The sequence below is a fragment of the Pristis pectinata genome, chromosome 7 (assembly GCF_009764475.1).
Source record: "Pristis pectinata isolate sPriPec2 chromosome 7, sPriPec2.1.pri, whole genome shotgun sequence".
Lineage (NCBI taxonomy): Eukaryota > Metazoa > Chordata > Chondrichthyes > Rhinopristiformes > Pristidae > Pristis > Pristis pectinata.
The window spans coordinates 72,636,966-72,925,323 of record NC_067411.1 but is presented as its reverse complement, the minus strand read 5'-3'; the positions used below and the strand labels follow the sequence as shown (position 1 = coordinate 72,925,323).

Below are 288,358 nucleotides of genomic sequence, written 5' to 3'. Positions count from 1 at the left end.
TTGAGAGTCATCTGGACAAACCCTGCACCATTTAGGAGATGCAGAGTTTTCAGTGCATTTTATCAGACCAGGGCTACATCACCAGAGGTTAGGTGTAGAGAGGCCAGTAAGGAAGATGGAGTGACAGTTGGCCAATGGAGCAGGGATAGAAAGAGAACAACCTGCATAGTCAGATTTGTGGAATGCCTGAATCTGTTCATGTACAAGTAATGAGAACAAAATGATTGATTGTGAAAAGAATAACCAAGAAGGGAGTGAGTGGATGCTGCTGGAAGTAATACGGTGGATCTGGTGGCCTAAATGTACAAGAAACTCGACATCATACAGGACAATGCAGCCCGCTTGATAGGCACCCCATCCATAAGCATTCACTCCCTCCGCCACCGACACACAGTAGCGACAGTTTTTACCACCTACAGGATCCACTGCGGAAATTCTCCACGACTTCTTAGACAGCACCTTCCAAACCCACGATACCTACCAGCTAGAAGGACAAGGGCAGCAAAAGAATGAGAACATCTCCACCTGGAAGTTGCCCTCCAAGCCACACACCAAACTGCCTTGGAAATATATCGCTGTTCATTTACCGTTGCTCAATCAGAATCCTGGAATTCCCTCAGTAACAGCACTGTGGGTATTCCCACACCTCAAGGACTGCAGCGGCTCAAGAAGGCAGCTCATCACCATCTTCTCAAGGGCAATTAGGGATGGGCAATTCAATGTAGGCCCAGTCTGTGAATCCCACATCCCTTGAATGAATAAAGCAAAGAAGGCTAGGACAGATTCAAGTGCAGGATCCCCACTTCTCTGACACTTGATTGGATATCTTGGCAGCTGGGATGAGGATTGGAGGATCTCGGGCTCCCCGTTCCCCAAAGAAAATAGGTCATACTTGTAAAAAACTGAGAAATCTGATCCATTGGGGTATCCACTACTGTGAACAATCACCCAAAAGGTGGTTCAACTAAAGATTATCCATTTAAAGAACAGTCAGACTGATCTTCCTTTGATTAGAGCTTCCTTCCTGGGTAAGGTCCCACTGTTTCATGACTGAGTGTCTGCATCAGACTGTTGAAGCAACAGCTCAAAAATTGACAGCAAGACAATTGATGCTATTGCTGTATGAACGTTAACCTCCACAGAAGTGTGCACTTCCAGTTTGAATTATGTGCAATGTGTGCATCAAGCAGTCAAACATGTGAGTAATTGATTTTAAACATCAGACACTTGGACAAAATGGGAATAGATACTCCATAAACATCCCAAAAACATCCCGTATAAAGTATAAGGACTAAAACTAGTCAATTAGAAGCTCAAAATCTAATTTAAAGGATATGCTATGGTAGCCTTCATAGAAGGCTGAGCTCATGTGGCTGCTGAGTATTCACAGCTATAGGATTTAGAACAGGGAAATTTGGAAAGGAATTGGGAAGAGGAATATGGATAATGCTGTTTGTCACCATGGCAGAAAGAGCTGGGCAATGCAGCACTGTAAGAAAGAAAGAGCATTGAATTTGCCATTGGCAGGCCCACATTAAGAGACACTGATCCAAATTCTAGCCAGAGCTGCCACTGTGCCTGATTTATGGCTGATCTGTCTGCCTGATATTGGACATGGTACAGATGTTCTCATTCCTGCCAGAGGTGTCCTGATCAGCATATTAGACCACGTACCTCTGCAGGCATTGCAAATATTTAAAACCGTCAGCTAGATTTTGAACTGATGGACTCACATATTTTGGAAGTTTGTGAAATCTGTGAGTTTGTGAGACCCAGCGGGTCTCTCAGTGCAGTAAACTTGCTCAACAATTCATGGAGCTGCTGTGAGAAGCTCTCAGCAGTGCCTGTTCAAGGGTTCATCTGTTCTCAATGGATTAGTTGCTGGTTTGTGCTTTCAGGCTGTTAAATAATGATTGTTTTTTTTCTCTCTCACTGGTTTCTGACCAGAAGTCTTTCTTGGTGCTGCCTTGCTTTTGGCTGCTTTTGGTACAGTTTTACTACACCCATGGATTTCTGCTCAGGTTGCATTTGGGGCTGGGAAGCAACCAAGAAGAGGGACAGCAGGGACCAAAGGGAGAAAGAGGGCATCAAGCAGGTGGTTGAAGCCTCAGTGAGTTTTCAAGTGGCTTGTTTTGTACCTGAACTTCATCGAGGAGCAATTTCACCGCTGAGACTAGGTCACCCACTATAGCCATAATTCGAGCCTCAAACCAGTGCATCACTTGTGGTTTTCAAGAACCTATGACTTATATTATTTTCAGAGCTAGCTCCTTCCACTTTACAATGAATCATTTCAGTGACAGCTGCCAGTCCGCTGTTATGTCAGGGACTCAGCCAAGGCATTTTACAGAAGGAGGAAGGGTGCAATGTTGTCCCAAAATGCCAGTACTCACATAGCTTTGCACTTCCCCCCCACCATTTCCCTGACTAAGAAAAGATTCCATTCACTTAACGTCCAGCTTATGTGCAACCACATGTAACTCATTCTGCAGGCTTGTGCAGTTTCCTGGCAATATCATGATTCATTTATTCTCAAGAACATCACGCTACCATTTTCCAGCCAAGCTATCTGAGAGCAATTAAGACCACAATAGCTGATGGAGGAAAATAAGACAAAGATACATCATCTTCATTAATTTTTCTGATTCCTTATTTTTCAGCTCCTCCTCTTGTTGTTTCAAAGGATAGCATGGGTCCTCTGCAACCCCATTTAAGTATTGCCAGTGAGAATCAATGGCCACTCAATCATGAAAGGTTCACCCTTGAAGCCAATCATGTCCTCATCCAATGCTGACAAGTGCATTCTCCACAAACATCAGCATTCGAAGACCTGCCACTATGAGCCTTTGGTAACCCCACGTCATCTTACTCTTATTAGTTTTTTCAGGATTTCAAACCTGTTTTTACCAGAGGAGATTCAGAATTAAAAAAGATGGCTTCATTTGAACTTGTGCAACTCAATTGCCTAATAGGGCAGATTACTGAAGATGGCTGCAAGGATTCCTATAACTCTATGTAATGCAAACATTTCAGATTTCTGGCACTAATTGCTCCTCTTGTATAAAGATTAATATGCAATATTAACCCAATTTACCTGCTGCCTTGGAGTCTAGACTTCAGTCGACATTCTGTGGTTTATGTTGTCTGGCATGTAACTTAATGTTTGGAATCAACTTGATTCATGTAACTGGTTCTGGAAAATACCCTTATAGATTATGAAGTGGATTAAAAGCAAAGCTACAGATTCTGAGAATGCAGCACACAGTACATATTTTTGAGTAAAAATTCAAAATATCTTTTGTGGTGTCAAACCAGGTAATGGATTGCTGCTATATTCCTCTTTGGCATATGTCTGCATGTTGCTTTCAAAGGTTGGGCCCAATTAGCTATTATACTTGACACCATAAGAATTCCAAAACACAGTAAGTGACACTTCTAGGTATCAGAATACAGCTGTGGTCACATAAATGCAGAAACACTTTTACTCACTCACTAATATTCTCATTATCTTGCCATCTCCATTAACATAGTACTAGGGTGGGAGGGGGTATTATTGAATTCTGTCTGCAGGCCATAGTTCAAAATGGTTCACGTTTCATTATAGTGTGGATGAATTCCAGATGTGGTGCTGTGAGTAATCAGTACTGAGTCTGTAGCAGTGAATGTGTTTTATGCAGCTGGGAGAAGGCTGTCACTAAAATATGACTAATGGCTGTGTAGTGCACTTATATTACAGACTAATTCACATTACCCTCAGCCAAGAAACAGCAAAAACCATGGGAAATTAATTCATTTCACTCTGTTGTTGCCAATAATAATAATATTCAGAAATATTAATGATGTTCTATGATGTCTATCTTATATAATTTTTGCTCCTCTGTACAAGCAAGGCTTGCAATATGGTGACGGTTTCAGAATCATGCATTTTTGATAATTTTATGTAATGGGTTTAAATGAGAAGTGATTTGATATGTTAAAGTTCTCTTGGGAATACTGTACAGGCAGCCTCCATGAAAAGTCAAGTATGTTTCCCGTCCACTGGAATGTACTTTTGTCAAGCAGATAAATGGTGGCAGTAAATAATGGGGGAGGGAGAGAATAATGGACACAATAAAGATTTCAGCCTTGGGGAAGCGGGGGTGATGGAGTGAAATGTGATTGCAGAGTGAGCAAAAACTGCTGGAAAAGTTAAAGACTTTGGAACAACTGCAGAAGAGGATAAGAAAGAAAGGGATATAGAGATCAGTCACCACGAAAAAGGATTGGTTCAAATATCAAACACTGCAGAGTCACCCAAATAAGGACAGAAGAGGAGGAGCAGAAATGCCAAGAGTTATTGGTAAAGCAAGTAACATTTGGAAAAGGGGTCAGGGAAGGGTAATTATTTAGACCTTTTGGGAAAGGGGCAAGAGGAATCGAGCACCAAGATAAATGTTATCAGAAACAGTTCAGTGTAGGCAGATCATTGAGGCCAAGCTACTGGAGACAACACAAAAGAGATCAGGCACCAAATATGGGGGCACAGAGGTCAAACCTGCTAGAATAGGGTTTTTAGACTATGGGAGCAAGAGGCGATGCTGTGGGTAAAGGGAGCAGATACTCAGAGATAGAAATCACAGGAGTTGGTGAAAAGCGTAGAAGTCTTACCTTGGACCTGATTTCACAAATCTTTACATATGATCTCTTCAACAACATAAAATATCTTGCACTAAAAACTAATGAGACTAAAGTTGAGATGCAAGAGATGTGGCAGCTCCTATTCAATAACCAAAGTATTTGTTTTGCTTAATTCAGAAAAGACAAACATACAGTATGTCACCTTAATTTATTAGTTCTAACTAAGCTTAAATCACCCAAGATTGTGCATTATTGAAGTTTGTTGGAAACATTGAAGTAGAACATACTCTCTTCATTGATTAAGCAGTTAGCAACTTTATCTCACGACATTAAACTACCTCAGGTTAACCTACACAAAATGCACAAATGGAATTATATTTTAAACTTGGCAAATAATCAATGGCTAGGTCTGGCATTTTAGCAACCAAATGTATATTAACTTCACCAACAAACAATTCTCTAACACTTAGAAGTGGGAAAATCATCTCCAAAACAGGATGAGTAAGGTATCATAAATGTAAAGGTAAGATCAAATGGACCCACACTGAACCTGTGAGCTCTCTGAATACTCTTGCTGCCAATTGTCTGTGCGCTTATTTGAAGAATAGTCATATGAATACCAAATCATTGCTGGAATTTATGGAAAACTACCCCCAAGTACACTCAGTGTCAGAGGGGTTACAGAGGAAGAGAAGGAAAGAAAAGGTCATTTCTAATGTGATGGTTGTCCTAGCTAGTATAAATGCAGGACATGAGCACCCTTGTTTAAGATAACTTCTTTAAATGGTTAACGGCAGAGAATGCCTCAGGCAATCTAACACTTTCCTTGTGCCTCTATTTCTTTGCAGCTGTCTACATTTACTTTGACATGTGGCAGTTAGTTCCAAGTTGACCATTGGTGCTGAGCTGATTATAGATTTGTTAAACAGCACCAGGATTTAGTGGAGCATTTTAAGGCAGTTTTGACCACAAATGATTCATTGGATCTTTTTCATAAAATATATTTTTTAAAACTGGACAATTTAACCACTACAAATGATAGTCATTCCCATAGTGTCAAACCTATGTTTATTCAATGCTGTAAAGATTAATTAACCCAGAAACTCAATCATATAATTTACAATGATTTTTTTTAAATACTGAAACAACACCCCTCCTTTGAGTTGTCATTATATGGATTTTGATGACAGAGCTGCAAACTATTTATAACCACACAGTTTCTTTTCTTTCTAATTTTATATAGTTTGGCTGTTAGCTTGTTTTTATTGTAATGATGGAGCACTCAGTGGTAGCATATTATATTGAAAAATAAAGAAACCTTAAAAGTTAAGGGTCCATTGAATTGCTGAATGTTTCTCTCCAAATAGATATCAAATCTGTATCGCTCATTGTGTTTTAGTTTATTTCTCAAAAAAATCTTTAAAGCTTTGTATAAGAATTTACTAAAAGTGTGTAAAATATTTTAATCCCTGCATAATAAATGCAAAGAAATTGGAAAGCAAACCAGTGAATCAGAATCTGTCCCACAGGAACCCTTCCGCAAAATATATTTGAAAAGCCTTATCAAAGCTTAATTCTCACCAGCACACTTTAGTTGCCTCACAAACCTTAATCGGCTTGTTCTACCCATTGGACTGGGTCACGCTGGATTAAGTCCACTTCCTGGAACCAGCATCCATGGTGACCACCTGCCCACAGCTGCCTTTTCCACATCCATGGGACTAAATGACTGGACCATTTGGACCCAAGAAGCATCCTACTAAGCAGAGAGGGCTCTGAGAGACAAGGAAGCCTCAGGCATCATTCCGCTGAGGCCTCACCCCTGGGATTATCCTGATCACCTTTGATAGCTCGCTGCTGCCAGAGTTTTGAACTGTTTCTATGTGTCTCTGATGGTCAACAACATTTTAAAATGGTTCAGATCGATTAAAACAATTACAAAAATAGTTTAAAAGATTTTTAAGTATTAACTTAGTTAAGATACCATTAAAACTAAACTAAATCGAACACTTATTTGCTCTTATCTTTTCCCACAAATTCAGCAGCACCATTCAAATGAATAGGGTCACTACTTGAATGCCAATGCTCCAGTGCTGATACCAGCATTTATGGGACTGCCAGCTGTCAATCAGTTTGAAGTGGCCTGTTAGCACTTGTATTTTTGTTGCTTTATTCTGGCTGGAACAAGAGTTGAAGAAGCAGCAGCAGCTATGCCTGGACTTCTCAGAAGATGACATTATTTCAGACTGTTAATTGTTCACCAAGCTGATATAATAATAGCAGGTGCCATTCATGCTAAGTAACTAGGCATAGATATTAAGTACTAATAATTAATCTCTATTCTATTAATAGCATTAAAAGTCACAAACCAATCAGAAGGCAGAAATAAATCCCTTTTTTCATGCCAGGTTAATAAGGTAAAGAAGGCAAATTATATTTAAAACAGATTTGAGAAACTGGTGGAAAATGAACAAGCTTGCACGTGCTGTGTGTTACAAGCTTACACGTGGTTGCTATTCCAAAATCTTGTTTGTCAGTGAAAGTGTATATAAATACAGGAGCACCTGGAATACCGTGGTTAGTGCATGAATTTATATGTCAGCAACAGTTTGCAGCCTGTTGTGTCAAGTCATTGAACTGTCTAAAACAAAATAGTATTGTGCCATCAGATAACAAATCATCACACAGGATTTTGCACTAAACTACTGCTTTCAAACTGCTTACACAACATAACATGCAATGACTATAACAAAACAGCTGGCATTAATATTGGTTACTAAAGCTATTAGCATGTTCGTGTAGCTGGATTGTTCCTCCTGCCTAGTTATCAATGATTGGATTTCTAAATGACAATTATTAGCTCTATCTCTTCAGGACTTTTGCTTCCTAAATTGTCAATCATGAAGCTTGATTTTTAACTCATTTTCAGCAACTGATATTTATTTTCAAATCTCTTCTCTGTATGTTTGCTCTTTATTAACTTTGGAGGGAACTTTGTGTTCACTGATGAAGGGTAACTGTTACTGGTGTGAAATGAATAACATTCTTGCACTCTCATTTCAGGTAGAGAGCAAAATAATCTATCTGCAAATCTCATCAGCTGCAATTTAATTCAAGTGCATCTTTGCACTCAGCAACAAAAGAAACTCTAAAAAACAGTGTGGTTTTGCCCAAAGCAGTTATAAAGTAGCTGAAGCATCCCTTGTGACCGCATAATAGCTGAACAAAAGATCCGGCTAGGTCTTGCTTCCATACCATCACTGAGCTGCTCACAAAACATAAATCTAGAAGCCTCTGTGAGAAACCTGGCCAGGTATGTGAAAGAGGAAAATATGGACAATCTGTGGAGCTCTAACAGCCTGTTAGAAAATGGAAGCTGGGGTCATAAGCCAGTTCCAGGTCCCTATATTCAATCTGAGGTATCAACGGGCCTAACTTAAAGCCCACTTTCTGCCCACTGGTACAAAGCTGTGGAGTAGACTGACCAGTAACATGATCCCAGATGGTTCTTTTGCTTCAGTTGCCGTGCATTCACTAAGGATGCCTCAGGAGGGCCTCAATGAAGCAAATGAATAGTAGCTGTTGGAGCTATCCATTTGCTGCATTGAGGCCCTTCTGAGAAATCTATCAGCAGGGCTTGGGCTGCTGACCAGCACGTTTACCCTGGGAAACGGGCGAAAGAGCAGTTGAAAATCACCCTCAAGGACACTTTGAGTTTCTAAAGGTTGACTCATTTCCATCAGCACAGGCCTGAAGTTGAGCTGCTCACGATAGAGGAAGGATGTAAATCTAGAGGGTCTAGTGAGAAGCTTGGCCAGGTATGTGAAAGAAAGATGGATGGGCAATCTGTGGAGGGCCACAGAGGATCTTGAATGGTAGACATCAATTTTTGCTGATCACTAAGTCTCCTCCTGAATCCTCAAAGATAACTTTTATTCCTAATACTAGTTTTGCTCAAAAGCCTTTCATCCCATTTATATTCCTGAGGAGACCTGTTCTATAAAAACTCCTCTGAACACATCTTTAATCTAATGCACCATCATTTGGGCAAACAAGAAAAAATTATTTTCAAAATAAATGGATTTGGTCTGTGTATTCAACATGGCTCTCCTTCAAAACAGAACAGTTATGCCAGGGCATTATCATTTGCATATTTGCATATTTGCATTGTGTCCATTGGGAATGTGGCCTGTTTTCAAATGAATACGAAGGGACCATTTCCATCACAACCATAGTTCAATCTATGTCATTAGAAGAGAATAACATTACTCAGAGTTATCTTTAAAAGCAGTGTCCTCAACAAAGTTGTTCAAGTTGACAATAGTAATACATTATCCTAAAACATCATCTTAACTTAAGGGTTAATGTGGTGCCCATCCCAACCTCCTCCGGTAACTGTGCTACGAATTGCAGACCCAGAGGGTGGTCTTGTGATTTAAATTCCTTTAATGGGCGGGAGATACACCTGGGGAGCCACCACTAAATAGTCTAGAAAATCCAGCTGAAGAGGGCTGAATCATTAGAGGTTTGATCTACAGAGGGAAACATCACGTTGCTGGTGCTTTATGAGTCCCATAAAAGTCACCGTAGAGAATAAAGGCTTCAACCACAACCCCACAAAATAGCCACATATCCAGTTTGATATGCCTAGTCTAAGTGACCAGACTCTCTTCCCTGAAGGATACTCAGGTACAGGATTTGGAATTCCTCCCTCCACCTTACATCAATGGTCTTCTAAGAACAGGGAAAAGCTCTGCCCCTAGATGGTCATGTTGTCTTTGCCCTCGATGACACTGAATTATAAATGGGATAATGAATACTTCCCAGCAACTACTGAAGTCCTGTCATGTGAAAGAAAATCTCTCCAACGTGCACAGTGAAGGACCTCATACTGAAGGTTTAAATGACAAAGACAAGCTGCATAGGCTTGTAGTTCTCTTGAATGTACAAGATTAAGGGATGATCTAACTGAGCTTTTCAAATGGTGAAAGAAGGTGACAGATTGGTCACAGGGGAACAACTTCCTCCACTGTTGATGAAAAGTATACAGGATAAGGTTGTCATAACCTTAAAATTAGGACTACCAAAAAAGGAAAGACAGCTTCATTTGTGGATAGTAGAAATCTGAAACTTTCTCTCAGAAAGCTGAGGCTGGATCAATTGAGAATTTGAAAACAGAGATAGATAGGTGAGGAAATTAAGGATTATAGGCAGAAGAGACAGGAGATAGGTAAACTTTAGGAGCCGAAGATTCATGACCTAATTGAATGGTGAAACACAATCAAAGAGCTGAATAGCCTTCTCCTGGTTTTCTATGAGGATTACCCACTTGGGTAATGTGCCAGAGGGTCTTCAATATTTCTAAAACTGTAAGGAATCAGTGCCCTCAGGAAAGGAGAATTGTGATTGATGAGGAGCATCTCTTTTTCAGATATGGCACTTTAGAAGATGCATGCAAGCCATTGTCATTACTTCATACAACAAACAAGCCTTAATCCACAGTTACATCAAAGAAAGCTCAACATTATTTTTTAAATATTGTAAGTAGCATTTCAAATGAAAGGAAGCATAAAAAGTTTCAGTAAATATATATTTATGTTTTGAAGTTGACAAGATCATTTGGCACAAAGTTAACTATTTCACACTAAATAAATCTGGCATTTTTGGAGCAGGTTTAATGCTGTGCTAATCCAGAATATGATATTCTGAGCACACGTTTTATCTTCCAGCAGAAATATATTCATTTGATAGGTTTAGAGCTGTGGCTGGGTTGTGTCTTTGTGCAGAGCTGACCACACACATAAACATTGAAGTTTTACTTGCATCAGGAAATTCTTCTGTAAACTCTCATTCATGTATACAAACATATGCTGCTCATTATACTTTGTTTACTTATACCATATATAGTTTGCTTACCCTTAATGTTCTCGCACTCCAAAGGTTCCCCCTTAAAATTACTGCAGACCTCATTAAGGCCATCTTTATCCAAACATTAAAAATCATTTATCTAATAATGATGGGATGATAATGATGATTCCAGTTTCCCTATAGTAAATCTGTACCGGTATTTAAAAGGATATTTGGCCATTCTTTCTGAGCTATGCAATATATTACTTTTTCTGATTGCATCTGAAAAGGTAATTTAGCCGTACAAAATGCCCTCCTGGACAATTAAAAAAAAACAAGTTTATAAAGAATAATTTGCAAAATTGAAGAAATGATGAATAAATCTGTGGTGGAGAAGGGGAATTTTCTGCTCACTTCCATTAGTTTTGCTGCCAAAGAACTAATGCAAATTTCTCAGCCTAGAAATTCTCTCGGGTAACACAATGTTTAGCTGTGCTATGCGATAAAATTTGAGTATAAGAAGATTACAAAGAAAACTTGGGGCCTTACTGAAAAGTCCAAAAAGTATTTTCTTCTAAGCCATCCTTACGCCTGTCACCCAAACACAGGGAGGAGCACAAACAGACACAGTGCCATCCCAAAAGATGGAATGCATGCCTGGATGATACTTACTTGCTCTTGGTCCCAGCATGTTTGGCTCATAGATGGCAAAGGCCATTCATGGAACTGCAAGTCTTCCCAGTGCTCATAGGCCTGCTTCACTGTTGGTTAAATGAAGCTTATCTAAGCAGGTCCCAGATCAAGATGTCTGGTGTTGGCATCCAGCCTCACACAACTCATTAACCTGCCTACTTGCATCTTGTAGCACAGAAGATATCCTATTTAAGTCAATGGTGAATGCTAGAGCAACAAATGCTTTTTGATGGGCTCACTCCTGCAAAATTCTATAACACAGGAGGCCCATGGTTTCATAGGCTACAGAACAGACCTAATGTACTTTGTATGGTCCGCCAGTGCAGATGCACAAAGGAACACAAGAAAGTTGCCGATCTGGATTGCAGGATCTTGGTGGGGACAGTGATTCTCCCTTGGGTCTCTCTCTCTCCCTCTCTTCCAGTTATGACCCACTCTCAATCAATTGCATGCCCATCCCTTGCCCCTTTCCTACATAATCACATGGCTCATCTTTAATCCAATAGAGAGGTGACTTTTATGCCACCATTGTATCTTATGTATTATTAACTCTCCCAGTATAAAATGCATTCTTATTCCATGACATATGTGAAAATTGAGCCCATATTTCCTGACACTGTTTGGGGAGGAGGAGAGTGCTTCTCTGCTGCTCTGTAAGCTTGGCTCAGAAACTTTGTCTTATCAAATCTCTGATTAGCTGAAGTCAAATTCTTGTTCTTTATCCAGTGCGATAGTAGTGTAAATTCTTCCTCTAAATTTAGGAAATGGAGCATAATGGAGCAATCTTGAGTTTATCATTATTGCAGAATGGGTGAGGGTGAATTTGTGTCTGTTTTAAATTACTTACATTGAAATCAATGGAAATGAAAATCAGGGGAGATGCAAATTGTGATGTCTCTTCACATCACCTCCTTTAATGCCAGGTCCTAAAGAGGTACTTACAATAATCAGAAAGGCAGATGAAAAGCTATCGTGAATACAAGAATACTCGGAGTCAGAAGTAATGTTACAGTTATACAAAGCCCCAGTCTGACCATCCCTGGAATAATCTGAACAGTTCTTGGCACTATACTTTACCAAGGATGCATCTCCTTGGAAGGAATTCAGTGCAGATTTACCAGAATGATGCCTGAACATTGAAGGGTTAACTTACAAGTAGTTGTCTCTAATTTATAGGATTATTTGAAAATTCTTTCATGATATTAAGAGGAAATGGTCAGGTTGATAAAGAGAAAATACCTGGACTTAAAGAATTAAAGAGAATTTAGGAAACTCTTCTACATCTAATGGGTAATAAAAGTTTGGATCTCTTTAATACAAATGGCAATTTATGTATGATTAACTGGGAATTTTAAATCTGAGTTCAACAGATTTTTGTTAACCATTGGTATGATGAGATTTGGGGCAAAGGTGGGATCAATGGAGTTAGGTCACAGATTGGCTAGTATCTTTTTAAAGAGCAAAAGAGGCTCAAAGAGCCAATTAACCTACTCTGTATTATTCAGGAAAAAGTAACTAAGAACCCTGTGACTGATATACTGATGTCTGCAAACTACTGTACAAATCACTATCATAGAGGAAAGGGAAAGGAAGTGAGATGGACATCATGTGGAACTGATTGAGTTCTGAAAGGATAATCTAGATTGGTGCATCAGAGTAGAAAATGACTTTGCATGACTTTTTGCTGGAAATGGCTGGAGAGGCTGTTTATCCAAGATCAACTGTCATAAAATTTATAAACCGCAGATGTTAACATAGTGTGGCAAGTTCTTCACAACTCAGACACAGTTAAATCCAAACTAAACCAGTGAGTTAAAACAAACTGAGAATGAGTAAGATTATCCTAACATCTTGCTCACTTAATGTTAGCTAAACTGCATCCACCACCTTTTCACCGTTTATGTACCCCTGAGCAGAACAGTTGTTAGTCACAATAGGACAAGAGCAGGATCAAGGCACTTGGGGATGGGATCTTGGGTGGATGCCAGAATCCTCCATCCAGTAGCAATTTGATTTCACGCTGAGAGTACAGCTGGATTTCCACGTGGCTGATGTTCAAGGTTCATTTTTCTTTTCTCTACTTAAGACCCAGACTAAATAGGTTTTTGGGAATATTTGGATCTCAAAATTTCATCATGTTACTCAACATTTTTGCTTTGCACGATAGATTCAGCATGGGTGTTTGGGACATCCATGTATATGTAGTTCTCCATGGTCCTCTGTGTGCTTGACTCATTTATGCACAGAGATTGCTTAGCATACAGCAGTAAACAGTATCAGTACTTCACCAGAGAGGGAATGCCTGCTCCAGCATAAGTTAAAACCCATCTTTACTTGAGTCACTGGCTTGGGAGTCCACCAGTCAGACTGCCCCAAAGCCCTCACCAATAGTGCCTGTGTCAGCATTAAGTCTTTCTCCTTTCCTTGGACATTGGGTAGAGATTACACTTTAAATCTGTGCTGGTCACTCGACTTTGCAACTAAAATATGGCTTCTCGATGTGTGTTTTCAAGTTTGCACAAATTTTTAGCCATTGAATCCTCAAAAGATAGATTTGAATATTTACCACAAGACCTATAATTCATGTTAACAGACAATACAAGGCCGTCAACACTGCATTAATTTGATAGTTACTTATTGGAACTGCAGCTGTGTTTGAAAGACGACTTTTACCAGAAAATCTGGGAAGTACATCTGTAGGATCCAGACTAGTTTATTGATACTTTCCCAATCTCTTTCTCATCTCATATACATCAGAAGTTTTTGAGTTTGATTCAAGATCTGTACTGTCCCAAATAGATCAGCAGCAGTAATGTTGCAAATGGCTTCATTTCAACTATGCAAGAAAGAGTGAAATAAATCATCCAAGGCTCCTGCTCTTGATTATTAACTGGAGCTCACCACTGGAAAATGTACATTGTGCGGTCTGGGGTGAGCTTTGGACTTGTCTGTGACATCCTGTCACTTGGTCTACTAATACATGAAGATCAGTCACTGAGAATCATGCAACCTAGAAGGAGGTCTTTCAGCCTATCATATCTGGGCTAGCTCAATCCCCCTCTTTCCCCATAGTCTTGCAGTTTTCCCCTCTTGAGTATCATTCCTCGTCTTTTCAAATGTAGTGACTGAATCTGCTTCCACCATTCTTTCAGGCAGTGAGTTTCAAATTAGACTGCATAAAAAATTGCCCGATCTTATGATGAGGTATCATAAGGCAACATCCCATCAATTGTAGATGGAAGAAAAGTGCTTAATTAAAAGGTGGAAGTGCAGTCTTGCCTCTCAGTTTTGCAGTAATTGGGGTAATCTGCTCAATATTTCATTGGTACTTGTGCAGCAGTGAGATCAAAATGGCAAATGAGTGCCAGTTGTTTTACCACAAAGCAATGAAAGTGTGATATCAATCTCGACCAGTTTGACATCTGACAGTTCAGCACTGGTATTGTTCACAAAAGATAGTACCCAATATGGACTGTCCTCTCTATGGGAGGAGAACATCAAGGTCAACAGAAGAGTTTAGGCCAGACTTTCTTTGAAGAATGGGAAACATATATTCCCATCACACAATATAGGCAATATATGGAATAATCCTTGTGAGATGATTTTCTGTGCATTAAAATAATATTTAATGAATTCTCAAGAGAATCTAGAAATAGTGTTGAATGCTGACTGTTCATTAATAGTGATTCATATAGAGAATAGTTGATATTAGAAAGTACAATATCAAAATCATAAACTAGTTAAGAGATCTAGATAACAACACAAGCTGCAAAAAAAAGCTTGAGGTTAACAGCCATCATGTAAATCCAAAAATTAGATTACGCCTGTAAATCAGTTGACAGTGTTCTATTTTAAATGATAGATTCTGTTTACATTTTATGAGAAGAGAGGCCTCAAAAACTGCAATAGATTATTGCATTTTCAACCACAATTAAGCAGTTCAAACTCTGCCCAAGAGGAAACTCGGACCTTCCGGTGATTAAATGAGAGAAAGGAATTTAAGCTGTTTCAGAAATGTCATCGCAGGGATCCTGCTGGGGGGTTGTTCAGGTCTGGAATTCTCCTGCGTTATCTCAGTGGGAGAATGTTGGAAAACTCTGGCAAGGAAGCCTCCTGCTGCCCATCCACCCTTTCCTGCACCCACAAAGTCTGCCGCTACCTTCTCCATCGCTGCCTGATATCTAAATTATATCAAGGGGGTGCACAGGGAGTGGGGACCCACGGGATATCTTCTCGTTCCAGCACTGACAGCAGTGCCTTCAACTGACGGGATCCCTCACTGCTGTTCCCATGGCCACCCATCTTGAAGTTAGAGGAAATCCACAGGAATCAGTAGTGAATAATCCAGTGAAGGGACAGAACCTTGTTGCAGCCTCCACTACCTTCCAAAGGTCTACTTGAGTCAAACCACAGCCTTGGCAAAGATCTTCAGTTGGAGCTTCACTCGATGGTCACAAGTCCCGTGGCATTTCACAGGAGTACTCTCAAGCCAAATTTTAAGCGAAGCCCAAGAAGAGGTGGCATTAGGGCAGATGTCCACATGTTTGAAATTGAAGGAGGAAAGGGCTCTGAAGAAGTGAAGACATTTAGGGAAGGAATTCCACAGCTTGGGACCCCATTGCTTGAAGGAACTACTAGCAGTGCTGGTGTGAAAAAATGTGGGGTTGAGAAAGAGGTCAGTATTGGAGAAATGGATGTATTTCTGGAAATTGTGGAGCTGAAGGAAATGGGTGTATTGTTGCTTAATTCTGATAAAGTTTTTCAAGAGATTTGGAATGAAAATGTAGAAGTGAGCTACAGATCATCTTTGATCTAATTGAAGGGAAGGCTGGCTCAGGGGGCTGAATGACCTGTAACTGAATTGAGAAGTAGACTATAGCCGTGTGATCCCTAAATGATGGAGTGCCTGACTGGGTGCTCTCTGGGTCCCTGATACTATGCAGGTGGCACAGTGGCACAGCTTGTACAGCTGCTGCCGCACAGTGCCAGTGATCTGTGTTCAGTCTTGACCTCTGGTGCTGTCTGTATGGAGCTTACGCATTCTCCCTGGTACACGTGGGTTTCCTTCATCTGCTCTGGCTTCATCCCACATCCCAAAGATGTGCTGGTTGTCAGCTTAAACGGCCACTATAAATTGCTCTTAGTGTGCAGGGGAATGGGGGCGCGGAGTTGATGGGAATATGTGGAGAATAAAATGGGGATTAATGAAGGATTCATGTAAATGGGTGCTTGAAGGTCATTGTGAATACAATGAGCAGAAGAGCCCACTTCCCTGCTACTTGACTCCATGACAAGCCTCGAGCCAGCAGGCAGCAAGTATCCATGCAGGGCAAGCAACTCATAGCCAATATGCTAATAAATATTAAGCCTTAAAAAATAAGTATACTACTGGAATTCTTTGAAACTTTTTTTTTCAGAAATAACTCCCAATGGCAAAACTTTTTAAAATTCCAAAAGCAATTGAATTACTCCGATTCGGTTTATGTTTATTTATTGAAATGCACAACTTGGCATAAAGCAAATAACACTGCAATGACAGGCAGGGCAGTCTTTGTTTTACTAAAACGCTTTTGTAAATTCTAAGCTGAATGTTTTTCTTTTCCCTCAGACAAAAAGACCATACATTTATGGTTGATTAATCTTCCAACCATGCTAACATATTTTTGGATGCACTACATAGAAGCTGAGAAGTGGCGCCACTGAAGCCAACAGTAATCAGCATCTCACAAACAATCACTGGCAGCAGTAATGCGGTACTCTTTAAGAAAGAATTTCCAACAGTTCTGTGCCCTTTGGTTTGTCATCTTCAGCTCTGTGAGTACATTTCCTGGAGATGAGTAGTTTCTGATAGTTTCTAATTATTTTTCGGTTGCCCAGTGATGTTGGCAGGAGACCAGATGCAACCGAAGGTTGGCAAACAACAACCCCAGCACATCCCTCTGGGCTTGGGCTTCTGCCCAACCTGTCTAGAGATAGCTAAGTCCCAGTTTGAAGGGGTCAATCCTGGCAGAGCTGGGAGGTGATCTGATCTGGTAGCAACACAGGCAGTTATTTGTGGTATCTTGCACCATACTCGTTGCTCCCAGCCCCAGAAAAATAACTGAAAGCTCACCTGCTGGGTTTCATTTGATTGAAACTGTGCAGAATGAGTGCAGCAGTCAACATGTAAAACAGCAGTCCTACATTGTAGGACAGTTTGTATATTAAAAAGTCTCACAGCCTAATTCAGGAGAGCACTCTGGGCATTCATTGGTAGGGCTGGAGAAGAGAATGTCACATGCATGGTCAGCAGGTATGGGCAGTCTATCAGATCCCATCATTATGGGAGCACATCACCCTTTTTGTATCAGAGAAGCTCCCTGAAAGTCACTCCAAAACTACTGTTGATGATATTTTACTTGTATAACATTCCTATGTAGTCTGTTTTAAGACAGATTTTTTGCCCATTTATTTTATTAAGACATTGTTGACAGAGCACTTGCATTTACATTGGTTAAAATAGAAAATTGAAACATTGTGTAATTAAATGATATTTCTTCATAATGTACATCATTGCCCCTTTAATTAAAATGGATTGAAATCTCTGGGGAAAAAATGGGAGATCGTTGCAAAAGTCAGTTCTCCATTGATATTTCCAACAATAAATTTACAACCCTAATAACCATCCTAATATTTCCATTCCTGTGCTATACCCTATTTGAAAGGCTCTTTCCCTCCAGATAGGTGGCACTTTAAAGAGTGTCACTTAAATCGAGGGAAAGAGCAGAAGACGATTGAAAATCTAAATTCCAAAAGCTTTTCTTTGGAGCTGGGATGACCCACAATGTTCCTCCAGTCTCCACAGAATTATTTTGGGCCAGTGCTGCTTTGAACTTCCCCTCCACAAATTCAAGAACAACCTTCTTTCCCCCACAATTGCCCCACCGTAGCCCTAAGACTAATATATCTTCTTTGGTTGTGCTCTGGGCTACTCAAGTAGACTATTTTGAATGTGCAGCTCATGGGTAATATGTTACTAAGGCCCAGCCCTCGAAGTAGACTGAACTTCTCGAAAAGGTGCTCAGAAGTGCATTGAAAACATTGACTAATCTCCATATGTTTTTGGGTTGTATTTCCTTGGGTACCAAAGAGGACGATCCAGGTGTTCCCAAAACGGAAACCATAGATGAACCAGGAGATCCACTCCCTACTGAAGTCTAGGACTGTGATGTTCAAATCAGGTGACCCTGACCCATACAAGAAATCAAGATACGACCTCCGTAAAGCCATCAGGGATGCCAAAAGACAATACCAGTCCAAAATCGAATCCCAGACCAGCCGTCAGTTGTGGCAGAGCTTACATGCTATAATGGGCTACAAAACGAAGTCGGGCAGCATCGCCGACAACAGCTCACCCCTTCTCTAGGAGCTTTACGCATTCTATGCATGTTTTGAACAGAAAGGGACTGGAATGTCACCACCCACCCTGACAGCCTCCAATGTACCTGAACCCACAGTCACAGTTGCAGATGTAAGATCAGCCTTAAGGAGAGTGAACCTGCGGAAAGCATCTGGTCCTGATGGTGTCCCTGGCCATGTCCTTAGATCCTGTGCAAATCAGCTGGCGGGCATATGTGCAGACATTTTTAACCTCCCCCTGCTTCAATCTGAGATTCCCACCTGCTTTAAGAAGACCACTATCATCCCGGTACCTAAGAAAAACAAGGTAATATTCCTTAATGACTACTGACCAGTGGCTGTGATATCCACCACTATGAAGTGCTTTGAGAGGCTGGTCATGGCACGCACCAAATCCAGCCTCCCAGACAACCACGACCCACTGCAATTCACCTACCTCTGAAATGGGTATACAGCGGACACCATCTCCCTGGCCCTACACTCATCTCTGGAGCATCTGGACAGTAAAGACACCCAAGTTAGACTATTGTTTATTGACAACAGCCTTCAATACTATAATTCCAAGCAAACTCATCACCAAACTCTGAGACCTGGGACTCAGCACCTCCCTTTGCAAATAGATTCTTGACTTCCTGACCAACAGACCGCAATCAGTAAGGATAGGCAGCAACACCTTCAGCACAATTATTCTCAACACTGGTGTCCCATAAGGCTGTGTCCTCAGCCCCCTATTCTACTCCCTATACATTCACGACTGTGTGGCCAGACTCTGTTCTGTATCTGCAAATTTGCAGATGATACCACCGTAGTGGGCCGTATCTCAAATAATGATGAGTAGGAGTACAGGAAGGAGATAGAAAGCCTAGTGACGTGGTGTCATGTCAATAACCATTCCCTCAATGTCAGCAAAATCAAAAGAGCTGGTCATTGACTTCAGGAAGTGGGGCAGTGCACATGGTCCTGTCTACACCAACGGGTGCTAAGGTCGAGAGGGTTGAGAGCTTCAAGTTCCTAGGAGCGAACATGACCAACAGCCTGTCCTACTCCAACCACATAGACGTCACAGCCAAGAAAGCTCACCAGCTTTTCTACTTCCCCAGGAGGCTAAAGAAATTTGGAATGTCCCCTTTGACCCTTACCATGGCTTGGTATGGCGTGACCTCAAGAAACTGCAGAGAGTTGTGAACACAGCTCATCAGATCATGGAAACTAGCGTCCCCTCCATGGACTCTGTCTATACCTCTCCCTGCCTTGGTAAAGCAGCCAGCATAATCAAAGACCCCACCCACCTGGGACATTCTCTCTTCTCTCCCTCCTATCGGGCAGAAGATACAAAAGCCTGAAAGCACGTACCACCGGGCTCAAGGACAGCTTCTATCCCACTGTTATAAGACTATTGAACAGTCCCCTAGTATGATAAGATTGACTCTTGACCTCACAATCTACCCCATTATAGCCTTGCACATTATTGTCTGCCTGCAGTGCACTTTCTCTGTAACTGTAACACTTTATTCTGCATTCTGTTACTGTTTTACCTTGTACTGCCGCGATGCACCTTATACAATTGATCTGCACGAACGGTATGCAAGACAAGTTTTGCACTGTACCGTCGTACATGTGACAATACTAAACCAATTTACCAAGTACCAATTTAAAGACTTTCATGGCTACTGTTAAGTTTATTGTTTGGCTTATTGGCTGAGGGATAAAAATTGGTCAAGATGTTGAGGATAACTCACCTGCTCACCTTGAATAGTAAGTGCCTTTATATACAGTATACCTAATGATTAGATAGTTTAACTTCTCGTACAAAAGATGAGACAGTTCTTTCAATAGAGCACTGAAATGTCAGTTTAGATTTAAACTGCTCATGTTTCTGATGTGGGATTTGAACCCATGACCTTCTGACTTGGAGATGAGACTGTCAACACTGAGTTATAGCTGTCACCTTTAGCCTTTGTAAGAGGAGCAGCCATGGCTCAGTTCATGCTTCATCTTCTCAATCAGTCACACCCAGCTCTTTGGGCTCTGGGGTCGGGTGGCTGACAAATACTTTTCAGGAACTGCAGACACTGCCATGGGTGGAGCAGGTTGTGCTTGACAGGCTGGATGGATTTGGGATGTTGTGCACTCCTTCCTCCATTTGTGTACAGCTTGTACATTTCCCCATTGTCAAAATCCGAGGTGCCCAGTGCCTTCACCATTTTGAGAAGTCACGGGCCAGGGATTCCTATGAGACTCTGAGGATGTCTTCGAGGCATTTTCTTTTTCCTCCTGGAAATCTGTTCCTGTGACAAAGCTCAGAATGCTTGTTTCAGAGGTCTGGTGCCAGGCATGTAAACCATGCCCTTCCAAGCTGTTGGAGGGTGATCAGAGCCTGGATGTTGGTGTCTGGTCTGGGAAAGGATGCTGACATCAGTTCACCTTTCCTACCAACCTTCTGACTCAGGCAAGGTGCCACCAACTGAGTTATAGCTATCACCTTTAGTCTTTGTAAGAGTGCTAGGTATGGCTCAGGTTATCTACATATTATAAGGGAGGTTCATTTCCCCCTTATTTTTCCCAGACTGTGTTCAGGCCAATGTTCTAAAATGGATAGGATCTGATTTTCAGCTCAAAAACAAAACAACCCGTCTCCAGTGCAGATTACAGACCAGGAGGGGGAGGGGGCATGTTGATATGTTACAAGATGCCTGAACCCAGGAGACCTCAGCACTGCCTGGAATGTGGAAAATTTCCTCAAAGTTAGTGTGGATCAGATTGCTTGTGTTTGTACAACAATTAAGAGAAATGTGAACTCTATATTCTGCTGATATTTCAGAATGACTATTTATGGTTTTTTTCTAAAACAAAGGTAGTGGCCAGCTATGTGTAGTGTACTCCCCCGGAAGAAAAGAATAAATGTTAAAGTGCATGCAATTTATTTTCATTCTCAATGTATGTAAGGTCAGAGGTAGGGGTTGGTATAGGATATATAATCCAAACATTAATGCAACAAAATTCTGAATTCAGTATTGAACCCAGTAGGAAAATCACCCAGCATCTCATTTTCATTCATATTACATTTGGTGTCCCTCACAGATATCTCCTTGGTTACCGCCTATTTCTCAACAACATGCTACTCCTCAGCAACATCATCTGAAAACTTGGTATCAATTTTCACGTGTACTCTGACAAAACTCTCTGTACCAACTCACTTAACCTCTCCACTATTTCAAAATTATCAAACTGGGAAGACAAAAGCTGTTGGCTTTGATCCCTGCCACATGGTCTGTTCCCCAGCCACTGATTCCATTCCTCTTACTGGCAATGGTCTGTGACTGAACCCGATGGTTCACTGTCCTGGAGATATATAAGATGAGCTTTGGACCATGCTTTTGCATCATTTATTTCCACATCCATAACATAATCCAACTCTATCCCTACCTCAGCTTATCTACTGCTGAAACCATCATCTATCCTTTATTACCTTTAGCCTTTAGTACTCCAGTGCACTCTAAGCCAGTCAGTCACTACACTCAGTAATTTTTACAGCATTCAAAGCCTGTATCATTTCCCATTCACACATCACCCTCTGATTGTGTGCCTACAATGACTTCTGGTTCAGCATTACCTCAGTTTTAAAATCCACCTTCCAACTCTCAGCCTCCCTACCTCAGTAATTCTAGGAACTTGAACTGTCCCAATCAGAATGTTTCTGCCATTTGTGATCTTACCTTCAGCTACCAGGGTGATCGTTTTCAATTCCTTCCCTAAATCTCTCTGTCCCACATCTTCTCTCTCTACCTTTAATATGCTCCTTATAACCCACCTCTTTATGGAAGTCCGAACTGATACCTCCTTACCTGATTTGATATAAAATTTTCTTTAATAATGCTTTTCTGAAGTACTGAAGACATTTTACTGTATTATAGGCAGTATATAAGTATGTTGTTCCACTGAATCATCAGTTATGTTGTCATTAATTTTCTTAACCTTTTGTCCTGCTGAACAATAGCATGGTCGTAACTCATTGGAATGACAGTCATGCCCAGAATTTGTCATAGCCAGGGTGAACATTGATCCAACAATGAAAAATGAACAGTCAGTCATTGCATGCAGCTCAGGTCTTGTCCTAATTCTCATACAAAGTATCGCTGCCGTCTTACTATCTGATGATCTAGTTGCACATTCTTGGGACTATTTCTTTTCCGCTATGCCACAAATGAATGTCTGGACAAAAATTTGTTTAACATCTTACAGCTGAAAGCATTTTAAAATAACCAATCATCAACCAAAATAAAGTACCAAAATGGCAGTAATTTTCTAACTTAGCATTTATTTACTTTGAAATGAATAATTGGCATAAAAAACATTCCTAAGTTTCCATCTGAAGCCTGATAAACTTCTCTTTATTTTTTAAAGGGAGAACAAGTTGGAATTAAGTTTTACAGTGAGACTATGTTCCTGGAATAAGCAGGCTTGACCTGTTTTCAAAAAAATCCATTCAAATTCATTCACATTGCTCACTGAAGTACCTTTGTGTGTACTGTGAAGTATGGCATTGTTTTTCTTCTGTTGGCTTTGAATTGAAGTTTGAAGTGCTGGAAACAGAGGTTCCATGGTGGATGAATAGATAAATGCTCAGCCTAATCCTGTACTGAGAAAAAGAGAGAAGGAGATAAAGAAAGAATGAGAGGAAGAAAGAAGTATTTACAGGTCATCCCTGGGTTATGAATGCCCAATTTATGGACACCCGTACATACAAACAAGCTCCCAAAATATTATAAAATTCAAAAGTCTGACTATGTACACAAGTTTGTTCCTACGAATGGCAGAACTAGTTTCCTCTCTCTCTCCACTTTTAGTAATTGTTCATTCTTATCAGTCTTATGTGCTTTTGATACCATTCATTACAGTACTGTGGAGTTATGGTTACCATATCAAGTGTTTTTTTTGTGTATTTTCCAACATTGACAAAAGCCACTTATGGACGTCTGTAAAATGGAACCCATTTGTTACCTAGGGATGGACTGTACTTGCAACATCTTGAAATGCACCTTACAGTCAATGAAGTACTTCTGAAGTTTAATCACTTTTGCAAGTAGGAAATGTGGCAGCCAATTGGAGCCACATGATAATGAGCAAATAAACAGTTTTTACTGATGTTGGTTGAGGAATAACCTTTGACCAGGAAAGTAGGGATTATTCCCCTGCTCTTTTTTGACAATGCAGCACTCTCTAAGGAACACATTAAAGTGTCAGTTTAGATGTTTTTTGTCATCAGGTCTCTGGATTGATACTTGAACCTACATAGAAAGCAACAAGGTCCCAGACTGTATCCTTGATTGGTGTTGTTAGTTAATCACAGTCTGGAAAGTCACTTGATCCTCTGGGGAAAATCACCAAGCAGTCCTGATTGTTAACTAACAACCTCTGCTAGAAATCCCATTATCTGATTGCCACTAAAGGACAGATTCAGTCTTGATGTGATGCTCTCCAGGACTAAGTGACCTCATACTCATCCTTGGGCCTCTCACAGGAAGAATGTTCATTTGGACAAGGTATCAAAAAAGTGTATGTGGCTGTGGCAATTTCAGGCAGCACCTTCAGATGAGAACTTTGAAGGCTTCAATCTTCTGTTGCCTGGGAACAGTGCTGAATCACTTAAAATTGCCATCTTTTTCCTCATTCTTTAAATTAATTTAAATCAAATATTTCATTTCTGGAGACACCATTCAGGTAATTCACTAGATAATATCTTTACCATTAAATACAGGTACTGTGAAGTAAAGCCATACTGAAGTTACATATAATTATAACAGAAACTATTAGTCTTTCTTATGTGCAGCTTGAACCGAAGCTAACCTTTTCTTGTGAGCCAGCTGCACTCAATGATATCATGAGCTTAGAGCACAAAGAAGCACTAAAACAACCCACTTAACCTGCCTTCAAGGTGATTAAGGAGAGAAACAATCTTCAGCTATTCAAATGCCAAGGGTCACAGCACACATTCAACCCTCAAGGCAGGGGCAAAAGTAAGATACCAAAATAAGTTCCCTCAGGCTATCTCTGTCATTGCTGTTTTACCATAATTATTCAAAATAGGAAGTATTAGCTAGCAAACAGTTTATTTTTAGCAATCTGAAGACATTTTCATACCCTTCTTAGTCTATATTTATTAAATATAATTTTATATTACGACCAGAATAGATTAGTTATGGTTGTTTTTTTTCTTATCCCAGATCACTGCTGTTTTACAGCCTATAATCTGACATCAAATACTCCATATTTCTCAAGCCAGGTGTTACAAATCCTCTTATCAAACTTAATCTTCAGCCATCAACCTTTGACACAAGAGGTAGTTTTTGCCCCCAGGTTTAGCCTCCTTTGCTAAAACAGTCATTATTCTTACAATATGTCCTGTCGAGAAGGTTTACACATAAATAAGCCCATGCCAGATATTTTGAACCATATCATCAATGTGTCCTCAATAGTCTTCATCACAGCCTTTACAGGGACATTGCTGTGATAATTATGAGCTTAAACCTGTAACACCTTATATCCCTTCCAGACAGAGATATGAGATAATTGTTACAACATAAATTATAGCAGCAACAATACCAAAATGTTGTGATTGGTCTGAGGAATGACCAAAAATCTAATGTGTAATATTCAGTAGGGAATTAATTGAAGAAAGTCTTTAAGTTTGCACTTGAATAATATTAGGTACATAATATAATATTTTAAAAATAATAACACTTAGTCATCGCTGCCTCAGAAAACCTCAAATAATAAATGCTTGAATGTTTTATTAGTAATTGTTCATCAAGACAAAACTGAAGGATATTTATGAATTATTACATTAAAAAATTCCCTGATAAACATTTTAAATGAACCATACAATAACTCTAGAACAGAAGATCTTCATCAGTAATATAAAGTATATATTTAATAGCTTGTCTGTTAATCCTTGGAACATTGCAACAAATGTTGCCAAACATCAGAAAAGGGCAGGATTAGGCTTGGTTGGGATGTTTCCTGAGGCAAATACCCCACTGACATTTATTGTGAAGGCTGAGCACCTTCAGGAAAGCAGTGGGAGAACATTCTAAAAATGCAATATTCTGTGCTTCAGTGGAAAACCTAAAGTAAATCACAATTTTTCGTACGGATTACAGAGATGCGGATGTCACTGGCAAGGCTGACTTTTAATGCCCGAGCTGAATGCCTTTGAACTGCCACACTTATTAATAATAGAACTACTTCCACAGTTAAGTATGGAGTTCTTGAATTTTGACCAAGCAACAATGAAAAATCAGTGATAAATTTTCAAATTGGGATGGTGCATGACTTGAATGAGAAGTTGCAGGTGGTGTCATTCCTATCGATCCTATCATTCCTATCAATCTGTCCATGTCATTTTAAGGCTGTAGAATTGGCAAGTTTTGGAGGTTACAATGCATTTATACTTACAGTTCAACTGTATGTGCCGGTAGTGGAGGGAGTACATGTTCAGGATAGTGAATGGGGTAATAGTCAAATGGATCCTGGATGTTGCAGAGCTCTTGGAGAGCTGTTGCAGAAGCACCCATCCAAAATTCATGAGATTGAGATTAGTCCCTCAATGTACATAACCAGCCTCTGCTGTTGTAACCACAGTAGTTATGAGGCCACTCTAGTTCAGTTTCTGCAATGTTGAGGCATGAAGTTCAACGACAGCAATGCCATGAAGTGTTAGTTAGGTGAACAGCACTTGCTGTTATCTAGATGGAAATTCCACAGCAGCTTCAGATGACAAGAGATGGGTGATGGAACATGGATGTTAAAAAGCTGCAGTCAGAAATTTATTACACCACCTTTAGCTTTGCACAACCAGCATTTTATTGACTGGGGCCCTATTCAAATGCATTGAGCAACATGAGATGCCTGCACCCTGGATATAAAAGTTACATCAAATCAAATAATTTCAAATCTAAATCATGTAATAAAGTCTAAGTACCATTACAACAATATGCTAAATGTCAATTACTGCCAGTCAAACTTTCTAAAACTGAAAATTAAGTATTGTAAGCATGGTGTTCAATTTTTAATTATTTTTGGAGATTTTCTTTTGCTTAAAAATTAACAATATGAAGGATTGGGAATAATACACTTAAAATTAAGTCCCAAAGCCAAAAATAAAACTTGTCATGTATTTGCTATTGTTAATCAATCCCACATAGTAAAGAAATACATTGTTCAGAAAAGACGATATAATTTAAAGAATTGGCTGATGGGGGAATAGATTCCCAAAATTGCCAAATCCTAAGAGGTCAGGAATGGGCAGTGAGATTGGGTTACACCAACGGGTGAAAGCACTCAAGCAAGGAAAGCTTTACTGCCTGCAGGAGGGTTTGTCAGAAGCTACAACAGGTCCAGGGAATGCTACAGTCCCAGATGAGCCAACAAGTCTTTAAGAGCCGAGCCTGTGTAGCTGTGGCTCAGTTTGTAGCATTCTCGCCTTTAAGTCAGAGCATTGTGGGATGTGCTTTGCTTTGAAAACTAGGAGAAAAATCTGGTCCAATGATTCAATGCTGTACTGTTGAAGTGCATTCTTTCTAATGAGATATTAAACTGAGTCCCATCTGTTTTCTCAGGTGGGTCTTATGGCCTTATTTTTGAAGAGCAATCCTAGTATTCAAGTTAAAATGTTTCTCTGAACTGACATCACTACAAACAGATCTGACTTTAATAACACAGCTGGACGTGGGCGCTTGTTGTGTGCAAATTAGCTGTTGTGTGTTCCACATTGGAACTGTGATTACACTTCAAAAGTACTTCATTGGCTTCTTTTATATTTTATAGCCTGGGCCAAAAAATACTACGGCCTCTGCAGAACACTTACATTTATACGCAATGTTCAGGAGAACAGAATAAATCAGGTTCTTCTCCATTGTTTGATAAATGCCAAATTTAATTTGACGTTTTCCCCAACTTAATTATTTTTTATGTGCCATTTTTCTAGTACTTATTTTAAAATGACTTTTTCTTCTTTATCTTTCAGGATGCACTAAGTATTTTGCAAGGCTAATTATGAAAAGAAAACCATCTTTCATTGGCTGAACCAAATTAAATTTCAGAATGTACATGATTACATTTAAGGTCCAGCAAGGGAGGAACTCCTGTAAATAAACAATGGCGCTGCTAGACTGTTAATTACATGTACCGCACCACAATCATTAAGATTAGTAATTGAAAAGGTATTTGAATTTAAATAGTTTATATCTCATTATTCCTTTTTGTTGCACTATTTATTTATTTTGTAATTTATAGTAATTTTATGTCTTTGCACTGTACTGCTGCTGCAAAACAACGCACTTCAGGACACATAAGTCAGTGATAGTAAACCTGATTCTGATTCTGATTCTATAAAATAGTTTATAGCTATCACTTGAACCGCAGATGAGTTAACTGCCTTCACATCTACAAATTCACTGACAACACTACTGTTGTTGGCCAAATCATGGGTGGTGATGAGTCAGCGTACAGGAGTGAGATGGCACACCTGGCTGAGTGGCACTGCAATAACAACTTCATGCTCAACGTCATAAAACCAGGGAACTAATTGTTGACTTCAGAAAGGGGAAGTCGGGAGACCACATGCCAGTTCTCACTGGTGGCTCAGAGGTGGAGAGAGTAGGCAGCTTCAAATGCCTGGGCATTAACATCTTGAAACACTGTCTTGGACCCAGCACGTAGACATAATCATGAAGAAGGCACACCAATGCCTCTACTTTCTTAGAAGCTTAAGGAGATTTGGCATGTCGTCAAATGCTCTAACAAATTTCTGCAGATGCACTGTTGCAATTAACCTGACTAGTTGCATCATGGCCTAGTACAGCAATTCCAATGGATAGGAACAAGAGGCTGAAGAGAATTGTGGACATTACGGGCACAGCCCTCCCCACCATTGAAATCATCTATATGAGGTGCTGCCTCGAGAAGGCAGCATCTATCATCAAGGATCCCCACCATCGGGGTCATGCCCTCTTCTCACTGCTACTGTCAGGCAGGAGGTACGGAAGTCTGAAGTCCCACACCACCAGGTTCAGGAACTGCTATTTTCCTACAACCATCTGGTTCTTGAATGGCCTGCACAACTCTAATCCTATCTCAGCAACAGAACATTACAGACCACCTCTTGCACTACTATGGACTTGTGTCTGATTGTGGATTTTTTTGCACAAATGTCTTGTTTTCACAGTCTTTTTCTTCACTGTCTTGTATAATTTAAGTATAATTTATATTCTGTGTATTGTTGTCTGAATATACATACCTGTGATGTTGCTGTGAGCAAATTTTTCATTGTACCTGTACTTCACCATCTTGTGCATATGACAATAAACTCGACTTGACTTCTCATTACCTCTATTGTGATCTGTGTTCCATTCCATTCTCATCCTGCTATCTTCTGGTAGCCCATGATTTGCTTACCTGAGGTTTAATGAAAGCTTAACTGAATTATTATCATTTATGATATAATCAGCACTCATTTGCCAATGACAACCAACAGTTGCCAAAAGCAGTCAATATGCAGTAAGATATTATTGGAAGGTCAGGCAATTATATCAAAAGTAAATGATTTCCATTGAGAAATGTCACCAGAACTCTGATAATATTTCAAATATATCACTCTTCTGTAAATACATGAATAATCTCATACATATTTTCCTCAGTAAAGCCATAAATTAGTAAATTTGTTTTCTGATTACTTTAGGAATATAGTGTAAATACTAGTATCAAACTCAGTGGATTTCTAATGGCTTAGATGAAAAAGATTTGAATCTGTGATTTAGTAAATTGATATTTCCACCACTAAGCTCCACCAACACACCATCTATATCTATTCACAATAATACAGAAATTTACATTTAAGTGGTGCCATAGCCAATATCTGTCCCCCAGCTACTGTTTGTGAAACCCTTGCTATGTGGAAACCTTGCTCTGTCTAAACTGGCTTTCACGTATCCTATGTTCTAACATTCTAACAGTGATATATTTCAATGGTACTTAATTAACTGCATACATCAAGACATCTTTGATTCATGAAAAGTGCTATTTTAATCCAAGTTTTTATTTCATTCTTTCAACTGGAGGAATTCCAAATTTATTTCTCTTTGCAGTTTCTTAGTGGTTTGCTTAATTAGAACAATTTAACCAGTCTGTTTGTAACAGAGATTCAATAATCACGATCAATACAACCCCATAATAACTTCATAGCAAATTATGATCTTACATAACTCATTAGATCATTTGAATTGATCAGTTGTGTATTGCTTAATCCACCCTGGGATTTTATATTCTTGTCACTGTGGAGATATGGTTGACGTATTCATTTCCTATTGTGTATTCTTCGGTGTCTCTTAATTGAAATAAAAATTCCAGTCCTCCGTTCTTAAGATATCTGTTTTTTGCCTCATTACAGTCCCTGGTGATAGATAGGACAGGCTTAACTGATTCTGACCAAGCATGTCTGCTAAAGAGATGACAGAAGTGAAAAATGAAACGGTCAAAGGAATTTTTACCACTTTCACTGCACACAGGTGTGAATAGAAAAATGCTCAAAGGTAACTTAGGAAAATGGATTGTTTTTAGTCAAATTTACTTAAAGAAAAGTTTGTCATAATACTCATTTTTTGAAGTTAAAGCTGAAGTAAGCACATAAATACCAGATGTTGCCAATATTATTTTATAATAAGCAATTAAAAATTGCTTGTCTTGTAGTTGTCCTGTAGTCTTCAAACTATTCAGTGAGAGTGTCATTACACATCACTGGTTGTTAACAAATACAACTTCTATCTATAAACTAATCAAAAAGACAGAACAAAATCACTCCTTAAAGCTAATGTTCACACAATATACAAAGAAGCACTAAGTCACGTTAATCTAAAGTTATCTTTTACTAACTAAAGGAGCATTGTCAGTATCCTAACATCATAAAGCAACATTCTGTTCTTACTTTCCAATGATGAGTTTCAGGAATTGAGGCAATGTGACATTTTTCTCCCACTTCATCGTACTCTCCTCATGGCAATTCCTGATACATTAGCCAAGAAAGTGAGAATCAACAGGCATAAACCATGGGGAACATCACAGGTAATTCAGCGTAGCGGTTAGCGCGACGCTATTACAGCGCCAGCGATCGGTGTTCAATTCCCGTCGCTGTCTGTAAGGAGTTTGTACGTTCTCCCGTGTCTGCGTGGGTTTCCTCCGGGTGCTCCGGTTTCCTCCCACATTGCAAAGACGTACAAGTAGGTTAATTTGGGTTTAAAGTGGGCGGCGTGGACTCGTTGGGCCGGAAGGGCCTGTTACCACGCTGTACATAAAATTTTTAAAAAAATTTTAAGTCTCTCAGTTCCTCTATTTCCATCACATTTGCTCTGGTGATGAGACATCAGAGGTGCCTCTTAAATGTCTTCCTTCTTCCTTAATAGTGGCTTCTCTTCTACCAGGGTAGACAGAGCCCTTAACTGCATCTCATCTATTTCCCATACCTCTACTCTCACCCACTCTCCTCAACAGGGCAAAAACAGAGTTCCCCTGATTCTTACCCTCCATCCTACCAGCTTCCATGTTCAACAAATTAACCTTGGCAATTCCACCCACTCCAACAAGATTCCATCACCAGACACATCTTCCCCTCCTCTTTCAGCATTTCATAGGGATCACTCGCTTCATGACTCTTTGGCTGGCTCTTCCATCTCCACCAACCACTCCCCATGTTATAGGACTTTCCCACGCAACTGCAGGAGATGCATAACCAGTGCTTTCTCCTCTTCACTTCCCACCATCCAGAGACCCAGACAGGCTTTCCACGTGAAGTGGTGATTCAATTACACTTTTTCTGAACTAATGCACTGCCTTTGGTGCTCACAATGTGGCCAAATGTAGGTTGGGTGATCACTTTACAGAACACCTGCACTCAGTCTGCAACAGTGACCTAAGCTTCCGGTAGCCTGCCACTTTAATTCTCCATTCCACTCCCTCTCTGATCTACCTGTCTGAGGCCTTTTGCATGATTAGAACAAGACCCAATGCAGCTTGAGGAATGGCTTCCAACTGGGCACATTGCAGGCTCAACATCGAATTCTCCGGCATTAGGTAATTCACTCTTTCTGTCTGCATCAGAGTCAGCTGTTTCTGCCTACATCATTTTAGCTCAGATTTTTTCGTTCAGATGGTCTGAACGGGTGGGCATACCCACAATGACACATAACACAGACAAAGAAGTACAATCTGATTCTAACTGCTACATTTATTGATTTGATCTTACTCTATCAGAGATATTCCTTCTGTTCTCCCATCCCTTCCTCGTCTCCTCTACTACTGAAAATTAATTTGTCCTTCCTCTTTCCCAACTCTGATGAAGGATCTTTGACCTGAAACATTAACTGTTTCCCTTTCCACAGATACTGCCTGACCTGCTGAGCATTTTCAGTGTTTTATATTTTTATTCCTGAATTGCTCACAATTGACATTCTGCGGGGGGGGTGGTGTCTTTAGATTGGAGGGGTCGTCAAAAAAAAGGAGTTCCAACTCAATATTCCCTTCCTTACCTTGGACACTGAGGCTATTTCTAGCACTTCTACTTTCATTCCTGTTGAGATATGCAAGCTTAATACAGACCAGGTAATCAAACCATAAATTTGCAAGCAATAATATATGAACACAGCTGCTGTCAGACCTGCCACTGAAGACGATAAGGTGATAAATGAGATGTGCACATGATCTTTTATTGTTTTGAGTATCAAATGTAATGAACCATTTATGTTTCCTAATTCCTTGCTGCCATACACAAACAATTTATTGTGATTTAATTATGACAGACATTCACTACTATAAATCAGCAGACCACAGAGAGTATCAATTATTGACACTCAAGATTTTTTGTTAAAACGTCAAACCTCTAAAATTTGTCATTGTATTTGCTGGTGTATTTTTATGTAAGAGCTTGCATATTAGTCCAAGAGGATCAAACATAATACAAAACAATGTTTTCTGTCAAAAATTGTTTATTCAACATTAAAAATCAAGCCTGATGGTGCTGTTTTGATCCAATGCACTGGATTTATTTTTAACTTTTGAAGTGTGGACATGGTTTAAACCTTATGACAAGACAAGACTATCTCCAACTGCTACTTCTGTATGTTATGGGCACTTACTGCTTATGCACAGTAACTATACATGTCTGAGCAGCAGAAATCTAAAGTCGCAGATAAACTGGGAATAGAGCTGAAGTTGTATATACTTCCGAATTTCTCTAGCAAAGAGTCAGCACTGGCATTCTGGAGACAAATGGTACCGTTCTGCCCTGTCAGTTTCTTTGGTCCGTAACCATTTACTCAGATGCTCTATGCTCAGATATGAATTAATTTGGTACTTCTGGTATCAGTATCCTGATACTACTGATAGAGTTTTATTAGTTTTAGGACAAGTTTAGAGTACGATTCCAACTACCCCAATAAGTTTCTGTTTTTAATAGATATAATTTCTGCTCGAATTTCAGCATTACCTTGCTGCCCACAGCAAACTAGCCTTCTTCCTCAGTACCTCAGAGCCTGTTGCTTTCGAAATCAGAGGAGATTACACTCGTTGGTCAGGGGGACGAATAGCATATTCTTTCTTAAATAAAGCAATTTAATTTGATAAGTATCTATTTCTGAAATTTCTGTCCAGAGGGAAAAGTTGTGAAAGTTATCTTTGTGCAGTTAGAATTATTATTTTAAGGCAGAGGGTTGTTGGGGTATGGAATGCACTTCTAGAGACCACTGTAGGAACATAAACCAGCAGAAATTTAAGAAGGGATGTCAGAATCAGAATCAGGTTTATTATCACTGACTTGTATGTCGTGAACTTTTTTGTTTTCCTGTATTTGGAAGTGAGGTTGTATGGAAATATTAGGTCTTTCAGACATATCACAGGCAAATAGATCTTATTGCAGCTTCTTGTACTGTAAAATTTAATGATCTTTGCTTTGATGAACCCCTGGTCTAAACTGAGAATAGTTCACATGCACTTGAACATATGAATTAGGAGCAGGTGTAGACCACTTGCTTATTAAATAAAGTCATGACTGATCTTATTTTAACCTCAGCTCTGCATTCTTGCATACTCCAGTCACCTTCCACCCTCTTGTTTATCAAGAATCCATCCACCTCCCCTCTTACCACTGCCCTTGAGGAAGAAAGTTCCAAAGACTTGCAGTCTTCTGAGAGAAAAAAAAAATCACCTCCTCTCTGCCTTAACTGGGTAATCCCTTATTTTTAGACAGTTCTGGATTATTCCATAAGGAGAAGCACCCTGTCATCATCCATCCTGTCAAGAGCCTGCAGGACTTTGAATATTTCAATCATCACCTCTCACTCTCCTAAACTCCAGTGGATACAAGCCTAGCCTGCCCATCCTTTCCTCATAAGATAGAAAGGAATGTTAGAGCTTTCAGGGAGAATAAATCAGGCTACCTGTCCAGGAGTCTGCCTGCTCCAACTGCTGTAAGAGATTCACAAGTTGAAAACATCGATCAAACTACAGTATAGACTCTTAAAGAGTTAAAACACTCTCTTTACATTTCTTTCATGACAGTTCTATCAGCACTGATGAGGTTCAGTTAACAAATTCCACTCGCTAGGTGGCATTAACCCTTTACCCAGTTAATTGGATTTAGGCTGTGTGTGTAGTTTTGAATTTGCAAGTTATCATGAACATTGTTTTTCTTAAAGAGTGGTAAGATATCCTAAACTACATTTATCACAACCTCATGACATTGTATGCTATTATACTTCCTTCTGTAGTCTAAATTGTCAGTTTTGTTTACAGATCAGGCTAATGAAGCTGCAGACCAATTCATGTTTTTCCGTCCTTCAGTTATACGGTAGAGGTTTGTGAAAGTAGCTACTGGACTCACACACATGCTCCTCTGACCAGGAATCTCAGTACATGAGAACTGATATATCTCCATTGCCCAACTCTCACACAACAAAAATGATGAATTATCTTAGGATGAAACTGATGATTTTCCATTTATGACTTGCATATCTCCTTATATTTTAGTGGCAAATGATGGAAGCTCATTAGTCATTTAATCACCCTGACATATGTTGGTTGAACTGACATGAGGAAGAAGAAAACAATTATTGGTTGCTCTTGTTAAAGTTAATTGTATGAAACCTGTAGGAAAACTTACCATTATCTCAGATAAGCTGTCAATTTGTTTGTCTATAATGTCACAGTTTATTTATTATAATTTTTGGGATGCAAGTGTCTCTGGCTTTATTTATTATATCCCAAAAGATATAATAAATAAATAAACTGTGACATTATAGACCAACAAATTGGTCTATTATATATTATAGACCAACATATTATAGACCAACAAATGTGATATTAAAGATCAATAAATTGCCCATCCCTTAAGTAAATGATGGTTGTTGAAAATAATTCAGTTCAAGCTGAGATTCTTAGATCTAAAAGAATAGGTAATTAAAAAACGCTTGTCAAATCTTCAGTTATTTATTTATGATGCTATTAACCACATAAAGAGGTACCATTGGAACATTTTAGAAGAGTGGAGGATAGTCAACTTCTTGTCCCTATGCTGAATGCATGAGATCATTCAGTAACTTGTACAGAGCAAAGAGTGTTTCAAAAATTACCCAAATGATTATTGGGATCTCCTGAATTTTTCAAATCAGAAGCTATTCCCACAGATGAAATTCTTAATGAAGTACTTGCTTTTAAAAAAAGTGGGTTCTAACTTGGATATTATTCTCCACCCACCCCTGAGATTTTATGATGTGTGATCAACCAGTGTCTGTTCCTTTGTGTGCAGGCACTAGACTAATGTCGCGTTGGCTGCTCAGTCTGAATGATTTCAACATGCACCCAGCACTAATGGAAATGTTCATTGATTTAACAACCTAGCAGAGGCCCAATTTTGTCATGAGCAAGGACCAGTTGAAGCTGCATGTCCTGAAGGGGAGGAGATGTGTTTTGACTACAACAGACCTTCTACAGCTGAAGTTGACCTGTGAAACATTCAGAAGTGGCACAGCATGGGAAAGGCATGTGGTGTTCTGACATTGCACTGGAGATGTTGGTGCAGAAGAAAAGAGAGGTGTCCTTCCACAGGGGGCAGAAGGCAATCAGTAAGATCAGATACTATGGAGAGGTTACTGTCAAGGGTCTAGTATGAAGATCTTGAATGCAGTCCTTGGAGATGAAGCTCAGTGACATCAGACCACACATGCATGGTTATGATCATTGAATGCATCTTTAAACTGCTCATCAAATGGACTACCAGCCTCAGTTACTGATCAGTACACCATTACTGTATCACACACCTAACAACAATCAGTACCATCTCCTGTGCTCCAACACATCTTCACATATGTGGCATTGCTGAAAGCCTTAAATTCACACCGCTTAAAGAAGATCATGATTTCCACATGGTTAATGCTCCTTCTCGCAGTTTAGGAGCTGGATTGTTATAGGTAAGCACCTCTCTCATCACCACAACCCTACCTTTGTGTCTTCCTCTCCTCGGACAAACAAGAACTTCAACCTGGCAATGGTAGAAAATTATAATGGATGAAGGTGAAGACAGGTTTTCACTTGCTTCAACGATCAAACTATTGGGTCAGACACTGAAACAATGCCTGATTCAGCTGTTAAATTATAAGTAATTTCAGAATGTGATGAGTCACAGGGCACATATGGCTTGGAGCCAAAGTAATGGGTGAGGGCAGGTGGGGGAGGGGGTGGAGACGGAGAGGGAGTTGCAAGTATTAGATCAGCGGAGGTTGAGGCCACACAAGTTCTGACACATGGGATTCAGCTCAGGACTTCAACGAGCTAGCCAACAGAAGAAAGCTGATGGGGCTGCACCATTGAAATGCTTTGTAAATTAGCAGGCCTGCAGAAGAATGCAGCACCTTCGATAAGTATAATGGAGTTCAGCACCAAATGCAGACAGTTTTGTGCATAACTTGGAGCCTATCCTTTCCAGCATTAAGTCTGCTGCCAGGATACCAGTCAGGTGCTATGTACGATCCATGGACTGGGTATTAAGTGAGCAGAATTTTTCGCTGGGCATTAAGGGAAAAGTAATTCTGAAGTTCAGCATGCGGATGCCCACAAAACGATGAGGTTGCAATTAGCAGCACTGTGCAGCACAAGACAATTTTCACAAGGACCCATGTTCACTTTGTCTACTTCTCTTTGGTAAGATGAAAAGAAGTCTAATCCGCTTTCTTGGAGCATGTCTCCAGTTCCAACTTGGCAGGCATGTAATGCATAAAAATTCATTTGATTTACTGGCAAATCAGTCCTTGTCAGCTCTGAGTACAATGTTGTGCTGGAACAGGTAGTATACTTCAGTGAGTTAGGGACTTCACACACAATTAATCTATGAGGTCAGACCACATTTGGAGTATTGTGAGCAGTTTTGGGCCCCATATCTAAGGAAGGATGTGCTGGTATTGGAGAGGGTCCAGAGGAGGTTTACAAGAATGATCCCGGGAATGAAAGGGTTAACGTATGAGGAGTGTTTGATGGTTCTGGGCTTGTAATCACTGGAGTTTAGAAGGATGAGGGGGGATCTCATTGAAACCTACTGAATACTGAAAGGCCTGGATATAGCGGACATAGAGAGGATATTTCCAGTAGTGGGAGAGTCTAGGACCAGAGGGCACAGCCTTAGAATATAAGAGTGTCCCTTTAGAACAGAGATGAAGAGGAATTTCATTAGCCAGACGGTGGTGAATTTGTGGAATTCATTGCCACGGATGGCTGTGGAGGCCAAGTTACTGGGTATATTTAAAGCAAAGGTTGATAGTTTCTTGATTAGTAAGGGCATCAAAGGTTATGGGGAGAAGGCAGGAGATTGGGGATGAGAGGGAAAAATAAATCAGTCATGATCAAATGGTGAAGCAGACTCGAAGGGCCAAATGGCCTAATTCTGCTCCTATGTTTTATGGTGTTATGGAGGTTCATATAGGATAATTGCTCTCCAGACATCCTGAATCAATATGATATCCTGTTGAGAGACCTTGACTCCCTTCTTCTCCTACCTGTTCCAACAGCTTCCCTTGCTCTAGTTGTCCTCTGATTTTCCTAGTCAAGTTGCATCCTGGTATTCAAGGGCAACTGGCTTGAATAGAGCTTGAATTAAAGACCAAGTCTTTCAGCATCTAGCCAATACTTCCTGTTGACTAGCAAGTTTAACGAACAGTCACAAAATCCCCATAGAACCATAGCAACAATCAGTAGAAACCAGCCAGCAGCTTATTTGCAAATATTTGCTGATCCATTTAAGTAATGCTGATGGTGGAAGAGGAGGCATCCAAATACAGGTTCAGCTCTGTAAGGTTTGGACATAAAACTAGGGCCTGCAGTTTGGCAATGCAGGCATTAAATTAGCCACATATGTTGATTGACATCATGATGTACTTGCCCTTATGGAACCAACTGGTGCATGGCTCTTACAGAGCCAAATTTTGCAGCCCATATTTCAGCATATTTCCTCACATGGTCCTCTTCCAAACTTTCTGAACTATGTGTAGTATTTCTGTGCATAAATTCAGTTAAGAATGCATGCTTTCACACATGGTCAGTGACATTTAGTCCTCTTTATGATTGCTCCTAGTTCAAATATATCAGGGTTTCAAATATATGGGACACATTATCCATAGCATTAAGTTGCAAAATGTCTTGTTTCTAGTGTAAGTATGTGTATATATATATAGTTTCTATACAAAGGGCCGAATACAACATCTCATTTTAACAAGTTTTCATTTCGTCTTAACCACCAGAGCTTAAACACAATCACACATTTTACTGCCAACTATAAAATTCATAATTGAAAGCACTTGCGGGGAATGTTCTGTTCTATACATCAGCTAATAAGGTCTTTTGACAAGGTGAAAAAAAGAAATTTGGCTGAGATAATGATTGGCTGGTGGTGAAATAAGCCTTCAGGGAGGAAGGGAAGAACAGAATGAAAACTCAAAAACTTGCTTGTAACCAGCAATAGTGTGTTTGTTTCTTCATCCCCAATGATTTTTTTTGTGCCAACCCAGTGATGACACACTTACCATTGAATCAGAAAGCTTAGTGCACAATATATGTTCTAGAATGTGAGCATGTAATCTATATTGGTAATTCAGTGCAGTTTGCATGATGGAAGCTGCCATCTCTTGACCCCAACATCTCTCATAAGTGGATCTAAAAGATCCAATGGCATATTTTAAAGAGGAGTGGAGAAGCTTTCCCAAAGCCTTATCCAACTTTCTTACCTCAGCCAACACAAATTAAAAAACTGATTATCAGATTACCTGGTATATTTTGAGCAAGGTACTTTGCTATTTCTAAGTAGTTATCTATGTTTGCTTGAATCACTGTTCCCAGCATACAGTTCTCTCCCGGGACTCCAAGCCAATCCATTATTGCCATTATTTTCTCTGAGGTTGGAGTGTTTCTCTAATATCATCAGGTTATTAAAAGTAATCCTTTCCTTGTCAGTTATTTTGGTAAAATTGTATCTTTGACCAACATCTTTCAGAGTTCATGCATTTTGGGTGAGTTACCAGTTTTCAGACCATTCTATGAGCCTTGCAGTTCTTTTTTGTTTTCAGAAATAGAATCCACCTTAACGATGAACTTCTTCTACATAATCCTTAACTACTTGGTGCTATTGATTTGGTATGTCTTGCAAGTAAGTTTGTCCTATCATTACAGGCTTATGAAGCCAATGTTTAGCAAGTTACAGAACTTAAAGCTAAATTCCAATAATAATTTCACTTTATGACTAACAACGGAGAAATTAAATGCAGTAAACTTCCCATTGTACTTTGGGCAACAACAGGCCATTTACCACCCAAATGACCTGTGCAAGCAGACTAAGGAAGATCCCAGTGCACAAGCTGAAACATAATGCAGGTGCTTCAGCATTATCATTAAAAATTCATGCTTAGTTTAGATTTAATTTTATATAGGCCATATGTACATTCATTTGTATGATCTATCTGTTAAGTCAAGCAGTATGTCCTCAATACATACTCAATAATTCCTTCATTCCCTCTCTTCAGAACCCTTGCAACATAATTTCTTGATTTTCATGAAATTTCAAATTTTACATTTTCATATAAAGTAATTAAAATGCCAAACTAGAGTTAACAAAAATCAACTGAAATTTAGAGATTTTCTTTCAACATGTAAAAACTACAGTTACAATGTCAGTTCTTTTTTTTTCAATATTCAATTATTTCAGAATGAGATATGCACACTTTAAATTGAAAATATTTGGTTATTTATGTATATGAAAAGTAGAGCTTTGACAATATATAGTTCAGACTGTTAAGTTTCAGTTTGCCTGTTTTAAGGCTCTCTAATGCTAAGAGACAGTTTGATGGTGCATTCAGCTAAACAGTTTAATTGCATTATAGTTAGTCAAAGCTGGTTTCTGATTTATCAGTTGTATATAATTTAGCTGACACATTGAAAGTAGGAAATGCCAATGATTTGGAGCATGGTAAGTCAGTGAGTTTTAAGCAGTATTCCAGCAGAGTTCTCTCTGAGAAAAAACTTAAGTTCTGTGAACTTTAGCCTGAAGGTCAATGCTTCAGCAAGAAAATGTTTGATCTCTAATCTGAAATGTACTATAAGCAGCATGTCTTTGAAGATGAAAAATAACTGCACAGCATTATTAACCCGATGAGCATTCCCCCTTAAAACTGATCCCACGTTTTTAAGAAGAGTTTTCTGCAGTTCCAGTACTATGATGTTGATAATGTCAATATGCACATCATTAACTCATAGACTGAATACGAAATATACATACATATAAATGGTGCGATAACAATTTAGAATGTTTTCATACACATTGGCATCAGATGTGGCAAATGCAGCTTTCCAAGATGTTTGAGTGTAAGAAAAGTGTGAGAAATAAATTAATTCCCACTTGACCCCCTCAATGTGTTTTTCAATCTTTCACATGAATTATACATGGCTCATTAATAAATCAAAACCAGAAGTGTATCTAGCTTTTACAAAACATTGTCAACCAAAGGTTCAAGGAATGTTCTAAGGGCAGTCTTAAATATATATTTCCTTTGTTCTCTCATTGAGTTTCAGTACAGAATTAAAAATGATTAATTTTATCCACTCAATATTTTGTGGTGGACTGACGTAGAAATATTCTGAAGGATTCAAATAACAGATGGCATACATTTAAAAAGCAACAACTTAATTATAAGAAGAGTTCAATGCAAATTTATGACACAAAGTAACCAAGGAAAACTTTGAAGCAAATAATATCAATAGGTTTACAGAAGCTCAATTGGACATGTTTTGGTTGATGGTGATTCAGTAAGGGAGGTGAAAGTGTACCTGTTTTACATATTTCCTGATTTTTATTTCTATTAACTCTAATGGAAGTACAAATGAGGAGAGAAGAAAAATGGCATACTGATTCACCATCACTACTTTCACACCGCTACACAAAATCTAAATCTACCACAATACATTTCCAATAAGGAAGCCGTTGAGAGATAGGCAATTTGCTATAAGTAATGGATGAACTTATTATTGGACCAAAAATCCAAAAATAATTTCTGTGTCTAAAAATGCTTATAGCTTTAAATTATTACAATTGGAAATGATCCATTATGAAATATGTATATCAATTAAAATTGATTCTGAGCAAACTACTTGCTCACTTGAAAGAAATTCTATTTACAGTCTGATGATATTTTGAATGTTGTAGGTATATTCTTGTTTCTCTCTTTTCCAAGGTTTCCCATTTAAAATATATGACATCTTCCTTGATTTCAGTATTTTTCTAATTCATCAGTAATATGTTTTACTGTTTGCTTCTTATTGTTATTCTCCTTTATGTTTCTATTTCGATAGACAATACTAAAGACCATTCACTTTATTGTTTCCTTGTCAATACCCTAAAAGAATAGATCCAGAAATCTGTTTCCAACATAAAAATGTCGCTGTATGTCTCCCTAATGCTATTTTAAAAACAAACCAACATGAGGGATAAACCTTCTTGACCACATTCACATCAGACCATCTGCAAGGAATACATATGTCCATGACAGCATTGGCAGAAGTTACCACCACACAGTTCTGGTGGGAAAAAGTCCCATCTTCACATTGGGGCACCCTCAGTCATGTCGTGTGGCAGGGCCACCATGCTAAATGGGATAGACTCAGAACAGACCAAGTCCTGATGCAGGGTCTTGACCCAAAACGTCAACTGTTTATTACCCTCCATAGATGCTGCCTGACCTGCTGAGTTCCTCCAGCATTTTGTGTGTATTGCTCTAGACTCAGAAAAAATCTGGCAGCTCAAAACTGGTCATCAGTGAAGTGCTGTGGACCATCTGCAGCAGCAGAAATGTACATCACCACACTCTGGAACCTTTCCAGTGAGCGGGAGCCGGGACTTGGAACAAGAGGCGGGAGCTTTCAAAAGAGGTGAGTCTATGTGCTTGGTGTTCTTTTTCAGTGAGCAGGACCCTTAAAGAGGCACACTTGCATATTGTTAGTGATAATTGGCTCATGAGCTAATAGGTAGCAGCCAATAAAAAGAAGCTAGGGTTAAGCCAAATGGCCATTTTGGAGTGGCCATTGTTGGAGTGGTTCAATGTTAGAGTGGGGGACTGAGGATTTGGCTCAAGAGGCTTCAACGAGAAGAGGCTGAGTAAGTGACCTAGGTGTGAGGAGTGTGAGCAGCTCTTTAAAAAGAAAGGTTTCAGTAAGAAGGCACAGGTAAGGTCCTATGCAGTGAGTATAGGGAGTTAGGAAAGAGGCTGAAGAGCAGGACCTCCAAGGTAGTAATCTCTGGATTACTCCTAGTGCCATGTGTCAGTCAGGGCAGGAATAGGATGATAGAACAGATGAATGAGTGGCTGAGGTACTGGTGCAGGGGACAGGGTTTCAGGTTCTTGGATCGTTGGAACCTCTTCTGAGGCAGGGGCAACCTGTAACTGGCCAGGAGGTTCGCTAGTGCTACTCAGGAGGGTTTAAACTAGTTTGGCGGGGGGGATGGTAACCACAGCACACCAGAGAAAGTGGAGGGATTGAGAGGAAGATAGATGTCAGGGCCAGTAAACACAGGCAGGAGCAAAGTAATAGACATGATGGGACGGACGGGTTGAAGTGTGTGTATTTTAATGCTAGGTGTATTATGGGTAAGGGTGATGAACTTAGAGCATAAATCAGTACATGGAACTATGATATTGTGGCCATAACAGAGACTTGGTTGAGAGAGGGACAGGACTGGGTGCTTAATGTTCCAGGGTTTCGATGTCTTAGAAAAGATAGAGAGGGAGGTAAAAAAAGGCGGGGGGGAGTTGCACTACTAATCAGAGACAATATCACACCTGCACTCAGAGGGGACATAATGGAGGGCTCGTCCACTGAGTCAATATGGGTAGAACTCAAAAATAAGAAAGGTGCAATCACTCTGAGGGGATTATACCACAGACCCCTTGATAGCCACCGGGACATTGAGGAACAGATATGCAGGCAGATTAGGGAAAGGTGTAAAACTAATAGGGTTGTTTTCATGGGGGACTTCAACTTCCCTAATAAAACTGGGAGGTCCTTAGCGTAAGAGGTTTAGACAGGGCAGAATTTGTTAAATGCATCCAGGAGGGTTTCTTAAATCAATACACCAATATTCCAATGAGAAGAGGGGCCGTACTGGACCTGACGTTGGGTAACTAGCCAGGCCAAGTGACTGACCTTTCAGTGGGAGAACAGTGAGGGAACAGTGACCACAATTCCTTAAGTCTTAAGACAGCTATAGATAAGGATAAGTATGGACCTTGCAGGAGAGCATTAAATTGGAGCAGGGCAAATTACGGGAGCATTAGGCAGGAACTAGGGAGAGTTAATTGGGAACAGCTGCTTTTGGGTAAGTTCACATCTGACATGTGGAGGGTGCTTAAAGACCAACTGCACGGAGTACAGGACAGGTACGTTCCAGTAAGAAGGAAGGACAAGGATGGCAGGGTAAGAGAACCTTCGATGTCGAGAGAGGTAATGAATTTAGTCAAGAAGAAAAAGGAAAAGTATGTGCTCAGGAAGCTAGAATCAAACAGAGCACTTGAGGATTATAAAGAAGCCAGAAAGGAACTCAAGAAGGGAATGAGGAGAGCCAGGAGGGGCCATGAAAAGTCCTTGGCAAGAAGGATTAAAGAGAGTCCGAAGGCATTCTATACATACATCAAGAGCAAGAGGATAACTAGGGAGAGGGTAGGACTTAAGGATAAAGGAGGGAACATATGCATGAAAGCAGAGGAGGTGGGTGAGGTCCTTAATGAGTACTTTGCATCAGTATTTACCCAGGAGAAGGACGTAGAGGATAGGGAGATCAGTGTGGAGCATACTAATATGCTAGGGCATTTTGAGATAAAGGAGGAGGTAGTGTCAGGTCTCTTAAAGAGCATTAAGGTGGATGTCCCCAAGGCCTGATGGGATATAACCCAGGTTATTGAGAGAAGCAAGGGATGAGATCGCTGGGGTTGTGACCAATATCTTCGTGTCCTCTCTAGCCTTAGGTGAGGTCCCGGAGGACTGGCAAGTAGTTAATGTTGTTCCACGGTAGCGTAGCGGTTAGCGCGACGTTATTACAGCGCCAGCGATCAGGGTTCGATTCCCGTCGCTGTCTGTAAGGAGTTTGTACGTTCTCCCGTGTCTGCGTAGGATTCCTCCGGGTGCTCTGGTTTCCTCCCACATTCCAAAGACGTACGGGTAGGTTAATTTGGGTTTAAAATGGGTGGCGCAGACTCATTGGGTCGGAAAGGCCTGTTACCACGCTGTAAATAAAATATTAAAAATATTTAAAGGAAGGGAAACGGGGATAATCCTGGTAACTGTAGACTGCTGAAGTTACTGGAGAGGCTACTTAGGGATAGGATTTATGAGCATTTGGAAAACCATGGCCTAATTAGGGAGAGTCAGCATAGCTTTGTGCAGAGCAAGTCGTGCCTTACTAACTTGATTGATTTTTTTGACGAGGTAATGAGGGTGATCGATGAAGGTAGAGCTGTGGATGCTGTCTACCTGGATTTTAGTAAGGCATTTGATGAGGTCCCTCATGGGATGCTAATCCAGAAGATTAAGATACATGGGATCCAAGGTGGATTGGCCATTTGGATTCAGAACTAGCTTGCCCATAGAATACAGAGGGCAGTGGTCGATGGGACTTATTCTAGCTGGAGGTCTGTGACTAGTGGCATTCCTCAGGGATCTGTACTGGGACATCTGCTGTTTGTGTTGTACATAAATGACCTGAATGAAAATGTACATGGGTAGGTTAATAAATTTGCAGATGATACAAAGATTGGTGGTGTGGAAAGCGTAGAAGACTGCCAAAGGATACAGCAGGATATAGATCAGTTGCAGATATGAGCGGAGGAATGGCAGATGGCGTTCAACCCGGCCAAATATGAAGTGTTGCACCTTGGGAGGTCAAATGTAAAGAGACGGTACACTGTTAATGGCAAGAACCTTAACAGTGTTGATGAGCAGAGGAATCTTGGGGTCCAAGTTCATAGCTCCCTGAAGGTGGCTACACAGGTTGATAGGATGGTAAAGAAGGCATATGGCATGCTTGCCTTCATTAGTCGAGACATTGAGTTCAAGAGTCAGGAAGTTATGCTGCAGCTTTATAAAACTTTAGTTCGGCCGCATCTGGAGAATTGCATTCAGTTCTGGTCGCCCCATTATAGGAAGGATGTGGAGGCTTTGGAGAGGGTGCAAGAGGTTTACCAAGATGCTGCCTGGATTAGAGGGCATACGCTATGAGGATAGGTTGGACAAACTTGAGTTGTTTTCTCTGGAGCAGCGGAGCTGAGGGGAGATCTAATAGAGGTTTATAAGATTATTAGAGGCACAGATAAAGTAGATAAAGTACAGATAAAGTATCTTTTCCCCAGGGTTTAAATGTCCAATACCAGAGGACATGCATTTAAGGTGAGAGGGAGAAAGGTCAAAGGAGAAATGCAGGGCAAGTTTTTTTACACAGAGTGGTGAGTGCCTGGAATGCGCTGCCTGGAGTGGTAGTGGAGGCAAATATGATGGGAGCGTTCAAGAAGCTCTTAGGCACATGAATGTGAGGGAAATGTTAGGATATGGACATTGTGTCGGCAGAAGGGATTAGTTTAGTTGGGCAATTTACTACAAATGTAATTGGTTCAGCACAACATTGTTGGCCAAAGGGCCTGTTCCTGTGCTGTACTGTTCTATGCTCTATGTTCATGGCCTGGCATATCCCTCACTCTCCCATTAGCCAGGCCAGGGATTAACTGTGGTTCAGTAAGGAGTGCAGAAGGGCATGGCAGGAGCAACACCAGGCTCATCTAAAACTGAAGTGCCAAGCTGGTGAAGATGCATCACACGCATGCTAATAAGACAATATACAAACTGCATGCAAAAATTAAAACAATATACAGTGCTAGGCAATCCCTCAAAGCACTGCAGTCCTGCCAGGTCGAGTGATGTACAATTAGACAGTTAAAGGGAGGAGGAGGCTGTAAGAATACCTCCATCCCCTACCATGGTGAGGCCCAGCATGTGAGTGCTAAAGACAAGGCTGAAGCGTTTGCAGCTACATTCCAAATGAGGAAGCCAATTGCTCACCACCATGAGAAATATCTGCCATTGAGGAGTCATTGTTGTTTGAAGAATCACAGATGAGTAGAGATCAACATTTCTGTTTGAAGCGCAACATTACACTACTGCAATCTCATGTTTCTTTCACAGAGGCTTCGTGGGATTGTGGCTGTCAAGCTAAAATGTTAGGTCTGTAACTGAATACGTCGATATGCCAAATGGGCTATGTTATTAGAAATGTCTGATTTCAAATGAGAACACGAGGCTACTAAGTGCATTTCTTGATCAAGTGAGACAGTGACCATTTGCAGCTGCTGCCTAAATATTCCACTGAATTAAGAGGAGATTATTAAGTGCCCTGAAGAATTCATTGTGAAGCCTTGGTGCTTTATGTTGTTCTATTCTAAATATCTATAAGAGTATTTGACTGCAAGTGTGCTTAAGTGGACCATTTGTTATGCACCTGTAAAAATTGTAAATAAGAAGACCTGCTTGCCATGAAAGTACTCAGCATCTGAGATGAATTCAAAATACAACAGACGTTTGGCTGGAAAAGTGAAGGCAGAGTGGACATTTAAGAATAGCATGCATATTTTTACAAGGCTGGATGATGATGATAAATAGACTTATTTTATCAAGTTTTTGGCCCTGAGATAGCCCTTTTTGCAGTGTCTGGCTGAGATATGAAATGGTAACTTCAGCATGATGTTTATGGAAAAAAAATAATCTGTGCCCATTTTAAACTGAGTTACTTTCTGGAAATCATTTATAGTTGCAGTATATCTGCAGAGCAGGGTGGAAGTAATAGATTGGAGTACCTCAACTGAAGGCTACATAATACAATAACTGCAAGCATGTGACTTTTTTCAAAATGTGGCATGTGTCAGCAGGTGTTGAATGGAATGGTTAAGCTTGTTAAGATGAGAGTGAGGGTGATGCTGACTTCATTTTTGAGACCAAACATATGAGTTTGAACTTTTTTTGGAGTAATTGAAGTGAGTGAGGACTAACTTGTAGACGCATGGTCTGCATTGAAGTTACTCCTCAAAAATGTGTAGATTAAAGGTGGCTCCCTGTAAAACCTGGGCAGATAAGGGAGTGGATGCTCAGCCCTTGAATACCTTATGTGACATGCTTCTCTTGGATGCTGGGAGACATCCTTTGGACACAACAGATGTTTCCCAATGAAGAAGAGTGCTAGATCTCGACAACTAGGCACTGAAAGACAGTTTTGGTTACAACAAAGTGATTCAAGATGCAACAAAGACTCAGTGTCCAGCATGCAGGGTAAGCTACTGTACGAGCATGCAGAATGATGTACAGGTTTAGTGTGATAGGGTCTTTAAAGAACTTTGTTCCTTGGCCTTTGATATTAGTAAAAGTTGGTTCTTCTGTGCTGAACAGTGTATGTGATTTCTCAGACCAATGTTGTTGAAAATCTTTCTGACAATGAAATTTGAGTACTGCACTACCGTTGATAACATTTGACTGAGTTTGATCCTGGAAAGAGCGTTTGCTAACACAAAAATCTCACCCAAAACTGAACATAAGATAATTGTAACTAGCTCTATGACTCTCAAAAGTACTTGACTTTGTACTAACTTATCCTTTAACTTCAGAACATGATTACTTTGGCATGGTGCAGATAAATATCTAGTCCTTCATCTCATCACTCTACCTTTTTCATGTGAATTTTTAATTGTTTTTAAGTATTTATTCACTTTTAAGAGATCCATGGGTTCTGTTTCTACCACTGTTTCTAGAAGAGTATTCCAAAGACTTGCATTCTCTGGAAAGAAAGGGTTTCTCATAAATCTTTCTTTCTTACAATGGGTGGCTGACTAAAAGTGTCTACCATGTTTAATTTGGTAGCACTCTCCCCACTGGATCAGAAAGTTGTGGTTTCAACTCTTACTCCATGGCCATGAGTGTAAAAGAATCGAGGTTGGCACTTCAGTGTCCTATAATTTCCTGTCTTTTGCCTCCGTCCCTTCTTAAAGAATGGAGTGACATTTGCAGTTTTCCAGTCCTTAGTGTCCTGGCTGGTATTTATCTCTAGACCAAAGTCACTAAAAAAATTATCTAATCATTATCATGTTATTGGTGTGGCAGCTTGCTATGTACTAACTGGTTGCTGCATTTCCTGTAGTGAGTACACTTCATTGGCTGTAAGTATTTGGGGATGTGTGCAGATGGACATTAAAGACATTATATGATTCTGAGCTTTTTATGTGCGTGAAACCAGGAATTAAAGTACAGGCAGCATTCAATTTTATTAATATGCACATGTGAGCATAATTGGCTTCATATATGCACAAGATATATGAAATTCCTAAATACGTGAACACTAGAATTACAGGAATGAATTTCATTTTTAAAGTTCTGTGAATACCTAGTTCTCTCAACTTCTCCTTTTCTGAAGATCTGGAATCTCACTGGGTATTGAAGCCATTGGCTTCCTTTGGCATCTTATCCAAGTTCTGATTAGACATTCAATGTCTGCCAGGCACCACTGGGACCTTTGCTCTTTTTCTGCCTCTCCAGCCTCTTGAACCAAAAAGTCAAAAGACCATTTGCAGCATATGTTTGCTGCCTGACAGAACTTACCCCAAAAAATCAGAAGTACGACCTCTGATCCTATGGTGTGTAAGACCTTGTGTAGTTTAGGTCAACATCCTTCCTGTATCTTGGGAAGAACCAACTAATGACTTCTATGATCTATACACTATCCAGTTTCTGCTCCTCAACTCTGTTCTATTAATTTTCACAAGCATCTGCCTTACTTGGTGTGGACTGTGTCAGAGATCCCACCCACTGAGTCAACTCATTCCAAGGTAGGCGGGTTTGAGTGAGGCAGTGTTAGACTGCTTCCCATCTTACAGAGGCAATCTATCACTTCCAGGGAGTGAAATACAGCCATGAAGCTATGGTCTGCTCATTGCAGTGCCAAGAAGAGTGCAACTCAAGATTCCTCTCAACCTTTTGAAGTGTAGAGATGATCATTTATCTTGAGGAAAGAAGTACCATTGAAATGAGAAAAAGTATCTTCATTAATTCAATTACCAGCAGTCAGTGGTTCTTATATTGTACTTCATATAATACAAATTGGGATCCCCTCCATCTTATCTGGAGCAACATCATGAGCGATCTGTTGGCATTTTAAATAATGTTGGATGCCAGTACATGACTTCAAAATTGTAATTTAACCTCATAATTGATATGAAACCACTCTCAACACCAATTTGACACCAATTAGATCATTGGAATAAAACTCTGCTTCATTTTTCTTTTGTAAATTATTATTGCCTGTATCACTAAATTGGTACTTTCACAATCTACATTTCACATATTGTGCAACGTTAACAGAGCTTTATCTCTAAGAATCTGCAGCTCTTCTTGGCACTGCAGCAATAGCTAATCTCCTGAATTTTCATAATGTAAAAACCCTGGCAGTTAGCAGTAAATTCTTTGGTCAATACATCAAAGGTATTTACTACCTCATCACATCTTTTGCAAAAACACAGCAAGGCAGATGGCTCAGATTAATGACATTTGGGTTAAAAAAGGGGCTCCTTAATAGCCATAATCCCACACTGATGGCTCATGCTCCCCACTGGATCTGTCTCCTCATCACAAACAGGCTTGAACTACTTTATTCTGATGGAAGTTTGATATGATTCATTAATTTTGAGCATTTATTTGTGTCATTTCGTTCCATTTTGTACCTGTTTGAAAAGACATGACATGACAGAACAGAGAACATTAGTACACGTGCAATTGCTTAAGAGTTAAGGAAGTGACAGCAGCAAGCTTTCACCATTAGGGAATTTCACCAGATAAGTATTTCTATGTATTTAGTTTATTCACTACACAATATCACAGCAAGGTCCAGCTGTAATTTTGGACCCTACTTTGTTGTTAACACACTGGATAAAAATAATGACAACTTCCATTTACATAGTGCCTTTTACTGTAACAAAGGTGACCAAAGATGTTTCACAGAGGCATTATCAAGTTAAAAATTGATGGCAGACCACAAAGAGGTATTAGAGCAGAGAATCAAATGCTTGGTCAAAGCAGTAGCTTTTGAGGAGCTTAAAGGATGAAAGAGAGGTAAAGAGGTTTAAGTAGTAAATTCAGAACCTTGGGAGGCTGACAGCTAAAGACATAGCCACCAACACAACAGTGAATAAATTCAATAAATAACACACATTTCAAACTAGTTATCACACATATGCAACACAGATTTACAAATGGAGACGAACATCAAAAGGCCAACACTCCAGTTTTAATTTTTCTTGCACAGAGGGATGGTGCATTGCCTTGACAAGTGATAAGCTTGTATGATGTAGCCTGGAGAGGGTGGGGCTCTGCTCTCATTTCTATTCCAGGCACTGATTTGTGTCTGTCTCATTCAGAAATCACTATCAGGTCATCATGCTGAAGTACTAATTTAGCTGGCAGTGCCCCCTGCCAAAAACCTATGGGAGCAGAGCCCTGGACAGATGGATGGAGAAAGATGATTGTAAAGAGATGATTGAGATCAGATGCAGTGGGGCAAACTAGGATACGAAAGCCCAAAAATTTCTAAACCCCTGGTGCAAAAGAAACAAAAACATTTTAAAACTTACATTCCTGGTCTATTGCAGCTCCAGGGTGTAGGTTAAAACAGCAAATCAGATTTGAAATAATACCCATCACTGCTTTCCACCATAGCATTCCTCCAAAAGAGACAGACAAAGACTAAGGAAGAGGCAAGAAAAACAGGCAAAAAGACACTGTGCCATTCTTGAACTGTACTAAAGGATGTAAAATTGTATCTACATTCTCAGCAATGAAAACCGGTTTCATGATTTCATTGCATTTCTTATGACTGTGGCCTGATTAGGTGAAGCTCCCTTTTTAGATGCTGTCCAATTTTAGTGCCATGCTGTACGAAATAGACATGTTTAATCCCTTGTCTGTGCTGGTTTACGTGATATTAATTGGAAAACCACATGGTAGCATTGGGCAAGAAAGAAGCCATCTGTGATGGTTGTTTCTATTGGCTAACCACTGTCTCGTACAGGGAAGCCATTAGAAACAGTCATTGGAGTAGTGATATGGCCTTGTTGTGACCAAATCACAGGCAATTCGGACCTGATGTTGGTTGAGCCAACAGATGACAGACCCTAATACTTGTAAATTAGGGGCCAAATGCTTCTTTTTGATCCCATGCAGAAATGAACAGAGCAGATGAGAATGAGCAGAGCTGGTACTGGGCCTGTTCCGCTCAGGCCTAGCCAATAGACACTACAGCCGAAGCAGTGCAATACTTGTACTGGAGTAAGCTTAAACATACTTAGTGAGGCACACTGAGCAAAGGCTGGTAAAAGGAATATTAGCTGGGTTCCCCAACATTAAACACAGTTCTTCAAGACTTCCAGATTTGTTGTTTATAAAGGAAAACTTTCCACCCTTTCAGTTACCAAGATATGAATGATGAGAATTAAGATTGGCATTCTGGAACATAGAACAATACTGCACAGGTACAGGCCCTTCGGCCCACCGTGTCTGTACCGTGCATGATGCCAAATTAAACTAATCCCTTCTGCCTGCACTTGATCCATGTCCTTCCATTCTCTGAATATTCATGTGCCTATCTAAAAGCCTCTTGAACACCACTGTCATATCTGCTTCCACTACCACCCCTGGTAGCGTGTTCCAGGCACCTACCACTAGCTGTATATAAAAAAAAGACTTGCCCCACATATTCCCTTTAAACTTTCCCTCTCTCACTTTAAAGCTACGCCCTCAAATAGTCAACACTTCTACCCTGGGATAAAGATTCTGGCTGTCTACCTAATCTATGCTGCTCATAATTTTAAAAACTTCGATCAGGTCTCCCCTCAGCCTCCAACACACCAGAAGAAACAATCCAACAATCCCAGAAATGGGACAACCAGAACTGTACAGAATACTCCAAGTGCGGCCTAACCAAAGTTTTATACAATTGCAACATGACTTCCTGACTCTTATAGTCTATGCCCCTAATAATGAAGGAAAGCATGCCGTATGCCTTTTTCCTACTCTATCTACTTATGTTGCCACTTTCAGGGAGGTATGGACTTGCACCCTAATATCCCTCTGTACATCAATGCTGTCAAGGCACCTGTCATTACTGTTTACTGTCCCCTTTCATTTGACCTCCCAAAGAGCAACACCTCACACATGCCCGGATTAAACCCCATCTGCCATTTCTCTGCTCATAACTGCAGCTGATCTATATCCTGCTGTATCCTTTGACGACCTTCTTCACTGTCTGCAACTCCACCAATTTGTGTGTTGTCTGCAAACTTACCAACCCATCTATATTTTCGTCCAAGTCATTTATATATATCACAAGCAGCAGAGGTCCCAGCATCGATCCCTGTGGAAGACCATTGGTCCCAAACTTCCAGCCAGAATAACATCCTTCCACCACTATCTGTCTTCTAAATCCAAGTCTGAATCCAAATTTACCAAGTTTGCAGATGACACAAAATTAGGAGTTGTTGTTGATAGTGAAGAATGTTATCATAGATTACAGGGGGATCTTGATCAGTTAGGGAAGTGGGCCTAAGGAGTGGTAAATGGATTTCAAGACAGATAAGTGTGAGGTGATACATTTTGGAAAGTCAAACCAGCATAGGACTTATACTATGAATGGTAGGGCACTAGAGAGTGTAATGGAACAGAAAATCAGAATCAGGTTTATTATCACTGAGATATGTAGTCAAATTTGTTGTTTTGCATCAGAGGGACCTAGAGTGTATAGTTTGTTGGAAGCAGCAACACAGGTAGACAGGGTGGTGAAAAAGGTGTTTAACATGCTGGCCATCATCAGTCAGGGCATTGAGTATAGGAGTTGGGACATTATGTTGCAGTTGTATAAGTTGTTGGTGAGACAGCACTTGGAGTACTGTGTACAGTTTTGGTCACCCTGTTATAGGAAAGATGTGGTTAAACTGGAAAGAGTGCAGAGAAGATTTACGAGGATGTTGCCAGGATTAGAGGGCCTGAGTTATAGGGAGAGGTTGGCCAGGCTAGGTCTTTATTCCTTGGAACGTAGGAGAATGAGGGGCGACGTTATAGGAATATTTAAAATTATGAGAGGCATAGATAAGGTGGATGGTAATAGTCTTTCCTAGGGTAGGGGAGTCCACATCTAGGGGGCATAGATTTAGGGTGAGAGGGGAAAGCTTTAAAAGGGACCTAACTGGTAACTTTTTCACACAGAGGGTGGTGAGTATGTGGAACAAGTTGCCAGAGGAAGTGGTTGAATCAGATACATTAGTATCATTTAAGAAGCACTTGGATAGGTACATGGAGGGGCGGGGCTTTGAGGGATATGGGCCGAACACAGGAAATTAGGACTAGCTGTGTGGGCGCCATGGTCAACATGGACTAGTTGGGCTGAAGGGCCTGTATCCATGCTATATTGCTCTATGGCTCTAATTCACCGTGGATCCTGTGCATCTTAATCTTCCTGATCAACCTACTATGAGGGACCTTATCAAACATTTGAAATGGAAGTTTGAAATTAAATGTTTGGAAAACCACCATCACTTTAACCTAAAAAGAAAAATGCCGCAGATGATAGGAATCTGAAATAAAACCAATAAATGGTGGAAGTAAAAGTCAGGCATTGTCAACAGAGATAGAGAAACCTGAGCTAATGCATCGGATTTATGAAAGAGAACTGGCTAATCTGTTATCTCCAGCATTCTCTATTTTCACTTCATTTTTTCCCACCCTGTGATATTGTGAAATAAAATACATTTTTATTGCATTTTTGTATTGTTTTCCATTCATATTGAATGCTGCAAGTATGATGCTACAGTGCATAAGGTTTTCAGGATACTACAGGCCAATTTTTGATTTAGTCTTCTGAAGAGGTGTAAAAGTGATCATTTGTAGTGATTCAGTCATTATGAGAGGACAGAAATTTTTAAATGCTCTAGGTGTATGTGATTTGATTCAGAATAGACTCAAGAGAATAGCTCATAAGACTATTTAGAATGAACAAACAGTAGAATGATAGACACTGGACCTTGAGTGAATGAGAGAAGAGTCAAGAGAGGGAATGTTTGAAAAAGAAAATGATTGTAGCTTTGGTAGGAAACCATATATTAGCAGTTTGGTTAAAAGTACAGATGGTATATGATTTGCAGAATCATTTGGAAGCAGTGTGCAGAAAATAAGAGCAATCTAGCTAACCAATGAAATGGCCATGCCAAAACCCTGCAACAATTATTTGAGAGTCAATTGCAGCTTCAGAGCTTTAGAAGATATCGATACAAGGGCAAATATGCTGTGATGAGGACTTTCAGTTGTAACAGCCCCTACTTGCATTTTTCTCTTAATTTTACATTGTTGAGAACGTGTAGTCTGACAAAAGGACATTAGGGATCTTTGAGCTAATGATGCTGGGAGTTAGGAAGAAGAACTAATATACTGAATTGAGCTAACCTAATTCATAGTCATTTCACAGTGATATCCCTCTCTTGCAGGATAGTTCCCTGAGCACTGAGCAAACTGGAGGTAGTGGGTGGACAAATAACCATTAAACACTTACAACCATAGAAAGGCTTCTGGTGCAAAGGTTAAGCAAAGCATGAACAGGTGTTTCTGCTGTGCTTTCAGGAATCATTGAAATCACATAACAAGCATTTGCAGCGACCACCCACGTAAGAGCTGACAATTAAACAACATGGGATGGTCAATTATAACAGCATTACTATGTATTTATAAACCATTTAAAATCAGAAAATAGAAAAATCAGCAAACAAAATTGAAGTAAGATTCTCACAACTGGAGTCAAAAGAGAACCATTTAACAATTATAAGATTTGAAGGTAATTATGGATACATTGGTGATGACCAAAAGATTGTTACACCCGTGGTGTTTAATCTTTCACAATAAATAGTTGGCAAAATCTACTGAATAGGATTTTTACATCTTGATTTAAAATGTAATAAAGAATTATTAATATTACAGAATGAGATGACCAGAAGAAGATATATACATATTTCAAATATAATCATTTGACCTGATTATTTACATTAATTTTACGCAAATGGAGACCCTCACTGAAATATAAATTTGACAACTAACCTTGCAACAGCAAAAGTTCCCAAAAGCATGAGCAATCTGCTGTTTACAGATATATTTCAAAGCAAGGCCCAGATCTTCTCAAGGACACATTCCATCTCCCCACACCACCCACCACAATTGAATGCATTTATATCCGCATCCTGCTGTTACGAGAACAACACATTCTTCTCTTAGAAGTCAAGGAGGAGGGGTTCCACTCCCTCCAATGTCTGGGTTGTGCAGACTTAACATGTGTTAAATTAATTTAATTGAATTCAAACATTGTGTTACAAGTCTATAACAATCTAAAGGAAGATAATAGATTGCAAAAGATTACTTCAAACATGAACACATTTATCTGTATTATTATTAATAATTGATTAGGAATACATATACAAATATACAAATGTATGAATTAGGAGCAGGACGAGACCAATTGGCTCATTTAAGTATTTTTATTTTTCCATCAAAAAAGCAATTTCACATTTTGCCAAATTATACTCCATTTGCCATATCTATGTCCCTTTGTAGATCTTCCATTACTACTTCCTTTCTTACCTGTCTTTTGTGCCTTCAGAAAATTTGGCAACCATACCTTTGGTCCCTTCATTGAAGTCAATTTATTGAACTGTGAGAATTCGAGGCCTCTGTGACACACTGCATATACCATCTTGCCAACCAGCAAAAGACCCATTTATGCCAAATCTGTGTTTCCCATTAGCCAGCCAATTTTCTATACACAGCAATATGTTCCGTTGTGCACCCTGAGCTTTTATTTTTAGCAATAACCTTTGATGCTATGCCTTATCAAATATCTTGTGGAAATTTTAATACATCTGCTGGTTCCCCTTTAGCCATGGCATGTTACTTCTTCAAAGGACTCTAATAATTTGCTCAAACATGATTTCTCTTTCATAAAACCATGTTGACTTTGCCTGATTAACTTGACTTTTTCTAAGTACCTTGGTCTAATATCTATAATTATAGAGTCTAATATTTTTTCTTCTAACAGTTATTAAGCTAACTAGCTTTTAGATTCCTGCTTTCTGTCTCCCTCCTTTCTAAAATAAAGTGTAACATTAATATTTACCAACCTCGTGAAACCTTACTCAGATTGAGGGAATTTTGAAAAAGAAAAACTAACATATTGGTATTGGTTTACTATTGTCACTTGTACCGAGGTACAGTGAAAAACTTGTCTTGCATACTGATCGTACAGGTCAATTCATTACACAGTGCAGTTACATTGAGCTGGTACAGAGTGCAATGAGGTAGTACAGGTAAAAACAATAACAGTACAGAGTAAAGTGTCACAGCTACAGAGAAAATGCAGTGCAGGTAGACAATAAGGTGCAAGGTCACAAGGTAGATCATGAGGTCAGAGTCCATCTCATTGTATAAGGGAACCGTTCAATAGTCTTATCACAGTGGGATATAAGCTGTCCTTAAGCCTGGTGGTATGTGCCCTCAGACTTCTTTATCTTCTGCCTGATGGAAGAGGAGAGAAGAGAGGATGACCCAGGTGGGTGGGGTCTTTGATTATGCTGGCTGCTTCGCCAAGGCAGTGAGAGGTAAAGACAGAGTCCAAGGAGGGGAGGCTGGTTTCCGTGAGGCGCTGGGCTGTGTCCACAACTCTCTGTAGTTTCTTGTGGTCCTGAGCAGAGCAGTTGCCGTACCAAGCCGTGATGCATCCAGATAGGATGCTTTCTATGGTGCATCGATAAAAGTTGGTGAGTGTCAAAGGGGACATACTGAATTTCTTTAGCCTCCTGAGGAAGTAGAGCTTTCTTGGATGTGGCACCTACATGGTTGGACCAGGACAGGCTTTTGGTGATGTTCACTCCCAGGAACTTGAAGTTCTCAACCTTCTAGACCTCAGCACCGTTGATGTAGACAGGTGCATGTACACCATCCCCTTTCCTGAAGTCAATGACCAGCTCTTTTGTTTTGTTGACATTGAGGGAAATGTTGTTGTCATGACACCATGTCACAAAGCTCTCTATCTCCTTCCTGTACCCTGACTCATCATTGTTTGAGATACTGCCTACTACAGTGGTATTACTACCTCACTAGCCACTTCTTTTATGACCCTAGGATGAAGTCCACCAGAAGCACTGGTCTTGTCATCTTTAGATGCCTTTTTGAAATTTATGAAATTGACATGAAATGCTATTTCTTCTTGCCATGACGTTCACCTTGTTGTGTTGACAAGTTAGTGGTCCCGTGCTTAAGTGCCAGAGAATGCTGGACCATGGAAGGGTGGCTTTCTTTCACATCTCCAGTCTGATCTGAGAGGGTAAATGGTGGTGGGATTTCTCCTTGAATTACCAACAACAGAAAAGAAATGGTGATATATGTCCAAGTCAGGTTAGTCAGGGACTTGGGTGTGATGTTTCCCTTGTGATGTTGCTGCAATTAATCTCTGCAGTGAGAGAGTTTTGGAGCTGAAATATGTTGTCAGAGCAGATTTTATCAGTTCTAATATCTTAGATAGCGGACAATGCTGTGTGTTGGTAATAGAGAAATTTGCCAGACAGACAATTTTGTCCAGGATAATATCAAGCTACTGGAGTGTTGCTGCACTGCACATATCCAGGCATGTGAGGAATACTCTCTCGTATTCATTCTCTGGTACAGGGGGTTCTGGAGGTGATGAATGTTCCCATGATTTTCATTCTATGTTGGTATGTGTTATATAGTACCACTTTATTGTTGAAATTCATTACATTGACTTTGTTGTTGCTATTAAAATAAAATAAAATAGTTATAGCAATTCACTCAGTCCCAATCCCTTGCTCCCTCCCCAAAGGTCCTGCAAATTATTTTCCCTCATGTGCCTATCCCAGTCCCTTTTGAAAGCCTTGATTAACTCCACTGCCACCACCTTTACAGGCAATGAGATCCAGATCCTAGATCCCAGAGCCATGGAAGCTTTTTGGCAGTGCACACTGATGCTTTTTGTCTGAACAATAAAAAAAAAGCCTTTCCTCCCTATAATAGTATCCAGCTCTACTCACCAGGAAGGAATTTCCAGGCACCAGTCTTTATCATGTTTTCACAGTTGTGATGGTGCTACACCTGCTCCTGTCAAACATTTGGTCAAGCTGATCCCCAGACTGTTGTTGGTGGGGCACGCAATGACACTACTGCTGTTGAAGATTGGGGAAAGCTATGGACCCCTCTCTTGTTTTGGATAATCATTCTCTGGCACTCATGTGACCATTAACTTGTCAGCACATTGAGGATGACATCACAGTGAGAAGAAGTAGCATTTCATGTTATTGATACAGACTTTGAAAAGGCACTTAACAAAGTACAACATGAAAATTTATTAGCAAAATGGGAATCTATTGGCTGTAGTTTTCTGGACATGGCATTTGCTAAGGGATGAAAGTAACACATTTTGGTGAACTTTTTTCATCAGACTGAAAAGATGTGTGCAGAGGTGTTCTCCTAAAGTTTAGAGAACAACATTCCAAAGTTTTCATCTGATACGAAATCTAGCAAAGCAATAATGAATGAGAGAGGTTGTTACAGACATCAGAGCATAATTGAAATGACCAAGCACATAATATTTAATGCATAAAGTGTAAGTCTTTAATTTGAGTAGGAATATTGAGGAGATACAATATAAGCTAACTGGAGCAATTTTAAATAGAAGGAATATGAGGAATATGAAGGAAAATGGTTATGGTAAGCATTTACACAACACTGGTTAGAACCCGACTGAGGAGGCAATTCTGGGCCACACACTCTAGTAAGGGGGTTAAAGCCTTGAGGAAGTTCCAGAGGAGATTTACTAGAATGGTACCAGAGATGCAGGACTTCATTTCCCTGAAGAGACTAGGGAAGCAGCAATTCTTATCCCTAGAGCACAGAAAGCTAAGGGGAAGTAAGAGAATTATACAGAATCATAGATGGTTTAAGTAAACAGAGAAAAGCTGTTTCCAGGGGCAAAAGGAAATCAGAGATCACATATTTAAAATAATTGAATTTAAAAAAAGGACAGAAATCCACAATAGCTGAGTGCATTAAATTCCTGTAAATATACTCTGCAAAAATCTGTTCCAAATTTTGAATCAATTTATAACTGTTGTAGAGTATCGCATTAATTTCACTTTGCACTAGGACCTTATTAATTTGATGTATTATTTAATCAATAACTAAAATCTGCCGAAGTATTTTAACCTGGCCTGACAGAAACTATTTGAGATCAGAAGAGAACTTTATAGCCTGGTAACTTCTAAAGCCTCATCCCAGGTGCAGCAGGTGGGCATTGCAGCAAGGAGCTAACAAATATTTCACCACTGCTGGTTGTTGCTCTTTCCCATTATGGAAAATTAAGGCATCAAGGACAGAGGCCTGGTCTGGGGGGGGAGGGGGGGAACAAGAATTGTTGGCCAAATGCCAAGAAACAGGGTCTGCTTGAGTCCCAGAGGATGATAAATGGTTGGGGAGGGTAGTTTCCCAAGAAGATTTGGAGCTTAGGGTCAGAGCAATGATCAGATAAGTTCTGGGGAATGCTGTTGCAATCACTGCCTCAAAAAATGGCTCCCCATGGTTTGGGTCCATCAGGTAGTTAGGGATGGGGGAGAATGATTGGGGTTATGGTTGTGATCTCATGAGATCAGAGAGACAATCTCTGGGGGCAAGGCCTGGGCTTTGATGAGGACAGAGGTGTCAGGAATGTTGGGTGACAATGAACATCCAGGAACGTTAGGGATTGTGAAGGGTTTATGGGTCTTTGAACATTGGAAGGTCATGGCATCAAAGGGGCTTGAGGACGATTGAGTTTTGTTGGAAATTGGGAAGGCTCTGTACTGAGAAATCTGAGAATGGACAGAGTTGGGGTCCTTGAACATTGGAAGGGTGGGGCATTGAATGGATGAATATTAGATGGTCTGGAGAGCTTGAACTCTGGGGAAGGGGATGGTGAACAAAGAGATTTTAAAAATTGGGGATCAGAGGTTCAGGGTGTCAGGGCCTGTGCAAAAGGATGTTGAGAACAAGATCTATCAGTTAGTCTTGGTTCCACGTGAGGGAAGGGTCCAAGAGGTAACTCGGGATTTTATCTTACAACAGCCCTAATCCAATCTTGTTGGGTTAGGAGTGTCTAAGATGGTTGCTTCCAGGATGACTTAGTGTAATTTCCCTCAAAGTAGACCGAAAGGGATTGGGTTCACAGTATGTCAGACTCATACAGAAATCGTACCAGGCATGCAAGATCAAGCGCTCCAGGAAGTTCCTGGTCAAGTTTCTGGATTGATGCAAAACAACCTGAAAATGGTTGCTACACACTTCCTTTCAGGTAAGCTCAATATTCAATCAAGTAACTGTTTTATTCACCGTTATGCAATTGAATTTCCAGGTCTTTGCGCAACCCATTTTTCTACTGTAATGAATACAATGAGACTCAAACTTAAAGGTTACAAATAATAAATTAATCTATTTTTAATGCAGATGAAGGTGAAATATTCAATTTATCAGAGACCTGGTCAGTTCAATTTTTCCACAAGGTGAAGGATTTGAGTATGATATTATACTGTGATCTCCAAAGACTTAAGTCTGGAATGGAAAGGGCTGCAATCAGTCAACTCAGCAGAAATGATCAAACTGAGAATGTCTTACTTGTGCAGGCAGCACAATATTCTGCATTGCATTGACCCACTGATCTGTCAAGGGAGTCTGGCGTATGTTACTTTGACGTAGTTTGTTTGAGCATTCGATCACTGTGGATGATTTGGCTCATACCACTGCTGTCAGGCTCTGACACTGATTGAGCTGCTGCCATTGATTGTAACTGTTTCTAATTAAGTCAGCTTAAAAAGCCAATTTTCAGCTAGAGGCAATCCACTTTTTCAAAGTTGTGCCTACCCAAATTGGATATAGAATCTAGAAAACAAAACATATAAAATTTTTTTAAGGGATTAAAGTGGTAAGTATAATTAATTAGATATGTAGTAAAATCAAAATACAGACTAACAAAACTAAATTGACAAAAAAAAATGCAATTGATTTTTAAAACTGCATTCTAATGTTCTGTATCTTAGACGTGCCAGGTAAATAGCACAAGGGTAATGTTTAACAGACATTTATTGTGCTTTAATATAGTTGTATGCATTAACTTTCATGTGAATCTGAAATTGCTTTCACAATATGAAAATAAACTTGGTTGGCTCACAGGTGATGTGTTATAACACACAATTGCAGAGTTAGATTGAATCTTTGGAAAACTCTGAACATACAGTATAGATATCCACCAAACCCAGGAAATGCATTCAAACCACTGAACCAACTGTGTCTTCTTTTATAAACATGTACTTTAGAACTTAAGCACAATAATGGAATATTTCATTTTAAACAGTATCTCATGGTACGGGATGTTCCAAATTTTCCCATAGTGGGGCTGTCAAAATGAGATGTTTTAAGGATTTTCAGTGGTCTGTCTTTGTTAGCTGTGTCAATGTAAATACATTTAAAAGCAGCAAGGTGCATGAGTCACATGGGCTTTAAAGACTGGCACACCCATGTTTAACTGGAAAATCCACCATCCTTGATATTTTAATTTATTGCTGCAGGAAGAAGAACGCAGTTAGTGAGAATCCATTAGCTTGGATATTTTGTTTATAATGACAGTAAATTATCAGCTTTCACTATGATTACACAGTGAAACTGACAGCATCTGCACACACATAAATCTGGAAATCCAGGAGTTGCAGTTTATGACACCTTGTTCCTCCATAGGTAGTTCTTGCACTTTTATGAAGCCATTGAATTGACAAGCCCTTCAACTTTTTATGTACTTTCTTCAGCATAAAAACTCACAGAAACTGAATCCTTGTTGAATGAACAACCTCATCCTGCTGAACAAGCTGTCAAGTCTTGAAAAACTAATTATACATCTGTGGTATGTCAAATTTCTCCATTGCTTGATAGAAATTCCACAAATTTTAAAAAGGATAACTTTTAATGACAATTCAGATTTAACCTTATGCTTATATTTATGCCCCAATTTGTACCTTCCTTTCTGTAAAATTATACATAGTGCTTGTTATATCCTGGTTAGTCATCGATCAGAGTTTTTCATTGTGATTGGTTGAACAGCTGCTTGATGTCATCCCTTTGCTAGATTGCAGAGCTCTCTTAAAGATTGACATCCAAGAACAACTCACACTGAGATCATTAAAATCCATGTGACAGAGACTGCTGAATGTTTGTGGACAGTTTTCTTTTCACTGAAGCACACTGTCACTTTGCCGCTGACTGAGTCTTGTGAGTATTTATGGTAAAGAAAGTACATCAATACTTTCTGTCGAGGGGGTTGTAGGGGCTGGTTTCTCATGCCAGCAGAGCTGTGGAGGATGTGAGGCATGACTGGATATCTGCTCAGTGCTATGTTCTGAATGCTCCTTCCGAACAGACCAGGCAACAAGAGTGTTGCCAGAGCACACCAACCCTCTCCTCACTAATGTACCTGATAGTTGCATTCCCTTCATTTTCCATTCCCCATCCATTCCCTGGATTCCCTTTACCTCCTGAACAGCTATGCAGGTTCCTGACAAATCTCATGAGCCATTTCTACAGGTTATAGTCCTTGTTGCATAGCGCCCAGCCTTAGAAATTAGCAGCCCAGCTGGAACAAAGCTGGTATTGTTTGAAAGAGAGACAAAGGACTGCAGATGCTGGAATCTAGATGAAAAACACAATGATGCTGGAGGAACTCAGCAGGCCAGGCAGTATCTGTGGAGAAAAACAGGCGGTCAACTTTTCGGGTCAGGACCCTTCTTCAGGACTGAAGATAGGAAAAGGGGAAGCCCAATATATAGGAGGGCAAAGCAGAGCAGTGATTGGTGGACAAAAGAGGGGAGGTGGGGTGGGCACAAGTGGTGATAGGTAGATGTAGGTAAGAGATATTGATAGGCAGGTGAGAGGGAGGAGGGGAGAGCAGATCCACCAGGGGGTGGGTCAAAGGTAAGGAGTGAAAGGAAAAAAAGAGGCGAGGAAAGGGAAGAAGAGAAGAAGCTGGGGAGTGGGGGTGAGGGAATTGTGGGGAAAGGGGGTGGGGTTACCTAGAGTGGAAGAATTCAATGTTCACGCCATTAGGCTGCAAGGCTCCAAGACGGAAAATGAGGTGCTGTTCCCCTAGTTTGCACTTGAAATTCTCCTGGCAGTGGAGGAGGCCGAGGACTGACATATTTGGTATTGTTTGAGTGTATCAATGACATGTCTGGAAACCAGCCAACAGGAAGACCTGAACAAAGCAACCGTCTCCTCCTAGCTGCTTCTCCTGTCCTCCAACCAACAAGGACAAGCCCATCAGATGTGAAAAACATAAGAAATAGAAGCAAGAGTAGGCCATTCAGTCTCTTGCTCTTGCTCAACCATTCAATGAGAACATGGCTGATCTATTCCCTCAGTGCCACTTTCCTCCACTAACCCTATATCCCTTGATGGGTCTTAATATCTAAAAACCTACCAATATCTGCCTTAAATGTATGGAATAAATGAGCACACACAAACCTTGCAGGTAGAGAATTCTGAAGATTCACTACTCTCCAGCTGAATAAACTTCTTCTCATCTTTGTCCTAAATGGCCAACCCCTTATTTTGAGATTGTGATCCCTGGTTCAAGACACCCCTGACACCCCTGGGGAAACACCAACTCTGCCTCTGTCCTGTCAATACTGATAATAATTTTGTACATCTCAATGAGAACTATACAAACCACCCAAGACCAAAGTAGAAACTATTTCAAAAGAGGCCAAAAACAATCAGTTAATATTTCATTTCAGAAGTCAAAATAAAATTTTGTAAGTTTGCAAATAGAACAAACCTTCCATTGAAGATAGCCAGCATCCTTGAAGACAATTCAGAAATCAGCTATATAGTATTTGAGCTCTTTAAGTAACTTAAGTTGCTTTTCTTCCTGCCAATTTGTCCCATATAAGCCAACTGGGTGTATCACATGGTAAGTCAGGCAACACATCCAACCAATGCTATAAAAAGCATCCTACAGCAAGCAAAGGATTCTTATTTAAACACTTTATTGATTGTTTTATATCTTTTTCATATGCCTGAAATCCTCATGGAGCAAGAAGTTAGGAGACACAATTATGGTGCAGAATATGGGAACATCACCCACAATATTAGATAATTAGCTGCCAGTTTCAAAATGGATAGGGCATCTGTCAATTTTAAGGTCCTAGGGTATTGGTTTTCACCAGGGTTTGCACTACACTGTTTATCATAGACTCAGTCCATCCCCAGAGGCCAGCACTTAGCTTCATCGCCAAAAGGAAAACATTGGTTTATTAGTATTGGTATTGGTTTATTATTGTCACTTGTACCGAGGTACAGTGAAAAACTTGTCTTGCATAATGATCGTACAGGTCAGTTCCTTACACAGTGCAGTTACATTGAGTTAGTACAGAGTGCATTGATGTAGTACAGGTAAAAACAATAACAGTACAGAGTAAAGTGTCACAGCTACAGAGAAAGTGCAGTGCAATAAGGTGCAAGGTCACAACAAGGTAGATTGTGAAGTCATAGTCCATCTCATTGTATAAGGGAACCCCTTTTCAGGTGTAACTTTAAACTTGCAAATCATCAACCTGATGATCTAACAGAAACTGGCCTGGCTGGAGTCCAGGTCAATCTTTCCAGGTGGTAAAGTTGTGTTCCACTGAATCAAATTCCTTTCATACTATGTTGGAAAATGTGATTAAGCCCCGTACTGAAGTGCCGCTGCCGTTGTCAATTTTGAGTGGCCAGTGAGAAATCTGCAAGTCATCCCATTTCACAGGTTCTCTGCCTGATGCATGTGATAGATATACCATCACATCGATCTTGCTGGAGGTAGGACCAATAAACTAAATCAACTCCAGGAGAAACAAAGTCCGTTATTATTTTTTTCCTTAAATAATGCTCTGGAAATACAAGGTTAGAAGATGCTTTATGATATATAAAATAAATCATCTGTGAAAATTCATTGTACAGTTTGTACAATATTTGGTCAGGATGCTGACATCATATCTCAAACAAGGGTTCATATGTAAATGTATTTCCAAATTCACTAGATGGAAAATGGTCTATGGAGCTTTAATTGCAAAATGTGAATGTGTCATAGTAAAGCCTCTGATTGTCAGAGTTTATGGTAGCAGTTGGTGAGGAGGAGTTAAGTCCAGTCCTGATGTTGCACAAATGAAGGGATATCTTTCAGATCACAATTGTGTGTGAACGTAGTCTTATTATGTCCAGAATATGTGCGCATGTTATGGAAATTACAGTTCTCCACTCATCTCCTGGGCCTTTCTGGTATTTATGGCTATTATTCCAGAACATCAAAGAATGCACTTCTAAAGCAAGGACATTTCCTTAAAAAATAATATGGCAGAACAATTAGTCTTTTTAAAGAAACAAGATAGTAGAATACTTTGTACAGCAAGATGTGTCACTGCATAACACTTGTCTACCGCTGACAGGAAGCATAACCAGAATGTCTTCTTATTGCATATTTGATGTTGGCTCCATGCTTCATGTACTACACAGAACTGGCCAATTTTCTATGGGTTGCTACTATTTTCTAAATAATAATAAGCACTTAAAATTGCTTGCCAAATTAAACTACATGTTAAGGACTTAGGTGATGCCAATCCTTTAAGTAAATAGAGTCAATGTTTTGTTTTCTACAAGATAATGTATGCTGCTATTGCAAAATTCTGCACATCACCCTTCTAGAATCTATTCCAGCTGTAAGATGTTCTTCAGATTAATTGCCTATTTGGGAACTTTGGCAACTCAATTATGATAGGCCATTTCATAATTGTATCTATAATTGTGATTGTAACTACAAAGCACTGAAAATTTGAATTCAGATCTCAATTCATGGTAGATACTCTGTCGTGAATGAATGGGAATGAGAAGAAGAATAAAAAGTAATATTATTTTTAGACTTCATAAGCAAATTTTTAACAAATTGTTTGCAAATGTACAATATATGGTGCGTGTAAAGATGGAATATCCAGTTCAAATCACAAGAGGGTGCTGTTGTTAAAGCTGTTAGATACATTATCATTACTTCTGAAACAAGACAAGTGGACATTGGATTCCAAGAGCGCACTTTAGTCATTTTTTGGAGTTCTTTGCTGATACCATTGAGAAGATTTCTAATTCTGATCTGGATTACAACAGATAGTATTACCTTCTGGGAATTGTTAAGGAATGACATTTAAGAAGATAGAGTTGACGTATCTCCATATTGAGGAGTGCAATGCACACTATAACACTTCATATCTCAAGATATTCAGTAACTAATTCTCCAGATTTGTATCTCAGTATTCCAGAATAATTGCTGCTTAAAAGTAGTCACTTTTTAGCAGGTTCTAAATTTTGTACTACAACACTGGAAATACACAAGGCTAAGAAGAGCAGTAAACAAAGATGAACATGGAGCAACAATATTTTATAATTAGCAGATCTATTTCATTAAACTTCAGACAAAGCATCAGATTTATTTTGCAGGCTTTTTTACAGCCAGGAAAAATTATCTTTACTAATGCCAAATAAAAGTAAAATTGTCATTAATATAACACAGGGTTTTCTTTCTGAATGAGAGAAAATGAAACATAACTTTTATATGTCGCACATTATTCCAGAAATAATGCCCACACTTACAACTGTTTTACCTGATAAATCGAGAACTCTTGCTCTTTGCTGGCTGGCTAATAATACTTTACATCAGAACAAAAAAATGTAAAAATTGCAGATAACACTGCCATCTTGTGATCAGTGGCAGCAATAGTTTTGCACTTCCTTCTGGTGTCACAGTATTTTCAGTGTTAATCTTCACTGCTCATACTTTCAGAATCAGGTTTATTATCACTGACATATGTCATGAAATTTGTTGTTTTGCGGCAGAAGCACAGTGCAAGATATAAAAATTATTATAAGTTAGAAAAAAAATAAATAGTGCAAAAGAGGAATAAAGAGGTAGGGTTCATGGACAGTTCAGAAATCAATGAGGACATGTGTGTGTTCTCCCAACTTCCCCTTCCTGAAGTCCACAATCAACTCCTTGGTCTTGCTGAAGTTGAGCGCAACGTTGTTGTTGCGACACCATTCAACCAACCGATCTATCTCACTCCTGTACACATCAGCCAATGCTATACACACTGCAGATAAACTCTGGGAATCTCCTGGTCTACATGGCTCAGATACAATACCATCAGGGGAGTTTCATATAAACTTTACATAATTTCCAAGGCCCACGACTTTTTAAAATGAGCCAACCAATTATATCAATTATTGATGTAATTGATCCATTCAAATTGCCACATGCAAAATAGTTGAATTGCTTCATCAGAATAGTGAATCAATTATTTCTAATCAATACATTTAGTGATTTTCTTAATAACTGGATTATTTTCATATTTGTCATCTAATTTAAAATCTTCTCCTTCAGGATCTTACATATTTCAATAAGATCACCCCTCATTCTATTAAATTCCAAAGAATATAGATCTAATTCTTTGGATGCTCCTGATAGGATAACCCTCTATTCCAAGTATTAGCCTAGTGAATCTTTATTAGACTGCCTCTATTGTCAGTGTATCCTTTCTTTAATATGGGGACAAAAACTGTGCACAGTACCCCTTCTGTGGCCTCACCAACACCCTGAATAATTTTAACAATATTTCTAAACTACTATCCTCTTAAAATTAAGGCCAATATGCTAATTGCCTTCCTAACCACTTGCGATAGCTACCCGCTAACTTTTTGCAATCCATGCACAAGAACACCTAGATCCCTCTATACTTTGCTTAACTACAATCTTTCTCTATTTAGGTAAAAGTCTGCCTTTAGGTTCCTCAAACCAAAGTGCATAATCTCATACATTTCCACGTAAACCATGGTGACTTGGTTTGAACACATTAAGTTTCTCTAAACTTGAATTCCATTGATGTGGAATGTCAGGAGGTTAGTCACAAACCACAGATACCTAACTTCTGACTTTCTCTTGTAACCACAGTGTTTATGTAGGTGATTCAATTTCTTGTGGAAAAATATGAACAGAAAATGCTGAAACACTGAGCATGTCAGTCAGCATCTGTGGTACAAGGAGAGAAACAGAAACCACTAAGGATGAACAAGGCAAAAGACACTGATGGAAATCCAGATGGAGAGAGAGGAGCTGAGCTTTTTTAAGATTGGTCTTCCTGGAAGAGAAGTGGCAGTGAATTCAATGGTAATTGAAATTCAAAAAAAAACAAAACTGCAAATGCTGGAAATTTAAAATAAAAACAGAAAATGCTGGAAAATCACAGCAGGTCAGGCAGTAGCTGTAAGGATGTGGCTATAAATGCTGCCTGACCTGCTGAGTATTTCCAGCATTTTCTGTTTTTATTTCAGATTTCCAGCACTGCAGCTTTTTGGTTTTCAATCTGAGTTTCTAATCAATGTTAGCTTCCTGGATGTTGATGTTGGGGATCTTGGCAATGGTAATGTCAAGGGTAGGTGATTAGAGACTCCCCCAATAACTTCCCTGTTAGCTATTGTGGGCATTTGTGTGGCACTAATGTAACTTGCCCATGTCTGAATGTTGTCTAGGTCTTGCTGCATTCACCCATTGACTGTTTCATTTTCCAAGGAGTTATGAATGGAACTGTACATTGTGCAATCATCACCAAATGTAATTGTTGGCACAGACGTCATGGGCTGAAGGGCCTGGTCCTATGCTGTACTGTTCTATCTTTTATGAATGATGGAAGGATGATGAACCTGCTAAAAGTGCTAGGACCTTGGGTATTGTTCCATAAAACAACTACAGTCTTCCTCCTTTGTTAAGTATGACCCCAACTGTTGGAGAGTTTTCATCTTAAGGCCCACTGACTTCAGTTTTACCAAGGATCCTTATGGCCTACTTGGTCAAGTAGTGTCTTAATGCCGTGAAGCTCCTCGTCTCTGGAATGCAGTGTTTTGGTTCATGTGTGGACAAAGGCTATAATGAAGTCTTGAACTTAGTGGTCCTGGCATGCTCAAACAGAGCATTAGTGAGCAAGTTATTAATGGCATGGTTGATGACACTTCCAGCAGATGGCTGATGACTAAAAGTAAACTAATGATTGGACTGTGGTTAGCCACTTTGGATTTGCCCTCCCTTATATGGATATGACATATCTTCTCACAATTTTATACAATAGGACAGAGAACTCAAAACCATGATACAAACACTTTGTAAGAAATTCTGACATTTGGGCAAATGAAGGAATATTCTGCAGATGGCAATCATTTTTACAGTACTTTCAGCTCCAGCAGCCATCCTTTTACCAAAAATTAATTGCAACAAATCTTTTGAAACTGGACTTGCCAGTGTTAAGGTAGCATTGGTATCAATTAGATTGAAACACAGGTCCTAGAGAGAGAGAGGGGGAGAGAGAGAGAGAGAGAGAGAGAGAGAGAGAGAGAGAGAATAAATTCTAACACATTACATTGATCAAGACTTGTTGATCTATTATTATAGAAAATATATTACATGGGAAACCAAGTACACATCTATGTCACTGTTAAATATGATGAGGGTATCTTTCTCTACCACCCTTTCATGCAGTGAGTTCCACATTCCTATCACCCTTTAGGTGAAAAATGCTTCCTTATCTCCTCTCTGTTGCATCTACCAATTACTATTTATGCTCTGTTTTTGATCCCAGTACTAAGAGAAATAGGTCCTTCCTACTTACTATGTCTGGGTCCCTCATAATTTTATTTACTTCAATTAAATCTCCCCTGTGACTTTTCTGTTCCACAGAAAGCAGCCCTAATTTATTCCAACTTCCCTCATAGCTACAACATTCCACTTCTGGCAACATTCCCATAAATCTTTCCTGCACCCTCTCCAGTGCAATTACATTTTTCCTGTAATGTTGTGACGCAGTACTCAAACTGTGGACTAACTTATGTTGTATACACCTATAGCACAAGCTACCTGTTTTATCTTCTGTGCCTAAGCTAATAAAGTAAAGCATCCCAGATGCCTTTTTATCCACCTTGTTGAAATGTCCTGCTACCTTTTAAACATCTGTTGAAACACTTTCCAAGTGCATCAACTCACACTTCTCAGAATTAATTTCCATTTGCTGCTTTTGTATCCCAAGTAACCATAGCTTCCTGTGGTTTGCTGTCTGTTGTGACTGACTCACCGGAGAGACACTGAAGCTAGTTGATATAAATGATCTTTATTCATCACGACAAGCAGGTGTTCTTCTGGAGACCCTCTCAGTAGAGTCTCCCAAACTCAAAGGACATCAAGTTTTTATACTCTTAAGCACAAAGGTAACAACAGGTGATCAATACAATTTCAATAGCTACAATGACATTGCTTATTTCAATATTTTGAGTCTAACAATGCTTCCATTGAATTACGTATCTACAATGGGAGACACTTCTGAATGTTCAAACACCTTTACTGGGACAAAGTTATTCACAAGCCTCTGTGGACAGAGATCCCAGACACCCAAAATTAATGTTATGAGGGCTGACTCTCTGAGTACACAAATATCCCCACTATTGATAGAGCAAATATGCCTGTGATCAAGTTTAATTTGCTAGGTGACAAAAACAGGCTGGTCTGCAAGCTTCCTTGAACTTGGTATTACAAATAATAGTGCAAAATAAATTAGCCGGTGTTGCCCAGCTTGATGCAGGCAAATTAACATACTCCTCTTGTCTTAGATTTGGCTGACTCATATGAGAACATCTCATGGTCACCTCACTTTACAAACCAATTTCCACAAATTTCTACAGATGTACAGTGGAGATCATTGTGACTGGTTGCATCACTGCCTGGTATGGAGGCTCCAATGTGCAGGATCAAAATAGGCTGCAGAGAGTTGTAGACCCATCCAGCTCCATCGCGGACACAACCCTCCCCACCATCAAGGACCTCTTCAAGAGACGGTGCCTCAAGAAGGCGGCATCCATCATTAAGGACCCTCACCATCCGGGACGTGCACTCTTCACATTACCACCATCAGAGAGGAGGTACAGGAGGTACAAGACCCACACTCAACATTTCAGGAACAGCTTCCTCCCCTCCGTCATCAGGTTTCTGAATGGTCCATGAACCCATGAACCTTGTCATTCCTCTTTTGCACTATTTATTTATTTTCATAACTTATAATAATTTTTATGTCTTTAGGTCTTGCACTGTACTGCTGCCACAAAACAACAAAAATCACGACATATGTCAGTGATAATAAACCTGATTCTGATTTGGAACCACATCTCTTGAGCAGCCAGTCCCCTGCTGTGGGCCAATAGCCTGTGCTCTGTAGACAATACTGTTTGCTTATAAAGCTGCCCTTTTAATTCCAAACTGATTACTTCTTGCAATTTACATTAAGAATTGAAGACTAGTTCTTGTTTGAATTAATGCATGGTATATTCACATAATTTCATAACTCCTGAATCCCTAACACTGTCAACACACAGATAATTTTAGTATCATCTGCAAAATCTTTATCAAGGTCCCAGAAGTTATGTCCATGTCATTGCTACATATTGCAAAAAGTAGGAGGCTGAGTACTGAGCCCTGTGGAACCCCACTAGTAACAGCCTTTTCAATCACAAAAAAACCCTTTCAACATTTACTCTTTGCTTCTTGCCACTAAGTTGGTTTTGGCACTTATCTTAGATTCCACATTTTTTGGCTAGCCCGTACGTAGGACCTTGTCAAAAGTCTTGCAAAACTCCATGTAGACTACATCAAACCTCTGCCCTTATCTACTTTTCTTTCTAGCTCCTCAAAAGTTTTAGTCAAATGAATCAAACATGGCATTCCCTTCACAAATCCACACTGGAGAAACAAAGGACTGCAGATGCTGGAGTCTAGATGAAAAACACAATGCATCCATGGAGAAAAGCAGGCGGTCAACGCTTCAGGTCAGGACCCTTCTTCAGGACTGAAGATAGGAAAAGGGGAAGGCCAATATATAGGAGGGAAAAGCAGAGCAGTGATAGGTGGACAAAAGAGGGGAGGCGGGGTGGGCATGAGGTGGTGATCGGTAGATGCAGGTAAGAGATAGTGATAGGCAGGTGCAGGGGAGGAGGGGAGAGCAGATCCACCGGGGGATGGATCAAAGGTAAGGAGTGAAAGGAAAAAAAAGGTACAAAAAAAAGAGGCTAGGAAAGAGAAGAAGCATAGTGTGGTGGAGGGGGGTGAGGAAGGAGGGTGGGGATTACCTAAAGTGGGAGAATTCAATTTTCATGCCGTTATGCTGCAAAGTTTCAAGACGGAAAATGAGGCGCTGTTCGTCCAGTTTGCGCTTGGAATTCTCCTGGCAGTGGAGGAGGCCGAGGACTGACATATCAGTGATAGTGTGGGAGGGGGAGTTGAAGTGACTGGCAATGGGGAGATGCAGATCGCGGTTACAGACGAATCCACACTGACTGTCTCTAATTAATCTGTGCCTTTCTAAATGAGGATTTGCATTGTCCCTTTAAAGGGATTCTAATAATTTAACCATCACAAAATTTAAACGAACTATCCTATGAAAATTTGGTTTATCCCTTCATTCTTTTTTAAACAACAGCAGGTCAGGCGGCATCTGTGGAGGCAAAGGGACAATCGATATTTTGGGCCGTACCCTACATCAGGACATTTTTAAAAGGTAGCATGACATATTCTGATCCCAGCTTCTGTAGTCTCTTGTGTCAGCACAATGTTAGCAGTTCCTCTAATTCTTTGGGAGCATTCCTATAACAGGGGAGGAGTGGAAAAACTATTTAAAAACTGTCTGCAATTTCCTCCCTTGCTTCTTTATATTTCATCAGAGCCTGATGTTTTATATATTTTCAAAGATGTTAAGCCCTCTTATACTTGCTCTTTTACTGTCAGATGGCTGAACTCAAAGTAGTTAAGTTACCAGGATCAGATGTAATGCATTCTAGGATTTTGATGGCTGTACAGGAGGAAATTGTTGGGTCACTGACTATAATCTTTCAATGCTCTAAAGAGGTGATGCCAGGAAACCAGACAGAGTGAATATTACTCCCTTATTCAAGGAAGTAAATTGGTTTATTATTACCATGTGTATTGAAGTATAGTGAAAAACTTGTCTTGCGTAACATTCATACTGATCAATTCATTACATAGTGCATCGAGGCAGTACAGGGTAAAGCAATAACAGAATGCAGAATAAAGTGTTACAGTTACAGAGAAAATGCAGTGCAGGTAGACAATAAGGTGCAAGGTCATAAGGAGATAGATTGTGAGGTCAAGAGTCCATCTTATCATACTAGGGGACCGTTCAATAGCCTTACAACAGCAGGATAAAAGCTGTCCTTGAGCCTGGTGGTACGTACTTTCAGACTTTTGTATCTTCTGCCTGATGGGAGAGGGGAGAAGAGAGAATGTCCAGAGTGGGTGGGGTCTTTGATTATGCTGGCTGCTTTACAGAGGCAGCAAGAAGTATAGACAGAGTCCATGGAGGGGAGGCTGGTTTCCATGATGTGCTGAGCTATGTCCACAACCCTCTGCAGTTTCTTGCGGTTACAGACAGAGCAGTTGCCATACCAAGCTGTGATGCATCCAGGTAGGATGCTTTTTATGATGCATCAATAAAAATTGGTGAGGGTCAAAGGGGACATGCCAAATTTCTTTAGCCTCCTGAGGAAGCAGAGGCACTTGTGAGCTTTCTTAACCGTGGCCGCTACATGGTTGGACCAGGACAGGCTTTTGTTGATGTTTACTCCTAGGAACTTAAAGCTCTCAACCTTCTTGACCTCAGCACTGTTGATGTAGACAGGAACATGTGCACCACTCCACTTCCTGAAGTCAATGACCATCTCTTTAGTTTTGCTGACATTGAGGGTAAGGTTTTTGTCGTGACACCATGTCACTAGGCTCCCTATCACCCAGCAGCTACAGGCCAATCAGCTTAACCTCAGTGATGGGAAAACTTTCAGAAACATTGATCTGGGACAAGACTAATAGGCACCTGGAGGAAAATGGATTAATTAAGGTAAATTAGCACAATTTGTTCAGGCTATATCATGTTTAACCAATTCGAAAGAATTTTTTAATGAGGTAACAGATAGAGTTGATGAGGGTAACATAGATTGTTTATGAGGTGCTGCATAGTAAGCTTATCAGCCAAATTGAAGCACACGTCATAGAAATGATAGAATGGACATGGTTGGATAAATATAGGGAACAGACAGTTATAGTAAGTGAATGTTTTTCAGACTGAGGAGGATGAATAGTGATGTTCTCCAGGGTTTGGTGTTAGAGCCATTTTCTATCTTAATCTCCTAGACTGAGGGGTGCAAGTCACAATTTCTAAACCTGCTGAAGCCACAATACTTGTCAGTGAAGAATACTGTGAAGAAGATAGTGATAAGTTGCAGCAGGATATAACTCGGTTGGTGGAAGGGGCAGATGCCTAGATGATGAATGTTAACATGAAAAAATGTAAGGTGATGCATTTTGTCAGGAGGAATGAGAAGAGACAATTTAGAACAAAGGATACTTTTCTAAAAGAGCTGCAGGACCAGAGAGACATGAGGATATTGGTCTGCAAGTCATTGAAAGTGGCAGGGCAAGTTGAGAAAGTGGTTAATAATGCATATATAATCTGGCCTTTATAAATAGAGGCAGCGAGAATAAAAGCAGGGAAATTATGCTGACTCTTCATAAAACATGAGTCCAACCTCAGTTGTTTGTGTTCAATTGTGTCAAACGGTCAGAATCTTCTTCCCAGGGTAGAAACATCAGATCTTAAGATATAAGATATCTTTATCTTTATTAGTCACATGTACATCGAAACACACAGTGAAATGCTTCTTTTTTTTGCGTAGCGTGTTCTGGGGACAGCCCGCAGGTGTCACCACGCTTCCGGCGCCGACATAGCATGCCCACAACTTCCTAACCCGTATGTCTTTGGAATGTGGGAGGAAACCGGAGCACCCGGAGGAAACCCATGCAGACACAGGGAGAACATACCAACTCCTTACTAGAGGACACGCATTTAAGGTGAGAGGGGGAAAGTTTAAAGTAGACGTGGGGCAAGTATTTTTACACAGAAAGTGGTAGGTGCTTGGAATGTGCTATGATAGTGGCATTTAAGAGGCCTTTGGATAGGTACATGAATATGCAGAGAATGGAGGGATATGGATCATCTGGAGGCAGAAGAGATTTAGTTTAATTTAGCGTTGTGTTCTGCACAGACATGGTGGGCCATAGAGCCTGTTCCTATGCTGTACTGTTCTATGTTCTATATGTTCTATGTGTTCAAGAAGGACATGGAGGGTTTGGAGAGGGTCCAGAGGAGATTTATGAGAATGGTTCCTGGGATAAGGGACTTGCAGGTACAAGATAGATTGGATAGACTGGGGCTGTTTTCTTTGGAGAAGTGAAGGCTGAGGGAAGATCTGATAAAGTAAACAAAATAAAGATGGGTTTGAACAGAATGAATAGGGATAGGCTGTTCCTGTTGGTTAATGGGTCAAGTAGAGTTCACAGGTATAACATTTAGGGCAAGGAAGTTAATAGTAATATTAGGAAAAGATATTTATACTTCTTATGTTTGGAATCTGGAAAGCAATTCCTGCAGATGTGATGGAGGACGGGTTCCACAGTGACTTTTTAAGAGAAATTAGATAAATGTATAGTGAGGGAAAAGTTGCAAGGTTATGGAAAAGGGGCTAGTGGGTGGAAGTGGATGAGTTGTTCTAGTGGAGAGCCAGTACAGATTACAATGGGCTGAATAGCCTCCTTCTGTGCTGTAACAATCCTATGATTCTATGTTGTGAGGAAAACGCTGCAAATTTGACTGGAGTGGGAAGTGACTTTGCCATGTCCAAATTTGCGGTCTATATGGATGTTGGGGTGGTCTATCCAGTTTTATTCTTTCTTTCAACAGAGTGGTATAGGTACACTGACACATGGGTTGGTTCTGGAGTCACTTGTAGGCTGGAATGGCTAAGGAAGTGTTGGATTAGGGTCCAGATCATTGTTTGTATTGTATTTTTCCTTGTAGTTTTAGCTTTCTCTGTGCTCTTCTATGTTTGTACAATCACCTGTTTGCCTGTAAACTTTTAGTAACTTGCAGTACATTTGGTTCTTTATTTCTGTAGTTTCTTTATTTGCAAAGCTGAAGTGTGAATCAATCACTGCTCACAGGTTTCTTATCTGGGACCGGTCCAACCAACTTAGCCATTTAAAACGGGAGCATGTGCTCATCTTCTTTTGTTGCAGTCCAGTTACAGTTACAGTTACAGTTCAGTTACTTCTCGTTACTGTTACATTGCTGCCTGGTACAGGTTGACCCTGTCTGACCTGTACTATGATGAACATCTAATAAAATGGCTGTAACCATAAGATTTGTGCCTTATTCTTGACTGCTAAAGAATCTCCTGGACAACATCATCTCCAGATCTAACAGAAGGCAGATTTCTTCTCTTGAATGACATTAGTGAACCAGATAGGTTTTTATGACAAGCCAGTAGTTCTGTGCCCCTCAGTGTTAAATACTTGTTTGTTTTTTTTAATATTGCAGTTTATTAACTGAATTTAAATTCCGCAGCAGCCCTGTCGGGATTTCAATTTAGGTATCTGGATTATTAGTCCAGGCCTATATTCTGCTCAAAGTAGCAATAACAAGATACATGACCTTCAAATTAGAGTGCTTATTGCATTCTAACAGCAAGGAATTCTCTGCGCATGATGCTTAAAAACACACACACACACACACACACACACATATCAAGTGCTGTCATCCTCTGACCACATGACTTACTTCCATTACTATCTACACATATATTGTGAAAATCAATAGATGTCTGAGTGTGTTTTTTTATTTATAAAAATACTTTTGATTGAGTTGAGAAGGAAACAGGCTGGTAGCTACCTGGTACCCTCACCCACTTCATCATGAAAATAGTGTAATTTGAGCTCTGCGTTTCTACATGTGGTAGCTGCCTCATTTGCTTCTGCTCACATAGTACTTTGTTCAATATGGTCCTTTCATTATTCTACTTTACTTTAGTGGCTCAACTCAACTGCAAATGCATTATTAAGGTTTTTCCAATTCTGCTCTTTTAGATTCAACCTAAAATTGAATCAGGTCTTGATTCTAGTTTTGCTGTAAGTGAAAGTCATGAGAAGCATAGCAACCAAACAAAATGCTGAGAAGTGATGGTGCAAGGACACTTCCTTCCCTGACCCTATTGGTAATTAAGAATTGTCCTCACCTTTCCACCACCTATAGTTGGACCAGAAATGTGATTCTTGATTTAACATCAGTCATATAGCTATTGTAAATCAATCGGTTTAGAATACACAAACATGTGTCTTACGCAGCAGAACCAATGTTTCAAATTGCAAAGCTTGGTCCCTCAACAATTAATAAAGACAAGCACAGAAATGAAATAGCATATGTGAAGAGGAAGGGGATAAATTAAGTTTAAAATTAATGAAGTGCATGGCAGAAGGTTTAGTTTCAAAAACTTAAGATAGATCTCTAACATTTTATATTAGACTGCAAATCAAATAATGTGAGAAAATGTCATTTAATGCTATTTAATTATCAATAAACAAAACTGATAAATCAGATTTAACATTTATTACCACAATGGTTCCTTTCCTGACCAGTGTTCATTTCTGAAACAGTGAAGTGTCTCTGCTGTGCCTAGATATATAGTATGTGGCATAATCACAAGAGACAAGCACATCATTTCCTAGGTCTTTATATGAGAAGTACACATTTGTATCCCAGATCAGTGAAAATTGAGGATATATAAAAAAAATCTTAATCTTATATCATTAACATGGATGTACCTGCTACACATGGATCAAAGTTATCAACCTATTTGATCTTTAATTAAATGCTGAGATTGAAGGAAGCATGAAATTCAGTGTATGTTAGATTCCAATTATATAAATACGTGTCAGCTGTGCACTCAGCAGCAGCAAAAGCATTTAACAATGGCAGAACCAGCTCAGTGTTTTGACATTAATTTGAAAAAATTACTACACATTCACATTAGTATTAGCCAAAAGATTGGTATTAACACATAACAAATCCACCGTTCATTGAATTATCTCAATTCTCACAATTCAGTAGTAACGTCATCACCCGAATATTAATTTTTATGGCAACATTTTCCATGACATCACCTAATCCAGGCTGAACCTGTCAACCTACTTTTTCACTGGGAAGATTTATCTTTCTCCTTTTTCTTTGATGTTCTTAAATTTTATTATCAAAATCATTTCTCACATTTAAAAAATCAAATTCTCCCATTTGATCTGTTATACCCATTCTATTCATTCATCCTTTAACATCAGATACCATTCGATTTTCTGTTGTGAGATGCTTGATGAGCAACGGGTCTAATTTTTGGCATGGAATGAGCATCTACTGAGTGAATGGTGAATTTTGGATATACTCCAGAATTCCTCAGCTGCAATTACCTTCAGCATCAGAAATGGAATAGACCTCATGCAAGAGGTGGCCTTCAAAATAACCCTTTACAAGACATTCTTATCTTCAGCAAGTGTAGGCACAACTGGATTAACAAATCTCCTGATTTCTCTTTTGTAGTTTATAGTTATGACCTCTAATTCTGGTGCCACCCACAAGTGGAAATATCTTCTTCATTCTATATTTTTAAAAACAATTTTGTAACTTTAACAGCCTCAGTCAGGTCAACTATCTGTCTTCTCTTTTATAGAGAGAGGTTTGAAAGTTCAATTCCTCGATGGAAAAAAACCTCTCAGGTCTTGATTGTGATCACTGACAGTATTGGTTGGCAGTGCACAATCCTTGCCTGGGATGAGTTGGACAAATCCTGCTGTATGTTGTAAGGCTGATGGACACAGCAAATTGCAGGCCAGCTGTTTAATTGGTGAGTCATGATTTTTGCAGTGTGGCCAACAACATAATGGAGCCCATAAACAAGTTCTTCCAAATCTGCTGTTTTAGCTTCAACTTAAATTGAATCCAGTCTTGTCTCCAGTTTTGTCATTAGTAAAAGTCATGAGAAGCATAGCAACCAACAAAATGCTGAGAAGTGAAGGCGCAAGGACCTTTCCTTCCCTGACACTATTGGTAATTAGGAAGTAGATGGAATTGTCCTCACCTTCCACCACTTAAGCTTTGTGCCATAGTGGGATTTTTAACCACTTGAAATAAGTTATCTAGACTCCTAAACTTTCTGAGAGGATTTTCTGGTGTCTTTCTCTAGCAACAGTACTGCATTCCTTTGTCAAATCAGTAAAAATAAAGACCTACATTTTTCTTGACCTCTCTGTTTGGGCAAGTTATTCCAATTATCCCTTTCTGAACTGATGAGATTTTTCAGAAATGCATTGAATAAAGTAATTGATCATTAGCCTTGCCAAGATCTTTCCACCAATGAAAAGACAACTTTAACAGATTAAAAACATCTTTCTTTTCCTTTTGGGGATAAATAATTGAGGAATTTTAAGTACTTAGGCATATTTTTCTGACTGCCATATTGATTAAAATTATTTGTTTGATCAAGTTGTATTTGCCCAGATAGCTGCTAGGCATCAATTATTGCAAAGTACACCACAAAAACAATGTTTTAAACTTCATGTAACAACGCTTAAGATTTCAGAAGAGCTAGTAAGAAATAGTCAGTTTGATAGATTTGCTCTCATTCTGATGGAGGAGCCTGTAAGCAGTGAAGCCTGTGGAACAATGCCAAATCACTAACAGCAATTTTGGGATTCTGCCCTATAGTGACACTTGTGATGATCATAACTTCCAAGTAAATTTGTAACTGATCTTCTTGGAAGAGGGAAGTAATGTATTCATCTGAGCACTAGAAGTGGAACTAAGAAATACATCATGGAGCAGCTGGGTCATTGTGTAACATGTAAGTAATGAACAGGTTACTGTAAATTAATCATTTCATGAATAGGTTGCAGAAACAACAGCATGGGACTGATGAGAAGCCCTTTGGGGCTTTGAAGCTGGTATCAGAAGGTGTGGTTGAGGAATAGGGAGAGCATTTTGTCAAGGAATGAAGTGATGAGGTCAGAGGGTCATCTGCGGAGGAACTGCAAAATAAGTGAATGGCAGAATGTGTTGTGGGGAGATAGGGATAAGGGTGATGGCTGAGATGAAGAAAGAAGAAGAGCCTATATAGGCATGTGTAGAAGATAGTGGTAAGAGCAAAAATAGAAAGTTGTGCAACAAAAATGGAAAATGCTGAAAAACTCAAATAGTGAACATATCTGGTCTATGATCCTTCGTCAGAAATTGTCACAGACCTGAAACATTGACTGTTTTCTCTTTCATAAATTCTGCCTTACTTGCTGAGATTTTCTGCATTTTCTGATTTTGTTACAGATTTCCAGCATGTGCAGTCTACTTAATTTTCAGCAAATCGTTGCATTTATACAGCATCTTTCATATCTCTTTAAGAATATCCCAAAGTTCTTTACAAGCCATGAAGTATTTTTGAAGTGCAGTGGCTGTAAGAAATGCAGCAGCCATTTTATGCTCATCAAGCTCCTGCAAACAGAAATATGATAAAAACATGTTAATCTACTTAAATCTTGTTTAGTGAGGATGAGTACCGGTTGAAATGTCAGGGATAACTCCATTGCTCTTCTTCACCAGATGATCATGGGTTATTCTATGCCCACCTGGAAGTGATAGTGACAGCACATCAGTCCCTTGGTATCCACCTAGGTTTTTAATGCCCTGTCTCTGGAGTGCAATTTCAAACCAAAACCTTCTGATTCAGGCTCAAGGGTGGTACCATCAATCACAGCAGTGAGCAGATGCCCTGGATTTAGGTGAAAGAGAGGTCTATAAGCAGCAAGCATTTTGCATCAGAAAGTGATAGCACATTTGTCATGATGAGAACTAAATTCATGAAGTGAAGAAAGATATGAAATCAAGACAAAGCAATTAAGTCCTATCCTAATTTGGAGAAGAAAAAGAGGTCTTTATTTCAACAAAGTCCTAATGGATGGTTTCTGCAAAAATGTCAAAACCCTTCACAAATGCTGGGCAGATCTATAGTGAGTTTCTTGCATTTTCTGCTTGATTCCTGGTTTGTAACTTCTGAATGAAAAAACACTATGATGCTGGAGCAACTCAGCAGGCCAGGCAGCATCTGTGGAGAAAAGCATTCTGCTTTTCTCACAGATGCTGCCTGGCATGCTGAGTTCCTCCAGCATCATAGTATTTTTCATCTAGCTCCAGCATCCGCAGTTCTTTGTTTATCTTGTAACTTCTGAAAGCTATTTTAACTAAAATAGTTAGAATAAGCAAGTGTACTTTCTTTTGTTGTATGAATTGAGTCACAGCATGGTGAAAAAGCATTCTGGTGAAATTAGGAAAGTAAGGAGCAGTAAGTACTTGAAATATCTGTTTCAAAAGTCATTGTACAACCGTTATATGAAACATCAGGGGCTGTTTGCATTGTTCCAGATAAGTTTATAAGTGCTGCTGTGTGATGTAATGACATGTGGTTCTCAATGTCTGAAGTTGTAACATAATGAATAATATAAAGAAATGTAAGTGCTGTCCAATACGTGCAAAAATCATGGTTTAAAGTTTATCATTGAAATTCCAGACTTTTGTGTTCCCAGGGTTATACTGGAGGCATAATTGTTGAATTCAGTTGTCCCAGATAGTGGGAGAGAAGGTCATGCTATGATGAACAATGGAGCAAAAATTACAACTTAAAGATAAATTACTCATGGGAGTGATTCATTTTTAGGACTGATATCACTTAACAGAGGAAAAACGAATATATTTTCAACTTCTTGTGGGAGATTTTGAGGAAGGGTCTACATGACAGAGTAAAAATGAGCAGCCTGCCTTTCACACTTTCAGGATCAATAATTCCTCAGAAAACATATAGGAATAGGTTTCCTATTCCATTATATCATAATCTTTCGAAATCAAGCTTCTAACAATTTGATTTTAATCAAGAATCACCAAATACTTCATTTCAAAAAGACAAATTAGATCAAAAAATCTAGCCAGCAATAAGTTGTAAGTTCAGAACCAGCAATGTCAACATGTAACACAACTCTTTTAATTTTTTTTTCTTTTTTTTAGATCTAGGCATCTGACAAGGCCAGCATTTATTGCCCCTGAGAAGGGGCATGGCCTTGAACCACTGCAGTCCTTCTGGTGAAGGTTCTCCCTTACTGGTGTTGAGTAGGGAGTTCCAGTATTTAGACCCAATAACTATGAAGAAATAGCGATACATTTCCAAGTCAGGATGGGTGCAACTTGGAGAGGAACCTGCAGGAGGTAATGTTCACATGCATGTGTTGTCCTTGGTGATAGAATTCATGGGTCTGAAAGTGCTACTGGAATAACCTAGTCAAATAACAGGATAAAATGAGCAACCTTTCATTTTTCACACTTTCGCACACTGTAGCTAGTTTGTACAGATAGTGGACAGAATAAATATTTGGGGTGGTGGATGGGTTGCTAATCATTTATGCTGCTCTGTCCTGAATGATGTTCAACTCCTTCAGTGTTGTTAGAGCTGCATTCATGCAGGAAAATGGAGAGTATATCATCAGCCTCCTGATGTGCCCAGTAGATGTAGGAAAGACGTTGGGGTGTCAGGAGGTGTGTCAATTGTCACAGGATAGCCACACACTGATTTGATCTTGTAGCCATAGTCAAGTTGAATTCCTGGTTATTAGCAATCTGCAGAATGTAGATGGTGTGGAATTTGGTGATAAAAATGCCATTGAATATCAAAGGTAGATAATTAGACTGTCTCCTGTTAGAGGTGGTCTTTGCCGGGCATTGGTATGGCCAGTTCTCACCCCATGAATGAAAATGGTCTGGATCTGACAGGATGGATTGTTTCATTATCTAAGGAGTTGAACATGGAATTGAACATTATGTATACATCAGCAAACATTCCCAATTCTAACATGATAGTAGTAAGGTCATAGATGATGGTTGGGTCGAGTATACCACCCTGAGGAACTCCTGCAGTGGTGACCTGTGGCAGGGATGATTGAATCACAACCACTTACCTTTGTGCAGGGTATGACTCCAACCATTGGAGCATTCTCCCTTTGATAAAGTTTTACCGGGGCTCCATGACTGAATCTGGCTTCTGTGCTGTTTAGGACAAGCAGCAGGATGTTGAGATGGATCACCCACTCAGTTCATCTGGATTTATTTGGTCAGCCTTGTTTTTATTATTTTGTTGTACATGGTTCACAGGATGACGGTCTCTAGGAGGAGAGGGTATGTTCTATTCCTTCTCTATTCTATCCTTGAGAATTGCACATATTAAAATAATAACAAAAGAACAATAAATTTATAAGAAGTATGAGTGCTGGCAATGCTGTATCACAGATAAATAAGTGAGAAACTTCAATATTAGCATTATAAGTCATACTGGATTGAACTTATACCATGGATAACTGTTAATACGGAACTCTGCCCTGCAAATATATGCTTGAGGTGCACAATACAATATAACCTTGGCATTAGAATGCAACCTGCTCATAACTTTAAATTACTGCTCACGAGGCTCCACAATCTATTTTGTTTCTAAATTCATTAAAATGGTAATTACAAAAGATCATGCATTTTAATATATCTTGAGTGTCGAAAGATGTGCCATTGCAGATTACAGATTGCTCTCCACTGGGAGCTGAGGGAAGAAATTGCTGCAATGAACAGAACGTGACAAGATGAAATTAAACTCATGAAAGATGAATTGTCACCATAGATTTTGTAAATCCCCTAAGTTTATCTTCAGCTATTTCACTAGATCAGAAGATGTCTGTTGACTGATGATTGCAGAGTGTTCAGTTCCATTTGCAGTTCCTTACAAAGTGCAAACCATGCCCATATGCAACAAGACCTGGACCATACCTATACTGTTGAAGGCAAAATTCATGCCATACAGCACCAGCTAATAATCATGTCCAGTAACCACCTGTCCTTAACATTCAAAGGTATTACCTTTGCCAATTTCTTCATGATCAGCAGCCTTCAATTACATGAATGTTATGGTTACAAGAGCAGATGGAGACTGATTATGTTTAAACGAGTGATTCTCCAATGCCTCTTCACCATCCTGGAAGGTCACAATACTTTTTTCAGACACACATTTTTCACGATGCAAACATCACATTCAAGACCAGCATCCCTAATTGCCACTGAGAAGGTGGTGGTGAGCTACTTTCTTGAATAGTTGCAGTCCTTCTGGTGAAGATAGTCCCACATTGGTCTTGGTGAGGGAGTTTCAGAATTTAGGCCCAGCAGTGATAAAGGAACAGTGATATATATCCAACTCAAGATGGTATGTAACTTGGAGAGGAATCCACAGGTCATGGTGCTCCCATGTGCTTGAGCCCTTGTCCTCCTTGCCGATAGAGGCCTCTGTTTTAATAGGTACTGCCAGAGTAATGCAGGCCAGTAACTGCAGTGCATTTCATAGATGGCGCACACAAGGTGTGCTGGTGGTGGAGGGATTGAGTGTTTTTGAGTAATGGATCACATATCAATAAAACAGGAAGGTTTGTCATTTCTCTTGAGAGTTTTTGGAGCTCTACTGGTCATATTTTTGACCTGCAGATGGTGGAATGACTTTGTACTATCAGGTGATTCATTTAGCACTGAATACCTAGCCTTTGACACGATCTTGTAGCCATAATAATAATTGGCTGGTTCAGCTGAATTCCTGATCAATGGTGATAAACCTCACACCCACTGCCCCCTGGTGTCAACAGTGGGGTTTTGGTGACGATAATGCTATCAAATGTTGGAGTAGGTAGTCACATTCACTATTGTTGGATATAGTCGTTGGCTGGCAATTTGTGCTGCAAATTGTGCTTGCCACTTATCAGCCTATAGCTAGAATTTGCTGCATTCCAGCTTGAACTGCTTCATTTCTGAGGAACTATGAATAGAATTGAATATGTTGTAATGAACTGGACATTCCCATTTTTTATATCTGATTTGATTCTTCCTGACATTTGGGCACCAGTAGATGAGGGTAGAAATGCAACTCATTCACAGGCAATCAGAAATGCAATTTGTTCACAGGCATTCAAAGATGCAGTTGTGAACCATGTGTCAAAAAGTAATCAGTGAATTTACTCTCGATCTTCCCAGAGTAAGAGATGTTATTTTTAAAGCTGTAGCTACCTGGATCTCTTCTCATCCTTGCTGCCCTTGTTACAAGAGCAGATTTTAAAATGGGGCTAAGTAATCCACTGTTAATTCATAGTCAATTTTATACTAAAATATTTGAATAATAGTGATCAAAAAATGGTAATGGTGCTGCAGGAACTAAATTTATTAGATAACTTGAATAAACAATTTAGAATTTTAGTATTTTTCATGGAAAAATGTCAAGTATGTGCCATTGTTGAAAAGTAAAAATATCCACATTTGTAATACCAAATCTTTCTTTCACTTTACTGTTACCAACATGATTTCTCATAATAATGTAGCAAAAATAAATGAGGTAGAATTTTTGTTTGGAAAATAGCAACCATAATGCACTTCAAATTACACTCATAATTTACACTTCAAAAGTTCCACTGAAATTTATATGCATAATCACAAACATAAAATTGGCCATGATTCAATGCAATCAGACAAAATAGTAGAACGTTATTGTTTCTTCTTTTCCCTCCCAATTAAAAATATTAATTGGCATCTAACAGAGATAGCCTGATGCAACTGAAAATGCATTTTTTCTTAAAGGAACCTAGTTATCCACCAGAGTAATCTAATGTAAAACCAGAAGATCCAAAGCCATACAGAATGATTAAAGAATTGGCAATACTTAGTCAATTTGTTAGTAAAATACTTTTGACATAAAAATGTCAATATATGTTTCTGCTTGTGCCTATGCACCCAAGAAAATGAGTGCGATTTAAAGAACTAACACAATCATGGAATCCCAGCATTTCCATTAGGGGTTTTAATGCAGGCAAATTCATTCTTGAAATAGCATATAAAAAATGGTCTCGGTGTAATATTTCAGGATAGTTTAGATCAGCTTCACAATCTTAACTATAGAAATTAAAAGGAAATGTAGAAGGTATATAAAACTGTGGAGCAACCTAACCACAATGAATATCCCTTGTATGAAAGAAAACTGACATTTATGATGAAGAGATATTTGAATACCTACTTCTGATTTAGTTTGACTTTAATTTTCATAGAAATTTTAATTAATAAGGAAGAATACAGTCAACAACTTTACATTTATTTCTGTGTTCTGAATGGAAAGGAATTAAATATCGATACAGTACGTTTAAGTACGTTTGTTTTAATCCCTTATATAATTGTGATGCAATGGTGAGCCCCACCTACAGATGGAGCTATTGCCCCACAGACTGCTGCAGTTGTCCTGGACTAGCTGTTCTCAAAATACAAATAATCAGCATAGAATTAAATCAAGGGGCAAACGGGTTTGAAATAATCAGCAGCTCTCTATTCTAGTTTTTATTTTTGAAATATTTATGGTATATTAGGTATTTGTTTCCTCTTAATATTTCCAATCCTGATTTATGCTCCTTCAATACCTGGTTAAATCTTATGAAATTGTTAAATCCCCTCCAATTTTATGGCAATCATTATAGACCAACCAATCAGAACACCAAGTGACCTTGTTGCCAAACTGTCTTTGCTTGCCATCAGTGAATCTAAACCAGTGTTTTTCCTGCATTCCAGCATTCCATCCCATTTTGCCATTGCCTTGAACAAGTGCCAGCTATTTTCATATTCAGTTATAATACAATTGCGGGAGGTTGGGTAGGCAAGAGAGTTATTTTTATGACCAAATATTTTATTATATATCTTAATAAATACAGGTTGGCCGGATGACAACAGATGGACTATTAGATGGCCAGGAAGCCTCAGGATGCACCTTCTCTGCCTTAAATCCTAAAACAATTAATTGCCTGACTGCTTAAAAGATGCACTGTAGTTAGATCACCAAAAGGCAAAATGCATTATAACCATGAGACTTATAACCATGACAACACACCATGAGCTTCTGATAGGTTTGGTCTGTGATATCTGTCATGAGACAAGAAAGACATTTAATAATTTCAGCAGCTGCTTCAGCAATGCTACAAAACTCTGTGGGGAATCACTCCTACATACAAAACTGTTAAAAGGTGGTTCTGAGGAGTTTCTTTGTAAAACCGCAAGAATTTCAGAGTTCGCCTTTATTTACTTGTTGAGATCAGCTCATTGCAAAAGGGTGAAGGTTAAATGTGATTTGGGTTTAGCAGAACTGACTTTTGGGACGGTCCATCAATTCAGAGCCAAAAGTACATTGGATAATCTAAGGAAAAGAGCAGAATATAAGTCAGGTCTTGATCAAACTCTGGTCAAACTGCACCTTGAATACTTGGACACGGTCTAATCAATAAGTCATGTATATGGGAGACTTCCTGACACTGGAAGTATGCAAAATCAGCAATTATACCAATTCTGACAGAAAATAAATCTGAGTTATGAGAAATGCTGGAGAAACACCTTTCAACATGGAAGTGAAGCAAGAGAAATTGAATTATATCAAGCTAAAGGGAATGAAAATATTCAGAATATTATTTTAAATTAAATCACAAGAACATGATCAAGGAGCACTGGCTTGAAATAACTGAAGATAAACGTAAGACTGATATCAGGAAACTTTTCTTCACAAAGTAGTCAGTGAATGGATTGGACTACCAGACTGAGGATACCTTTAAGAAATAAATTAATGCTTCAACAGGAGGACTTAGGATTTTTCCAGATGGATGAACTTTGATCAAATGGCCTTCCTTGCCTGTTATAATCTTATCTCATTTTGTAACATAAGGTGGATTTCTGCCTCTTTATATTACTTAACATGTAAATAAATAAGAAACCCTTTATTTAATCTGTCCACCATAATAATTTGCATATTCTGCAGTTAAAAACTGTAGGTAACTATTGATTATTTACTAAATTATGGGCTCAGTGTATAACCATAGGCTGTGGTGGTAAATAATTTCCATTTATAAAAGACTTTATCTGTCTATGAATTTTGCTCACTTAGTATAGAAACTAGTGCCAGAAAAAGGCCCAGGTTTTACAATTGAATTAACATGTCTGACTCCAATCCACCTCCCATTTCTGTTTCAATCTCCTTCAAGGACTTTCAGTGGTTTGACTTCTTTGAGTTCTGAAGAAGAACAGATCTACTCGAAAAATAGGTGCATGTTTAATATGTAAATCCTCTATTTCAGCACATTTGGGGCATGAAGAGTGCAAGACAGTTGTTGGTAACTGATTAAAGACAGCAGAAGGAGATAGACTGACTGTGGATATAAAATGCAGTGTTCGCAATTTGAAAGCCTTATTTTGAATGAACACAATTGAAATATGAAGCGATAAGTAGTTCCATATCCATAGGTGCTCAATTTCCTTTGGGAGTCCTGTGCAACTGACCTCTTGCCTTCTTGGATGACCCCATCCCCAACCATACTGTTGCATTTCCATTTCAGTGCCAGGAAACTAGTTAAGTCATCAGCACAAAGTGCACGATGATTACTCGTCATGAGCTACAATTCAATGTAATTCAGGGTAAAACCTCAAATAAATATTCCAGTTTTAAGCCACTTCTTTGGCAAAGGTTGAATACCCCTTATCATGGGCATGACCAATGGGCAATAAAGAGATTGAAAATGTTTAATAAAATCAACCTATTGTGCTAATGTAAGTTATTAGAGTATTGGTATTAGTATTGGTTTATTATTGCCACTTGTACCGAGGTACAGTGAAAAAACTTGTCTTGCATACCGATCTTACAGATCAATTCATTACACAGTGCAGTTACATTGGGTGAGTACAGAGTGCATTGATGTAGTACAGGTAAAAACAATACAGTACAGAGTAAAGTGTCACAGCTACAGAGAAAGTGCAGTGCAATAAGGTGCAAAGTCACAACAAGGTAGATTGTGAGGTCAGAGTTCACCTTATCATATAAGGGAACCATTCAATAGTCATATCACAGTGGGTAGAAGCTGTCCTTAAGTCTGGTGGTATGTGCCCTCAGGCTCTTGTAGCTTCTACCCGATGGAAGAGTAGAGAAGAGAGAATGATCCGGGTGGGTGGGGTCTTTGATTATGCTGGCTGCTTCGGCAAGACAGCAAGAAGTAAAGACACAGTCCAAGGAGGGGGAGGCTGGTGTCCGTGATGCGCTGGGCTGTGTCCACAACTCTCTGCAGTTTCTTGTGGTCTTGGGCAGAGCAGTTGCCATACCAAGCCATGATACATCCAGATAGGATGCTTCCTATGGTGCATCGATAAAAGTTGGTGAGAGTCAAAGGGGACAAACCAAATTTCTTTAGCCTCCTAAGGAAGTAGAGATGCTGGTGAGCTTTCTTGGCTGTGGCATCTACATGATTTGACCAGGACAGGCGGTTGTGATGTTCACTTCCCAGGACTTGAAGCTCTCAACCCTCTCGACCTCAGCACCATTGATGTAGACAGGTGCATGTACACCACCCCCTTTCCTGGTCAGTGACCAGCCCTTTTGTTTTGTTGACATTGAGAGAAAGGTTGTTGTCATGACACCATTCCACTAAGCTCTTATTCTCCTTCCCTGTACTCCAACTCATCACCGTTTGAGATACGGCCTACTACAGTGGTATCATCTGCAAACTTGTAGATGGAGTTAGAGCACATCTGGCCACACAGCCATGAGTGTATAGGGAGTAGAGTAGAGGGCTGAGGACGCAGCCTTGTGGGGCTCCAGTGTTGAGAATAATCATGCCAGAGGTACTGCTGCCTATCCTCACTGATTGCGGTCTGATGGTTAGGAAGTCAAGGATCCAGTTACAGAGGGAGGTGCTGAGTCCTAGGTCTCGGAGTTTAGTGACAAGCTTGCTTGGGATTATTGTATTGAAGGCAGAGCTGTAGTCAATAAAACAATAGTCTAACGTAGGTGTCTTTACTGTCCAGATGCTCCAGAGCTGAGTGTAGGGCCAGGGAGATGGCGTCCGCTGTGGACCTGTTTCAGGGATAGGAGAATTGCAGTGGGTCAAGCTTGTCTGGTAGGCTGGAGTTGATGCGTGCCATGACCAGCATCTCAAAGCACTTCATGATGGTGGATGTCAGAGCCACTGGTCGGTAGTCATTGAGGCATATGACCTTGCTTGGTGGAGAAAGGTTATTCCCTCTGCTGAAGCTGAAACTGTAAACCGTTGACAATGTACTTATCAGGAAATGAGTGGAAAATTGACATTTCAATTCAGTGTTGTTTGGATCTGGGATGCTCAGTCTGAAAATGGGCATGGGGAAACTGATTCCACACAAAAAAAAATAAAGGGGGATAGACAATTACTTGGTGAGGAATTTACAAGATTTCAGTTAAAAAGCAATGACTTGTTTGAAAACCATTTGTTCATTAGTTCAATGTACAATAAAATGAATAATCAAAAGCTTCATGGGAGAACAGGTACAGGAACAAGGAGAGGTTTCTATCATTTAATGAAGAGGAGAGCTAAAATATCTTCTATAGTTTTGGGGATAGATTGGAAACAATTTCTTTACTCATATCATCATGTTAGTTCTAATGTTCACCTTGGTCTATCTGATCCATGTTAATAATTACATTAGCAGTACAAAGTTTAATTCAAACCAACACAAATGCAAAATTCATGTGCCACCTGAAAATAACTTAATGATAAGGTCTCCTATACAAATCTACTTCAGTATGGTCTCATCAACTAAAGTATTTTTTTTAATTTTGCAAACTTCTAATTTACTCCACTGATCTGCATTCACTTACATTAATGCCTGTACCCTGAAATGGCAAATATAATAATTAGGTATTACAGTTCCTAATTTCACAAAGTATACAGTTTATTATTCAATCCATTTACTTTCTCTATAAAGGCTTGTAACATGTTCCAGCTGTGGAGATTTTATAGTAAACTTCCCGGTGAGCAGCCTGATGTGGGCAGTTCCCCTCAGTTCAACCGACGTGTAAGAAGCAGACACATTTCTTTTTCCACCCTCCCTTAAGCCATTCCATGGTTTGTAGGAACTTCAGGCACAGGTCTCTCCTTGATCGGGTCTTACAAGTAAAATTCAAGAAGGAAGCGTGAATACAGATTGAGACCCTTTCTATATAGCCCCTTGTCGCTTGAGAACCTTGCCTCCAAGATCAACGTGGCCTGGGACGTGGGAGTAGAAGCTGACGGCCCTGAATTGTGTAAATTGTCTGGAAAGGGTTTGTAAAAGAAACCTTCTTTTGGACTTTTCCCATGAGATATTCAACTGGTCCTCTGAATCTGTCACTGATTCTCTACCCCTACAGAACCTCCAGTGTTTTGGGGATCATGGGTGTACATGTGTGGAACACCCAATCCCAAAAAGATTACGGCATGGAATAAGGCCATTCAACCCACTAAACCCATGCTGGCTCCATGCTAGAGAAAGCCATCTAGTCCATCTTCCCTGCTTCTCCACATGGCCCTGCAATATGCTTTTCCTTTCATGTACATACCTAGTTCCCTTTTGAATGTCATAATTGAATCTGCCTTCACTACTCCACCAGCAGTGCATTCCAGACCCTAACCACTCACTGTGCAAAAGACCTCTTCCTCAAATCACTTTTGGTTCTTTAGCCAATCATTTTCATTGTTTTTTGCTCATGACCCCTCTGCATTGGAACCAGTTCCCATCTACTCAGTCTGGACACTTCATAATTTTAAATACCTGAACTTTACTTGCAAGACATGATCAAGGAGGGGCCTGTGCCTGAAGTTCATAAAAAGCATGAAACAGCTTGAGGGAGGGAAGAAAAAACAAATGTATCTACTTTTTCTATGTCAGTTGAACAGAGGAGGACTGCCCACCTCAGTTTGCTCACAGATCCCCTCACAACCTCCCTGTCCCATGGAGAACAATTGAGCCTATCACATAACTAAAGTCTCTTATCCCAGAATCGTTTCTGCATTTTCTTTAAAGCTCTTCCATCTTTCCTGAACAATTGGACCCAAAACTCCAGTTGTAGCTGAACCAGTGTTTTATAAAGGTTCATCACGACTTCCTTGATCTTATATTCTATGTCACTATTTATCAAGACCAGAATCCAAATGCTCTTTTATCCAGTTCCTCAATCTGTCCAGCCACTTCCATTATTTGTGGAGAGAAAAACAGTCAAACAAAAGACTGAGAGTAAGCCTTCCAACCTCGTATCTCTAGGAATGCCGGGCCTGCCCTAATACAAACAGTGTTGTTGATTGTGGAAGCAGTAGGGAATGGTTGGGGAGAGGAAATGCCACATAGAACAAACCTCTGCCCAATTTTCCCCAAAAATGGAGAACAGGAAAATTTTCCTTTTCTAACTGATGGAAGTTAGTTTAGTGGGTTAGAAAGTATCTATCTGCCTAATGATTAGTAATGTACTTGAATTCCATAAATTGTTGCAGTCGAGGTGGCCTAACCACAAACATAAACCTACCGTAAGCTGTCAGCAACTACCTGAGAGGATTTTACACTTAAACTATGAGTGTAGATAAATTATAGAATGATACCATTTAACCCTTCTGGTCTATATTTTCCCATAGGCCATGTAATCTAGTAATGTCTCTGCTCATTCCCTTTATCCTTTACTATATACCTCTTTTTCCAATTTGCCTTTTCAATATTTATATGCTCTGATCTAATGATGGCATGTGACAAAGCCTTACCTTTTACCATCATGTATAATGACATCTTTCAGACCTCCTCATAAATTTCTCTTGTGATTATTTTTAATTTATTTCCTGCCACCATCACTCAGCCAACCAATAAAAACAATCCATCTCTACTTACTGCTTTGTAACCGCTACTGTCCAGCATCCACTTCATTCTTCTCAGTTGCACTGAAAAACACCCAAATATTTCAAGCCTTTTCTCATAACTGTAATATTATTAACCCTGACAATACTTTTGTGAACCTGCCCTTCACTTTTTTCCGTGGCTTTCATATACATCCTACTATGGGGTTTTCAAAATTATGCATAGTACTCCGAAATGAAGCCAGAGTTAGATCTTGTTTAATTTCAACATTTTCTCCTTCCCACCAAGGCTTTTCAAATTCAAAGTTGACCACGTAGAGGACATTTCAATCTTTAGTCACATTTCCAAAATGCACAGCTCCTCAATCATCCACAGGTTGAGTTGGGTCTGTCCGTTATGCTAGTTTATCCCATGTCTTAAAGCAAAACACTGCAGGTGCTAGAAATCTGAAGTAAAAACAGAAAACACTAGAAATACACAGCAGGTGAGGCAGCAGCTTTAGAGAGTGAAAAACAGATAATTTGTCAAGGCTGATATCTGCCTTGCAAGCTTTTGCTATGCTCATCAAAATTTTCCATTCCTGCTATTTGATGCCATAACCAAATTTCAGTTTAGATCTCTCAAACTCTAAGGCTACAAAATGTATGCATAGAGTAAGGACAGCAACTTCAACACAAAACAATGCAGAACATACCGTTCCAGTTAACAAAACTTCCTTTTATCCCATTGGTTTTCCAACCATCCTCTGTCCTTGTGACCACATCCCCCTTTGGTTCTATGTGACACTGTCTCTGCCATATGCTTATTATGTGGTATTTTATCAAATGCTTTCTGAAATCCATTGAAATACACCCACTACATTTCCCATAAAATGGATTAGATAAAAAGTATAATAAGATTTATTGAAAGTAGCATAATTAGATTTATTGAAAATTGTATGACAACCCATAGGTTTATTTATTGTCAAGGATCTGGACGTCACTAGCAAGGCCAACATTTATTATCCATCTTTAATTGCCCATGAGGTGGTGGTGGTAAGTTACTGGACTTACTGGTGAAAGTACTCTCACAGTGCTGTAGGAAAGGAGTTTTTGTGTTTCGAACTAGCAATGATGAAGGACCAGCAATATTTGCCAAATTAGGGTGATGTGTGGTTGGAAAGCGACCTGCAGATGGTGGTGTTCCTATGTGTATGTTGCCCTTTACCCGTTTAGTGGTAAAGTCCATGGGTTGGAAGGTGCTATCTGAGTAGCCTCGGTGAATAAATGCAGTACATCTTGGAGATGATACATACTAATGCCACTGTGTGCCAATGGTGGAGAGAACAAATATTTCAAGATATGGATGAAGTATTAACTAAGCTGACTCAAGCTTCTTGTCGAAGCTGCACTAATCCAGGCAGCTAGAGAGTATTCCATTATCATTCTGGCATGTGCCCTGTAGATAGCAGAAAAGCCTTGGGGTATCTGGAGGGGAGTCACGTGCCAAACAGTATCCAGAATCTGACTTGCTCTTGTAGCCATGGTATTTATGAGCTGATCAAGTTGAGTTTCTGTTTAATGGTGCCCCCAGGATGTTGATGGAGGGGACTCGGTGATGGTAATGTCATTGAATATCAAAGGTAGATGTCATGGTTGTTGGAGATGGTCACTGCCTTATACTTCTATGGCACAAATATAACCAGTCACTTTTCACCCTCTGTCTGAATGTTGTCAGGCATCTTTTGATGCTTCTTTTGATGAGAAATTGAACATTATGCAACTATCTGATGTCATGATGGGAGGAAAGTCACAGATGAAGCAACTGAAATGGTTGGGCCAAGGACACTGCCTGAAGCAACTCTTGCAGTGATGTCCTGGAACTGGCATGATTGACCTCCATCAACAACATCCACTTCCCTTTGTGCGCAGTGTGATTCCAGCCACTGGAGTGTTTTTCTTTTGATGCTCTTTTACTTCAGTTTTACCAGAGCTTCTTGATGCCACCCTCAGTCAAATGCTGCCTTGACGTCAAGGGCTGTCACACTCACCTCACCTCTGCAGTCCAACTCTTTGATCCATGTTTCAACCAAGGCTGTGATGAGGCGTGGAGCAAGGCGTTCCTGGCAAAGTGCCAACTAGGCATTGATAAGCAGTTCATTGGTGAATAAGCATCACTTAATACCACTGTTGATGACAACTTCCATCACACTGCTGATGACTGAGAGAGTACGGATTAGGTGGTAAGTAGCTGAATTGGATTTGGCCTGCTTTTTATGAACAGGCATACCTGTTTTGTTGTATAGCTTGCACGTACCCAGTGTTACAGCTTCACCAAGCTGGCACCTCACCATTTCCAATTTAGTATCATTTATAAATGAAAACTAGGATAATGATTGATATGTCAGCATGTAAATGACTGCCTCATGCAGTTACGGTTCTGAACTCCAGTGACCAATCTAAACTTCAGACACTTATTTGCTGACAAACTTCAGAATTCCTGGGCATGCCACTACTTTGGAGGATTTAAATCTTTAGTAAATTTACATAAGGCAAGTGTAAATACAAAGCAGATAATGTCACTGCAGGAAGCATTAACTTTTGGCAAAGGCAATAATAAAGCAACGTCTTGTTTTCTCTTCAATTAGTCATGCTAGTGTTATATATTAAATAATCCACGCAGTTTTAAATAACTCTTATCAAAATTGTGCACCTTCAGCTTGTGTTCAAACAGCAGAGAGGCAGCAGGGGGTGGGAAGGAGAGGAGGTGAAACAGTTTCTCACAGCATCTATGTTAATGTGGCTATGTCAGGGAGGGGGAGGACACAGTGAAATCAACAAGTATTTCCCACTCTTCCTCTCAATTCACTGATGTGTACTGGAAGATGTATATGTATTGATGCTAACTGAGGGCAGGACTGAGTATAATGTGTTATCCAAAGGTCATAGAAGAACATTAGCTTTGGCAAGGTATCCCAAAGCTGCCAGTCTCCAGTGAAACCACATTCTCATATTAATTAGATGCTAAGGAGAGAAAAACTAGGTGGGGATGGGTTGTTCATGTATTTTCAACCTCTGACTGTATTCCTGAATGTGGCTTGCCAGGATCTGATTTAAATGTTAATGTCACAGCTGTCTCTACGCTCATATCCTAAAAGTGATGAATGAGACACTAGGCACAGAAACAAAAGAAATCCAGAGGCTTACATTAGTGTAGCACCTGTACAGGCTAAAAGAAATGATTATCCAAAGAACACCACAGAAGAAAAATACCTTGGAAACAGCAATCCAGTCTTTGAATCTTCTTTCAGGAAAGCCTGTCTGAACAATGGAATGAAGTATGGATAAGGAACCAAAACAACATATTACAGGAGCAGTGAATCTTGTTTACACTGCATATTTGATAAGCAAACATGCTCTTGGCTATTTTACATACAGAACAAACCCAGTGAATTCAGTCTTCCAAGGATGAAACCTCAGGGCAGGACCATTTCTAGGACATAATAATACAATGTGATTGCAGATTTAATATTATGTAACCATTCATCCATACTTCATAAATCTGGGTCTGTAGGAATTATACAACATAATTTGTTACTTTGCATTATAACATAAAAGCAATTTTACAACTTTTAAGTGTTCTAATTCAGCAGTCCTCAGAACTTCAATGCCATTCTACATCTGCTGCAATGATGTTATGCAAGTCATGATCAGAGCTCACAAGTCCACTACAGACCGAATGACAGTGCAGACTAGGATCAAGCGAGATTATATCTTCACACCACCCCTTTCGTCAATCTCTTTGGCTGCAATACTTCATCTGATTTTCATTAAGGACCTGACACTAAGTATCTGAAAGTCAAAGGTTTTCTGCCAGTGCCTCCACCACACAACACTGCCCTTAGGCAATCAATATCCATGAGAGCACCCTGGAAAACATGGATCATTCTCCAGATCTCAGCGGACAGCTCTCACCAAAGGCAGACATGATGACAAAATTCATTATACCTTCAGCTGACTGAGGAAAAGTGTGCAAATTGTCAGAAGCCCAGGCCAAAGTCAAGGTCAACGTCAAGTTTATTGTCATATGCACATGTACATGTATGCACAGAGGTAATGAAAAACTTACTTGGAGCAGCATCACAGGCACATAGCATCAGAGATGCAACATTCACAGGAAAAACATAAACTAAATATAAATTATACAAAATTATACACAAAAGAACACAATTAGAAGAAAAACAGTTCATTGTAATGCAAAATGATCAAAGTGGTCATTTGCTGTACTGAGGTAGTGATCAGGGTTGTGCAGGTTGGTCAAGAACCGAATGGTTGAAGGGAAGTAGCTGTTCTTGAAACTGGTGGTGTGGCACTTCAGACTTCTGCACCTCCAGCCCAATGGTAGCTGCGAGAAGATGGTACACCAGGATGGTAGAGATCTTTGATGATAGCTGTTGCCTTCTAGAGGCAGCGTCTCATGTAGATACATCCAGTGGCGGGGAGGGATTTGCCAGTGATGTATTGAGCTGAGTCCACTACTCATTGTAGCTTCTTACATTCTTACGTATTCAAATTGCTGAACCAGTTCTAGGTGCATGGTCTACTGGGAAACAGTGATCCTCAGCCTCTTGTAGACTTAAGAGTAATGGATAACCTTTGGCAAACAACTCAAAGCGCTGAAGAAACATCATCAATGCTGCTTCTGCAAAATTCTCCAAATCCATTGTTGGGAGACGCAAATCAACATCAGCATCCTCTCCTAACCTGACATCCCCAGTTTCAAGGTTCTGACCGCACTCCAGTGGGCTGGCCAAATTGTCCTCATGCCTGTCACCAGACTTCCAAATGAAGCACTTTACTCTAAGCTCTGTCTTAGCAAGAAATTCCCAGGAACCCAAGCAAAATGCTTCAAGGATATTCTCAAAATCTCCTTGAAAAACTGTAACATCCCCACTAATTCAAAGGAATCCCTGTTTCATGATCACTCAAAAAGGAAAAGCAGCATCTCAGTGGCAACTCAACAACCCAAGTCCAAGTAGTGAAAGGAATGGACAAGATCACAAATGGCCCGCTCAACTGCTTCAAAGAGCACCACCTCCTTCACCTGTGACAGAGTTTGTGGATCCCGCTTGGGATCCTTCATTCTCTTCAGAATCCATGGAATTAGAGTGAAGCAAGTCATCCCTGACCCCAAGAGACCACCCAAAGGAAAATGAGTTTTTCTTGACATACTATGAAATATTATTTCAGTTTTTGTTTAAAAAAATTAAGCGTTGAAATAAATGAGACCATTACATGCTAATGAATAAATGGAGATAAAGGTATCCATGGAGACAGGCTGTACTGCCAATAAGTCACAAATCAAACCGCTGAATGTCAGCCAAGATTTAATGGTTTATGACAGTGAAATATTCCTATTCAGATCTCCTGCATTGGCAGCCTGGCAATGTACAATTTACACATTCATATTATGGATGTGAATAATGTTATCTAAGCTTATCCAGATGAGAGAAGTTAAACAAGATTCTTACCTTTTCCAAACAATATAATTTAAAGTAGGGTAATGATCTTGTGGCTGGATTACCGGGTGAGGTCAGGGACACATCTCAATGGCCAGAGGTCTCACCATTCTAAAGATGTGAACATTGACCTACATTTATACCTTTAATGATCCATAATACATACAATCAAAGCTTCTCAGTGGAGGTGTGTCTCAAGAAAGTACTGAGGATACAAGTTACTAGATTTTAATTTCAACTAATAACTTTGTAATTGGAAGAAAGAGACTCAAAAAGGAGAGGTTACATTAGATGAATAAAGTGGCTATTTAAAACTAGCTTCCATTATTTTTTATGATTATCAGAATGACAAAGACTTTAATTTTTCTTCTTCCATGATGACAAATCTTAATTGATTACATTAGATGTTAACCTGCTCTCAACCTTCCACTAATATTGTCCGTAAAAGATGCAGCATTGTCCAAGGAGTAATTCCTTTTCTAGTTTTTCTTTCCCCAAAAGGAAATCATTAACTGGGCAAGGTGATTAGGCAAGGTGAAAAAAACAAATCTGCAGTGTACTGAAGTGCCAATGTATGATGTCATTATCAGAATGTCTCAATTTGTATCCAACAAGGTGAAAAAAAACTCTTTGCAGAAGACCAGTGCCTGCCAATTCTGAAAACTATGGTTCAGTATAGCATCCTCTTCTCTTAGTCATCAGGGTCTAGCTCCATGTTGGAGGTGTATTCTTTCAAAAGAAACATTAAACTAAGGCCCCTGTCTGGTCCCTCAAGCTTTTCGTAGAACAAATTCCAGTGGCAGATTGTTATTTGTAGAATCTTACTGTCTACAAATTGGCTACCATATTTTTCCCTACATTACAACAATGATTATTCTTAAGAGATACCTAATTGACTATGAGGAATTAGTATATCCTGTGTGTGCGAATAGTCATATAAATGCATATTTGTTCTTTGAGCAGTTATTGCTAATTGCTTACACATTTGACGCCAACAACAAATTTGGCAATTCACCATATTTAACTGCCCCTTCACTGACATTTTAAATGAGTTCTAACTTAGTTGATTGCTTAACTTCCTCAAACATTCTGCTTCAAATCTATAAAATAGAGAATTTGGAGAAATTGAAACTGGCAAGGACTGCCCATAGAATCTCCAGCAAACCCAACCATGCCTTCATTCATCTTCATGATTATTCTCCCATTATAAGATCTCATTACACAGTTCATTAGAAGCAACACATAAGTTTTCATGTCATGAAATCATTGAATAAGACAGAAGTAAAGGAGGTGATTTTATCCATTTGTACATGTGCCAGAACTTTGAAACAGCTATATAATTATCTCCATCCTCCTGTTCTTTTGGCATCAATCTAAAAAGTAATTACTTTATTCACTTTTTACATTTGCAGTATTCAGTCCTCTGGCACCACAGTCTTATCTAAAAAAGATAGGAAGAATGTAACCAAAACATCTAGAATTTCCACCCTTATGAATGAACTTGCTTTCACTACCATATCAAGCAATGAATTCCCAGTCATAATAAATCACTGTGTAAAACATATTTTCCTCATGTCTAGGTGCCTTACGTTCTGACGTTATGAAAATTGCAGATCCTGTAATATCACATCATTACCGCAATGGACTGCATCATCCGAGCAGCTGACCCTGAGCTTCAGAAACTCCCAGGTTATGCTGCCTCCCTTCTTGTCACTCCCAATGTCACTGGGCTCTCTCTTGGCTGCACATGAGGTCTCTGGCTTCCTTTTCTGCTGAGCTTTGTAAATGACTGCAACTAATAGAAAGCAAATATCAATGTTCTACAATTTTATCTCTTACATGCAACTTGGCAGCAATTTTTTGATATTCCTACAGTTTAGGTAGATTCTTGCTCATGTTGTTTCATGATCTTCTGTCAATTACCTTCAATTGGTTTCCTTTTGTTTATGTTTATCCTTATTAAAGTAACCCTTCATAACTTTGCACATCTCTATCAAATTTCCCTTTAGCTTTGATGGCTCTAAGGCAAACAACCCTAGTATTTCTAGTCACAAAACTAGAACTTTTTTCTGTTCTTGTAACAGAAGGCTTTCATCTTTGGTCATTTCAAGTAAACCACCTCTGCACCTTTCTAAGATGTGAATCCCTTGACATCACATGACATCACCAGAGAGTGAAGACATTTTGCAGCCAGCTCCCAAGGTGACAATAAGCTTAAACTTGAAACCCTTTTTGAAAAGTGTGCTTAGTACAGGCTACAATATACTAATTGCTGCCTAAATAATGTTTCATAAAGATTTAGAATAATGTTCTTGTAATCTACACCTCTATTCACAAAGCCAAGATTCTCTTATTTCTTTTCATTAGTCTTCTCAACTATCCAGCGACCTTCAAAGACCGGTGAACATATCTTAACAACCCACCTATCAAACCAGCTCTGCTTATTCTTGCAACTTTTTTACAACTGTAACACTGAATACATATTGCCTTTTTTTGTTCTTCCTAAACAAATTGCTTCAAACATCCCTGTGTTAAATTCAGACTACTGTGTGCCACCTACTACAACAGCATGTGTTCTTCTGGTACCTCTTTGTATCTTTCTTATTGTTTACTTTTGAATCTATGTTTCCGGTTATCTGTAATCTTTGAAATTATGCTAAATCTAAGTCATTAATATATATCAAAAAGGTTGACAGTTTCAATTCGAGGGTTATCACAGCTTTAGACTGAAAAGCAATTTCTCAACACTACATATGGAGAAATGCATATTCACACAGTCAGTGTTCCTTTAATCCCGCTGGGAACTCTTTTATTTGGTGCTCTATCAAATTCCTTTTGAAGTTGTGTGTTCAACATTAACTACACGGCAATCATCTATCCTCTTCATCACTTCTTCCAAAAACTCAAATCACGTAAAGAAAGTATAATTATCTTTAACAAATCCTTGCTGGCTTTCATTTACTGACCCATATTTTTCAAATTGCACTAGTAATTAAGTTTTAGATTAATGTCTCTAAAGGTTCCCCACCCCCACTGTTCAAATGACAGGCTAGTTTATCCCTCTGCCCTTCATGAACAGGGGCATGAATTTGCAATACTCCAATCTTCTGGCATTTTTGCCATATCTAAGGAAGATTGAAAGGATGTGGCCAGAGCATCTATGATTTTCACCTTCTTTCCCTCAGAAACCCAGGATCCAGGGCAAGGTCAGTTTGGTACTTTTCCCAGGCAGACACAACCTAGTGTGGGATGACTGCGCACTGTAAAGGCTGAAGCCATTGTCTTCAAACTCATCACATACTCCATTCCCTGGTCATCAACTGCTTCCATCTTCCTGGCAAATGTTTGAAAATGAATCAGACTGTTTGTGACTTTGATATCATACTTGAGGCCAAGATTTTTTTAAAGACTATACACCTCCACCATCCAGATTTAAAATTATAAGGGTCCGAGGCAAACAGAAAATGGAAGCATTACCTCACCCATTGCTACATTGGGTGAGGTTTTTCTGTAGTTGGAACCACAATACTAAATTTAGGATGGATCCAAGGAGTGTAAAAGTCTCAAAAGGCCAAACAGTCTCCTGTAACAATGGAGATTGTATAAAATGCTATTAAATAAATGAAAGTGAGAAAAAGAAAACATAACATGGGATCTGCCAGTTACCCATTTTTGAAATCTGATTATTTTTTTGAAAGCACTACAGTCCTTAAGGTGTGGGCTTTTGTATTCAGAGGTAAACTCCAAAGGCAAGCCAAGCCATAAAGTTGGACATATTTCCTCACTTTCCAGCCTCAAAAAACACTGTACTTTGCACTATCAAGTTTACATATTGTCTCTGACAAGTGTAAAATTTGGCAGCAAGGTTGAGGCAGGGAAGGCAATTCAAAGAACCTTACAGCCTACTGTGTATGCCCATACCAGCTCTAGAAACAGCTCTTTGAAATTGCACTTAGGGCCAGCAAGTGGCCTCTACCCCTGTATTCAAATCTGTGCCCACCTGCAATGCACCCCAGCGTTATGATGACAGACCTATCCTCATCAGTACCATGCCCATGTTATAGGGCGACAGAAGCACCAGTATTATATCCCAGTCTTATACAATGACAGACATATGCACTAGTGCTTTACTTCAATGTTTTAGTGTTATACCTACATCCACCAATATATCTCTGAGGACACAAGAGACTGCAGATGCTGGAATCTGGAGCAACAATCTGCCAAAGGAAGTCAGTGGGTTGAGCAGCATCTGTCAGGGGAAGGGAATTGATAATACTTTGGGTCGAGACCCTGCATCAGGACTGAGAGTAGAGAGGGAAGACAGCCAATATAAAAATGTGAGGAGGAGGAATGAGACAGGGACCCAGCGGGTGATTGGTGGACCATGATGGGAAGATGGAGCTGGGGGGGTGGGGGGTGATGCGGGGAGTAGGTTTGGAGCTGGGAGACGGAGGCAGGTGGATGATAGATGGAAGCAGACAAACAAAAAAGCAGATGGAGCCAGGTGAAGGGAGGAGAGAGGACAGTGGAAGTGAACATGCAAGTGGGGACAGTTCAGAGGGTAATAAGTGGGAACACAAAGGCTACCATAGAACATAGAACATTACAGCACAGTACAGGCCCTTCAGCCCACGATGTTGTGCCGACATTTTATCCTGCTCTAATATCTATCTATCCCTTCCCTCCCACATAGCCCTCCATTTTTCTATCATTCATGTGGCTATCAAAGAATCTCTTAAATGTCCCTAATGTATCTGCCCTGACAACCTCTGCCAGCAGTGCAGTCCACACACCCACCACTCTCTGTGTAAAAAAAACTTACCCCTGACATCCCCCTTATACCTTCCTCCAATCACCTTAAAATTATGCCCCCTCGTATTAGCCGTTGTCACTGGGAAAAAGTCTCTGACTGTCCACTTGATCAATGCCTCTTATCATCTTGTACACCTCTATCATGTCACCTTTCATATTCTTTCTCTCCAAAGAGAAAAGGCCTAACTCGCTCAACCAATCCTCATAAGACATGCTCTCCAATCCGGGCAGCATCCTGGTAAATCTCCTCTGCACCAGTGCTAGAATGTGATAAGTAAGGAAGATGATAATAGGAATCATTAGGGGAGAGGTGAAGGGCAGATGCAACCAGGCAGGGGAGGGGATCTGGTGGGTAAAAGGCATGAGTAGTAGGTGGATGGAACAAAGTTGGGGAGGGGAAAAAATGTGTGATAGGAGGCTGGAGAGGCGGGGGCATGGGAAAGAGGACAAAAATGGGAGGACCAGAGGTGGATTAAAGAGGGGAGGAAACAGGTGGTAAGGGTTTCCTGAAATTGGAAAATTCACTGTTCATACATGCTACACAGATGGAATGTGAGCTGTTGTTCCGCTAGTTTGCATTGGGCATCACTCTGGAAGTGGAGGAGGGTGAAGATGGATAGATTGGTGTGGGAATGGGAAGGGGAAATGAAAAGGCATGCAACTGGGAGGTCAGGATGACCACTGCAGACAGAGCACAGATGCTCCACAAGTCAGTCAGCTAGGATATACCCCTGGGTCTAGATTGGGACAGGCCCTGAAAATTGGACTAGACTCAACGTGGCCCAGTTTTTTTTGGTTCCTGGCCCATAACCATTTGCCTTGGCTGGCCACCTCTCCATGTTGGCATTGGTGGGTGGATGGACACCGGGTGCATCCTGAGAACCCAGCTCAACCCTAAGATTAACATTGGATGGTTCCCAAGGACCTAAGTCTGATGGGGCCTGAAGAACATGTAGGCAGCAGGGAGTCCTACCTCCAGTCTACAGCGTTCCTCCCAGTATCTGTCCAAGTAAATTGTGTTTACTTCACCCACAATGGGCGTTTAAAACACCCACTATCTGTGCAGTTATGACCCTAGCTTCTCCTCAGGTTAGAACTGGCTTAGCATTCTGGAAAATTTAACATCCAGGGCTATGTGGGGTCATTGCCAACCTTATACTTTCAGCAGCTCCACCATTTTCCCAGGGGCCCTGACTGGCAGGAACCCACGCACTAATCCACTCCATGCACTCCTTTTTATACTGCTGTCTTCCCTCTCCACTCTCTATCCTTTCTTTTGCTGCCTCTGGCTTGTTCCAGCACATTTCTAGCTGGCGTCTCTCATTCTACCTTACATAAACCTGAAATTATCCAAATCTCAGTTGCCCAAATGCTAACTTGCACCATGCATACAAAGATCAGCCACCAGTCACTGGTGATCTACATGTGCTTCTGATTAAGCAATAATTTGCTTTTAAATTAATTTTCATATTTCTCAATGGACTTGTCCCTCCCTGTAAACCTCTAAGAAATTTAGTCTTCAAATTCCAGCCTTTTGATGATTGAATTTAATCACAGGACCATTAGCAGAGGTGCATTCAGAACCCAAAGGGCCCTATGCTGCTCCCTGAATCTCTCTTTCCTGCTTTGAGATGCTCCTTAAAATTGACCTCTTCAGCCATTTTTGGTCATCTGCCTTTATAATTCCTTATATATCTTCCAATGTCAAATTGTATTGATAACACTCCTATGAAATCTTTGGTACATTTTATTATGTTAGAGGGATTGTTGCTAAAAACTAAAAGTCATAAGATGTTTGAATCTTTCTTTAACTGGGAGTGCAAACATTTGCACATAACATGAAAATCAATAAGTGCAGATACGGGAAATCTGAAAATGCTGGAAACACTCAATGGGTCAGGCAGTATCTGCGGTAGGAGAAACAGAATTAATGTTTCTCTTGGACCTGAGACATCAATTCTGTTTCTCTTTCTACAGATGGTACCTGACCTGCTAAGTGTCACCAAAATTTTCTGATTTTATTTGCACGTAACATCACCATTAGTAACTTATTCCCTAAAATTTTAACGATTTCAGCTGCAATAAACAGAATTCTACCTCCCAGTTGACAAGAAATTGTTATAAATTTGGCCCCATCTGCAACTATATGACTTACAATGAAGTTAATATTTCTCAACCACAGGCTAACTCGAAGACAACACCCCTAGACTGTGAAGCGAAGGGAACTAGGGAAATAAACGATACTGAAAGGAAAAATCCCATCTTGAAGAAGGAAACGTGCAGACGCCACAGTGAGAGGGAAGTGGCGAGGTCTTCACTGTAACTTCCATTCCGTCGCTGGCATCAAGAGAGAACACACCTTATCTCATTTGCCCAGCGGTTGCTATTTTGCAGAAGGAACTGTGAGATGAAGGAAGAAGAGGCGGCCTGGTAGACGCGGAGTTGCTTTATGCACGAAAATAAGCACAAAGCCGGGCGTGGGAGCTGGATATTTTCCCCAGACGCCAAAGAGCGAGTTGTGAGTGGCGAGCGGAGTGAGTATGCAGCAGCCTGCTGTCATTGGCTGGGCCGCCGTGCTGGGCTCCGGGAGCCGGGGCAGCTGACGCCCGGCCCGAGCTGCCGGAGCTAGCTTCGAGACGAGCGCAGCTGCGGACTGCTCGGGGTGGTTTTCAGCTCAGGGTAGTGGCATGTTGCATTTCTTCGTTCCCGGTGCAAGTCGTCCAGCAGCTTCTGGGAGTGGGCTGGTATTTCCTGCTTTAATCGCTGTTTTTTTTTTTCGCGGTGGGTTGCTTTGGGCGCAAGGCCGAGGCTGTCGCTGAGCACACGGTGGCTACCGGCGACGAATCCTTCAGCAATCCGCCTGAAACCACTGGAAGTCTCACATATGCCACGGAACTCCCCGTGTTTAAAGATTTTAATTCACCAAGTGCGAGATGTCGATCATTTAAAATGCGGCTCGATTTCGGAGAGACTTTATACAGGGAATTGGAATGATTGGTGGTCGGAAAACAATTAATGTTCTTTTGTATTTTTTTTGCCTTTAAACGTTACACATCAATGTACGTTGCGGGATCCGTTGGGCTTTCAGCCCCGTGTAGCTGAGCTACATTGACCAGTTAACGCCAACCAGTCCCTTTGAAAGACTGGGTGTCACTGACTTTATGTTGGGGTTACAATAGGCGTGATTTTATTTATTTTGTTTCATTATATTAACACAATGTTCTTGTTGCGCATTGTGAGCAAAGCTGGGGTTTGCTTTATTCTGTATGTAGTGCAGCTGAAACAACGAAATGCAATTTTTTTTTAAAATGTCGAGGAACGCCCATCGTTCGTTTTTATTTCTTAACCGAAAAGAATTTGGTGCAGAAGTATCATTTTAACTTATTTTACACAGGCAGAATGCACTTAAAGCTGCGGACGCAAGTGGGGGAGGCTCGCCCTGCTGGATGCTGAAATTGGTTACCTTTGTACGGCTGGTTGTACGCCGGGATGCAGTAGCCAGTTACCATGACCGTGTTTAAACAAGAAAATGTGGACGATTATTACCACATCGGCGAAGAGCTGGGCAGGTGAGTGTTCTGCTAATTGTTTCAGAAGTGTGGCAGGAACAATGGATAAGAAGCTTTCTATTTACCGTGTGTTCTGACAGGTAAATGATGCAGTTTGGCAGGAGTGTATCATAAATTATGCCTGGTTTAATTTCACCTACCCACCACCTTCTTCATTTAAAGCTATTCACGTGGATGCCGGATGCATATTTTTCAAGTTAATTGTCAATAAATCTGCCCGCCCAGAATGTATTACATGTTGCCTTAAATGGACCGTTTGAGAATGGGCATACAAAGTGTGCTGTGTATGGGTTACGGTTCTGTCTTCAATCCTCATTCAGTTAATTTATTTTTATTTATCAAGATAATCCAGTGGAAGTGATAATGTTTTACTATAGTCTAATTTGTTTGTAGTTATTTTTCCCTGGGAAGGAGCCGGTTAACTTTGGCAGAAGTTGAAGTAAACTGTTGTGGAAGATTGTATTAATTTGAGAACTGTATTAGTGTTTGGAAGCTTTATGACGTTTGGTCATATCTTGGTTACCAAGGAACTATTGATAAACTGAAAATTAGCACTGCACACATGTGCAGTAACCAGTTAATTGCACTTGTGGTACAGTTTCATTGTTCACCTGTTGTTGTTAAATAGGAAATTGTCAAAGGATCCAGTGGTTTGAAATGGACAACAAAATGCAGTGTTGTAACCTGTTATATACACTAGAAAATGAATTGTATAGCAGGCTGATGTACAAGTTCACTAGAATTGCACTCTATTTAAAATAGTGTGTTTATATACCTGACGATGATCTATATAAATCAAATGTATGTGCACCTGATAGCATAGTTTAAGCAGAATGCTGGAGCTCGTCAACATATTGTTATGTTCACTTAGTCCATCACAATTTACTTGGACAAATATAAGATGCACATTACTTCTGTTGATGCATTGGGTGTTTTGTACTGGTTTGAATTTGTGATGATGATTTTGTTTATTGTTCAGGTCTTTTTAACTAGTTGAGGATGGCTGCAATTAGAAAAGTGTCTGTAAAATGCAATAACCTCAGCCCTTTGAGGAATCAGCAAGTATTGCATGTAATATTGGACAGCCATGCTTTTTTACACTGTGCCCAATTACTTCAAATTGAAATATGTTGAAATGATTGGATTGCAAAACTACTGCTTTTATTACGGCTTTTTTCTTTAAAACAAATTCTAAGGTTTTTCAAACAAATTGTTTTGTTCCCAATGGTTTGATACTAAATATTTTATGGCACAGAAGGCAGCCATTTGGCCTGTAAAGTCTCTGTAGAGTAATACAGTCAGTCCTATTCCCCTAACTAGTTTCCTCTAGAGCCCATGAAATTGTTTTGCCTATTGACTGTCTAGTTCCCTTTTGAAAGTCCTGATTGACTCTGTTTGTACCATTCTTAGAGATCGTGAGATCCTGATTATAACTGATGTGTAGAAAGATTCTCTCAAATGCCCAGGCATCTTTTTCTATCAGTTGAATTCTCTCCTAATCCCTGAACTATCTGTAAATGGGTGCAGCTTCTCTGTATTTACACCAAGTGATCCTATCATGATCTTGAATGTCCCTCAACCTTCATGGCTTCAGGGAAACCCTCCTCACTTTCTCCAGTTTAATCTAGCAGCTGAAATTACAGTTCCATGGAGCCATTTTGGGAAATATTTTCTGCACCTTCACATTCTTCGTAAAAAGTGTTGTCCAGAATTGGATGCAGTATATTTGTGTTTATCAAAGAGTGTTTTGTCACTGAACTTCATTAAATGCAGTATTAAATTTAACACGAACCTAACATTTTCTTGGTTTTACTTCACTATGAGATTAATTTTAATTTAAAATTTGGTACACTATGCAAATATAGGGTTCTTGCATCAAGTTCCTCATTCCCATCCATGTTTTTGAAAATGGTTATAGAATGAAGGCTAAGCCCTTCCTGTTAAGGAGGGAGCATTGCTTGTACTTCATAGGAGTAGATCATAGAACAATTGAGTCCTGGAAACAGGTTCTCTTCCCTCCTTCACCAGGAAAGATGTAGAAAAACATGAAAACTAATGTTAAAAAAAATTGCAGATGCTGGAATTCTGAAATGAAAATTTCAGAAATTCCTCAAAGCATGTGGAAAAAGCAAATCACAAGAGATTAGAAGACAAAAGGAATGATAATGCAAGCAAAAAAGAAGTCTGGAGTTAATGGGAGAAGTGAAATCATCTGAAATTACCAAACAAAAATAGTGATTACTGGAAATTTTGATTTTTAAAATGCTGATCATGTAAATTACAGGTTCTCCCCAGGTTACAAATGCCCGACTTGTGTACAGCCCGTACGTACAAACAAGCATTTGAGAGATTGGCAGGACGGATTTGCTGACTGCAGGCATCATCTGCTGTGTGGGAATTTGGTTCACGGCAATATCATTGCATCTTGCAGAGAAATCTGGTTGAGTTTTATGCCCTGGTTTAAGTACACATTACCCTTGGTTGGCCTATGTTTTTATTGAAATATATTGCTGGGTGGCCACATTTCTGACATGCAAACTGTTCCGGTTACAAATAGTTCTCAGTAAACAGAATCCTGATGTAACCTGGGGAAGACCTGTAGTGGAATCACATTGAGTCTCTAAGGTTGTTTTTTGTTTAGGTAGAAGATAAGTTGCTTTTCCACGAACTTGGGTTGAATTATACTAGAACTGAGTATGAGGCAGAGGTCAGAATGAAAGTGGGAATGAGATAGAGAGGTAAAATGACAGGTGGCTGAAATTTTAGAGTCCTCTTTGCAGACTGAATGGAGGTGCTCTGCAAAGCCTTTGTTCGACCTTTCTTCCAATTCTGAGTAAATACAGCATACAAAATGCAAGTAAATTGCAACTTCATCTGGAAGCAGTATTTGGGGCCCAAGGCAATGAGGAGCAGGCTAGATAAAAGGGCAGGTGTTGCACAGGAAGATGCCATCCAAAGGGTAGTGGGTATTGGTCAGAGAGGAGTCTGAACCATGAGCGAATTAGAGAGAAACCTGTTTTGCTCTTGGATGGTGGGAGTCATGATCCAAAGGGAGGCATGAAGAGCAGTCTGGGAGTTGTCGTTCAGCCTGTAAGTGTTGGAGTTGGCATGCAGTGTTTGCAAGGCAGAGGTCAGTTTAATAAACAGCTGTGCTGTCATTTTTTTTAAAATCACTGCAGCATGTGTGGTCTTATGCTAGTATTACAGTGACCAGATTTGTGACAGTTTTCTTCTGCGGCAAAATACTTGATTTCACTTCCCCAATAAAGTAAATAAATAGCAATGCAGATGTAGATGCATAACCTAATACAGAACGAAAACCTCTTTATTTCAGCCTTTGTTATGGGCCATTTTGGAAAGACATTGGAGGGCTGTGCCTGTTGATTCATGTCTTCGCAAGTGGGTCTCTTTCAAAAGACTAAAGTGGGAAAGATTAAGTTGGCAAAGAGAGAAGTTTGTCATATTAGACCTGAATAAATAAATGCATGAAGGAGTTGCATAAAAGCAGGAACCTTAAATAGGGTATTCTTAAAGAATGGCTTTGGGTCAGACAATCCAATTCTTTTAAACTAATGAATGAATTGAGTAGATGCCCGATAATTACACTTGCTCTCATCCTCCTTTTGAGGATGCTATTCTATTTCCTTTTCCTCTCTGAGCTGCATTTGTTCTGAATATGTCACCTGCCTTGCTCATACTTCTGATAGGTCTTCCTTTTAATCAACCAAAGGTCCCCTTCCACCATAGGTGGCAGGGTCCATTTCCTCCACCTATTCTCCTCCCTCCCACAACCATGATAGGGTGCCTCGGTTCATGTTCACCATCTGCTAGAGATTATCCTTCCTAATTTTGATTTTAAGGAAGGCTTTAATTTAAAGATTTGGGGCAGAGAATTGGTGTTGGATTTTGCAAGAAGCCGTTTTAGTGAATGGAAGGAAATTGGATGGGTGGAGTATAGCTTGTAAAGAGCTTACAAGATATTCTTTTTCTGTTTGCTATAGAATAGGAGCCTAAGACCTGATTGCTTTATACTTGGGTGTTTTATGTTCATATTTATTGAATGCAATGTTTAAATGCATAGTCTATTTACATCAGGCTCCTATTTTTACATACATGACACAGTTTTTAATTTCAAAGTTTAATTGACCTCCAGAAGCATACATGCTGATTGAAATCCAAACTTTTGCTTATTTTGAAACAACATATTTCAAATCAATATTTGCTTTAAAGGCCAGCTTATTCCACTTGGTTTTATCCTTTAATGAAAGTAACATTATGGGCATACTTTGAAGCTCATTAAGTCTTGGATGACTGTTCAGTGAAATCAGGTGGTGTAACATTGCTGTGACCTTCTAGCTTTTAACCTCTGACTATGATGTTGCCAAGGAATGATCTGGCTCTGAGCTCGCAAATTATATTTCAGTACAAAATGCTAATTAGTTTCACTGATTTCGCTGAACAGAATCTTGCGCTTGCTTTAAGCCAAGAAATATTACAATATATTGGAATGAGTCTGATTTTCTTCTATTTGATTCTCATTGAACATTATTCTATTCACCAACTCTATATGTGCCTTAACTTTCAGTTTCTAGGCCACTGTACTGGCCATTTAGCCTGAGGCTCTGTCAGTCCTCTTGCATGGATGTAAAATCCATGGCACTAATTGAAGAAGAATTTTAGGTCTCTGGGTCTGGCTCAATATTCATTCCTTAACCAACATTACTAAAAGACATTATTTGATCCTTTATTGTTGATAGATTGACTGCTACATTTCTCTTCATCACAACATTGACCACATTTCAAATTGGCTGTGATAAAGTTTAATCCTTTATAAATGAGAGTTCATTTTATTTTGCTACTTAACTGTGCATAGGCTGAATAACATGTTTTCTGTAATCAAGTTTTTCAAAGCTCAAGAATCTAATAAGAAATGTTCTGTTTTTGCAGGTTATATAACTGAAAGGCAGGAAGCTTTAGTGTAGGATTAACATCTCCAGCATACTTGTGTGTAAATTAGCTGGCACATTTCCTATATGACTAAACAGCACATTTTGCTTTTTTGGCTGTAAGGCTCTGTGGGATGGAGCGTGAAAAGTTGATGTCTTCTGCTTAGGAAATTGAGGACATATTGCTTCCACTCCAGTTCGGAAGTGACTGAGGCCAATGTGGGAAACTCTTTGCAGGTTTTGCTACAGGTGTGGCAGGAAGTGCTTGGCCTGGTGAGTGGCTAGGTTGTTTTGGAGGTGGTGCATTCCTTTCACCATTCGTTCTAGACTTCTTTGTTCTCCTGACTTGAGATTCCTGGTGTCATCCCAAATGGTCTCTTTTCCACTTTGAACAATCATGGGCCAGGAATTCCCTGGAGCTAATGGAAATGTTGCATTTTTCAAGGACATCCTTGAATCTTTTCCTCTGGCTGCCTGGTAATTTATTCTTGTGTCAGTTTAGATTGGAGTATCTGTTTCGGGAGTCTGGTATCAGGCATGGAAACGATGTAGCCTGTCCACCAGTGCTAACTGAGTGTAAGTAGGGCCTCAATGCTGGAGTTGTTGACCTGGGAGAAGGAACTGATGTTGGTGTGCTCATCCTGATGGTGGATTTTGCAGAGACAATATTGATAGTATCACTCTCAATACTATGAGATACCTACTGTTGGTCGGCTAAATCTCAAGAGCACTGCTGCCCAGTAGAGTGCGAGTTCTCTGCTCAATTTTGTCTTGATCTTCAAGCATGATTTTCTTTGGATAGTATATTGATGCACTCAAGGAAATGGTGAATTCATCGTGAATGCCTGCCTGCACTAAGAGATGGCTCCCAACATATGGAAAGTGGTCCCTGTCTTGTGTGGATCTTTAATGGCAGTAGGGGATGTTGTATTGGTTGAGGGATATTGGTTTGTTTTGTGAATGTTGAGTGTAAGACCCATCCTCTCGTATTCTTTAGTGAACAGGTTGATGATGGCTTGGAACTTGGCCTCCAAATGCATGTATGCTTGAGCATTGTCTGCATGCAGCCACTCAGCCACTGAGGTTGGAGTGACCTTGGTTCTGAAGTACAGGTGATATAGGTTGAAGTTTTCCATTAGTATTATGGATTAGTTACACTCCATTGGGCATCTTGTACTATGTAGCTGGAACTAATTTTTAACCATTGAATTACATTAACTGTTTCAAGAGACTGTTATATATGGCAGTGAGCTTTCAAACATTATCATTTCTCTTTCTGCCATGTTGGTGTCAGTGAAATATTTTTGCTGGAAGGTAGGTGGAGGAAACAGCTGAGCATGTTCAGAGAGAGTTACTCTGTTCTTTACCACCTGCTTCTGCTATTTGTCTTTGGCCAGGTTATATTCAGACAATTATTTTGACTCTGTTTTCAGTCTGGTGTTTAAAACAGCAGAGAACAGGGATTAAAATTGGAAAATGGGGAGATGCTCAGCAGATCAGGCAGCATCTGTGGAGAGAAAAAGAGTTATGTTTTGGGTTGATTCTCCAGTAAATGCTGTCTGAATTCCTGAGTATTTCCACCATTTTCTGTTTTACTTCAGATTTATGGCTTTGCATATTTTGTCTTTTGGATTAAAACTTGGAAGTACTTGACTGACTCATTCAGTGGATCACCTCACTCTCACATATGTTTTCTTTATAAAGAAAATGTCACCATGGATGCATTGGCAGAGTTCACAACCTTTACATAGGATATGCAGCACAGAACTGAGGCACATAGCCTCGGAATTTCAGGCTATTTATGCTCCTTTCATGCTTCCTACCATCTTTCCTCCTCCAGATCTATCAGAGTAATTGTTTTGCTTCTCCCACAGATGCTTGTCCAGCTTCCCCTTAAATGTACTTATACAATTCACTTAAAGCACTTTCTTTGGTATGGAGTTCCTTCAGAGCTCCTAACTGGATTTCTTGGTTATTCCCTTGTATCAACAGCCTCTAGTTATATTCTTTCCCTCAGGTGGAAACATTTTCTCCATCTCACAATTTTATGGATAACTATTTGGTCACCTCTGAATAATCTTTTCTCAAGAGAAGAGTGACCTATTGAAACATATAAAATTCTTAATTTGCTAGTTGGGTAGATTAAGGAATGATATTTCCACTGGCTGGTGTGCCTAAAACCATGGGTCTTAGACTCAAAATAATTGGCTATTCAAGAGCTGATAAGAAATTGAGTTACCCAGAAGGCAGCGACTGTTTGTAATTCTTCGGCCAAGCAGGATGTGGAGGCTCATTTTCTGACTATATTCAAGATGGAGATCAATAGATTTTTGATTTTGATTATTCAGGGATCTGGGATCAGTAAAGGCAAGTCATACTAAGGCAAAGGATCTTATCGAATGCCAGAGCAGGCATGAGGAGCTAAGAACCCCAATTTTGTTTCTGCTACTTGTGTTCATGGTGTGTCTGAGTCATTGTAAAAATAATCTGAATATAGAACATATTGATTGGGGGATGTTGCCTGCAAATACTAATTACATTTCACATAGATGTCTCCAATTTATAACTTTTACATTAAAAAAAATGCTGGTAGCTTGTAGAACAGCATCTGTGGAGAGAGAAAAAACACATTTATCCATTTCCCTTTTATTGACCTAAAACATTAAGCATACTTCTTTCTCCACAAATTTGCCTGACTTGTTGGAACGTTCCACCATTTTCTGCTTCTGTTGCAGGTTTCCAGCAATGTTTTGCTTAACTCTTTAAAGGCTGCTATCTTTATTAGATAGAAGTTTTGCCACCCCATTTAGTCATCCAGATAAATATTTTGCTCAAGAATATAGATTCTGGTAAAGATCACTTTAGTTGGGTAATGAAAAACTAAATCCTGATTTCTATGAAAATTTATAATGAAGATTGGAGATTATTGAAATTTTAGTATATTGAAATGGTTTGGCTTGTATGCCTGAATTATTTTCAGTGCCAATGTTGAGAAAATATTTCTGTAAATCACCTAGCCATTATTTAAAATACTAGTGGTCTGAACTTGTGTAAACAGCCAAATAGGTGGAATTCCCATAACGATGTATTACGTAACCTGGTGTGATTCTGAGTCATGATCTACATCACATTAACCACTCTGTTGTGGGATGCCAAGGTTGGTTTCAACATTCCAGAATCAAAGAGGGGCAAATCCGTAAAAGTTTCATATTTGATGTAGCTTATGTCTGGATTTAAGCTGAGGTTTGGGACTTGCTCGACTATAGTGTATCCTTTAACTTAAGAAAAATTATTCAGGATAAGCTTTTATGAAGAAAGCTCAATTAGCATTCTTCCATCAATTTGCTTATCGCTCATAAAAACAATACAAAACAGCAGTCATTGCCTTTGAGAATATAAAGCTTGTAGAGTGGGAAACTCTGCCTGTGAGCTGTTAAATTTAGAATGCATGTTAAATTTAGAAATTGAAGTTCCTTTTGGATTGTATCATTCGATCTTATCTAAATTACTTAGCTCTGTCTTCAATATTTAAGATAAGAGCATTTTCGTGTGGTGGTTAGGTTATTAGACTTCAGCCTTGATTAAAAAGTAGGGAATATGTGTTCATAGTCACCATGGAAGCTGGACAACTTCAGTTAATTAAGTGACTCTGGAATAAACAGCTGGGATCAGTAATGGTGACCACGAAGCTATTGAATTATTATTAAAATTCATCTGGCTCATTAATGTCCCTTTTTTGTTAGGGAAGGGAATGTATCCTTGCCTGGTTTGGCAATGTGTTGACTCTTAACTCAGAAATGGTGGGACTTGAGATTGATGTAGCAAGGCAGTCAGCTGGTGAGATGGTGGCTTGCCACAACTTTGTGTCAGCCGATTGGAGATGGGTGTGAAATTCTAGATTTGTCAGCAAAGTCCACATCTTGTGAAGGAATTTAAAACTGCTTACATGATCATAAACATAACATGAAAAATCATGATTAAATATTTTCATTTCCCATAATCTGGAACTTCATGATATATTTGACAAAATTGAATGAATTTGAAGCCAATAAATTTAGAGTTTGGTAATTGAGGTTATTTGGGCTAATAAAGCCATCTTGTGTAGAGCAAATAGCAGTGAGTTAAGTGCCATTTAAGCTCTTGCAGTTGAGTAATAAAATGTTGGCTGAGATGCCTGGAGAGTTCCCAAGCTCCTTGAATATTAGAATCATTCATTTCCATCTGAACAGGCAAACATCCTAGATTTATATCTGTAAGATAACTCCTGGACAATATATATTTTTTCCTATATATTGTGCTTACAATATCTGTCTAAAATTTTGAAAGCCCGAGGTTGGGGATTTTGAACCCGCAGCATTTTGACTGAGGCATGAGCCCTGTCTTTGCACAAACAGTTCATCAGTAAGTTAGGATAACAAATAATTTTGAGGTTTTTTTGTTTCCTGGTGGGCAAGAGTGCAACGTGTTTACAATTTTTGGATTGGGTGACTTCATGAAGTTATTTATGTTGTGATTCTTGTGACATTTGTAGTTTTAAGGTGAATGCAATGAATACCTTTTAAGCCACAGAAGAACAAGTAGAACATGTAATTGTTAACTATTTGTATATTTATTTGCATAGCACTGTATAGCTCACAGTTATTTTCATTTCTTATTACAATCTGTTATTTTCTCCCCAAGCTTCTCTGAAACCACTCATCCATACTAGTATTTGTCCACACTGCCTAGATTTTCTCCTAATTCCTATAATTTGTCCGCTCTTCTCTCTGGAAATGATTGCTTTTGTGTGGTGCCTTTTATGCAAACACTGCCTTTGGTTCAGTGCTTGGTTTCCACTTGTACAAGAGAGATACATTATATTTTAAGAAGTATTTTCCCTATATCTGTGTTTTTTTAAAATTCTTATTGGTTTCCCTAGATATTTTATAGAGCCAGTGCAGCCCTGACCAGTTAAATTGTCCAACCTTGGCATCTATTTATGTTGGGCAGTTGATGCTGATTACTTGCTTAGGGGTCAGTTACAAAGCCACCAGACAGGCCCCTTGGCTCAGCTCGTCCGTGCCGAACAAGTTGCCTAATTGAGCTGGTCCCATTTGCCTGCATTTAGTCCATATCCCTATAAACCTTTCCTATTCATGTAACTGCCCAAATGCATTTTAAATGTTGTAATTGTACCCACCTATTGGCAACTCATTCCATATACCCACCACTCTCTGTGTGGGAAAAAGTTGCCCCTACAGTCCTTTTTAAATCTTTCCCCCTCACTTTAAATCTCTGCATTCTAGTTTTGGACTCCCCTACCCTGGGGAAAAGACTTTTCTCTATTCACTTTATCTATGTCCCTCACAATTTTATAAACTTCTACAAGGTCCTCAACCCTCTTAGGCTATGACTTTTTTCCCCCTGAAGCATATCTACCTTCTCCTTATAACCAAGCCCTCCAGTCCCAGTAACATCCTTGTAAATCTGTTTTGTACCATCTCCAGTTTAATGACATCTTTCCTAGAGCAGAGTGCCCAGAACTGCACGTGGTACTCCAAATGTGGCCTTGCCTACATCTTGTACAACTGTAACATGACGTCCCAACCCCTGTACTCAGTGCCCTGGCCAATGAAGGCAAGCATGACAAATGCCACCTTCAGCACCTTGACTGCCTGTGTCTCCACTTCAGGGAACTATGTACCTAGACCCCTAGGTCTCTCTGTTCTACAACACTGTCCAGGGCCTTGGCATTTACTGTGCAAGCCCTGCCCTGATAAGTACGACACCTCACACTTGTCAGAGTTAAATTCCATCTGATAATTTTTAGCCCACTTCCCAGTTGATCTAGATCCCACTGTAATGTTACATAATATACTATATCACCAATCTTCAAACATCTGTTTGCATCTTTTTTAATCCTTTGTATTGATTGATTTAAAAGTTTGAGTAGATTTCAGCCAAGTTTGTACTGCAGGCTGTTCCAACCAGCTGTTCACACCTCATTTAAATGTAATTACTTCAATGAAGAGATGATAACTGCTGATAAGATGAAAATGTAATTGATAAATGAGCATTGCCTGTTTTTAAAAGACATGTATGTTGGTTATATCTACACATCCAGCACATTATTCTTTGACGTTTCCGCCAGCAACAACGTGATGCCACCACCAGCCACGTCTTCCCCTTCTCGGCCCTTTCTGCTTTCTGCAGTCACTGCTCTCTGTGACTCCCTGGTTTGCTCATCCCTCCTCCCCAGGCACTTTCCCCTGCAACTGTAGGAGCTGTAACACCTGTCCCTACACCACTCTCCTCACCACCATCCAGGGACCTAAAAAGCCCTTCCAGGTGAGGCAGAGATTCACATGCACCAACCTTGTTTATTACATTCAGTGCTCTTTGGTGTGGCGTCCTCTCCATCAGTGATATCAATGATAGGCGACCGCTTTGCTGTGAACCTGTGCTCCACCCGCCATGGCCTTCTGGAGCTCCTAGTTACAAGCCATTTTAATTCCCCTCCCCATTCCCACACCAACCTGTCTGTCAAACACAAAGTAGAGGAACAGCACCTCGTATTCCACCTGGGTATTCAACAACCCAACGGCGTGAACATTAAATTCTCCAATTTCAGGCAGCCTGCTCTCCCTTTGCCCCTTTTCTCTCTGCTTCTGATCTATCTAGTTTCTCCTACGAACATGCCCCTGCCCCTTTCATCCAATTTCTTTCCCTTCCCCTACCTACTCCATCTGCCCATAACCAACACATCCATCCCACTGGATCCTCTTCTTCCTTCTCCCAACCCCTGTTCCCATCTGCCCAACCTACCTCCCTTATTTGGTTCCATGATCCACCTTCCTTTCCTATCAATTCCATGATCTGCGGGTCTTTGTTGCCTTCACCTATCACCTCCCAGCCTCTGTTGCTATTTCCACCCTTCTCATCCCACCTGACTCCATTTACTAATCACCCCACCTCACCTGGATCCACCTATTGCTTGCCAGCTCTTGCCCCACCCCACTCCCTCACCTCTTTATACTGGTCATCTCCCCTCTACATTTTTAGTCCAGGTGAATGGTCTTGACCTGAAACATTGACTATCCTTTTCCTTCTACAGTTGCTGCCTGATCTGCTGAGTTCCTCCAGCGGTTTGTTTTTTGCATGTTGTTACTTGGTTTTATCTTGCACTGTGTATAAAAGGTGATAACAGCAACATTGGTCTAAATGTTGGGCAGTGATTGTATGTTTAATTTTATGATGGTTGTGCGAAAATATAGTGAATTATATATTTCTTCATTTGACTGCACAAAAGGTAGTGGTGGTCAAAGCTTAGCAGCTGTTTGTTTAGCATTGGATTCTCAATTAGAACTGGTGGAATGCCCTACAAACTGGAATGATGACACAAAATGCTGGAAATAGTTGATGTATTGGACAGGAAGAAACAGAATTAATATCAAGGATTAATGAGTTTTAATCAGAATTTGTGTTGACTGAAGAAAGACATTCAATCTGAAATATTTGCTACGCTTCTTTCCACAAACGTTGCTTGACTTGAGCATTTTTAAAATTTTCTGTTTCTATCTCAATGATATAGCATCTGCACATTTTTGTTTTAGCGTGTATATGTTGCATTGAACCTGCTGATCTTTTTACGCTTTATCATTTTTTTTGGGACCTGGACATCACTGGCAAGGCCAGTGTTTATTGTCCATGGCTAATTCCCCTTGTTCATCTGAGTAGCTTGCTGTGCCATTTCATTTCAACAATTCACCCAATGAAACAAGTTATGGATCATATATACTTGGCAAGTCTAAGTTGCTGAAATTAATATTCTCTTCACTCTGAAAGAAAATATTTCTTGCAGTTATACAGCACAGAAACTTCAGCACACTACACTATGCTGACCTTTTTGTCCACCTACACTAATCCCATTTACCTACATTAGGTCCATATTCTTCTATGCCTTGCCTATTTATATATCTGTCTAAATGCCTTTAAACATAGTAATTGTATCAGATTCCTCCACCACCTCTGGCAGCCCATATCAAGCACTCTCTCTGTAAAAGGAAACTTTCTTCTTGAGTCCCCCTTCAAATTCCTTCCACTCATCTCAAAGCTATGCCCCTTTGTTATTGATCCCCCTACCATGGGAAAAAGGTTTTAACTATCTACCCTATCAATGCCTCTCATAATCTTATATACTTCTACCAGATAATCTCTCAGCCTCATTTGCTCCAGGGAATACAAGCCCTGCCTATCCAATCTTTCCACACAATTCAAGTCCTCCAATCCAGGAAACATCTTGGTAAATTTCCTGCCTAAGAAGTGGGAAAGGCAGGTGTTCTGTCTTTTGCACTTGCTTGGCTTGATGATAAGTTGCTAGAGGTAATGAAAGAATAAACCAAGATGTCATGGAAAGAATAATAATATGTTGAGTTGTTGTATAATGGAGTGTGAAGAAAATGGGATCATAGCGCATTAACCAGGAAAGGCCCATAATCCACCAGAAATGGGGTTTCATTTATTAAGGGCATTTCATCAGATGTGCAACAAGCAGCTAAGTTTTTAATTTAACCTATCTCAGTTTTTTAATGTAATTTTCTCATCCCAAAAGCTGTTTGAAATCTTAGCACGTAGGTACATAGGTTCTAATGTTAACTGGAAAAGTCTGTAATCACTTCCTCTATATTTGTTTACTGTAATTTATCTGCATTTTTAGACCATGTTCCATGCAAACAAGTAAACTAAGTTGGAAACCTGGCTATATTTTTTTAATATAACAGAACCTCTAAGCGTATCTTCCACATTTTAGGATTTTAAATTATTACATGGCAAATTGCTGAAAAGAGAGCTTTGTGGAAATCTAGAACTGACTGAATCAGCAAGAGCAGCCATGTGCACCCTTAACCAATCAGATCAAAGGGCTGTGAAATTAGTATTGAAAAGGATGAAAAGGAAATATAATACCTTAAGAGTTCAATATCAACTGAAATGCAGGAAGAGGAGGAAAATTAGATTAAGAATGCAGAATAAATTTGAAGTATTTTTGCCTTAGATTGTTGAAAGAATACCTAGAATAAAATGGACAAGATTTAACTTTGTGCTGTTAAACTTGTGTGAATACAGTAACTTCCATGTGTTTCAGTGGTGAGGCAGACATTGAGATGCTAAGATCAGCAACTTTTGAATGTGTGAATTTTAACCACTCATCTGAAGTTGCTGTAGCAGTTGCACATGAATAACGAGATGCACCATTAGCCTTATGATTATTTGAATGCAATATTGAGGATGTACAACTTCCCGCTGTACTTCTGTCATACAGAGATTGAAAAAGGATTTGCCTACTTTATATTTAGTGAGTGTATCAGGTTTTAAACAATTTAACCTTTGGTCTTCCATTGGCAAATACCAAACAGCACTCTGTTCTTGATCACTGTTAGATTAAAAGTGAGTGAAATTTCCTGTTTGTGCATGGTTTTTTTTTTCGAAAGGTGGTGATCGCTATCAGTAGTTGATCGAACTATCTTAATAAAATTATCTCAAATTCAAAACTTCTATAAATGTGCTTATAACATGGTCCATTTTCAGAGTGTTGCTTTGCCAAAACCAGGTCAAAAAGTAATTTAAAGAAACGCTTTTCAGGGGGATTGCAGATGAAATAAATCTGTTCTTTGTCTAATTTTGCATTTGTTCCCAGTGAGCTTGAAAGCGAGTCTTTTCGTGAATGAGATTAGTTTAAAGCATTTTCATGAGGCTAAAAGCCTTCAGACATAGTTGGGCCTTAGCTGGTTATAGTTGAGAAGCTGTGCCTTTTGTCTCTGCTGAGTTAATTGATCTTAGTTGTGCCACAGTAATTGTGCTGCATCTGACTTTGCTGCCCATCTTCATGGAGAAAAAAAATGACCAATATTTGTGCTTCTGATTGCCCACTGAGATGGAATTGCATGGTTGTCTAGTGAGCATTGGTTTAACTCTGGCTGTGGCACTATTGCATTTGGTTACCTATGATATCCTTGCATGTGATTTGGTCAAATAGCTTGTCAGCATCTGCTTTCAATCCGACCAGGAAAGAATGTCATTTGGATTAGGTTTTAAAGGGTGGCCACAAACCCATGTTAGCGTAACTCAGCAGGAACTGATGCCTTAAGGGGAAGAAAATAATAGTATTCAATTGATTTGCTTTTAATTTATCTCTGATCTCTACATGAATGGAAAGATGGTTACTTTATCTTTTTTAATCCATGTCAATTGCTTGTTTTTATTGACCATGCTGACAGTTCATTGAGTTGCATGATAATAATAGGTTGCCTGTGTTCAGTAAACTGCAACAGACTGGTTGATGGATATCAGCATTATTAAAATATTTGTGTTTCTAAATTAAATTGTAGGTTATTGTCTTGCTGAAAATTTGGGAAGTTTTCCATTGTAAATGAACATCCAAGCTCTTGGAACTTTGCTGCAATGAATCCTGCAACTTAAAATATCTTGGCCTGGCAGTCTTTCGGTGCTTGGAAAGGCACATTGAATGCACAGGCCAATAAATTTTTGGGGTTCCAATGCTGGGAAATTGTTTTAGGCACAAGGATCAAAGGTCTCTCCTCTCAAGTTCACAACTGGGTTGGTGAGGAGGATAGTGCACTGCATGGGAGTTTCACCTGTTAAGGAGTGGTTGAGGGAGGATCAGACCCTCTGGAGCCAGGCAGTCCTTGTAATTGTTAGTTGAGCTAATAGACTTGATTGAGTGAGGGATGTGGTAGTTTCGACCAGTGATGGGATTTAGGAGTCCAGGGGAAGAGCCGTCTCAGAGCTGTTTTGATACATCTATTTGTAGCTGGCTCCCAGCACCAGACACCTTAGATTTGGTCCTGCTTGGGAAGATCCCCTTTAAGTTGCATTGAACCAAGCCTGGTACAACTGCTCATCAATTAAATTTATTGGTTTCCAGATATGTGTTGTGCACCACTGGGCATCAGAGTGCATATCTGGGTGCCTCTGTAAATTAGCAATGTTGTATATGTGGAAGAGTAGGAAGAGAAGTGGGGTTTTAGTAGTCCCCGGTAGTTACCTGATTGCTCTTTGCAAATTGGTTTGCCAAAGATATTTTGTTGTACTAGAATTTCTAGGATCTTGCTTTTCTGTTTTGAATTTGAAAAATGGCTTGTTGGAGTAAAAGATTAATCATGTTATAATTACAAGAAAAATTACATTTTAGATTTATGGGTAGCTTGACTTGTACTCCTGTTTACGTAAATGAATATAGATTTTGTATTTTAAAATACTTGTTCATATATTGTGGCATCACTGACAAAGGGGCATTTTCTGCCCATTCATTGTTGGAACTAATGGTAAGCTGCTTTGAATTGTAAAGATACTATTATAATGCTATCGATTCTACATTTTTTGATAATGTGTACATATGAACATATGAATTAGGAGCAGGAATAGACCATTCATCCCCTTAGGCTTTCTCTGCTAGTTAATAAGATCATGGCTGACCTGATTCTAACCATGCCAGTGCATTCCTGTCTACCAGTAGTAACCTTTCACCTGCTTGCTTATCAAATATCTATCAAATTCTGCCTCAAGTGTCTGACAGCAATCACTTCTTTGAGAACTCGTGAGACTCGTGTCCCACTGGGAGAATAAAATATCACCTTATTTGTCATAAGTAGGCAACACCTTATTTTTAAACAGTGGGTCCTTGTTCTAGATTAGGGTGGCACGGTAGTGTAGCAGTTAGGGTAACACCATTATAGCGCCAGCGACCTGGGTTCAATTTCCGCTGCTGTCTGTAAGGAGTTTATATGTTTCCTCTGGGTGCTCCGGTTTCCTCCCACATTCCAAAGGCATACGGGTTAGGAAGTTGTGGGCATGCGACATTGGTGCTGGAAGAGTGGCGACACTTGCAGGCTGCCCCCAGCACATTCTCAAGTAATGCAAAAAGATGTATTTCACTGTGTTTTGATGTACATGTGACTAATAAATAAATATCTTTAAAAAAAATTCTAAAATATCCTCTCTCAAGAGGAAGCATTCTCTCCAGATCTATTGTATCAAGACTCCTCAGGACCTTGCATATGTCACTTACTCTACTGAACTCCTGTGGATACAAACCTAGCCTAAACTGTCCAACCTTCCTCATAGTACAGCCTGCCCTTTTTTGGGCATTAATCTAATGGCATTCTCTGAGCTGGTTCCAAACCATTAACATCCTTAAATTAGGACACCAAAACTGTATACAGTACTCCAGATGCCCTATATAATGGAAACATAACATGCTACTTTTGTGTTCAATTTCCCAAGAAATATTTAACAACATTTTGTTAAATTTCCCAATTATTTGCTGTACCTGGGTACCAGATGCTATCTCACCATTTTAGATTTTTTTTTGCCAAAATTGATAGCATCACATTTTTCTACATTATATTCCATTTGTAAGATTTTTGCCCATTCACTTAGCCTATTTGTATTCCTATCTAGCCTCCTTATGTTCTCTTCACGAGTAATTTTCCTACCCATCTTCGTGTCGTCACCAAATTTAGCAACCATATCTTTGGTGTCTTCATCCAAGTCATTTACATAAATTGTAAAAAGTTAAAGTTCCCAGCATTGATCCCTCTGGCACACCATTCATTAGATTTTGCTAAACAGAAAATGACCCATATTATGCCTATTCTTTCTTTCCTGTAAGCCACCCAATCTTCCATCCACACCAATATATTACTTCTGACACTGAGCTTATATTTGCTGCAGTATTTTTTGTGGCACCTTCATAGGATGCATACCTGTTTCCCTTTTATCCACAGTGCATGTTAGAGTGCCATTAAATTGGTGAAACATGATTGCTCTTTATTCAAGGCCATGCCGACTTTACCTGATTTAGCTGAAGAATTCCTAAGTGTCTTGCTACAATATCTTTAATTACAGCTTCTAATAGTTTCCCAAAGGCAGAAGTTACACTCACTGGCCTGTAGCTTCCTGTATTGTGTCTCCTGACCTTTTTCAATAAAGGAGTTACATTTGCTATTTTCCAATCTAGTGGGACCTACCCACAGCTAGGGAATTTGAAATATTAAAACCAACACATTAACTATCCCAATATCCACATCTTAGACTCAAGAATGATGTCCATCAGGACCAGGAGACTTGTCACTCCTCTGCTCCAACAATGTACCACTTCCAAGGTAGTGTGATTTTTTTTTCCCCAAGTTCCTCCATTCCTTTCACTTCCTTATTCACAGCTATTTCTGCATTGTAACTTCTAAACTGAAGGTTCATGCAAAATACTTGTAGCTCAGCTGCTGACATCTTGTTTTCCGTTATTAATTCCCCAGACTAGCTTTGTATGGGACCAATGTTCACTTTAACTATTCTTGAATTATCTATGAAAACTCTGTAGAGGCATTGAGGGGCAGCTGGAGTTGAAGGTACTCCTGAGGTGTTAGATGTTATAGTTTTGGAAATGTTGTCCGAGATCTCGGCAGGTTACCTTCCATGTGCACACAGCAGCTTCATTTTCCCAGTGGTAGAGGAAGTAGATATATACGATGGTGAATGGATAGCCATTATGCAAATTTAGTTTGTCTTGGTGTCAATTTCCTTGAATACTGCTGCAGATGTGTCTGCCCAAACAAATGAAGAATATTGCAGTCTACCCATTACCTGTGGTGGAGAGTATTTGGACATTTGGGAGATGCATTTTCAGCTACTGAATACTCAGCCTCTGACCTGCCTTTTGTAGCATTTATGGAGCTGTCCAGTAAAATTTGTGGTCAGTGTAATCCCAGTGTGTGGATAGTAGTAGATTTGACAATACCATTAAGCATCAAAGTGAAATGGTCACGTTCTCTCATGGTTAAGGTGGACATTGTGGGCCCAAATGTTGCTTTCCACTGATTAGCCCAAACTTGTTGCGTGATGGGTTTGAGTGGATTCTTGTCTGAAGAACAGCAAATAGAATTTGGAGCTAGTGCGTGCATTAGTGTTGATCCCTCCTAGCTATAATTGCGGCCAGTCTTCTTTGTCTTTGAGCTTTTAATGAGATTACAAGTGGATAAGATTTCTTCCCCCGGCTTTCATTGTTTGGATAAGTCTTACAAAAATGAAAACTCCCAGCCCATTTTCGAAGATGTCTTAGGGTGGAACAATAGAAAGTTACTTAGTGGTTTTAATATTATTGCAGCCTGTAAATTCCATAAATTTAGATGTTCTTGTACCTTTTCTGAAAGATTAATTGAAGGCACTTAGTGTTAGATAGGAGAATTGCTATGAAAAATGATGGCTTGTGGCATTGTGTGCAAGTTTGGTGCAGTAAGAATAGTGGATATGTGTTTTTCAGACATGGAGCTCATTTGCGGGGATGCTCCTAAGCAGCTTATTTTGGATCAATTATTTCTTTAAATTTTGGTGTCAGAGCAGAATTATTAAGTTTGTGAATGATATGAAGACAGCCTAGTGATGAGCATGGTTGCACCTGGCAGGGTGGTGACATTGGTAGGAATAGGAGGTGGAGTTTTTTATGGAGTACTGTGTCAAATGGTGTACTTTAGAAGAGCCGACATGAAAAAGAAATTGGGGAGGGGGGCCATAAATTGAAAGCAGAGATGCAAGACGCTGCAGATGCTGGAATCTGAAGCAAAAAACAACCTGCAGGAGGAACTCGGGGGTTTTGATATGAAACGTCAGCAATTCCTTTCCTCCCACAAATGCTGCTTGACCTGCTCAGTTCCTCCAGCCGATTGTTGGTTGCATAGATTGAAAGCATCTGGCAGAAAATTAGGTGAGGAATATATTTTTCATCCAGAGGGTGTCAGCGGTCTGAAATTATTACCCCTAAGGGTGCCTAAAGGTGGTTGAAGCAAACACCCTCATCACATTTAAAGTACACATTGGAGTATGTATTCAGAGCTGTGAGCGCCAAGGGTATGGACCTAATGCTAGAGGTGGCTGGTTAGCGGTATTTTGACCGGCCCACACAGGGTTGGCAGAATGGCCTCCTATGCTGTGGGTTTTCTTTGATTCTAGAAAAAGATTATTATGCTTTTAAATTATGGCATTTATAGGGAAATGTCAATACATGCAAATCCTTCAAATATGACAAGTAAATTTATAAGGTAGTGTCGGATCTGGTTATTTTCGAATCCATGGGTTCTTTCAGGAGTCCAGGAATGAGTTGAAAACAACTTGGTGCTTCACAAAGTTTTATTGGAAAAGTTTAAAACAAAGAAACAGTCACAGAGCACATGGCACTAGCTTTACTACTAGGAGATGAGCCTAGACAAAAGGAACTAAAGATGAGCTAGGGCCTGGGGGGTGGGTGGGGGTAAAGAGAGTGATTAACAAAAAATGACACCTTTTTATACTTGAGATAAGAGGTACTCCTCAGCTAACAATAGTCCAATCAGGAAACCTGTTAGATACCTGTGGCCAAGCCAATCAGCGAGAAAATACATATTCACCTGATGGATGAACCAATAAGCTAACAGCGGCCATTCCTTGTGCAGCCACTTGAGGTGTATTAAACACTATACATGTTTTAAAAAAACTACTTAAAACAGTCGAATCCAACAATAGTTAAAAAAAAGATTGCTTGGGTTTATTAATGGAGTACAAAATATGACCCTCTCCCATCCCCACCGTCATTTGGTTTATTCTGGGTGTTTTGGGCAGCTCACTGACCACAAGAATTCTACTATCATCTTTGAGTTCCCTCATTAAGTAATTGAAAAATCTGAACTTTATTTTGTTCTGTTTGCCTGATTTATCTTGCATATCTGTCTTCCAACCCCCCAGCCCCACAAATATGGACAGGGCTGCTACTGAAGTTTAAGTTGCACACCAGTAGTCTTCCCAGTAATGGGGCCAACTACCTACTTAAACGTTGCAGCCCTGTTGGAGGGTCAGGAAGAAATGTGAAATGATTAGCCAGCCCTCTCTGCTTTGTCGGAACCTCCAGGAGAACCAGAATGAGAGAGCTGGCTGGTCGGATGTTGTGCACTACATTAACACAGTAGAAGAATTGATGCATTGATACAGGTTTAAAAATCAAATGTACACTACTGTTTCCTTGCACTCTGCCTGCTAAAATTTCTGCTTTAATTTGTTGAAAACCTTGTGTGAGCCACCTTGTTCTCACTGTCTTTATGTGGTGGATTAGAAAACAGTCTTTCAAAAGTGCTTTTCATGACAATGCGATATCCAAGACACTTTGCAGCCAGAGAAGTACTTCGGAACAATTATAACCTTTGTAATGTGGGAATTGCTACAGTCAATTTGTTTACGGCTAGTTCCCATGAACAACAACTATGGTATCCAAACAAGTTACTTTAGTTATGTTAGTTGAATATTAAATGTTGGAGAGCCATCAGCGATTTTTTTTTTCCCCCCCTGCTGTAATTCAAAATGGGACCTATTGAATTTATTACATTCACCAAGCGGCCAGAGGACACTGTGGTTTTTGGTCTCTTCTAGAATACGGAACCTCTGACGATCAGTTCCTTTTTCTGATTTTATCTTTTGTTGAGTGATGATTTCTACTTGCCATACTTTCCCTCTGCTCAGAACCATCATGGCAGAAAAGCTACAGTGGGAGTTTAGGAAATCGTTGTTGTGCAAAGTGATAAACTTCTCGAGTTATTTTGGGGTCAGGGCCATGTTTTTCATTAGCTTTTGTGAGAAGAAGTGGTTCCTGACATGACCTCCAAAAGACCCTCTAATTTAAAACTGGTCTTGTCCATGATTTGAAAGACAAATTGTAATATGATTAATTTCAATGATCTAACATTGCCTTTAATTTTTAATGTAATGTAGGCACTGGTACAATATTATGCTGTATAATATTGAAAGTGAATGATTGTATCCAGTGAGAGAGAACTAAAGGAGAATCAGCTTCTGTGAATTGGGTTCAGATTTGTTTTGCTGACTAAAACAATGGGAAGATATACATGACAGCAGAATATCCATCTAATTGTTGACCTATAACTTATCTATTGGCTGGGGAAGGAGAAAGCAATATACTGAAGTTTGGTGCAGTCACCACAAACCCTCTGTGGGGAAAGACCCTCCCCCATTGCACACTGAGGAGCTGAAATATGTGTTTCAACACCTTATCTTTCATTTGGCACATTGCAACCTTCCAGACTCAGTATCAAATTCACCAGCTCTAGGTAACTCGCTTGTTCTTTCTGTCTGTATCAGAACTGGCCATTTCTGCAGTCACCCATCTAAGATGTTAGGTGAGTTCTTTTTTCCTCTCCATGAGGGATGAAGGGGAGAGGACTGATTGAGGCTGGGGCAGGGAAAGGATCGGCATGCTGGATGGAAGGAAGGAGCAAGTAATGTCAGCAATGATAATTGAATGTAGAAACAGAAGAAGTGGAAACTTTGTTGTTCTCTCCACAGATGCTGCCTGAACTGCTGAGTGTTTCCAGTATTTTCTGTTTTGGCCAACTTTTTTTGCATTGACCCATTTCCTTCATTATTTTATCAAAGTGGTCAGACGAGCATTTCTGGCTAGTGTTGTCCTTTTTGAGGTGATGAGCAGGGGTTTTTGGACATTTTTAGTAGCAATGAAATTCACACAATGTTAGCAATTACTGCAAAACAATATACATCACTTTGAAATAGAAAAAGACTCCTCAATCTCTTTTCCAGTCCCCAAAGTGTGTGCACGTACACGCGCGCATGTATACACACACACACACACACACACACACACACACGTACATACACATACACAGAAACATAGCAACCCTAGTGGGAAGAACAGTGAAATATTTCTCTGGGAATTTACCAGCGTCTAGCATTGATATTCAGTTTAGGTCTTGCTCTTTGCTTCCATTTCTATTGGTTGTTCGTTTAGCAAAGTTCCTATTTCTTCTGTTTCTATGTTCAGTTATCATTCCTGACTTTACTTGCTCCTTGCTTCCATCCAGCCAGTTGGTCATTTCTCTGCCCTAGTCGCAATCAGTCCCCTCCCCCTCCACCTTTAACAGATTCTGCTTCTGCTTACAAGTTGTTCATCCTGTCTAACCAGTTGAGATTTCCATTGATTTATATTTATTTTAGTTTCCAGTTTTGAGCATCCAAGGTATATTTCTCTTTATATATTTTTTTTAAATCCAGATAATGAAACTGTACAAAAACTGCTTTCAGATTTCCTTCGCTTTTCATTTAAAATATTTTATACTAGAGCTCTTAAAATTACAATTAAACTTTTACCAGATTTTATGCTGAGCACACGAATAAACGTCTTTTTTGTTAAAAGCAGATTATGCAATGATTTAACCTTGTCGAAATTCTGAATTCTCCTGAAGCTTTGTAATTTCAGTGGCCAATAGACATACTATCAATGTACTATTGTTGCTATTTTAAACTGAAGTCTAAAAAATATTAAGCATCGTAATACTTCTCTGAAATAAATTATTTAAAATAATTTGTCATCTGTATAATACATTTGAATCCATATTCTAATAATTGCTACTTGACTGTGATTTACATGCAGACATAAAAGCAGGATTACAACTGCTCATGTGATTGATTATCATTGAGAGTCCTTGACTCTTTGTTTAGGAATCAAGTATTGCAAAAGATTCAAGACTCTTGCTCCAAATTGTGAATAAATCTTAGGGGTTGATTTAGTGGAGCCTTAAAAGCATATGTTTGAGAAGGTGAAACCAGTGTGTGATTGTGTATAATTGCATGCAAGTATTATAAGTTATCCAGTGGTGTTGTTAAAAGAAAAGGGGCTATGATTGAATTGCTCTTTTTGGCCTCCTTCTCTGTTTTGTATTTAATTTGGATGCAAGCATGTAGATCATGTTGGCACTGAACCAGTTTGCATTGGCAATTGTGGATCCAGGCACAGAAGTACCCTGGCTTATATAATTGATAACTGCCTCCAGTGTCCAGAAGAGATGCGTATTTAAAGTAAAAGCTGAGGACTAAAGGGTAAATAAAGTTTTCATTGATCCAGGACTGAATTCAAAGGGTTTTAATTTAATTTGTCTTACCTATAATAGAAGTTTAAACCAAACTTAGCATGGAGCTTGTAATGAAAAATATTGAGTTTTTATCATCATCTGTGCTGTACTTTGGAGCAGTTTGTAATATTCATAATTGTCATGGGTTGAACACACCTGATTTAATTACAGCTAACTTCCAAAGCTCTGGAGCTGAATGACATTATTTTGGTATTTTTGTTTTCAAGCCTTTCTTTATACAGCATTTGCAACATATTTACTTAAATAATCAGTAATTTATCAAAATCTGTTGCTTTTTAATATAATGTTGTAGTGGTTGCTACCGCGAAATAAAACAAGACACTAGTCGAAGGGTTGTCAAACAAGAACTGGTTTATTTTCCCGCCTTGCGCGGATCTTTTAAGGGAGACTGTTCCCGCCCAATGTAACCGGCAATGACGTAAGTACTACGTCATCAAGTCTTTCCCGCGGGCGGGTTCTCCCCATCACTCGGGAAAGATGAGGCCCGCAGCCATCTTGGGCCTCGTCACTCCAACGCCGCGCGACCCGACTGCCGAGCCGGTTCGCCTGACCGGACAGTGAGTCGCTACACAACCTCCACCCCCCCCCAGAACCGGCGATACAGTCCCCAAGGTCCGCGCGCTGTGCCAGCCGCTGCTTAGGGGGCCGGCCTCTGTGTCGTGGCGTTGAAACCTCGACCGGTTGTTGCAGATCTAAATGGGCCGGTTTGAGGCAGTCCATCGTGAAAACCTGTTCCCTGCCTCCAACGTCCAAAATAAAGGTGGATCCATTATTCCTTATGACTCGGAACAGTCCCTCATATGGTCATTGCAACGGCGCCCAAGGTGTGCCCCTGCGAACGAAAACAAACTTACAGTCTCGTAGTTCTTTGGGCTGGCAGGATGGGGCTTGACCGTGCCGCGAGGTGGGAATCGGGGCCAAGTTGCCAAGCTTTTCGCGCAGTCTTTGTAGGACTGGTGGGGTTGTTTCCCTTGGTCTCGAAGGGCAGGTATGAAATCCCCTGGGACAACTAGGGGCGCCCCATACACAAGCTCAGCTGACGAAGCACGGAGGTCTTCTTTGGGGGCAGTGCGTATGCCGAGCAGGACCCAAGGCAGCTCGTCAACCCAGTTAGGACCCTTCAGGCGGGCCATCAAGGCTGATTTCAGATGGCGGTGAAAACATTCCACCAACCCGTTTGATTGAGGATGGTAGGCTGTGGTGGTGTGCAGCTGCGTCCCTAGCAGGTTCACTAATGCAACCCAGAGACTGGAAGTGAATTGGGTGCCTCTGTCTGAAGTGATGTGGGCCGGAACATGAAAACGTGAGACCCAAGTTGTGAGCAGTGCCCGGGCGCAGGAATCAGTCGTGATGTCAGTCAGGGGGGTTGCCTCTGGCCACCTTGTGAACCGGTCCATGATGGTAAGGAGGTACCGGGCTCCTCTTGAAACTGGCAGAGGGCCCACGAGGTCGACGTGTATGTGGTCGAACCTCCTACGGTTAGGCTCGAACTGCTGTGGCAGGACTTTGGTGTGTTGTTGGATTTTCGATGTCTGGCAGTGCGGACAAGTCCTGGCCCACTCACTTACCTGTTTGCACAGGCCATGCCAGACAAACTTGCTGGTGACCAGTCGGACAGTTGATCTGATGGACGGGTGCACCAACCCATGTACTGAGTCGAAAACGCGTCTCCGCCAGGCTGCAGGGACTATAGGGTGGGGCTGACCTGTCGCGATGTCACAAAGTAGGGTCTGCTGACCTGGACCAACCAAGAAATCTCGGAGCTGCAGGCCCGAGACTGCGGTTCTGTAGCTGGGCAGCTCGTCGTCGGCTTGCTGTGCGTCAGCTAGGGCCGTGTAGTCGACACCCAAGGATAGGTTGTGGATGGTTGGTCTGGAAAGTGCATCAGCAACGACATTATCCTTTCCAGAGCCATGTTGGATATCTGTTGTGAATTCGGAAATGTAGGATAAATGTCTCTGCTGACGAGCTGACCAGGGATCGGAGACTTTGGAGAAGGCAAAGGACAAAGGCTTATGATCGGTGAAAACGGTGAAAGGCCTGCCTTCTAGAAAGTATCGGGAATGCCGGACCGCCAGATACAGCGCTAGAAGTTCCCGATCAAAAGCGCTGTATTTCAGTTCGGGCGGTCTAAGGTGCTTGCTGAAAAATGCCAAGGGTTGCCAGCGGCCTTCGATTAGCTGTTCCAGTACCCCACCCACCGCGGTGTTGGACGCGTCCACCGTGAGGGCGGTTGGGATGTCTGTCCTAGGGTGTACAAGCATCGTGGCATCTGCCAGGGTGTCTTTGGCCTTAACGAAGGCAGCCGCAGCCTCGTCAGTCCAGGTGATGTCCTTGCCCTTACCAGCCGTCAGCGAGAACAGAGGGCGCATGATATGGGCTGCTGCAGGGATGAACCGATGGTAAAAGTTGACCATCGCAAGGAATTCCTGTAGGCCTTTGACCGTGTCGGGGCGGGCAAAATGGCAGACAGCGTCTATCTTGGCGGGTAGGGGTGTTGCCCTGTTGCTGGTGATTTTGTGGCGGAGGAAATCGATAGAGTCAAGTCCGAATTGGCACTTGGGTTGATCGTGAGGACGAAATCGCGGAGACGGGAATACAGCTGGCGGAGGTGGGAAAGGTGCTCTTGGTGGTTACGGCTGGTGATCAGTATGTCATCTAAGTAAATGAACACGAAGTTCAGGTCTCGGCCTACCGCGTCCATCAGCCGCTGGAAGGTCTGCGCGGCGTCCTTAAGGCCGAACGGCATTCGAAGGAATTCGAACAGGTTGAATGGGGTGATAATCGCAGTTTTGGGGATGTCATCCGGATGGACCGGGATTTGGTGGTATCCCCGAACGAGGTCCACTTTGGAAAAGATGCGGGCCCCGTGTAAGTTCGCTGCGAAGTCCTGGATGTGAGGGATGGGATAGCGGTCCGGGGTGGTGGCGTCATTCAGCCTGCGGTAGTCGCCGCAGGGCCTCCACCCTCCGGTGGCTTTGGAGACCATGTGCAGAGGGGAGGCCCAGGGGCTGTCTGACCTGCGAACAATCCCCAGCTCCTCCATGTGACGGAACTCTTCCTTTGCCAGGCGGAGCTTGTCTGGAGGTAATCGTCGTGCTTGAGCATGAAGGGGTGGCCCTGTAGTAATGATGTGGTGTCGTACCCCATGTTTGGGCCTAGAATTTGTAAACGGAGGTGCTAAAATTGATGGGAATTCAGCTAGGAGCTTGGTGAAATCGTCACCAGAAAGGGAAATGGAGTCCAGGCGTGGGGCTGGTAGGCTGATTTCTCCCAGGGGATAGGTCTGGAAAGTGCTAGAGTGGACTAACCGCTTCCCTCGCAGGTCGACTAACAGGTTGTGGGCCCGAAGGAAATCGGCTTCTAGGAGTGGTCGGGTGACGGTGGCAAGGGTAAAGGTCCAGGTAAAACAGCTGCCGCCGAATTGTAATTGAAGTGTACGGGTACCGAAAGACTGTACCGTTGGCGGCATTGAGTACAGGACCTGGTGGCCTGTTATGAGTGTCGGGGCCGGTCGGGGGCAAAATACTGACCTCCGCTCCAGTATCAACGAGGAAACGCCATCCAGATTTCTTGTCCTGAACGAATAGGAGGCTCTGTCGGCGGCCAGCTGCCGTAGCCATCAGCAGCAGCTGGCCCTGGAGTTTCCCTGAAACTTGCAGGGTGGGCGGCATCGACAGGCCTCCGCACCCCACCTCTGATGGTAGAAACACAGCTGGTCACCCGTGTCGTCGTCTGTGTTCCTGCGGTGTGGCTGCTCGGTTGCTGGGACTGGGCAAGGTGGGCGTTGGGCTCGCAGCCTGGTGATTTGGCCGACGGACGAACCGCTCTCGCGTTTGGCCTTCCACAGGACATCTGCCCGGGCGGCTACCTCACGGGGGTTGCTGAGGTCGGCGTCAGCTAACAGCAGGTGGATGTCATCGGGGAGCTGTTCGAGGAAGGCCTGTTCGAACGTCAGGCATGGCTTGTGTCCCTCAGCCAATGCCAGCATCTCATTCATTAGGGCGGATGGGGATCTGTCCCCCAGGCCGTCCAGATGAAGCAGGTGGGCGGCGCGCTCACAACGGGAGAGGCCGAAGGTCCGAATCAAAAGGTCTTTGAAAGCCGGGTACTTATCTTCCTCCGGAGGCGACTGGATGAAGTCTGCAACCTGGGCGGCTGTCTCTTGGTTCAGAGAGCTAACCACATGGTAGTACTTCGTGGAGTCGGAGGTGATCTGCCGAAGGTGGAATTGCGCTTCGGCCTGGTCAAACCAGACGCTGGGCCGAAGTGTCCAAAAGGTGGGGAGCTTGAGGGCCACTGCGTTGGCTGCTGCGTTGTCGTCCATTGCGCGGGTCCAAAATCCGTTTGGACCGTCAGGGTCACGAATGTAGCGGTTGCTACCGTGAAATAAAACAAGACGCTAGTCGAAGGATTGTCAAACAAGAACTGGTTTATTTTCCCGCCTTGCACGGGCCTTTTAAGGGAGACTGTTCCCGCCCAATGCAACCGGCAATGACGTAAGTACTACGTCATCAAGTCTTTCCTGCGTGTGCGTTCTCCCCGTCGCTCAGGAAAGACGAGGCCCGCAGCCATCTTGGGCCTCGTCGCTCTGACGCTGCGCGACCCGGTGGTGAGTCGCTACAATGTCATGGTTTCATATTTATTTTCAGCAGTATCTTTTAATAGCAAAGGTACAGTATCTCAGATTGACATAAGCACTGCAGTTTACTTGTAAAATATTATTAACTAAAACAGAAATAGTAATTTAGTTTTGCAAAAGGAATCCGAGTTAGTTTTTCCTTGTGGACCTCTCATTGATCTGTACATGGAATGTTTTCACCTAGATGCTGGGTTTTGTCTCAAATCTAGGTCATCTCTGCAGCAGAGGTCACCAGCATCGTAGATGTGATGCCATAAAAATGACTGGGAGCAGTGGCAAGGTTATAGGATCCAACTGCATTCCGGTTGTAGTACTGAAGACGTGCTCTGGAACTAGCTGTGCCTTAAACCAAACTGTTTCAGTAGAGCTACAGTATTGGCATCTGCTTGACAATATGGAAAATTGCCCAAACATGTTCTCCTTGTAAAAGGCAGGCCATGCACAATTCAGCCAATTATCACTCCATCAGTGTGCTCTGAATTACTATCAATGTAACGGATGATGTCATTGACATTGCCAACAAGTAGCACTTGTGAACATCTTGCTCAGATTCAGAATCAGATTTATTATCACTGACTTGGGTGACGTGAAAATTGTTGCTTTGTGGCAGCAATACAGTGCAAATACATAAAATTACTATAAATTACAAAAATAAATAAATAGTGCAAATGAAAAGGAATAATGAGGTAGTGTTCATGGGTTCATTGACCATTCTAAAATCTGATGGTGGAGGGAAAGAGCTGTTCCTGAATTGTTGAGTGTTCAGGCTCCTGTACCTCCTCCCTGATGGTAGTAACAAGAAGAGGGCATGTCCCAGATCATGAAGGATGCTGCCTCCTTGAGGCACTGCCATGTCCTTGATGGTGGGGAGGGTTGTACCCGAGATGGAGCTGGCTGAGTCTATAACCCTCTGCAGCCTCTTGTGATCCTGTGCATTGGAGCCTCCGTACCAGGCTGTGACGCAACCAGTCAGAATGCTCCCCACTGTACATCTGTAGAAATTGTCAAAAATCTTTGACGTACTGAATCTCATGCCACCTTCATGATGGCATCAATGTGTTGGGCCCAGGGTAGATCCTCCAAGATGTTTACACCCAGGAACTTGAAGCTGCTTACTCTTTCTACCACTGACCCCTCAATGAGGACTGGTGTGTGTTTTCCTGACTTCCCCATCCTGAAGTCCACAATAAATTCCTTGGTCTTGCTGACCCATCACTGATACTCAATATGGGTTCTGCTGGAATTGCTTTGCTACAAACCTCCTCATTGCCTTGAAATGGGTAGAACAGTAAATGGCCAGCATGGTGGCTCTGCAGTTAGGGGCACTGCCTCTCAGTTCCAAAGAACTGGGTTCAATCCTGACCTTAGGTTGATGTCGGTGTGGAGTTCACATGTTCTGCCCATCTTTCCTCCAGTTTCCTTCCACATCCCAAAGATGCGGTGATTGATGGGTTACTTGGATACTGTAAATTGCCCCTTGTGTACGTGGGTGGTAGGAAGTTTTGGGTGGAGTTGATGGGTATGTGCGAGAGAATAGTTTACTGGAAAATAAGTAGGAGGATGGAATTGCTCTGAGAACTGGAATAGACTTGATGGGCAAATGGCTTCCTACTTTGTGAGAAGTATGAAATATAACCGGGGGGGGGGGGGAGAAAAACAAAATTTCAAGGCAAAGCTGACCTTTCAGGTCCGTTAAATTAAGCAATAACACCATATTTCTGCGTAGATGCTGCCTGCCCTGAGTGTTTCCAGCATTTTCTGCTCTTATTTCAGATTTCAAGCATCTGAGGTCTTTAGCTATTCAATATGCATTCTGCTTTTGCAAGTCTCTTGGCTCAGATCCTTGCTTTGTGTACCTAAACAACTTTGTCTTGGTACCAAGAACAGTTTACATTTCTCTGCATGTGGCCTTTTTTTTTCTTACAAAATATTATTTGACTGGACCAAAGGACTTTGCCATTCCTTCAGGTCTTACTGTTAACCTGATTGGAGTGGACAGCAGTCTAGAGTGAGAATTTTCTTGAAGGAAATAATTCCTGGACCTTGTTCCATTACTGCTGCTTGATGATCTCACCTGGAAACAAAAGTATAGTTGACCATTGCACTTCCTCTAATATTTTCACTGAATAAAGCCACTTGTTTTTAGCATCATCTTAGTAAATTACCTTCCATGCCCTTTCTAAATCCTTGATCTCCTAACTATCATTTCCATGTCCATCAATTTTCATTTGGGTTAAAATGGTTTTGTAGTATTTATCTTTTTTAATTATGTTGATTTAGTATTGTGCTGATCATTGTGCTTTTGGCTTGTATCCAGAGATACAAGCACTGATCAGGCTTATTCTGCTTTATCCCTGGTAATTCTATTACAGTGCATTCTATTCTATTAGTGCTTATTGTTGAACAGAAAAGCTTAAAAGCCACGTCCATGTAGAACGCACCATAGTTTTAGTATGGTGCATTCTTGCATTTTACCCGGCATTGAATCACGTTGTTCAGTTTCTTTTAGGTAACAGGTGAGAAGGGTTATCATCCCTGTAAGGAACTAGGTTGGGGGAGAAGTCTGCTCTAGTGCTTTCAGCTGCCGCTTGATGACACCAGTTGGGCCTTCAGTTTTAAGAAGATAGAAGCATTTTCTTTTATTGCTGCAACTCCTTGATCTATCTACTTGATATTAGTGGCAAAAGTCAAATGGCCACTGCTTTTTTAACACTCAAAGAATGATGGAGAGTGATATTTTCAGGTAAAAGCTCAAGGCACAGAAAACATTTGACCTGCTGCCACTTTGCTTTATGTCAGCTCCCATGTTTCTCTCTGTTGCTCTTCTTCATGTGGTCAGATCTCCTTTTTCAGTATCTGCTGGTTTTTCTAATGAGTTTCGTGAACTTTGACTTTAGTGATACATTTTCTGCATTTAGGCTTTTATCCACTAATTGTAAACAAGACTTTGAGGTTTTGAGTTGTGAAATTTGTGCTAGACTAGGATTGTCAAAAGACATTTGGTAGTGCTTGCTGAAGAGTGAGGATATGAATGTTGTGGTCATACTGTAATAAGATTTGTGAAAGCTATTTTGTTACTCAGGAAATTTGCTAATTCTCAAAAAAAAGTTGCTCCTTCCTGAAAGAAAATGATGAAACATCCGTTGCAATCTAAAGCATATCGTTGTACTGATTCTTCTTCTTAGGCAGTCCTTTGAGATCAAGGATGACTTACTTTCACACTGGTTCTGTGGGTTCTGAAGTGACAAATGAGCTTCCCACATTGGTCTCCCCATTTTAAATGGTCATGGGCCAGGAATTCCCAAGAGTCAGTGGAGAGGTTGCCTTATTCCAAAGAGGCTTTGAGCACATCCTTGAATATTTTCCTCTGTCCACTTGATAATCTCTTCCTATGACAGAACTCATACCAGTGTGTCAGTTTTGGGAGTCTTGTGGACAATGTGGAACCACTTGAGTGCAATTAGCACCTCCAGTGTTAGGGGTTTTGGTCTGGGAGGAGATGTTGATGTTGGTTTGTCTATTCTTCCAGTGGATTTGGAAGATTTAATGGAGACAGCATAGGTGGTATCTTTTCAGTGTCTTGAGGTGCCTGCTGTAGGTAGTCCAGATCTTGGAGGTAGACAGGAGGACAGGGATTACTGCTGCCTTAAAAACCAAGTGCAGAGGTGAGCAGTTTTGTGCTTACCCCCTTGCCCTTGATTGACCAAAGGCTGTGCTGCCCATTGACAGCCAATAACAGGTGAATTTATCAAGGGCAGAAAAGTAGTCAATGTCTTCTGGAAGGAACTCTTTGACAAACACCTCAACAGCAACTTTGTCCTTAACATTGGTACCCTTGACTCTATTTCATAGTAGCCTATTCAGTCCTACTCCTGACTATCAAGAAGTCAGAAAGGCCATAGCTAACAAGGCTTTGGGGACAGATGGAATTCTTACCAAAGTTCTAAAACTTTGATAGTTAACGAACTTCAGTCACAAATTCACAATCTCATCACCCACGACAGGGAAGAGGAGGATATATCGAGGGGCTCAAAGGTGCTGCAATCATGACAGTTCTGTTCTAACCAAATGCTTCATGAGAAGTGTGGTGAAATTCTGGTTGGATTGTCCCAACAAAATGATGTTAAATAGCATTTTTTATACTGTAAATCTTTAATCTACAGAGTACTGCAAATGGCTTTCTGTTTAATATATAATTGCAGATAGGCTAAATAGCGTGACTCTGAAGAAAGCATAGCCATGTTTAGTGCGTGGCTACAGAGGTAGCATGCAAACTTTACACATATGGCACCTGAGCTCAGGATTAAACCTGGGTCCACGGAGCTGCAAAGTAGCAGCAACAACTGCAGTGCCACAGTGCCATTTTGGAACTCTCTTCTGCAAGGAGTTGTGGAGACAGAGGTAGATAGATTCTTGATAAGTAAGGGAGTGAAAGGTGACCATGGGTAGACAGGAATATAGATAGGAATATCGGCCATGATTTTATTGAATGTCGGAATAGGGTTGAAGGTCTGAGTGGTCTACAGTATATTTGGATTCTATAAATCATGTAGTAACATGTAGTAAATTTTTGGCCTGAGTATTATGCCAGAGCAAGTGCATTCCTCAATGCCCAAGAATTGGGTGGTTTGGGGGTGGGCTCGGTCACTAAAATACCGTCAGAGCCCCAAGTTACACAGTTTCAAGTTGCATTGATTCATGTATACACACATTGCATAATGTGACCAATGTTCCAACTTGCACAGTAACTTGCTTCATATCTACTCCAGCATGCCTGCTCTCCCCACTGCTGTACACTGCCATATGGGAACCTGGGTGTTGGGGAATTTGTGTAAACCCTTACCCTCCCATTGTTGCACACTAGCCTAGTGCAAACTCTGACTCTCCACTCACACTCCTGCAGCTATGAATTGCCCCATGGCTCCATGTGGAGAAGCTGCCTTGGAGGGCTGGGGTGAGCAGTGTGACCATTCAGCACAGAGGTGTGGTTCCACCTGGAGTCTCGGTCTCTCGCTCTCTCATCCCCTCCTGTTGGATGTATTGCCTCTCCCTCAGTTTGGCTGCACAACTCTCTGCTGCTTGGAGATTTCTCTGTAGTATCAGGATCAATGGCCAGCAATCATTGTTGTGAATAAAGGTTTTAATAGACTATTAATTCCATTATTTTGTGTTTTAAATTCCTTTTTTTTAACAAAAAAATAAGGTTATCAGATCTTGGTACTAGATCTCTGGGCTCCTATTTTCCGTAGACTTAATGTCTCAAGTTACATGGTTTCAACTTAGTGTTTCAGGAGCATGTTCCCTGTGGGATTTGACCTAACTGAAATTTAAATAACTGCAGTCCAGCTCCAATGCCTTCATTTTTAGTTTTGATGTCATTTATGAATGTGTACAAATGTCTCACTTACTGCTGCAGAGACCTTAATTAAGGCAGATTGGTTTTAATTGTAGTATTTAATGCCCTTGAGAGACATTGATGGTGTGCTTTTTTCTTTACACTGAGTTTTGTTTGAGATTTTATTTTACACATTTCCCACTTTTCAGGAAACTGACCAGTAAAGTGGGGGTGAGATTGAGCTCTCACATGGGTATTTAAAACTGATTGAGTCACCTAAATAAAAGCTCCCTTGAAGCCATTGGTGACTTTGTTCCCTCTGGCAATCCATGCTTGCAAAGATACAGTTTTATTTTCTTCCTGAACTTGAGGATTTCAATTTGACAAAACCAGAAAAAAAGGCTTATTCAGACCTTTGCACATTAGAAGATGAAAACCAATCGTGATGGAGCTTGAAAACCTGGCCTGAGCCCATTTGGACCCTATTGTACATGTCTGTCAAGAATCAAGACAATTGAAACTCTCAGGTTTCAGTTGAATTTGGATTGGACATGGATGTGTCAGGTTTCAATTTTGTACCTAAGCAGAGCTCCAGCCTGCACTCTGTGGTGGGATCAGTGCACTTGCAGAACATGTTGAACAAAAATGTTAAGGCTGCAACATGTATGACCCGTGTCACAGGTTTTACAAATTGAAGTTCAGCTGCTTTGATCTTTTGGAAAAAGTTGTGATGGTCTTGTCAGCTACTTGCTGTCATCAACAGTGAAAATTTTTTTAAAATCTGCAGATACTGGAAATCTAAGATGATAAAGAAATTGCTAGAAATACTCAGCAGGTCAGCCCACCTCAGCGAGAAGAGAAAACAGAGTTTAAAGTTTTGGGTCAAAGACCCTTTACCAGTTCTTTCCAGCATTTTCTGCAGTCTTCTACAGCTTTGTTTGAAGATCACAGCCCCATTGCTAGACCTGGCACATGTGTATTACGTGTGGCTGTTAAAGGTGTTGCAGGCAACAATGAATTTCCCACTGGTTCCTGCTAAGGAGCTACAGGAAACATGAGCACCTCGCAGGCCACTGAATACACCGAAGGCCAGTTGATGGGTAGATTTGGAGTTAGCTAAACGTAACATCTTGACAACAGCCAGACCGAGTTGGCCCTGGATTTATCTTGTATTAGGTTCCCACAGGTGCAGGGATTGCTACTAATTGCACACACGAGGCAGTCACACAGTAGCTAGGCAACCAGGAGCTTTTATCAACCACAAGGGACTTCAGTCCATCATTATGCAGCTGACATGCTACCACAAGACGTGGTTTTTGCTGGTATGCACGAGGTTCCCTAGGTGCTATCGTGATGCTTTCGTACTGTGACCTTGTTCCGTAGAGTAGATCTAAGGGCCACCTCTCAAGTGATGAGGGTGCCTTTTTCAAACTTATCCCACAGTTCTATAACTGGTGCTGCATGATCATCAGACATTCATTCAGCAGTTCATAAAAATGTTGAGGATGCATTTCAGATGCCCAGATAAGTCTTGAAGTGTCCTTCAGGAATTGCCAGCGACGTTCTCCAGAATGGTGGTTGTTAAATGTGTCCTGCACAAGCCTGAGCAACAGAAGAATTGCTGATGAGGAGGACAAAAGAGCTCATCCTCTCTCTTTGAGTTCCACTGTTCTATCCTTACTCGTAGCCATACAGCATGGAAACAGGCCCTTCAGCCCATGCTGAGCATGGTGCCCACCAAGCTAGTCCCATTTGCCTATGTTTGCCTCATATCCCTCTAAACCCCTCCTATCCATTTATTTATCCAAGTGTCTTTTAAATGTTGTTATTGTACCTACCTCAACCACTTCCCCGGGAGCTCATTCTATATATGCACCACTCTCTGCGTGAAGAAGTTGCCCCTCAGGTCTCTTTTATATCTTTCACATCTCACCTTAAACCAATGCCCTCTAGTTTTTAGTTCCCCTTTCTAGGGAAAAAGACTATGCATTCACCCTGTCTATACCCCTGTAAGGTCACCCTTCAATCTCCTACGTTCCAAGGAATAAAGTCCTAGCCTGTCCAACCTCTCCCTCTAACTCTGGCCCTCGAGCCTTGGCAGCATCCTCATAAATCTTCTCTGCACTCTTTCCAGTTTAATGATGTCTTTCCTATAACAGGGCGACCAAACCTGTACACTCCCTTGCGCTGAGTCGTGTTGACTTCTGAGTGTTGTCCATGGAAATCTACCACAACCTGCTTAGAACCTGCTCTCAGATTATTTCACACAAGGACATTGTATTTATTTTATAGTGCTTGATGTTGTTGCACAAGTTCTATTTTGCTGCTCAGTAGCCAAGACTTTCTTTAGTGTGTCCTCACCAGCATGTATGCTAAAATTGGAATATACAGAGAAGAATAACGTGACCCCTGGGTAATGATGACATGTAAATTTGTGAAGGATTCCGTTTCTTAAAACAAAAAGATGCAAGGTTTCATTCCTTTGGCTTTGGAGGTTAAGTTTGACTGTCCTGAGCTTCTTTCCTTAATGGCTGTAGAAGGAAATTCCAACATGGTTCTGGTTGCAACAGGCATAAAAAAAATAGCAGCAAGGTGAACTTTGATTTGCATAAGTTTGACCAGGATGGAATGCTTGTATTTTGTGTTTATTTAAAACCATGAAGTGGAATAAGCAGCTATTTCTGTATAAAGTTAGTAAATTGCAGGCAAGTCTAGAATTTGAGTGCTATATTGAGCCTGACCTCTGTGCTAACAATAAACTTACTTGAATGAGAATTATAGGTGCAAGGTAAGTAATTAACTGCAGAGGAAAGAAAGAGATACTTTCTTTTGTATAGTATGCATCTTAACCTCAGGATGTCAAGAAGGCATTGCAGCCAGTTAAATTCGAAGTGAAGTTGGTGACCACAGTGCAAAATATCTCTGACCCTAAAATTTCATTGGCCTGTCACTAAGACGCTCTGCCCCACTTTTATTCTGACCTCTGCCTTCTGCCTCTTTTCTCCAACAAAGATGAATAGCACCTAACTTTCCATCCTGGCACACTGCAGCCCCTGGGATCTAACTTTGAATTTGCAATACATCTCCTATAACCTGGCACACTCAGGATTTTGGTAGTGCTGGATTCGTTGATTTTCTGGATTATTGGATGTTATTTCTATTAATATCTCAACACACTTTTAAGTAGCTTGTTGGGGGGGGTGGTGGGTGGATTATGGAAACCAGGGTCCCTATCAGTGGGAAGGGAACGGGGCAACAGAGGCTCTGGTGAATCAGAAGGGAGCGTGGCAAATATTGCTTGGTGTGCCAGATGCCAAACCATTGAGATTCCTGAATCGGAGAGCAGATTGTTGGAGTATTTACTATAATACATTTACATGACCACCCATTTAGTCCCTTTCTCTCTCCACAGATGTGGCTGTACTTCTGTTTCAGTGTGTTTTTAAAGCACACTTTTTTTCCAGTTTTCAAGTTATAATGAAGGGTCCTTGATCTGAAACTTATTTCTTGCCCTCTGGATGCTGCCCGACCTGCTGAATGCTTTTTGCATCTTCTGTTTTAGCTTTGGACTTCTAGTACTTGCAGGTTTTTTGAACTAATTGAAATGGAGGCACTTCTGTAACATAGGACATGTGCCAGCTATTTGTTGCAGCAAGTGATAATAACCAGATAATCTTAAAAATTAAGTAACTTGTATATAAAAAAATTTGGATGTATTACAGAACATTCAAGTCAACATTTTAACAACAACATGCTTAACATATTACTTAATATTTACACATCATCAGTTATCATTCATTAACAACCGTAAAGCAAATAGTTCAAGGGGTTCTGACATGTTTGCAGTGGCAGGAGAGATTCAAATTGTGACCCTTTCCTATGGATCCCTTGCAGTGGCTACACCCAGCTTCAGCATGTCCCTTGCACACAAGATGATTTACTCCCTTTCTAAATGTTGGCCAGACCAATAGACATAACTCCTAAATTCTTTAAAATAGTGCCATGAGGTTATCCACGTCTGTATGCTGTGGCATGGTCTTGGGTAAGTGATTTATCGAAAGGATTTTACTTCATTAATCATTGAACTGAGATTTGAAGAACCCACAGCCATCTGAATTGAAAATGATTTAAATTGGAAGTGCAATCAGTTAAGCTACAGTTAAAACATAAGAGAAGCAATACATGTTACAACATGTTTTTACTTGTTCTGCCAAGAAATTTATTCAGATACTGAAGCTTTAACAAGTAGAGCTTTCCCATCATGATAAAGCCAGTGATGGTGAAAAAAGCAAGGTAATTGACTGTATTCAATTCATTTGAATGTGAAGCTAAAATACACAAATCTGCCAAATATTGTATAGGTGGACAGATATCTTCATTAATGCATTTTCAGCAAGGTCCCTCAAAGATCTGAGGATACATTGTCAGGCCACTTATTCCAGTCAGGCTGAAAAGAGATTCTTCTAATTTGAATTTTTAAAACCAATAAGATGATTGTTCATTTGTTCAAAAGGATAAAAATTAGGTGCGCAAGAAAGCACAATTTTCTTTCTCCTCTCCTTCTCTGGTTAAGTGGACAATAATTCTCTGTCCCCGATTACAAATTATTAGTAGGAAAGTCAATGTCTTCTAGTAATAAATTCAAAAGAAAATACTTTGCACTTTTATTTTGGGCTCTATTATAGATTTGCCCTACTTTCAGATTAATTTATTAAACACCACCTTGACCTTAAAGTATATGAAATACATCTAAGAAGTGTCCACTTTTAACTGAAAACAATTAATGGGTGCACAGTGAGGGACTGTGCTGTTTGCTTCGGGAATTTCTTTGGTTTGTGCTGACTAGCTCAATTTCGGCCAAGTCTGCTCTGAGGTCACTGCAACTATCTTCAGTATTCCTGAGGTGGAACATGAAAAATTAATCATGTTTACCTCTCATGATTAAAGTCATGATCTTGGCTGAAGAGTGCCACTAACAGAATAGTCGATCAGTACTCCCTGGACATTTTAGTCGGAAGAATGTTTCTTTTATTAAGTTGGAAGATTACAAGCATCTGTTCAATACTTTATTGAATTCTTGATCCCAACAGTGCTGTACAGGGAAAGCAGAATCTTGAATATTGCCACACAGGATGAAAGGAAATTGAATGGGGTGTCCACCCTTGGCTACTTCCAGTCGTGTTCCTCATCTGCTAACCAAGAGTTGATCAACAACTTAATTTAGGTTCTAACATTAAAAACATACAGCCACAGTGGTTGCATGTTGTTTAAAATATCTGAGATCTCTTAAAGGTGCATAAGATTCCATAGCAACATTGGAATAATACATAATAGGAAAGTGTTTGAACTGACTGCTCCATAAATGTCAGAATCCTGTTGCTCCAGAAAATATGCCCAAAGGTAAAATTATTGACATTAGTAACAGACATAATCCATAAGCAAATACCTATTTTTAATTTGTTTTCAAGCATTATCTCAATATTTTACTGTTTTTCATGTTGTCATAAATTATATATAGTCTTTAATGCAGCTGGTCTATTTTCATTCTGCAGATGAGTTTTTTTTTCAATGAAATATAATTTCATTTTTTCATGAAGTTCATGATGACCTGTTCTATGTACCTTGGTAATTAAGGTTTTTAAATTTTAAAATCTCCATGTTTTTAATTCTGAGGAAGGAGCTCTTTTATGTGCCAATTATGAATGTTATCACTGTATTTTGATAAACTATTATTTGTTGACTGGAAGATATTGAGTTCCATAGAATGAAAACAGTCTTCTCAGTGCGAGAAGTTTAACAACCAGGGCTTTGCTTTCTGATCCGCACTAAACGCTGTCCCAGATTGTACTGGAATAACTGTGCCTTGCCCACCTACCCTCACTACTCTGAACTGGAGGTAGGGGGCCGGTTAAGCTCAACCTCTTAATTGAGAGTCCCACAAAGCAGAGTGGCCCATGGGCAGCGAGTACATCTGATTTGGTGTATCCTTCAGCCTTGCCCCCAGATTGCTGTTGTCAAGTTTTTGTTGTCATTGCTGATAATCAGAGACATTTAAATGGGCTTAACATTTTTTAAATTTTTTTCAGAAAATTAAGGAAATAAAGTTTTTTTAAATAATAGTAAAGAAAAGTAAAACACTTAAGTAAAATTGAAAAGTGCTAGAATTACTCAGGAGGCCATGCAGTATCATTGTTTTGGATCAATGGCTCTTCATACCAGGAAGAGAAGAAAACAAATGGGTTTTAATTTGCAGAGAGGGGAAAAGGTGGTGAAAACATAATGGGTGGAAGCCAAGGTTGTCCAGACAACGTAACACATTTGGTGCCTTCTGGTTAATAGATAAATAAGGGCAGATAGCGGCAAGGAAAACAAAAGTGCATGCTGGAACTATAAGATGGAGAACACAGCAATTGCTGAGAACGTGGAAATATCTAGCTGATCAGGCAGCATCTGTGGAGAGAGAAGAACTGAGTTAATGTTACAGGTGAACAACCATGCATCAGAATTGGCCAGCTCTGACATGCACAAGAAAAGCTGCTTTTCTGAAATTTCTCATTGGTTAGCCTAGCAGAGAAACGGGATAGCAGATCCATTGCCATTTGACTTCCTGTCTATCTCTGCCATCCAACTTGTGCATGGAAGTCAGTCAACCTGGAGAGTGAGAAGATAGCCAGGTGTTCCCTACAGAACTTATGGAAAGAAATGAGCGTAATCCGGTTGATGGTGTGTTGGAAATAAAAACTTGCTTTCATTTTGGTCATTTGCTTGGTATTCTTATTATCAGTTTCATAAAGCATTGGGTATGTATAATTTTTTTAAATTTCTCCATCTTTGCTCTCCAAGAATAAGCATTTTTTAAAAATTGCAATAGATTTTCCTCCTGTTGTCACTAGTGGTAGGTTTCAACTTGAGATGTGAAGGAACTGACATTCTGTACTCCTGTGCATCCACTCTTCAAAAGTTATGTTAATCAAAATGAGGAATTAGTTCTGGCAATGCTATTGAATGCTCTTGGGTCAGTGTAAGAGTAGGTTATAGGATGAAACATCTCAATTCAGAACTCAAGACACCTCATTATGTCATGTGCAATCTTTATATTCTGCTATCGGTCTCTTAATAATACTGACATTTATACAATTGGCTGTCTGAACTGTCAACTTGCATTTAGCTGGAATCTTGCTTGAAATAGTCAACCTGAATGTTCTAACTTTCAAGCTTTCATCTGGATAGTCAGTACTAAATTCCAACACTGATATATTAGCATAATGTTAGAGAATAATTGTGACAAAAACTACAGTTACCGGCACCTGACTATGTTTGACCACGATCTTTCTTTCAGAGTGATATTAACATCAATAAAACTCTGTCAGTAATTTAAAGCAGAATCCAATCCAGAGAAGAGAACTAGAGAGAGAAAGTTAATTCTTCCTTTTCCAGAAAATGAAGTCCATGATACCAAATGTAAGCTTTCCTCTTTCAATAGGGAAATGGGAGGGGGAAAACTGCATCTCCCAGCCAACAATGAGAATGATTGCAGATGCACAATTCCATTTTGACTTTATTTTTGATGTCTAATCCACTTAAAATCTATTTGTTTTCATAGTTTGCCTTCAAAATTTGGTTCACTAATTTTCAAATGCGTAGAAACTGCTTTAGTCAGTCAGGCAAAAGGTAAAGAGAGTTCAAGTACATTGACTGCTTGTCATTAATCATACGCCTATAACAGGGGTTAACTACAGTTCATTACAGAGCTGGGTGTTTTTTTCTTTCCTCCTTTGGTAACAGCTGCAAACAACGTGCATATCAATTGACACTTACAGATAAATGGCATTGCCGAGCCAAATTCAAATACAATTCCTTTTTGAAGAGTCAGTATCTTAGATTGTGAACAGCTTTTTCCTGCTGTTCCACATTTTTTTATGCACAAGAGAAAATAGTAAATGTTATCACTTCCAGAGGAACTGGCATAGACTACTCTGTATAAATTTTGTAATATGATACAGTACAGTAGTGAAGAGAGAGAGAAACTAACCTCCAAAGCTGACTCATTCATTTGCAATACACTAGACTTCAGAGGTTTGTAAATTTTTTTCCTAGGGCATAAAATAAATGTTAAGAACTCAAATGGAAATTAGTCTTCATTATTTGTTTTTCATCACATTTTGTAAGAATGAGTATGGGGGTAATGGCAGTGTGTAAGATTGCTCTTCTGATTTTTTTTTGCTTGAAGTGATTTTGACTTCTCTGATGTATTTATACACTTGCTGAAATATCACAGAATCAAAGTTAGCCCCTAAATATCTCTACCTCTCTGCTGGCAGCTAAAAGCACCAAACCGAAAAAAAGAAAATGCTTTCCAAATATGACTCATTCAGAAGAGTAAAGGATCTAAAGGTTAAAATGGGGCAAAACCTTAAAAGTCAAATTCTTAAGGCCTTTTTCTCAAAAATAATCAAATACTAAATGGGCCTAATGATTTCACAGAGCGTTCCAATTTACTATCAATTGAGTACCTGAGCTGGACAATTTTGGAAAGTTCCCTGCTTCAGCCATTACATCTGTGGTAGCCCTGTTGGCTCCAAAATGCCCCCCACTGTTTTTAGGAAAAGAAAGAGAAGCAATGTACTGCTTCTGGTCATCATTACCCAACATCACTGGTAGGTGTTCAGTGTGCATGGTATTATGACTATTAAATTGATTTGTAAGCAGGCACTAACAGGGCCATTGTGAACAGTTGGGGGGTGGGGGTGGAACCAGTGACCATTCAACCATAGAAACACAGGGAGGTGAGTGAGGGCAGAACATGGGAAGTGAGGTGCAAGAGCTACTTTAAACTGCTTCATGTGGAATCAGTAATGTGTTGATGTTATAGCTTTCTGACTAATATGTGGAAAAAAATTAAGGGCTTCTATGGTAGAAAAAGTAGAAAGGTGGAATAGTTTTAAAATGGTAAGAGTTGAAAAGTGTAGATGTTCAGAGGAACTGAGTGTCCTTGTATGCAATTCATTCATAGTTAATGTACAGGCGCAGCAAATGTTTAGGAAGGAATGTGGTATGTGAGTACAAAAGCTCAGACATCCAAATATATAGAGCCCTGGTCAGGCCACATCTCAAATATTGCTGAGGAGTCTGGACTTCCGACCCATGTAAAGATATACTTGCACTTAGAGGGATTACAGAGAAGATTCCCCAGATTGATTCCTGGGATGGCAGGTTTGTCATACAAAGAGACATTAAGCAGATTGGACCCACACCCTCCTGAGTTCAGAGGAGTGAAAGGTGATCTCATTGAAACATACAAACATCTTAGGGACTTGATTGGAATGATGTAGAATTGATATTTTTCCTGGCAGGTATGTCTAAGTTCAAAGGTCACTGTCACTCAATGGTACCATTCAGGATAGATGAGGAGAAATTTCTACATCCAAAGGATGGTGAATCTTTGAAATCCTCTACCTAAGGGATGTGAAGGCTCAGTCATGGAGTATATTCAGGTTAGAAATTGATGAGAGTTCTAGCTATATTAAGAGAAATGGAGTTAGTGCAGGAATGTGACCCAATGGTATAAAATCAGCTGTGATCTCATTGAATGGCAAAGCATGTACTAGGGGCCAAATGACCTCCCTATGCTTCTATTTCTTATTTATTCAAATAAACTAAAACCTCAATTCCATTCTTTATCTGTAGTTATATATATAAAAAAAAATGAATGGGCTATGGAATTACACCCAGTGTGACAATGTACCACTCTACAAGGAAAAAATTGATAGGGTCACGATGGCATGGAGGGAGAAGCAGCTACCCTATCTTACTCTAGATTACATGCTAAACGTTTCTCATGTTTTCAATTTTTGCATTGCTTTTCACTCTTGCATTTTTAAGCGTTTAATTGATAATTTTAAAATGTTTCTGAATATCACAGGTATTTAAATACTTTTTAAAACCTTCACAACTTTGACAGAAGGAAAGGTTTCATCCCCAGTTTTACTTCCTGTGGAAAAACATTCAGGACAGGTCCTCGGAACCATACCTACTGATCAGACCCAGGTGAGGGCAGGCAGTCAGGGGCTGCGGGTGAGGAATCTGGGAAGTGGGCCAAATCAAGCTCAACAGAGTGCATTTAACATTGGAAATTTAATCTTTGCGGTATGAGAGCCAACATTTGCTTAAAAGCAAGAATTCAGATTGGCAACTCAGTAGATGAATCCATCAGAAAGTTGATCATATTGCGTGTGTTGTGCAGCACAGAATCAGACCACTTGGCTCCACTGGTTCATTCTGTTGTTAGCACTTCACATAAGCCTCCTCTATGATTGCCAACAACATGGGACAAGCAATGGACAGGGTTTGCTGTGGGAGTGAAATCTTGGAGGCAGGTTGGGCAGGTATGGTAATTCTGAATTAATTACCAGTTAATGGACTTGCTGCTCATTGTGCCTGTCGAAACTTTTAAAAGAGTTCATTGGAATTGCAGTTCTCCTTGGGTAGTCCTCCAGGGTCTTTCACTTCACTTCTAAGGAGTGGAAGATGCCAGTGCATAAAATGACTGCTATACACATGGATTTGACAAAATGAGGTACTGGTCCAAAGACACATGAGAGTAGAAGCCAGATTCTACTGCAGGCTTGAGGCAGGTGATATGCAGAGTCTTAGGCGCACACTCTGAAAGGAAGGGGGAAAGAAACTCCTACCTATGTAGTTCAGGCCCTTGCCCTACACTCTCCCCACTGCCCATTCTCTCTTGCTTACTCCCACTCTTTTAGCCTATCCACTCTCTCCCCTGTCCTCCCTGCATCTCCACTCTCCAGCTCCTGGGCCCAGAAGGAGGCAGCCCCACTGCATGCCATTCCCTGCCATCCCACCCTTACCAGCCTGCAGCTTAGCCCAGGCCCCAAAAAAACACTCCCAGAGAAGTCTTTAGCCAGTTGCCTGATGTTGGTAGATCTTCGTCTCCCAGTGCTGGCATGTGATTTCCCAGCCAACAGAAGTGGATTTGTGCTGCCAGAGCATCTCACTCAGCCTCTATCATAATACCAGTGACAGACCTGTACTGCTGGGTCTAGAACTAAATATAGACTTTGGTCAGGTCAGGATCAGACCAGGTCTGACGTGGTCTCTGGATCTATGATCCCTGGGTTCCAGGTACATGGTACTGGATCCAGCATCAGCTGGGCCCCAGCATTCAAGCTCACTGTAGGTTGGTCCCCAAAAGGCAAGCAGATGGGTTGGTAGATGTGAGATCTACTTCCAATCTGCAGCAGCCTCCACGGCACCCCTCAGACTCTCTATCTGGTGCCAGGTTTCTAACTACAGTGGTGTGTAACTACAAAGTAGTGATGTCTCCCGCCTAGAGATTCTCAGCCTTACAGCCCTTGTTGGTTTTTATAGGAAAATTAATGTCCTCTAAATTTCCTTCCAGATACAGGAAATCCTGTATCACATGGGATTGTTGGGCACCCTCACCACCCTCTCACCCCTCTTTCACCTAATCATCAGCATGACTTTCTTTTCTGTGTTGTATTTATTTCCTTTTAAACCCTAGCTGTCATATTCACCTTGCCAGTCACTGGGGTAATGTGCACCTAATTCTAACTACTTTCAGGTTGAGCAGAAATTTAAATGCATTTATAGTGAGTAATTTGAATAATTATATTTTTGATCATTACCTTTTAGTAAAGAATGGTGAAAGTCAAATTATAGTTAACTTCTTCACCTAATCTTTGTGCCAAGCAGCCAGTAAATGGACCTTTTTGAAATGGATGTTCATTAAGGGCTCTCTGCCAGCCACAGTGTAGAGGTCGTGCTTCATAAAACACCAGTCACAAGAAAAGTAACCTTGTAGAATTAGCAACTTTACTGAAGATTAGTTAAGCCTAAAATAATTTTGTACAATGAAGTCTTGCACGTGGATTTGGAAATTGATTCAATTAACAATATTTTATCCATTATAAATGAAAGGGAAACAAAACTCAAGCATTGTTTTATTTGTTTTTGACTTTTTTCCTGTCGGATTTTATCATTATCTCTTGTTTTTTTTAAGAGACATGCAGTTGGTGGAAAGAGGAAGAGAAAAAAGGGGAGTTTGTTGTCATCTGCCATGCTAAAAACAAAAATGAAGTGTTTTTTAAAAAAAGGCTTTATTAGTAATCAAATGTTAAATATTTTCATCTTCTGTTAACTTTTATAGCTGAGTTGGTGGATACTTGAAGACGTGTCCCTAGAATCATTTAGGTTTAGTCATTCATTTAATTTTATAGTGATTGTTGGATATCAGACATGATGCTAGGCTTTTCTGACTGGCATCCCATGATGAGGTATGTATAATATAGCACTCATTTATTGATCCTGGGGGTTTAATCGTTGGACCTTTAGAAAGTTGCATCTGAAGAACTTTTTCATTGTACTTGCTTTTCACAACACTTCCTTATTTCTCCTCACTTTCTCATGAAGGCAATGACACTCAGCTGGGATAACCACCCATCACAAACCAATACCTCATCCAAGTGCCTCATTTCCAAGTGACAATTTGCAGATGTCCAACTGAAACTTGGTAATTTACCCAAACCCATTCCCGTCATTGCCTAACATAAGGTATTGGACAGGAGGAAGAGAACCACCTTCACCCAATGTTGCTCAAGTCTTATTGAAGGTCCCCTAATGATAGGTTAGGGTGTGGAATGTGGAGCGAGTTACTGACAATATATTTGCATGTTATTGTCCACACTAAGAATTACATTTGTACGATGATGCGTATGATGATACAATGATTTGTACTATGAGACTGTAAATTAGAATTTTTGTCATCAAAAATTAAGATACAAAGTTTTATTTTGGGCTCAGTCTGAATAGTATTCACCTGCCTATGCATCTAATTTCTGGATCATTGTAGATTCTACCCAGATTGGAAGATGATGGAATGTGGCTAATGGTGATTGGGAATAGTGCCTCTTCTATGGTTTGATCTGTTGGTTAATAAGGAAGGAGATTTTAGCTTCATGCAGATTGCATTACTTAATGGAAAATTAACATCTTTGCCATCTATACATATAGCTAGAGGAAATGTGTGTTTCTGTTCTTGTATTTCATCTAAAGTTAGTAATGTAACATCAATATTGGCAGAACAGCATCTTCCAGATTTACACATGATTATTTTGTGCTAGTCATTGATTTAACAAGACTTTGGTGATTCATTAGTGGGTGTCATAATGAGCAAACTATAGAAAGATAGGTCACCCCCCTACAGAACCTGGGTATTAGTTACAATTATTCTGCAATGCACAAATCAGTTTTCTCCATTTTGTATTAAAAGGGAGCATTGAAATATGTTCATCTATCTGAAATTTGAATAACTAAATGAAGTTCCATGAGCAAAGCCTTACTGTTGTAGTATCGGTTGCCTTTAACAATAATGGGTTCAGTATTTAGCATATAACATAATGATTTTTCCAGTTGTTTCATTGATTGCTTGTAGCATTTGTCAATTACATTTTGCTTTTGTGCCAAAGTTTTTTTTGTAACTAACCATTCAAATCAAAAACTATTTCAAGCACAAAACAGAAGCAGAAATTGAGGGCTATTCATTTTATGCCCTGACTTGGTGTCACAAAGTCTGAAGGACAGTGTTCAATTTCAGGTAATTGGACTAATTTGTGGGAAGAACAAAAAAGAAGAGCATTGAGTTTTGAATCGTTCTAAAACGCACCAAATTTATTACCTAGTAATTTTCGCATAAGTAGTTATGGGCTCAGCAGGATAGTTGAGTCGTACAGATGATCTCCTTAGATTATATATAAAAATATCTTACACTTTATTTTTTTTCTCTGCTCACATTGTTTAACTAGATGGTAGTCAATGAAATTGTTCTTTCTTGAATGCTATGCTGAACAAGTGGTTGTCTAGGTAACTTCTGACCTTCAACATCCAATTGATTTGCATTTGGTTAACCCAAAACTTTTATTCAGAAAACAGTTTGACCTTGGAGGTAACCTTGTAAGGTAATGGAGAAATCATAATTATTCTTTATAAAATGCTATCTTGTTGAAGTGATTGATATTGAATGTTCAGAATAATTTGGAAAATCACTCAAACAAGCAAAACCATGCTGCTTTGATGCATACTCACTAGGTGGAAAATTTCAATTTGGAAGGTAGTTTGGACAGATTTTGTCATAAAATGTGTCGTGTGCTGTTCAGTGATGCTTGATTTAGAATAGTCAGTAAATTAAACTTGACTGCAATCAGTTAGATAAAAGCTAAACAATGGCAGAATTAAACCTGTTGCCTGGCTGCAATGCTTGATAAATATTGCTATACATTTGCAACAGTTCTGATATGTCTTCAAGCTCAAAAGAGCATTTTAAAATCCTTGAAGCAGCTCGTAGTATAGTTTTCCTTTTGCCCCCCTGGTGTGATAAAGGACCAGGTTTCTTGTGACAACTCATCAAATGTATTTATTCATTTGTGGATTATTTTGAACCAAATTAACAATGGTTTATACCCCGCTGACAATTATTTTTGATTCTCTTTTTCTATAGAGAATGGAAGCACCTGTGATATTACAATCTCTGTTAAACCATCTAGGTCCTGGAGTATAGATGAGGCTGATGTACAATCCCAAGGTAGCCTGGCCACCCAAGATTTAAGAGGGACAAAGAAAAGACAATAATAATATTTTTATTCTCTTGCTAATCACTCCTGTTGACTGATTCCGACAATCCACAGCGATCTGGTATATTGTGCATTCAGCTATTTAATGTTTTGAGATGCAAAGTGTGAGTAGTTTGTTGAGCAATTAGGGGAAAATGGATCAGAAGAAAATATAGGATTTTATAGCACAGTACATGTTCATTCGGTCCATTGTATCAATGTTGTGTGACAAAGAACTATGAGGAATAATCCAGCTTTTGATCTATTGTCTTGCATATCCCATCAAATGATCCTCCAGTTTCTCTTTGGGTGATTTCTTCTGTTGATTACTTTTAATTTCAGCCTTTAATATGTTTAACCAAGCAGAGGAAACATTGGCAACAGTTAACCAAAATATGACAGTACCTTTTTTAAGTTCAGAACATCAGCTTGCCAGATATCTCATAGGAGTTACTGCATATAAATGATACCTGGAAAAATTTGCCATGTAAAACAGTGCTGTAGTTTTCTCAGAATTAATAGGAAATGAGTGGAAAATCATACTTTGTATACATCAAGGCTCCTTGCTAAAATAACTTTGGTGTTCCTGAGGGTTAATATTATCACAAGGGAATGGTACTGTACTGGTGACATCTCCCTAAGCATTTCTGTCCCACATTAATTTAAAAAAATTCCCAAGATCTGTAGGGCCCAGTTCCTTCTGCTGCCAGCACTGGATTTTTGAATGTTCTGACTGTCCTGACCAAATGGGTGTTATATAGACCAGAGGCAAGGCCTGCAGTTTGCCGTCAGTCCTCTCTTTGCATTTGTATTTGGCAAAATTTCTTGCATTTATGCTTAAAAAATTCTGCATAAGCATGCCTTTGTACTTGTAATGGAATTTGATTGTTTATGGGCAAATAAAAATTGTATTTTGTTAAAAACATAATTCACAAGAGCAAGTACAATTAAGTTCAGTGGTCAAACTAATTATTTTTCTGTTAATTGAAAACCAGTGACATCTTGATTATGTTGCACAAAGGACTTTTTTTAAAGTCAAGTTTAGGTGAAGGCAAGATCCTTGTCTTGGTTTATTCTGTGGATGTGTAAATTTGCAGGTTTGCATTTTTATATATAAGCTGTGGAAAGGCTAGCTGATGTATGTAAAAAAAACATGGAGAGAAGTGATAGTAAATTAAATATTGTAAAGCAAAAAAACAGCAGATCCTGGAAGTATGAAATATTTCCTGAGCACTTTCTGTTTTTATTTCAGATTTCCAGCATGGGTTTTTTTCACTTTTTGATCTTTTTTATTTATTTGTCAATTCCTGTCAGATATTGATTTTCTGGGAATTATTGATAGAAGACGATGAAAAAGAAGTTATAACATTTTGATAACCACGTTTTAAATCTTTTTAAAATAAAAAGAGGCCCTATGACTAAAGGCACGTATTGTGCTTGCTTCACTATCAATTCCAGAGCCAAAATTCCTGTTTAGTAAATAATCTATTGATTTCAGTTATGCTTTTGGCATAAGATGCATCATTCAGTACTCTTGCATGTATCCATTGACCTTGAATCAAAGGACATGAAATGTTTTGTCAAGGCATTTGCAGAAAAGACACTTCTAATGTGTAGTTATTGTTGTGCAGCGGCAAGGAACTTTCTAATGCTGCTAGTAGACTTCCTTTTAACTCAAGGTTTCAAGGTAGTTTTGTTTGATATTTGCAACTTGCCAGTTTTTAAAAGAAATGTAAATGTGGACACTGAGATAATTAACACTTCCTCGAATTTTTAGTTTTCTGAATCAACTTGATCAGAACAGTTCTTTGTATTTCATAGAACTGTGTAATGAATATTCCATTGTAAGCACATTTCAATTTAAAAAAAACATACTCCCACAGTAATTTCAGCTTTCACAGCTTTCAGCCCACAGCAGCCTTTCACTAGTTTCACGTCAGGCTCTTCATTATTTCAATTTTTCAGCCTGGCAGACTTTGATATCTACATGGCAGTAGATGCGCTACAAGCACCTGCTTGTGTTTTTTTTGCAGCAGCTGTATTGAAGTGAAAGTATTACATTTCCCAGGTCATATAAGCTGATGTCCAGAAGCACCTTGGATTTGACTTCCGTGACAGAACCTTTGGCCAACAAACATTTTGGAATTGATGTGTCTTGACTGATGATCTATTTTATGAAAGAGAGACTTGTACTTATGCAGCACTTTTTCACATCATCTGTATGTGTACTCCACAATTAATTGGGTAGTTTTTAAGTTGTCACTATAGCCTTTTGGTTTCATACAAAATTCTGAGAGAGCATATATAAAGTCTTGAGAAAAGACCTATCTAATTTAATTTGGTGGTATGAGTTCTTGAATCCAGTCTAATTTTACATAAAATGCACAATTGAAGTATACATTTCATTGTGTTTATTCTTTGTTCCATCATTAGCCCACACTTTATAGTTTCTTTGTACTCACAAAGACCTAATTCCTTTCATTTTTTTAATAACATCTTTTCAGCAGAAATTGAGCTATATGAACGATAAATTCCATCCTGAGAGATCTTTTTATGACTGCAATTCTCAGTTTGTTCTTTGCAGACATTTAACTGCTCAACAGTCCAGTTAGTATCTGCAACATTTTTGTTAGTTCTTGACCCTAAGACTGTATATTTTGTCAGGTCCATGAAGACAGGACTCTGATTTAATGTTAATCAGGACCCTGATTCTGAAATCAGTCAAAATTTCTGTTTCCACCAAGCCTAATCTCACTGTCCACTTGCACTTTTAAACATTGGGAGAGTATTGGAGGTAATCCCTCCTGTCTGCCCCCACCCTGGGACTCTGCTCCCAGAGCTGAAACCTCTGGAAGCCTCTTGCCAACATCTGGATCCTGCTCTCTCCCACCACCGACACTAGGACCTCGTGTAGGAGTATGGACACCCAAAGAGAATTGATTGCTTGTGGCCAGCCAAGATCATTTTGGAATAAACAAATTTAAATGAAGGACTCTGTTTAAGCAACCTTTTGGTTAGAGGCAGGGTGTATAAATAGACTTTTTGATGTGTCACTAATAGTCTAGTTTTACTTCTTCGAAGCATGTGAGGTGACACCATTAATTTGCTTTTAATGAGAAAAATTGATTTATAAAGATAGGCAGCCATTGAAATTTTCATGAGAAAGTTAGGCTCAAAAAGGCACCAATACTCTACAGTTGTGAATCAATAGATGTATTGAAAAGTATAAGATGAAACTCACATGTTTTTCAAAAGAATGTTCCAAAACCTGATGCATGCTGTTGGAAATTACAAAAAAAAATGAAGTTTGGAAGTTTCAGATCTGGTCCTATTTGATCATTGTAATATTGTTTTATAAACACAAAAATGCAGTTCATGTAACACAAGCATGCCTGATTTTTTTTTTCCCCACACTCACCAGTCTCACCCACTTCCGTCCCCCCCACCCCCCCCCCCCCAACTTCCCATTAAATTTTTTTTAACTTTATTTATACAGTACGGTAACAAGCCCTTTTGATGCAGGCATTTGCTTCATCTACAGTTTATTTTCCATTTAATAATGTGATGAGTTGACTAGATGAAAATCTTTCATTGATTTGTCATGTGTGGATGAAAAATAAATTCTTGGATTTACTCTGTAGCCAAATTGTCTTTTTTCTTCAAAAACTGTAGCATATACAGGAAGTCCCCGACTTACGAACGTCCATACTTCGAACCGACCTCCGTAAAGCCTATTATTTTAAAAAGTCGAGTTACAATGGTTTGTACTAACGAACGGGCGGACTATTTTGCACGACGCTCAAAGCACTGCGTGTTTTGAGCAGTTCGTCGGCCCGTAATCATGGCTTCAAAGCATAAATCTTGTGCAAGTGATGGTGATGCATCGAAGAAAAGGAAAACGATCACGATTGAAGCAAAAGTAGAAATAATAAAGCATTCAGAGAGAGGTGAAACGCCAACAAACATTGGAAAAGTGTTAGGCTACAGTCTGTCAATGATCGGGACAATTATAAAGGACAAGGGGAGAATAATGGAGTATGTAAAAGGCTCTCCCAATGAAAGCGACAATTATCACTAAGCAACGCAGTGGTTTAATTCTCGAAATGGAAAGGCTATTGATAATTTGGTTAGAGGATCAAAATCAGCGTAATATACCTATTAGCCTTGGCTTAGTGCAAGAAAAGGCGCAAAACCTTCTCAGTGATTTGAAGGTTGCACGTGCAGCAAGTGAAGGTGCTTGTGATGAAGAATTTGTTGCAAGTAGGAGTTGGTTCAACCGTTTCAAAGGGAGGGTAAATTTACACAATATCAAAGTGCAAGGTGAAGCAGCGAGTGCCGACGTAAGTGCTGCGAGAGAGTTTCCTGAAATGTTGAAAGATATTATTGAGGAGGGAGTTTGTGCCTGAGCAAATATTTAGTGTAGACAGACTGGCTTTATTTTTGGAAAAAAAATGCCTGAAAGGACATACATTTCAAAAGAGGAAAAAACCTGCTCCAGGGCATAAGGCATCCAAGGATAGGCTAACGTTATTGCTTGGTGGTAACGCATCCGGGGATTTCAAGCTTAAGCCTATGCTTGTGTATCGCTCCCTAAATCCAAGGGCACTTAGCTGAATCATCAAGGCATCTCTTCCCGTTATTTGGAAGGCAAACACAAAGGCTTGGTTAACAAAAGCTCTCTTCGAAGATTGGTTCCTGAACTTTTTTGTTCCTGCTGCTGAATATTATTGCTTGGCCATGAAAATGCCTTTCGAAATTCTCCTTGTGCTTGACAACGCCCCCAGACATCCAAGCGCTTTAGATGACCTTCACCCCAATGTAAAGGTCGTCTTTTTACCACCCAACACCACATCACTACTTCAGCCAATGGATCAGGGAATCATAGCCTCCTTTAAGGCTTACTATTTACGCCGGGCCTTCTCACAAGCAGTCAGGACTACCCAAGATGATGCAATGACTTTAAAGGAGTTCTGGAGGAATTACAACATCTACGATGGCATCAAAGACATTGCAGATTCTTGGGAGGAAGTGAAGGAAACCAACATGAAAAGAGTCTGGAACAAACTGTGCCCCCAATTCACAGATGGCTTTAAAGAGTTTACAGCTGAGGACATCGCCGAAGCCAGGCAGGCTGTGGTTGATATTGATAATAATCAACTGCAGTTAGACATCAGTGAAGATGATGTCTTAGACTTGCTTGAATCCCATGCCGAAGAACTGACCAGTGAGGACCTCATGGAGCTGGAGCAGCAGAAGATAGCATTTGAGGAAGAAGGCTGGGACCAAGAAACCCCAGAACCCAAGAAGTCTTCGACGAATGAGTTAGCTGAAGCCTTTCGTCTCATTGAAGCAGTTAGAAAGTTAGAAGTTAGAGGAGCAAGATACTAACACAGAGGTTCAACAAAGTTTACCGGATATTTACCGATGGCCTCAGCTGCTACAAGGCCATTTATAATGAGAAAAAGAAAAGCTCTGTTCAAGCCACCCTAGATGTTTATTTTAAGAAATTGACTGCAGAAGTTAGCCTTCACTCTACAGCAGCAGAATCAGGCCCTGACTCTCCAGTAGCAGTATCAATCCCTGACTCTCCAGCACCAGGTCCATCCTGTCCAGCACCAGGCCCATCATCCAATTAATAGTCATTTTAATTGTTAATTAAGGCTCCTTCCAGTATGCAAGACATCAATTAGAACGAGAGTGTTAACCTTTAATCATTTTCTTTTCTATCTAAACAGTTTAAGAAATATTTCTTTAATGTTTTTTATACCTATATATACACACACACACACACACACACATATTCTCTCTCTCTCTCTCTCTCTCTCTCTCTCTCTCTCTCTCTCTCTCTCTCTCTCTCTCTCTCTCTCTCTCTCTCTCTCTCTCTCAATTATAAACATTTGACTAATTGACGCTAGATTTGAACTGTACATAACTGTTCCGACTTGCATACAAATTCGAATTACGAACAGACTCGAAAACTGAACTCGTTCGTAATCCGGGGACTTCCTGTATTTCATTTCCTAAGGAAGGCATGTGGGCAAGAAGTTCAGTTTCATGTTTCATTGAGGCCATGGTTACAAAGTAACCTCTGTGCATAGAGGATAATTCTAATTATATTGTATCAGTCACCATTATTCTTATTGAATAATTCAGGAGAATTTTATTTTCTTGATGTAAGTTTCTTTGTCCAGTTCTAAGATTTTAAAACAATTAATTACAGATTAAAAGGGAAAATGTAATTTTCAAGGGGGAATGAGGGATTTTTTGTTTCAATTAATTATCAGGATGGATTAAGTTTCAAAAAGCAGAGTTCTCGGAAGACATTTACCTTTTCAAGTGCCCATTGCTCTTAAATAAGGTTGATGGTTTCTTTTAGTAGTTATTACTTTATTCTTTGTGAGCTTTGTGGAACAGCTGAGCCATAGCTACTATGGACAAGCAAATTTCAATTCGTAGTTGGTGCTGAATTAGTTGAGTTCAGCTAGGGCAGCATGACAATTAGCTTCCTATCCATTGAGTTCAGAAGGTGAAATTTCAGCCAAGGTTCCCCGTTCTAACACACTTGCATTAGATACATGCAGATATCGTTTGAGGACTGGGCTCTACTGTAAAGCTCTCTGTGAGTAGCCTATTGATGTGACTGCTGATAATGTAAAGCTCATCGGTGATTATTCATGAGAGATGCAGAGGGTACTAGTTATGGAAGTATAAGCCAGGAAAGAATTAAATCTGGGGGGTGGGGGAGGAAAAATTCTTCTCAGGAAAAGTAAGCACCTCATTTAAAATCATTTTGTTAATTCTCCCTTCCAGTTTCTTAGCAAAACTATTTTTTTGGTTAAAAATAGTCAAAATTAATTTTGTTTAGTTACTGGGTGAAAAGGTTCCAGCTGAAAGATTAAAAAAGAATGTGTGTTGATGGTGAAGTAGGAGAGATTTAACCAACAGTAAGTATTTGTGACTTGGAACTTGCCTGCTTATATTAGGAAGCAGACTGAGTGTTATATTTCAGCTAATATTGCAAGAATGGCTCACAGTAAACTATAGACCGATTACACTTGGTTACCACTACACCACTGCAGAGCTCTGTACCACAATTCAATGCTAACTAGATGTCTTAACTGCACAATTGCACACCAATTTTTTGCTAAAGAACAAATTGTGAGGGGTCTATTGGAACTTCTATTTTTGGAAACTGGATGTTCTAGCAAATTATTAATTGACTTTGAAAAGTGCAATTGTTCAAATACTGCTGCAGTTCTCCTCTTGTATACCAAAGATGAAGTGAGAGTTACTGCCCTTGACATCAAGGGCTGTGCCATTTGCACAAGAATTCGAGGATTTAGACCCAGTGGGGAGGTCATTTAGTCTTTTCCCAGCAGGTGTTAACTTTTGGTGACTTGGAGGCAACGTGCGCACGATAATGTTCCCTTTCTCCTGAAGCCATAATCCTCCTTGATGATAGAAGTCACATGTTTAGGAGGTGTTGTTGGATTAACCTGAGTGAATAACTGGTGATGATTAAGAGTAGATTGGGCTGTAGTCTGGATTGGATTTGTCCTGCTTTTAGTGAAAAAGACATTCCTGCCAATTTTCCACCTTGTCTGGCAGATGCCTGTGATAAAACAGTTTGACTGGAGGCACAGCTAGTGCTGAAGTGCAGGTCCTCCATGCTACAACTGGGAAGTTGTCTGGCTGCATGGTCTTGGCATTATCCAGTGCTCTAAGTAACTTGTGGACATCATGTGCAGTGAATCAAACTGGCTGAAGCTTGGCTTCTGTGGCAGTGAGAGTCTTGGAAGAAGCCAAGCTGCATCACCCACTGGCACTTCTGGCTGCATGTGGCTGTGAATATTTCAAGCCTTGCCTTTAACACTCATGTGATGGGCCTCACCGTCGCCCAGAATAGGAATGTTCATAGAATTATCATCTCCTCCACTTTCATCAGCCACCAAAATGACTGAATGGGACAGGACTCCAGAGCTTTAATCTGATCTGTTGCTTGTGAGATCACTTTGCTCTATTTGTTGTATGTTGTTTAGATATTTAGCACACATGTAGTCTGTGTTGTTGTTTTGCCAGGTTGGCTCCTCATTTTCAGGTATATGTGGTGCTGCTGCTGGTAAGCATTTCAGCACTCTTTGGTGAACAAGGATTGATCTCCAGATTTTTGTTGGAGTGAGGGATCTGTTGGACCATGAGATTACTGATTGTGATGGTGTACGTTGCTCTTGTTGATTCCTAAGGCCTCATGGCTGCCCCAGTTTTGATCTGCCACATTTGTTCTGTCTTTTGACCCAAATGCAGTTTCACACAATACAATGGAGGGTGCCTTTGGAATAAAGATGGCCTTTGTCTCCAGAAGGACCATGCTATCACGGACAGATGCAACTGCCACAGCTGTTCTGGTGAGGACAAGATCCAGTAGATTTATCTCACTATCTGGTCCAGAGCTAATCTGGCAGCTGTGTCCATGGTTGGCTGGATCGTGGTGCTACCAACCCAGTCTTGATGATGGATATTGAAGTCATCCAACCCAGAGTACATTCTTTGCCCTTTTGGTGCTTCTTCAGAATGTTGTTCAGTGTGGAGGAACACTACTACTTCAACTGAAGGAGGATGGTAATCAGGAGGAGGTTTAACCTGATACTATGAGACCTCAGGATCTGCAGTGTATCTTCAGAACTCTAAGGGTTATAACTGTTTGTATAACACTATACAACCATCTCCAGTGAATCTGCTCTGTCTATGGGACAGGATGTACCCAGAGGTTGTGATGGATGTGTCTGACGCATTGTCTGTAAGGAATGATTCTTTGAGAAAGACCATGTCAGCTGGAGTATTAATAGGAGTAACACCCAATAGTCCAGAAAATCTGCTATAACTCACCACCAAAGTCCTGAGTGTGCTGGGTTATTAGACTTATTATAGGTAGTTTGCAAACAGTATGCAACCGTCTACTGCATTTTTTAAAAGATTTATTCACCTTTAGTGATCTAGCCAGGCCAGCATTTATTGCTGATCCCTAATTGCCCTTGAGAAGCTGGTGGTGAACCACTTTCGTGAACTGCTTCAGATCTTCTCGCGAAGGTACTCCTATGGTGTTGGACAAGAAGTTTTATAGTTGGTACACACTGTAGCCGCTGTACACACCAGTGTTGGAGGGAATGAAAGTTTCAGGTGGTTGATTCGATACCAAACAAGTGAACTACATTGTTCTAGATTGTGTCAGCCTTGGGATTTGTTGGAGCTACTCCCATCCAGGCAAGTGAAGAGTGTTCCATTGCACTTCTGCCTTGTGTCATGCAGATGGTGAAAAGTCTTGGGTTGTCAGGGTATGAGTCGCTCATCATAAGAAACCCTGCCTTCAACCTGTGTTTGTAACTATATGGCTGGCTAAATTAAGACTCTGGTCACTGGGATGGGATTACATCATTTAAAAGGCATCTGGACAGGTACATGGATAGGAAAGGTTTAGAGGAATATGTGCCAAACAAGGCAAATGGGAACAGCTCAGTTAGGCACTTTGGTCGCTATGAACGATTTGAGCCAAAAGGCCTGTTCCTGTGCTATATAATTTTATGCAAATCTTAGTGATGCTGTCCTTAATGGACTACTTGGTCCTTTAAAAGGAATACATAATTGCATTTGGGTCTGCCGCTTTGTGTACCAGGAGTGCCAGAAGATTTTCAAGTGAACAGGGTCCACTTATAACTGGGTAACATGAAGTACAGAGATTTAAAAACAAAGGACTAGAAATACTCAGCACGACAGTCAGCATTCTGCAGAGAAATAAATAGAGTTAAGATTTCTAAGTGCTTTGAGAGGCTGGTCATGGCATGCATCAACTCCAGCCTCCCCAGACAATCTCGACCGACTGCAATTCTCCTATCGCCAAAACAGGTCCACGGTAGATCCCATCTCTCTGGCCCTACACTCAGCTCTGGAGCACCTGGACAGTAAAGACACCTACGTTAGACTATTGCTTATTGACTATAGCTCTGCCTTCAATACAATAATCCCAAGCAAGCTTGTCACCAAACTCCAAGACCTAGGACTCAACACCTCCCTCTGTAACTGGATCCTTGACTTCCTGACCAACAGACCACAATCAGTGAGGATAGGCAGCAATACCTCAGGCACAATTATTTTCAACACTGGTGTCCCACAAGGCTGTGTCCTCAGCCCGCTACTCCCTATACACTCATGACTGCGTGGCCAGTTTCTGCTCTAACTCCATCTACAAGTTTGCAGATGATACCATCGTTGTAGGCCATATCTCAAACAGCGATGAGTCGGAGTACAGGAAGGAGATAGAGAGCTTAGTGGAATGGTGTTGTGACAACCTTTCCCTCAATGTCAACAAAACAAAAGAGCTGGTCATTGACTTCAAGAAGGGGGGCTGTCTACATCAATGGTGCTGAGGTCAAGAGGGTTGTGACAACCTTTCCCTCAATGTCAACAAAACAAAAGAGCTGGTCATTGACTTCAAGAAAGGGGGCTGTCTACATCAATGGTGCTGAGGTCAAGAGGGTTGAGAGCTTCCAAGTTCCTGGGAGTGAACATCACCAATAGCCTGTCCTGGTCAAATCATGTAGATGCCACGGCCAAGAAAGCTCACCAGTGCCTCTACTTCCTCAGGAGGCTGAAGAAATTCGGTATGTCCCCTTTGACACTCACTCACCAACTCCTATTGATGCACCATAGAAAGCATCCTATCTGGATGCATCACGCCTTGGTACGGCAACTGCTCTGCCCAGGACCACTAGAAACTGCAGAGAGTTGTGGACACAGCCCAGTGCATCACAGAAACCAGCCTCCCCTCCTTGGTATTAGTATTGGTTTAGTATTGTCACTTGTACCAAGGTACAGTGAAAAGCTTGTCTTACAAACCGTTCGTACAGGTCAATTCATTACACAGTGCAGTTACATTGAGTTAGTACAAAGTGCATTGATGTAGTACAGGTAAAAACAGTAACAGTACAAAGTAAAGTGTCACAGCTACAGAGAAAGTGCAGTGCAATAAGGTGCAAGGTCACAACAAGGTAGATCATGAGATCATAGTCCATCTCATTGTATAAGGGAACCGTTCAGTAGTCTTATCACAGTGGGGTAGAAGCTGTCCTTAAGTCTGGTGGTATGTGCCCTCAGGCTCCTGTATCTTCTACCCGATGGAAGAGGAGAGAAGAGAGAATGTCCCGGGTGGGTGGGGTCTTTGATTATGCTGGCTGCTTCACCAAGACACCGAGAGGTAAAGACAGAGTCCAAGGAGGGGAGGCTGATGTCTGTGATGCACTGGGCTGTGTCCACAACTCTGTCTTTACCTCTCGTGTACAAGTGACAATAATAAACCAATACCAATTTCAGGTCAATGACCCTTCATCAGAGGTTTGATATGACTGCAAGGACTGTCTGTGTAGAGCTTGCATATTCTCTGCATGACCACAAGTTTCTTCTGGGAGCTTTAGTTTCTTCCCACATCCTTAAAAGTGTGCAGGTAGGTTAACTGGTAATTGTAAATTACCTCTTGGTATAAAGGTTTGTGGCAAAAAGAATAAAGTGGAATGATGATGAGCTCATGTGAGAGACGATAGATTGCAGGGATTGAGGAAAAAGAAGAAGAAAATGGTTTGCTCTTCTGGATAACATTATTCTTCTTTTGCACTACTTATTTATTTTTGTAACTTAGTAGTTTTTATGTCTTTATAATGCACTGTACTGCTGCCTCAAAACAACAAATTTCGCAACACGTCAGTGATAATAAATCTGATTCTGACATGGACCTAATGGACCATATGGCTTCTTTCTTTGTTGCTATATGTATAAGATAAGAAATGCTGATTCTATTTCTGCCTTCATGGAATGCTGTCTGACATGCAGCATGTTTCAGGTATTTTGTTTTATTTTAGATTTCCATTATCCGCAGTGTTTTTAAATTTTTCTGTTGCTTGGTGTGTATTTTTATGCAAATCACTTTTTGAAGCTGGTCATGCTTCTGTCTTTGTTTTCCTGATCAACTTCATCGTCATTGTGATGTATGGAGATAACTGTTATTGGTTAAGATATCAGATCTGTAATATTCACTTTCCCTCCTCCCTCCCCTCCCCCCCAAATCCCTCCTTTTTTTGTTGATATCGACATTAGGAAATGGAGATGTGTTTTTTTATGGACAGTCTTTTAGCAATAATTGGGATATAGTACCAGGGTGTGGCTTAGGCTGATTCAGCAATTGCCTTCCTTTCTAATTTTTTTTTGTTGCTTTGCAAAATCTTTTGGCTCATAACATTTTCAGAGAGATTTGTAATATTTCAAGAAATTTTGTTTGAAGACATTCTAAAAAGGACGGTTGCATTTCTTGTGAAGTATCCAGATTTGACTACTTTCAGTATATAATATTTTCATAGCAGCTGTTGACTTCATGTGCATCGCTTGTCATAAATATATCAACTATGGTTTATACTTCCCATTTTTTAAAAACTTCTTTTGAGGAAGTGTGAAAAGGCATGTTTTGTGGCTACAGTTTTGGTGTTTTTAAAAATGGGGTTTTTTTCATAAGGAACATTTCTGGTTGTCTGAAATGGGGAAATCATCCAGACTGCCTGAGGATCTGTGAATTTGTGGTCTGATATGTAATTATATTGCATCAATTTATTAAAACCTTGTTCTTTCCAGAGGAAGTTTGATAATTGCAGAGAAAATCTTTGTTCAAAGTATACTCTTTAGGATCCCATCTGACAAGTACCAAGCATTGAAGCATGTAAGATGGCCTCTGAAGTTAAAATATGTCAGTCTATAAAATATTCAAAGCTAATCTTAGCTTGCAATTTTAAAAACAATCCCAAGTAACAATGAGCAAGATTATTTGATTACTGACTATTTTGAGTTTCAGGATTTTTACAAGTGTACTGAGATTGCATTCCACAATTCAGTTAGTTTTTCTTTGAGAAATGAAACTCACTTGATGGATTTACGGTTTGAACCTTTAATTGTATTCAGTAGCCCTGGAGCTAAATTTGCAGAGGGAAAGAATGAAGTGCATGAGCAATGCATTTTATTTTAACCATACATAAACAGATCCTGATATCTTTAGTCATGTTAAAAACAAATGCCATAGTTACGCATCTCTGCCCACCCCCTCACTGCATGTTCAGTCCTCCTTTTCCACCTTGCCAGATCTTTGCCCACTGGTATTTCAATCAAGTAGCATGACAACTTGTACCTGCCAGTAACGTAACCCAGTATTACACAATACAGACTTGCAACCACCAGTATTAAACCTGTTTCACAGTGATGGACACATCCCAACCAGGTGAATGCATCTGGGTATAGCAATGATATGAACTTGGATAGTTTCTCAACCCAAGAGATTTGGCCCCTAGGTATCTTGCCTCTTGGTCCTAGGCCCAGCATTGTGAAAGCCACAGGAACCTGAGCCTGGCATTGGGTGGGCTCTTCTCATTACTACCACCAGGGAGGAGGTGCAGGAGCCTGAAGACCCAAACTCAACGTTTCAGGAACAGCTTCTTCTCCACGATCATCAGATTTCTGAATGGTCCATGCACTCTACCTCGTTATTCCTCTTCTGCAATATTTTATTTATTTTCTGGTAACTTGTAGTAATGTTTATGTCTTGCACTGTACTACTGTCTCAAAACAACAAATTTCACAACATATGTCAGTGATGATAATTCTGATTCTGAGAACACCAAGTGTAGGCTGGATGGACACATCCCATTGTCCAAGTGTGGCCCAGAAGCTACATGTTGTGCACTGTGAAAGAGTTTTTGTTTTCTCAATTACTACACGCTGTAGAAGTAATTATCTATATTTCTTGAGAGTTTTTTTTGTGACTATCTCTGTGCCCAGCCCCCATCTCATGAGCTTTTCATGTTTTCTGTATATCTCTTATTTGTAATGGTACACCTTTTTGACATCCGTGTTAATTTTAGTAGTTAACCACCTCCCCTTAAGCACTTCTCAGTTGTTTGTTTCCATGTCCTGTATTTTTCATTTCCTGTGTATTTATGCTTCATTTCCCCTTTCCCATTTCCCTTTTGTATATTGCTTGTGGCCAAAACATCAGGTTGCTTGGGCTGTTCAACCCTGCTGAGTGTTTCCAGCCTTCCGGTACAATGCAATTCCCAGCACCTGCTGCACTTTGCTTCTGTTTCTTTGTTGGAAACCTGCAATCAAATTGATTGTTCAAAATGTAATCTAACCTTTCCTGCATTGTCTCAACTGAGTTCAAATGTATTTTAGGCTTTGTGGGTGAGAAATCTCCTCCCTGCATGTTTTACTGACAGATTGTGGCATGTAATTTGATGTAAAATAAGCCTCCAGTTTTTACAAAATCATTTCACCTTAAAATTGTTGGTGGCCCTGGGGAGGGTGGAGGGTGCACTCAGGGAAGAGGTGGAAGTAAAGTCAATTAACTTTATGTCCCTTTATGGAAGGGATAGAATACATTTTTTAATTTTACTTTTCTAATTATAGTGAGAGAGCTGGAGGAATGAAGAGAGATTTCATTTGAGCCATTTTGAGATGAATAGAATAAAAAAAGCTTTTGTACATATTTGGTGGTTAAAATTATACTTCAATACTCTTGTAGCCTTTTTGCTTTCGTGTAGGATTTAGTTCATCGCCACTTGCTATTTGGGGAAATGTTGAAGTTCATAAGTAAAATTTTGTGTTTTTATTTTCTCTATTGCCATTCATCTTGTATTATAGGTGTACGTCAGGTTTTCAGATCAATATCTGACTTTAGTCTGTGTTCTCAATCCCTGTAAGGATGGGTTGGCAACAAACTATCCATGATACAGCTCTCCTAGGAAGTCTTGATTTGGACAGAAACATCTTTTACACCTATCACCACAATCTGCTCATGACACCTATTCATTGTAACTGTTGAAAAGGACTTATTTGTCATCTATTGTACTCTTTCCAGAAACCTGCTTGACCTGATGAAATACAAGGATATTTTTAATTGCTCCAATTTAATTACACATGCTTTATTTCAGCAGTTACATAAAGCCGAAGAACACCAGAGCCTTTACTGTCCTGCATTCCAAATTTGAATATAGTGCATTTTGTAAAGGAACAGAGCAGAGATACTTGCCTAATGAACTCTCTGATGATTATGAACGTATCCAGTAATTTGGCTATATGGACGACAAAGTTTCCAGGCTTGAATCCATCTGTAGTGATTCTGTTCCAGTAAATTGTAGCATTCTGAGGTTAATGGAGAAAATCTAACTTGGCTTTCAATCACAATACAGCAACCTTTGCTGAAAGATTCAAGAAATTGGGTCCATGAGTACCCAGCTTTATGCATGTCACACACGAGCAACTTAGCATTAACAATAATTTCCATTTTGAAATTGTGGTCACCTGGAATTTGGATCAGGTATTTCCAGGCACAGTTCACCTTGACAATCTGTTGTTTTCCTGGCATTAGTTACCGCTGCACATTTCCTCCATTATCAGCATAAATTGCAGTTTTGGATGCAACCTACAACCTTCTTCAAACATTTACACTACAACTGGGAGTACCTAGACTCACTTATTAGATTTCTCTGTCTCTTTGAATTTTGGTGTTCTCTTCCTCTCCCTTGCAGCCTCTCTAACCTTTGTGACAGCCATAATATATGTAGTATACTCTGGCTGTCACAGCGTACCAATCAGAGATGACACCCTTCTGGCACTGTTGCAAGTGAAATGTTTCCAGTAATGCCAACTTCGGTACGGTCCCACTCTAAATTGTACAGGTCCTGCCTAATGGATGATCTTTGGATGAAAACCATCAAATCTGTGCTTCTAACGTACCTTTGGCCAATTTTGTCCTGTTTTGTAGGGGACCTAATGTAGTGTTAGCACTATATTGCAGCCCCCAAAAAGGGTGTAGTCTAATTTCTAGGGACTGGTACCCTGTATTGCACTGTCATTTTCCTCAAGTGACCTGGAAAATCTGAGTTTGTACTCAGCATTTGGATCAGGTTCTGAAGGTGACTAGTTCCTATGGACACTCAACCCTGGTAGATAAACATGTGCAGGAAGGCAGGAGAGAAACTTGGTGAAACACAAAAAAAAATCAAACTCATCCAGAAATAATGTTGTAAAATTTATTATAGCAATACTTGGTGCTATTTGTAGTTACACCCATGAAATATTTATGTTGTAGTTATATTTACATTATACATTATAGTTCTGTCTTTTATTTTACAGTGGACAGTTTGCAATAGTGAAAAAATGCACAGAGAAAAGTTCTGGAATGGGATATGCAGCAAAGTTTATCAAAAAACGGCGTTCAAAGTCAAGCCGCCGTGGGGTGAGCCGTGAAGACATTGAGCGAGAAGTCAACATCTTAAAGGAGATACAGCATCCAAATATCATAACTCTGCATGATGTTTATGAGAGCAAAACTGATGTGATCCTTATTCTTGAACTGTAAGTAAATCTTTAAATTGTTTTGCCCTCATTGTTATAGATGAATCGAAAAATCATCTTTTATTTGAGTGGGTGAGTTTATTTTTCAGGCATTATTGTGAGCAGCACTACCAAAAGAAAGAGAAAACAATGTAGAATTAAAAATAGTGTCATTCTCTAATCTTTTTTGTTTTTGATTCCAAAGTCTAAGTTATTATTATGGGGTTGTGAAAAGTGGTCTGATCTTTGCAGGATTCCACTTCCAAAGCTTCTGCTAAATCTGAAAAACTGTCTTCATCCATTCACCCCTATTTTCTCCTTTGTCTTTCAACTAGTTGGCTTCCCATTATACAACTTATCCCCTAACTCAGCATGCTCGAACCTTATTCAATCAAATTATGGGTACCTTCATTAAGGTCTTTTGAACACTTAGATAGACTACGTCTATGTGTCTCAACTCCCGAACCCCTCTCAGAAATTGGTTGCTCAGTCAAGACTTTGAAATCTGCATTAATTATTCATTGTTATATTTTTGGATTCCATTTGGTTTTCTTTCTCCTTTTAAAAGAGATTCTATTATCTTTCACTGCTCTTGTTAAATAGTTTGCATATCTGAAAGAAGGTATACTTCAACCCACATATCTGCAACACCACTAAGAACAACTATTTTTACCTCTATAATATTACCTGACTTGGTTGAACCCACTCCTGAAGACCTCAGTCATCCTTTTTATTTATGGAGTTTGTTTTTTATTGAACAGTTGGTTAACCAGTTCACTTTTGGTAGACTTCCCTTTATTAGCTCCCTCAATCTTGGTTTTTAAAAAACCTCCGTATGTGTCCTAACTCTTGCAACGCATCATGACCCAGCAGCCCTACATTACTGACTACATTGGCTGTCAATTATGCAATGATTTTTTTATATATGAAGAAAATCTTTATCCTTATTTTCAAATTCTTCCATGGCTTTGCTCCTCCCTGTTCTGTGTTTTCTTCTAGCCCTATTACCTTTGGAGAAACCTGTAGTCCTCCCAGTTCTATACTGTTGAGCATTCTCAAATCTAATTGCTCCAGCAGGGGTAGCCATATCTTCAGAGACATTAGGGCAAATGATCAAAGGCTGATCAAAGATACTGGTTTTAAGGAGCACATTAGAGGAGGAAAGACAATATAAAGCAAGGAGAGAGATCCACACTTTTAGGCCTTGAAGTGTGGATCTCTCTCCTTGCTTTATATTGTCTTTCCTCCTCTAATGTGCTCCTTAAAACCAATATCTTTGATCAGCCTTTGATCATTTGCCCTAATGTTTCCTTGCGTGTCCTAGAATAGATATTTATTCAGATTTCCTTAAATATATCTGCCTGAGCTATCTCTTGTGATGTCCCACATTTCAAGCACTCAGTGAAGAAATGAATTCTCTGTTGGATTTAATAGTGAATGTTTTGAATATGGACCTCGTGAGTAGGAGTTTCATGTCATCTGCAAACTTGGAATTGTGCCCTGTATACGCATGACCAGGTCTGACTGCTGACCTACATTAGCTCTTTGTTAAACGATGCCTTGACTTTTGTTTTAAAATGGTTCATACTGTTTTTCAAATCCCTCTTTGGCCTTGCCCAGATCCTTCACTAAAAACTCCTCCAGCCCAACAACACGTGAAATATCTGTGTTCCTCCATTCCTAGCCTTTTAATCATTATTAAGTTTAAATGCTGTGCCCTTGGCAGCTTTGCAATTCCACTTCTTTTTCTTTCCTTAAGAGACCCCTTGAAACCAACTTCCTGCACTATGCTTTAGGTCATCCAATCTCATATTTCATTCTGTGACTTAATAGGCTCCTGTGAATCGCCTGTAACATTTTACTGTGTTAAAGGTGCCTCATAAATGCAACTGGCTATCATTGCCAGGGAGATAATTTCTGGACATATTTAGCTCCTTTGTTAAATATGAGTATATTAACTGTTCATCAGTGGACTGGCTTTGTACCTTTTTCACCTTTTTAGTGACCCGTTTCATGTTTAGTTGGGATTCTGACTTCTGACTTTCTGACAATAGAAGGTTATGGGCCAAACTTTGGCAAATGGGACTAGCTTGGATGGGCATCTTAGTCGGCATGGACCAGTTGGGCCAAAGGGCCTGTTTCTGCGCTGAATGGCTCCATTAGCTCCACACCATTGGCTCCTCGGCCAAGAATATACACCTTTCTTAATTTGCCCGGATGGAGTTTATTTAATATTTCACCTGTCTGTTTTAAATGAGGCTATATCATTTCCAGCCTCATCTTCTTATGTCAAGTCGATTTGACTATTTCCCTAGTAATAAAAGATTAATTTTTCTTCCTTTATGTCATTACAGGCTTTTTTTTAAATGCTGATCTTATCTTTCCATTCCTTAAGGAGCCTATTCCAATGCTGACTTTTTATATTTCATATTCTGTGAATTAAATCTTTAGTTACTCTTTGCCCGCTGAGTTATTTGTTTTTTTTATTTACATATTTGTATTCACCATAATCCTGCTCGTTTCCCTCCTCTCTGTGATCTATGTTCTTTCCTTTCACTCAGTTTTCCACTTGCATGATCCTTCATTTATTGTATCTTGTTAATGTTTAGTTTGGGGTTTTCTTTGCAAAATCTGTAATTTTACCTCCATGCAAATTAGACAGTCAATACAGTGTCACACCTTGTGTGATGTATGTTCCTATTACATGCATGGTCAGTCAGTTGTGATATTTCAAATGGGGTGGTGCCTTTTGAGCCATACCAAAGTGACTTTGTAAGTCACCTACAAATGTTCCAAGCACACAGGTACCATAGCATCTATTTTTAAATTGAAGATTTATACATGACCTCCTTAAGAAATCATTGTATATAAAATTGCTTCTAAATCACAAAGGGAATAAACAATATTCTGCACTGGGCTGCACATCAAGTCAGGATCTGATTGTGTGGATTCTTTTTCAACCAGTTACTTCTCAAGAAAAGTGGTAAAAAATCTGCTTCCTTACACAGAACTTGATGTCTTTGCATGTAATTACATCATAAGCAAGCACATTCAGCAGGGCAAAATGGTGATTTGTCTATTAACCATTACAAAATTAACAGAATTCAAAAATATATTTGAATGATTGAGAAGGAAATGGACTTGCCATGACACATTGCAAATTCAGAAGCCATTTGGTTGAGAGTTGATGATGTGCTTTGCCTTCTAACCCAGTCTATTCTGCATGAAACCAGAAGGAAATTATTGTCCAATGTCGTTGAGCATTGTTCTTTGTAACCACATTTTACCATCCAAACAAGCATAACTTAATTGCCTATATCATTTGAGACCCATATAATTTTGATCAAATAATAAATAAATTGCAAATCTAAATGGAATGGAATACTTCATTTACATGGTCTATTTCAAAACAAGTGTAAAATACTTGTTCTAGGTTAATTCTGGGCCATGATGTAAAAGTTTTTTTTTTACTCTGCATAAAAAATGCATGTAAGTGGGGAATGAGAACTTCCAAAAAAAAATCACAACAGCTTTGCAGGCTACTTTTGACTAACAGACATCAGATAGCAGCTCTTTGTCAGACCTCAAACACTTATGTCCCTCTCTTCCTGCTGCCTCAGCGGCTCTATCACCATGAAGGATCTCTGTACCTGCACTCCAAGGTTCTTCTGTTCTCTGCATAGTTTAGTATCAGTTATCATTTACTACATGTTTGACAGCAAGTGAATTAACATTGCCAAGTATTTGAGTGTAATAAATGATCACTTCCAAATCCTTTCAGTTCAAGCTATTGTCACCGTAATCCTTTGTCTCTTATTACTTGTGAGGCGTTTGTCCTGTTTTAAAATACCTTTTGTCTATCTCACCACAGAACATTGTCATCATCAAATTTATATTAAACTAGTGCAGGTTTTGTATTTCTCACCTTTGCCAACACTAAGCTAAGAGAGTTCTTCCACAGAAGATAGTATTAAATAGCTGCCTTTTAAGCAACTATTAACAAACAGAAAGGATCTAAATTTCCAATTAAGAAAAAAATGCCCTGGTTTATGTTGTGATAAGATTAATTCTTGTGATAAGATTAATTTATTACAGGCAGTTCTTTTTTTACTTCCAGATTTAAGCAAATGTGGTAGCTTAGTGGCCACATTATCAGACCGATATCCGAAGGTCAGGACTAATGTTCAGAAACTTCAATGCCACGTTTGTAGCTGGGGAATTTACATTCAATTAAGAAAAACTAGAATAATATCATTAATGGTGACTGTGATACGACTTGCTCTGTGGATAAAACCTTTATAGTTCATGGATGTCCTTCAGAGAAGAAAATTCTGGCAGAATCCCAAACCAACAGCAATGTAGTTGACTCTATAAACAATCTTTGGAAATTGCCTCGCAAGCATCTCAGGAACAATTAGGGATGGACAACAAATACTAGCCATGCCAGTGATATCTGTATCCAGTGAGTGAATCTAGAAAATAAACTCTCCACTTTTCCCCACCTTTCCATGGCCCAGCAAAAGCATAATAACCTCTGATGCACTGGAGTAATGCCAAAGAAAATCTGCTGAGGTATTTTATAAACAATAAAATCACAATCCATTCATTTGAAGATTGCAGTGGTTTGACATCTGGCTCACTGGGTGATGTTTCCCATGTTCCCTTTAAACTGAGGCCCCATTTCCTGACCCCCTTTTAAACTTACAGGCTCTGTTTCCGACACTCTCCTTAAATTCACCAGGCCATGTGTCCTGCACTCCCTTCAAACTCATCGGAACCTCGATATCTGTGCTTGTTTGAACCTTGCAGTGGCTCAGTGCCATGTGTGCTGGATTAATGGAGTTTTACTATATAGTATTACACATGGCAAGTCAGATTATGCATTTATTTTGTGAGATAGCTTTCTTCTCAATTTTCAGTATAAGGAGCTTTCATATGATCTTATTACTCTATTGAATACATTTCTCCTTGTTATCTACTGGTTTCTTTCCTAGTTCCAGTAGAAAATTACTGGAATTCTTTTTTTAGAAAATTCTAAAGTTAGAAATTTAGTTAGAAAGTTAGAAAATTCTTTTCTAATTCCAGAGCTCATTTAGCAATGTTAGAAATATATTTGTCAAATTTTCTATAAATACTTAGAGTAGTTGAATTTATATAATTAAAGAGATTAGAAATCCACGAGATTAAAATATTAAAGTATAGGAAGAGTAAACAATAGAAGGGAGCAAATTCAGATCTCAATTAACCATGTAGTTGAGAGTAATGAGGAAAATGTCAGATTGTAGGAATGTTTGAATGGTCTGGTCTGTTGGGCAGAAATTAGCAAATGGAATTTAATCTAGAGAATTGAGGTAAAGCATTTGGGAGTTCCACTGCTGCAAGGGAATATTACAATAAATGGGTGGAAATAAAGGACTTTGGAGTGTATATTTACGTATCTTTTGAGATAGCAGGACAGATCAATAAGAAGGTTAAAATGGCACATGCATAAGAACATAAGAACTGGATGATTTACCTTATTTGCTGAGGTGTAGAATATAAAAGCAAGGAGGTTATGCAGCAACTGACCATAGTTTGAGTACTGCATGCAGTTCTGGTCACAGCATTGCAGAGAAGGATGCAATTGTTCTGTCAAGGAGCCTGTTATAATCTTGTTAGGAATGGTAGATATGAAGAAAGATCAAAAGACCTAGTGTTTTCTTTGAAGTAGAGGAGGCAGAGGTGAAATTTAAATGAGGCATCTAAAATTATGAGAGGTCTGGAACAAGCAAATAGGAAGGACCCATTTCCTTTCAGTCAAAAACTAAGGGATATAGATATAAAATTATTGGTAGAAGGATTACAGATGAGGGGGAAAAATCCACTTAGAAGACTGTAGGGATCTGGAACTCATTGTTAGAAAGGTCAAAGTCAAGTTTATTGTCATATGCCCAAGTACGTATATGCACAGGTGCAATGAAAAACTTACTTGCAGCAGCATCATGGGGACATAGCATCAGATAAGCAGCATTCACAAGAAAAACATAAATACAAGTTATTCACAAATTTTACAAGAAAGAACAGAATTAGAACAAATAAAGCCAAGTCTTTTTTTTGGTAGAGGTTCTCTTTCAGTAGTGGAGGCTGAAACCATCATTACTTTTATATAAAAAAATTAGTACTTGTGTCTGTACTTGAGCAATAATCTGGTGCTTCAAGGTGGGTGATTAGGCTGGGTAGCTCTTTTCCATCCAGCAGGGATATGATGGCTGTAAATGTTTTCCTGTGTGCTGTAAATCTGATTGTATGTACAGAAAGGCTATAAATTGAATTTGGTTCAGAGAAATACAGAAATAATAACTATTTGAGTTTTCCAGTGTAAAAATTACACTTCCTGAAACACACAGTTTGTTGTGTTAAATAGGAGTGGCAGTACAGATAAACTGGTGATTAAGTAGAGTAGGTAGAAGGGAAAACGTGGGCGAAGTAAGAATACAGAACCACAAGTGTGGGAATATAGAGGCTGGGAATGATATCAAGTGGAACCACAAGGGCTGAATCAAAATCTAAATATGATCATCAAGTACTGTATCAGACCAGTTTTATTCTGGATAAAGTAGAAAGGTGCAAGTTATTTGATTCTGTTTTCTTGGTCTTTTCCATAAAAGTAAAAAACCTTAAATAGATGAGTGAGTTTGTCCATGATACTCAAAGAACCGGAATATTAAGACCTATTAACTTTTTGAATTAATTAATGTATTGTATTTTTGTTGAAAACATTTATATTGATTAATCCTGAAGAACTCCAAGTAGAATAAGTGAGGCAAAATATTTCTGTTCAACAATGTCATGTATTTTTTTTTAAAACAAAAGGACTTAAAAGGGTTCTGTAAGTTGTTTCAATTGATTTTAGTGTTGTGCAGGTCAAATGCTTTTATTTCATTCGGAAATATTTTGTGTGCCTACTTTATAGTGTTCATTTTTCTTATTTAAAAACAGTATATTTATAAATCAGGTAAATCAGATTAATTAGCTTCAAATGATTGCAGGCTATTAACTTCTGTCAATTCAAATCTTAAAAATGGGCTTGGATAACTTAAATCTTTTAACCGTAATGTCGTACCAAAGTTCTAAGAAATCAAATAAGACCTTGTTTTATGGGACAAATTCCATTAGCTATCAACCCAATGCCATTGTCACTTCCAGTGTCACTCAGGGCAAGTAGCTTTAATTTCACAATCTTAAATAGGATATTTTATTTGAGGGATCTTAAAATTGACATGTTTGAGCAATTATTTTAAGCGTGTTGGAAACAATCCTGTGAAGTTATTTTTCTTGAATTAACTTCAGTGTGTCAGGGGGAGAACTGTTCGATTTTCTGGCTGAGAAAGAGTCCTTGACAGAGGAGGAGGCAACAGAATTTCTGAAGCAGATTCTTAATGGCGTCCAATACCTCCATTCCAAGTGCATTGCCCATTTTGACCTTAAGGTAAGTTGAGTATGAAGTTATTTGGCTCTTTTTTTAAATGCATCAGGTGAAAAATACTCGTATTTGATCATGCTTAAACCACAATGTCCTTTTAAATGCTCTTATCTTTGAGATACATTAGCCGTGGTATGTACGATTGAATAGTTAAATTGATGCACTGAAAACTGTCATGCATTTCTATTCCCAATAACTGAAAGTTGATGCTCAGTATTTTACTTTGCTTCCTTACCACCTTTCCTCCTCCCATTTTAAAAGCTAGGAAGGTTAAGTAGTTCATGATCTTGTCTTGGTTGGTCTTTCCTCCTTGAAGCTCTCAAAGCAGGGAGCTTTACTTTATGCTGATGCTATGATACTAGAGAGTGGTTGTAAAGGTTCTTGATTGGTAGGGGGATTAAGGGTTGTGAGGAGAAGGCAAGAGAATGGGGTTGGAAAAAAAATCAGCCATAATTGAATGGCAGAGGAAACTTAATGGGCCAAATGGCCTAATTCTGCTCTTATCTCTTATGGTCTTAAAGATATTAAATCACTAAAATGGTGAATTATTTGAATGGGACCATAATGAAATTCTTTTGGATGCCTTTTCTCAAATAATGTTGCTCAGGATGTTTCTGTTATAACTGGGGAAAAAATATTTCAATGTAAACACAAAATAATCATTTTATTAGTTGCAAGTGAATGAATATCAGAATTTTTTCTTTTATGGTTGCTTTCTTGCTTTGGACATAAACATTAGGAATACTTAAGTTTTGTCCTTTCCTCTCCACAATTTGTTGCCTCCTCCAGATTCTACCCAATAGCTGACTGACTGAAAATGAAGGTATAACAGACATCTTGTCTGAGAAAGCTACACTCATTCCATAGTAATGGGATGGAAATTGCATCTCTGTGAACCATCAACACAGACTCTGGAGTTCAGTAAAATTTTCAAAACAATAATTTATATAATGTTAAATGAGGTTGTCAAGGGATGTGGAATCAAGTTAGGTAAATGGAGTTGGCATACAGATCAGCTCTGACCTTATTGAAGGGCAGAACAAACAGACTTGAATGACAGAATGGCCTACTCCAAAATTTAAGATTTGCAAACTATAAACTAATTCCTTATGAAGTAGTTAAATGTTCACACCTCCAGGAATATGTCCTACAAGGACAGGTATTCTTGCAATGCATTACTTCTGCATCATATTTTTCTGTGTATCTGGAGTTGCTGTCCTTGTAGTTCTTTTCATTGATTATTTTGATTTTCTTATTCGCTAAATAAATAGATGAACTACTCTTCCCTCAACTTCATTTTTGAGCCAAATCTCAATCCCAGAAGATGATAGTTCCACCGAATCCACTGTATTAGTAGTGCAGTTCAATACCCATTACCCTCCTCACTCTACTTTCAGACAGTTGAATGTTGTATTAATGTAAATGGAGATTTTTGAATTGAGTGAATTATATTCTCTCGGGTTTGATACCTGCAAAAGCACAGTGGTGTAGATGTGGCCTGGTCTTCCACAACTCTTGGACTTGATTTAAGAAAGATGTCCCCACAAAAATTAAACTGTTCTATTTTTTTTTAAGTTAATCCCTTTTCCACTATTTATGGACTCATTGGTTCAACCCAATGTCCGCCTTCAGTTTGATTCTTGATACTGGTCTTTTATTTCTACCTGAACCTGCCACTGCAGGTCGACCTATGAAACCTAAGGTCTAACAGCCATTTCAACATATGCAAAGAAATGGGAGGTTGGATAATGTGTTTTAAATTTTATTCAATTTTTATTTTTTTTATTTACAAACAAATTGTGATTTAAATTGAATTGTGGTTTGAACAAAATTGAAAAGTATAACAATCTGACTTGTCATGTTTTCAAGGTATATTTTATATATTTGTTCAGTTAGGTGGAATATTTATGTTTGGAATATCTGCCAGTTTGCAATAATTTTGCTAATATGAAAAATGCAAGCTCAAAGTAAAAATGTCATGGGTGCAGGAATATATAACGGCAGTTGATTGAGCAATGGATATCATTGCACGTTTTCAGTTAGATTAATGAGGAATAATGCACATGCATTGGAAGACGTATGTGTAAAAAGATATTTCATAGATTTGTTTGTGTATTCTGAACTGCAGCCAAATCACCTAAATCAATAAGGAACTGTAGTGCTGGAAATATTTGTTTTTCCAATAGTCAGATGATGAGTCCTGACATTATATACCTAGGGATTGCAGAAGGTGTTTTATGACTTCTGCTTTATTTGTACTGTACAAATTGTTTAGGGGGAGAAGTAGTCAGTTTAACCAGCTGAGAACCATAGCTTGTTTGGTAACTGTTACCATCTGACATCTGCTTTCCTGAAAAGTTGAGAAGTTTTATGCAAGCAGTGCAGCAAAACAAAAGCAATTAAGTTCAAGTATAGCTCCTTTAAAATACTGGTAAATCATTGATGCTTTTGAATCTTTTTTTAAAACAAACAAGCCTGTTTCGGGGAGTAAATGGATCCTCATTGCAGCTAGTTCTGTTTCTGATGTCCAGGAAACTGTAATATTTTACTGTAAATGTAATATTTGATCTATCACAAATGTATTCAATAGAATATTCCAAAATTAAGTTCAATCAAAAAAGACTAAAAAAGAAGTACAATGCTGAAGATAACAAACAAAATACATAGCAATAGAGATGCACTTAGTGATTGGCAGCACAACCTTAACAGACGTTTCCTGTTCCAGTGTTCCCATTTGACAAGTAAAAATTTGAAGGGATAACATGGGTTTGCCAGGTTGTAGTATTTCATCAGGTTGTTTAATCCTCCAGTGTTAAGTAAAAGTGTATTGCTGAGTATTGTACCAGAGTTAAACAATACTTGGGGGATTCATATTCACTCTGTGTTCAGTTAGGTTTCATTCACAGTTTGGTTTGACATTTCTGAGTTGAGAAGGATGAGGAAAGGCCAGAGTTTTGTCTCTTGCTATCCCGGTGATCTGTGCTGTAGTGCATTATGTGGATGCTGATTGAGAATTCAATTGGACATTGCTTAGGCACAGTGAAATCTTGGGATGATACATAAATTAACAATTTTTTTTCATGCACAGTTAGTGGTTTTGGTGAGGTAACGTAGAGCTACTTCTCATTCACTGGAGCCATGCCCTTGCTGTAGTTATCGTCTTCAATGTGGGTGAAGCCAAAGTAACTATCAGCAAGGCTAAATTGCTAAGCATGCTTTATATATGGTAATCACTCAGATTTTATAACTGAACAAATATAGCAACAGCAATCTTTGAGAGTTGTACAAATTGTACCTTGTACCAACAGACAAGCAACCTTAGAACATCAGAGAACTGTAATAGAAAGCAATTAACTGAACCTTTCTGTTCACATTTAAATATACTGTTACTTTTTGAAGTTATTTTTATCTAAAATAGCAAATTTTCACAACGCATTATTTTAAATCTTATGCTGTTTTTGTTTTGCTTCATTAATGGAAACAAGTTTAATGCTTGAATTCCTTCCACAACCTTTTTCTTTTCTGCAGCCTGAAAACATTATGTTGCTAGATAAAAAATCACCCAAACCTCGGATTAAACTCATTGACTTCGGTTTGGCACATGAAATTGATTTTGGACATGAATTTAAAAACATCTTTGGAACTCCAGAGTTTGTTGGTAGGTATCTTTAAAGACCTATTTGAAACCAGCATGGAAATCCTGATCTTTTCTTTGGTCACTGAGTGATGAAATTTCTTTTTCAGTTCTTTGGGATGTATGTAGTTTGTGACGTTATTATATAGTTATGCCATGTTCTGTTTGTAGTAGGTGGGAGTGGGCAGGTGGGCTCTTTGCAGCAGTGGACTTGATGGTACAACTGCATGCATGCTGAAAACAACCTGATAACTAAGGATGTACATGATGCTGAGGAACAGAATAACAGTTCATTGAATTAGGGTGTTAACAAAACTAACAATTATAAAATATTGTATAAATAGACCAGGGGAGCAATTAGGGTTGCACCTGTTTCGCATTTGGTAGCAAAAGTTGCACTGGACCTCAAGCTTTAAAGGTCTGGGGTTCTGCCCTTCCTAACTTCTGCCTAGAATGCACATTCAAGACTGGATCCCTTCAATATCAATCACTCAGACATACAGTGGAATTTATCCACCAGCTCTGGAATGCAAGATTGCACAATTTGTTATTATGAATTTGTCCCTGTGCATTCTACTGAAAGGTTAATTGTCACAGAGCACCTGACCACTCTTTTGCATCCTGCTTTCTAGTGCCTCCTTCAAGCTTGTTACATTCTTATTCAGAAATAAAGTGAACTTGTGTTTCTTCCCATTTTCTCATCCCATAGCATATTAAAATGACAAAATGATGTACCCTTAGAGTTGATTCCCTTGCTGATAGAGGCCTGAGATCCTTTTGCCATCTTGCATCCAATGTCACGGGCATTTGAAAAGGGAAACAATGTGAAAAGATTATCGAGATTTCAGCAGTAGGAGAAAAATAACAAAGGGAGCAGTGATGTTTTTATAGTATCTCTTTTCCCAGTTATTTGATTCTAGGCTGTGATTAGTTTAGTTTAAGATCCAGTTTGCAGCTTAACTTGCTGCTAACACACACATTAAAAAGCAACCAAATTGAGCTAGACAGTTTGTGAAGTCTTAAATCTTCAAGAGTTTAACATTCAATATTTCCACATCTTATGCTTTTAATAACTATATCTTTCCATTAAGGAGTATTGACATTTCAAAAAGAAAGTATATAAAGGGCTTTTCTAATAGCTTGTTTGAAAGATTTAATACACAATGTAGAAGTGGTTTAGCAAAGTCCAGATTTGATCCTTGGTTTGTGTCATGTTAACTAATCGCGTAGGTGATAGTGAAGGTGGTGTTGCATTAGCCCTCCATGTGCCTGATCTAGGATAGGGCTTAGGACAAAAAAACAATGAATGAGGGCAGGAATTTTCCATGGTTGACTATCTTGTTAAAACTTGCTGTATGGATCTTATCCATAATGGGCAACCAATCAGCAAGACAGTTGAGTGGCTTGACCACAGTCTGTTAATGCAACGTATCGAAAAGTACATTTTGGCAGCAAAACTAAGGAAACCATTTACTCCATAGAAGTTTAAATGGGCTGGGGAGAAGTATTAATTATATGTACATTTATATCACCAAAAAGAGGTGCCACAGATAAGTGAAGGAATGAGAAAAGCCAGTTAAGTTTAGGAGTTAATTCTCGGGGATGACATTGAAAAGCAGAGAAGTTGTATCAAACTTTAATCTGAGCCCACACTTGGGATACTTTAAACAGTTTTGGTCTGTATGTTATGGAATGATAGTGAGGTACTGGAGAAGGTGCAGAGAAACATCAACTTGAATGATACCAGAACTGAGGGACCTAGCAGGAAAGATTCCCCTGGAAAATAAAACTGTGGGGAATGATCTGATACAAGTTTTTAAGATTAAGAACTGGTTGTACTTGTAGGTATGACCAGAGTTAGGTTCTGTAAGTATGACTTTCACTATTATATACATTGGGGAATTTGGTGGTAATATCTTTACCCAAAGAATGTGGAGCTTGATACCACAGGGAGATGTTGAGGTACCCTGTTGATGCATTTCAAGAGAAACCAAATAAATGAGGGGAATTGAATTAAAGGATGTGTTAATACGGTTAGATGGAGAAGGGTAGAAGGAAGCTCAGATGAACTGTTCCTACATTTTAAATATAATGTCAAAGTGTACCAGAATCTTAAGAAGTAAAAAAGTTTGGAAAGAGGTAAACCTTTCTTCCAGGCTCTTTTTTAAAACTTGATTTCTTTTTCATAGTAGCATATTAGATTTCCAAAGTCCTTTTCAGGAATAATTACACCTGTATTTAATTGATGTACATGAAAATCAAAAACAAAACTGTAGATGTTGGAAATCTAAATTAAAAACAGAAAATGCAGGAAACACGTGGGCAGCTTCCATCGAAAGTGAAGTGAAGTGAAGTCAAGCTCCAGGACCTAGACCCTTCATGAAAACTGGGCAAGAGTTCTGATGAGTTCTGACTCAGTTTTAATGAAGAGTGTTGAATCTTTCCACAGGTACTGCCAGATTTGTTAAGCAGTTCCAGCATTCTCTGTTTTGATTGATTAATCCTAGATTAGATTAGAACCTATTTTTTAAACATGCAAAATCAAATGATTTAAATGACCTGGATCCAAATGGAAAATTAGTGGCTTTATAGTTGGTTTCAAATCTCCCTGTATGTTCAGAACACCTGGTGTAAAAGGTCATTAATTTTAACAAAGTTTGTTTCAGGCAAACTGAACTCCAAACTGAAAAGCTGCTGAACTTAGCAAAAAGAAATCAGTGAGCATGAAGTAAGAAGTAATGGTGGAACAATCATAGCACCCGCACTGAAATAATACTTAAAGACCCCTGAATTTGAAGCAGCTGTGAAAAGTGCTGTATCAAAGAGTAAATTCCAATTGTTCTTGGATTAGGATAGTAAGGAAGAGAGGTCACTGATTTGAAGTAGGATTAGCATAGCCAGAAGAAGAAATGGGGAGTAGCAGCAGCAAAAATGTTTTAAAAAGGGGAAAGAGCAATTCCTTTGGCTGTTGCAAGCTGGACTTCAGATCTTATGAGACTAATTATTTAATTTTATTTTGTAGCTCCAGAAATAGTAAACTATGAACCTCTTGGCCTGGAGGCTGATATGTGGTGAGTGAAAAATAAACTATACAATAAACTGAACCTTTGAATAGGTTGTTCAAACAAGCATTTGCAGAAATATAACAGCGCTGTTCTCTCATATTTCAGGAGTATTGGAGTAATTACTTACATTCTGTAAGTATTGCATTTTTAACAATTGTTACTTTCCTCACAGTTGTAAGTATGTCGTTTTGAAACTCTTGCCAGATTCCTGTCATGTTGGGATTCATATGCAGGAATAGTAACTCATTTGGTGTTATTACAACATTAGCATCCAGTGTACCTGAAATGTCCCTCGTATTACTTTCTTGAGGAATAGTTTTCTGAAATGTGTAATTTGAATTGAAATTTGAAAAGAGACAATCCAAATTGCATTTGAGTTGCTGAGATTGCTTTTCTCGTATGTAGTTGCTTAGAGGCCTAAATCAATGGGATTGTCCCAAGTATAATAAAATCATAAAGCAATTATAATTCCTTTTAAAGTTGTGCTAAGCAGTGGAGATCTGTTGCAATGGAGCACAGATAATTATCCAGCTTTTCTTTCATTTAAGTTATGAGTATCCCCTTACAAATCATCCCTCTTTGTGTGGTACGGTTTTCCTTTGCTATTTGAGCGAGGGAGGGAGAAATGGATGGTGAGGCAAATGAGGTGAACAATTCTAGTAAAAGAAATAACTTACAAATTTCTGTGGATTTTATGTTTATTTTTATTAGGTAAGAAGACAATCCATTTTAGGTAACTATTAAAATAATTTCAAAGTACAAAGTGTATATAGTCTAGTGAACTTTCCCTTGATTGACCAGATATTCAAGTCCGAGAGTAGCTGGGTGTTTCACTTTAGGGAGGTCACACGTTCCAATTATTGAGCAGAACTGCATAACTCCACATTTTATTTCTAATTTTGAGTAACTAGAAGGAACTGTTTGCTTTTAAGTGAAGGCATATTAAGAAAAACCTAAATATTGGAATAAAATATGAATGGCATTGCAACGTGGATTGTGCTATGTTTGAATTATTATGAAAGATAGGGAAGTGCAAGATAAAATTGAATTAGTTTAATTAAAAGCTTTATGCAGCAATTGCCAAAAAATAGTTTCAAAAACACGAGGAGACTAAAATTAATCCTATTAGCAGATAAGGCTACTTTTGCTGACAATTTAGTTGTTTCAATTAGGATGTGGTTATACTTACTCAAATTGATGCAGGAGGAATTCCTCTTTGTAGTTTTGTTGGTATTAGGCTCAATCCTTTGCGGTATTTGTTTTATAAAAGGGTAGATAACCATGGAGTGTACTGTTTTTAACAGCTATATCACATAAATGATGTTGTTCTGAAGTTTCTGTCATTCTCTTTTAATTAGTTTAAGTGGTGCATCACCTTTTTTGGGTGACAGCAAGCAAGAAACATTGGCTAATGTTTCGGCTGTGAACTATGAATTCGATGAGGAATTTTTCAAGAATACTAGTGGCTTGGCAAAAGACTTTATCCGGAAACTTCTCGTGAAAGATCCCAAGTATGTCTTCAATACCCTTTATAAAATGTTACTTCAGTGAACTTTAATATTAGGTGCATGTTAATGATGTACGAACATTGAAAATGTTAATTTCATAGTGTGTGATGGTTCTGTGCCATTTTGGGCACAAAAGGTCTGAAAGTTGGTGTCTGCCAAAGTAGTTGATTTTAGTTGGGTCTGAAATTCTCTTCCCTGTCCCTGAGTTTGAGGGGGAAATATCTCTCTTGGTTTTTGCTTCTGATTGCAGTTCACTGTGTGGTTTGGTAAGAAATCTAGTTTTAATATTCCTTTGGCCAGTCAGCCGACATACTGATACCCAAGTCAGTTTATCATTGAAAAACAAGGCTAGTTCATCTTCCAGCTTTCCCCTTGTTACTTAATGAAATCAGTAGGAAATAATTGTGAAATAATTACCCATTTTTTGTGTCAGTGAAGAAATTATAGTTGTCAAATGGGCATCATAGGTTAAAATTCTTTTGCTTGCAAAAGTAAGTTTAACACTCTATGCGCAATACAGATTTGCATGTTAGTATTATTCAGTGAAGACCAGTTCTCCCCATGTTACACAATGATCGGTATTACAATATTAGAAACATGCAACATAGTTTTTTTTTAAAAGTAAAAGACTTCACAAAGCTTTCACTTGTGTGATAACTTTGCCAAACTGCAACCTTTGTTCAACTGTGTCAAAGATCACCAAGGTACTGAGCTTATTTGTGATCACAAGAGGGCTGACCTCAGAAATGATGTTTAGCACTCAAGGCCAAGCTGTGTCAACTTATGGATTTGAAATCATGAAAATCTGTTTCTATCCTCACTACTAGCTACAGAAAGAATGAACTAAAATGGGTGACGGGAAGAGTAAAAAAAGTTTGAATACTTGAACACCATCCACCACACACTAATTATTTTTTCTTTTAAGTGCCCTTTTCAAGGATCATTTTTATGCATTATGACATGTGAAGTACTGTTTTTGAAAGAAAACTGAAATATCCCACGGCAATCTGGAAAAAGATTGGGTTGGAAGGTTCATTTGGGTGATAGGATTCTGTTTTCGTAAGATTGTTGTGGTATCTTCAACAGTTCTGCATTCTACCTTTGTCTTTAACAGGAAAAGAATGACAATTCAAGATAGCTTGCAGCACCCATGGATCAAGGTGTGCTTTTAATAAGTATTTAAGACTTTGGCTTAACACACAAAAGGAGAGAATGTATAACCTATCTTAAATACATTTTTCCAATAAATTATGGTGCCTAAGTTTAAAGAAAATAATTGGCAATCATCTGTTTCATTAAAAGAAAAAGTTATTTTAAATTTGGAATTAGTTATTTTTCCAGTGGAACTGATCTGTTGTGTGATTATTTTTTATATATTAGAACTCCCCTAGAATTACTTCAAAAATTAAAATTTGGAAGGTTACATGCATCTTTCCCACCTACCCTGTGATTTATCCTTAAATTATTTATTCTATCATGCTCAAGAGAGTAAGCTGGGAAGATAATTAACTAAGTTCAGTGGAACATTTCTAAAGAATGTTCCAGCATCTTTGTTTTTGAGAAATAAATGTTAGAATGTGACTTGCTTCCTAGTGTTGGCCTTTTCTGTTGCACTAGAAAGATTGTCCATCTAAAATAATAACTGCATAGCATCTGTTGCATATTTGTGATGTTTCATAGCAAGAACACAATGTCAATAGAAATCTAAAATTTATATATACGTATGCAGATAAGTTATAAAGAAGCAGTACTATTGGGCCAGGATTTCCAAAAAAAAAATTAAATCGAACGTTGATATTTTTAGCTATATTCTGTTCAGGCAGGTTCATGCTGCAGTAGGTTTCTGAGCTAAGTGTGTCTTGACTGAAGTATAGTACATTAGCTCTCATCAGGTCTTGAGCCTTCCTAGCAAGCTCAGATAAGATAAGGGGAAGGAAAACATGCATGTTTCTTCCTGCGCCTCGCATTCAATCCACAGAAGAACTGCATTGATGGTGATTATACAACAGTCTACAGGGTTTGATAGCTTTGCTTTATTGACAGAGGGAAAGATGATTCAGTGACTACCCAGGTCTATGATACTGTAGTGCAGAAGTTACATTATTTGTGTATTTATTTCCAAGTCAAAAAAGCTAAGATGTAATTAATTTTTATTTATGATATCTCAGCCAAAAGACAGTCAGCAGGCTCTCAGCAGAAAAGCATCTGCTGTAAATATGGAGAAGTTCAAAAAGTTTGCAGCTCGCAGGAAATGGAAGGTATGTGGATTTTTAACTAATATTCAGTATTTACATAAATTTCCAAAGGAATCTGGATCAGGACATTTTTCCCATTTATTTTTTGAGTCATGCAGAGAAAAGTACAAGCAAGGGTCTGACCAAGGAAAACTTTTGATGGGGAAGAGGGAAAGTTGTTTCAAAAATAGTTGTTTCATAATTAAAAATTCAGACAATATTCAATATTTTTAACAAGAGAAAGAGCAAATACATTTGTATAGAACCTTTTTTAATGTTTTCTGGATACCTCCAAGTGCGTCTAGGATCATTACATTTATTAAGCGTAGCTCGAGGCACGGCATTTGGATTTCTATTACCTTGAAAGTAGAAGGGATAATTTAATAGGAAGACTTAACCTTGCATGGCCCTTTGAGAATATGAATTCTTCTTTGCTAATTTGAAAAACAAGAAATCACTGTTTGAATTTAAGATCAGCAAAAGCAAGTTAAATATTCAGGGAAATTTTTTTCAGCAAGAGATTGCAGTCAATGTGTAGTTGACTGTTAATATCAATAGTACAGCAAATACTATGGAATTTAAGTGAGAGAAAATGTGAGGTGTTGGTTAATGAGATTCATTTATAACATATAGTAGTGCAATGGGGTGTTATTCTATATACCAATGGATAAACTGGATGGAAAAATTAACTACTACTATCTGCAAATTGTCATATTTTATGAAGTTGGAATATTTAATTCTAGGAAATTATTTTCTTTTCATGTTATGACTTGCCCTGTTGTTTACTCTCAGTTGTTACAAAATATGTCATACCTTGGTTAACATTTACTGCACTTACTAATTCAGTGCATAAACCTGCTAAATGAAAGGTAACTGCAAAAGGTGCTTAATAAAAACTGGCACGAGAAGTGATCAACATAAATCAGTATGAATATACGATTTTACATGTAAACGCATTTGTATTTCATACATGTGGTGGAACAAAGTGACCCATCTGCAGTGACAATTAAATCCTTAATACAATTGTATAATTTTCCTTTCTGATATGCTTTTAATCTCCATGACCAAAGTAAGGCCTGTAAATTTAAAGCTGTCTGTGATATTCCAACTATTTGGAATTCACTCCATGTTCTATTGCTAGTGATTGCGAGCTCAATTATTTTTGTAAAGTGAGAGTTCTCAATGTGTACAATTGAAACTTAGCCACCCAAGTTATTTTGTTAAATTGTTGTTCCTTTAGCAATCAGTAAGGCTAATATCACTGTGCCAACGGCTATCAAGATCATTCCTTTCTCGGAGCAACATGAGTGTTGCTAGGAGTGAGGACACTTTGGTAAGTACCTGAACAAAAATCCATTCAGCAGCTGAGGGCTTTGTTTCTTTTTGTGATGCTGAGAACTAGGAAGAATTGTGTGTATTTGTATGCTGGCTATAGTCTGGGTCAGTTTTCTGTTTCCCTCTGGCTCACTCGTGGTTCACTTTAACATACAGCCCAAGTCTCTACCCTCCAGTGAAAAGGGGATAGAAACAATCTTTGAACAACAAATGTTCCATTTTAATTTTAATTTTCTATTCCTCTCCCATTTTGCTTCCTTATCCTCGAGAGAGCATCCCTTTTGCAATATTGACTCCCTTAATGCTGTTCATCTTCCATTATTCAGGAGGATGATTTCAATGACATTACAGTTTATCTGCACCCAGAGGTCACGTGCAAATTACAGACTAGCAACTGGGTTATGTGGAGAAGTGCTGCATAGTATTCCAGTTCTGAAAACACTCCATTTGACCCAGGATCTTTGGCTCAATGCCAGTTTTCATCTAATTATACTCCAATGAAGCTGCTTGTGACTTTGACCATTGTTAAACGCAGGTTCTTTTATCCAAACTAACTTGCCTTCGAACTGCTGCTCTGCATAATATTTGTTAGTACAGAACAGATCAGGTTCAGCCTAGGATCTTTGAAACCTGTACTGATTAACTGCTCAGTGGATTAACCTGCTGATCAATCTGTGGAGGTCATGGATTTTGACCTAATACAGCTAAAGCTGGATGCAGTTCTGCCATCCTCACTTAAACTGTATTGTTTTTAAAGTGTAATTACATGTTGGATTTCCATGATTCAGAATTATTGGCAGAGGATTGTATCTATGTATAAATTATGCTATTTTTGAAAATGGCATAAATATTCTTGCTTCCTCCCCCATATGTTCAGTAGACTGGTTGACATCCAAGAGTGATTAGTTTATTTCTCGCTTTCTGATAAGGATGAAGAGGATTCTTTTGTGATGAAAGCAATTATCCATGCCATCAATGACGATAATGTTCCTGGTCTGCAACATCTCCTTGGATCCCTTGCCAATTATGACATAAATCAGGCGAACAAGGTAAACCTTTGGGCATCCTTTTGATATATTTTGTTAATGCCTCAAGGATTATTTCCTTCCCAGTTTCCAGAATAGGGCATTGGTTTTGTGCTAATCGCATAATTTAACATCTTTAAAAGTAGTGTTATATTTGATAAAACACTTGTAGAACTAAGGTTTGCAACTTAAACTGAGCAAAGTATATAAGATGATATAAAACAAATTTTGCCACGGTGTATCCTTGTATAATGAATATTTTATTTTTGTAGCATAACTGTGGTTACATTAGGTGAAATCCAATAATCTTCCTTTTCATCAAAGTGAAGTAGGGAAGTTCACTGATGTATGCAGTGTCCAATTCTATTCGCAAATCCTAGGCAATTGACTTTCCATTTGCCTGGATGGTTGCAGCTGCAACAACTCTGAAGAAGTTCGAGCCCTTCCAGGATAGAGCTGTCCAATTAATTGATGGTCCCTTCATCATCCCAAACATATATTCCAAGCATCACCAGTATACTGTGGCATCAGTCTGTACCATCTATAAAAGGCACAGCAGTTACTCCCTTAGACTACTCTGACACCACCTCCTAAACTTGAGACCTCCACTGCCAAGATGGACAAAAGCTTCAGATGTATGGAAATGCCATTGTCTGCAAGTTCCCTTCTAAGTCACGCTACATCATGATCTGAAAGTGTTTCGCTGGACCTTCATTGTCACTGGATCTAAATACTGGAATTTTCTATCCAACAGCACAATGGGAATACCTTCAATGGAGGGACTGCAGCAATTTAAGAAGGTGTCTCGCCACCACCTCCTCAAGGGTAGTTGGGTTGGCAGTAAATGCTGCCCTTACTAATATTGCCCAAGTCACAGATAATAAATTTTTTAAAATTCTGTTTGGGTGACTTCTCTTAATTCTTATTTTACTCATGTTTATTGTTCTCTCTTGATGAATACCTTAACAAGTGATAGCTACCTGTACATTCAAGGAATAAAGCCTTCCACCTTTTAAAACAAAATGATGACATTAACCAAAATAAAGTAATACTTCCTCTGTAATCTAAATTCATCAGTGAAAAGTTAATATAATCTCTACACTACCATATTTCTTTCTGGCATCAGAACAAATAAACATGGAGTCTATCAGGGAACTATTTAAACAAAATTGTTATCTAATGTTCTTCCAAGAAAATATCCTATTATCCTTGACCTAAACACAACTATTGCAGGTCTCCCAGCAAACCTGTTCAATGCAGGTGCCTGAAGTTTAGTTTTTACGCTAGTGACTTCATTATTACCACTACTCAATTTAGTTTGTGGGAAATCTAGATAAGTATGAAAGATGGCTGTAGAGGATCCAGCTTTGGATAAAAATGTTAGTACAAATAGAGCCATCACGGCAGCACTCAGAATTAAAAGCATTCATTTGTGTGCTGGGATGCACTTAGTCACAAGCAAGCTGTTGGATGAGAGGATGCAATCCTTTACCTTTGTTGCCTTTGATGATGGCATTGAAGAAATAAGTTCCTAAGGTTGTGTAGATGATTTCTCAGACCTGTCATGACTTAATTGCTGTTTTTCACCCATATGTTTGGCTGGTATTTTTTATGTCAGGGAGATGGAATGGCGCTGGAGCATAAGGAAATGTGCAAGGGTGAGGGAGGTAAGGAGGGGCAAAGGCCTTCCAATAATCATCCAATAAAATTATAAAATGCAAGATTATGAATGCACTTTTTCACTAAAAGTATAAAGCCCACACATTTAAGTTCCTGTGCACATCACTACTGAAGCATTACGTTCTGGGATATTTATTGCCATGTATCGAAAGTGGCAGTAGTGTGCCTGTGGCAGAAGTAGGCTTTAAAACAGGTTGGAACATGCGATAACTCCACAATGGATTCCTTGTAAAGTACATTTTCTGCAGTCGCCACTCCTGTGACAACTAGTATTAGGAGTGCCTCTATCTTTAGTTACTGATCTGTATTTACCAGTGGCTGAGTGTTCTGTGCTTCCAGTACTGCCTTACCAACCTTGCACCACCTGTGGCTAAGAAGCAAAACTATGTGTATTTCCCATGAGGAAACTATTGTGGCTGGCTTAAAGGACAAATAAATCTTTGCACATTTGGAAACTGCACCTGTGGGTTATTTAATTTTTTTTTGAATTTTTAATATGGGGGAGTCAAGTGAAGTGCAATTGTATTGAAATGATATTCACAAAGTAAATTTCCAGGAAGGTTCATTTACTGCATTTATTTTTCCTTGTGCATCCTTGGGGGCCCCCCAGATCAATTGTAGCACCCGGCTAATTTAGTACTGTGCATGGTTCAAACCTGGAAATTGTTTTTTTTTCTTTATTCACAGATAAAGGCACTGACATCAGGATAGGTAGAAAGTGGCTGAAAATAGCTATATTTTTCTATACTAAATCAAACATACTTTATAATTTCAGCCTAATTTATGGCTCATTTTGGGGAAACCCTTCAGATGAAGAACCTCTGCAGCAGTTAGATGCTGGGATAAGCTTGCAAGATAATGTCAAGGATTTAGAAAATGGTAAAGTGCAGGAGAGTCTTGGAAAATGTAATTACAAATGTTGCAGCAAGTTGTAATGGATTAGATGCAGTCCAAGTGATGCAATGGGCCTTAAAGCTACAAGATGCTCACTCTTTACAGGGCAATCAGTTTAAACGAGAGGAAAATTGGACACTTAAATTTCCACCCCAATCATGTTATTTGTCTAATCTTTCTGCAGCATGGAACGCCTCCACTGTTGGTAGCAGCTGGTTGTGGAAACATCCAAATTCTTAACTTGCTTATTCAGAAGGGTGCAAAGATTGATGTCCAGGACAAGGTTTGTAATGGAACTTATTAAAATATTCTCTTGATTTTGTCTGAAAGACTGTGTTGTTTCTTTTCACATTAATTATCGTAGGTCTTTGAATGCAGTTGGTATTACGCTGGAGGAAAAAACAATCACATTTGCAGTTTAAGTAAATTTACTTTAATGACAGTGTTTAATTGACCAGACATTCAGAAGTTTGCGAATGAGACTAATAAAATTCACCAGAAGTAAATTAACATTTTTGGGTATCAAGCATTTCAGACTTTTTGGAAACTAATCTAAATTTTTTTTCCAGTCTGGGTCCAACGCACTATACTGGGCTGCAAGACACGGTCACACTGAAACATTAAGGTTTTTGCATCAACAAGAATGTCCTCTGAATGTTCAAGATAAGGTAAGAAAATGAACACCACTGTCGCTCTTATAAAAATAAATGTACTTAAATTACCCTTTTTTTTAAAGAATGTAGCATATTTGTGTGAAGTGAAATTTGTTAAGAGTGAATTCATGGAAAGAATTATTACTTTTGCTGTCTGTCTGCCTTGTAGATGCAATAATACTTCCTAAAAAGTTTTTAAAAACTTAATAAAATTTAACAAAGAAGGTACAAAATGGAATTTCAGGGAATTAATCAGCATTTGCAATAATAATCACAAATGTTAAAAATCTGGCAAAATTTTTTTTGCATCGTTGTAATATTGTTACATTGCTAACATTACCAACATTATAATCTGTTGTGCATATTGTTTGGACTGTCATCGCTCTTTGTACCTTACTATAAGGTGGGGTATGTTTAATAATGATTCCTTTTCCCCATCCCTATACCACCAGCCTTGAAGTTCCTCGGGAACCCACCCATAATGCACTCATCTTTATGTACATACTGCTTCTTGATATCGAAACACACAGGGGTATCATTCAAATCCAAATATAACCCAGCCTTGCCTGACCACCTTGTTTCTCAAACACTCCATTATGTCTGTGTTGTCAAGATGAAGCTTAACTACTTCCAACTAACCTTTATAAAGATTTGTTCCATTGATTTTTGACTCCACCCACACACTTCGCTCCTTTGCCACTGACTGCCACCTCAGACTTTGCAGAATGAACCAGACTCTTTGCAGATTTAGCATCTTTTTTACGCTTAATTTTCCAGAGTTTGGATTCAGTGACAATGAAGAAACAATGACATATTTTCAAGGCAGAATATTGTATGACTTAGAGGGGAACCTGCAGGTGGTTGGGTGCCCATGTACTTGGCCTGGAACTCATCCTGTTCAACTCCAAGCTACTTACTCCCTTGTACCCTCTCCATCAGAAAGATATTTACCTGACTACCTTTAACTGTAAATTTCCACCCCTCTCTCCTCTAGTCATGCTATTTATTCCTCTGAGTGCTTGTACATTCCTCTTCCATTCTCCCCACCACTGCATTCAGATTCCAAGCTCCTATATTGTCTAGAATTTTCTTTCTTGTCCCTCGACTTCTGTCTCATTCTATTTCTGTCTCCTTTCACTCTCCTTACTAAACCCACATGTTCAACTAACCATTTAGATACCCATGCCAATAATGTCGACTCTCAGAAATTACTTTCCTTGTGTCCTTGTGAAGATTTTTTTTACATCAAATGCATCACGTGAATGCAAGCCCATCATCATTTTCCAGAATGTGTCTGCAACATTTGATGCCTGATCCAAGCCAGAATGCAAGAGGCAAGTACTGATTGTATAGGATGGATAAAATCACTTTGAATCCTATTTGGAGTACAGGATGCCACAACATGGAATGAAGCTGCTCGACCCATTGTAACAGCCAGCTATTTGAAAATGATATTGGGCCAGATATTGTTGAGAAACCACTGGCAATTTGATGCAGAATTAATGACATTCCCTAAGTAATTGTCAGGAAGCTAGGGACTCCTGCATAGGAAGTCCTGAATTTCCTAGAGGTGCTACCTGACTGCACTCAGTTGTTGGACTTTTCATGGAGTCCAACACCAGGTGCCAACTTCCCATAGTTCCCCAGCAGTTATGCTGGGAAATCATTCCACTAAGTGTGCACCAAGTAAGACCTTGCACATGTTCAACAACTCTATGCATTTCAATAGAAAGCAGCAGTTCAAGAGAGGGATATATTTTATGTAATGTACAATTAATTGAGTAACAGCAATGCATTTAATTGTTGGCAGTGTTTCAGTTTTTTTAATGATTGTGAATGGTTTTGTATGTCAGGGATATTCAGAATCATTCACTTTTGGGAGGTGATTAAGCCTAGATGGCACATGCCTAGTTGCCGGAGGCTATTTTTCAGCATTTATAGGGCTGTGACCTCTCCTGGTCCTACCAAATGATGTTACTTAGCTTTACATTACATAAGGTCTTGCTATCAGGTAATAACTAGTTTCATTGAAAAAGTTACACTGCAGGTAACTGTGGACTTGTCAGATGCTGCCAGTGAATTCTGGAGCATTCAAATAGTCTGATTTACCAGCTTTGTAAATATTCTCCTGCAAGTACTTCTCTTTTGATCATGCATTCCAATCTATAGCAATTTAAATGCCAATTACCATTCTGGTTGCTGGCATTTCTGGCATAGGAAGCAACTTACTCCATTAAAACTTCAAAATTTTGAAAGTCTTTCAAAATCTCTTCTGTACTTTAAGGAGAACAGTCCCAGTGTTTCATCCTGGGTCCCATTTCCAGTAAATTTCCTCAATGACCTTTGACATTTTTCTTACTGTGTTAGAAGTCATGCTGCTTCCTAAAATGACAGTAATTCCTTATTAATTGTCTTATCAATTTGGCATACCAACTGCAAAAATATGTGAATATATACCTCTCTGATCCTGCATTCAAATAAAATTACCTCTCCTCATTCACGATCCATGAAGGTAGTGGACTATCATAAAGAATATAAGGAGGCATAAGGAATGCTTTCTTTTATTGCTAAGGGAATTTCTAAAACTCTAGGCCACAGCTAGAGCACTGTGCACTGTTCTCATTATCACATGACATGAAGAATGTGATGACAGTAGAGGGGGTGCAGAGGAGAATTATAGGAGAATTGCTTGGGTGGAGAATTTTTGATGTGAGGAAAGATTGAGCAGGCTGAAGCTGATTTCTTTGGCACAATGGCACTTGAGAGAATATTTTAAGATCTCTATAAAATTATGAGAGGCTGAATAGGAAGAACCTGATTTCCCTTAGCTGTGAGATAAGTAACTAGGCATGTAAACTGGTAGAGGAACAAAAATTCACTCAAAAGATTAAACTGTTGGGATCAGAGATGTATTTCGAACTCTGCCTAAAAGGATGGTGGAAACTGAAAGCCTCGTTACATATTTTTTAAAAATCTATTTGGATAAGCACTTGTTCCTTATAGATATATCAAGAGCTGGGATGTATGATTTTTCTGGGTAGCTTTCTATACTGGTGTGGAAACAGGATGTGCTAAATGGTCTCCTTCCCTGCCTTAAGTTTCTGTGATTTTGTTCTTACGTGAGTAAATCATTTCACACTTCGTTGTTTTAAATGTCATCTGCTGCGTGTCTGCCCATTTTACTTGTCTGCCTGCCTTTTTGGAATCTGTTACCTTTCTCCTCGTTCTTCATTATGTTTTTGATTTTCATGACATTCACAAATTTAGAAAGGTGTTGTTCTAACACTGGTTGCTGGGGAACACCACTGTGTATTTTCCTGCAGTCTGCAAAGCAACCAGTTGCCACAACTCTCTCGTGTTCATGTGGCCACTGCACTTTAATCCCTTAAGTTTCAGTTCTACTAACAAGATGTTGTTAGAGAAGTTGCTGGATCGCAATTGAGAGAGGGAACCTTGTCTGATATTCTACTACTTAAAATCCTTCCTTGCTTTTGAACAGTCTTTTCTTCAACTGCTGTGAAGCATCTTGGAATGAAATGAATGTTGATCTTGTGCCACTTGTTGTTTAACTGATGTTCTTACAGATAATCGGTTAGTTCTGCATAGACCGGGTTTAAGCTGAGGACTTCGCTGGACTGTGCGGCTCAATTTTTCATGGATATTCTGATGAGAAATTTGTCTCTATCACTTAACCAATGTTAACAGCTGCAGAGGAAATATGATTTCATGAAAATCAACAAAATACTGCAAGTGCTGGAAATCTGACTTTCTGACCAACAGACCGCAATCAGTGAGGATAGGCAGCAATACCTCCAACATGATTACTTTCAACACTCGTGCCCCACAAGGCTACATCCTCAGCCTTCTACTCCACTCCCTATATACTCATGACTGCGTGGCCAGATTCTGCTCTAACTCCATCTACAAGTTTGCAGATGATACCACCGTAGTAGGCCATATCTCAAATAATGATGAGTTGGAGTACAGGAAGGAGATAGAGAGCTTAGTGACATGTTGTCATTGACAACAATCTTTCCCTCAATGTCAGCAGAACAAAAGAGCTGGTCATTGACTTCAGGAAAGAGGGCAGTGTACATGCACCTGTCTACATCAATGGTGCTGAGGTCAAGAAGGTTGAGAACTTCAAGTTCCTAGGAGTGAATATCATCAATAGCCTGTCCTGGTCCAACCATGTAGAGGCCACAGCCAAGAAAGCTCACCAGCACCGCTGCTTCCTCAGGAGGCTAAAGAAATTTGGTATGTCCCCTTTGACACTCACCAACTTTTATCGATGCACCATAGAAAGCATCCTATCTGGATGCATCACGGTTTGGTATGGCAACTGCTCTGCCCAGGACTGCAAGAAACTGCAGAGTTGTGGACACAGCCCAGCACACCACGGAAACCAGCCTCCCCTCCATGGACTCTGTCTATATCTCTCACTGCCTTGGTGAAGCAGCCAGCATTATCAAAGATCACACCCACCCGGGTCATTCTCTCTTCTCTCCTCTCCCATCAGGCAGAAGATACAGGAGCCTGAGGACACGTACCACCAGGCTCAAGGACAGCTTCTATCCCATGGTGATAAGACTATCGAACAGTTCCCTTATACGATAAGATGGACTCTTGACCTCACAATCTACCTTGTTTGACCTTGCACCTTATTGTCTACCCGCAATGCACTGTGGTTGTGACATTTTACTCTGTATTCTATTATTGCTTTTACCCTGTACTACCTCAATGCACTGTGTAATAAATTGATCTGTACGAACAGTATGCAAGACAAGTTTTTCAATTGTACCTTGGTACAAGTGACAATAAACAAATACCAAAATTAGAAAATGCTGGAAAAACAGCAGGTCAGGCAGCATCTGAAAAGAGAAACAGTAAACATTTTGAGTCGCAGACCTGCTGACTTTTTCCAGCATTCTATTTTGTTTCTGATTTTTTTTTTATATATTGTGTTTTGGGTTAACTAATCTAATTCTGAAAATGCCAAACAGTTGATTTTATAGTTTTATGGTGTATAAGATTGTGATTGTTGGGATCCAAGCATAGGATAACCTGATGTGATTGGATGTGTCACATGGTACTGGGTGGGACTAATCTGGAATGTATTTGAGGATGAAGGAGGAGCAGAAACCAAAATCCCTATGGTTAGTTACAATAAAGGGTACATTGGAACTGATCTTCAGAAGTCGTGTCAGTTCCACCCATAACCTAATGGTTTTTCTATTTGGAAGGTTGGCATTGTAGCTTCAATGTATGCATAAGCAGGAGTGCTGCCACTCCAATCTGCTGTATTTCCAATCCTGTAGTGCCTGTATTGCAACACTGAGTTCTCCTTAAAACTCAGAGGTTCCAGGGACCTCCATTTATTATGCAGTTGTGTTTGTTTAACTGTTCTTGACAAGAGGGTGGCCTAATTATAGCCGTGTTGACTAATCTTGTTATTAGCTCTGTTGAACTTGCAAATCTTTTGCTCTTCACTTCCTTCATCTTCCCACTCTACTCCACCTGCTCTCTCCATCAAATTTTGACTCCTTCTGGTCTTTATTTTGATTTCCTGTAGATGTATCTCCGTAAGACTATTGTTTTGTAATTATTACTTATCCATCTCTAACTTTTTAAAAAAGTCTTGTGTGAGGCAGCCAAGCATTGATGCATTTTTAAATGCTTTGTATTTAGAAAGTCCCATAGCAAATGTCGATATGAAATGAGTCTTTATAAATGGAGCTTAAACACTATGGTGGATTTTAGTTTGGGTTTAGTCAGATTTTTAACTTTTATTTTTGTTTATATTTTACTGTAGTCTGGTGAAACTGCCCTCCATGTAGCAGCTCGTTATGGTAATGTTGAAGTTGTGCAATACCTCTGCAAAATCGGTGTTAATCCAGATCTTCAAGACAGGGTAAGAGCATGTAAAGTAGATCTGCCATATTAAAAATTACATTTCAATTCAACTTGACTCTTTTTGATTCTCTGTGGTATTAGGATGTGCACATAATCAGCTGATTAATGATTATGCAATGAATGTGGAAGGGAACTGGGATAAAGAATTCCACCTGGGAATGTAATGCAATATAGTCTTTCACTCTACCCATTTGCCTTCCAAGGAGACTGTAAAGAAACTAAATTTGATGGTTTGTCTTAAGACATTGAAAATTGCTCCTGTATTCAAAATGAATCTGTAATGGTGGAGTTAACCATGTACAGCCAAGTACCAGAGATGTTGATGAAAATATTGTCCTTTGAAGCAGTAAACACTTAAGTGTTACTTAAAAACTTGTTTATTCATTGCATTTACCTCATCTCGATAGACTTGGAAAGATTGAATTCAGTAAGCATTTTCTTGCACATGTTTTTGGAATTAGTTTAGCTTTATGTTTCAACAGAGGATTCTACACATCTGTTACAATGCAACAGCAGGAAAAGGGGGCCTTCAGCCCTTTAAATCCATACCAGCTCGACATAAGGGCAATCTAACTACTCCCACCCTATAGCCCTCTTCCCATGGTCCTCCAAATTCTTCCCTTTCAGATCCTTGTCTAGCACCCTTTCGAATGCTACAATTGAATCAGCTTCCACTACCACTGCTGGCAGTGCATTCCAGACACTAATCACACAATGCGTTTTTTTTTAAAGTTTCCCTTTTACTTAATTCACAAACTTGCCTTTGTACAAAAAAAAATCATTTCTTATTCTTGATCCGAGGATACGAACATAATGGAGGGATATTCCATTGTGCCGTAGCCCTCAAGTGGCTCATCCAAACTGTTTCCCTCTAATGAGGCTGAGCGTGGGCCATGTGGCAGGTGGATGTTCACATCTGCCCTTCAACCCATCTTCAACTTGTATCCATGCAATACTTTCTAACAGGTTTTACTGAGAACTGATCTGAAGCACAAATTTCTTTTTAAAAACCTACGTTTCATTATCTGGTAATAATGAGACCAGATTTCTGTACAACTGGCTCAGTGAGATCCGCTAATCCGGTACTTACTACGAATCTTGACCATTTGGCATGGATTAGTAACAGGCCTAATGATGGATATAGTTTACATTGTTGACAACATTTGAAGACCAAATAATATTTGTGTCATGTGAAGATTATTCATAATGCTCTATTCTCAGTTTTTCTTGAACAGCAATTTCATTACCCTTTTTCTTGACATGACATGCCATTAGTCAACTAAGGAAGTGGATTGCCCTAATTGTTTCCTGACCTCTGGTAATACTATTCTTAATTCCTGTTTGGAGACACCCTTTAATTATCCCTGTCCTCCCTCTGGAAATTGAAATCTACTCACAGGAAACAAATCAAATGGCCAGTATAGAATATGAATTTATGTTTTGCTTTTTGCAGAAGTCACTTAATCGCTTCAAGGGATGTATGTTTTGGTATTCACTATAATAGATGTTGCTGCAATTAGAGAACCATAAGGGCAGACGATTGGAAGTCTTGTGCACTGTATTATTGAACAGTGGGAAACTTGTTTGCAAACCTGATTTTTTTCCCTCAAGAAAATGTTATAATCCCTTTCACATCGAAAGCATTTACAATGAGTCATGTGCTTTACAAATATAGGAGAAATTGAAGCAGAAATATGCCTTATGTTCCTTGGAGCCCACTTCACCGTTCAATACAATCATGGCTGATCCTCCATCTCCAAATATATTCTGGTTCTCTTCCGATTCCCCTTGATGCCTTTTGGGTCCAGAAATGTATCTATCTCCTTCTCAAATATATCCAGCAATTTGGTCTGCACAGAGAATTCCATAGTCTCATCACTCACTGAGTGACGGGAATTCTCCTCATCTCAGTCCTAAATACCTTGCACTGTATCATGAGACAGAGACCCTGGTTCTAGTCACTCTCAGACCTTCAAAGCCAAGGGAAACATCTTCCCTGTATCCACCCTGTCGAGCCCTGTCAGAATTTTGTGGCTTCAATGAGATTTCCTTTCATCCTTCTAAACTCTGGTGATAAAAGACCTATTGGACCTCATCTCTCCTCGTACAACAGCACTGCCATTCCAGGCTTCAATCTGATGTAGCATTCCCTCAGTGGTAAGTTTTTCTTCCCGTGGTAAGGAGCCAAAAGCTGTACACAGTACTCTAGGTATGACCTTACAAAGGTCCTGTATCATTGTGGAGAGACATCCTAGCTCTTGTATCAAATCTTCTTACATTGGAAGATGGTATACTATTTGCCACCTTTACTGCTTGTTCCATTTGCATGTTTGCTGTCAATGCTTGGTGTACAAGAACGGACAAATCCCTTTGTATGTAAGCATTCATGCTAAAGTAAATAACTTCACATTTATCCACTTTATATTGTGTCTGCCATGTTTTTACGTACTCCCTCATGTCTAAATCACCTTTAAAGTCTCTTTGCATCTTCCTCATAAGTTAAGAGGCCCACCCAGCTTTGTGTCATGGGCAAACTTAGACACATTACATTTGGGGTCCTTTATCCAAATCATAGATGATTATTGTGAATAAATGGACCCCCAAACACTGATTCCTGTGGTATACCATTAGTCACTGCCTGCACACTGAAAAAGACCCATTTATTCTTGCCTGTGAACCAAGTTTCAATCCAGTGTATTACCCCAATCCCTTGTATTGTAACTTTGCACACTGAGCTCTTAAGTAGGACTTCATTAAAGGCCTTCTGAAAATTTAAACACCTTACATCCACTGCCTCATCCTTATCAATTCTACTGGTTACATCCTCAAAACTCTATTAGGTTTATCAAACTTGAGTACCCTTTCATAAATCCATGTTAACTTTATCTGATCCCATTGATATTTTATAAATTTCACATCTTTCTAATACACTCCTGCATTTTCTCTACTACTGATATTCAATAATATCAGGAACTGTTGTTCCCTCTCTTCTCTTTTCCCACCCTTTTTAAATAGTGGGGTTATATTTGCCACCCTCCTATCTGCAGGGACCATTCTATAATCAAACAAATTTTGAAAGAAGTTGCTTGGAAAAATTTTGGAAGAACTTTGCCACTGTTTTCATGGCTGCTACTTTTGGTACTTTAGGATGCCTATTATCACATTCTGGGGACTTAATCACTTTCCAGTCTCATCAATTTCTCCAGCACTTTGCTACTAATTTCCTTTAATTCCTCTCTTCATTAGACCTCCTGGTTCCCTATTATTTTTGGGAAATTATTTGTGTTTGCATCCATGAAGACAAAACCAAAATATTTGTTTAATAGCTGTGCCATTTCCATCTTGCCCATTACGAATTCTTACATTTCTGACTGTAAAGAAGTACCATTGTCTTTACTAATCTTTTTTTCTATTTACATACTTGTAGAGGCTTTTACTATCTGCTTTTTGTTCCTTACATGCTCTGTCATGCTTTGTTTTATATCTGGTAGCCAATCTCTTGATCCTTTCTCACTGAATTCTAAATAGTCAATCCTTGGATTGCTACTTGTTCTGGCAACCTTATATGACTTCTCTTTGGATCTAATATGATCCTTAACTTCATTTGTTAGCCATAGTAGGATGGCTTTTCCTTTGTGGCAGAAAGGAATGCATAATTGTTGCAGTTTTTGCATTTGTTTCTTAAATGTTAGCCATTGCTCATTCACCATTGTGCCTTTTAATGAAGCTCCCCAATCTATCCCAGCCAACTCACCCTCATACCTTTTTATTGGTTCCTTTGTTTAGATTTAGGCTGCTAGTCTTAGATTAAACCACTTCATTTTCCAGCTCCATGAAAAACTCTATCATGCTATGGTCACTCTTTCTTTAAGGATCCCATACAATAAGATCATCTGTTAACCCTTTATTGTTGCACAAAATTAGATCTGAAATTGCCTTTTCTCAAGATAGTTCCTCAACACATTGATCAGAAAAAAAACCATTACATGCATTTCCTAAATTTGTCTTCCATCTCATGACTGTGAATTTGACCAGTCCAGACAAGTCCCCCATGATTCCTGTACTATCCCAATTACATGCAGTAAGATTTCCTGATTTATGCCCAGTATTTCAACTACTATTTGGTGGCCTACAAATAACAGTAATAATGTTTTCTGTGCATTGCTATTTCTTAGCTCTTTCCAAATTGATTGTAATTCCACATCATGCTCTGCTGAGCCAAGGTCATTTCTTACCACTGCACTGGTCCCCTTTCTTATTAATTGCACCATACAACGCATTTTCCTTTCTGCTTGGATATCCTAAACATCAAATATCCTTGAACGTGCAACTCTTGACTTTGGTCACTTTGTTTGATCATTTCTGTAATGGCAATTAGATCACACCCATTCACTACTATTTGTGCAATTATTTTATCCACCTTGCTGTGAATTCTGTGCACATTAAGACGTAGCATAGTTAACAATGGTCAATTTAATACTTTTACTGTACTTTGACCCTATTTTCTACCTGCCTTTTGTTTCTGTTCTCTATTTTGCTTACTATTTTCTACCCTCCACTTCCTGCTTTGTTTCTTTCCTTCCTGAATTCCCCTTGTGGTTTTCATGCCCGTCTCGTCTACAGAGGCCATATGGGTGGAGCTGAGGAACAGGAAAGGTGTGGCCACACTAATAAGGTTGTATTATAGACCGCCCAATAGTCAGAGAGAATTGGAGGAACAAATCTGTAGGGAGATAGCAGACCGATGTAAGAAACAGAAAGTTGTAACAGTAAGGGATTTTAACTTTCCACATATTGACTGGGGCTCCCACACTGCAAAAGGGTTGAATGGCTTGGAATTTGTCAAATGTGTTCAGGAAAGTTTTCTAAATCAATATATAGAGGTACCAATGAGAGAGAATGCAATACTTGATCTCCTATTAGGGAACCAGGCAGGTCAGGTGACAGAAGTATGTGTAGGTGAGCATTTTGGGTCCAGTGACCATAATGCAATTAGTTTCAAGATAATTATGGATAAGGAAAGGTCTGGTCCTCGAGTGGAGGTTCTAAATTGGAGAAAGGCCAATTTTGTGGAAATGAGAAAGGATCTAGGTAGGGTGGATTGGGATAAGTTATTTTCTGGCAAGGATGTGCTCAGTAAATGGAAAGACTTCAAAGATGAAATTTTGAGAGTGCAGAGTTTATATGTTCCTGTCAGGATTAAAGGCAAGGGTAACGAGCATAGAGAACCTTGGTTTTCAAGGGATATTGGTGAGCTGGTTAAGAGAAAGAGAGAGTTGTATAGCAGGTATAGGCAACTAGGAACGGATGAGGTACTTGAAGAGTATAGGAAATGTAAGAAAATACTAAAAAAAGGAAATCAGGAAGGCAAAAAGAAGACGTGAGGCTGCTTTGGCAGATAATGTGAAGGTAAACCCAAAGGGTTTCTACAGGTATATTAAGAGCAAAAGGATAGTAAGATACAGAATTGGTCCCCTAGAAGATCAGAGTGGTCGTATATGCGTGGAGCCTCAGGAGATGGGGGAGGTCTTAACAGTTTTTTTTTGCATCAGTATTTACTCAGGAAACTAGCATTGTGGATATGGAAGGAAGGGAAACAAACACTAGTGTCATGGAACATATAGAGATTAAAAAGGAGGTACTTGATGCTTTACAGTGAATAAAGGTAGATAAATCCCCAGGGCCTGACAAGATATTTCCTCAGACCTTGAGAGAGACTAGTGTAGAAATTGCAGGGGCCCTGGCAGATATATTTAAAATGTCCTTAGCCACAGGTGCGGTGCCAGAGGACTGGAGGATAGCTCACGTTGTTCCATTGTTTAAGAAAGGCTCAAAGAGTAAAACGGGTAATTACAGGCCAGTGAGCCTGACATCAGTAGTGGGTAAATTATTGGAAGGTGTTGTGAGAGATAGGACATATAAGTATTTGGACAGCCAAGGGTTGATTAAGGATAGTCAGCATGGCTTTGTGCGTGGTAGATTGTGTTTAACGAATCTTGTGGAGTTTTTTGAGGAGGTCACTAAGAAAGTAGATGAAGGTAAGGCTGTGGATGTTGTCTACATGGACTTTAGTAAGGCCTTTCACAAGGTCCCACATGGGAGATTAGTTCAGAAGGTTCAGTCAATGGGTATCCATGGAAAGGTTGTAAACTGGATTCGAAATCGGCTGAGTGGGAGAAGACAGAGAGTGGTTGTGGATGGTTGTTTCTCAGATTGGAGGCCTGTGACTAGTGGTGTGCCTCAGGGATCTGTGTTGGGGCCATTGTTGTTTGTTGTATATATCAATGATCTAGACGATAATGTGGTAAATTGGATTAGTAAGTTTGCGGATGACACTAAGATTGGAGGTGTAGTGGACAGTGAGGAAGGCTTTCAAAGCTTGCAGGGGGATCTGGACCAAATGGGAAAATGGTCCAGAAAATGGCAGATGGAATTTAATGCAGACAAGCATGAGGTGTTGCATTTTGGGAGGACAAATCAAGGGAGGACATACACAGTAAATGGTAGGGCACTGAGGAGTGTGGAGGAACAAAGGGATCTGGGAGTTCAGATACATAATTCCTTGAAAGTAGAGTCACAGGTAGACAGGGTTGTAAAAAAAAAAGGCTTTTGGCATCCTGGCATTTATAAATCGAAGTATTGAGTATAGGAGTTGGAATGTTTTGGTGAGGTTGTATAAGTCATTAGTGAGACCAAATTTAGAATATTGTGTGCAGTTCTGGTTGCCGAACTACAGGAAGGATGTCAGTAAGATTGAAAAAGTGCAGGGGAGATGTACAAGAATGTTGCCGGGTCTTCAGGAGTTGAGTTATAAGGAAAGATTGAATAATAGAAGTACAACAAATCCGGATGTTAGGATACAGAATGTTAGGATCGGGGATGAGGATGTTCGGATACCGAATGTTAGGATAGGGGATGAGGTCTACACGAACATGTCTAAGATAGTAGGTAGCGAAGATAGTAAGAAGGATGGACAGGTAGAAAGTCAGGATAATCTGCTGATCAATAGAGGTACAATAAAATCAATAGCAGATACCAGTCTAAACATACTATATTTAAATGCACGTAGCATCAGGAATAAAGTAGATGACCTAGTGGCACAACTACAGGTTAATAAATATGACATCGTTGCAATCACTGAGTCGTGGCTTCATGATGGATGTGATTGGGAACTGAATGTCAAGGGGTATACAGTATATAGGAAGGATAGGAGGGTAGGCAGAGGGGGAGGTGTGGCCATGATGGTTAGTAGCGATATAAAATCAATAGAAAGGAAGGACATTGGGTCAGAGGAGGTGGAATCCTTATGGGTGGAGCTGAGAAATAGCAAGGGTAAAAGAACAATAATAGCAGTCATATATAGGCCCCCGAACAGCAGTCAGGAAGTGGACCATAAGTTGCAGATTGAGATAGAAAAAGCATGTCAGAGTGACAATGTGAAGATAATTATGGGGGATTTTAACATGAAGGTGGACTGGGAAATGCAGCAAGGCGGTAGTACTCAGGAGAGTGAGTTTGTGGAATGTCTAAGGGATGTTTTTCTGGAGCAACTTATTGAGGAGCCCACCAGGGGATCGGCTGTTTTGGATTGGGTGCTGTGTAGTGAACCCGAGGTGATTAGGGAACTAAAGGTAAAGGAACCACTGGGAACAAGTGATCACAATATGATTGAGTTTAGTTTCAAGTTTGAGAAGGAGAAGCTGATAACTGGTGTATCGATATTTCAGTGGAATAAGGGAAATTACAAAGGTATGAGAGATGAGTTGGCCCAAATTGATTGGAGGAGTAAGTTAGCTGGAGGGACGGCAGAGGAAAAATGGAAGAAATTTCTACAGGAAATAAGGACAATGCAGGACAGATATATTCCAAGAAAAAAGAAGGTTTTGAATGGAATAAAGGCACAGATGTGGATAACGAGGGAGGTGAAGGATAAAATAAAAGCAAAAGGGGCGGCGTACAAAGTAGCAAAAATTAGTGGGAAAACAGAAGATTGGAACGATTTTAAAAATCTGCAGAGAGAAACTAAGAAGGTCATTAGGAAAGCAAAGATGAGTTACGAAAGGAAGCTGGCGGACAACATTCGGAAGGATTCTAAGAGTTTTTTTAAATACATAAGGAATAAAAGAGAGACACGGGTTGACATAGGACCAATTGATAACGGTGCAGGAGGTATTATAATGGATGATAGTGAGATGGCAGGGGAATTGAATGAATATTTTGCATCGGTCTTCGCCGTGGAGGACATAAGCAATGTGCCCATTAGTCAGGAGTCTCACGAATTGGAGATGAGTTCAATTGAGATTAATAGGGAGAAGGTGCTTGGAAAACTAAAGGGGCTTAAGGCTGATAAGTCTCCCGGACCGGATGAGGTGCATCCCCGGGTTCTGAAGGAGGTGGCTGTGGAGATAGTGGAGGCGTTGGCGATTATTTTTCAGGAATCGATAGATTCTGGCATGGTTCCGGAGGACTGGAGGGTAGCGAATGTAGTTCCGTTGTATAAGAAAGGTGGGAGGCAGCACAAAGGCAATTACAGACCTATTAGTCTGACGTCAGTGGTGGGAAAATTATTGGAGTCTATCCTCAAGGAGGAGGTTACCGAATACCTAGAGGCGCAAGGCAAGATAGGACCTAGTCAACATGGTTTTGTGAAGGGGAGGTCCTGTCTGACCAACCTATTGGAGTTTTTTGAAGAAATCACAGGTAGGGTGGATAAGGGAGAGGCGGTAGATGTTGTGTATTTAGACTTTCAAAAGGCCTTTGATAAGGTGCCTCACAAGAGACTGATTAATAAGATGAGAGGTCATGGAATTATGGGCAGGGTAGCAAAATGGGTGGAGAATTGGCTGGTTGGCAGGAAGCAAAGGGTGGAAATAAAAGGATCTCGTTCTGGTTGGTTACCGGTTACTAGTGGTGTGCCGCAAGGGTCGGTGTTGGGGCCTCTCCTTTTTACCTTGTACATCAATGATTTGGATGATGGAATAAATGGTTGTGTGGCTAAGTTTGCGGATGACACCAAGATAAGTGGAGGAGTAGGGAGCATAGAGGAAATAGAAAGAATGCAGAGGGACCTAGACAGTTTAGGAGAATGGGCAAGGAAATGGCAGATGAGATTCAATGTTGAGAAATGTGCAGTTGTACACTTTGGAAGTAGAAATAAGCGGGTAGATTATTATCTAGAAGGAGAGAAGATTGATAGTGCGGTAGTACAAAGGGACTTGGGGGTACTCATACAAGATACCTTAAAAGTTAACCACCAGGTTGGATCGGTGGTTAAGAAAGCGAATGCTATGTTGGCATTCATCTCGAGAGGTATAGTGTATAAAAGTAAGGAAGTGTTGATGAGGCTCTACGGGGCGCTAGTGAGGCCTCATTTGGAATACTGTGCGCAGTTTTGGGCCCCGCATCTTAGGAAGGATGTGCTGACGTTGGAGAGGGTTCAGAGGAGATTTACGAGAATGATTCCAGGAATGAAAGGGCTTAAGTATGATGAGCGTTTGTCAGCTCTTGGACTGTACTCGCTGGAGTACAGAAGGATGAGAGGGGACCTCGTAGCGACATTTAAAATGTTGACAGGTAAGGATAGAGTAGATGTGGCTAGGCTGTTTCCCTTGGTGGGCGTGTGCAGGACCAGAGGGCACAATCTTAGAATTAGAGGGTACAGTTTCAAGACAGAGATGAGGAGAAGTTTCTTTACCCAGAGGGTGGTAAAATTGTGGAACTCCTTGCCACGCACAGCAGTGGAGGCCAGATCAGTGGGGGTATTCAAGGAGGAGATAGACAGATATCTAAATAGTCAGGGTATCAAGGGATATGGGGATAAGGCTGGCAAATGGGATTAGAATAGTTTTTTTTTCCCACCCCATTTCTTTTTCCCTTTTCCTTGGAGCAGACTCGATGGGCCGAATGGCCTGCTTCTGCTCCCTTATCTTGTGATCTTGTGATGTTAGGACTTTATTCCTTGGAGCTGAGAAGAATGAGGGGAGATATGATAGAGGTTTATAAAATGATGAGGGGCACAGACAGGGTTAATGCAAGTAGGCTCTTTCCACCTAGATTAGGAGAGATAAGTACGAGAGGACATGGCTTTAGGGTGAAAGGGGAAAGGTTTAGGGGGAACATTAGAGGGAACTTCTTCACTCAGAGTGGTGGGAGTGTGGAATGGGCTGCCATCTGATGTGGTAAATGAGGGCTTGCTCTTAACTTTTAAGAGTAAATTGGATAGATACATGGATGAGAGAGGTCTGGAGGGGTATGGGCTGGGGGCAGGTAAATGGGACTAGCCGAATAATGTTTCGGCACAGACTAGAAGGGCCGAATGGCCTGTTTTCTGTGCTGTAGTTTTTCTATGGTTCTAATGTCAAGCTTGTTAAGAGTTTGGAAGTTTAGTTACTGTAGGAAACACAACAGCCAAATTTTTTGCACAGTGAATGCCCAATGTAAAAATCAGATAATCTGTAATATCGATCAAAGCATCAGGTTTGGCCAAAACCATAAGTAATTTGGTGTAATTGTCCCTCAGGCTAATCTCCTTTTGTGGGATTGTCTTATGACGAGATCGGGATAAGGCCAAACACCTGTCTGTTCCCTGCTAGGACAAACGCAAGAAGTCCTGGGAGCTTCTCATTCACCTTTCAGTAGTCAGGTTCTGTAGTTCTGGCAGAGTTCTCTAAACTAGAAACTTTCATCAGCAGTGAGAAAAACAATATAAAAATGAGACGGCATAAATGACAAATATGTGATTGATTGAAGGTAGAATACAAATATATTAAATAGAATGCAAAGATACTTGCAGTTCAGCCTGCTTGCAGTCAATGATTTATACACTTATTAACTATATCAAGCAATTCTATTTAAAGCCTTAGCCAGCAAATTTGCAGCACTTATGACCCCTAAAAATGATCTGTCAAATCTAATTTCTGTTCAGTACTGATTCTAAGTTTAAACAACACAGATTTATTGCATTGATGATTTAACACATGGGCAATAAAGAAACATAAATGTTAGCAAGGATACTTGACATTTATGGACTATGCACAGGATATAAAGCAGTGTACTTTGCACTTCCAGATTCAGAGTTCACAATTGTACTATTCATAAATTATTGCTCATGGTTTTCAAAGGCAAATGTAATATTTCAAAAGGTTTTCAGTGAAATATCATGGAAATATGATGATGTTCTTGAGAGCTGCCTTTTCCTTTCATAATTTGCTGCTTGTGCTGAGGTATGATTCTTACAGGAGTGGCTAATTTGTGTGGAACCCCTTGACAGCAGTCAGCAAGTTTTTGACCTTCAGATCACAAAACACCAAAGCACAATTCTGTCCTGCTACATTATCCAATTTGCGCTTTAGCAAGAGCTGCCAAATAGATCTAAGAAAGAGAGATCACAGATAATAGATGTTAGCATCACTCTGATTGTAGCTGAGATCAGCTAGCTAAGCCAAAACCCATAATCAAACCTGGCACTCTTTGGTGTAGAATCACATCATGCATTTACTGATTCAAACCCTTGATAAGCCCATGTTTTCTATTTTAAGAAAGAAATCAACATTTTGACTTTTATCTGGATGGTCAGTCCAAAGCCAAAAGATATCCACCAAAATTTTCCCTTTGCAATACTTAACTGTTAAATGACCAGGGATTTACATGGGTTGATTACTTTTTGTGAAGAGGAACTTTCTGATATCCATTTATTTATTTTAAAGTGATGTATAAAGTATGATTTTTGAAAATGCTGTTGGTCTTATAAACATTACCATCACAACAAAGTTTTTAAAAAAATTAAACCAGCTGCTCAGTTGGGTATGGTGAGATAGTATGCTTAAGTGCTTTTAAATCTGGAATAAAAAGCTTCCATCAGTAATGTTGACCATGAAATTACTGAATTGTCATTAAAAACCCATTCAGTTCACATACATATTTTAGAGAGAGAAATCTGCTATCCTTGTCTGTTATCCTTGCCTGCTTGAGCTTATGTGTGACATCGGACCCTTGGGCATTGTGGTGGACTCTTAATGAAATGGCCTTGCAAGCCAATCAGTTCAAGGGCTATTAGGAATGGGGTAATAAATGCTTAGCTAGTCAGTGACATGTACAAATGAAAATGTCAATAAATAAAGGAGTCTGGTGGAATACTTGAAATTTGCCTGGGTGAGTGAGGCTCCAACAACACTCAAGAAGTTCAACACCATTCAGGGCAAATCAGCCCATGCGCCTAGTGACCCATTCATCACCCTGAACACTCATTACCTCTGCTATTGACACGTCCTAGTGCATCACTGGCAAAAGACTAGTATGGAGGTACTGGAAGTAAGTGGTAAAGCTAACGGAACATTTTGTTTATTGCTAGGGGAATTGAACACAAATATAGGGAAGTTATGCTTCAGTTATGTACAATATTGATAGGACTGCAGTTGAATACTATGTACGATATTGGTCTCCTTGTTTAGGGAAGGATGTTAATGAATTGGAAATAGTTGAGAGGAGGTTTACTGGATCAATACCTGAAATGGGTGGATTGCCTTATGAGGAAAGTTTAGACAGGATGTATTTGTATCTGTAGGATTTTAGAAAAGTGAGGATGCAGTTGATTTAAACATAAGATCCTGAAGTATCTTTACAGAGTGGATGAGGAGAGGATGATTCCTCTTGTGGATGAATCTAGAACTAAGGGTCAATGCTAAAAAATGAAGGCTTATCCATTTAAAATGGAAGCAAGAAATTTTCTCTGAGTGTTTGAGTCCTGAATACACCCTCAAAGCTGGTGGAACCAGAACCTTAGAATATTCTTAAGGCAAAGGTAGGTAGATATTGATAAGCAACGGGTGAAAGGTTACAGTGGGTAGACAGGAGTTGAGGTTACAATCAGATCAGCCATGATCTTATTAAATAGCAGAATGTTTGAGGGATTGAATGGACCATTCCTGTTCCTATTTCATATATTCATATTTATTTGCATGAGTCAGGATGCAGGTTATTTTGAAGTGGTGCCATTCAAAGATTTGTCTTAGATCTTGCATTTTCATAATCAATGATTCTCAATGCATAATCAGTTCACTCTTTTTAAATTGCACTGGTGTGTTATTCTTTCACCACTGCAACATTTCTAGTTCCATTATCCTTTAATACTTGATTGTAATTGTACCTAATTTATTCACTATTACTAAAATTTTAATTCCCCTTATTTTTTCTTTGTACCAGGAACAAGAAACCCCATTGCACTGTGCAGCATGGCATGGTTACTATGCAGTGGCCAAAGCACTCTGTGAAGCTGACTGTGATGTTCACATTAAAAATAAAGAAGGAGAGACACCTCTCTTGACTGCATCTGCAAGAGGCTATGTGGATATTGTGGAATGTCTGATGGAACATTGTGCAGACATGGATGAAGTTGACACGGTCAGTTTTGAGCACATAACTTGATTACTGTTTGATTGTGCCACTTCATAATGCTACCAGTCCTTGGGAGATGATTGATTTTCCAATCCACACTGTATTGGTGTGTTTTCCTTTAGACTTCAGTGCTAGCCATAGAGCCAATAATAACACATTGGCTCTGTTATTATTTTAGCAGTATACCCTGTGAAGATGATAATACTTTTTTTGCTCCTTTCCAATGTCACAATACTTGTATGTTCTTGCAACATTGATATTACAGCATTGGTCATGCTCTCCTCACATGGAGCACATGGTTTATCAATGAATCACTTCTCCTTTTTGAAAACCATTTTATGGCAACAGACCCTTTCTTCCCAGATTGCTCTTGCACTGTGATGAGCATTCTGATTACTACTTTCAGCAATGCTGCTGTAAAGAAGATGAGCCCTTCCTATAAGTACACTTATTGAGTTGAGATCATTGGAGGCCAAAACTGTATACTGGCATCTCCTGATATTGTGATTGAATCTGGCTCTCATCCTGGCAACAGAATTGTAAATGTACAAAGTAAGTTCTGCTGGGAAGAGGACAGGTTGGGAGTGGCACATGAATGTCAACTTCACACAATTCAGAGTAAATTAATGCTGATGTGAGAACACATTTTAAAGTCTTTGCTGATGCCACCAAATATATAGTGCAAATATCTATATATAATGAATGAAAGTGAGCAGATTTTCTGGAACTAGAACAATGCAACTAAAACCATTATGAAAGTGGATTTTTTTGTTGGCTCTCACCACATTCAACATTTCTGCAACTTTTAATTTCTGTGCACGCACACCAACAATTCTACTTTGCCATAAATTAAACAAAAGTAGCTAGCAATTCACACATGTCTATATTTATCAGATTAACACATCCGGGCACTCAAATCTTTGTGATCAATGAGTACAGGGTATCAAATCACTAAGGAGCAAAAAGATCTAAAGCTTCAAATGGAGAAAATATTATCATCCTTGTATCTTTTCTAGTTGTTGCAATAAATAAAGTCATGCAACACAGAAGCAGGCCTTTTGGCCCAACTCATCCATGCTGACCAAGGTGCTTACTGGAGCTAGTCCCATTTGGCCCATATCCCTTTAAACCTTTTCTACTGTCCAAATGTCTTTTAAATGTTGTAATTGTACCCACCTTCACAGCTTCCTCTAGCAGCAGGTTCCTTGTACCCACTACCCTCTGTGTGAACCACGTAGACTGGGAAAATCTCAGTTGTAGTCTTGGGAAAGATGACTTTTGAAAATGGGATTTGATTTTGTTATGAGGCTCCTCACTACCACCCAATGTATGAATCTGCATACGTATATGTAGTTCTCCAATGTCAAGCTGATGGCCAGAAATGTAAGTGAGCAATTGTGGATAAATCATTGCTTTTGAATAAGGTGCATAGGCTTAACTAGTTAATAGCAGTGAATATCACACATTCTACTTCCTATGGGGAATATTGGTTTTACAAATGGTCACAGGATATCTGTTAATGTGCAAAATCATCAGGAATTCCTTCTCCTGATGGCAGGATTTGAACCAGGTAACCAGAGCTTCACTTGGGTTTGAGGAATCATGGCCCTGGTTTAATAACAAAGAACTCTAAGTAGGAATGGGACAAGGAATTAGTTGGATAGAAATAAAAAGTGGAGCAAATTGGGAAGAGAACTGATGCATGTGAGTGTTCTACAGTTATTCCAGAAGGATGAAATGGAATTTCAGACATCCTAAAAGGAGACAAACAGGACAGAATTCAACAAGTAGTTAGGTTGTTTATTTGCAAGTTGTGCCTAAAGTTATTGCCCTGCTGCTGCTATTTTTTTTTGCAGAGTTTCTAATGTTATATGAAGCATGTGTGCAAAGACCTTGCGTCTGCAAATATCCAGGGTATATAATATTAATGCCCAAATCTTTAGGAAATGGCCATCAGCTAAAGTATTTCTCCATTTAATACTTTATTAGGGAAGTTCCAGTTGTGTCCTGGTTTCCTTGCGTGCAGCCAATTCTTTCATTTGCATCTGCAATGCTCAGAGCATTCTTGGGACCATGAGATGGTCAGACTTCAAGTGCATTAATAACATTAATTACTTGAGAGTTGGAGTTGGTGATTTCAGAGTTGGGATGGTGCAGGGCAGCGTTTTATTTAAATTTAAGCTAATCTGCCCTTAAACAAGAGTTCCCTTTCTATGTCAGAAAGGTCTCTTTTTACATTAAGTTTATATCACATATTGGGCAGAAATTAGTTTGACCCTGTTTCATGGCACAGAATTGGAACATATGCACTGCAGGCATAATCTCTGAGTCAAGGGGTCGTCATTTGATGGTTAAATTAAATTCCTCACCTTTCGACTAGGAGTTGCAAAGAATTCTAAGTGAAACGTCCTGACTCCTACCCTGCTCAAGAAGTGAAGAATTTATCAAAATGTGTCCTTTAACAGCCATGAAGCACATAAGATGCATATTCAAGGCATCCAATGCCTGGTTTGGTTCACTCAAAGAAAGGCAAACAGCAGTTTCTACCTTTTGTGTTTTGTTGCAGAATTTTAAATTGCTTAATTTTTTTTCAGGATGGTCACACAGCTCTGCACCTTGCAGTACGAAGATGCCAGATAGACGTGGTGAAGTACCTACTAAATCAAGGATGCTTTGTAGATGTGCAAGATCTGCATGGTAATTCGGCTCTGCACATAGCCTGCAAAGATGGCAACATAGCTATTGTTATGGCTCTTTGTGATGCAAACTGCAACCTTGATATAACTAATAAGGTAATGTCATCATTAAGTTTTTTTGTCGTCTTATTTGAATTTCTTAACCTTACATTATAATAGTAAATAAATGTGTAACAAAGTACCGCAAGATTTTGCTGTTGGTGAGTGAAGTATTCATTGAATGAAGACTATGATGGAATTGGATTCATCTGGAACAGCACTGCTACTTCCTCTGGAGGCTATCAAGGATCCATCATTGCCTCCTTCCTTCCCCACTCCCTTAGCAATGTCATCCAAAAACAGAATAGGTTCTGGTTCTTTATGTATGGAAATCCTACTAAGCTCTAGCTTGCCACCGCTATCTCTCTACCTGGTCTGTGATGTGTCATACTCCTGTTTGTCTTGCAGTACTGAATGAGCAGAAATTTCCTTAAATGAAGACTTTGTCTTTAATTCCCTGCTTTAAATTCCATTCACAAACCACCACTTCTGTCCTTCCTTCCTAACTGAATCAGATTTGCTGCAGTATTGTGGTTGTATTTAATCCATAACATGAGCTCTACCATTTCACGCTCTTAACATTATCTATCTCCATCACTTCGTCAGCTCATGAACTGTTGAAATCTTCATTCCTGCCTTTAGTTAGCTCTTAGCTCAGTCATACCTGTGTTATCCTGACCATCCCTTTGCTATCTGCTCTTCATGAACTAAATTTTGCTGCTCATATCTTAATACAAGGTCCTCTATATCCATCAACCCTTGGCATGTTGATGTCTTGTTTTTTTTCTTATTTTTTTTTAAATTCCTCCATTGTCTTATCCCTCCTTATCTGTAATTTAGTCCATTCATGTGGTCCTGAACATTTCAACTGTTCTTCAGTTTTGACTTCTGGTGCATTCCCAATTTGCACTGTCAGTGGTAGCTCTGGTATTCCCCCTCTTCCTCTCTCTTTCATTCTCTTTTCAAGACATTCGTTGGCACCAAGCTTTTTAACTGTCTACCTCAATATCTATTTTGTGGTTCATTGCCAATCTTTGGACATTTTAGTGCAAGTTTAGTGAGGAAAAGAAAAAGTAATTAAACTAGAAAACAGTTTCATCCTCCGTGAATTTTACAGAAATAAAGCACTTGCAACAGTTTTGGAGGTTAAATTAAATGTGTTTTAGTGCAGCACCCATTCTGAGGAAGTGCATTTCTAATAGACAGATTTTATCATCCGTATGAATCAAGAGTTTTAAACCCTGATCAAATTTGGCTATCCAGCAATGCACCTTAAAGTTTGTTGCATATACTTTGAAGTTTTGTGTAAAATTGTTTCGGATCTCAAATCCTGAGGATATACACGTGTGTTCTTTTATCTCAATATTGCTAAATGAACTTCACCATTCATGAGCATTGGACTCTGGGATTAAGGAGATCACCTAAGACAACCTCTCCATAAGCATTTAAATCAGCCTGCCTTCATCCCTGTGGAACAGCAACCAATTGAAGCCTTTCCTGATGTGCCTTGTCCCTGTGGGATAAGAGATGTGCCAGAAATTTGAGTGCTTCCCTTTCCAGAAAAAAAAGTTACATTGTAGAAGTTGTTTCATTCTTTTTAAATATCTTTGTCTTTCCTGCATTAATCATGCTTGTTTCTCCACATAGTATGGAAGAACACCTTTGCACCTAGCTGCTAATGCAGGGAGTCTTGAAGTCGTCCGCCACCTCTGCCTTGCTGGTGTTAATGTGGAAGCTGTTAGCTTGGTAAGTTGACCAGATGATCATTGTTATTGGAGCTCTAATAACACTAATTCATTCTATTAACTTTCAACGGTCTCACCTCATAATAAAACAAATTAGCTTAAAATTAGTGAGGTAGGAATGATGTTTGAATTATGGTCAATGTTTCCTAAGAATTTTCTGAATTGACTCAAACTGACAGAGGAAACCAAGATACTAACGTAGCTTACTTTTATACTGATACAGCAAGCTGATTTGAACTTCGATCTCACCATTCAGTGGAAAAAAAATACACAGGTCCTACAAGTCAGTGCATTGTCCTAATCTTTTTGATGCCAAGCCTAAATAGATGCAACTCATAATCATCCTGATTTTTTTTTCTCCTTTGTTTGCTCCCTTTTCTCTACTGAAAGGGGCAAATCGTGAGATCATGGGTTGAACATCAGCAGCCTGCGATCTCACTCACTGACTCTTCACTAAGTATGCAGTAGGGCTAGTATAGCCATCTAAACCTCCTCAGAGTCTCTAAATAGTGAAAGAAATGCGAAGCTTGGCTATTTTTGTTTGTTTTTTCAGCTCAGGATGATGCAAACTAGGTGCTTCCTGGTAGATCAGATAATTCAGCACAGGCTAGGGATTTTGAGCAATGTTTAACTGGTGAATTATTATCAGTTTAACTTATTTTTTATAAAAGGGGTTTTATTGTCACCTTCATTGTTTGTATATCAGGTGAAGTTGAAGGATGCTGTATGGTCCACACAGCTCTCTTATATGTTCTCTCAGGTGCGGATGTGGGTTTGGCTGTGTGCAAAAGAATTATCCTAGTTCTTGCTGGTTAACTGAATTATATTGGAATTATAACTCTTTTGATGTACTTAAATGGTGATTACTTTAATAATTTTCTCATTTTAATATGTATTTTCAAAATACAAGATATGCACTGCTGTATTAATGCAAACTGCTTGTCTCATTTGAAAGCAAATAATATGAATTTCAGAAGTCTTGAGTTTAGAAAAAATGGAAGTCGTCAGCTGATCAGGCAGCATTGGTGGAATCACAAATAAAGCTTAAATTTCATATCAGCAACCTTTTATTTGTATCATTAATGCCTTAGTTAATATTTCAGAATTAACTGCAGCTCTCTCACTCGTTCTCCACAAACGCTGTCTTATCTGTTGATGATTTCCAGCATGGATCTCTTTTGTCACTAAGCTGTTTCTTTCTGGTTATTCTGGGTGTATATGTGGGCATGTTAATTATGTGCTGAGATTTGAAGCACTTGATTTTATTTTAATAATTTACATGACAAAGAACAGGTTTTTTGTTCAGATGGAGGATATTTTGCAAATACTTACTAGTATCAGTAAAGATGAATGAGGCATTGACATTTCTGATATGTAACCCACTTTGAGAACTGGAGGAAGTTTAGGAAGATCTCAAAAGATGAAATAAGACAGGAGAGAAGCAGGATGCAAAATGGTTAAATCACTTGCAAGCTACTTAACAGAAAATAGTTGTTAAATGTTATGGAATATCAGTGAAGTTAAGGTTATGAAAAGGTGTGAAAAGAACATTGGAATGTGCAGCAGCATAAGAAAGACACAAGCAAAGAAAAAGTATGAAAATAGAATATTAAGACATTAAAACAAAAAATTCAATCAAAATAGAGCAAATCACTGAGTACCTTGACACAAAATGTCAGTGCTGTGTTATGTTACTGATGTAAGTAGAGCAGAGCATGAAGCTCCCAAGTTCATTTCTCACTTTGTATGAGAGAAGCTGATGTCAACTAGCTGGTAATGAGGTGTCATATTGGCATTGGCCTCCCTGGATTAACGAGGACAAAAACCTAAAAATGCTGGAAATACTCAGCAGGTCTAACAACACATTAAGAATGAAGGAAAAAACCATTTGGCTCCTCATACCCACTCTAGCATTCAATAAGATCAGACTCCTCTTTTGGCTCAGTGTCCCTTTCCTGCACTAACCTCATATCCCTCAATTCCCTTTATCAGAAAATCTGTTGCTCTGTCTTGAATGTACTTGGGGACTGAACCTCCACAGTATTTTTGGGTTTAAAAAAAATGTCACTATCTTCAAGGTGAAGAAAGTTTATTCTCTTCTCTGTTCTGAATGGCTGCCCCCTTATTGTGAGACTGTGACCCCTGATTTTAGACAACCAGGCATTGGGAATATCAACTTCGCACCCAACTTATCAAGCCCCATAAGAATGTTGTACATTTAAATGAAATCGCACCTCGTTCTTCAAAACTCAAGATTTTAAGCTCAATCTGTTAATTCTCTCTTCATACATCAGACCCATCATCCCAGCAATCAATCTGCTGAATCTTCACTGCATTCCCTCTTTTGTGACTATATCCTTCCTTGGGTTATTCCAGATGCAGTGTCACAAGGGCTGCATATAATTTGATCAAAATGTCCCTATTCTACTACTCAAATCCTCTTGCAGCAAGGTTGAGCGTATCATTTGCCTTCCTAATTGTTTACTGTACCTTGTTATAGGCATGCCACCCTGAATTCAGTTTACATTTATTTTATCAAACAGAAAATCATCCAAGAACATTTACCATTTAATTTGTGGGTGTGGCTGGCAGATACGTCTCCACATTGAACATTCAGCTGCACGTGCATGTCCGGTTTAGAATATGTCCTTGCAGAAATTAGAAGTTTGTTCATATATAATTTAAGGAACAGATATTAGTCTCCTGTAAATTTTGAAGCATTTGGTTCATTCAAAATCTTAATTGCAGGTTTCGATCCTCATTAGATATTGTTAAGCTGTGGTCTCTTAACTTTACTTTTTTACAGCCAAAAACCAGTGACTGAACAGCAAAAGCAGTAAAGTCAAATGTGAAGATCTATGAACATGGATGTAGGGAGAAGGGTATAAGCATTTCGCATTTCTAACTTACAGCAAAAATGTCAGTTTTAGATCATTGCAGCTGCTAAAATGCTCATTGACTGTTTTCGTTTTTTAAAAAAAAGTAAAGCAGTTGCTGAACACAGCAGAGCTTTGAAATGGAACTAATTAATTTTTAGTGATTAAATGCGCAGTTAGGTATATGTCCCCATGGTGGCAGTATGGAAATATAACTGGTTGAGCCTGTTGCAAGTCATGATGTTCCTGCAAAACATTTAGCATGATATATCAGAGATTGCTCATGTAATGATTCCAATTGAAGTGTTAGGAGGTTCCTGGAGCCACCAGAGTGATATGTCTAAACGCAAAGGCTGAGGGAGCCAAATGTTGGTTTTGCAATTGTGCCATTTTACACTGGGGTTGCTTCCCAATTTGGGAATTGTTTGGACATCTCTGTTTGAGTTTCACAGTGCAGAAAGATTTAGTGTAGTACTACCTGTACATTAGAAGATCCAGGTTCAGATTCTGGTGACACAAGAGACTGCAGGTGCTGGAATCTGCAGCAACAATTTCCTGGAGGAACTGAGCAAATCAAGCAGCATCTGTGGGAGGAAAGGAATTGTCAATATTTTGCATCGAAACCCTGCATCAAGACTTCTGGTGTATGTTAAATAGAATGGAATCAACAGTTGAACTTACTGTTTTTGAGTATCAGGCAGCTGTTGAAAAGTGCATTTTTATGAATATTATGTGGATAATAACAAATTATTTGGCTGATAATAACAAATGAATAGGCTGGTCCGTTGTTCTGGTTGACAACTTGGAGCCCTGAAACTGTAGACAGATGAAATTGATAGATACATAGCAAATGAAATTTAACATACACAAGTGTGAAATGATGCACTTAGGAAGAGAAAGAGGAGAGTTAATATAAATAACCCGGCACAAGGGAGTATGGGACGTAGGTGCTTGCAGGGGTTTGGAGAAAGACCACATCAGGGGGAATTATTGGCTCTTTACAAGCTTTAGTACAGGTGCAGTAGTCTGACCTCCATTGTGAGATCCAGGGGAGGTTTGTGTGTGTATAGTGGGCGGTGGGGGGAGGAGATAATTTCTTCTTTTAAAAAAAATGTTGGCCATGGTATTTGTGTTTATTTGAACTATATGAACAATAAATGACTTGACTTAGAAACCTAAAAAAAAATCTTTCATCTAACATCACCAGTATTCCAGATAAAAATGCTAATATCCATGTTAATTAGTAATGTAACATAGGGAGATATTTTGTGAAGGTTTCATCTTTCTCTGTTTTCAGCAGGCATTCACTTATATTATGCATTCATGCTGAAATGCTATGTTTAAATGTGGTGATAGCAGGAACTAATTACTATGCAGTCAGTGCAGTAAATCTGGTTCATTTCAAAATCTTCGCAAATGAATTGCTAAGCAGCTCTTGGCTCAGTGTCTGATTGCACAGTTTGGCATCTTTCGGATTCTAACCCAACAGTGCGAGAATAAAATTCACAGATTGCGAGAGACTTCTCGCAGGTTAGTTATGAAATTAAGCGGAAATCTGGCTAATTGGATTGATTGCTGATTGCTTAACAGGATGGAAGAACTGCTGAAGATCTTGCTAAAGCTGAACAACATGAACAAGTTGCCAACTTGCTTGCCAGGCTTAAAAAGGTAACACACGTATACAAGTCCAGGATTTTGACAACGGGCATATGTTAACACACCTTTCGACGACCACTTGGCAGCTTGTATTACTTTCTCCCATAGTGGTATCTTGAACAGATTCCTGTGACATAGCCAGGCAATTAAGCTAGAAATTCAGATTAGAAAGTAAGATTTCTGGTGCAGTTTAAACAGTGTGTCCTTGTGGCTGTTTATGGGGTGCAAGTATAATGACTGTACGAGAAAGCAGACCTTCAGATATGACCATCGGCAGAAACACTGAAGTCCCGAACTAAGCAGTAATGTAAATAGCACCAGGTTTATGATGCCAGCTCCGAGCATGAGTAGCCTATTCAACTATTCAGGCCTGTTCTGTCATTCAGTTAGATCTTAGCTATTACCTCAATTATATTTACCCACCTCAGTTTCAAATTCTTTGATTGACTTCCCTAAGAAAAATCATTTAGCTGCCACAATCCAAGATAGGAGGATTAGACTCAGCTGAATGGCAGTTCAGCTTCTCTTGTGTGTAGCGACTTGCCACCATAGCCAAATGCAACATTGGAGTTCAATTATCTGCAACAATCTCAAATTTGTCCCATAACACGCCATCCCATTTTGCCCTTAATTATCCAGAACAGATTTTATTAATTGGGTACCAGCCTAGGAAATGATTATTTATGACTTTAACTCTGTTTACCAATGCATCATTATTTTTAATAGTAATCTGATCAAAATATCAGAACTAACCAGTAGTACACACAAAACGATGTTTACTCAATGACATTGCAGGTTTATAGTTAGAAGTAGTTTTGCAATATAAATGTTGCATTGACGTAATTCATCTTGCCTGCCACTAGGCATTGTGCTGTAGACTTCCTTAATTACCATTAGCTGCCCACTGTGCATTCACCAGATTATCGTATCAGGTGATAAGAAATGTTGCTGGCCACATGCCCACCAAGGGAACCACACACACATTTATTTGGGATTGCATGCTGTTCACAAGGAGAGCTTTCCAAGCTTCATAACATTGTTCAATTATTTATTTTGTCTAAAATGCAATAATGCCTGCTTTACGGAATAATTCTCTCTCCCTCTCTCCTCACATGGGAGTTTGTTCTGCCATGTAGAAGCAATTAAAATTGAAAGATTCAGCTGCAGTATCATCTTCATCAGTAACCATAACCACTGTAACTAAAACAAATATTTGGAAGCCACAAAATAAAGCTTTATTAGGATAGTATCACAATGGGAAATTTCAGGGTTTTTTTTTATTGGAATTTAACTCAAATTTCAAGTAAGCTTGAAGTACCTTTCCCAAGAAAGTGGGCAGGAGATACCACACACCAACAGAGCATCCCTTCTCATTTTGTTACCACCCTTGTTGGGGATCATGCCAAAACAGAGACTAGCTGCATTTCAAACCATTTTCAACCAGAATTTGCACGAAGTTAGCTATTGATGGCTGCGGGTAGAATTTGCAGCACTAGAGAATCTAGAAGAGCTCTTCAAATTGCCCTGTAATACATGTAGATCAAAATCACTTGGCATCTGTGGAAGGGGTAGGTGAAGAGGATGGAGATGAGGTGGATGAGTCAGTGAAGGGGGAGGCGGAGATGGTAATAAATTGGTCTGACCTATCAGTAAGAAAATGGCCAACACTTGGTTTGTGTTACAACTCTCCCCAGTAAGAAATTTACATAAGCATGCCAGTAAAAAAAAATTAAAGTTACTTTAGAGTTACTGGAGGAAATGTGCTGGGTAAAGGGCTGGAAGCTCTGAGGTGGGAGACTGAAGGAGGATTGGGATTTGGATGGGGGGGTGATGGGTTGCAAGGTGTGGACAAGGAGAGCTATGGGCACATGTGTGGCATGCATTAGTGTGTGTGCTTACGTGCATGTTAAGTCTATGCAACAGAGTTTGGACTCCAGTGGTCTTGGATCCCCTTGCCATTGGACCAAGGCCTCACTCTGTGGTAGCTGGTGTGCAGCAGCCACACTACGTTAAAAAGATTCATGCACAGGCACCTTCCTCTCAGAAATAGAAAAAGTTGTCCCCTATCCCAAGGGACTACCAACAATGATGATAATTGCACAGTACCCACACACACCGACTGAATTATGAGTCATCTAGATACAAAATAAAGATTTCAGTCTTCCTTGCGCGTAATTACTGTTTTTTTTAAACTTCCAAATAAATAGTAGGAAAATTCAAAAAGTTATTGTTAATTTTTTAGTGACTAAGTAATTTAAAAAATGGGGATGTGTATAATTGTATGAAATATTAGACAGAGAACTGTTTTAGGAAGCAGCTTATTTTTCATTTTGTCCTTGCTTCACAATGCAGTTCAATCCATCCATCTTAATCGGAATTCCAGAATACCAAAAGAAAGTACTTGCATGGGTAATGTTTTTAAATAGCTGTAGCACCTCTCAAAACAGTTCACTGTTAGTCAGATGCTTTCAAACCATTCTGTAGTGCCGGCAATTATACCAGCCATTTAAGCACAGTGATGTCCCACAAATAGCCATGAGATAAAATGGCTAATTAATCTGTTTTAGGGCATGAATGTTGGCCAGAGCACTAGCAGTTCTTTAAAATAAGTGTTGTGGGATATTTTCATTTGTGCACACATATGGGACTTTAATTTAAAATTCTCTCCAAACCTCACTAATGTGAGGCATCAGGCATTGTATTTGGAACTCCCAATTCACATCTTTTGTTGGAACCCCTTTCAGCAAATGATACATTACTGGAAGATGCTCAGGCGTTTGATGCAAATCTGCCCACGTGTGGTCAGAAGAGAGAATCCACTCCCTCTAGTGGCAATGTTTATATTCGCTGCTGGGGTGTGCTTGCATCAGGGAAGACGACTATTTCATATTATACATGCAAGCATGCTCCTTATAGGATTACAGAGTTTCAGAATGTTTAATTTATTGTGGTCTATATTTATATCTTGGAATTTCTTCATTCACTAATTTTGATATTCTTGTCACCTCATTTATGCTGTTTCAACAATGTTGACTTTAGGTGAATAATGCAAGAATCTAAAATGAAGAGGTTAGTCAGTTACTAAAAATATACCTTTGCTGCAGTCTCTGATGACCTCCTCCCCCACCCCTGTGAAGACTGTCAATCAATGGATTCTACTAACTGTGTTGCTTTGCTTTAGGATACACACCGAGGGATTTTCATTCAACAGCTTAGGCCTTCTCAGAATTCCCAAGTCCGAATAAAGCTCAAGTTGTTTGGACATTCAGGTTCAGGAAAAACAGCACTTGTGGAGTCTCTTAAATGTGGACTTCTGCGAAGTTTCTTCAGGAGACGCAGACCGAGGCTATCATCGACCAACTCAACTCGTTATCCTCCTTCCCCATCATCTTCATCAAAACCGACAGGTATCATTAACCAACCTAACGGTGATTTCCTTTGGAGTAAAGGCACTGCCTACCTTATTTTAGCATTCTCGTTTTGAAATAACCATCTATTAAAACAGCTGCTTTGCAGATCATTATGTGACTGGTCAAGACTGAATATTGTCTTATTTCACTTTTTAAAATTGCATCAATAATCCAGGCAAGGTTGCTGTCAAATGATAGTGTTGTTGATTTTGACAGACGATTGAAGTTTCAGGTTTCTAAATTCTCCCATATAGATTTATCCATTCAATAATGTGTGATTTCCTTGGTTTCCTCCATACTGTATGTGTGGTTTTTGTATTTGTGACTGACTATATTGTGCACTCTATCCAATATCTCAGAAGCCACTCAGTACAGAGGAGCAGATGCATTCTAAAGTAGAACTCCATTCAATTTTCAATGATGTGTCAGTTAAATGCTAGTGAAATACTACACTCCAAGACTTAATCGAGAACAGCTAAACTACCTTAATGTATCTGCCATTTATGAGCATTTTATGTGAATGTTGGAAAAACCAGGATTCGAGTCTGGCTGTCTGTAGATATTGTTTGCTTATAATTGTGCAAAAATACTGTTTGGTTCATAGTTTGACACAGTGGGAAATTTATCACTTTGTGCATTGCTTGAGGCCAACATTGTTCGAGATGGCTTAAGCATCCATTATTCTTAATGGGCTTGAAGACTGGGATAAGTGTAGTTAACACAAATTAAATTCCATCATCAGAATAGTGCTCTGAAGTTGAAGTTGTGCTCTGAACTTTTTTTTAGTACAGCTGGTATTCTGTGCAGTTTCACAAAAACAGGTGGGGGAAACTTAAAGGAGGATTTATAAAAATAAAAAATATGCCTGCCTTTCAGTCATGAGCTCTTTTGAAGTGGTTTTCATTGCACCTTGCGGCTTAATTCTACTGACGTAAGAATTTCAAAAGAAATGTTCTTATACTAGCAAGTGAAGTAGCTGTTCATGTGCATTTATTTATAGTTATTTATGTCCTATTTTAAGAGAAACTGGGGAGCAGCTGGGAATGAGAAGTCAGTTTCTGATTACAATCTCCAACACTAGAATTCTGGTCTTTTACAAATGTGTGTGGTTTTTTTTCCTGTCAGTTTTTTTTCCATTTTCCTAAGAAAATTCCCCACCTTTTGGGGAATGGTTCCATGAGCACTGTTCTCACTGGTTCCAAGTGGTCACTTTCTGTAGGCAATGCTTCTTGGTCAGTGTTCATAACTGATTTGTTTCCAGCAGGCTTCACAATCAGGTCCAAACTCGTCCACTTGCCGTCACCAGGGATGTATACTTGCAACAAGAGTTGCTGGAAATGAAGGAAAACATTGACCTCCAAAACCTCAAAGCCATTTGTAACACTATAGCACCACCTTGGTTGTCTTAGATCAACTAACTTGGCTTAAAACATTATTCCAAGAGATTCATGTGTTCCCTGGATAAATTCAATGCTATCAGGAGTGAGGGGGAAGTTTTACTGTCTTTTATCTAATACATCATGCCAATTTGCAGTAATCAAGGCGGGGAGGAAGAAGATGCATTTCACTGTGTGTTTCAATGTACATGTGACTAATAAAGATATCTTAACTTAATTGATGCAAATGCTCAACAACCAAGCACAGTACTGGTGGTTTATCTGCTAAAGACGGCAACAAGTGTAGCTGCCAGGCAATTTTGTTTTATATATCATTTAATTGAAGATGTGGAGCACTGGCAGCCATGAGAGTGTCAGTTTTCACTGTTTATGGTTGTGAAGTCTGACTCTCATCCCAACCAAAGGCTTATAAATCCATTAATAAAGATAGATAAGCAGCATAATCACCAGGATCCACTCAGTCTCCAGTCTATCATTAAATGTAGCCAATCAAAAGACAAATTATGATGAAATTTTTGAGGTAGATACTTGTTTTGCAGGAAGATTTTCTCACTATTTTTCACTCTGAAGTTAATTTTGTGTCTCAAGAATGTACATTCTTGACTTCCTAACTATGTCATTCCTGAGTTGCATTTACATTGACACCATTTAATTTGGATTCTGCAAACTAACTTCTGATCTTGCTGCCAACTCATTCTCCCTTATCCAGGCAGCAAATTCACAGAAACAGCTTTAAGAAGTTTGTCACTGGTATAAGACTATCAAATCTACCAGATCTTTATTTTATAATATTATAATGCCAAGAATCATCTAAGACTCCAAGGTACTATTGCAATACAAATGCAAATAACTTCAGTGCTTACAGCGTGAGTGACAGAATTGCTTTTAAAATTAGGTATACACTGAAATAATGGCATAAATGCATTATTGTTTAGCATTTTGGGGCCTTATCGTAGCAGAAATCCAGTGTTGCAAATATAATTTTGGAACTGTGGGATCTGCTGCCTTCTCTGTGACCAGGTCAGCCCTGTGAACTGTCACAGTTGTTGCCTGCTTTCCAATGTCAGTGACCCTGTTACATAAAATGATATAAAGTAGTCGAGATTTATCCATGTGAGATGGCACCTCATCCTGTCCTCTCCCATTCTTTGTGGACGTCCTGATCTTGCCATCATTTTCTTGCTCCCATCCCTTGTGCTTAAATTCCTTATCATTAATCATAAATCATATCCCTCCTTATCTCTGCACTACCTCTAAGTTCTTCCTCCTCCTAATCTGACCTCCTATCTTGAACAATCCAGTGTGACAAAACTATTCATCCTGCCTTTTCTCTCCCCCACACCATGACTAAACCATCTGCAATGGTCCTGCTGACTGAAACTGTGTCTGAAAATCTCTACCTCCATCTCTAATTTAATTTTATTATTTAAAATTCTTCTAAATTATGGATAGTTGCCCTTCATTGCAAGGTGATTTGATTACAGTAGCAAGGATGTTTTCTACAATTATACAGGGCCTTATGGAGACCACACCTGGCAGTTTTGGTCTCTTTACCAAACAAAGATGTACTTTCTTTAGAGCGAATGCAGCAAAAATTCACCAGACTGGTTCCTGAGATGGTGGGACAGCTGTATGAGGAGAGATTAATTTGACTAGGTTTGTATTCAATCAAAGGATGAAAGAAGGGCCTGTTTTGTGCTGTATGGTTCTAAGAACCTCACTGAAACTTACAAAATTCTGACTGGGCTGGACATTGATATGGGGAGGATGTTTACCTTGGTAGGACACTGAAGAACAAGTGCTCAGTGCCTCAGGTTATAGGACAAGAGATTTGGGACTGTTATCTCCCAAGGGAATGAGACATTTCAACAGGCATAGGATAGTGAACATGTGGAATTCATGACCACAGAAGGCTGTGGAGGGAAAATCACTGAATATTTTTAAGAAGGGGATAGGTAACTTTGTATGTGCAAAAGACAGAGAGAGAGCAAGAATGTAGTATTGCAATAGATGATCAGCCATCTATGTGTTGAATGGTGGAGCAAGCTCAAAGGACCTAATAGCCCACTCCTGGTCCTATTGTTTATTTCCTTTTAAAAATGCAATTTATCAGCCCAGTATTTACATCATCTAAAATTTTCTTGTTTAATGCTCATTCCCAAAAAATGTCTGTTAGGCTGTTAGGGATTCAGGAGTTATGGAAATTATGTGACTATATCATGCATTAATTCAAATGAGAACCAGTCTTCAGCTCTTAATGCAAATTGCATCAGTAATCAGACTGAAGTTAAAAGAACAGCTTTGTAAACAAATAGTACTGTCTGCAGAGCACAGGCTATGGGATCACAGCAGGGGGCTGGCAAAGTGATGTGACCATGAGACATTCTCAGCCAAAGACAATGACAAAGACAATGGGGTGATGTTAATTGGCCTACATCAAACCAGGCAACTATGGCTTAAGTTATTTTGCACCATTGTGACTAAGTTCGAGGAAGCTTGGAGGATAGACTGATACTGTCACTTAGCAGATCAAACGTGGTCACGGGTAGATTTGCTCTACCAGTATTTGGGATATTTATGTACTCAGAGTGTCAGCCCTCACAACCTTAATTTTGGGTGCCTGGGATCTCTGTCCTCAGAAGCTTTTAGACCATCCTTGTGAATTACTTTCTCCCAGCAAAGGTGTTTGAGCCTTCAGACGTGGCTGCCATTATAGATGTGTAGCTCAATGGAAGCATTGTCAGACTCAAAATATTGAAGTGAGTGATGCAGTTGTAGCTATTGAAATTGTATTGAATCACCTGCTGTTACCTTTTGATCTTAAGAGTATAAAAATTTGATGTAGGAGACTTTACCTAGAGGGGCTCCAGTCAGCAGCTTCAAGGCACCATTTGATGTTTTCTATGTCTGCAGAAAAAATGTTCAAGTTAAAGTTGTTATATTTTACCAAATAAAGCACCAGTACCATGCTCAGTCATAGAGGTACACCAATTGCTACAACTGCATATTATATCAATTTTACTGTGAAATTAGCATACAGTTTTGTTGATGTGGTACTTGGGGTTTTAGGCTTTGTTGAGAGAGGCAAATGTGCATCAGTTGGTTTGGATAGAACATTTGTTGATTTTGACTGCATGACAAGTGGATTCCATTAGATTGTCCAATGTGGGATTTCAAGAGCCAAGTCCAAAAACCAAAAATCCTTGTAATGAAAATTGTGGAAATTGGAAAACCATTCAAAATTACCTTAGATTCTGCAGGATGTACAAATAAGGTAAAATTTTAAATGAAGTCCTTCGTGTTTCACCTTCCATTCTAATGAACATACATATTGATAGACTTGGAACAAAGGGCAGAAGCAGAGAAAACAAAGAATTCCTGGTGCAATAACCTGCTTAAAAATAAAACAGAGGATGAATGAATGACATGGTTTTTACGTCAGAATGTGGAAAGAATTGAAGGATATCCACAGAAGCAATTACTTTAATATCTATTGCACTGGGCAGAAAGTCAAGACGATTGACTGAGATTCTGTAGATCAGGTCTGAAGTTAAAACTGGAAGAGCTGACAAAATAGTATGTGGCCCACACTGGGCTTCAAAACAAAATAATAGGGATGGCTGGCTGTGACTGCCCAGTCAGTACTGTGTTCTGATCTGAGCCTGTAATCCAAGTGTCAACCAAGATCCCCTCCCCACTCTATTAATTTCATAACATTTTACAAGTTTACATCTTTTGTTAGATAATGATTTTTGAGAATACTTGCTAGTTAAATTTATAAACTTCATTATTTGATTGACCTGTCTCTTTCAGTTTCAGTGAGTATTTCCAATCTGTACCCTGGCTGTGAAAATGTCAGTGTAAGGAGCCGGAGCATGATGTTTGAACCCAGCCTAACCAAAGGCATGCTCCAAGCTTTTGTTTCACCTACGCACAATCTTCACTATGCAATTGATGATCAGAGCACTAAAGCAATTGACATACAACATGCTAATGTTAATGGTAAGAAATTTCAGCTTTAATACAGCAATGAAAACTTAGAACTCCTGAGCTCTTAACTGGCTGCTTACTTATGAATTCAAAAGTGTTCTTTTATATAAAAGATATATTTAGTATTGTGTTTATTGAAAATAAACTTTTAGTTTCTGTGCTGCGTTGTTAAGAATTAATATCTGAATAGTTAAAGCAACATTTTAAAAGCATTAATTGCAAATGATTACAGAACATTAATTCAACACTTACCTCAGGACCTCAGTAAATCAATTTGTGTTGTTTGTGCAGCAGTTACTCTAGCAGTTTAAAAAAAATTATCGCATTATTGATGCATTTGCTCTCTTGATGGTGTTGAGCAGCTAAGCTGTTTAATGAGGAAGAACCAGATTGAATTCCTACTCCAGGCCAGCTGATCTTAGCCAGCATAGCATCTTCCGGTGGTCCTCAGAATAAATTCTTTGGGGAAAGAAATCAGCCAGAGACCTTCACTCAGATAAACGTACAATCGCTGCTGGCAGCATGCTTATTAGAAAGCCAAATGCAAGCATGTCATGGCTTGGATGTGATGCTGCATACAGTCAAACAACTTGCAGGCGATGATCATTAACTCTCAGCTGAAAATAGTTGATTGGCAGTGATGTTGGAGGGCTGGCAAACTCTTCTTGGTAGGAATTAGGTTAGATGACGTTTAGATAATGTTTAGTTAATTTTCATTTTCAGTCGATATTTGGCTGCCATTTGAGCTTCTCTGTCACCTTCATAGCAGTGTAACAATTCTTGCTTAAATTTTTGCCACTATAATTGTTTGGCAGTTTTAAGTAGAGTATATGCAACTGTTAACTTGCATCAAGTTTTTCTAAAATGTTATTAAGCATCTCTGTATTATTGAAGCGTTCACCCCTCTGTTTTAGGTGTTGGTGATTTTAATGTTTGGGAGTTCTCTGGCAATCCTGCCTACTACTGCTGTTACGATTATTTCGCAACAAATGATTCGACTGCTATCCACTTGGTGCTTTTCAGTCTAGAGGAACCATATGAAATACAGTTGAATCAGGTGACGTTTTGGCTCAATTTCCTCAAAGCTCTTATCCCAGTGGAAGACCCTATAGGTAAGATTCAAACCATGCACTATTTACAGGGCTGGCATATCTGCCAATCATGATTTTTTTGAATTTGCAGAAGTCTGCAGACACAGGGACTAATACTCAACAGTCACAGTGGGCTGCACTTCAGCCTGTGATTGGGAATCCTAATCTTCTGATCCAAGTGAATCTGCCAGCTTTTAAGAGGAAGATCTAGGCTATTATTTCCTCTGTAAAATCTCTGAAAAAAGCTTAAGTAGCTTTCTTTTTCTCTTCTCCCCATGTAACACTTATTATGCAGAGGAAAATTTGATCTGTAGAGATATTTGAAAGGGTTAAGGATTTATCAGATTTCCTGGGGGTGGGGGAAAGATAATGCATGTTCCCATGTGAAAGATTGGGGTGGAAACCATGACTGAAAGATATTCAGGAAGGCCACCAAAGAAGATAATGAAGTTGCATGGGTATGAAAGTAAGCATTTGACTGAAGATTTAAAAAGTGTTGTGGGCCTGGTCCTAGGATAAAGTCTATTAGTCTTGTCAGTAAAATAATGGAAACTGTTGTGAGGTGCAAATTGGAGAAAAATACAGGCTTTTGGAAGAACTCTGACAGAGTTCTGCATTCAAGACTTCTATGGGAATCTATTATACCATGGAATTGGGTAAGAAGTTAAAAGAAATGGTAGCATGTATTGAATTAAACAGTGATCAATGCGTAAATTTTGATTCCACCTAACCCACATTAATGATCTTAATATACCAATTATAAACATCAAATTTGAAATGAGCATAAAATAGGCAATGCATCTATTTTAACATTAAACAATTTGTCAGGCAATAAGTGCAGCTTGTAAATTAAATTTAAAATTGCCATTTGTGAAGTACTGTACTTAAAAAAAAGACCATAGGTGGATAGGCTTATAAGATGTTCTGATTTTGCCACTTAAAATAAAAATTGAAATGTTAGGGGCATATTGCTGAAAATAATTTCCTGAGTTACAAACACAATGCATTTTGCATGACATCATTACACAAAGCGGTTTTCAACACAGTACTTCTGAGAATGTATGGAGAATTGTTTGTAACTTGAGTGAGTTCAGCAGAGACATGGTATTTCATTATCTGCCACATGCAGAGATGCTCCAATGTCATTAGATCACAAGAAACCACTTGGCCTGTCAAGTCTGTACCAGCTCTATGAAAGAATTATCCTGCTAGTCCTGCTCGCCTCATCCTTCCCCACCCTCCCCAATACGCTGTAAATTTTATATTATGTAAATATTAATTACTCCATTAAAACATTTTTAAAATCTTCACTACTTTTCCAAAAATGTCTAAAAACTATTCTTCTGAACTTGAGGATTGTCACTTGTTTCTTCAGATTTTAAAAGCAAACCTTAAACAATGCATCAAGGGTGAGAGCTGTGTGCTTTGCTTTGCCACTTAGTTTTGCTCCAAATTACATCTTTAAAGCTCCTTGTAAAGTATAAAGAAACGCTGTTGCTGGCCGTGTTGTCTTTGATGTCTGATGTTATAGTGACCGCAAAGTTTGATGGCCTTCAGAATCACAGAGCAGTACAGCATGGTAGGAGACCATTCAGCCCATCATGCCTGTTCCAGTTCTTCCAGGAAGCAATCCACTTAATCCCACTCCCCTCTTTTTCCATGTTTCTGCAAAATATTTTCCTTCAGTTGTTTTACCAAATATGTTTCAAATCTGTATCCACTTCCCTCATCAGGTAGCAAACTACAAATCCCAAACATTTTGCATCAAGCTTCTTCTCATGCTGTCTCTGGTTCTTTCACCAATCACTTTAAACCTGTACCTTCTGTTATGAATCCTAAAGGCACTAGAAATTGCTTCCCTTTATTTAATCCATCTAAATCTTTTATAATTTATCCATCTGAATCAATTCTCCTCATAGCAGCCTTTGCTCCAAAGTAAACAGTCCCAGTTTCACTTGTCTGTGCATGTAAATGCAATCTTCATCCCTGAAACTGTCCTAGAAAACCTGTTTCTTCTGTACCCTCTTCAAAGAAGTCATAATCTTCCTAGTGTTGTTGCAAAGAATGAAGACAATACTCCAGATGGGACTCAGTGCTCAAGCTACACACATATACCTGTAATACACTTGCCAGTATTACTCACTTTGCATGATACCTTATAATCTGGGCACTTTTCATTATTCCATAAAACAATAACTCATTATGCAACTAGTCACTTACCTGAATATTTTTAAGCATTAATGTATAGTGAATGTTTTTTCTATATAAGTACACTTTGTTTTTATTCACAATACTTGCCTTACAGTTTAAAAGTGTTCTGAAATTTCAAAACTGCCTATTATTTCTGTGGATGTTTTTCTTGTATCACAGCTAGATTATGTAAATAATTATGGATGGATGTTTGACTTGTGCATACTGTTAAGACCTTAAGTGCATCAAGACAGGAAACTGTGGTAAACTGATGTGAGTTGGGAACTCATATATTGTTCGAAATATAACCATGTGGGCATAAAGGTTGAACAGAATTTGACTTGTTTTTGTGAATTAGGTACTAAATTAATTTGATGTTCACCCTTCCGACCTCACATGGAAGCTATTTGGCTCATCAGGTTCTTTCCTCTCATGCAGTGATTCTCCCATTCAATACCCATATGCACCATGGACTTCTTGCCTTGTCATTGAGTCATAGAGTTGTGCAGCACAGAAACAGGCCCCATGGCTCACCAGGTCCAAGCCAACCTTTTTTGCCCATCTACAGTAATCTACTTTGCCTGCTTTAGATCTATACCTTCCTGTGCCTTACCAATTTAAGTGCCTGTCTTAAATATCGTTTAAACACAGTGATTGTATCTGATTCCACCACCTGTTCTGGCCGTGACTTTGGCCTCTTGTTTTTGATTCCCACGGGAAAAAGATTTCTGATTGCCCTATCTGTGCTTATCCCTACCTCTATCAGGTCACCCCTAAGCTTCCTTTCACTCCAGTAAAGACAAGCCCAGCTGATCCAATTTTGTCCCATAGCTAAAGTCCTCCAATCCAGGCAACATCCTTGCAAATCTCCTCTACGCTCTAGCGCAATCACATTCAGAACTCTACACAATACTCTAACTGCAGTCTAATCAGGGCTTTATAAAGTTGCAACATAATGTCCCAAACATTTTATTCTACACCCTGACCTATGAAGGGATGTGTGCCATATGACTTCCCCACCCTATCTACCTGCATTGCCACTTTCAGGGAACTATGGACTTGAACCCCAAGGCCGCTCTGCTCGTCAACATTCCTTAGCACTCCATTGTGTATATGTCCTACCCCCATCTGACTTCCCAAATAGCATCACTTTGCATTTGTCAGAATTTTATCTGCCAATACTCCACTCAACTTTCCATCTGATCTACATCCTACTGCAGCCTTAGATAACCTTCCTCGCTATCCACACCATCACCAATTTTCATGTCATCTGCAAACTTACTAATCATTCCTCCTATCTTCACATCCAAGTCGTAATGTATATTGCACACCCAGGTTCCAGCCCTGATCCCAGCAGTACACCACTGATCACAGACTTACAATCTGTCACGAACCAGCAACAAAAGAAACACACTGAGCATGATTCAGTGTTAAAAACTATTTTATTAATCACTACTTATGATAATACGTAAAATAAAAGTAAAAATGTTAGTATGTTAGAATTCAAAAATGTTAAACCTTGAACGTTAACCCCAAAAACTAAACTCTTCGTGTGTGTGTGTGTGACAAAGTCCCAAACTCCAAGTTCCGGAATGGTTCTTAAAGTTCAGTTCTGCAAGCCATAAGGTGAAACATGAGCAAGGGCTTCTTCAACAACCACTGTTGTCAGAAGATAAGACGTAGACGTAGAGAACATAGGGAGAGTAAATACGAAATCCAAATGTTCCACGATGGAACCCAAACGACACTCCAGTGTTTACTCGGTAGTGACTTCCTCACCCCGAAAAGCATCCGAATCGTGGTCGTCCACACACAAATACCTGTTTCCTTCTACAGGTCAGCAACAAAGTGAACTCCACCGGATTACTTCCAACTTCCATACATGGATTTCAGTGGCAAACACAGTTATTGTTTCTCATCCATCGATAGAGAAAACTAGCAGGCTGGTGTCTCTCTCCCTTTTCTCTCTCTCTCTCTCTCTCTCCCTTTTTTCTCTCTCTCTCTCTCTCTCTCCCTTTTTTCTCTCTCTCTCTCTCTCTCTCTCTCTCTCTCTCTCTCTCTCTCTCTCTCTCTCTCTCTCTCTCTCTCTCTCCTTCTAACTTTTTCAACAACGTCATTACGTCATTTATCTTCTATTGACATAAGCACGCCCCACACACATATACACACACACTCTCTATCTTAAAGGGACTTTCACTGAGTCCGTAACAAATCAGAGAAACACCCTTCCACCACTACCCACTGCCTCCTATCACGAAGCCAATTTTGGATCCAATTAGCCAGCTTGCCTTTGATCCCATATGTCTTAACTTTCTGGACCAGCATATCATGAGGGACTTTGTCAAATGCCTTACTAAAAAAAAGCTGGATAGACAATGTCCACTTCATCAATCTTCTTAGTTACCTCCTCAAAAAAAATCTTAGTCCAGATAAAGGGTCTCAACCCGAAAAGTCAACTGTCCATTTCCCCCCATAGATGCTACCTGACCTGCTGAGTTCCTACAGCATCTTGTGTGTTCCTCCCGATTCCAGCATTTGAGTCTCTCATGTCTTCATTCAGTGGTCTCTGTTGGCAGGATACATTGAGCTCTTAGGTGAGGTGGAGTCAGGCTCTATTATCTCCTTAGTGCAGGCAGAAGATATGTCAAAACTCACATGTGAATGATGACCACTTGGACAATGGTTAATGGAGAGCTGCATCTGCAGAGAAGCTACTGCACAACACGTTTATATAACACTGTTGTTGCAGTTGTCATGCAGGAAATGATGAGTCTGAGGAGGTTATTGGATGGTTGAAATGACCAGTTTTGAGGAGGCTGTGATGACCTGTATCCAAAGACCAGACAAAGGTGGAAGGAAAGGGTAAGCCACCTCCGTGTATGGATTTTCAAAAGAGAATAGGAATTTTGAATGGTAATACAGGTATTGAAAGCGGTGGAGGTAGGCAAGAGTTGAGGGAGAATTTATCTTTCCACAAGATGTTTGTGCTATGGTCTCAAATGAAGTTTATGCCAGATAGGTTTTGTAAGGAATGATTTGGAAGAGGAGAGCTGGGAGAATATGGATTTTCACCAGCACTGGTGAAGACAGCATAGGAATGGATAATCTTGCAAAGATGGAAGTTGTTGAATTGAGCCTGATGTAATGGACATGTAGAGAATTCATGGTATTTTACAGTTTGAATGATGTCTTGTCAATATGAATTATAGTAAGATCTAACTCGTGCAGGAGAGGCAATCTGACTGAGGAAAGCATTCCTGTAGGCACTTCCAAGAAAGGAAAATTGATGAGAGAGAGAAACGATTCTAAATATCTCAAATGCAAGCAGCCATGTTAAAGGGCACATTTGGATTTCTCCACAGAAATTTCCATCAAGCACCCACCTCCAGTAGGTGGCACCAAAGAGCTATCGGTAAATCAGTGTTATAGCTGCTTGCCTCATGAACTTTGCTCTAATTATATGACCATGTCAATGTCGTTACTAATGTTCACTTAGGATTTATCTACCAATGAGGCATAAGCACTGAGAACTGCCTTTTCTGAATCTGCACAAGGCCATAGAATTGTATAGAATAAATTTGTGAGTAAGGAATGTAATAAAATTGCTTGGGATTTTTGTTTAAATTATTTTGTGATATGGGTGTAAATGGCAATACCAGCATTTATTGCCCATCTGGGGCTTAAGAAACACTGCTGCTACATCACAATAATTATTCTAGTAATGTTATCAATCAGTAATAAAGTTTTTGATTAACAAGTGAAAATACAATCATGTATTTTACCCCTGACCTCTATCTTGTTTTGGTAAAAGAGATGCATGCTCTTTAAGAAAATGGGACACTGCTCTCTAATCCATTGCTGGTTTTAAGCACTTGGTCATTTCTTTAATTTTCACAGAAACCTTTCTGACATTTAAAACAGACAAAAGATACTTCACTGCTGGTTCTTATTTGCTATGTTTAACCTCCTGGTGAGAAACATTTTTAGACAGTAAAAGTCAATTATCAAAATGCATTTACACTTTAAATGCTGATTCAACTCCAGTAACAAGTGCAAGGAGCTTGTGACTTATTTGTCACTGAAATTGTGATCATTGGTCAGCTGCTGCTCCAAAAATCACTCAAAAATATAAATTCTGCTTCTACATCTACACTGATGACAGCTACCTTAACCTCACATGAGCTCTCCACTGTATCTGAACTTCCAGCCTGTCAAACTTGCACCTAACACTCCCAGAACTTCAACCTGATTGGATGGATTCAAAGGTTAAGTGTGTGCTACATGGCCAGAAATGCTCTAAACTGAATCACTGATTGCATTCTCTGTGATTGTGACAAATACTCTATCCCTTCTTATCCTTCTTGACATATCTGGAGGTTTTAACACCACATTTGTATCAATCCAGGCACAGACACATTCTCCTGCACCCACAGAAAATCCTCCTGCACCCACGTTATTATCTGGTGTCTCCCGAGGATCTATTCTGACCACTCCCTATTTCTCAACTGTAAGCTTTTTCTCAGCATCATCTTCTGAAAACACTGCATGGATTGCCAGATAGAAATGTATGACAGCCAGCACTATCCCAACATGGCCACCCTTCATCCTTTTGTTGTCTCTAAATTTGCTGCTAATCTGGCCTCTCCTCTCCCAGAGAGACAAGAACGTCCTCCAACTAAATTTTGTGAAGACTGAAGTCACTTGTCCTTAACTGTTCCAAGTTCCATTTCCTCCATCCTTAACCAGTGTTGACTCTAGATTAAGCAATGCCTCATTTTTTAAGATTCTCATCCTTGTTTTCAGATCCCTCATAGGCCTGTGCCTTCTCCATCTTTGTTTCCTCATCCTGCCTATAATGTTGAGATAAGTCTCTTCCAAATCTGGTTTGCCAATCATCCCTGAATGTAATTGCTCCACCATTTGCAGCTTTGCTTTCGGCCGCCAAGAGTTCACTTGTCCACACCTCGCCACTTCTGTACATACGTACACGAGAAATTCTGCAGATGCTGGAATCTGGAGTAATACACGAAAAGTGCTGGAGGAACTCAGCAGGTCAGGTAGCATCTATGGAGGGTTATTTCTATGGAGGATTATTTCCCTCCATAGATGCTGCCTGACCTGCTGAGTTCCTCCAGCATTTTGTGTGTATCACTTCTCTACATACCTTTCCTCCTCCTGTCAGTGCTTGGGTCACCACTGCTCACAATCTACAGAAACAATGTGGTTGAGGGGACCAGATGTGACATTTCCAAGTTTGTTGTTGACACAAAACTTAGTGTGAATGTGACTAATGATGAGAAGACATTGAGACCTCAAGAGGAGAAAGAAAAGCCAACTAAACAGCCAACAACCTGGCAGGTAGAGTATAATGTAGAACATGTGAGGTTAAACACCAGTAGAGAAAAGAGAAATATTGAGTATTTATTAAATGGTAATGGATTGGGAAGTATTAATGTTCAAAGGGATTAGAGTGTCTTTATACACAGGTCAATAAAAGCTAACTTTCATGCGCAGCAGGCACTTCGGAAGGCAAATGAGATGTTGGCCTTCATTAGTAGAGTATTCAAGTCCAAGAGTAATGATGTTTTCCTGCAAATATAAAGAGCCTTGGAGTATTGTGTACAATATTGATTTCCTTACTCGAGAAAGGATATAGGTAGACTTGAGTGAATGCAACAAAGAGATTCACCAGATTGGTTCCTGGGATGGTAGGTCCATTAGACAAGGAGAGATTGAGAAGGTAGGCCTCAATTATTTCAAGACTAGAATAATAAAAAAAAGATATTATTGAAACATGCAAAACTTTTAGAGGCCTCAACAGGCTAGATTTGGGCAGGATGTTTCCTGTAACTCAGGAGACTCGAGTCATCACCATTTCAAAATAAGAGTTGGGCTATTTAGGAGTGAACTAAAGAGAAATTTCTTCAGTCGGGGGGTAGTGAATTCTCCAGCCCCCAGAGGGCTGTGGATGCTGTCATTAATTCATTGCTCTGGATATTGAGGGAATCAAGGGATATGGGGTTCATGTAGAGCTGAGGCGAAAAATCAGCCCTGATCTTATTGGATGGCAGAATAGGCACAAGGTGGTAAACAAGCTCCTACTTCTATTTCTTGTGAACACGTCTTGAAATTTGGTTCATGCTGCAATTTAAACTTATTTCTAGTTGGGACTCCTATATTGTAAATGAAGAAGTTAACACTCAGGGCATCAAATGGATGGAATCTCCACTAGTACAAAAATAATGATCAGTTTTTGTGTTTATAGTGAAAGTGAATTATTTTCTTTACAGCTTTTGGTGGGAAGCTGAAAAACCCTTTGCAGGTTGTTCTTGTTGCCACACATGCAGATATTGTAAACTGTCCCCGTTCATTTGGAGGGGAATTTGGTTATGACAAAGGTCTGTCACTTCTAAAAGAAATGAAAAGCAGGTAAGTTATCAAAATGTTTTTAAAGATTCTTTATTCTTTGTCACCCCCTTCATCTGATCCCCTGACACTGTTTGAACAGATGTTCACAAAGAATTCTCCTAATGATTTGGTCCTGACTAATCACTGTGAGGGAGGAAAAGAAATTGCTCATTCACCTTGTTGCTGATTGTGAAATCTTTTTGCTCAAGCACCTGTAACGTTTGCTTCTGTACATGTTCTGTACAAGCAACTGTATAAACATTTTTGTAATATATTCACCTGTGGCCAGTGGTTCCAAAGAGAAGCACCAGCAATTTATTCCTTGTAGGTCAACTTGTTTCTGACTTCTTTGCCTGCATATTACAACACAAAAGCTGGAGATAAACTAGAGGTGTGATGCTGACAAATCCAACATCCCACTCTACCGTTGAACTCAACACTGAGTCCAGGGATGGAGCACAAATGTACTGATATTAACCAATTGCCATCATTCTGCAAAGTGTCTTCAAATTATGCTGTCATACACAATTTGTTCTGGGTATGGAAAACATAATTTACAGGGAAAAGATTGACACAATTGAAGATTTTCCCAGTTCTGGGACATAAGAATCGCATGAAGTTTTTCTCTTCAGTTACCAAATTTCCTTATTAAGAAAGCTATCAGCTCTTGTTTGCCTGCATCAATATTCATTACTTAAGTGACAAAATGTATTTCATTCTTTGAAGAATGGTGGAGAAATGGGAACTTGCGGCCCATTGAGATTAAAGAAGTTCCTAATGGCATGGAGCTGATTATTTGCAGCTTTTCATATACAACAACTGCTGGAATTCAAGCATCACCGCCTAGATTCTGTTGTTAAACATTTTTTTATATCTTTTTCCGGGATCTGAGAAAGTCTTATAATATACTTGCCTCCAGCAGCAAAGTATGTTTCTAAAATATTTGGTTCGGCAGATTTTTTTTATTATAATCACCTTTTGTATCTTAGGTTTGGAAATGATATGCAGATATCTGATCGACTATTTGTTCTTGATGCTGGTGCATCTGGATCTAAAGACATGAAGCTGCTGAGAAATCACCTGCTAGAATTGAGGAATAGGATTCTTTCTGTAAGTATCCTATACCACATGTTATAATTGGTCAACAGAGGAAAAGTAACATTAAAGTATCCAAGGAAGAAGTTCAGTGCCATAATATGCCTTGGGCAGTTTAGTTTCTCATTTCCAATACATCTTACAGATCTTTTTGATGTACTCCATCTTGTGGAAAGTAAGCCAAAAAATTTTGGTTAACTCGTGCATCCCTCCTTGGAATTAGCGTCTCACAAGTCCTAAAGGTGCTGGTTCCTGCTTGATACAATTTTCACTGGTGCTGCTTAATCCATCAAGGTGATCCTATTATTATTTGGTAGGATGGGACTTGTTATCCCTGTCTTCCAGCTCCATTTCACACTGCAAATGATGAATAAATGAGATTCTGAATGAGGATTCTGAAGCTTTTTGAAAATGTTCTGCAGAGTTGTTCTGCAGAATTATTCTGCTTTCCTTGTATATGCAATGTGCTGTAAGTCCAATTTTCCACATGGGAGAGGTGGAAGGGAAACATTGTTTAATGCATCTACTTGCTGGCCATTTTGTGCCTTGTCTGCTGAATAACCTGTTTCTGTCAGGGAGCAAAACAGTCTCCTTAACTAGGCAAGAACAATCATAGAGTTGTACAGCCTTTTGACCCACCACATCCATGCCAACCTTTTTCCTGCATCTATACTAATCCCATTTGCCTGCAAGAGGACCTTGTACTTCTGTGCCTTGCCTATTAAAGTCTCTGCCTAAATGCTGCTTAAACATAGTAATTGTATCCAATTGCACAACCTACTCTGGCAGCCAATTTCAAACATCAATTACTCTGTGTAAGCAAAAAGTTTCCCTCAGATCCCCTTTCAAACTCCTCTCACCTTAAACCTATGCCCTCTTCTTTTTTTTTGATACCCCTACCAGGGGAAAAAGATTTTTGATTATCTACCCTATTTTTGCCTCTCATAATCTTAAATGCCACTATCAGGTCTCCCCTTGGTTTTGCGGGAGGGGAGAAGGCCAAGCCCAACCTATTCAATCTCTCCCCCTAACTGAAGTTCTCCAGTTCAGGCAATACTCTGGTGAATCTCCCCTGCATTCTCTCCAATGCATCCATGTCGTATAGTGTGGCAACCAGAACTGCACACAGCCCTCCAAGTGCGGTTTAACCAGTTTTGTAAAGTTACTACGTAATGTCCCAAACTTGTATTCTATACCCCAACCTATGAAGGCAACTTCATCACCCTACTGACCCTTTTTGCCACTTTCAGGGAACTATGGACTAGGATCCCTAGGTTTCTCTGTTTATCAGCATTCCTTACTGCCCTGCCATTTATTATATGTGTCCTATCCCTAGTTGATTTCCCAAAACGTATCACCTTGCACTTGTCAGGATTAAATTACATCCACCAATGCTCTGCCCAATTTTCCAACTAATCTACATCCTGCTGTAGCCTTGGACAACCTTCCATTTTCACGTCATCTGCAAACTTGCCAATTGTACCTCCTACATTCACATCCAAGTATATTATATACAAACAGCAAAGGTCCCAAGGTCCTTGCATCTATCTCCATGGTACACTACTGGTCACACTTTTCCAGTCAGAAAAGCATCCTTCCACCAGCACCATTTGCCTCCTATCAATAGGTGATGTTGAACTATATTGTGACTTGTAACAGATAAAAGAGACCACCCGAATATTTCATCAACAACCCCCATCAGACTTTTATTGAGATTTATCCTGGCTACCTGATTGCACCATAGAACTGCTTACAGTGGAACAGGTATTAGACATTCGATCCACATCTAGCTTTTGCATTGTCAAGCTTGTTCAGTAGACTGAATTAATTGTTTGTGCACAAGTGTGCTAGTGTAGGGTTAGCTGGCCTTCGTCAAAACTGGCAGAAGGGCATTCCAAATTGTTTAAGTGCTCTTGGCTTAGGGAATGGAAGCATTAGTCAGTTCCAGCTCATCATCCATGCACACGTAAGGAAATGTGTGTCATGCATCTATTTAAATATGATGCAATCAAATAGCCAGCTGTGACCAACTTCTCCATAAAGATCAGCAAGTTTTGAACAGTATGTCGGTAGGATTTTTATACGCCTGCACAGCATGTGAGGAAACTGTCTGACCCTTGCAGTTCATCCAAGCCAGAACCTATCCTGCTTCAACATGGTGCGCATGTGACGTTCTCCAGTAGATATCAGTATAGACCCTTGTTTAGTTTCACCCACTCAGCATTTTTATAACCCAGATGTTGAAAACATTGTCATGTTTTCTTGGTATAGACTCAGCCACTTCCTGGCAGTGTGTCTAACAAGTGTGTTGATGAAGGATAATTTAATTTTGGTTTGCTGCTCAAAAAATCTTTCAGAGTTTGTACAAATTTTTTGATGTTTATCTTGAAACTGCCTTTAAAGCTAAAATGTCTCTACCTTTTGGGGTAAAAAGAGCTCAAGAAAAGTGATATTTTCCCCATTGTGAAACCTTTCAATAAAGGATTGGCAAATGTTACATGTGCTGCCAATCCATTTTCATGTATGAATATTCCACTTCATAAGATCTTAAGCCATAGAAATCAGGAAGAAAAAGGGAATTGAGGAAGGGGGTTAAAAAATCAAACTAGTTTGCAGCTCCTGAAATTCTTGCTGATTCATCAAAGTGTATGAGGCAGCAGCATGTGAGTGCCAGACTACGGCAATGCCTCATGGATGAAATGTGAGGGAAACTCACGACATAAATTCTCATGCATAAGGAAATGCCATCTGCAGAATTGTGCAAAAGTTGCTGCTGAGAATGGAATAGTGGCCCAATGCAAGTTATCACCTCAAGAAGAGGAGAAAATTTTGATTAAAAAACAGTATGCTTTACATTGATATGTTTGAATTGGTTGGGTCAAAGTATGGATAAAACTACAATATAGGTTTCAAAATCTGCTTACAATGTTCTAAAATTCTAGTGAACATTAACACAATATTGTGTCTTGAACCCTTTTCTAGGATTGTCTGCCTATGACATTCCTTTGTGAGAAAATCATCTCTACACTACCTTCTTGGAGGAAGCAAAATGGGCCAAACCAATTTATGTCATGGCAACAATTTGTATATGATGTTCAGGACCAAATTAATCCATTAGTGAGTGAAGAGGATGTGAGGGAGATGGCCCAGCAGCTGCACAGTTTGGGAGAAGTAAGTGTTGAATTAAGTCCAGAAACAGCATCTTCATTGTAATTCACAGTTTAAACAATGGCTTGTACTTGCTACAGCTACTTTCCCTTTATTGCAAACCTAATTGACACATGCTTTACCCATTTATTGTATGTAAGCTGCCTGTGAAATTTTCAGTGAAATTCTCAAAGTGGTTCATGTTGACATTTTAAATGCGTTTAACTATGATCTTTGTTGTAGGACAAAACAATCACTCGCACAAGTTCACTCTCAGGTTGAACAGAAGCACACTTATTCGAGACTGCTTATTCCTTATCTGTATGGCTGAGGCATTCAGGTCTGCTATACAAACTGTTGAACTTCTGTGGGACAGAAAGACACTTTGTCTTTCTGTATGTTTTTACATATGATGTGCAAGTTAACCTTGCATGCTATTTCCCAGTGGCCAGATGTCCCACTACAGTATGCACTTTTGGCACTTGACTAACCTGCCCAAGGATACAGTTATTAACTCTAAACTACCCCAAGTACCCTCCTGGATTCCAGTGACCAGTTGTGAGATTGGGGTGCATCAGTGTTTAAATGATACTTATCACTATTGCTATGTACGGTAAAACCTTTGCATCTTTCAATATCCTTTATTTAGTTTTGTTATACAACTTTTGACCTCGTGCATGGTCTCTGCATCAGCCACCAATTCTCAGACACAGCACCAGCACAACTAGTACTGAGACTAAAACATGAGAAACAGTTCTGATCTATAGATAGACATTTGACATTCATACCCCAATTCCTCCTTTGGGACCACCATCATTCTGCCCTCGGAACTTATCTATTTTGTATTGGTGTCTTGACCTCCTCCTTAAACCTGTGATATCTTTTAATTAGCCCTATTACTTTTACATGCAGCTGCACCATGTATTCCAGACAATGAAGAAAAGGTGTCCCTAAGGGTACATTACATTTGTCCAAGTCATCTATTATTCTGTGTGCTTTTAAACAGAAGTCTGTCCAATTTATCTGACGAGTTATTCCACCAACTGAGTTCCTCTAGTGGTGGCATGGTATTCTCCATCTCTCCTGTAGGCAGTTGAGTTCATTCTAAATTGGACAGACTGATCTCCACCAAACACTGTTATCCAGTGAAGCCTTATAAGGCAGTCTATATCCAAGGTTATTACGGGAAACGAGGGAAGAGATTACTGCACCTTTGGCGATGATCTTTGCGTCCTCACTGGCCACAGGAGTAATGCCAGATGATTGGAGGGTGGCAAATATTGTTCCTTTGTTTAAGAAAGGGAGTAGGGATGACCCTGACAATTACAGACCAGTGGGTCTTACTTCAGTGGTGGGCAAATTACTGGAGAAGATTCTTAGAGACAGGATTTATGGGCATTTACAGAAGCATAGGCTGATTAGGGACAGTCAGCATGGCTTTGTGAGGGGCAGGTCGTGCCTCACGAGCTTGATTGAATTCTTTGAGGATGTGACAAAGCACACTGAAGATAGAGCAGTGGATGTGGTGTACATGGATTTTAGTAAGGTGTTTGATAAGGTTCCTCATGGAAGGCTCATTCAGAAAGTCAGGAGGCATGGGATCCAGGGAAACTTGGCTGTGGGGATTCAAAATTGGCTCGCTCATAGAAGACAGAGGGTGGTGGTAGATGGAGCTTATTCTACCTGGAGGTCAGTGACCAATGGTGTTCTGTAGGGATCTGTTCTGGGACCCCTGCTTTTTGTGATTTTTATAAATGACTTGGATGAGGATATGGAAGGGTGGGTTAGTAAGTTTGCTGATGATACAAAGGTCAGTGGTGTGATAGTGTAGAAGGTTGCTGTAGGTTACAATAGAATATTGATAGAATGCAGAGCTGGGCTGAGAAGTGGCAGATGAAGTTCAACCCGGATAAGTGTGAAGTGATACACTCCGGGAGATTGAATTTGAAGGCAGAATACAAGGTTAGTGGCTGGACTCTTAGCAGTGTGGAGGAACAGAGGGATCTTGGGGTCCACATCCATAGAGCCCTCAAGGTTGCCATGCAGGTTGATAGGGTTGTTAAGAGGGCGTATGGTGTGTTGGCCTTCATTAGTCGGGGTATTGAGTTCAAGAGCTGCGAGGTGATGTTGCAGCTCTTTTGAACTCTGGTTAGACCACACTTGGAGTATTGTGTTCAGTTCTGGTCACCTCATTATAGGAAGGATGTGGAAACTTTGGAGAGGGTGCAGAGGAGATTTACCAGGATGCTGCCTGGATTGGAGAGCATGTCTTATGAGGATAGGTTGAGTGAGCTAGGGCTTTTCTCTTTGGAGAGAAGGATGAGAGGCGACTTGATAGAGGTGTACAAGATAAGAGGCATAGATCGAATGGACAGTCAGAGACTTCTTCCCAGGGTGACAATGGCTAACACGAGGGGACATAATTTTAAGGTGATTGGAGGAAGATATAAAGGGGATGTCAGGGTTAAGTTCTTTACACAGAGAGTGGGTGCGTGGAATACACTGCCGGCAGAGGTTGTGGGTGAAGATACGTTAGGGACATTTAAGAGACTCTTAGACACATGAAAGACAGAGAAATAGGGTCTATGTGGGAGGGAAGGCTTAGATAGATCTTAGAGCAGGATAAAATGTCAGCACAACATTGTGGGCCGAAGAGCCTGTACTATGCTCTAATGTTCTATGTTCATCAGGGAAATTCTGTGTACCGTGCCATTCCTTTCAACCACATGGGTTTCTATTGGATGTACTGATCCTCTCTGCTGGCTGTAATGATAGTCACCTCACACTGTGATAATGGGCGATCCTTCTTACTCATTTACTGAATGTCATGAGTCATACAATCGTGTCTTGACAGGTAGACCCGGGTTAGGTCCTTCAGCAGAAATGTATTCCGATTCCCAGGGCTTCAGCCAAAACACAGACTTGGGTACTATTAATCCAGCCAGGACTTCTCACTCTGGATGTGGTCAAGATTTTGCCTCATTTGGTGCTCAAGTATCTCTCTATCATTTTAATCAACTTAAAATTCATGGTGTCACCAAATCTTTCCCAGTTTAAATCTGCTCCTATTCCAGTAGTCATTTAAAATCTTGTTTCAAGGAATGCATCCATCCCTGGGTATCATATTCACCAAGGATGTCCCAGTATTTGCTCCAGATACCACATAATTTATCAAAGTGAGCTTATGTCGGTGGTGGTAACTACTCAGCCCCACAGCATCTACTGCTCCCTGAAGGTCTATACATGTAGACAGTCCCAAATAACTTAGATTGAGAATTACTGGTACACTTTCATATCATTGAACCCCTTTTCCCGGAATACTGCTCTGCTTTCAGGCCTGTCTTGTACAGGAGGCCATTCCAGAGACAGTTTACAGTCACTCACTTAATGTTCCAGGATACAGATGCTACAAGTGCGACAGAGGTACAGATAAGAGAGGAGGGGGAGTTGCCGCCTTGGTAAAAGAGGACATAGTGGGAATTGGAGGAGCAGATATGTAGAGAGATTGCAGTTAGTTATGAACATAGTAGGGCAGCATTAGTGGGAGATTTTAACTTCCCTAATATAGACTGGGCCAATCATGGTGTAAAAGGCTTGGACAGAGTGGAATTTGTGAAATGCATCCAAGAAGGTTTCCTTTATCAATACACAGAAGGACCTACTAGAGTGGGTGCGACACTGGACCTCCTCCTGGGGAATGAGTTAGGGCAGGTGGTAGAAGTGTTTGTTGGCGAGCACTTGGGGTCCAGTGACCATAATTCTACTAGTTTTAAAATACTTATGGAAAAGGATATGACTGGTTCACAGGTCAGGGTCCTGAACTGGGGCAGAACAAATTTTGGAACTATTAGGCAGGATCTTGCAGAGGTTGATTGGGCAAGATTGTTAGCAGGGAAAGGAGCATCTGCCAAGTGGGAGGCCTTTAAAGGTGTAATAAGGGTTCAGGGCCTGCGCGTTCCTGTTAGAGTGAAGGGAACCCTGGTTGACAAGAGATATCGAGGCTTTGATTAAGAAAAAGAGGGAGACCTACATTGCGCATAAGCAATTGGAAACTAATGAATCTCTGATGACTAAAAGAAGTGTAGGAACAAGAAAGAAGTTAGGAAGGCAAAAAGAGGATATGAAAAGAATCTGGCAGGCAAGGTGAGGCAAAAATCCCAAGAGATTCTTAATACATATTATCAGTGAAAGGGTAGCTAGGGAGAGGATGGGTCCCCCTAAAGATCAGAATGACTGTGTGTGTGGAAGCAAAGGAAGTGGGAGAGATTTTTTTAGTGAATATTTCTCTTCAGTTTTTGCTATGGAGAAAATGGATGCTAGGCATGGTGATGTCTAAGACTTACATACGAATCAGCGGGGAGGAGGTATTGGAGGCCTTAAGGTGCATGAAGGTGGCTGAACCCCCAGGGCCTGACCTACTGCATTCTTGGACCTTGCGGGAAGCTAGAGAAGAAATTGCAGAGGCCCTTGCAGAGATTTTTGCTTCATCTCTGGCCACAGGTTAGGTTCCGGAGGACTGGAGAGTGGCTAACGTGGTACCATTGTTTGAAAAGTTTTAAAAAGGTAGCAAAAACAAGCCAGGAAACTAAAGGCTAGTGAGTCTGACATTGATGCTGGATAAGTTGCTGGAGGGAATTCTGAGGGATAGGATCTACCAACATTTGGAAAGAGAGCGTCTGATTTGGGACAGTCAGCACGACTATGCGTGGGAAGTAGAGTCTGTCAAATCTCTTGGTGTTCTTTGAGGAGGTAACCATGAGGGTAGGGCAGTGGATGTCGTTTATATGCACTTTAGTAAGGCCTTTAACAACGTCCCTCATGGCAGGCCAGTCTGGAAGGTTAGATCACATGGGATCCAGGGGGAGATAGCTGTGGGATTCATAATTGGCTCAGTGGTAGGAAGCAAAGAGAGATGGTCAAGGGTTGTTTCTTGGACTGGTCTGTGTCTATTGGTGTGCCACAGGGGTCGGTACCTTTGTTTGTAATTTATATGAACGATTTGGATGTAAATCTACAAGACATGGTTAGTAAGTCTGCAGATGATACTAAAATAGCAGATGTTGTAGACAGTGTAGAAAGTTATGAAAAATTACAAGGGGATCTTTGTCAACTAGGTATGTGGGCTCAGGATTGGCAAATGGCTTTCACTCCAGGTAAATGTGAGGTATTGCACTTTGGGAGATCAAACCAGAGAAGGATTGTGCATTGAATGTTAAAGCCCTGGGGAGTGTTATGGAACAGAGGGACCTAGGACTGCAAGTGCATAGTTTGCTGAAAGTGGTGTCTAAGATAGATAAGATGGTGAAGAAAGCATTTGGCACGCTGGCCTTATCAGTCGGGGCATTGAGTATAGGGAAGTTATGTTGCAGTTATATAAGACGTTCGTGAAGCCTCACTTGGAGCATAGTGTACAGTTTTGGTCACATTGTTATAAGAAAGATGTTATTAGACTAGAAAGAGTGCAGAAAAGATTTACCAGGATGTTGCCTGGACTTGGGGGCCTGAGTTACAAGGAGAGGTTGCGTAAACTTGGACTTTACTTCCTAGAACGTAGGAGATTGAGGGGTGACCTGATAGAGGTATACAAGATAATGAGGGGCATAGGGTGAAAGTGCATAGTCTTTTTCCCAGGGAGAAGGTGCTAAAAACAAGAGGACATAGGTTTAAGATTAGAGGCGAGAGATTTAAAAGGGACATCGGGGCAGCTGCTTCACTTGAAGTGTGATGCATATTTGGAATGAACTGCCAGACATAGTGGTTGAGGAGGGCACATTAGCAACATTTAAAAGCCATCTAGATAAGTACATGGATAGGAGAGGTTTTGAGGACTATGGGCCAAATGTGGGTGGATGGGACCAGCTCGCTGGACAACATGGTCTGCATGGATGAGTTGGGCTGAAGAGCCTGTTTCCATGCTGTAAGACTCTACTCATAAAACTCCTCATGATGGCAGAATATGTGCCCTCAGGGTAAGTAGTTCAGGCCACAGATAATTTCTTGTATCTTCCTTAACTAATCACCCAATAATCAAGGTAGCATCCCACTTCCCCATTACACCTGATCATAAGAACTGTATCTGTTTATCCCAACTGGGACAACCTGGGCCTTTTGTTGCATCGCGTGACTATATTCCACAAGGATAGTAATCCCACTTGTTATCAGCTCGTACTTACAAAATAGAAAATTCAATAGAACTTTCAAACATCACTCTTTTGTCCCCATCATATCAATTCTTATTGAATCTTTACATGTGAGTAGCAATGGCTGAAACAATGTTGTTGGTCAGCTTCTGTCCAATTGTGTGACTTCAGTCCTGGTTGGAGATCTCTCCAATTGAATTATCCCCTTGTGTGCTCCACTAATTCCTCCTCTTGGGAGGAGTAAACGGTTACAACAATTCCCCCAGGCCAACACTAGCTTACGTCAATCTTCTTGTGGCCTTGTAAAGCAATATGGAATACCCCACGGCTCCCTCATTCTTGATTAGTGATCTGTGCCTAGTACTTCCTTAGCTGTGACTATCCTTCCAGTCGGCCTCTGGCTGTAAGGTGCAAGTCTGATTGTCTGTTTAAACTCAGTTTCTCCATGGGCTACACAATCAATAACGTGATGACTTAAACAATTTTTGCCCTGCCTCTCTCTCCCTCTCTCGTGTCATAAGAACCATTTCACAATATGTTACTATTATGTAACTGTGCATGTCTGAGACCCGTGCATTTTGACAGTTTGTTGTCTCCTCCGCAAGCCGTCACACCCACAACGACATCCCAGCACCACACAATAAGTACCATCCATTGCAAGTCATCTCTTGCCTTTCATTGACAAGCACACCAACTTCTTCAATCAAAAGTAATTAACTATTCTTAACTGCACTTTTCCTAACTTAAACTTTGAAATCAGACTAAAAATGTTTGGTGAACTTAATCTCAGATGTCCTGATATATCCCAATATACCGTCAATTTGTTCTTTTTTTACACTGCTAAGTTCAAAAAGAAACACTTGTTGAACTGGCAGTTTTTTTAATCAATGTGTTAACTGTTTCCCCAATTGGTATTGGTTTATTATTGTCACTTGTACTGAGGTACAGTGAAAAGCTTGTCTTACAAAGCGATTGTACAGGTCAATTCATTACACAGTGCAGTTACACTGAGTCAGTACAGAGTGCATTGATGTAGTACAGATAAAAACAATAACAGTACAAAGTAAAGTGTCACAGCTACAGAGAAAGTGCAGTGCAATAACGTGTGAGGTCACAACAAGGTAGATCGTGAGGTCATAGTCCATCTCATTGTATAAGGGAACTGTTCAATAGTCTTATCACAGTGGGGTAGAAGCTGTCCTTAAGTCTGGTGCTTCTACCCGATGGAAGAGAAGAGAGAATGTCCCAGGTGGGTGTGGTGATGTGCAGTACAAAAGAGCTGTTGGTGGAAACAACTAATTTCTGTAATTATTCATATTTGCAGCATTTCAATCGTATTACAATAAATTATTTTATACTGCCTTTGATCTTAAAAGCTCACAAGGTATTGAGGTTCCAAAATCAAACACTTAAAACTGTAATTGACGTCCTAAATCAATCAAATTTATGCTTTGAGAACCAACATATACTTGATGGGCTGAATGGCAGCTTCCTACATGGGTATGAACTATGGTTTCTTCTTGCCCAATAAAACCTCTGTGCAGGAGGAGACAATCCAAAAGACCAGCTCTCAGATTTGTAGGAACTGAATTAAGCAGTGTATAAATGTATGTTCAAATTAAAAAGTAAACAATACCATTCACTTCAATTTAGACTGGATGTAATTGAAGCAATTCTTACTATAACCAAATTAAAAAAAACAATTTTTAAAAGCTTGATTGAACAAGACACCGTAACTGAATTTTGACTTCAAGGCCACATTTTATCTCTAATTCCCTTTAGACTTTAAAACTCCTTTTGTTAAAAGAAAACGTGCTTATGTCTGCAGTTGAAAGTTTAACCCTTAGTCTTTGGTTCAAAATCCCTCTAAGATTAGGTTGCTTGTCACCTTCAAGCAACATCTGTGGTTGAGAGCCCACAGAACATTCATACCTTTCAAATCAATTAGAAACTAGAAACATGATACGCAGATCCAGAAGATAAGACCTACATGTACAGAAATGATTACTTTTAACAATAAACATAGGGTTAGCAGCCTCCAGCTCTCAGCATAAGTGATTGACACTGAAGACAAGCTGCAGATACTTGTTTAAAGATGTACTCTTGCACAAGGGGGTTGATCAGAAAATATTCAAGCCCGCTTTCACAAACTGAATTTCACCACTCTCTAAACCAGACGTGAAATACTTGCACTAGTGCATCACAGGTACTGCAAAGAGCAATAGCTAGTGTCCTGTCTAATACTGTCATATTAATCCAACTTCTGCCTTCTCTGCATTATTTTTATGCTGTTTGTCTCACCAGTCTCTCTAGTCTTTCAGATGACAGCATAGGTACCACCTGTTTTATTTTCTAATTGGTCTATAAACTTTTGGTGTTTTTCACTAAACACCCTAGATAAAACACCCTTGGATCCTGACACTGGAACACAGTTTCTGTGGCCATTGCCCTCTTTTACAATGTGCCTGACTTTACTACCTGGTCGATAGAAATCATCTGTTTCATCGTATGCACTTTTCAGATGTGGTTCTCCCCCGGCAGACAACATTTAGTTTACAGGTGGTATTTAAAAGAGAAACTCGCCCTAGTAGTACATCGAATCTACCACATACCCACACAATGTGAAGATCTTGCCAACTATGCCAAATGTTCTGAAATATATGATTACTCACGTGAATGATCCAGGTCAAACAGAAGTATGTTTATTAATGTTTCAACTGCAAGAGAGAAAGGGGCCTGGACACCTCATAGATGAGGTTCATGCACTCTTCAATTGTACAGCATGTGGCATGTTTGTACAGAGTTTGGAGATAAAGTACAACAACTCCACCAATGCCTGGAGACTCGATAATCATCTCTTAACTGATCTAAACAAAGTGCACGATTAGCTACTTGTGACATCACTTTCCCCACGTGACCATCAGTTGCCTCAGAGACTTTGGTCTCTGGTCAGTTACCCCATCATTACAAGGCATCCCTTTGATACTAACATGACTTCAGAGGCCATCTGTACTCAACAAGCCTCTTAGCCCTAGCCACATTGCATCTCGTGGCTGACTGTGTCACCTCACCCAATATTTCTGCTTGGATTGATTGCCTTAGGAACAATCCTGTGTGCACTTTTATTTTGTCCACTAAGGAGTTATTTATCTTGGGAAAGGCCCATTATTCCTTTTCCACATTCCTTTAGGCACCTTCTGTCCTGGGAACAGGCTCTTTACCCAAACCTTGTGTTCTGAGGAAAAAATGGTGTTTACTATTGACTCCATTTATGTCAATCAAGTTTTCATATGTTGCCCTGCGTGTCCTTGTAATTGTCATGGAGTTGCTGATGGACTATGACCTCACGATCTACCTTGTCGTGACCTCGCACCTTATTGCACTGCACTTTCTCTGTAGCTGTGACACTTTACTCTGTACTGTTATTGTTTTTTTTACCTGTACTACATCAATGCACTCTGTACTAACTCAATGTAACTGCACTGTGTAATGAATTGACCTGTACAATCGGGTTGTAAGACAAGCTTTTCACTGTACCTCGGTACAAGTGACGATAATAAGCCAATACCAATAATAAACCAATACCAATAGAAATACATGGATTTTAGTAAGGCATTTGATAAGGTTCCACATGGTAGGCTGCTTCAGAAGGTCAGAAGCCAAGGGATCCAGGGAGGCTTGGCAGTGTGGATTCAGAATTGGCTTGCCTGTAGAAAGCAGAGGGTTGTGGTGGAGGGAGTGCATTCGGATTGGAGGGCTGTGACTAGTGGTGTCCCACAGGGATCAGTTCTGGGACCTCTACTTTGTGATATTTATTAATGACTTAGATGAGGGGGTGGAAGGGTGTGTTAGCAAGTGTGCAGATGACACAAAGATCGGTGGTTTTGTGGATAGTGTGGAGGGCTGTCGAAGCTTACAGAGGAATATTGATAGGAGGTAGAGCTGGGCTGACAAGTGGCAGATGGAGTTCAATACAGAGAAGTGTGAGGTAGTACACTTTGGAAGGACAAACTCCAAGGCGGAATACAAGGTAAATGGCAGGATCCTGGGCAGTGTAGAGAAGCAGAGGGATCTGGGGGTTCATATTCACAGAACACTGAAAGTCGCCTCACAGGTAGGGTAGTTAAGAAAGCTTATGGGATGTTAGCTTTCATAAGTCGTGGGATCAAGTTTAAGAGCCGCAAAGTAGTGATGCAGCTTTACAAAACTCTGGTTAGGCCACACTTAGAGTACTGTGTCCAGTTCTGGTTGCCTCATATAGGAAGGATGTGGAGGCGTTGGAAAGGGTGCAGAGGAGATTTACCAGGATGCTGCCTGGATTAGAGAGTATGGATTATGAGGAGAGACTAAAGGAGCTAGGGCTTTACTCATTGGAGAGGAGGAGCATGAGGGGAGACATGATAGAGGTATACAAGATATTAAGAGGAATAGATAGAGTGGACAGCCAGCGACTCTTTCCCAGGGCACCAATGCTCAAAACAAGAGGACGTGGCTTTAAGGTAATCGGTGGGAAGTTCAAGGGAGATGTCAGAGGGAGGTTTTTCACCCAGAGAGTGGTTGGTGCATGGAATGTGCTGCCTGGGGTGGTAGTGAAGGCTGATACGTTGGTCAAGTTCAAGAGATTGTTAGAAAAAGCATATGGAGGAATTTAAGATAGAGGGATATGTGGGAGGAAGGGGTTAGATAGTCTTGTGTGGTTTGAAGGGCGGCACAACATGGTGGGCCGAAGGGCCTATATTGTGCTGTATTGTTCTATGGTTCTATGGAAAGACTGCTACAGTCCTCTGACGTCCTCTGCAGAGAGGTTGTCTTTAAGGGAACAATCCAATAGACGGTCTATTCTGCATTTGAATGGCTGAGCCTGGCACTCCTTGTTGGGAACCTGGAATAGTGGAAATTACAGAGGAAGTAATAGATAATTTCACTCTTGGTGCTCCATAACTTTACTAGCTTGTGTGTGCACCACTGTCAAAACTGATGGAAGCTGCACCTGACCATAAAGCAATAATATTTCTGATTTTAATGCATTCCACTTTTGCTTGTAGAAATAATTCTAATCGTGCTTGTTGGCATACAGCAATGTGCACTATAGCTAATAACTTCCCATTTTTCAATCACTCAAACCATTAAACATGAGGCAGTCTGAAAAGGAGATGCAAGCTCTGAAGAGTCTTGGTTTTCAGACTAGAGATTCAGTCTAAATGGAAGCATGCTGGACTGATTTTCCCCCCCCCCCCCCTCCCCCCAGCGATCACCAGGCAGACAGAGGAAAAGAATCGAGGGTATGGTCAAAGCTTTCTTGAACAAGTACAACATGCCCTCTTACTCCTGGGAACCTTTGGCCCATGAGTGCTCAAAGTGGAGAATGAGCATTTGGGATGGTGTTGAGAAACATTGAAACCATGGATCAGGAGCACATAGAATCCCTGTGTAAGTGGTGGAAGGAGCACACAAACTACCTGCCTGCTGCTACCAACTGCCCCAATGTGGAAGAGTCTGCTGTCCCCATGTTGGCCTCCTCAACCACCCCAGAACCCACAAAGCTGAAGAGAAAGCGCATCATCCTTGATCCCGAGGGACTGCCAACAAAGGAAAACATTTGCACTGCAAAGGCAGAATGCATCTTTGCTGATTACAAATTTTCTAGTAAGTAGTTGTACAAGGGGAACATCAGTGCTCTAGTCTTTTAAATATGCAAGTCACAACTAAGGGGAAAAATGAAACAATTATATTACTCTCATTTCATAAGCCTGGGAATTAAGTGTCACGAGCCTCGACACTCAGCAGCAGTCAGTCTCCAGACGATGTAAATGTTGCATGTAATCCTGTTTAAAGGAAAATGATGTTATTGAAATAATTCTGCGGTTAATTTATTTTTATCTTTATCTTTATCTTTACCTTTATCTTTATTCAATCTCTGCTAAACACATTGTGGTATAACTGCACCTGGCAATCCATCAGTCATGTGCTTGAGACTATTGTAAATCACAAAAGCAAAGTGATAACGAACTCTAAAGTGATACGGGAGCAGAATGGGTAAGCATGATTAGAATTGTTTATGCAAAGTGTAAACACCAACACAGATTGATTGACCCATTGAAAAGTTTGTGCATTATAAGCCATGTACTTTATTGAAAAATAATGTCATTTTCCATATATTATCCTTCTTAAGAAAACTAGCTTAACAGAAATTCAACATTGATTTGATAAGTAGTAAGTCACTTTTGAAAGGGTGAAACATTTTTGAATCAGCATTACTTGTCCCAGTGCTGATGGCTCTTTTTAATTTAAATGGTCTTGGAAACTTCTGGGGATCCAAATATTTATAGATACTGTAAACTGCTATCTGTTCTCTGCTGTACATGTGCAATAATATAAACAGGGCCTGGTGTCTCACTGTATGCATGCAGACCTCTGGAGCATCCCAGATATAGTTTTCCAGAATGAAAACATGGGACTAAGATGGTGCCAAAAGATAATGGATTTAAGAATGATTTGTAGTTGCATCATGACTTTGACCCCTCGTGTGCTTAGAGGGAAAAAAAACTATTGGAGACACAAAAATGTGTCAGAACACAACAGATCACCATCAAACATTTGTTGGCAGTGATTACACTGAAATAACTAGGAGGTGCACACATGTTCCAGATCTCTCCTGTTTTCTAAATCCAACCTAATGTCTTAGTTAATATGAAATGCTGTAATATAATGAACAGTAAATTTTATTTTACTTTATCCATTTTTTTGAAATCTGGATTTCACAGGCAAAGCCCAGGTTGACGATGATGTGATATAAGATTAACAATGATAGTGAGTGGCAGAACACATTCATGAGGCCAAGTGGCCTATTCCTGCTCCTAATTCATATGTTCATATATATCAGAAGGTAAATCATTTGCTATGCGGTTCCCAGCATCTGACCTCATGTAGCCATAATATTTATATGGTTGTTCTTGTTGAGATTCTATTTTGTGATGGCATCAAGAATGTTGATAGAATAATTTGTGATGGTAATACCAGTGAATGGCAAGGGAAGTGTTTTATTTCTGAGACGTGGAACTAGGTTGTTCACTAGTATCTATTCAGCGATCTTATTCGGAATGTGACACATGGTTTCAAAAGCCACATTGCTGCTGTGTCTGCTCCAGTCATTTCGCACAAATGATAGGTTTGCTTGGGAACTATTACTTGAACAATAGACTAATCAGTAGGATTTTGATGCCACCTAGTCCTTTATTAATATTCTACATTGGCTCCAGAAGAAATCTTAAAGTTATGAAGTACAAAGACAACGCAAGGTTCAAATCCCAGCCACAATAATGGCTTCTCTTCTTGTCACCTTGGTCCTCCAAGGTTTTGTATCTACACTTGAAATTGAAGGGAGTGACAGCTTAAATTTGTCTACAGCTCTGTGACCAGATGGTGACAGTTGTTATGTCACTTGTTACTCCAAACTCTAGAAAGGAAAGTTTCATGTGTGCTTTGTCATTCCCAAGGTCTTTTGTGGAAGCATATGATTATAATCAATAACAATAGGTGTGCTTAAATGGCATGTCACCTACACCATAAAGTTGTTTGGAACAAACAACTTCATAAAGAACTGCATGGATGAGTGTGAACCCACAAAAACATTGAGTCTTCCCCAACCAGAAGCCCTAGATGAACCAGGAGATTTGTAATCTGCTGAAGGCTAGATTTATGGCGTTTAGGACAAGCGATCCAAAGTCGTACAAGGAGTCCATTGTGAGCGCGAAGAGACAATTCTAGGCCAAACTGGAGTCACAGACGGGCGCTCAACAGCTGTGGCAGGGCTTGCACATGATCACTTCCTACAAGGTAAAACCAAGTAGCACAAATGGCATTGACACATCACTTCCAGATGAGCTCAATGCCCTTTAATGCATGCTTTGAGGTGGAGAATATTGACACCTCTACATATGTCCCCAAAGTTCCTGATGACCCTGTGATTTCAATCTCCAAGGTTGATGTCAGAGCATCCTTCAAGAGGGTGAACCCACGAAAAGCATCCGGTTCGGCTGGTATCCCTGGCCAAGTGCTGAAGACTAGATTCAAGGATGCCTTCAACCTCTTCTGTGCTCTGAGGTTCCCATCTGCTTCAAAAGGGTATCTATAGTACCAGTACCCAAGAAGAGCATGGTGACCTGCCACAATGACTACTCTCTGGTAGCACTTACATCTGTGGTAATGAAGTGCCTCAAGAGGTTGGTTGTAGCTTGAATCAAGCTGAGCTTCAGAAATGACCTAGATCCCTTTTACTTTGCCTATCGCCACAACGGGTCAACAGCAGATGCTATTTCACTGGCTCTCCACTCTGTGCTGGACCATCAGGACAACATTAACACATACATCAGGCTGCTGTTCATCAACTACAGCTTGGCATTCAACACAATCATCCCCTCCAAACTTACCACCAAGGTCCAAGAACTGGGCCTCTGTACTTCCCTTTGTAACTGGATCCTTGACTTCCTCGTCGGCAGACCTCAGTCAGTACAAATCAGTAACAACATCTCCTCGCTGACCACTAGCACAGGTGCATCTCAAGGATGCATGCTTAGCCCCCTGCTCTATTCTCTTTTCAGCCATGACTGCATGGCTAAGCACAATTCCAATACCATCTACAAACTTGCTGATGACACCACTGTCATTGGCCGAATCACAGGTGGTGATCCGTCAGCGTACAGGAGTGAGATAGAACAGGAGCAACACACAAGATACTGGAGGAACTCAGTGGGTCAGGCAGCAGCTATGGAGGAAAATGGACAGTCGACATTTTGGGTCGAAACCCTTCATCTGGACTGAAAGGTAGAGGGGAGATGGAGATTATCAAAAGGTGGGAGGGAAGAGGTAGAGCAAGAGCTGGCAGGCGATAGGTAGATCCATGTGAGGGGGTGATAGGCGGAGGGGAGAGTGGGAATAGCGCCAGCAGCTGGGAGGAGATGGGTGGAAGTGACGAAGTGGTGAAGACCATGGAATCCGATAAGACAGGAAGATGGAGCATGGAAAAAAAGGAGGGAGATGAGGAGGGCAGAGGGAAATAGTGGGGGAGGGGAACCAGCGGGAGGAGTGCATGAGTGATGGGCAGATGGGGGGGGAAGAGGGGAAAGGTGATGGGGGCCAGGTGGATCAGGAGGGAAGAGACGAGATTGGGGGGGGGGGGGGGTGGAGGGGGAGGGGGAGGGAAGAGTAGTTACCAGAAGTTGGAGAATTCACTGTTCATACCTCCAGGTTGTAGGCTGCCCGGGTGGAATATGAGGTGCTCTAGTTTGCATTTAACCTCACTTTGGCAGTAGAGAAGACCGAGAACAGACCTGTCGGTGTGGGAATGGGAGGGAGAATTAAAATGGTTGGCAACCGGGAGATCCCGACGGCCACGGCAGACAGAGCGAAGGTGCCTGGTGAAGTGGTCGCCCAGTCTGCGTCCCATCCCACTGACGTAGAGGAGGCCACAACAGGAGCACTGTATGCAATAGAAAGTGCTGTGAGATATGCATGTGAAAGACTGCCTCGCCTGGAAGGGCTGTTTAGGGCCCTGGTGAGGGAAGAAGTGTAGGGGCAGGTGTTACACCTCTGGAAGTTAAAAGGCAAGTGTGCAGGGAGGAGGGGGCAGGTGGTGAGGGATGAGCCAACCAGGGAGTCACAGAAAGCACAGTGGGGAGGGGAAGATGTGGCTGGCGGTTGGATCTCGTTGCAGATGGCGGAAGTTGCGAAGAATGATTTGCTGGGTTCATGGTGTGGTAGGTGATGACCAGGGGAACTCTATCCCTGTTCTACCTGAGGGAGGCAGGGGGTAGGGTGGGGTCAGAGCAGAAGGGCAGGAAATGGAGAGGCGGGTGAGGGCTTCATCAGTAACAGTGGAGTGCGACCCCATTTTCTGAGAAAGGAGGACTCCTCCGGAGAACAGATGCAGCAGAGATGGAGAAACTAAGTAAAAGGACTGGCATCCTTGCAAGTGAGAGGGTGGGAGAAGGTGTAGTCAAGGTAGCTGTGGGAGTGAGTGGGTTCGCAGGGTCTCAACCCGAAACGTCGACTGTCCATTTCCCGCCATGAATGCTGCCTGACCTGCTGAGTTCCTCCAGCATCTCGTGTGTTGCTCCAGATTCCAGCATCTGCAGTCTCTTATGTCTCCAGTGAGATGGAACATCTTGTTGAGTGGTGCCTCAATAAACCTCACGCTCAATGTCAACAAAGCTAAGGAGCTAACCGTTGACTTCAGAAAGGGGAAGTCGAGAGACCAAATGCCAGTTCTCATTGGTGGGTCAGGGGTGGAGAGAGTTAACACTTTCAAATTCCTGGGCATTAACATTTCTTGAGAGGGTGACCTATCCTGGCCCAGGACATAGATGCAATCACAAAGAAGGCGCACCTGCACCTCTACTTTCTTGAAGCTTAAGGAGATTTGGGATGTCACCAAACACTCTGATGAACTTCTACAAATGCACTACTGAAAGTATCCTGACTGGTTGCGTAGAATGCATAGAAAAAAAGAGGCTGCAGACAGTAGTGAACACAGACCGGTCCATCACGGGAATAGCCCTGACCATCAATGACAGCATTTACAAGAGTTGCTACTTCAAGGAAGGTGACATCTATCATGGAGGAGCCCCACTCTCTGGGTCATGCCTTCTTCTCGTTGCTACCCTCAGGCAGGAGGTACAGAAGCCTGAAGTCCTACACCACCGAGTTCAGGAATAGCTACGTTCCTACAGCCATCAGTTTCTTGAACCGACTTGCACAACCTGAATCCGATCTCAGCAGTGGAACATTACAGACCACCTCTTGCACTAGTATGGACTTGTCTCTGATTGTGTATTCTTTTTGCACTAAAGTTTTGTTTTGCCCAGTCCTTTTTTTTCTCTTCACTATGTTGTATAATTTGTTTTGTGTGTTGTCTGAACCTATGTGCCTGTGATTCTGCTGCAAGCAAGTTTTTCATTGTATTTGTGCCTCACCATACTTATGCACATGACAATAAACTCAGCAACTTGACTTGACATAGTAGGTTATTTTGCACAGATCCAACCATCATGTTGAGGGCATAGTAAATCAAACAGATTTGCTCTGCCTTCAACATAAATGTAAAATCTCAGCTTTAGGGAAACAGTTGCTAGCATTGGTGAATGTGATATGCATAAATCTGCACTTGGATGTCCATCCTTGGGTAGCAGGGGTAATCAGCAGCTGCTGAAGCTCTACACTTGCAACTGTAGAAGCATTCTTTTAAGGGGATTAGTTCCTGCTCTTCCCCATTGAAAATGCAATCTAACATTAAATGTCAATTGTGTGTAATTCTGCCTGGGGTATCCTGTTTAGATGGTGAGGCTCAATTACTAATAGCCAACTGAGAGCACTTTTTTGTTAAAGAGATGAGCAAAGTATGTTTGGAGTTGTTCATACTAAAATGCAGTGGCAAGTTTTGGACACTTGCATTTCGTTCAATCCTCCAGTAGAAAATCAACTATATTGAGCATAACAAATCTTATCCATTATTGGTCCACTGATTCCCGCAGCTATCTCAATTAACTTCCTCACAACCTTCTTCCTGTAAGAACTCCATTAAATTCGCCCAGTTTCTCCATCACTATTGCATCTGTTCTAACACAGCGACTTTCCACACCAGTGTCTGTGAGGTGGCTTCCTTTTCTCTTCCCATGGTTTCCCTTCTATTATTGCTCCCAAGGCTCTCAGCTGCCTCTCTTCTATTTCCTGCACTTCTCTTATCGCCTCTTCCTTCTATACAGCTGCCCTTGTCCTCGTCTTCTATCCCAATAGGTTCCACATTCAACAGATCATCCATCCTTTTGTGATTTGTGCAAATATAATTTGCCATCTTCAATGAGATTCCAGCACCAGACATGCCTTCATTCCCCTCCTTTTTCAGCATTCCAGAGAAATCTGCTTCCCCCCCCCCCCCCCCCCCCCCCCCACCACCCGACTCCCCGGTTCACCTATCTTCACCAACCACTCCTCTTCTCGTGGCACTTTCCCATGCAAGCACAGGAGATGTAATAGCTGCCCTTTTCCCACCTTCCAGATGAAGCAGCAATTAAATTGCACACCTTCCAATTTTGGGTATTGCATTCACTCTTCACAACGTGGTCTCCCCTACATTGGAGAAAGCACATGGAGATTGGGTGGCCACTCTGCAGGACAAAGTTCTGTCTGGTCTGCAAGAGCAAACCTAAGCTTCCAGTCTCATGTCATTTTAATGCTCCATCCTACTCAGGTCACCAGCTTTTTCTCCTCCCTCTCCACAGATGTTGCTGGATAGTTGCGTTCAAGTTTTCTGTTTTTCTTTCTCATCTCTTCTGTCTGTAACTGCTGTTACTTTGACAACTTTGGTCTGCACCTACCACAAACATTCTCTTCTGTTTCTCCACCCTTTCCCCTTTCTGTAACTCAAACTTATTCTCTCTCATTCAGTTCTGATGAAGGGTTATTGACCTGAAATGTTAACCTGTACCTCTCTCCACAGATGCTGCCGAACCTGCCAGCATTTACTGTTCTTGGTTTGGATTTCCAGAAACTGCAGTTTGTTTAGCTCCAAGATCTGTGGTACTCATGTCCACGTTGGGACACTGTCTAAAACTCTGTTGTAACCCCTCCTTTTACAACACTGGCTTTGTGAAGGGCAGGTCGTGCCTCACGAGCCAAATAGAGTTTTTTGAGGAAGTGACAAGACAAATTGATAGTGTGGTGGATGTGGTATATATGGATTTTGGCAAGGTGTTTGACAAGGTTTCCCATGGTAGGCTCATCCAGAAAGTCCCAAGGTATGGGAACCATGGAAAATTGGTTGTGTGCATTTGAAATTGGCTTGCCCACAGAAGGCAGAGGGTGGTTCTAGAAGGGGAGTATTCGACTTGGAGGTCAGTGACTAGTGGTGTTCCACAGGGATCTGTTCTGGGACCCCTGCTCTTTGTAATGTTTATAAATGACTTGGATGAAGAAATGGAAGGGTGGCTTGGTAAGTTTGCAGATGACACGAAGGTTGGTGGTGTCATAGATAGTGCAGAAGGTTGTTGTAGGTTGCAACAGGATTTAAAGAGGATGCAGACCTGGGCAGAGAAGTGGCAAATGGAGTTCAATCTGGAGAAGTGTGAAGTGATACACTTTCAAAGATCAAACTTGAATGCAGAGTACATGGTTAATGGCAGGATTCTTAGCAGTGTGGAGGAACAGAGATCCCTCCAATTTGCCTTGCAAGTTGATAGGGTGGTTAAGAAGGTGTACGGTGTGCTGGCCTTCATTATCTAGGGGACTGAATTCAAGAGCCGAGAAGACTTTGGTTAGACCACACTTGGAATATTGTGTTCAGTTCTGGTCGCCACATTATAGGAAGGATGTGGAAGCTTTGGAGAGGGTACACAGGAGATTTGTAAGGATGCTGCCTGGATTGGAGAGCATGTCTTGAGGAGAAGTTGAGTAAGTTAGGGCTTTTCTCTTTGGAGCACAGAAGATGAGAGGCAACTTAGTATATAAGATGTATAAGATTATGAGAGGCATAGACAGTCCAATGGCTAATACTAGAGGTCACCTGTTTAAGGTGCCTGGAGGGAAGTTCAGGGGAGATGTCGGAGGTAGGTTTTTTACACAGAGAGTGCACTGCTGGGGGTGGTGGTAGGGGCTGATACGACGGGGATATTTAAGAGACTATTAGATAGGCACATGGGTGGAAGAAAAATAGAGGGTTATGGGAGGTGAAGTAGAGCGGGGGATAGTTTGAATGTAGATAAGAATGTAGATCGTCACAACATCGTGGGCCGAAGGGCCCCTACTGTGCTGTACTGTTCTATGTTATGAATTATGAGGCTAGAATAGAATTGTGCATTTGATTCCACAATTAAGTAATCTTCTTGGGGTTGTTCTCTAGGCATTCATGTAAGTCATTATTCAGAGAAGGTAGTGGTTGACAGATTTAACTAGTAAAGTTATCAGTCATTGCTTTTAGGAGGAAGATGATTGCAGATGAACAATTCACATTTTAACACAAAAGCTTTTTGGCAGAATTGTAATTATTCAGGCTTAATAAAGACATTTACCAAGTCACATTTACCATTATGATTATCTCTATAAACTTGTTATGGTATCATATTCTGGGGGAAAATGGGATTAATTCATATGGTTGAGTTAATCCAATTCCTGACTCCAAAAGAAAATGGACTGTCACACAATGAAAGTGTCAGTTTAGACTAAGGACGAGAGCCCCTGCCTAGGAATCAGAAGTCATGCATACCATCTGGGGCATTCGATTCAGTGGATTATTGAGATAATGCTGCATCATCAGAGATGTTGATTTTCAGAAAAGACATGAAACTAAGGGTTATAACTGTGTATAAATCCTGATTCCATGGTCAACTTTTATCTTTTGACCAATACCAAATCAAAGATTTATGCATGGGATTTTTGAATGGCTGCTGTGTTTTCATACATTGTAACAGTGACTACATTTCAAAAGTACTTCATTGGCTATAAAGAGTATTGGTTCATCTTGCCATTATGCAAGATGCTATATAACTGCAATCTTTTCCTTTTCCCTTTTCTTTCTTAAACTGCAGTGCCTTCTGCCTCCATTTGATGTATTTTCTTAAGAAATTGCTAAACTAGCAACAGGATGCCACATGAAACAAAAAGTGAAGTACATCCTTTAACGTTGTACTCATCTTCATGTCGAACATCCTGACTGTTAATTATTTACCAAAATACCTCTGAGCCCAAAGAATAAGTACACAGTAGTTAATCTAATTCTGGGAATCTACGTAATTTTTTCAATTTCAGGGGCATCACGGAGATGTCTGGCTCGTAATCAAATTCATCCATCCATTATGTGATTTGCGCACATAATTTGCAAACACACAAACAGTAGTTGTGCAGTGTTTTACAGCTCTGCAACAAAATGTTCTGATGTATCTCTTTTCCTGTGCTGTTAAATGAAACAGAGTTGAATTGAATATTGTACTTGGCAAGCACAACCCAAATAATAAACCACAAGTACTGAGAAATTTAATTTACTTTGATAAGTTGCAGCTGTCTGGGTTAGCAGGTGTATCACATTGATACTTAGCCCGCACTGAGTGAGGTTCTGGAGATATTTTAGTGATGTGCTTTAAGTAGGGCAATTGAGAGGAGAAAGCAGATATTCAAGGCTCAGTTAAAAACATTTGCACTTATGGTGATGGTCAGTCATGTATGATGCATATACATGCACTCAGATACTGGGGTTGGAGTTTGAGGAAGTAAATTTGCAGCCAGCATTATAAGTAGAAGCAAATGTGATTGCACTTAGCATCCCTCCAAGGACCATTAACTTTATTACTGGTCGCCTCCCAGATCTGATATAGGTAAGGTAAATTTATTTTTTACCGTTGCCTTCATCCAGGCCATTCATTGAAAATTAAGAGGGATAACTTGTTGTCACACTTATCAGTCAAAGTATTTTTTTGTTCAATCTGATAGTCAGCAAATTGGGTCCACTTCAGTAGAAAGAACTCAATGTAGTGGAAGGTGCTTACCCAAGTCAAATATGCACTCAACAACTCCAATGCTAGTTATCTACAAAAGACAGTTTAAAGTCATGAACTCCATGATGTGTTTTTTCCTGATATTTGAGGTAAAGACACAATATGCAACTCTGTGATACCTTTGTGCTTGTTCACCTCAATGTTGGCTATTGATTGAGCATATGATGGGGCCTACAAATTCTCACATCTTGTGAAATGAAATCATTTAATTTAAAGGTCTTTCTGAAACAATTAAATGAATTTTTTAAAATTTTTTTAAATTTTATTTACATCGTGGTAAATTTTTTAAAATTTTTAAATTTTATTTACAGCATAGTAACAGGCCCTTCCGGCCCAATGAGTCCGCGCTGCCCATTTTAAACCCAAATTAACCTACCCATACATCTTTGCAATGTGGGAGGAAACCGGAGCACCCGGAGGAAACCCACGCAGACACGGGAGAACGTACAAACTCCTTACAGACAGCGACGGGAATCGAACCCCGATCACTAGCACTGTAATAGCATTGCGCTAACCTCTACGCTACCATGCCGCCCTGACTGCTGCAGGAATGGGTAGGAAAGGAAGAACTTGGGGAAAACTACAATCACCAGGATAGTGGTACTGAGCACATTGTTGGAGCTATGGGCTGACAAGCCTCCAAATTCTGATGGACTTCTTCGTGGAATGTTAAAAGAAGTGGCTCATGATATAGTTGATGCAATGATTTTAATTTTCCAAAATTCACCACATTCAAGAATGGTTTCATTAGATTGGAAAATAGCAAATCTAACTCTTTTATTCAAAAAGGAAGACAGAAAGCAGGAAACTTCAAGCCAGTTTGTTTAATTTCTGTCAAAGGCAAAGTATTATAAGCCATTATTGAAAAAGCTTGTAGCATGGCACTTCAGAAAAACTCAAGGTAATTATGAAAAGTCAACATGTTTTGATTTTGAAAGGCAAAACATGTTTAACCAACTTGTTGGAACTCTTTTGAAGAAGTAATGTGCTATTGGATAAAGGGAAAACCATTGGGTGCACTATACTTGGATTTACCAAAGGTTCTTGATAAGGTTATTGTGGGAAATAAAAGCTCATGGTGTAGGAGATAACATATTGGTGTGGATATAAGATTTGCTGTCTTAACAGGAAACAAAGTACGTATGAATTGGTCTTTTGTCTGGCTGGTAAGGTATAATAAGTAGTGTGCCGTAGGGATTGGTACTGAAGTCTACTTTTTGCAATCTACATAACTGACGGGATCTTTTCTAAATTTGCTGATGACACAAAGGTAATAAGGTATATTGTAAAGAAGACACGAGGAGGCTACGTGGGATAGAGATAGATTGAGTGGGCAAAGATCTGCCAAATGGAATATAATATTGAAAAACAAAATTGACTATTTTGGTAGCAAGCATTCACAAAAACATTGTCCAAAAGGTGAGATATTGCAGTGGATCTGGGTGTTCTGATGTGCAAAAGGCTAATAAGCAGGTAATGTAGGTAAGTGGGAAAGCTGAACAGAATACTATTGTTTGCTTTGAATGGAATTGAATACAAAAGAAGGGAAGTTGTGCATTAGTTATACATGGTGTTAATGAGACCAAATCTGGAGTACTGTGTACAGTATTGATCTCCTTATTTAAGGAAGGATGTGAATATATTGAGAGCAGTCCAGATAAGGTTTATTAAACTAATACTTGGAATGGGCAGGGTATCTCGTGAAGAAAGGATGTAGAGGCTAGGCTTGACTCCACAAGACTTTAGAAGAATGACATGACTTAATTGAAACATAAGATTCTGAGAGGACATGGTGGATGTGAAGAGGATATTCCCTCTTGGGAATAGTTCACTGTTTAAAAATAAGAGGCCACCCATTTAAGATGTAGATGGGGCAAAATATTCTTTCAGCGGGTCATAAGTCTTTAGAATTTGCTTCATTAAAAGGGCAATGGGAGTGCCATGGACTTTTGGGAATATTGAGATTTTCACAACCACATACTTGTGTGCAAATCCTGAACTTCCTGACAGTTAAATGAGGAAATAGTAGCAGGACCTTCCAGGAAATTCCATGCTAATGTCTCATCATTATCTAATTGCTGCATATGGAAGTTTTGCTGGGTGCTAATTGTTTCCTACATTACAATAGTGACTGCACTTCAAATATTTAATTTACTCTGAAGTGCTTTGGGTTATTCCAAAAGAAATGTGGAAGGTGCTACAATTTAAATACTTGGTGTCCATTAATTACTATGAAGTGCAATTACCACTGCATAAGCAAAGTTGTGTAAATCCTGAATGTTGAATCAAAAAAATCGTCTTGTCCAATTCAGTGTGTGTTGTGCACATTGCTCGTTCATCCATTTAGCTAAGGTTTGTATGTTCTTTGGTGATGGATTTGAACTAGAAATAACTTTTGAGACCCAAATAATTATGATGACTACTTTATTCAATTTAATTATTTCAAATCCATTAATGCCTTTCCTTTAATTTTCTCTGCCTTTGCAGATTAACATTTTACAAAGTGAAACTATCCAAGACGTAGTGCTTCTGGATCCTCGATGGCTATGTACCAATGTACTTGGAAGACTCTTGTCTAATGAAAATCAGAAGGCTTTGCACCACTATAGAGGCCGTTACACAATAGACGACATCCTACACTTGGTATCAGAGAATGATGTAGAGGAGCTGTTGCAAATTCTAGACGCAATGGACATTTGTGCACGGGACTTAACCAGTGGATCAATGGTGGATATTCCAGCATTGATTAAAGTGGAAAGTCTGCACAGATCCTGGACTGATGAAGAGGATGAGATATTGGTTTATGGGGGAGTCCGCTTTGTTCCTGTTGAACATCTTACCCCATATCCATGTGGTATTTTCCACAAAGTGCAGGTGAACCTCTGTCGCTGGGTACATCAGCAAAACTCCGAAGGAGAGCTGGATGTAAGGTTATGGACCAACGGATCAAAAATATCCAACAAAGGGACTGAAGTCATGGTCCTTCTGGTCAACCATGGACAAGGTTTGGAAGTACAAGTAAGGGGTCCGGAAACAGAAAAAATAAGGTGTTGTTTATTTCTAGATTCTATTTGTAGTATCATTGATAATCTAATGCTGACTACTTTACCTGGACTCCTAACTGTCAAGCATTACTTGAGTCCCCAGCAGCTCAGGGAACACAGTGAACCTGTAATGGTTTACCAGCCTAGAGATTTCTTCAGAGCTCAAGCTCAGAAAGAGACTTCACTCACCAATACCATGGGTGGCTATAAGGAGAATTTTAGCAGCATTCTGTGCTTTGGTTGCCTGGATGTTTATTCCCAAGGGAACCTAGGAATGGACATCCCTGTGTCGGAACTAAATCTACTTACGAGACGTAAACTTAGCCGCCTACTGGACCCCCCCGATCCCATGGGGAAAGACTGGTGCCTCTTGGCTATAAACTTGGGACTTGTTGATCTTGTTGCAAAACTCAACACTCAGAATGGAATTTCAACAAATGGGAAATTTCCAACTAGTCCAACCAGTGCTGTATTGACTGAGTGGGCAGTTTCGCCAGAAAATACCGTGGGGCTTTTAATGTCAAAACTAAGAGGATTGGGTCGTCGGGATGCTGCAGACTTTCTTTTAAAGGCCTCAGCTGTTTTCAAGGTTAATTTAGATACCAATGGACATGAGAACTACATATCCAATTGCAATGGAGGAACATCTTATAATTCAATCAGTTCAGTTGTTTCGAGATAAGAATGTTCTGCAAAACTAGTGAGAGGTGCAATTTTAACTGAATTCTCACTTTATGAAATGTATTCTTTGTGTACAGATATTGTCCAGAATAATTGTCGTAACTTGCTTCCTTTAACAAGGAGGCAGCAGTGAAATTCACTGAACTTGTTTACTACCACACAATAAACCACAGTTCTTTGGTACTTGCTGATTTAAATGGGTTGTCAACTCAACTCTAATCTTCCTTTTAAAAAAAAGATGGTTTTTAATTTAAAAAAATAAATAGAATGGAAATAGATTTATCATTTATGCAGATGAACATTACCAAATTGCCATGTATAAGGTGTCTGATTTGTAAGGAATATCTTTATTGTGCCGTTAACAAAAGTGAGTTTAGCAGAAACCCTCTACAGGAATGTGAATTTTATTGCAAGTTTTTCATCATCTCACCCACTCTCTTTATTTTCAATGAACATGGGGAAAAGGTGAATGTTTGCTATTGACGATATTAAATTTGTTATGTAAGTCAGCAACCAAATGTGAGTGCCTTTTTCAGGGTTTCCTGACATAATTAGACCAATAATTGTTAAAGCTTTTAAATAGGAATTTTCTACCTCCCCATTACTCTTCACTGAGGAGCATGCATTTCATTTACCGTGAATGGCTTTTGTGTTTTCTTATTGTATACTATTTTCATTTTGGGCCAATTCATATTGATGTGGTTTATCCATTGTTTAAAAGGGAACAAGGTCTGTGGTAGTTTCATGTGCATTGACAATAAAATTAGTGATGTACAGTGAAATTTAATAGTGGAAAATCTTTCCAATTTTTTGATCTATTTATACACAGTTATGGGAAGCATGCTATTTTAATGCTACATCTTTACAGTTGCATTCTTATTAGCTTTTTAGTATAGTATTATGACCTGAAGTATTTTTAATAAACAATTTCCTTATGAAAAATGGACTTAAAAAAGCAATTTGTATTTTTAAAATTCTGTTGATTTTCATGCTACGGGAAGTCTTTGGCCTTTAGATTCTACAGTGCTCTGTCTCAAATTTGGGCACGTAAGCAGTGAAGCATTCATTATTACGGATGAGGTACATTTGCTTATTGCTTGCTGAAAGTGAATCATCCAGCATTCAAAACTCTCAATTAAAGGCAAAAAGGGTGAGGGAGGGAATGAGTAGAATAAGGAGAGTATCTCTGTTAGGGTGAGACCAAACACGTTCATATGGGAGGGGGGGGCAGTAGTTACAAGCAGAGGAGAACTGAAGGGCAAATTTTTTCACACAGGGTGGTGGTTCTTGGATTGAGCTGCCAAAGGTAGTAGTAGAAGCAGGTAAAATTACAACATTTAAAAGGCATTTAGTAGGTACTTGGATAGGAAAGGAGTAGAGGGATGCGGGCAAACAGGATCTGTGTAGATAGGTATCTTGGTCACCGTGGACAAGTTGGGCTGAAGGGCCTACTCTGTGCTGTATAAACTATGACTCTAAAGCAGGCTTTGGATTGTTTGCAAACAGAAATAGGTCCTAACAACAAAGCAGTATGAGACCTTCCTCTTCCCTGTCTCAATCTTGACAGCCGCTCCCAGGAACAACCCAGAGGCAACTGCAAGCAATAGGCTCTTGAAATTGAAATCCACAGTCAGCCCAGCAAGATGTCTGCAGGTTCTACTAAATGAGGTCCAGGGCCAAATATCAGCACAGGGATCATTTCCCTACACCTGGTTCAAACTGCTAATTTCTAGGTGTATGTATCCACAAGCAATTATCTATAAACTTTAAGATTTTAAAAAAACACAACATTGGAAATATGCTGTAGGGTTATCAACTAAAAAGCAACGAATGAAATTCAATCAGTAGGTCAATTCATCATTGGAATTGGAGGCTCAGCTGGCTATTTAATGAAAATAAACAGGGCGGGAGATTAATTATAGTGGATGACCCCCAAAATAGCATACGTGTGCAAATAGTGAAAAAATTTTGGCAATCACATCGTAGCAAATAAATTGGCTATGCTTAGCAGATGTGACACTTAACAATCCACTCAGACATTAATATGACTTCTGGTAATTGAATCTGAGAATAATATGGAGGAATGATTTTGTGTACAAACTTGTAATTCATTTACATCACATTTGGAGATGTGTGGACTCTACAAGGTTAAGTTGAAGAATAAATTCTGGCACCACCTTTGCTTTAGTTGTACCACTCCTTCCCTTTAAACACCTGTTATACTCCATCCCTTGCTGTAGTCTCCATCAAATACACCTGAGTTCTGTTATCTTATTCAATATATCATTTTGCTCTTAAGACCTATGGGCCTTAACTTGGCACATTGGCTTTAATGAAAACCTTAACCTATTGGCCTGGTATGCAAGCAGTCTACAGCAGCACCTATGCCTGCATTAGCCTCAAATCTTGTAGTTGAACCAGTGTCAGAAATTTTGATCCTTGATATCTCTTGTGTTTTATTTTCCCCTCTCTACCCCCTCCTCCATCTAACACTCACTACTATCACAGCCTAATGATATCCCATTCCAGTGTAATGCCCACACAATATCTTCATTTCTCAAAGGACTTTTGAATAAGATCCTTGTGTGAACATGGAAGTTAAATATAAAAACTATTTGAAGATTCACCCCTGTAAAAAAAAGTGTTAAATTTCCTACCTTTGTGGCCTGAAGATTATAACTCTTATTCAGGTCATTTGATGAGCAATACTGTGCCAATTGGCCATGTTTTGGTGCATGAGTGCAATCAGTGCAAGGGTTAATTCTAGCATGAAAAGCATCACAGCCAAATTATAAAGTCATAATTCTGATGTAATCTATCATGCCAGAAACCAAATAAGCAATTCATATTTTCAGTGTGTACAAATATTTATATAATGCCTTAAAGGAAAATATCCCAAAATATGGTAAGCATTATGAGAATCTGACATCGGATATTACGGCAGATGACCAAAAGCTTGGGCAGAGGTTTCATGGAGATGAAAGCAAGATACTTCAGAGACTGTAATTCTGAAATAAAACAAAATGCTTAAAAATTTAGCAGGTCAGGAAGCACCTATGGACCCAGGAACAAATTTAACACTGCAGATGTATGATCTTCGATCAGTTCTTAATTGTTACATACTTGGTTATTCTGCTTCCCACCTTGACCCTCTAAACTTCGCACACAAAACTCTCAGCAAGTTTTGTTCACTTGTCATCTACATTGGCTATGCTTTTAGATTCAGCAATCACTTTTGAAGGTCCCCAAGATGATTTCTTGTGCTAAACAAGATATTTCAGTATAAGCTGCTGGTTCATTTGATCTGTGAGTATTCATTAAGCAGGTAGGTAATAGGGAATCCTAAGGACCATGGTGGTCATTAAATTGACACTTTTATAGAAACACACGCACCAGACCTAAACTCACTGGTGACTACTAGTTGGTGTGGAGTAATAACAACAGTTATGTGCCAATACTTTAGATGCTTGATAGTATCCATTCTCACACCCATCTGCTGCAGGTATTCCCGCCCTTGACAACGATGATTGCTTAGGCAAAGAGAGAATCTGTATTAACTATTGGTTTTGGTTACAAACAGACATGCAATTCATACAAGATTACCTGTCCGTACATATGTCCAGTAGGTTTCCCTGGTATTCCATGAACAGTCAATGAGAATAGAAGGGCTATTACCCGAGAACTGAGTTAATGCTGGCCAGATGGCCCTCTTGATCCCGACACAAAGTCATCCATTTCCGCGACAGTTGGTCTTCAGAGTTTACACTCCCAATGTCTCGGACTGCCCTTTTATACAATTTTCCCTCAAATCTTCCAAAGGCTTTCTTTGTTCTTACCCCAGCCCAGGCTCTCACGATTCTGAAGTCAATCATTTCAAGTTGTCACTCATCCAAGCACTGGGTAAACAAAACACACATCTTTCCTTATCAGGCGAGAGAGTTCATAATTATAAGTACTTTTCATACTCCTCTACATTGGAGAAACCAAATGCAGATTGGGTGACCCCTTCGTGAAGCACCTGTGTTCAGTTTGCAGGGCTGACCCTGATCTTATTATTACCTATCATTTTAATTTGCCATCCCACTCCCTCTCTAACCTTTCTGTCTGTGGCCCCTGCACTATTATAATGAGGCCAAATGCAGGCTTGAGGAACAATACATCATCTTCCATCTGGGGATATTGCAGTCTTCTGGACTCGATATCAAATTCCACAACTTCTGGTAACTTGCTTTCTCTTTGTGTGTGTCAGGACTCTGATATTGGCTTGGTTTTTCTCTCCATTAGCAATGCCTGACCTGCCGGCATGTCCAACAGCCCTGCATTTTGCAGCATTTTACACTCCTTTATCTACAATATTGCAGCCTAACTGCTGCTATTAACCCATTGGATACTACTCCCCACACCAACCCTGGCCTCAATCTATCAAGGATATTCTCTTTGTCCAATCTGTCCCTTCCCCACTCACACTGCTACATAAAACCAACATGTTTTTTCTTCTTGCTCCCAGTTCTGAAGAAGTGTCTTTTACCTGAAATGTTAACTCTGTTTCTGTTTGCACAGGTGCTGCCTGACCTGCTGCACATTTCCAGTTTTTTCTGTTTCTAATGCAAGACGATCTTAGTTCAGAAACTCCACCATCCCTCAGGGAAAAGAAGCAGTTCCACAGTATCTTAAAAGCCAAAGTCCTATAGGAAACCTGTCACCCAGAGAAGATTATGGAAATAATGCAGAGATCCAACCTCAGTAGTAACTTCAATGTGTGGATTCTTCAGGACTGCCAAGACCATCTACAGTCCTAACACCCAAGGGCCCATCCCACTAAGAAGAAAGAATAGAAGAGAGCTCATTGAAGCTTCAGAGGAAATCAGCACCCACTGGAAGGAGCACTTTGAAGACTCTCCTTGATACAAGCTTTCCCGATTCCAAACCACAGCAAGCCATCCGGTCCAACCTCACTGCCACCCCAGACTGATGGAGAAGATGAAGAGGTCACATGGCAACAGAAAAACAACAAGGTCTTTAGTGCAAAAGGTATGCTGGCTGGAGCTCTAATACTTGCTGGTGAGGAACTTCTGACACAAATTCACAACCTCACCTCCCATACCTCCCAGGTGCAAGAAGAGGAAATGTCAGGGAAACTCGGAAATGCTGTATTTGTAAGGTATTCTTGAAGGTAAAGGAAACTAAGTTGAATGCTGCTACTACTGAGGCATCCCCCTGCTACATGCACAGGGAAAGTCATTGCCAGGTTCCTTCTCTCCTGCCCCCTCGCAGTGTACAAAGATCTGCTCCCTAAAACACAGGGTGGATTTGATCAACTACAGGCACTGTGGACATGATATTCTCTGCACGATAACTCCAAGAAGAATACAAAGAACAGCATCAATCACTAAAAATTGGCTTTCTTGATCACCCAAAAGCCTTTGATTCCATTAATTGAGATCTTCTGTGGAGTATCTCCAAATCACCCCACAACAATAAATGTCCACAACAAGACAGTATAAAACCTGAACCACTGCAAATCACAGAAGCCACTGATCAGCCTTTGTCGTTTGAGAAGAGTGTTTGGAGCTCAAGATCTCAAGCCCAGCAGAAAGCTCAGTCTATGGGGCAGCACTGGAGAAATACTATTAAAACTCTCTCCACAAAATCCTCCATATCCACTGACAATGTCAGTGTCCTCCCCAGGCCAAAATCCTTAGCACTGAGGCAGCAACTTAAATTCATCCAGCTCCAATGGACAGGCTGTTTTTCTCATGCTTGACACTAAACAAGCTCCTTACTCCAAGCTCTGCTGTGGCAAGAGATTACCAAGTTGGTAAAGGAGAAGATTCAAGGATGTTCTCAAAGCTTCCTCGGCAATGTGTGGGTTTCCCTGGCCCACTATCGTGCACGTGAGTCAATGGAGAAGATGCATTTAGATTGATATTATGAACCTCAAACCCCTTCCAAGGCACACAGATGTCCAGCGAAAATGACAGCTGAAGCACACTATCAGCTTGCACCCTCATACACCTCCAGCCTCACTTGTGGCAGAGTCTGCAGATCCCACAATAGCCTATCGTTCTTGATCCAATGCTGCAGTTTCTAAGAAAAGATTGCTTTCAACTGAGGCAGTAGGGGGAGAAAATTAGTGGAAAACAATATAAAGATCTTTACTTTAACGTATAATTTCTTTGATTGGAATGCACTGTCCCTATGAACAAGGAATTTGCAATTTGTATCTTTGTTTTGGAAAAATGAACCAGATAACAAAAAACAATTCTGCATCACATTGCAAAAGCACAGTGACTCTACTCCAGATTTTTTTTTTAAATTCAAATCCCAGTGTGCAATCAGAAAACTTTTTAATCTAAAGAATTTAACAAGATAAAATTCCAGAAACCAATTTCCAGGGCGTGAAATCATTCAACAACCAATTAAGTACAAAAATGGTGGAGGTGAGGTGGGAGACATCTTTCTCAATGTATGACTTTTTTAGCATGGTTATAACTATCTTTTAACAAAGAAACAAGCAACTAATTTGGTTTAATCTACTTGTATCATTACATTGTTTGGTGTTGGTAAACAAGTAAGAAAAAGAATTTACAAACAACATTTCACTCCATCCCTTCAGCTGGAGCTGATTTTTATACACCAGGAACTATTTGCATATGTGCATGTCAATCACTCCATTCTCCTGTGTTAATAGGTGACTAAATACACTTCAAAAGAGTAGGCAATGGATAGGAACAATACATCTTATTCAGTGCATAATTCAATCAAGTGGGGTACAGGGGAGGAAAAAACAAAAGGAAAAAAGGTTAATGGTAAGTGGAACCAAGCAGTACAGAACCAACCACAAAAAGGATGGAAATGTAACATGAAGCAAAAGTTGAGGCCATAGCAAATTTCATTATTTCTTATCCTGCGTTCTTATTTTTTTCTTCATCTCCAAGATACAGGTACACCTGTTGAGACCAGTATTTACTCACATGAAGAAAATGGTGATGAACCCCTTATTGAACTTTTTCTATCCCTCTAGCCCAGGTATAAATCCCCAAGCCATGGTGGTTTTGGGGATTTATACCCTGCAGCAGTGAAGGAACAGTGATACAGTTCCAAATCAGTATGGTGTGAGGCTTAGGGGGATATCTCCAGGTTGCGGTGATCCCCTGCATCTGCTGCCCTTGTGTTTTGTTGGTAATGATTGTGGGTTTGGGAGAACATTTCGGACTGGCTTTGGCAAGCAGACACAGTGCATTTTGCAAATGGTACAACACTACAGCTACAACATTGCAGCCACAACACAACAGTAATGGATGTTTAGGGTGATGGATGAGGTACCAATCATGCAGGCTGGTGTTGAGATTCTTGATTGTTGTTAGATCTGCACTCATCCAGACAAGTGGAGAGTACTTCATTATGTTCCTGATTTGTGCCTTGCAGCTTGTGCCTTTAGGTTATAAGGAGGTGAGTTATGCACCACAGGATACCCAACGTGTCCTTGTAGCCATTCTTCTTACTCAGGTATGACTCCATTCTCCTGTTTCTCTGTTCCAGTCACATCTGTTCTAACAATATCACCTGCCACATAGTGTTTTCAGTATGTTTTCCAATTTTGTCATCTAAAGGAATCCCTACCCCCTTCCCGCCACCATACACCACCCCCACCATCACAATGGTTAATTGGGTCCCCTTGGTATTGGTATTGGTTTATTATTGTCACTTGTAATGAGGTACAGTGAAAAACTTGTCTTGCATTCTGATCGTACAGGTCAATTCATTACACAGTGCAGTTACATTGAGTTTTACACCTTTGCTTGTATCACTCTCCCTCCAATAACCATGATAGGCATCCCCACATCGATACTTTCCACAATACCAACATTCACATTCAATCTTTGCCATTTCCACTAATTGTTAGTGTCAACAAAATCCGTTCTTTCCAACAATTAGAGGAATATTGCCTTAGCAAAACCTTGGCTCTTCAGTCAACCCAGTGCTCTCTTCCTTTCCTATGTCTTCTTCCCTTCTAAGCACAAGAGATACAACACCTTCCCTTTTACCACCAATTCATTCCACCAACCAAGTATCCAGGCACTTCCAGGTAAAACAGCAGTATGCTCGTACTTTCAATCATGCTGAAGTTTCCTTTATTTGGGGGTAAACAAAATCAGATTGGGTGACTGCTCTGCAGACACCCCAGTTTCTTCTTCAAGTTTGACCCAGAATTTTTGGTTGCCTTTCACTTTCATTCTCTACCCCATTTTCATTCTTGTGTCCGAAGGTGCACTGCTTGAATAAGGTTTAACATAAGCTTAAGGAACAACAGCAAATCTTTCATTTGAGTACATTAGAGACAAAACACTGAGCTCAGCCATTTCAGAAGATGATTCCCATTTACACTTCCTCTAGACCATCTTATGTTTCGATGATGGCCCAGTTTTGCCTTGTACCAACATCCTTTTCCTTCCTTAACCACCGCCCCCCCCCACAAATATTCCAAATATTCCCTGCTTAAAAACTATAGGTAACTTTTTTCAGATCTATCAGGCTGGACTGTTTCTCTTCCCACGGACAGTGGCTGCTCTGAGAACTTACAGCATTTCCCATATTTCAGGTTTAGGCATCTGCTATCTCTATCTGAGTCACCAGTCTGCCACCAGTGTCAACAGCAAGTGGCTATTGAGGCAGAAGCAAGAATATCTTTTAAAAGGGAACTGGAATGTAAATGAGGAACGAGGAAAAAAGAGGAATGTAAATGAATGGGAGAAGACACTAGATGCTTGTTGCTGATCTTCAAATTGTATTATTCCATCTAAACACTCCTTTCTTATTGAATATGAACTCAGGAAGTGAGGTAGAAATGTGGATGAATATAAGGACACAAGAAATAGGAGCAGGAGTAGGTCATCAGGCTCTTCAGATCTTTCCACCATTCATTATCGCAGTGCCATTTTCCATCACTATCCATAATCCGTAATTCTCTTAATGTCAATAAATCTATCAATCTGTCCTTTAAATAACCACAACAACTGTGCCTCCATGGTAAAGGATTCCAAAGGTTCAGCAATCTCTGAGAGACAAGTTTCTCCTCACCTCAGTCCTAAATGGCTTATTCTCAAAATCTGCCCTGTGGTTCTGCCCTGAAGACCCACACTCATTGTTTCAGGAACAGCTTCTTCCCCTCCGCCACCAGATTTCTGAACGGTCCACAAACCCAGGAACACTACCTCGTTATTCCTCTTTTGCACTATTAATTTATTTTTGTAACATATAGTAATTTTTATGTCTTGCACTGTACCGCTGCCGCAAAACAACTAAATTTGCCACAAATGTCAGAGATAATAAATCTGATTCTGATTCCTCAGCCTGATGGAAACATCCTCCCTGCATCTAGCGTGTGAAACCCTTTAAGAAATGTGTAAGTCTTGATGTCAGCTCTCATTCTTCTAAATGCTAGAAAATACAGTTCCACTCTACTCAATTTCTCCTCGTAGAGTAAACAGCCATCTCTGGAACCAGTGTAGTGAATCCTTGTTACACTTCCACTATGGCAAGTGCAACATTTCTTAGGAAAGAAGTCATAAACTGCACACAATGGTCCAGGTGCAACCTCTCTAAGGCCCTATACAATTTCAATAAGACTTCCTTACTCCTGTATTTAAAGTCTCCCCTCATAAGAGTTAACATCTCCTTTGCCTTATTGATCACTTGCTGCACCTGCACATTGGCCTTTAGTTTATTGTGTACACCACACCTAGGTTGCTTTGAACATCAACAGGGCTCAATCTCTCACCATTTAGATTCCACTTTTCTGTTATGTGCACCAAAGTGGATAATCTCACAGTTTTCCACATCAATGGGAGGTGTGCCCAATGCTAAATGCCCCAAACTTTGATCCCATTCCCCTTTGAATGATCTCATGATTTAGTTTGGTTCAGCCTTCAAGTACTTCTCTCGCTGCTCTCTGAGAAATTCCAATAACCTGCTGGCAGATGAAGAAAGGAAACTGCTGGTGAAAAAGAAGAAAAAAAGATGGACTTGGTTACAAGGTGTGAAGGCCAAAAGCTGATCAGTGTTTGAGGTGCTCAGTTCAGTGTTGTCAACTTTATGTGGAATCATGAGCTCAACGAGATTGCAAGATATATCAGGTCAGTTAAAAGTGGCACTAACTGGGGAGGCTCACTGCACCAATGAGGTATTTAAGATTTTAAGATTTTACTGTAGATTGAAGATTTAAGTTCATTGTAGTGTTACTAGTGGAATCAAAGTTCCTGCAACTTCCTGTCTCCTCACTGTCGATCACTTCCCCGGCTTTTTCTCTTTTACACCAGCAGTTTCCTTTCTTCATCTGGAGTTTCTCAGACAGATCCAAGGGAAGTTCTTGCAAGCTTGAGCAAAGCTACTCAACTACAGGGACCCCAACCTTTATAAGGTTACATGCAATAGTATTTATAATTGTCACATTATCAAGACCTCAGCCAAAGCTGGCAGTCCATTACTAGCATCTTTGCCTACCCAGCCTCTCTATACGAAGTATCGCTGAGAGCAAACACCATTTACATGGCACTTAAAATATAGAAAAAGATGCCAAGGTGCTTCATAAAGGAGTAATCGGATAAAAATGAACTCAAAGTAATTGGAGGTGGGATAACAAAAAGTTGAGTTGAAGAAGGAAGTTTAAGGGAAGGTCACAACATTCACAAGAAAAACATAAATTAAACATAAATTATGCACAATTATAGAAAAAAGAACACTAAAGAACAAAAAAAAAGTGCAAGTTAATAGTTCATAATGATTGAGGGTCAGGGGTACTTTTTCTTATCAGGAAGGATATGAAGACTATAATTTTAACACATTTTTTAGAAAAAGTGAACCATGTACAATGTCAAATAGAACTGAAGCCAGTTATATGAATGACATCAAAGGAGAAGGACGTAAACAGAGAGATAGCATGAAGGAAGAGGAGTTAAAGTAGATAAATATATTAGACTAGGACTAGGTCAAAGGGGAGCTTTGTTTTTTTGGGTGAGGCAAACTGGGAAAGGCAAAGAGGCAGCTAGTGTCAAAATTTTAGTGACACTATTGGAAGTGATGGTGGAGGAGGCAGAGATGAAATTAGTGTTGGAGAAAATAGAATTACAATTGCTCATCATGATGATCCTGGAGAAGATAACAATTTTGGTACAGAAGGTTGAGGCCCAATAATAAAAAAAATTATCATATGATCAATGGCTAAACCAGTTGTACAGTGCCACCCATTTTTACTTCAGCCTGATTTTGATGCATTGATAGAAAGGTCAAAGCAGGAGACTTTAAGAAAAATCTTAAAGAAAGAGAAAGAGTTTGAAGACAAGAGGAGGGGCGGGGGAGAGAGAAACTGGACTTTCAATTCACTATGTATTTTACACTTAAACGAAATAAAAAATTATCCACAAAGTTTCAAAAATAATTGGCATTAAAATAGATTTAAATGTACCTATCCGTCTCCTCAAGGTGTCAAATATTCCTGGGACTGATTCCTAGGTCTTTGCCAGCCACATTGTATCACCTCAGAAAATGCCTTTGCTAACGGACAGTTTAGATTTTGTTTACCCACCATTACCTGCCATGCCTTCAGCTATCTTGACCCTCATTTCTTTAAAACCCTAGCTTCTTTGACCTATTCTAATTTGTCCACCATGACAATTTTGTTTGATAATGCTTCTGTGAAACACATTGGGGTGACTTACTGCATCAAAGGTGTTAGAGAAGAACAAGTTGCATTAACTATCACCAGCAGGCCTTATCCTGTTCTTATGTTTTCCAACAGGTCGCCTTGTAGAACAAGAATGTGGTTATTTTTATTCTTTGCAGTCTGAAGTTGCCAAGGCCATCTGTAACAAACAATTCACTTGCAGCAGCCACTTCAGAGAGGTCTAGCCTGAAATGTTTAATACAGTACCAATACAACGGGCCGTTCCTTGACCTACTGGACCTTTGAAGTAGCTTTCTCGTTAACAGCTGTCCGTTTCAATGATTCACACACGACAGGTCTGCAGGAATGTGCTGATAAAGGATTATCCTTCATGCTGGCAGAGCCCTGCATATGAATAAACTTGTATTATCCCTTTGTTTCCTACAAGCCACTGGAGGAGGTAAATTAAACAGAACATGTTTGTAATAGGGCCTTATTGCATTTAAACTACTTTTCATATGTAGCTGCTGCCCTGTTCTTTTGTAGGCAGGATTTGCAGATGCAGGAATTGCTCTGCAGTTGACAGAACAAAGTAATTTTACAATGGCCTATATTGAGAATATTGACATAATGTATTTCAAATTAGGAAATGTGTCTCTACTACAATTTGCATGAAGCTAGCCATTGAGGCCTGGAGGTGGATTCTACTGGGAATGCAAGGGCTCTTGAAATCATCATGTAATATATAACATATAATAACTATTCAGCACCTGAGGGAAACTGTGGGTGAAGGAAAAGGAGTTAAAATTGGGGAGAAGGGGCTGAGTGAACAAAGAAGGGATGAGTGAAGGGGAGCTGAGAGCAGAGGGACTGAGGTACAGAAGAGGAGACAGGAGGAATAAGATTGGGATTGGGTGATCAAGAAAGGGCTGAGGAAGCAGATGTAAACAGGCATTTATGTGTGTGTGTGTGTGTGTGTGTGTGTGTGTGTGCATATTAAGACTGTACAGCAGTACATGGTGTCCAATTATCTTGGATCTGCTTGTCATTGGACGAGGACTTCATTCTATCAAGATGTATGATGACTGGTGTGCAATGGTTATCCCATGATAAAATTCATGCACTAGCAGTTTATACTATTCAGAATTGAAATGGAGAAGAAATCAGGCAATTTACTTTGGGAATTATGGTTCATTGTAAGTTCTGTGAATCAGCATTGAGGGCGACACAATAATATGTCTGCTTGAAGAAAACAGGAATATTTAATGAAAATCAAAAAAACTGCACATGCTAGAAATCTGAAATAAAAACAGAAAATGCCAGAAACACCCAACAGGTCAGGCAGCTACTGTGGAAAGGGAGACAAAGTTAATATTTCAAGTTGGAGACCCTTCATCAGAACTGGGAAAGAAGGAAAGAAAGTTGGTTTTAAGCTGCAGAGACGGTAGATGGAGAGACAAAGGAAGTATCTCTGAAGAGGTAAATCCAAGGTTACCATGGGGATAAGCAGTATGCAGTCATCCAGTCAATGGGGGCAGTTAGAGAGAGAGAATCTGAACTAAAGAACCTGTCACAAACCAGCAACAAAAGAAACACACTGAGCATGATTTAGTGTTAAAAACTATTTTATTAATTACTACTTATGATAATACGTAAAATAAAAGTAAAAATGTTAGTATGTTAGAATTCAAAAAATGTTAAACCTTGAACGTTAACCCCAAAACTAAACTCTTCGTGTGTGTGTGTGACAAAGTCCAAAACTCCCAGTTCCGGAATGGTTCTTAAAGTTCAGTTCTGCAAGCCATAAGGTGAAACATGAGCAAGGGCTTCTTCAACAACCACCGTTGTCTGAAGATAAGATGTAGATGTAGAAAAACATAGAGAGAGTACATACGAAATCCAAATGTTCCACGATGGACCCCAAACGACACTCCAGTGTTTACTCGGTAGTGACTTCCTCACCCTGAAAACATCCGAACCGTGGTCGTCCACACACAAATACCTGTTTCCTTCTACAGGTCAGCAACAAAGTGAACTCCACCGGATTACTTCCAACTTCCATACATGGATTTCTATGGCAAACACAGTTATTGTTTCTCATCCATCGATAGAGAAAACAAGCAGGCTGGTGTCTCTCTCCCTTCTCTCTCTCTCTCTCCTTCTTCTTCTGCCTTCTTCAACCACGTCATTACGTCCTTTATCTTCTATTGACGTAAGCACGCCCCACACACACATACACACACACTCTCTATCTTAAAGGGACTTTCACTGAGTCCGTAACAAACCTAATAATAATGAAACAAAGGCAGAGAGTGAGAACACAAGCAGAGGAATTTAAAAGTTGCCCAATGCAGAACTGTACGACATGCTTGGCAGGTGAGGTGTTTTACTTGAGATAGAAAACCTGACCCAATATCACAGATATACTGGCTAGTTTTGATCCAGATAGAGAAAGCAAGTTACCTGAAGTTGTAGAGCCTGAATGGTTGCTTAGGTGGAAGGCGAAGTGGTGTTCCTCAAGCTTACACTGGGCCTTGTTATTACAGAGCAGGCGGTAGGTCAGAATAGGAGCGGGATAGACAATTGCTGGCAACAGGAAGCTCCGGCTCACTACTACAGATTAAATGCAGATGCTCCACAAACCAGTCACTCAACAGCATCTGGCAACCCTGTGATCTCTGTCTCAGAGGCCGACGTCAAAACATCCTTCAAGCTTGGGGTGCAACACCATCATCCTCTCAGTACTGATCATCAAGCTTCAAAACCTGGGCCTCTGTACCTCCCTCTGCAACTGGGTCCTCGACTTCCTTATCGGGAGACCACAGTCAGTGCGGATCGATAGTAACATTTCCTCCTCACTGACAATTAACACAGGTGCACCTCAAGGATGCGTGCTTAGCCCACTGCTCTACTCTCTCTACACTCATTACTGTGTGGCCAGGCACAGCTCAAATGTCATCGATAAATTTGCCAACCACTGTTGTTGGCAGAATCTCAGATGGCGATGAGGAGGAGTGCAGGTGTGTGGCAGATCAGCTGGTTGAGTGGTGTCGCAACAACAACCTCACACTCAACATCAGCAAGACCAAGGAATTGATTGTGGACTTCAGGAAGGGGAAGTCAGGAGAACACACACCAGTCTTCATTGAGGGGTCAGCGGTGGAAAGGGTGAGCAGCTTCAAGTTTCTGGGTGTTAACATCTCAGAGGATCTATCTTGGGCCCAACACATTGATGCAATCATGAAGAAGACATGCCAGTGGCTCTACTTCATCAGGAGTTTGAGGAGATTTGGTATGTCACCAAAGATTCTTGCAAATTTCTACAGATGTACAGTGGAGAGCATTCTGACTGGTTGCATCATTGCCTGGCATGGAGACTCCAATGTGCAGGATCGAAAGAGGCTGCAGAGGGTTGTAGACTCAGCCAGCTCCATCACGGACACAATCCTCCCTGCCGTTGAGGACATCTTCAAGAGGCGGTGCCTCAAGAAGGCGGCATCCATCATTAAGGATGCTCACCACCCGGGACATGCCCTTTTCTCATTACTACCACTGGGAAGGAGGTACAGGAGCCTGAAGACCCACACTCAGTGATTTAGAAACAGCTTCTTCCCCTCCAACATCAGATTTCTGAACAGTCTATGAACCCATGAACATTACCTCGCTATTCCTCTTTTGCACTATTTATTTATTTTTGTGACTTATAGTAATTTTTATGGCTTTACGTCTTGCAAAACAACAAATTTTACGACATATGTCAATGATAATCAACTTGATTCTGATTCTCAATCTGCAAGATAGAGGTCAGTTCACCATATCACAAAGGCGCGCCCTTGTCAGCAGGTTTAATGATGACACCAAGGTGGTTTCTTAGTGAATGGTGCGCTGCAGCTTTGGAAGGAGTGAGTGAAGGGAGGGGAAAGGCCATGATGGTCATTGTTGTGTTGGCAATTAGCAATGAATAGATCTAGAGAGGATAAGCCAGAGGGATGGGGCAGGTGAATCTGAAATTCTGGAGATGGGAGAAAGGGTCTGCAGTGTGGGATAAAGATTCCTGGCCAAAGATATAGCCACAAGGGTGGAAGGGGCAGATGAGGAATGTGATGTTGCTTCAGACTTGGAATTCATTAAGATGAGGAAGTAGGGGGATAAAGTGGAGGTCTCTGCTGAAAACTGATTGTTCATGATCAGGGGTTGAAGGTCAGAAGGGATGGTGAAAAAATGGCAGGAGGTGGAAATGGGGACAGAGATGAGTTCAGAGGAAAGAGAGGGGTGGGAAGGTGGGAAAGATCTAGGAGGGTGGGTTTGGAATTCAAGCGCTGTTGAAGTTTGCGTTCTTTGACATCTGAAAGGAAGGAAAAAAATCATCTGCTGTAGCACTGAATGAGAGGAAGAAGAAAGTGGAACTGCTAACTGCAACAGCTTTGAGGTAGAGTAAATCGGTGTTGTTGTAAAGAGGGGTCAGGAGCATGCATGTGCCGACACATGGCATAAAGTGTAGGTCTCATGATGCAACGGGAACAGTACCTCGAGAAATGTTGGCTAGTATGAACATACCCGTGATCTTGGATTCATCCAAATCGGGAAGGGTGGAATTTTGGTTGAACCCACTGGGAAGAGTAGGAGCTGGAGACATTTGCTATTATAAAAAGATGTGGCTGTGGAAGCAAGTTGTGGTTAATATCTTATTAAAGGCAAGAAGGGAAACAGAAACCACTGAGGGTGAAGAAGGTAAAAGAGATTTATGCAGAGAAGAACTTCTCAAAGAATGGAATTCCTGGAAGAGTAGA

General features: G+C 39.8%; 1 protein-coding gene, 1 long non-coding RNA gene and 1 other non-coding gene across 3 annotated transcripts; 2 read left to right on the top strand and 1 right to left on the bottom strand.

Annotated features, from left to right (window-relative positions):
• Positions 1-87,542: 87,542 nt before the first annotated feature.
• On the bottom strand, positions 87,543-107,008 carry LOC127572396 (uncharacterized). Its single transcript, XR_007956624.1, has 4 exons — positions 106,898-107,008; positions 96,377-96,424; positions 93,159-93,208; positions 87,543-87,651 (listed from the first exon to the last, which is right to left on the bottom strand). It is a non-coding gene; the product is annotated as an uncharacterized LOC127572396 (long non-coding RNA).
• Positions 105,691-272,855, top strand: dapk1 (death-associated protein kinase 1). The gene is made up of 26 exons (XM_052019586.1): positions 105,691-105,968; positions 106,829-107,003; positions 171,767-171,988; positions 179,297-179,435; positions 182,958-183,087; positions 186,086-186,134; positions 186,234-186,260; positions 187,487-187,639; positions 188,751-188,796; positions 189,805-189,894; positions 191,111-191,203; positions 192,135-192,254; positions 194,989-195,087; positions 195,374-195,472; positions 201,270-201,368; positions 214,571-214,768; positions 217,357-217,554; positions 219,145-219,243; positions 223,709-223,786; positions 226,956-227,181; positions 232,395-232,583; positions 233,486-233,683; positions 242,143-242,281; positions 243,250-243,370; positions 246,338-246,526; positions 270,669-272,855. The coding sequence occupies exons 2-26, from the start codon at positions 106,942-106,944 to the stop codon at positions 271,905-271,907; spliced, it is 4,302 nt and encodes a 1,433-aa protein (XP_051875546.1). The 5' UTR covers positions 105,691-105,968; positions 106,829-106,941; the 3' UTR covers positions 271,908-272,855.
• On the top strand, positions 143,255-143,357 carry LOC127572988 (U6 spliceosomal RNA). The gene has a single exon (XR_007956728.1). It is a non-coding gene; the product is annotated as a U6 spliceosomal RNA (small nuclear RNA).
• Positions 272,856-288,358: the final 15,503 nt, after the last annotated feature.

Excerpts from the sequence above, each read along its gene's own strand:
- dapk1 (XM_052019586.1), top strand. The coding sequence starts at position 106,942 with ATGACCGTGTTTAAACAAGAAAATGTGGACGATTATTACCACATCGGC. Across the intron at positions 201,369-214,570 it reads ATCCAGATCTTCAAGACAGG|GAACAAGAAACCCCATTGCA; the intron begins GTAAGAGCATGT and ends TCTTTGTACCAG. Across the intron at positions 243,371-246,337 it reads TGAGGAATAGGATTCTTTCT|GATTGTCTGCCTATGACATT; the intron begins GTAAGTATCCTA and ends ACCCTTTTCTAG.